The sequence below is a fragment of the Macaca fascicularis genome, chromosome 16 (genome assembly GCF_037993035.2).
Source record: "Macaca fascicularis isolate 582-1 chromosome 16, T2T-MFA8v1.1".
Lineage (NCBI taxonomy): Eukaryota > Metazoa > Chordata > Mammalia > Primates > Cercopithecidae > Macaca > Macaca fascicularis.
In genome coordinates, this window is record NC_088390.1 from 49,785,803 (window position 1) to 50,074,160 (window position 288,358).

Here is a 288,358-nt window from a genome sequence, read left to right on the forward strand (position 1 = left end):
AATAGAATAGAAAAACAAAAAGTGTGTCACATCCAGCGATGCTTTTTTTTTTTTTGGAGACCAAGTCTCACTCTTTTGCCCAGGCTGCAGTGCGGTGGCATGATCTATTTCGGCTCACTGCAACCTCCGCCTTCCAGGTTCAAGCGATTCTCCTGCCTCAGCCTCTCCAGTAGCAGGGATTGCAGGCGTCCGCCACCACGCCTGGCTGATTTTTGTATTTTTAGTAGAGACAGGGTTTTACCATGTTGGCCAGGCTGATCTCAAACTCCTGACCTCAGGTGATCCACTCACCTCAGCCTCCCAAAGTGCTGGGATTATAGGCGTGAGCCACCACGCCCAGCCTAAGCCTGCTTTATGAAACTTTTGTTTCATGACATAGAGCCATGTCTGTAGTGGATCACCCTGTAAAGTGTAAATGTATTTCTTATTGCTTGAAGTCAGGGATACAATTGTCATGTACTCAAACTTGGAAACTCTAAACAATGTCATTTACCCAGGAGTGAGAGAGAAAAGGGGAGGTGAAAATGAAGATGCCGAGCAAGAAGTGCTTGCCAAGGACTCAATCTCTGCCTCATTGTTTCTGGACTAGTGGTCCAGAGCACTCTCCTAGATGAGGAAAAGAGGAAGCACTCAAACACCAGCTCTTTTTATTATAGGATGATTATTTGCCAAAGACCAACTAACCGAGGGAGAGCGTAATGTAACTTCAGAGCAGTGTTCTCTTTCCCCAGGATGTTTTGGGCTGTCGCTCAAGTGGCTGTGTCCTGGCCTCAAGTGTAAGTAGCAGTCAGGCCCCTGCCTCACATTTCCCACTGTGCAGCCATTATCTTTGGGAGCATGAACCTCTGACTTACTACCTTTCTGACCCCATGACTCAGTTTTGTTCATCTTCAGATTGTCTATGCAATGTTAAGTTCTAAGCTGCTTTAACTCTGCATAAAAAGACTGACGCTGACTTCATCAGCCCAGTGTCCCATTGGGTGATTTTTCCCTTTTTTTTTTTTTGAGATGGAGTCTTGCTCTGTTGCCCAGGCTGACGTGCAATGGCTCAGTCTCGCTCACTGCAACCTCTGCCTCCTGGGTTCCAGCGATTCTCCTGCCTCAGCCTCCCGAGTAGCTGGGACTACGGGTGCACACAACCCCGCCTGGCTAAGTTTTGTATTTTTAGTAGAGACAGGGTTTCACCGTGTTGGCCAGGCTGGTCTCAAACTCCTGACCTCAGGTGATCCACCCACCTTGGCCTCTCAAAGTGCTGAGATTATAGGCATGGGCCACCGCGCTCGGCCACCATTTTTCTGTTTTCTTGAAGTGCTTAAGCTCTCCAGCTCCAACCATATCACTGATACAGTTGGTCTCTTCTTTGCTGTCCTCCTGTTGGGCACTGCGGTGATAACTTAATTACCTGTTAACTTTTCTTTTTAGCTACTTCCAAACCTGGATTTGTTGGGTCTTTCTGCTCCTTCAACTGTTCTGAAGGGATGACATCACTAAAACTCTTTTTCACAGACAAATGAACTAGCCCACTCAACACATGGATACTGTTTGGTTCTAATTTTCAACTTCTTTATATTTAAAAGCAGCTGTTGCAAACTTTTTCCGTAAGCCTTCATCCCCTAGTGTCAGCTTGACAACCTTTTGCAGTTCACAAACCAAGACAGGCAGGAACATGTGTCTCTCCTTTGTGCCCTTCCCTTCATTGTAATGAATGCACTGATCTGTTTTTCTCCCCACTTGACTGTTCACAGCTCTTGTTTGCAAGACCTGCTATATCAGTGTAGGTCTAATCAGGAGGGAGAAACCACATAGTAATCCAAACAGGAAAAGTTTAATATAAAGAATTCCTGATTCTCACTGGGATCAGAGTGATGAGGAGCTGGCTAGTAAGAAGTAAAGAGAACTCTAAAAACACAGAATAGCAGATACAAGGAGCAGCTACTACCCTGGGGCTGAGATAGACACACCCAAGGAAGAGCCCCTAGACTCCACCCTCAGGCTGTTAGCAGGCTCCTTTGGGAAGGCATGGCCCTACCTCACTGAAGGACATGAGGAGTCACCATGATACTGCACCAGCAGAAGTTGCTGGAAACTTGTCATCTTCCAAATGTTGACACAATTAAGTGATATTTTAAAATTGCATTTGTTAATATTGCTAAATATGTGATCTTATCAAGAAAGTCTTAAGTATCAGGAAGTTGTCAGCTCACGATGGCAGATACAAGTTTTCCAAAATTCTAATTTTTGCTCGAAAGCTCAGTTTTTCATTGGCAACAAATACTGTTTGTTCTTGAATTAAGTGGCTCACTTTATTGTCAAGAAAATGTGGGCCAGGTGCAGTGGCTCACGCCTGTAATCCCAGCACTTTGGGAGGCCAAGGCAGGCGGATCACCTGAGATGAGGAGTTCAAGACCAGGCTGGCCAACATAGCAAACCCCATCTCTACTAAAAAATGCAAAAATTAGCTGGGCGTGGTGGCACGTGCCTGTGATCCCACCTACTCAGGAGGCTGAGGCAGGGAGAACTGCCTGAACCCAGGAGGTGGAGGTTGCAGTAAGTGGAGATCGTGTCACTGCACTCCAGCCTGGGCAACAGAGCGAGACTCCATCTCAAAAAAGAAAATGTATACCAGTCCCCAAGTCTGAATGACCACAAGTTTTCTGTCAGTGATTATTTCGAGTAAAAATAGTGCTTTCATGGAAAATGTGGCTAGTTCAGCTTACAATTCAAATAATTGCGTAAGTGCTTTTCCTTGAGACAACCATTGTATTATGGAATGCAGAAGTGCTTTATGTATTAAGAAGCTGTGTCTCTAAGGGTCAAGACTTAATAATGTTAATAATTGTTATTCTATCAAGGATATTAAGCACAGCTGGCTTTGCCCCTTACTATGAGTGCGTGGCCCAGTGATGCCACTGGCTAGCAGATTTGTGCTGAAGTGCAGCGGTTCATTCCATATTGGTTTTGCACCATCAGAGCAAACATCAATGCTGTGAAAAGACAACATAATCATAGTAGCTTTGACCTTGCGGATTCCTAAAAGGGTCTTGAGGGCAGGAGTCTGTAGACTGCACTTGGAGAACCACTGACATCGTGGAAAGAAAACAGGTTTTAAGTCAGATTTGGGTCCACATCTGAGCCAGGTAACCTAGGGTGAGTGTCTTCATTTGCCGCATGGGCCTAACCCATGCTCAGACTTAACAGTGAAAAGTTAAAATCGTGCTAGACTAGACCCTGGCACACAGCAGATGAGCAGAAAGTATTGATCTAGTCTTAAGCCTCTAATCAGACTCAAAAGACGGTGATTGATAAAGTTCAACTCATTAATAATTCAGAAAAAAAGGAATGACTGAGTTATTAGCATGGCGTATTCTTATGGTGGATTCATTTCACTTTGCAAAAGTTATATATATTTTGAGACAGAGTCTCGCTCTGTTGCCCAGGCTGGAGTGCAGTGGCACAGTCTCAACTCACTGCAACCTCCACCTCCCAGGCTCAAGCGTTTTTGATGCCTCAGCCTCCTGAGCAGCTGGGACTACAGGTGTGCGCCATTGCACCTGGCTATTTCTTTTGTCTTTTTAGTAGAGACCGGGTTTCACAACGTTGGCCAGGCTGGTCTGGAACTCCTGGCCTCAAGTAATCTGCTCACCTCGGCCTCCCAAAGTGCTTGGATTACAGACGTGAGCTACCGTGCCCAGCCTGCAAAAGTTACATTAATTTAATCAAAAGGGTATTTGCATCCTGCCTCAAATGGTTGTTCACTCTAAAGGTTCACTGCCTAAACATAAGAGTGCAATCAACACCCAGCTTGTGAAACAACAAGGTGTACCTATGAGAATGTGATAGCCGTGAGAATATATCTCCCATGTTCTTTTTTTTTTTTTTAATTAAATGACTTAAGGATCCACTGCTGGGATCTCCCGTGTTCTGATGGACTCAGTGAGGAAATAATGCAGTGGTCTAAACAGTGAGTCTCAGCTGGAATTTAGGCACCCAATCTTGTGGCCATTGGGAGGTCTTATAATGTTAAAACCAGAAGCCACCTTCCAAAGAAAGAAGCCCACCCTCCACTTTACTTCTGAGACAACAGACTCAAGAGGAGATGACATCACAGAGATGGTGAGTGGTTAGAGTGTGGCTGCCACAGTGATGACCCAGCTGCAAATTCTGCTTTGGTCTTAGTCACTTCACCTCAGGCAAGTTCTAACCCCTCTGAGCCTCAATTTCCTCATCACAGTACCCACCAACAGTAGCATGGTGAGGACAGAATGAGATTATGCATGCAAAGCAGTTAACGCAGGACCTTGTACATTGTTAAGTGCGCATGAGATGTTATTCTTTATGTTTCTGTTTTGTGACTTGCCTAAGGTCCTGCTCCAGATTTTCAGCAGAACTTGAATCCCATCCTTCTAAATTTATTTTCATCTGTTACAAACAACGTGTGCCACATTTCATATTATAGCTGCCATATTTAAACTCTAATTACATCTTTGGGTAGGAGGAAATCAGTCACCTAATTCTCATCAGAGATACTTTTATCTTGTAGGGCTTGGGAGATTTCTGCTGACTACATTCATCCATTATCTTCTAACCGTTGTGTCTTCTGATGTTGAAGTGACATAGCTTTCTTCCCATGGCTCTAGCCACTTAAAACAAATGATCCCACTTTCAAAGAGGTTATATTAAGACAACAGTGGCTGGGCACAGTGGCTCATGCCTGTAACCCTAACACTTTGGGAGGTCAAGGTGGACAGATCACTGAGGTCAGGAGTATGAGGCCAGCCTGGCCAATATGGCGAAACTCTGTCTCTATGTACTAAAAATACAAAAATTAGCCAGGCATGGTGGCGGGCGCCTGTAATCCCAGCTACTCGGGAGGCTGAGGCAGGAGAATCGCTTGAACCTGGGAGGCGGAGGTTGCAATGAGCTGAGATGGCACCATCATACTCCAGCCTGGGCAACAGAGTGAGACTCTGTCACAAAAACAAAACAAAAAAACCCAACCCAGTTTTGTGGGGTTATTAAATTGCACAGGAGAGAGCAGCCATTCACAGATGGATTAGTGAGAGATTACAGGAAAATAAGCACAGTGAAACGACAAAAGAATGCAGTTGGGATATAATGGGAAGGGTGTTTGCCTCCTGTCTTCTGCAGATGCTTCCCTCAATCATTTTATTAACCTTGCAGTAACACAAACCCACATGGTAAGTGACCAGATTTAGAGACACCGTTCACAGGGTTTTGGCAGAGTTTCATCATATAAAATGTGGCAATTAGATCGCGCCACTGCACTCCAGCCTGGTGACAGAGCGAAACTTGGTCTAAAAAAAAAAAAAAAAAAAAAAAGGCAATTAAGGTAATGTCTGGGCAGGGTGCAGTGGCTCATGCCTGTAATTTCAACACTGGGAGACTGAGGTGGGAGGATTGCTGGAAGACAGGTATTCCAGACCAGCCTGGGTACATAGTGAGACCGGATCTCTACAGAAAAATAAAAACAAATCAGCTGGGCTTGGTGATGTGTGTGCCTGTAATTTCAGCTACTCAGGAGGCTGCAGTGGGAGAATCACGTGAGCCCAGGAGTTCAAGGCTGCAGTGAGCTATGATTGCACCACTGCACTCCAGCCTAGACAACAGAGCAAAGACTGTCTCAAAAAAAAAAAAAAGAAAGAAAAATTATATTTGTAGGGTACATTGGGGTAAGCAGAGCTGTAGAGCTCAAAGTCTTGGAATGCAGGTAATGTGAGCCATTTGAGCATACCAGTGCTTTGCAACATAGCAGTTAGTTTAGGGGCAAGGAATTAGTAGTTTAGGACCAGAATGCCCTGATCAGCACTGACTATCCATACCATCATGTTGGCCTGGCCACCATCAGCATAGGAGAAGCCATCACTGCCACTGTGGCCCCAGATGGAGATCCACAGCTGGAGACAAGAAAATTATTACAAGGAAGCTTTGGAGAAGAGAAATGACAGTAGCTATGTGCCAACTATTTTTCCAAGCACTTTACATGTATTAATTCATTTACATAACTTACGAGATAGGTACTGTTATTTTCTCCCTTTCATGGAAGAGGAAACTGAGGCACAGAGGCTAAGCTCCTTGCCAATGAATACAGCAAATGAAAGAGCCTGATTCAAACACAGGTTGTCTTCTCCAGAACTTGTACTCAACCACTATGTCCCATAAAGAAACAGGTGCAGAATTAACTGAAAACGTAAATTGTAGCACATTATATACTTTTGGAGTTTATTTCTCATTTGAATTTTAAAAGGAAGCTCCTTGGGTGTGGTGGTATGCCTGTAGTCCTAGCTACTTGGGAGGCTGAGGTGGGAGAATCACTTGAGCCTGGGAGGTTGAGGCTGCAGTGAGTGGTCACCGTGTCACTGCACTTCAGCCTGAGTGACAGAGCGAGACTTGGTTCAAAAAAAAAAAAAAAAGGCTCCTGATATAGGATATGGATGAAAATGTTCTGGAAGGGCATGCATGAAACGTAATGATGGTCACTGACTGCTCTGCAGAGGGATTGATGGGTAAGGAGCTTCTGACTTTTTTTTTTTTTTTTGAGACAGAGTCTCTGTCATCCGGGCTGGAGTGCAGTGGCATGATCTTGGCTCACTGCAACCTCTGCCTCCCAGGTTCAAGCAATTCTCCTGCCTCAGCCTCCTGAGTAGCTAAGATTACAGGCGTGTGCCATCACGCCTGACTAATTTTTGTATTTCTAGTAGAAATGGGGTTTCACCACGTTAGCCAGGCTGGTCATGAACTCCTGACCTCAAGTGATCCACACGCCTCGGCCTCCCAAAGTGCTGGAATTATAGGCAAGAGCCGCTGCACCTGGCCATACAACTTTACAAAAACACAGCTTAGTTTTTATTGACTCCAAATTAGGAAAAATTGTGAAAAAGGAAAAATAATGGAAACATTATTTTGAAGAGTTGTAGCTAAGAAAAATTAGAATTCAGTCCAAACTGTAAAAAATAATAAAAATTGAAAAACATTAGGCAAGATTAGAATCTAGCAACATATGTACTATAGTTTTTGAAACAATTTTTCTCTCTCCAGTTTCCCATTTTTACTAAAGACAAATCATTATGGACTGATTTGCATTACTATACTTGGCCTAATTATTTGTATACAGTGCAGCAAGTATAATATTTTTTTTTTTTTTTTTTTTACATAGGCTTTTAAATTGGCTTTGATGGAACCTTATTCCATAGAAGGAATCTCAGATAAGACTTTTTAAAAGCCGAACCTGGCCATGGATTTGTACCATCAAATACCTATGAGTTGGGTGAATTCCTGTCCTCTTATGGTTCCAAGATAAACCTGGTGCTCCTGGGCCTGTCAGAAAGTGACATTGTTTACTTATAACAGGTCAGAAACCCTGTACAGGAACTGTAGACAAAGGTATGAGGCCATTTTTTCCAAGGGATTCCTACTGGCTCCATAAGTCAAGTTTGATTCCTTAAAGGAAAGCACACCATTCTAGTCAAAGCCTTAGTAAAAAAACTAGTTTCTCCAATTGTGTCCTATTACAAATTAAAACAGATTCTTATTACACTTATGCAAATAACTGTATTGTCATAAATTAAGAATACTCAAAAATAGTTTCCAAATTCTGTAGAAATCAGGTAGAGAGAAACAAATAGACTCCAAATTTTGTTCATAGGCGCATACTCAATTGTTAAAAGCTGTAAATAGCTTAAAAGAAAAGTTTTCTTCACTCTGAAAAACAAAACAAAGGATCAGCAACACTTTAAGCAAAAAGTTAAAAAGACTACTTCAGACTTCTATTAGTTTAGTCTATGAAGTGAATTCCTGTTCTGCTTAATATTCATGAACATTAAGCTCTCCATGAGTCCTGAAAGTTTTTCCTTAAATCTGATGTCACAACCTCCAAAGTTATCAGAAACCTGCATTCAAGAGCACCTGTTAAGAGTTTTATAGCTGATTATAAAACCACCTTCTAAAAAGGACCAAAACAAGATAAAAATTGTCTGTTGATGACAAAAAGTTTTAGGGCAGCCATAATCAAAGGACACAATTGACAAGGAAATTTGTCACTTCTGTGGCACATAATACTTTAACATAACAATTATAATTATTACTTATAACACACATTAAGTCATATCAGTATTATAGGAGTTTCCCATAATTTTGGAACACATATGAATAACATATTTATACAAATACAGCCCAAAGAAAACGAAACACCATTTCATATTTGACAATGCTTCCTGTATAATTTTTATACCAAATAAGCCAAATATGTCATTTTTGGACTTTAGGGAACCTATTAATATCTTAAAGAATTACTAGGTCAGAAAAAGATGTAATTTATAATTTAATTTTGGAAAGTTTGTCAAATATCAAAAGTTTAAAACACTTGATATTACAAAATAGGATCCCAGGTCATTGTAAAATAAGTCATTCATTTAACCAAAGTAATAATTCAAAGATTTTATTAAAAAGGCAAAAACCTTCATTCTTTGAGACAGGAGACTTAATTTTTCAAACAATAAGCCCTAATAAAGATAGCATGAAGACAATTAAATTTTTTTCCAAAATTTTATAAACAATCTATAAAATTTTTATCTTGACCATACTGCATGAAGACAATTAAATTTTTTTCCAAAATTTTATAAACAATCTATAAAATTTTTGTCTTAACCATAAGATATAACTTCCATAAACCTTTATAACCTTTAATAAGGAGTTGGTTAATGCTTCAAGAAAACCTTGTTAATCTGACACAGGGGCCCATATGCTGGTCTTGCATCAGTGTGCCTTTGACATTAATGATTAATTTATAGAGAAACTGAACTTATTTTATCTCTCAAAATCAGCCCTTACAATCTCACATGTCCACCTCTTCTGCAATAGTCCCTGGGCCTTGAGGAGTTGAATAGCTTTAATTTTTGGCCCTGTGTCTCAGGAATGCAGTTTGTTTTGATTAGCATTTTCTATCAGGCCTGAAGATAAGGCTTTAATTGCTGCCAGTATTTAAGATTTAGCAAGACTTGGTGTTCTTTTTGGACCCAGGAGTCAAAGCCCTGTAACTCAATGTCACAAGTACTTTAAAGTGCATACAGGGAGATACACAAATGTAATAACCTTAATTTAAACAAATTTTAATCTCAGTTTTTTCCCTAAGCAAACCAAAACTTAATAATAATATGACAACTTGATGGTATAAACTTTTTTTTGCTTTTATAAATCCTCTTATTGTGATTTACACAGACCATTCATGACATGCTTGAACTTTCTGGTTTGTCCTGAATATCCCTTTTTTAAACAACCCATTATTTTATTTTAGGATTAAATTTACCATACAAGATTCTCATAAGAAATTATTTCTCTTTAAGCTTTTTTTTATTACTAAAAATCCCTCTTTATTTTTATAACTTTCCTTACATCTCTCTTATTTCCTTGTTCCTTTTACCTTGTTTTACACATGACCTTTAAATAAGCTTTAAATCAGATAAAAATTGTTCACCTTTTTTTAAAGGACCCTTTTTTTTTTTTTTTTTTTTTTTTGGAGATGGGAAGTTTAGCTCTTGTTGCCCAGGATGGAGTGCAATGGCACGATCCCTGCTCACTGCAACCTCCGCCTCCTGGTTTCAAGTGATTCTACTGCCTCAGCCTCCTAAGTAGCTGGGATTACTGGCACCTGCCGCCATGCCTGGCTAATTGTTGTATTTTTAGTAGAGATGGGGTTTCACCATCTTTGCCAGGCTGGTCTTGAACTCCTGACCTCACATGATCCACCTGCCTCGGCCTCCCAAAGTGTTGGGATTACAGGTGTGAGCCACTGCACCCAGCCATAATACATTTTTTTAAATAGAAAGAATGTTTTCCTACAATATATTTTAATTGGAAAATACCCAAATAACGATATACCTATTATTTAATATGTTTAGATTCTAAATTATGACAAGTTTGTCTATAAGTATCTATCCCATTACATTTATCTATTTTATTTTAATTATTTACCTAGATTATTTATGAAAACTGCAATAGTCATCATTTAAAGTTGTGAAACTTGCCATTGCAAAATTCTGAGACAGTGAAAAATATATGACCTAACGGACTCCATCTTGCTTCTAACCTCCAAGCTGTCCTTGTTCATTCCTGAACTCTGGGAGGAACTTAGTTTATAGTTTCACTTTGAAACGAAGATGATAACAGTCCTTTCTGAAAACACACCTTACTGCCTGTGGACTAGACTGCTTAAAGCCACAAGATAGAAGTTATGGTAATCTTATTAAATTCAAGATGTAGCTATTTTTATTAAATCAATGTCAGTGTTTTATTTATTAAAGATGACATGAGCAAAGGTCATTATGTTTTGGGCTGACTTTATAGTTTTGTAACCCCTATGTCAAATTTTGACACGTTATAGTATTTGGCAGGGATTAGTATGAAATTGCTTGGTCAATAAATGTAAACAAAAAGATGTATGCTGGCAATTATTAAGACATTTCTAATATTAATTTACCAATAATTTTATTTATTAATTTTTTGAGATGGAGTCTTGCTCTGTTGCCCAGGATGGAGTGCAGTGGTGTGATCTGGGCTCACTGCAAGCTCTGCCTCCTGGGTTCACACCATTCTCCTGCCTCAGCCTCCCGAGTAGCTGGGACTACAGGTGCCCGCCACCATGCCCGGCTAATTTTTTTTATTTTTAGTAGAGATGGGGTTTCACTGTGTTAGCCAGGATGGTCTCAATCTCCTGACCTGGTGATCTGCCTGCCTCGGCCTCCCAAAGTGCTGGGATTACAGGCGTGAGCCACCACGCCTGGCCATTACCAATAATTTTAAAGCTAGCTTATTTATTAAAGATTTTACTTGGCTAGGCATGATGGCTCACGCCTGTAATCCTAGCACTTTGGGAGGCCGAGGCGGGTGGATCACAAGGTCAGGAGATAGAGACCATCCTGGCTAATACGGTGAAACCCCATCTCTACTAAAAATACAAAAAATTAGCCAGGCGTGGCAGCGTGCGCCTGTAGTCCCAGCTAATGGGGAGGCTGAGGCTGGAGGATGGCATGAACCCGGGAGGCGGAGCCTGCAGTGAGCCAAGATCACACCACTGCACTCCAGCCTGGGTGACAGAGCAAGACTCTGTCTCAAAAAAAAAAAAAAATTTTTACTTAAGGTATGTAAACTTGGAAAAGCATTTGACTAGTTTTTTTTCCTGATAAAGTATTTGATTCAAACACTTTTATTTTCTTAAGACAGCCCTAGGCAGTTGTCAGTTAAATAGCCTTAAATTTGTGTATTAAAGGAAACAACTCAGTTGAAAATCAAATAGCAAAATTTCCATCATAAGGTATGGAGAGAAAAAGTCTGGTGTGCTAGAGAAAGATTAAAGATGGATGCCAGATCAAACACAAAATTATAAAAAGGTATCATAGGATTGTACATGGAGACCAATTTTATTTCGATAGGTATTGTCAGGCCTCTGAGCCCAAGCCAAGCCATTGCATCCCCTGTGACTTGCACACATATGCCCAGATGGCCTGAAGTAACTAAAGAATCACAAAAGAAGTGAAAATGCCCTGCCCCGCCTTAACCGATGACATTCCACCACAAAAGAAGTGAAAATGACTGGTCCTTGCCTTAAGCAATGACATTACCTTGTGAAAGTCCTTTTCCTGACTCATCCTGACTCAAAAAGCTCCCGCACTGAGCACCTTGTGACCCCCACTCATGCCCGCCAGAGAACAACCCCCCTTTGACTGTAATTTTCCTTTACCTACCCAAATCCTATAAAACGGCCCCACCCTTTTCTCCCTTCACCGACTCTCTTTTCGGACTCAGCCGGCCTGCACCCAGGTGATTAAAAAGCTTTATTGCTCACACAAAGCCTGTTTGGTGGTCTCTTCACACAGATGCGCATGACAGGTATTACCTGTCTTTTACCTGGATCTCTGGGCAGAGCCCACACTGAATCCTGGGTCTCCAAACAGGGAGAAATATTATGAGGGTAAACCACGTGATGTTTTTACAGGACACTTAAAAAAAATTTTTTTTTAACAAAGACATTTTTTAAATGTCTATACCCCATGCTTCTTTAAAAACCAAGAGTATCCTCTGTTGCAATAACTATTTTAGTCAATAAATTAGGTAACACCATACAAAAGCAAGCAGTTTAAGGGCTTAGACAAATTTGTCTGTTACACTCTTAGGATTCCATAAGGAAAAACAGGTTTCTCCCCTAAAGGGACTCTGGTGCCTTCTCTGTTTGCTTTAAGGAACCCCGGGCTATTACAAGCTATTTTAGGTCCCCCATACAGCAGAGGGTGCAAGAGAAAGGAGAGATAGCAGAAGTAAACAAAGAATTCAGTCAACTGAGAAGAAAAATTTTTGTTCAAAAAAGAGACAAGGTCCTAGTAAGGGAGGAGACCACCCCTCATATCGTCTTATGCCCGAGTTTTGCCTCCAAAGAAAGAAGTAAAAACTAAAAGGCAGAAATGAAATCCACAGGCAGACAGCCCAGTGCCGCACCCTGGGCCTGGTAGTTAAAGATCGACCCCTGTCCTAATTGGTTCTGTTATCTATAGACTACAGACATTGTATAGAAATGCACCGTGAAAATTCCTATCTTGTTTCGTTCCAATCTAATTACCGGTGCACGCAGCCCCCAGTCACGTACCCCCTGCTCGCTCAATCAATCACAACCCTCTTACATGCACCCACTTAGAGTTGTGAGCCCTTAAAAGGGACAGGAATTGCTCACTCGGGAAGCTCGGCTCTTGAGACAGAAGTCTTGCCCATGGCCCCGGCCGAATAAACCCCTTCCTTCTTTAACTCGGTGTCTGAGGAGTTTTGTCTGTGGCTCGTCCTGCTACACTAGGAGAAAAACACATAAAAAATATGAAGGCCTTTTAAACACAAACACACATATGCACGGATACACACATCTTGGATGTTAGCTTTTAATTAAGGTGCCTTTTAACTATTGAGCTCCTTTTAAAAAATCTTTTTAAATCTCATTACCACATTTCAGCGAGGACCATTGCTGCTATTTCGAAGTACAGCCATTGCTCTTTCAGTTCAGCCTGGTTAGCAAAAAGGTGGCCTTGTTATGTAAATAAAGGCCCTTAGTAGTCAAAATTTTTCCTCTTTTTTTTTTTTCCTTCTGCGGGCTGTTTTTCTCCCCTCAGCACACCAGCTGGTTGTTAATCTTAAATTTAGCCAAGACAAACCCCAATTCAGTCACTTACCTAGGGATGGGTCTCAGGCTGAAGAGTGCTCTCTACCATCCTAGAGGCAGGAAAAAATAGACCTCATCTTCCCTGTTGTAAGTGAGCTGAGACTCCATAAAGGAGTTACCTGCTTTCCATCATCATGGAAGCAGGAAAAACTTGCCTTCCTTGTGTTGGAAGCAAGTAAAACTCCAAAATAACAAAAGGAGTTGCACAGCAAAATAAACTTTATATCTCAATCAAATATTGGGAAATCAGATTCTCTGGAGGGGGTGCTTCCAGGCCTCAGCAAATTGTCCTATTGGTTTGAGCCATAAAGATAGCTCAAGCTGGTGCCAAGCACCAATAGGAGATTTGTCAAAGGTCAGGGGCACCTCCATATAGAATCCCTCTGTGGTTAACAAAATGTGAACTTCGAAAATCTGAGACAGGTCTCAGTTAATTTAGAAAGTTTTGGTGACAAAAAAAAAAAAAAAAGTAATTAGAGACAGGGTAGTGCTGGATTAACCAAATGGTGGATATGATCTAAGTTTAAGGCATCAGTAGAAAGGGGAATAAAAGCAATAAAAGCCATGAAAAACACAAAGTTTTGAGGCCAGGCGTGGTGGCTCACGCCTGTAATCCCAGCACTTTGGGAGGCCGAGGCGGGCAGATCACGAGGTCAGGAGATCCAGACCATCCTGGCTAACACGGTGAAACCCCGTGTCTACTAAAAATGCAAAAAAATTAGCCGGGCGTGGCAGCGGGCGCCTGTAGGCCCACCTACTTGGGAGGCTGAGGCAGGAGAATGATGTGAACCCGGGAGGCGGAGCTTGCAGTGAGCCGAGATCGCGCCACTGCACTCCAGCCTGGGCGACTGAACGAGACTCTGTCTCAAAAAACAAACAAACAAACAAAAAAAAAAAACACAAAGTTTTGAAAGACTGATGTTGGCTGGGCGTGGTAGCTCATGCCTGTAAGCCCAGCACTTGGAGAAGCTGAGGTGGGAGGATCCCTTGAGGTCAGAAGTTTGAGACAAGACTAGGCAACATGGCAAAACCCTGTCTCTACAAAAAATACAAAAATTAGCTGGATATGGTGGTGTACGCCTCCAAATACTCAGGAGGCTGAGGTGGGAGGACGGCTTGAGCCCTGGAGGTGGAGGTTGTAGTGAGCCAAGATCACAACACTACACTCCAGCCTGGGTGTCAAAGCAAGATTCTTTCTCCAAAAAAGAAAAAGAAAAGAAAAGAAAAGGAAAGAAAGTTTACTGTTTAAAACAAATATAATAATATGATATTGTGGGGTTACTATATAGGCAGATGTTAAATACAACCACAGTAAATGGACAAGAATAGCAAAAGAGAGGGGAAGTGAAATTTTAATGTAATAAGGTTCTTATATTTTATATGAAATAGTACAATGTGATTTATTGATTTATTTATTAGAAATAAGGTCTTGCTATATTTCCCAGGCTGGTCTTGAATTCCTGGCCCCAAGCAATCCTCCCAACCTCGGCCTCATTGTACAATGTTAACTGTAAATAGACTGTGCTAAATTAGAGATGCATATTATCATCCTTAGCACAACCACCATGAATATAGTAACACAAGGAAATTTGGGAAAGTAAAACAATATGTGGAAATTAAACAACATACTCCTAAGTAGCCAATGGATTAAATAAGAAATCACAAGGGAAATTAGAAAATAGTTAGAGATCACTGAAAATGAAAATATTCCATACCAAAACTCTTGAAATGCAGGCAAAAACATGCTTAGAAGGAAACTTATCACTCTACATACCTATATTAAAAACAAAGAGGAAAGAAAAAAAGAAGGATCTCAACCTCAAATCACCAATTTTGTTGATAAAATCCAATACCTTTTCATGACTAAAACATTCTACAAAATTAGGAAAAAATACTTTCTCAACTTAATAAAGGGCATGCAGAAAAGAACAAACTAAACTCAGAGAAACAAAAGGAAGGAAATCATAAAGATTATAGTGGAAAGAAAGGAAATAGATAATAGAAAAACAATAAAGAAAATAGTGTCGAAACTTGGTTGTTTGAAAAGATTGACAAAATTGACAGAACTTTAGCTAGATAGAACGAGAATAAAAAAGAAGACTCAGATTACTAAAATCAGAAATAAAAGTTGGGGCCGGGTGCCATGGCTCATGCCTGTAATCCCAGCACTTTGGGAGGCCAAGGTGGGCGGATCACGAGGTCAGGAGTTTGAGACGAGCCTGGCAAGATGGTGAAACCCCGTCTCTACTAAAAATACAAAAATTAGCCGGGTGTGGTGGCGCACACCTGTAGTCCCAGCTACTTGGGAGGCTGAGGCAGGAGAATCGTTTGAACCCAGGAAGCGGAGGTTGCGGTGAGCCGAGATCGTGCCACTGCACTCCAGCCTGGGTGACAAGAGTGGAACTCCGTCTAAAAAAAAAAAAGAAAGAAAGAAAAGTCATGATATTACTACTGACCTTTCAGAAAGAAAAAATATTATAAAGGAATACTGTGAATAATTGCATACCAACAAATTAGATAACCTAGATTAAATGGACACATTCCTGGAAACTCAAATTACCAAAACCAACTTAAGAAGAAATAGAAAACTCGAATAGGCCTATAACAGGTAAAGAGATTGAATTAGTAATCAAAACTCTTCCCTGAAAGAAAAGCCCAAGACTGGATAGCTTCACTGGTGAATTATGCAGACATTTAAAGAGAATTAACATCAATCCATCACAAACTCTTCCAAGAAATAAAATGATAGAGAACATTTCCCAATTCATTCCTTGAGGCCAGTATTAGCCAAAGATATGACAAGAAAAAATTACAGAATCATATCCCTTATGAATATAGACACAAAAATTCTCTACAAAATACTAGCAAACCAAATTCAGCAATGTATAAAAAGCATTTTTTCCCCGTAATATACACCATTATACACTATGACCAAGTGGGATTTACCTCAGGAGTGTGAAGTTTTTTCAACATATGAAAATCAGTACAATTACACCATATTAATAAAAGAGTAAAAACTGATAATTATCTAAATAAAGTCAGAAGAAGCATTTGACAAAATCCAACACACTTTAATGATAAATATACTCTGCAATTTAGGAGCAGAAAATGTCTTCAACCTAATAAAGGGCATCAAAAATAACCCATAGCTAACATCATACTCAGTGGTGAAAGACTAAAAAATTTTTCCCTAAGGTGAAGAATAAGACAAGGATGTTTGCTACTGCCATTTATGTTCAGCATTGTACTAGAGATTCTAGCCAGAACAATTGACCAAAAAGGAAATAAAAATAAAAATTACAAGTTACAAATAAATTAAAAAATAAAATATTGGGAAGGAAGAAGTAAAACTATTTCTACTTACAGATGACATAATCTTGTATATAGAAAATCCTAATGAATTAACACATAAAAACTATTATAGGTAATAAACTAGTCCAGCAAAGTTGCAGGATACAAGCTCAATATACAAAAATCAATTCTATTTCTATACAGTATCTGTGAACAATCTGAAAATGAATTAAGAAAACAATTCTGGCCAGGCGTGGTGGCTCACGCCTGTAATCCCAGCACTTTGGAAGGCCGAGGCAGCCGTATCATCTGAGGTCGGGAGTTCGAGACCAACTTGACCAACATGGAGAAACCCCATCTCTACTAAAAAAAAAAAAATACAAAATTAGCTGGATGTGGCGGCACATGCTTGTAATCCTAGCTACTCAGGAAGGCTGAGGCAGGAGAATCACTTGAACCCGGGAGGCAGAGGTTGTGGTGAGCTGAGATCGTGTCATTGCACTCCAGCCTGGGTAACAAGAGTGAAACTCCATCTCAAACAAACAAACAAACAAACAAATGAAAAAAAAAAAGAAAAGAAAAGAAAGCAATTATATTTACAACAGAATCAAAAAGAATATAATACTTAGGAATAAATTTAACAAACTAAGTTCAAGAATTGTACACCAAAAATTTAAAAAACTTGTTGAAAGAAATGAAAGAACTAAATAAATGGAAAGACATCGCATGTACATAATTCTGAAGATTTAATGTTGTTAAAATGGCAATACTCCTCAAATTGATCTGCATATTCAACACAATTCCCATTAAAATCTGAGCTGGAATTTTAGCAGATATTGAAGAGCTGATGTTAAAATTCAAGAGACCCAGAATAGCTAAAACAATCTTGAGAGAGAAGAGCAAAATTGAAAGACTCACATTTCCTGATTTCAAAATTTATCACAAAGATATAGTAATCAAGACTGTGGTGCTGGCATAAGGAGAGACATAGATAGAATAGAATTGACAGTCCAGGCCGGGCGCGGTGGCTCAAGCCTGTAATCCCAGCACTTTGGGAGGCCGAGACGGGTGGATCACGAGGTCAGGAGATTGAGACCATCCTGGCTAACACGGTGAAACCCCGTCTCTACTAAGAAATCCAAAAATTAGCCAGGCGAGGTGGCGGGCGCCTGTAGTCCCAGCTACTCGGGAGGCTGAGGCCGGAGAATGGCGTAAACCCGGGAGGCGGAGCTTGCAGTGAGCCGAGATCCGGCCACTGCACTCCAGCCTGGGCTACAGAGCGAGACTCCGTCTCAAAAAAAAAAAAAAAAAAAAAAGAATTGACAGTCCAGAAATAAGCCCATGCATTTAGGGAGAATTGGTTTCAGCCAGGTTGCCAAGGTATTTCGACTGGGGAAAGTATAGCCTTTTCAACAAATGGTGTTGGTATAACTAGATGTAAAAGAATGAAATTGGACCCCTACCCCATGCCATATATAAAAATTAATTCAAAGCCGGGCGCGGTGGCTCACGCCTGTAATCCCAGCACTTTGGGAGGCTGAGGCGGGCGGATCACAAGGTCAGGAGATCGAGACCACGGTGAAACCCCGTCTCTACTAAAAATACAAAAAAAAAAATTAGCCGGGCGCGGTTGTGGGTGCCTGTAGTCCCAGCTACTCCGGAGGCTGAGGCAGGAGAATGGCGTGAACCCGGGAGGCGGAGCTTGCAGTGAGCCGAGATCGCGCCACTGCACTCCAGCCTGGGTGACAGAGCGAGACTCCGTCTCAAAAAAAAAAAAAAAAAAAAAAAAAAAAAAAAAAAAAAATTAATTCAAAATGGATCAAAGACCTAAATGGAAGAGCTAAACTATAAATCTCATAGAAGAGGCCAGGTGTGGTGGCTCATGCCTGTAATCCCAACACTTTGGGAGGCTGAGGCAGGAGGATTGCTTGAGCCAGGAGTTTGAGACAGCCAGGGCAACATAGTGAGACCCTGTCGCTATAAAAAACTAAAACATTAGATGGATGTGGTGGCAAGTACTTGTGGTCCCAGCTACCTGGGAGGTTCAGCCCAGGAGGTTGAGGCTGTAGTGAGCTGTGATCACACTACTGCACTCCAGCCTGGGCAACAGAGCAAGACCTTGTCTCAAGAAAAAAAAAAAAGAAAAAGAAAAAAAAGAAAAAGAAAAAAAGAAAAGGCACAGGATTCCAATTGACATTTTTTCCAAAGAAGATATACAAATGCCCAACATACACATGAAAGGTTGCTCAACATCATTAGTCATTGGGAAATGCTAATCATAACCACAATAATATAACACTTCACACCCACTAGGAGGACTGTACTAAAAAAGATGGACAATAACACATATTTCTGAGGATGTTGCAAAACTGGAACCCTCATATACTGCTAGTGAGATTATAAAATGGTACACTGGCATTGGAAAACAGTTGGCAGTTCCTGGAAATGTTACACACACAATTACCACATGACACAGCATTTCCACTTAGGTATATATCTCCATGAGAACAGAAAACACATGTTCATACAAAACCAGAAATGTTCATAGCAGTATTATTTATAATAGTCAAAAAGTGCAAACAACCCAAATGTCCATCAACAGATGGGCGGATAAACAAAATACGTGATATATCTATGATTGTAGCTGTAAAAGAGCCAGGTATTAGGTAGCCATAAAAGGGACAAATTACTGATACATGTTACAATATGGATGAACATTGAAACGTGCTCAGTGAAAGAAGCCAGGTATAAAAGAACATAATGTTTGATTCCATTTATGTGAAATGTCCAGAATAGGCAAACCCATATAGACAGAAAGTAGATTAGTCATTGCCAGGGGCTGGGATACAGAGGTGAATGGGGAGTAACTACTAAATTGGTGTAGAATTTCTTTTGGAATAATGAAAATGTTCTGGAATTAGATAGTGGTGATGGTTGTACAACCTTTTGAACATACTAAAGCACAACAAATTGTACACTTAAAAATATGAATTTTATCATATATGAATTATATCTCAATACAAAATATAACATAAAATACAAAATAATGGAAAAGGTCTGTCAGTAATGAGCCAGGTTAAAAAATAAAAATAAAAGAATAATAATAATATGGCAATATTACAATCCTTTGGCAATAAATTCATTAAAGAAAATGAACAAATTCCTTGAAAAATACAACTTACCAAAAACTGACACAAGAAGAAATATTCATTTAAAGTCACTCAGCCAGGAAGGTTAAAAATAAAAATAAACAAAAGAAGAAACAAAAATTCAGAATATTCCTATAACAGTTAAAAAAACTGAGTTAGTAATTTAAAACCTTCTTACGAAGAAAATTCCAGGCCAAGATAGTTTTGTTGTTGTTGTTGTTGTTTTTTTAGGACACATGACTATGACTCAGCCTCAGGAGGTCCTGATGTCATGTGCGCCGGGATAGCTTTAAAAGAAGAGAAAGTCAATGAAATTTCCTAGAAGGCAGAGCAAAAAAACAAAGACCAGTTCAAGAGGTTCAGAATCCATGAATTGTATCAAACATTTAGGAAACAATGCCAATTTTACACAAGCTGTTTCAGAAAATAAAGAAGCAAAGAACAGTTCTCAATTCATTTTGATGAAGACAGCATGACCTTGATAGCAAATCCTGACAAAGATATTACAAGAAAATTTTAGACTACCATCCCTCATACGCACAGATGTAAACACCCTTAACAAAATACCAATAAATCAAATCTAGCAATTTATAAAACAATAATGCATCATGACCAAGGGGGTTTATTTCAGGAATGCATGGTTGGTTTGATGTTTCATTTGTATAATTCACCATATTGGCCAAATCAAGAAAGAAAAAACTATGATCAGTGTTGTTTAGAAAAGTATTGATAAATTAATGAGAGTACCTCAACAACAAAATGATCATAGTTATTTTGGAAAAGATAGAAACTTTGTTAGAACTCTTTACACTTATTTTATGGTTAAGAATATATTTTTGTTTGCTTGTTTTAAAATTTCATCATGTGGGGGCATGGACACCATAGTCTTTTCCATATCTCAGGAATGACGATCCTAGGACTTTGTCTCTAGCCGTTTGTGTGATCATAGGTGATTTAGACTTCTCTGGTCATCTTTCAAGTGAGAAAAAGAACAGATGTCCTTCATAAAGGGTTGAGGACTGGAGCACTGGGTGTTGCAACCACACTCACAATCTTACCTTAAATTCTGTGAATTGCCATTGGTAGAAATAATTGGCAGATTATATTTGCAGACAAATAAAGTTTATTACCCCACCTAATTTTCCCAGCCTACAGATGCAGAGTGAGAATCTAATTAAGATAGCCAGCCATCTGCTGGATTAGGCCATATAGCTCCCTTTTAACTAGCTGGGTTATATTTGACTTGACAACATTGTTCTACGTGGTTACTGATGATAAACACACCCTCCAGCCCTGGGGACAGACCCTGGACCACCAAAGCCCATTTAAGGATTAACATTCATGATGCCCCAATCCTGCCTATATTACATAATTTACTTGTGTTTAAACAAAACAAAACAAAAAACACAAAAGAAGCAAGGCCAGGCACGGTGGGCTCAAGCCTGTAATCCCAGCACTTTGGGAGGCCAAGGTGGGTGGGTCCTGAGGTCAGGAGTTCCAGATCAGCCTGGCCAACATGATGAAACCCCATCTCTACTAAAAATATAAAAATTCGCTGGGCATGGTGATGTGTGCCTGTAATCCCAGCTACTTGGGATGCTGAGGCAGGAGAATCACTTGAACCCAGGAGGTGGAGGTTGCAGTGAGCCGAGATGGCACCACTGCACTCCAGCCTGGGCAAGATAGAGCGAGACTCCATCTCAAAATAAAATAAAATAAAATAAAATCGCTGTGATTTACATGTTTTTCCTTCTCTCTCTCTCTCTCTTTCTGTTTTTTGGTGGAGTCTGACTCTGTTGCTCAGGCTGGAGTGCAGTGCCACAATCTCTGCTCACTAGAACCTCCGCCTCCTGGGTTCAAGTGATTCTCCTGCTTTCCTGCCTCAGCCTCCCAAGTAGCTGGGATTACAGGCGCCCGCTGCCATGCCTGGCTAAGTTTTGTATTTTTAGTAGAGATGGAGTTTTCACCATGTTGACCAGGCTGATCTCGAACTCCTGACCTCAAGTGATGCACCTGCCTCATCCTCCCAAAGTGCTGGAATTACAAATGTAAGCCACTGTGGCTGACTCATGCGTTTCATTTTTATTCCAGAACGTCCCATGAAGAAGGTATTATTGGGATTCTTACTGTCCATATGAGGAATCCATACCCCTAGCAGGACCTGACTTCTCCCCATATTCCTCTTTACTGCTTTATGTTGTTGTCTTCTTCCTGTTTTAGAAGGCAGACCCATGTTTGACTCACATCTTACTCATTTAGCACTCAGTCTGTTGCATGCCTATTGCACAGTAGGTCTTAGTAAATATCTACTGCTTGGAATTTGATAAAGTATGGCCCTCCTATTCATCCTCATTGGTCTAACAAGGCCTTCTAAACCAATCAGCCTGGAAAGTGAATTCCACATTCTGGCATGAATCACCACGCCACCTCACCCATGATAAATAGGTCAGAGGGGATTTCACAGTGTTTCCTGGAAACTGCTCCACTCCTCCCTTGCGAGGCAGCATTTTATGGTAGGAAACTCTTGGCTTCAGAAAGCAGATGGGTTACGTGCCAATGTCCACTCTTAGACAAGTTATTTAGTTTCTCTAAGCCTCGGTTTCCTCATCTGTGACTTTTTTTTTTTTGATGAAATGAGATACTATGCATAGTTTTCATTTCCGATCCCCTCATTCTTCTGTATTCCTCCTCTCTGTGCAAACAAGACGTGGGACAGGCGCATGGTGGCTCACGCCTGTAATTTTGGCACTTCGGGAGGCTGAGGTGAGAGGGTTGTTTGAGGTCAGAAGTTCAAAATGAGCCCAGGCAACATAGAGAGACCTTGTCTCTACAAAAAAAAGTTTTAAAAATTAGCTGTGTGTGGTGGCACGTGCCTGTATTCCCAGCTACTTGGGAGGCTGAAGTGGGAGGATTGCTTGATCCCAGGAGGTGGAGGCTGTAATGAGCTATGATAGTGCCACACCCTAGCCAACAGAGCAAAACCTTGTCTAAAAGAAAGAAAGAAGAAAAGAAGAAAGAAAGAAGGGAAAAAGAATAAAAAGGTAAATGGTAAAAGGTTTTAGGGGAAAAGGAGCCTGCAGAACAAGAATTAGGGGAATCAGGAGTGAGTGACAATGTGGAGGTCAGCGGTTCTGAGCTACAATCCCCGTCCTGTTTTATATAAATTGAGACTCTCATTCCTAAAATGGACTGGCTGTCTTGCAGGGTTTATAAGGATAATAAGAGATAACCATGTGACTTATCTAGCACACAGTGGGTACCCCATAAAGAGTAGCTATTACAAGGTAAACTAAGACATTTATCTTTTCCTCATTTTGCTACCCACTCTGTCCCCAAAGCAAACTCCAACTAATTCCTTCCAAAACACCATCTTTCTCTTTGCCACCAGCCCCCCCGGCATTTTTTTTTTTTTTTTTTTTTGAGACGAGACTCGCTCTGTTGCCCAGGCTGGAGCGCAGTGGCGCCATCTCCACTCACTGCAAGCTGCATCCCCCGGGTTCATTGCATTCTCCTGCTTCAGCCTCCCCGATAGCTGGGACTACCGGCGTTCGCCACCACGCCCGGCTAATTTTTTTGTATTTTTAGTAGGGACAGGGTTTCACAGTTTTCGTCAGCATGGTCTCGATCTCTTGACCTCGTGATCCACCCGCCTCGGCCTCCCAAAGTGCTGGGATTACAGTCATCAGCCACTGGGACCGGCCAATCCCCACCTCTTTTGAACACTTCTACTCTCCAGTCCACCCATACGTCCTGCAGTCAAGCCAGAGGAGGGAAAACAGAGCAAAAGAAAGTATTAAAGGAAGTAACTTTAAATCAGTAACTTTGAGAAAAATATTTAAGTTCCAATATTATGTGTGTGTGTGTGTGTGTGTGAGAGAGAGAGAGAGAGAGAGAGAGAGAGAGAAAGAGAGAGAGAGAGAGAGAAGGAGAGAGAAAGCCTTTGTTAAACTGGGTAACTCCAAATCCCAGGAAAGTAGAAATGGGAATTTTTATAAAAGCATGATATATCAGTAGAATGGAAATAAATCACCAGGTTTAAATCTGAGTGTGTGACTATGGGCTCCAGTCTTCAGGGACTGTATGTTCGCATGTCCCAATCCGGGACGAGGAAAGAGGAAGGATTAAAAAAAGAAGAAGAAAAAAGCATTGTGGTTTAACAGTTCCTACAGGTTTCCTTTTTTTTTTTTTTTTTTTTTTTTGCTTTTTTTAAAGCTTGCCCCATAGTTATGGGAACACCTCTGGTCTCAGATGAGTGCTGGGAAGGAGGGGACTTGCTCCGGGCGCAAGTTTGTGCGGAAGCGCGACTGGACCTGGGCTCTGAATCTGGGGGTCCGGGGTTCTGCACCCAGTCGTCAGCTTCCTCATCCGCAGAGTGGCCCCCAGAAGCCTCCGGGTGGTCGCGAGGATGCTCTAAACCCCGGGGGCTAAGGCCGAGCCCAGCGTCCCGCGCCCAGCCCGCGGGAGCTCTCGAGGCTCGCAGCGCGGCCGACCTTCGCCACTTCGTGGGCAACTGGCACTTCGGTGCCCGCAGGCTCTCGAGGGTACCTCGCGAGGCCCGACCAGTCCTCGCCGCCCGCCCCTCCGCGCCCCACGTGACTTCCTGACGGCTGCAGGGACTGCCCTTCCCGGGCTAGGTTTCGTTTCCTCGGCAGCCTCGGAGCGCGGTTGCAGTAGTCGCGTCTCGACCCCTGGGAGCATCATGGCACAGCTGTGCCCCCTGGCCGAGGAGCTGTCGTGCTCCATCTGCCTGGAGCCCTTCAAGGAGCCGGTCACCACTCCGTGCGGCCACAACTTCTGCGGTTCGTGCCTGAACGAGACGTGGGCCGTCCAGGGCGCCCCATACTTGTGCCCGCAGTGCCGCGCCGTTTACCAGGCGCGACCGCAGCTGCACAAGAACACTGTGCTGTGCAACGTGGTGGAGCAGTTCCTGCAGGCCGAGCTGGCCCGGGAGCCACCCGCCGACGGCTGGACGCCGCCCGCCCGCGCCTCTGCACCCAGCCCGGGTGCCCAGGTGGCTTGCGACCACTGCCTGAAGGAGGCCGCCGTGAAGACATGCTTGGTGTGCATGGCCTCCTTCTGTCAGGAGCACCTGCAGCCGCACTTCGACAGCCCCGCCTTCCAGGACCATCCGCTGCAGTCTCCAGTTCGCGACCTGTTGCGCCGCAAATGTTCCCAGCACAACCGGCTGCGAGAGTTTTTCTGCCCCGAGCACGGCGAGTGCATCTGCCACATCTGCCTGGTAGAGCATAAGGCCTGCTCTCCCGCGTCCCTGAGCCAGGCCAGCGCCAACCTGGAGGTAACGAATGGCCCGGGAGGGCGCAGAGGGCAGCCTGGGCCTGCTGGGTGGTGCAGAGGGGCCACCGGGGGCCTCTCTGCCACCCTCTGGACGCCCTGGGGGAGATGGGCCTGAATTCGAGGCCGGGGCATCTCCAATGTCAGAGTAGAAAGGGGCTGGGAGATTATATAGTCCTCTGCCATCATCCATGAAGACAGGTTAGGTTGCTTGCCATAAGCCTGTCTTTGTCTGATGGTGTTTATTTTTATTTTTTTTGAGACAGGGTGTCGTCCCTCTCACCCAAGCTGGAGTGCAGTGGCAGAATCACAGCTCACTGCAGCCTTGACTTCCCGGACTTAAGGGATCCTCCTACCTCAGCCTCAAGAGTAGCTGGGACCACAGACTCGCTAATTTTTTTACCTTTTTGTAGAGATGAGGTTTCGCCATGTTGCCCAGGCTGGTCTCAAATTCCTGAGCTCAAGCGATCTGCCCACCTCTACCTCCTAAAGCGCTAGGATTAAAGGCGTGAGCCACTGCACCCCACCATCTGATGGTGTTTAGTAGAGGGTTTTGAATGTCAACTATGAACCTTGGAGGTAACCTCTGTTCCTTCACGAAGTCCTGGTGGCACCCAGGAGGTGGATATGATTTAGTTTCATTTTACTCTTGAGGATACTGAGGTTCAGAGAAATGAACTTAGCCTGACCTAATGCAGTAAATGGCCACGCAAGCATTGCGGCCCAGGTTGGTTCGATTTCATAGTTTGCATTTCTCCCCATGGACCAGCCTCGTATCCAGGTCCGTAGAGTCTGGAGCACCAAACAGCCCAGGAAGCTTGAGGTCATGTAAGCAAAAGCCTTTGGTGGGCCGGAGAGTTCGTGTGATCAGGAAGGGTTGTTATTAGAGGCCTAAGAGGGAGGGTGGGCAGCCTCCCAGTAATCACTGGATCAGAACCACAGGGAGAGCCAACACTCTTGCACCATAGTGTCCTCTGTCCTGGCCGTGTGACTTTGAGCACAGGGTTTGGCCCCTGGACCTGGGTCCTCACCAGTATAGTGAGGCTGTGGGACTAGGTGGATTCCTAAGGGCCTTTCAGGTCTGCAATGTTTTTAGGTTGTCTGGGGATCATACCTTTCCCTTGTGGACTCAAAGCAGAGGCTGAAATCAAACCACCTTTTGTTACATCAGCCTAAGATCCAAAGCATGGCCTGATTTCATTTCATTCTCACAGCACCTTCAGGGAGAACAAGACCCGTCTTCGTGTTGTCAAAGGAGACAGTAGCCTGAGCAAGGTCAGAGTTGGGGGTCTGCATCCAGCTTTGTGTAGCATATAAGCTTGGCTTTTTTTTTTTTTTCCTTTTAGAGACAGGGTCTTGCTATGTTGCCTAGGCTGTTCTTGAACTTCCGGCCTCAAGGGATCCTCCCATCTCAGCCTCCTGAGTAGCTGGGACTACAGGTGTGCCACCATGCCTGGCTATAAACTTGGCTTTTTTTTTTTCCTTCTTTTAGAGACAGGATCTTACTTTGTCACCCAGGCTGGAGTACAGTGGGGTGATCATAGCTCACTGTAATCTCCAACTCCTGGGCTCAGGTGATCCTCTTGCCTCAGCCTCCTGAGTAGGTAGTACTACAAATGTGAGCCACCACACCTGGCTAAGTTATAAAAAATTCTTGTGTAAAGACAGGATCTCACTATGTTGCCTTGGCTGGTCTTGAACTCCTGGCCTCAATGCTCCTCCCATCTTAGCCTCCCGAGTAGCTGGGACTACAGGTGTGCTACCACCCGGCCTGGCTGTAAAATCAGATTTTTTTTTTTTGAGACGGAGTCTTGCTCTGTTGCCAGGCTGGAGTGCAGTGGTGCGGTCTCAGCTCACTGCAACCTCCGCCTCCTGGTTCAAGCGATTCTCCTGCCTCAACCTCCTGAGTAGCTGGGACTACAGGCGTGTGCCACCATGCCCAGCTAATTTTTATATTTTTAGTACAGACTGGGTTTCATCATATTGGCCAGGCTGGTCTCAAAGTCCTGACCTTGTGATCCACCCACCTTGGCCTCCCAAAGTGCTGGGATTATAAGTGTGAGCCACCATGCCCAGCCCATATATATATATTTTTTAATCTTTTCTTTTAGAGACAGGTTTTCACTCTGTCACCCAGGCTTGAGTACAGTGGCATGATCATAGGTCACTATAACCTTAAACCCTGGACTCAGGTGATCCTCCTGCCTCAGCCTCCTGAGTAGCTAGGACTACAAGTGCGTGCCACCACAGCCAGCTAATATTTTAAAACATTTTTTGTAGAGACAGGATCTCACTATGTTGTCCAGGCCGGTCTTGAACTCCCAACCCCAAGGGATCCTCCCACCTCAGCCTCCCAAAATGCTGGGATTACAGGCGTGAGCCAGGAGCCTGGCCTAAACTCTGCTGTTTATTCCTAACAACAGGCCTTCCTCTGCCAACGCCTGCCCTGCTGTCCTGACTTGCTGAGTCCTATAACAGGTCTGCTTTTTGAGCCCTGCTACTGCTGCCCATCACTGTTGGCAGAGCCAGTCTCAGCTGGGCAATGCCCTTGGCCTTGGGGGTTGGGTTGTCTTGGCCACTGGTATGGGCGGACTTGAGACTCTGGTGCCTCCCATGTGGAAGACCCAAGTCTCCAGTCTGTGAAGGGATCCTCAGAATTTCAAAAAGTCCTTTACCTTTGATTAGGGGATTATTGCTGCTACCAAAGTTTTCGGGTCACTTTCCTTTGGTCTGGAGTCATGTGGGCACCATTCATGATGAGGGTACTGCTGCATGTGTTTGATTAATGGTGCATCAAATCTTTCAAAACACAGGGCTCAGGGTGTAGTGCTATGAGCAGCTCTTGAAAGTGAAGCAGTTGGCAGCCTTGGGGTGTTATGAGGTCTCTTCCTGCTCGGAGGCCAGCAAGGCCGGATGTATGTAGGCCTGGTCTTTGGCCCACACCTTATCTTGGCCACTGTTAGAGGCCAGGTCGAAGGGCGGTGTCACAGAGGTCAAGTTTGAAACATCATGAGCAGCTTGGGCTTTTTGGATTGAGTTAGTGTGGCCTTGGTCCCTGCCTCCAGCCCCTACATGTGACTGTCATTGGGTTGTTCAAATCCAGATTCAAGATCAGGTTCCGCCCAGAATATCTTGGGTGGAGTTGAAGAGTCTGGAAAATGGAAGACAGGGCTAGAGTATGTTGAGTCTGCTAGTTTCGGGAAGGAAATGGTTTTTTTCTGGAAATCTCCAGCATGCTCAGTTTGGACATGTGTCTATGATTTTAATATCAGGATCTTAGATGTGCCAGTCACTAGTAGTGTAGCTGGGGCAAGTCACTTAATTGTTCCATGCCTCAGTGTCTTTGTCTGTAAAGGCTACATAATTCCTACCTCATAGTGTTGTTCTTAGCTTTAAGTAAGTTAATACAGGTAAAGCACTAGAACCATGCCTGGCATACAGTAAGTGCATAATAAATACTAGCTGCTCTTGTTACAGCAGTGGTGATTTGCCTTCCCATTTCTGTGCCCCATTATTTCATCTGAGCAAGGAGGTAGGAGACTTAGATATTGATTATGAAAATTAATAGAAATCAGATGAGGATACTAGCTTCCTTCATATACAGTTTGCCTTTGTTTCTGGAGGTGGCTAGGATTGAGCAGATTTGCGGCTGGGCTTCAGCCCCTGTGAGCTGCTTCATCTTTTTTTTTTTTTTTTTTTTTTTGAGATAGGGTCTCACTTAGTCACCTAGGCTGGAGTGCAGTGATGCCATCTCGACTCAATGCAGCCTTAACCTTCCGGATTCAAGCGATCCTCCTGCCTCAGCCCCCTAAGTAGCTGGGACTACAGGTGTGCACCACCATGCCTGGCTAATTTTTGTATTTTTAGTACAGACAGGGTTTTGCCATGTTGCCCAAGCTGGTCTCGAACTCCTGAGTGCAAATGATCCACCTGCCTGGGCCTCCTAAAGTGCTAGGATTACAGGCATGAGCCACTGCGCCTGGCTGGCTGATTCATCTTCCCAGCCCTTGGTGGTCCCAGTCTACAGTGAGCCTTGGACTCTGGTTTCTGTCTCCCTGCCCTGTGAGGCTGACAAAGGCTCCCAGCTTTGTTCTGGGATTGGCAGATGCCTCTGGAGTGAACATCCTTGATATCAGGCTTATCTCTCTGGGCCCCCTTCCCCCTTCTCCTGGACCTTGACTTCTTAATCCTCTGCTTGATTGGCTCTCCAGCGTCTTTTAGCAGATCTCCCCCCTGCCCCGTTATTTGGACTGCTTTCCTGGTTGTTTGCAGTGGGAGGACTGGTCTGAGTGGCCCCACCTGCCATTACCGAAGCAGCTGTCCCAGCTCGTTCTATTCCTGTGTAAGCTTGGCCACCTTGCTGTCTTCCTTGCCTGAGTTTCATTGGCTGTAAAATGGGTAATTAGAGAAGAAACTCATAATAATATAAGCTGACATGTAGTATGTTTTTCCTAAGATCCAGGCATTGGGCTGAGTACTTACATTGTTTCAATGAATCCTCCCAATATCCCTGTGAGCTGGGGAGAGTTGTAGCTATTTTGTGTCCAAGAAAACTGAGGTGAAGGACACAGTTGCACAGCTGGGAATTGGGACTGGAACCCTGGTCTGTACTGTCCTCTGAGAAGGATGAAGGGAGGTAGTAAGTATTAGAATACTTCAAAAAGCTCCAAGCAGGCAAGACTTGGGTGACAGAACTTGGGGTGGCAAGACTTGGGTGGAGTGGAAGAGGAAAGAATCTATCCTGTGGGATAGATCCAGGGATGGCTTCTGGTGGGGCTGGGCTGAAGAGGTGCATTCTCACCCTCATTTGTTTTCCCTGCAGGCCACCCTAAGGCACAAACTAACTGTCATGTACAGTCAGATCAACGGGGCGTCGAGAGCACTGGATGATGTGAGGAACAGGCAGCAGGATGTGCGGGTGAGTGGCAGGGCTCTCCAAGGCCAGCCCTGCCCTGTGGCTTCCCTCGCCTTCCAGGCAGGACAGGCGTGGCTCTCACCATGACAAGGCTGGTGTTGGGTGCACTCATGGTGTCAGAATGAAACATCAACCTTGCAAAGCATGCAGACTGCTGTGTGTCCGAGAGAGATCCTTTGCAAACCCGAACCGAAAATTACCTGTAAGCCCAACTGTGGGGGAAATCATTATAAATTAGGGTTAAAAAGTAGTAATTCAAAAAAATGATTATGATATAGAGTGGGAGAAAAAGAGGAAGCAAAAGTATATACCTCCTAGGGTTGCATTTATTTACAAAAAGGAAGTATATTAGTTTTGTAGGGCTACTGTAACAGATTGCCACCAACTTGGTGGCTTACAACAACAGAAATGTATTCTGGCAGAGCTCTGGAGGCCAGAAGTCCAAAATCAAGATGTTGGCATGGCCACACTCCCGAAGTCTCTAGGGGAGAACGCTTCCTTGCTTCTTACAGCTTCTGGTGGCTCAGGCATTCCTTGGCTTTTGACTGCATCACTCCAGTCTCTGCCTCTGTCTTCACATATCTGCCTCTTCTTCCCTTAGTGTCTTCCATCTCCAATAAGGACCCTTGTCACTGGATTTAGGGAGCACCTGGGTAATCTAGGATGATCGAATCTCAAGATCTTTAATTGCATCTGCAAAGACCTCTTTCCTCAGTAAGATTACATTTGCAGGTTCTGGTATATGGACATGTCTTTTGGGGGCCCAGCATTCAACCCATTACAGAGAGCATGGAAAGAAACTGAAAGGGAATATTATAGAAGGATCAGAGTGGAGGTGTTGGAGTGGTAAATTAGGAATGGTTTTGTTCCCCGTTTTTCAGATTTTCAATACGTTTAAATTGCTTTTAAATGGAAAGATCCGATTTTTACCCCTTTTCAGAGCTGCAGCACCCAGTTTTATGGCAGCAGTTATGGTTTAATTAGATGAGATCTAGGTTAGAATACCAGCTCTGTCACATACTAGCTTATGTCGCTTTGGTCATGTGGACAGATCTTCGAGCCTTCGTTTCCCAGTTTGCACAACGGAATCACAACTTTCTGAAGATGATTGTGAGACAAATGAAAGAATGCACGTGAAAGTACCTGTATTTGTTAGAGGGCAGGCTATACTACTGTAACAAAGATACACCAAAATTCAGAGGCTTAAATATGATTGAAGTTTATTTTGCCAACTGACAGTCCAAACCCACACATGAGTAACCCAGACTAAGGGTTCATGTGATCATTCAGGGATTAAGGGTTCTCCCTTCTTATTACCCTACTATTCTACAAGGTATTGTCCCAACCTCTTTGACTGGAGCTGAGTTACCATTACATCTTTGTTCTAGCCTGTGAGAAAAGGGACAAAGAGGAAGTGGAGGACAAGCAATTTTCCTTTACACAAACGATACAGTGTTGCACATATCATTCCTGGGCGTGGGTCATTGGAAGGAGTTTTGTCACGTCACCTAGCCTAGCTGCAGGGGAGGCTGGGAAATGTAGTCTGAGTAGCCACATGCCCAGATGAAACTCCAGGGATGTTCTCTTACCAAAAGGAAAAAAGGGAAAATGAACACTGGGGGACACTTGTAGTCACATTAGAAGTCGCACAGTAAAAGATTGGCAGAGAAGGCTGGGCACGATGGCTCACGCCTGTAATCTCAGCACTTTGGGAGGCCAAGGCGGGTGGATCATCTGAGGTCAGGAGTTCAAGACCAGCCTGGCCAACATGGCGAAACCCCATCTCTACTAAAAATACAAAAAATTAGCTGGGCGTGGTGGTGCATACCTATAGTTCCAGCTACTCGGGAGGCTGAGGCAGGAGAATCACTCGAACCCGGGAGGCAGAGGTTGCAGTGAGCCGAGGTCAGGTCATTGCACTCCAGCCTGGGTGACAAGAGTGAAACTTCATCTCAAAAAAAAAAAAAAAAAAAGCCAGGCACGGTGGCTCACGCCTGTAATCCCAGCACTTTGGGAGGCCGAGGCGGGCAGATCACGAGGTCAGGAGATCAAGATCACAGTGAAACCCCGTCTCTACTACAAATACAAAAAATTAGCCGGGCGCTGTGGTGGGCGCCTGTAGTCCCAGCCACTCGGGAGGCTGAGCCAGGAGAATGGTGTGAACCCGGGAGGTGGAGCTTGCAGTGAGCCGAGATCGCGCCACTGCACTCCAGCCTGGGCGACAGAACTAGCTAGACTCTGTCTCAAAAAAAAAAAAAAAAAATTGAGGAAGAAATACTTGAATTCCTCTCTTCCAGTCTACTGACTGGGTATTTGCAAAGAAGAGAAGTTTATTTGGCTCAAAGTTCTAGAGGCTGAGAGGTCCAAGAGCGTGCTTCCGGCATCTGGTGAGGATCATCCATGGCGGAAGGATGGAAGGCAGGAGAGCGGGACAGGAAAAAGGAGGTCAAACCCTTTGATAAGGACATGAATCCATTCACGAGGGCAAAGCCCTCACGATCTAATCACCTCAATGGCAATTCAGTCTCAGCATGAGCTTTGCAGGAGACATTCAAACCATAGCAGCTATTGAGGCTACCCAAGATGTGAAACAAAATTGCAGCTGCTAAAGCAGTGCTGTCCGGCAGAAATACAGTAGGAGTGCAGATGTAATTTTAAGTTAATTTGAATAGTACATGAGATTTATTTTATTTTATTTATTTATCTTTTTTAGAGATAGGTCTCACTCTGTCACCCAGGCTGGAGTGCAGTGGAGCAATCATAGCTCACTGCAGCTTTGAACTCCTGGGCTCAAGTAATCCACCTGACTCAACCTCTACCCCACTTAACTCCCCACTATCTAGGAGTACAGTCCATCTAATTTTTTTTTTTTTATTTTTGTAGAGAAAGGGTCTCTCTGTGTTGCCCAGGCTGGTCTTGAACTCCTGGCCTCAAGCGATCCTCCTGCCTCGGTCTCCCAAGGTGCTGGAATTATGAGCATGAATCACTACACCTGACTGAGATTAATTTTAATATTACAGTTTATTTAATTTGGTATATCTTAAGTATTATTCTTTCATCATATCATCAATTTAAAAGTTTTAAGGTATTTTACATTCCTTTTTTTGGTATGAAACCCTTGAAAGCCAGTATGTATTTTACACTCATGGCAAGTCTCAGTTTGGACTAGCCACATTTCACGTGTTCAGTAGCCACATGTAGCAAGTGGCTATGTTATTGGAAAGTACAGTTCTAGAGCATGATATTCTCTAGAACTTTTCCAGAGCTGCATCCTGACTTTTTATTTTGTTTTGTTTTTTGTTTCATTTTATTTTGTTTTATTTTATTTTTATTTTATTGAGAGAGTCTCACTCTGTCTCCCAGGCTGGAGTGCAATGGCACGATCTTGGCTCACTGCAACCTCTGCTTCCTGGGTTCAAGCGATTCTCCTCCCTTAGCCTCCCAAGTAGCTGGGACTACAGGTGCATGCCACCACAACCAGCTCATTTTTGTATTTTTAGTAGAGACGGGGTTTCACCATGTTGGCCAGAATGGTCTTGATCTCTTGCTGACTTTTATTTTTAAAAATTGCCCATGAACCACCTTTAGCTTAAGAAATAAAATATCATCATTGGCCGGGCACGGTGGCTCAAGCCTGTAATCCCAGCACTTTGGGAGGCCGAGATGGGCGGATCACGAGGTCAGGAGATCGAGACCATCCTGGCTAACATGGTGAAACCCCGTCTCTACTAAAAATACAAAAAACTAGCCGGGCGAGGTGGCGGGCGCCTGTAGTCCCAGCTACTCTGGAGGCTGAGGCAGGAGAATGGCGTAAACCCAGGAGGCGGAGCTTGCGGTGAGCTGAGATCCGGACGCTGCACTCCAGCCTGGGTGACAGAGCTAGACTCCGTCTCAAAAAAAAAAAAAAAAAAAAAAGAAATAAAATATCATCGACGCAGCCCCTCCCATCTGTTTCTCCCTTATTCTACCCCCTTTTCTCTCTTCCAGAAGTAACCACTCTCCTGAATTTATTTATTCATTCTCACGTGTTTCTTTGTGCATATAACCATTCTGTTTGTTTCTAAGCTTTATTGAAAGAGCATCATATGGTGGATCTTCTTCTGCAAGTTGTTTTTCTCTCATGGAGATTTATCCAGGCATAACTCCAGTTTATTAATTTTCATAACTCTTTAATATTCCATCCTATGAATACCTCCCAGTCTTCGCATCAAATCTTCTGATGGATGTTCAGGTTGATTCCAGGTTTTTGCTACTTCAGACAATGCTGCCTGTGAACATTCTTATGTGTGTCTCAGGGGCAGGTGGCTGCGATTTTTTGTAGCATAGATTCCTAGGACTGGAGTTGCTGAGTCAAAGCGTATGAGCACCTCCAAATTTATTAGATATTGCCAAGTTGCTCTCCAAAGTGGTTTGTTCTCCCACAAAATACAGGTAAGAGTTCCTGGAATCCCACATCTCACCAATGCTTGAGGCTGCAGCCTTAGCATTTTTGCCCCTTTGATGAGTGTCCTCTTGCCTTGGCCCTCTCAGATGACTGCAAACAGAAAGGTGGAGCAGCTACGACAAGAATACACGGAAATGAAGGCTCTCTTGGACGCCTCAGAGACCACCTCGACAAGGAAGATAAAGGAAGAGGAGAAGAGGGTCAACACCAAGTTTGACACCATTTATCAGATTCTCCTCAAGAAGAAGAGTGAGATCCAGACCCTGAAGGAGGAGATTGAACAGGGCCTGACCGAGGGGGATGAGTTCGAGTTTCTGGAGGTGGGTCGCCACGAGACATTGTTGAATGGTTTTTGTTTTTTTGTTTTTTGTTTGCCTGAGATCATGCTGTTGATAATAAGGCCCTCAAGGAGCTGGGGACTGGAAGAGGTCACTGGAAGCATCCCTGAGACACATGCTGTATTAGTTTTCTGAGCTGGGCAACAACTTACCACAAATGTAGGGGCTTCAAAAAATGTTTATTTATTCTCTCAGAGTTTCTCTGGCTCAGGAATCTGGACATGGCTTTATGGGTGGCCTGCATAGGGTCTCACCAGGCTACAGTCTGCCAGGGAAGGCCAGGCTGTTTCCTTTGGAGCTCAGGGTTGTCTTCCAAGCTCATGTGGTTGTTGGCAGAATTTAGTTCCTTATGGTTGTAGGACTGAGGCCCCCGCCCTCCAATTTCCTGCTGGTTGTCTCTCAGATTGATAGCTGACTTCTTCAAGGCCAGCATGAGAATTTCTCCTCTAGAAAGGTGCAATCCCTCTTTTAAGGGCTTTTACCTGATTAAGTCAGGTCCACCCCAGATGATTGCCCTTTTGACGAACTCAAAATCAATTGATTTGAGATGCTAATTACACCTGCAATATTCCACCCCCTTTGCCATATCACATAACCTAATCACAGGAGTGATATCCTATTTCATTCACCGTCCTGCCCATACTCAATGGGAGGGCATTGTATAGGGTATGTACATCAGTTGGGGTCAGGGGCTTGACCTCATCTTAGAATGTTGCCTACCACACACACTCCACCTCTTCCTCCTATCCTTCCTCCAGCAGCCCCTGGAAGTGTGTGTTAGTAGTCCCTTTTGCATTGCTATAAAGGAGTACCTAAGACTGAGTTATTTATTTATTTTATTTATTTATTTTGAGATGGAGTTTTGCTCTTGTCGCTCAGGCTGGAGTGCAGTGGCGTGATCTCGGCTCACCGAAACCTGTGCCCCCAGGTTCAAGTGATTCTCCTGCCTCAGCCTCCCGAGTAGCTGGAACTATAGGTATGCACCACCACGCCCAGCTAATTTTGTATTTTTAATAGAGATGGGGTTTCACCATGTTGGCCAGGCTGGTCTCGAACTCCTGACCTCAGGTGATCCACCCGCCTTGGCTTCCCAAAGTGCTGAGATTACAGGTGTGAGCCACTGCGCCCAACCAGACTGAGTAATTTATAAAGAAAGGAGGTTTATTTGGCTCACAGTTCTACAGGTTGTACAAGCATGGCATCAGCATCTGTCTGGCTTTTAGTGAGGCCTTTGGTGAGGAAGGAAGCGTTTACTCATGGCAGAAGGTGAAGCTGGGAGCAGCCATGTCACAGGGTTAGAGAGGGAGCAAGAGACAGAGGAGGAGGTGCCAGCTTCCATTAAACAACTAGTTTGTGCAAGAACTCACCTGTTACCATGGGGAGGGCACCAAGCCATGCATGGGGGATCCACCCCCGTGACCCGCACACCTCCCACCCTGCCCCATCTCCAACATTGAGAATCACATTCCAACGTGAGATTTGGAGGGGACACACATCCAGACTGTATCAAAGTATCTTTCTAAAGCATGGGCCCCCTGCTATTTCTGGCCTCATGTCCCTTAGCACGGCCTGCAGGGTCCTGGGTGACTGGGCCCTGCCTGTGCCAGCAGCCTCATCTCTTATCACCCACCCCTGGGTCATGCCCTGTGCACTCACTGTTCCCCAGACACAGTGGGTGTGGGCGGGATGCCACGCCGGGCATTCTTGCCTAGTGAGTCATATCCTTCCGGGGCCTTGGATCCCATTGTCCTGCCATATCGGTGTTCCCAAGCATGCCCCACTGCTTCTACAGTAGCATTGGGTGATGTTGTTTCAGATGTGCATTTTTTTCCTGGCTGTTTTGACTGTAAGCCCATCTCTTATTACCCCCATTCATCCTCCTGCAAATCTGACCAGCACATAGCAGAGTGCTTGGCATATAGTGGTGTGCCCCATTGGTTGAGTGACCTGCAGCTCTACCTGAAAGGCCTAGATTCCTTGTTCAGATCGGAGTGGGGAGACAGTGCAGAAGTGAATGGGAACCTTCTCTCTGTGCACTGAGGCCTGATGCGTGCCTAGTCTGGATGGCGTTAAGTTTCATCCCAAGTGCTCATTCCTGTCTGTTGGAGTAGCTGCCCCGAGTGCTCGAAGGATCTGAGTGCACATCTAGGCCTCTTGATACTGTACAACCCTATTTTTCTCAAAGTTTGGGACTTCCAGGAAGACCCTCCTTTCCCATAAGATATTCCCTGGCTGGAATCCACATCCCTTGAGATGTTCCTGTCTCTTACCAGAATGTGTGATTAGAGCTGTTCCCCTAGGATTGGAGTGGTCCTGAGTTTCCTGTGCTTTTCCACCCTCAGCTAGAAAAGTGGAAAGAACATCGTCCTGGGGGATCAGAAGAACTCAGTCCCAGCTGTGTCTGTGCCCCTAGCTGGTGGAGTTCCTGGCAGGCTACCGGCCATGTCTAGACCTCAGTTTCCCCATCTGTAAGATCAGTGACCTCTAGGGACCCTTCCAGCTCCAGATTACTGTGTCTTCAAGTGTTATTTAAACTCCTGGTGACCTCTGGCCTGTAATTTGAGAAGGCTGATTGAACTTAGCACTCATGGGCCTAGGGGAGAGCTTCCTGCCGTTGGTGAAGACTGAGCCCAGGTCCCAGTTTCACCAGAGCTGCCTGCACTAACCCCCTGGCATGTTTCAGAAAGCATCAAAACTGCGAGGAATCTCAACAAAGCCAGTCTACATCCCCGAGGTGGAACTGAACCGCAAGCTGATAAAAGGCATCTACCATAGCACCTTAGACCTCAAAAACGAGCTGAAGCAGTGCATCAGGCAGCTCCAGGAGCCCACCCCCAGCTCAGGTGACCTTAGCAGCCCCCTGTGGAACCCTGTAACCCGATGGGTCCCCTCAATGTTTTGGGATGGGAGACTGGGGCATGATCCCGAGCACTGGGTCCTGAGTTTCAGGGCTCCTGAAACATCCGCCCTCCATCTGGAGGCTGGTGGGGAGTCTGCTTCATCCTGACATTTTAGGATCTTTCCTAAAGCATTTTTGGGGACTTGATGTTCATGCTTGGACTTTCTGAACAGATAGGCTCTTTTGACCTGTGATCTTGAGGCCAACCTGGATGGGTTTTGAATGGGCTAGGGCTTGTTACTGTGTTTGGTGGGGGAATGGCTCGTTTGGGGGAGAAATCTAGAATTCCTCTGACACCCCCTTTTCATCACTCCATATCCAATCCATTGCCAAATTTCACTTCTTTCAATCTCCTGACTCAGTCTGCTGATCCTAGCGCTGCTTGCCTGTTCTCCATTGCCATCACCTGTCGCCCTATGACTGTGGCAGCTTCCTAAACCCTCTGCATCTGCTGTGGCAGCCAGAGAGATATTTTCATGATGCAGAGCTCATGTCCTGGGACCTATTCTGCTTTGTCCTCTCACTAGGCTTCCCATTACTCCCTGATGCAGACCAAACCCTTGACCCTGGTCTAGAAGCCAGCTCAGGCCCTGTTGGTCTCTCTCCAGCCCCAAGGTGCCCCCTGCCCTCCTCTGGTGCATCTCTCTGCATTCAGTTCCTCAAATATGCAAAACTTCCTGCCACAGTGCCTTTGTGTTTGCTCTTCCCCACTCTCCAGAAGGCTTGAACTCCACCGTCTTCACTCATTAACTCCTCTCACCCTTCAAAGATCTCCAAAACATTACATTTATAGCCAGCCTCCCCTGCCACGGCTCCCACTCCTCAGACTGGGCCCGGGGTCCTCATCATCCTCCTGGGGCTCTTGCATGGGCAGTATCGCACTCTTCCTTGGGATCCCCATATATCTCCCTCATTAGGTTGTGATCTCTATGAGGTCAGGGGCTGTGGCTTATTTATTTATTTATTTAGAGACAGGATCTTGCTCTGTCGCCCAGGCTGGAATGCAATGGCATGATTATAGTTTACTGTAACCTCAAACTCCTGGGCTTAAGCGATCCTCCTGCCTCAGCCTCCCGACTAGCTAGGACTATAGATACACAATATCTTGCCTGGCTAATTAAAAAAAATTTTTTTTTTTTTTTTTTGAGACAGAGTCTCACTCTATCACCCAGGCTGGAGTGCAATGGCCCAATCTTGGCTCACTGCAACCTCTGCCACCTAGGTTCAAGCATTTCTCCTGCCTCAGCCTCCTGAGTAGCTGGGATTACAGGCATGTGCCACCACACCCAACTAATTTTTATATTTTTAATAGAGACATGGTTTCACTATTTTGGTCAGGCTGGTCTCGAACTCTCGACCTCAACTAATCTGCCTGCCTCAGCCTCCCAAAGTGCTGGGATTACAGGCGTGAGCCACTGGGCCCAGCCTAAAAAAATTATTTTTTGTAGAGCCAGGGTCACGCTCAGTTGTCCAGACTGATCTTGAGCTCCTGGCTTCAAGTGATCCTCCTGCCTTGGCCTCCCAAAGCACTGGGATTACAGGCTTGAGCCACTGTGCCTGGCCTGTCTGATTTTTCTTCAACGCTATTTCCCTAGTGCCTAGCACAGAGCCTGGCCCATAGTAAATCTCTGTTGTGTAGCCCAGGATTGGGCTTGAATCTCAGCTTGGCCTGCCGAGTGTCCTTGCAGAAGGGCTTCTGAAATCGGCGGCGGTGCAGCCCCACTGTGGAAGTGCTGCGTGGGGGCAAAGCTATAGGTGGCTGGTATGTGGGAGGAGGGGAGAGAAAGAACGGTGGGAAAGGAACAAGTGTTGACCCAGCCTCCGCTGCACGACCTTGATCTCATTCAGGAGTCACATCAACCATGAGCAAGGTGAAGTCATCCCCATTGTGTACTCGAAGAAACCAAAGCCCAGAGAAGTCCAGAGGCCACCGAGCTGGGTGCTGGTGGAAAAAAGACTTGACCCTCGCTACATTTTAAGTCAGAGAAAAGAGGGAACACGCCAAACTGGTTCTTAGATCACCTTGTTTGTAGCTCTTGTAAAGGATGGGATGGGGAAGGTTGGAGGAAGGGGCTGTCTGTGTAAACCCTCTGCCTGCCCAGCGAACCATGGCAAAGCTGGCTTCTAAGGTCAGTGAGAGGAGCCACACACACTGGGCCCTTCTTCTGTGACACAGGTGACCCTGGAGAGCATGACCCAGCGTCCACACAGAAATCCACACGCCCTGCGAAGAAGGTCTCCAGTAAGTAGCCCCACCCCTGTCTCCATGGCAACAGCATGGGCTGTGGCCTCCCCAGGCTCTGGCCAAGTCACTTCCAGCCCATCCCGAGTCACTGTGGAGCCTGGACCTCAGTGGGAAAGAAGTTGGCGGCAGTCCCCACTGCAGGCGGTTGCAGGGCTGTGGCAGAAGCTCCCCTGTCCATCAGCATTGCATTTTTGGGCTGCCTGGAACGGCAAGATGCCTGAAGCTGGCTTGTTTTGAGAAATATTTACTATACCCAAGTCCCTGGACAGAGCCTTGGGTGAGGAGACTGATGGTGGTCCGGGAAGGGCAGAGGCTAAACCTCCTTGGCATCTCAGCAGCGTTCAGTCTCTGGGTTGTAATGGGCTTCTGCTATTACCATGTTTCTCAACCTATTTTTTTTGTTTGTTTGTTTCTCACTATTGCCCTCCTCCTGCTTCATCCCCTGAACCATTTGAGAAAATGTTTTTCCTAATTACAACCCATGAAATTTTAATACCTCCCATCTACTGCATAACTGTTTATGTTCTGTGCTTTTACACATAAAAAGAGTAATCTTCTTTTACTCCCCCTCCCCTAAGGATCCATTTTTGCCCTCCTAGGGGTACTGTCCCCCTCACTGGGCAGGCACCTGCCATTGACATGGGGGTTGGGGAGAAGAGTGATCCTGTTCTGCAAATGTGGACAACAGTGATATCGAGACCACAGGATGATTGTGAGTGATGAGGGGACACTGACTGTGAGAGCTCTTTATGAGCCATATACCACTGACATGCCCATATACCACTGAGATGCCCATATACCGCTGACATGTCCATATACCGCTGACATGTCCATATACCGCTGACATGTCCATATACCGCTGAGATGTCCATATACCGCTGACGTGTCCATATACCGCTGACATGTCCATATACCGCTGAGATGTCCATATACCGCTGACATGTCCATATACCGCTGACATGTCCATATACCGCTGAGATGTCCATATACCGCTGACATGTCCATATACCGCTGACATGTCCATATACCGCTGACATGTCCATATACCGCTGACATGTCCATATACTGCTGACATGTCCATATACCGCTGAAATGTCCATATATCGCTGACATGCCCATATACTGCTGACATGCCCATATAGTGCTGACATGTTCATATACCACTGACATGTCCACATACCACTGAAATGTTAGCTGTCATTGCTTCCCTGAAAAGTCGGTGTGAACCCAGGAGGGCTGGCTGCACACTGCTGGTGTTGCGGGGGATGAGAGAGCCAGGGCTTGCTCTTTTTTGTTGTTGTTGCTTGTGCATACTGTTTAGGTCTCCTGTAGCAGGCAGAGTGTGGTATCGGTCCCTGAATGGAACAGAGTCAGGGCTGGGATGCCTGGTGCAGATGGAGGAGAGAGCCCTTAGCTGGGCCGGAAAACTTCAAAGGGTGCTTTGTGTGAAAAGGGAAGTGAAAGAGCAAGTGGAAAAGTACTGTTGGCCTGTGTTCTTCCTCAGTCACCTTCCTCTGAAAGCTCGTCCCTCGGTATGAATGAGTTGGGGATGTTGGCCAGCAGGCAGGTGTGTTCCCCGGTGAGGTGAGGTCCTCCTGTCACAGCAGAATGACACCCTGGAGAATAAAGTTCGGGAATGAATCAAGGCTCCTGTAGGCTGAAATGGGGAAATAGGGGAGGAGGGATGGACTAGTCCCAGTGCAGAAAGATGTCTAAGGGTAGGTGATGAGGGAGGTGCCTGTGCCCTAGACTGATGTCACAGCCTGGGCCTCCCAGGATGCTGGTCCACAGGGAGTAGGTGGGAAAGTGGCAGAAGGTGAGGAAATGGGGCAGAGAGTGAGCGACGGCGAGTGATGTGACTTTGAAGTAGGAGAAGCGGTAGCGGGGTGTCGTGGTGTGACAGAGTTCTGGTGGGGAGGTAGAGGGTAATAGGAGAGAGCGGGGCTTATCTGTGATGTCAGGTGTCCTGCAGGTGGGCAGAGAGATGATTTCAAAAACACCCTTTTTTGTTCCAGTGTTGTGGAAGGTGGCAAAGAAGGAACCTGGAATCTTCTAGCCCACTTGAGTGGACTTTGGACTCACCTGGAGGGCTTGTACGCCAGATTGCTGGTCTCACCCCCCAACCTTTATGATTCAGTGGCTCTGGCTTGGTGCCCAAGAATTTGCATTTACTATTTTTTAAGAGACAGAGTCTCGCTCTTTTGCCTAGGCTGAAGTGCAATGGTGCGAACAGAACTCATTGCAGCCTCAAATTCCTGGGCTCAAGTGATCCTCCTGCCTTAGCCTCTTGAGTAGTTAGGACTATAGGCATGTGCCACCAAACCAGGCTAATTAAAACAATTTTTTTTTTTTTTTGTAGAGATGGCATATTGATATGTTGTCCAGGTTGATCTTGAACTCCTGGCCTCAAGCAGTCCTCCCGCCTCAGCCTCCCAAATTGCTAGGATTGTGGGAGTAAGCTACAGTGCCTGACTAATAATTTGCCTTTTTTAGGGGTTCTCCGGTGATGCCACTGCAGCTGACTTGGGCACCAGACTTTGAGAATGACTATTTTAGCCAAACTCAGTTCCTGTTAGTAGACACTCTAGATATTTTTAAAAGATTTGGCAATCTTTTTTTCTTTTTCTTTTTCTTTTTTTTTTTTGAGACAGGGTCTCATTTTTTTGCCCAGGCTGGAGTACACTGGCAAGAACACAGCTCACTGCAGCCTCATCCTCCTGGGCTCAAGCAGTTCTCCTGCCTCAGCTCCCAAGTAGCTGGGACTGCAGGTGCGTGCCACTAGGCCCGGCTAGTTTTTTTTTTTTTTTTTGTAGAAATGGGGTTTCCCCATGTTGCCCATGCTAGTTTCTAATGCTTGAGCTCAAGTGATCCCTGCACCTCGGCCTCCCAAGGTGCTGGGATTCCAGGCGTGAGCCACCGTGCACCCAGCCCTTGGCAAGCTTTTTTTTTTTTTTTTTTTTTTTTGCTGATTACCTATTTGGTTTTTATTTGTGTTTTTTCCTTTATGGAAATATGATTTACCTGCAGTAAATCTCTTTTTTCCCTGCAGTAAATCTTAAATGTGCAGTTAGATCTATTTTGACAAATGCATACCATGTGTTACCATTATCCAAATCAAGATAAAGGATTTCCCTTGCTCCAGAAAATTCCTTCATGCTCCTTATTAGTCGGTCCCTGCCCCCACGACCACTCATGCTGGTTTCTATCACTATAGATTCATTTTGCTTGCTGACTCCTTCTATTTTTCAAGTTAAAACATCCTTTTATTTGTCTGGATCAAATTAATGCACATGAATGTTACTATTTTGAAAATGTCATTGTGTTGCACCTTAAAAGATTTTAATTCTGAAAACTTTCTTTTGCAGAAGAGGAAAAGAAATCCAAGAAACCTCGTAAGTTATACATTTCTGCAACTGTTTATTTCTTGAGACTGCCCAAGCACAGAACTAAATGCTGGTAGAGAGAGTCGACCTCGCTCATCAGGGTTCCGTGGTGGGTTCTATATGAGTCCATTCTGTAATGGCAGCAGGTCTGAGGCTGGAGGGGAGGACAGCATAAATGAGATGAATAAGGTGACTTTAGCCTGGTCTGGTGTCCCCTGTGTTGCCCTGCTGTTCAGGCGTGTGTTTGTAGAAGCGGGTCTTAATCAGTGTGGAAGGGAGTAGAGGCCATCCCGTTGCTCTGTATTATGTTTCTCTTTCCTTACCCCCAGCCTCTGTCCCTGCCTCATCCAGCAAGCTTCCCACATTTGGAGCCCCGGAACAGTTAGTGGATTTAAAACAACCTGGCTCGGAGGGTGAGTTATCACAGGCAAGGAGCTTTGGGGTGTCCACTCGGAGTTTGTTCTGCAAATCGCTCTCTGTTTCCTCTCCCAGCTGCAGCCAAAGCCACCAGCTCGCATCCGAACTCAGCATCTCTCAAGGCCAAGGTGCTGGAGACCTTCCTGGCCAAGTCCAGACCCGAGCTCCTGGAGTGTGAGTAGCTTCGGGGCTGGTGCGCGGTTCCACTGGTTCTGTCTCTTCTGTGCCGCTCTGTGCAGCTCTCTGAGGCCGCTGGCTGGCTGTATCAGCCGCTCCCCTTCACTTGTCCTCTACTTTGTTGCTCCCTTATTTTCTCCCAGTCATCAGTGCCTTTCTTTACTTTTCCTAACCAGCTCAGGTTTCACAATCGGTCCTTTGACTCTCCCTCTTGCTGTCTAGTCTGGCCCAATTGAGCTCACCTTTCTCTGTGGGTCAGCGCCTGCATGTCCCCAGCAGAGAAGGCAGGGTGATTGTGGTCACCAGCCTTCACCGGGCGTCCCAATGCCGGCACACCTGCCCTGCATCTCCTGTCTCCTCCCCACTACTCTCCAGAGCCACCATTCCCAAGACTTCCCACTGGCCATAGCTCCAGCCTTCTCCCTGTCCCGCCCACCTTCTGCTTCACGGAAAAGACAGACACTGTAAAAGGGGCTCCCCCTGCTCTGTTACTGTCATCGCATCTGCTTCTACCGTGCCCCCTTTCTCACCTCCTGGCCCCTTTCCCAAGGCTAGTCCCTGGCCCTGGGCTCTGGAGTCTGCTCCCCATGCGCTCTCTGGAATCTTCTGCTCTTTCTTAGGCCTTCCCATTCCCATCTCTTCACCCTCAGCATCTCTACCTAGGCTTGCCTATCTGTAGCATGTTTACATCTCTCCAAATCACAAAAACCCAGCAAAACTGTCTCAGCTGCAGCTCTGTTTTCTGCCTCCCTTTCACCAGAATGCTTGTTAAAAATACAAATTACTAGCTGGGTGCGGTGGCTCATGCCTGTAATCCTAGCACTTTGGGAGCCCGAGACGAGTGGATCACCTGAGGTCAGGAGTTCAAAACCAGTCTGGCCAACATGGCAAAAACCCATCTCTACTAAAAATACAAAAAATTAGCCAGGCGTGGTGGCACATGCCTATAATCCCAGCTACTTGGGAGGCTGAGGCACGAGAATCACTTGAACCTGGGAGGTAGAAGTTGCAGTGAGCTGAGATTGTGCCACTGCACTCCAGTCTGGGCAACAGAGTGAGACTCTGTCTTAAAAAACAAACAAACACAAACAGAAAACCCCAAAAAACAAATTCCTGGGCCCTGTTCCAGTCCTACAAGATGAGACTCAAGCAAGCACAGAAAGCTGTATGATTAGCTCATTTCCTCCATGATCCTTTTGAGGACAGTTGGGGAAAAGCAGCTCTGCAGATTGTCTACATTGGTGGCTCTCAGCTGTAGCCACGTGTTGGAAGCCTGGGGAGCTTTTAAAATCCCTGATGCCAGGCTGTCCCCCAGACTGGTTCATTCAGAATCTCGGTGTTTGGCTGCCCAGGGTTGCAGTGTGGGGCCGAGGTGGGAGCCTGAAGTCTAATCCTCGTGCCACTGCAGTCTGACCTATGTCCTGCCCTTGACCCAGGCAGCTCTGAGGTCATCATTGTCCTCTGTGTCACAAAATCCAAGGGATGCCTTTCAGCTTTTATTTAGCTTCACCTGTCAGTGGCATTCCTCCTCCTTCTGACACTCTCTCCTCTTGCCCCTTGAGCCACTATACCCCCGGGGTTTCCACCCACCTCTCCTTTGCAAACTCGTCCAACCTGGAAGTGGGTGGAGTTCCGTTGTCAAGGCCAGGCCTAGGGCCCTCCCACTTTCCGTCTTCTTGTTTCCTCTGCACCCATGTGCAACTCTCCAGGCAGCACCTGCCAGTGGTACCCACTTCCATGTGGTGGCCAAAACCAATCACTGAAAAATATAGCCCTTCCTTTATCATAAGCAGCTGCAGCAGGCTTGGTGGGGATCTGTGGGTCCCTTGCTTTCTCAGGCTGGCCTTCTTGTAGCCCTCCGCTCTCCCTGCCCCCCATGAGAGGCCCAGACCAGCCCTGGGCACAGCTAACTCTTGCCCAAGCTGCTAGCAGCGGTGCTGAACCACATGTTTCAGGAGCTGCTGTGCACTCTGTGGCAGAGCCGCATAAGCCGGGAAAGTAAAGTTCTATCAACTTAGAGCCTTTTCCACCCCCAGCTTATTCATTTTGCCTGGGGGGAAACTCGGGCTTCAGTGAAAAGTGTCATGTCCCGAGCCACCTAGCAAGTGAGTAGGGACAAAAGAGACTAGGGTGAAAGCCCAAGTCTCTTAGTTCCCAAGTTCCCAAGCTAGGGTTTGTCCCTGTCTGCCTTGCTGCCCCATAAGCTATCTCCCATGGGTCCAGGATCACTTGTGAGGGCGGAGGCAGAGGAGATTGAGTATGGGGATGACACTAAGGGGAGCCTAATCCTCAGATGTCCTGGAACTGCTTGTAAATGGCAGAAAGGGCAGGGAGGGCATGCTCGTGTCACACCAAGAATATAGTCAGGCCATGTCTCTGCTTACAGACCTCGCTTGGCTCCCTGCTGCCCACCAGTTAAAGTCTAGACTCCTGAGCCCTTCCCTTTCTAGCCCCATCATGTTTCCCTTCTCCTGATGCATCTGTGTTCCCAACCACCCAGCTTCCCCAATCCTGGCACATGCCAACCCTCTTGGCACTCTGTGGCTTCACCGTCTCTGTTCCTTCTGTCTGGAACAGCTTTTCTCTCTCTGTTCTTCTCTGTCTAGTTCTCATCATCTGTTACTTGGCTCCAATTCCAGCCTGCCAGTGAAATGTTCCCCAACTGTAGCGTCAGTTGCCTTGTCTCTGTGTCCCTACAGTGTGTGCCTACCCTTTTGGCAAAGTGTGAGTCTCCTGGTGGTGTTACTGATGGACTTGCCTTGCTTGTTGGAGTGTGAACTCCGTGAGGCCAGGCACCTTGTCTCTCTGGTTCACGGTCGTGTATCTTGTGCCAGAATCTGGTGTCAGTCAGGTGCCTGGTAAATGGTTTTGGATGGATGAATGGACAGACATATGGATGACTGATAGATGATAGATGGCTGGCTGGCTGGACAGAATAGATGGATGAATGGATGTATAGATGCGCTGATGAATAATGGTAGGTAGATGGATGGATAGATAAATGGACAGATGGATAGATGGGTGGATAGATTAATGAATGAATGGATAAATGGAAAGGCAGAAGGATGGATAGATAAGTGGATAGATGGATGAATGGAAGAATGGATAGATAGGTAGATAGATGGGTATATGGATAGATGGATGGATGGATACATGGATGGATTGATAGATAATGGATAGATGGATAGATGGATGAATAGACAGACAGATAAGTGGATGGATGGACCAATGGGTAGATGGGTGCATGGATAGATAAAACTAGTGAATAAATAGTACCACTTTGGGAAAGGTCTAAAAGTGAGAGCACTTTGGGCCCCTTGTAATTAATTCCTTGGGATGATGTTTTCTCAGATTACGTTAAAGTCATCCTGGACTACAACACCGCCCACAACAAAGTGGCTCTGTCAGAATCCTATACAGTAGCTTCTGTGGCTGAGATGCCTCAGAACTACCGGCCGCATCCCCAGAGGTTCACATACTGCTCTCAGGTGCTGGGCCTGCACTGCTACAAGAAGGGGATCCACTACTGGGAGGTGGAGCTGCAGAAGAACAACTTCTGTGGGGTAGGCATCTGCTATGGCAGCATGAACCGGCAGGGCCCAGAGAGCAGGCTTGGCCGCAACAGCGCCTCCTGGTGCGTGGAGTGGTTCAACACCAAGATCTCTGCCTGGCACAATAACGTGGAGAAAACCCTGCCCTCCACCAAGGCCACGCGGGTGGGCGTGCTTCTCAACTGTGACCACGGCTTTGTCATCTTCTTCGCTGTTGCCGACAGGGTCCACCTGATGTATAAGTTCAAGGTGGACTTTACCGAGGCTTTGTACCCGGCTTTCTGGGTGTTTTCTGCTGGTGCCACACTCTCCATCTGCTCCCCCAAGTAGGCAGGCTGTAGACACTTGGGCTGACTGCCTGCAGAGGTCCCAAGACCCTAGTGAAAATGTAGCAGGCAGAACTCTCCTTAGACAATTCCCCAAGAGGTACCAAGGATTGGGAGCATGGGAGGGGAGCTGGTGGGAGGGTGGGATATGGGATTTAGCCAGGAAAGGGGTGAGGGTGATTGTGTTGTAGGTGAGGAGGCATTTCCACCCCTCGGTGCCTATCAGGGCAGAGTGACCTGCTCCCCATTGTTCTGGAAATCTCCAGGCTGCTGGGCAGCTGGGCAGAGCTCTGGGGAGTGAGGTCATGAGTGCCCGATTCCTCTTAGAGAAAATCCATAGCTACTGTAGGTTCTGTCTTGGGTCACTTGGATCTGAAGGCTGCCCCTTTGCTCTCTGGGGTAGCCTTCAGATCTTGGTGTTTTGATTACTCGCTATAGATGTTTTTAAAATTCCAAAGTCATTGAGTTTCAATATTATATAACCTCCATTACCCGCATGTTGGGGCTCAATCTCCTGGTTATTATCTGTGCTTGAGGAAACATCCACAGCAGTCTCTCCCCAGAACAGAGTTTCCTAAAGAAGCATGCCCTCTTCCTCCACTGGAACATAGTGCATTCCCTTCCTACCCTGCTCACCCATCGCCCCCCCATTGATGGTTTTCAAACAGGAAACTTTTCAGCTAAGGCTTCAGACCGTGATTGGAATGAGCCTGTGTTGGATTTGTGATTCAAGATCACGGTGACCCTGATCCAGTTTGGGTGGAAATCCTTCCCAAGTATCATGAGAAGCATCTTGGCAGAGATGCTTTGGTGGCAGCCATGAGCTTTGCTGGAGGCCTTGCTTCCCATATCCTTGGCTGAGGGGCAAGGAACTCTGCCAGGCGAGGGGGACGCTGCCCTGGGTCAACAGAAGCCTGGTGGGTTTGCTCGTGTTAGAGTGTCCTGCCTTCTTACTGACAACTCTCCTTAGCGATAGCCTCTCTTCCCTGGATTGTGAGATATGGAGTGACAGTGCAGGTACCACTGAGGCTAGCACAGTCAAGCAGCCAGCTAAGCTGGATCCCTGAAGCCTGCTATCACGCAGACAGGCTGTGCAGCTGCCTCGGGGACCACACTAGGCCACTGGCTGGGGCGTCAGCCTATCACCAAAAGGGTCTTTTAGCAAACCTCATGGGGAACAGGAACATTCCTGTTCATCCCTGGCCACAGGCTGCAGACCCAGCACTGGCCCTCGCGTGAGTCAGAGCCTGGGGCTGGCCCTAGCCCCTTCTACTGCCTTCCTCATTTGAGCCAATTCTATAAGCTCACATTGATCAGGGAGGGAAAGAGCTAAAGAGGGTCACACAAGTGGCTATTTTCCCTGCAGTGTTTCTGTGTGGTGAAAATAACCCAGTCCACTAAGGGGCGGGAGTGAATGGATTGCTGGATTTTCCCCAAGCTCCTTATAGCCTGATGTCATCAGGATGTGAGTGTGAGGAATTTACCCTCTTAAAATGAAATGAGTCCAACTCTGGGCTTTGCTTAGAGGAGAGCTCCTGTCAGGCTTTTTATAATATGAAAAGAGGTCACCATTGGGGAAGTAGAGACCCCAGACCTTTTCATATGGATATCTGAGAATGTAATGTATCTCAGGCCTTGTGCTGGAACTCTAGGGCACTCTAGGCAGGCTCAGAACCCTTGATATTCCTTACAGGTACACACCTGACATGCAGGTACTTACCTGATCGGTGTCATCTCCTAACAAGGATTTTCAGTTCCTCGAGAGCAATAATCTTTGTAGGAAAGACATCCCTGCAATAGATGATGTGTGGTCCTTAGAAGTTTTCTTCCTTTACTACTTGGGAGAAAAGTTCTTTGGTGATTCTTCTCTGCTTTTGAAGATGATCAAAAGCATCTTCATTGATTTTCTGAAACGAAAGCCTTGTCTGAAACCAATTAATACTTGGGAAACAGCTGGGCTTGGAGGAGTAGAATGCCAGAGATAAATCCATGGCTCCTGCTCTGGCTTTCTTCTGCAGAAATAAGGGCAACAGTAAGGCCCCTTCCCTGGCAAATGTGCAGCTTGGGACAGGGAAGCATGAGACCCTCTGTTTAAAACAGAGTCAAGTAGGTAACCAAAGCCAAGCTCTGTGCAAGGTGCTTTGGAGTTGTAAATTGAGGAATGCATCCTTGCTGTCTTGAACCATTCTGTTTGCAATGGTAAGACCTTACGTAACCTAGCCTTGCAGGGCCGCCACACACCCCTGGAGTCCTAGAGTTGGAGGAACCTTTGTATCCATCTGACTTCTTATTTTGCAGAATATGATGAGAAAGTAGAGGATCACTCTGTTCACCACTCTTGCTGTTCCATTAGGGAGGAGATGCCTGCTAGCATGTGTGAGGGAAACACTCTGGTACACCAGAAAGTATCAGAAATTCCCAGAAACACACACATAAAATACTATCCTAGACCCAGGTACTGGGGACTGTCTCAGTCAGTGTGGCATGATAAATAAAAGGTTAGAATCAAGTCTTTGTATTTTTCAAGATGTGGTAGCTGATTATTCCTGTTTTAAGTACTCTGAAATCGATCTGCGCTCAATAATACTAATATGTTATCTTTTACCATATTCTGCCTCTTACTATTGATTTTAATTAGTTAGGAGTATTTGAACTGTTATTTCTTGAGCTTAATATTTTTTTAGAGTTAATTCTTTAAGGAGATAATCACGGCTGTAGACAAGGCCAGGGCTGGCTGATGTGCCTTAGAAGCTTTGAATGCAATAAAGCGGTGTTTGGCATTCTCTCCTGCATTGTAGTGCGGGTAGAAAATGCTATTTGTTCGTCATACTGTTGTCAACAGATGAGCCGCCCACTACAGACGGCTACTATGCAGGGACCTGCCCAGGCCCCACCCAGGGGCTCCCAAATGTCAAGATTTCTGCAGACCTATAGCCAGCACACTTAGTCCTGCCCCAATAGAGCTCCTCTTTGGGAAGCTTTTGATAAGGAATTCTCAGACCGATAGGATGTCTGTCTGGGCTTTGCTGCGGGACAATCTTAACTGCGGGGGCTAGGGGAAAGCGGGGGAGTATTGATCAAAGAGTAAGCCACACACGGATAATCAGTTGCTAGGGATGGAGGTTTGAGGGTTCATTATATTATTCATTTTACTGTTGTATATGTTTGAAAATGTCTATAATAAAAAGCTTTAAAAAAAAAAAGAAACAAAAATAGTTCAGGGCAGCAATGGGTCCTCCCTGTTCAGTGGATTTTATCCTTGTTTCAGTTGGGGTAGGAGTTCCAGGAGGTGCAGATTGGAGGTTGTCTAAAGAATTGGACTGGCCTTTGTCCCTGCTTCCTGGGAGGGAGACTTTCAGTCCTTGACATTTCCAGGGTAATAGGAGTGTCTTTGTTATTTGTGAGGCCATGGGATCACACCTGAGCTTATGCTAAAAGGTGGGATGACTCAGAGCTGGGGCTGGTCACCAGAAAGACTGACCATGTGATTAGAGGGTTGAAACTTTGAGTCAGCCTGCCCTATGCGGTGGGGGACTGGAGGCTGAGTTTAATCATCTGGCCAGTGCTTTAATCGATACATCATGAAACCCCAATAAAAACTCTGGACACTAAAGCTCAGCACAGCTTCCTGGTTGGTTAAGCCGTGGCTGTGCTGGCAGGGCAGTGTGCCCTAATTCCACGAAGAGGGGGCATGGGAGCGCTGTGCTCGAGACCCTTCCAGACCTTTCCCTGTGTCTTATTTGGCTTGTGGAGCTGATTTGTATCCTTTATAATAAAACTAATCATAAGTATAGTCGTGAGTTCTGTGATTTTTAGTGAATCATTGAACCTGAGGAAGGTCATGGTACCCTCCTGGGATTGTAGCCAGTTGGTCACAAGTGCTGGTGGCCTGGGATCCCCACATGGGGCTGGTGTCTGAAGTGAGGGCAGCCTGTTGGGGACTATGTCCCTTCACCCATGGCATGTGATCTAACTCTGCTGGTCGTTGTTAGAATTGTGGTGCAGTACACCAGGTGGTGTCAGAACAGAGGCGGTGGGATCTGCACACCTTGAGTAAGCCCTTCTCGACCAGCTTGTTGGAATAAAACACACTGCTCTTCACGGGAGCCTCCCAAGTTTCTTCTCACCTGTGTGAAGTCTCCTTGGTTTACTGTCCTGGGTTTTTTTCTCTCTCATCCCCAACCTCTCCTGTAGTTTTTTCTTCCTCACTGTCACTGTAACCATAAAAATACTCAGTATGTCAGTGACAGACTTGTCCTTCTATTCAGAGATGACTCTTCAACCGTCCGGGGACACTTTTTTCCAATAAAAAGTTCAGGATGGTAATTTGTGACTCCTTACTAAAGGCAAGCTGGGAGTGCGTGTGTGCGTGCGTGTGTGTGTGTGTGTGTGTGTGTGCATGTGTGTATGGTTTTTAAGTCATTTGTGGTCTGCTGGAGTGACCCATGGGCTAAGTTTGGACTTGTTCATAGGTTTTACATCTGTTTTCTCATCAGTTCCCAGGCGGTCTTGAAATGCCATAGTATCATGAATAACCAATGGATCTCCAACCGTTATTGACCTTGGAGTCGCAGTCTACTTGTATTTTATTGTAGATCAATTCCAATACATAAAATACAGGAAGACTCTAAAAAAGCAAATCAAAGAGTGAAGGGGAAATGATACATTTAAAAAGCCTATTTTAAAGGGGGCAATTTGGAATAAATGCACACACAAAATAGGGTCCTTTTGCTGATGCCTCTGCTGCCTTATCGAGCTGTATGTCCTTTAGTCCAGGCACATCTCCTTTCTGAGTCTTGACTTTGCCTGCATTAAAGGTTCTATGAGGATCAGATGAAATTTTTGAGGTAAAAATAGGTTGACATTTAAAATATGGTACATGTGATTATTCTACCTTCTCTACATACCCATAAACACACCTGCATTTTGAGGGAAGTCCAGTTTGGGGCTGCCTTGGGAACTAGGACGCAGTTATAGCCAAAGGGCCTTTTTTCTCAACCAAGGCATGTTGGCATTGCCACCACTCCCTTCTTGGGGTCACATTCCCCACAGAGTTCCTGCACCCAAAGGCTTTTAATATTAGGTGAGCCCCACCTACTCCCTTCCCTTGTGTATTTGAACTTTGTTCTTCTCCTTTCTGCCTCACTATATCCCCTTTCTCCCTGTCAGCTTCCTGAGCTTGTTCTGTGAACCACAGATAAGCCATTTGCATGCCCAGGCTGTGCTGAGCCCTGTTTGCTGTCCTTGGCACCCCATCCCTGATCTGGGATGGCAAAGCAGGCAGGTGTTCTCAAACGGCTTCTAGGGATCCAGCCACAGATGCCTCTCCCTGTCTCCCACCCCAAGACTCGCTTCTGTTCTATCTGCCCACTGGAGCTTCACTGATTTGTCTGTTTATTTTCTGAGACTCTAGCTCTATCACCCAGGTTTGAGTGTAGTGGCCTGATCTTGGCTCACTGCAACCTCTGCCTCCCAGGCCCAAGTGATTCTCCTGCCTCAGCCTCCTGAGTAGCTGAGATTACAGGCGTGTACCACCATGCCCAGCTATTTTTTCTATTTTTAGTAGCGATGGGGTTTCACCATGTTGGCCAGATTAGTCTTGAACTCCTGGCCTCGAGTGATCTGCCCCTTGGCCTCCCAAAGTGCTGAGATTACAGGTGTGAGCCACCATGCCCAACCTACTTCATTGATTTGTTTATTGCCTAGCCATGAATTCAGCATGTGGAAGAAATGTTAATACTTTGAGGTAAAAAGACAGACTAGGCCACCTAGAGAGCTGGTTGAGTTTCCCATCAAGGGAAGTATAAAGATAAGTTGGACACGTGGTGGGACACCCAGATCCCTTGTCCTTTTCTCTTAATCACTTCATTATTTTTCTAAGAATGATACATGGATAATATGGGTAGGCTTTGTGTCCCCACCCAGATCTCATCTTGAATTGGAATCCCATAATCACTGCTTGTCCAGGGAGAGAGCAGGTGGAGGTAACTAAATCATGGGAGTGGTTCCCCCATGTTGTTCTCGTGATAGTGAGTGAGCTTTCACAAGATTTGATGGTTTTATAAAGGGCTCTTCCTCCCTGGCTCAGTACTTCTCCTTCCTGTTGCTTTGTGAAGAAGATGCCTTGCTTTCCCTTTGACTTCTGGCATAATTGTAAGTTTCCTGAGGCCTCTCCAGCCACGCTGAACAATTAAACCTCTTTCCTTTATAAATTACCCAGTCTGGGGCAGTTCTTTATAGCAGTGTGAAAATGGACTAATACAATGGTTATTATGAAGGAGTAAAGCAGGACAGAAAATTACAAATAAATCATCTCAAATGCTACCATCTGGAAAGAAATCTGTCTCTTAGTGGATAAATAGATAGATGCATGCATAGATGATGTAAACACGATGGAGAGATGGCAGATAGGTAGAATGACAGATGGTCGGTGGTTTTTAATCCTTTTGGAATCACAGACCTCTTTAGGAATCAAACTATAGCTAGACCTCAGAACTCCCTCATCAGAACAGCACATGCATACACATACATAGAACGCAACTTTGCACACAGTTTTAGGGGATTCATGAAAAGCTGCTGCCACAGAATGATTGATCTTTGTGTAGTCCCATGAAAAGATATATTTAATTTCATCATGGAAACAAAGAACAACTTAGCAAACATGAAAACAGTGTTATAGGCCTGTAATATATTCACAACGAGGAGCAGCTGCCACATTGCTTGCCCAAACACACACACCACACCCACCCCCACAATCGAACGAGTGAACCAAACAAAACCAGCTGCTCTGACCTTTTCCATGAATGTATATTTGCTACTTGTTCATTCGTTCTGTCATCTGCTGGCACTTGCTCTCTAGAAACATGAAAGGTCATGAGCTCATGCCAGGACCCGCCATCTCCCTGCATTCAGACAGCTCCTACCCACCAGATGCTGGCCTGTCTGACGATGATGAGCCTCCCAATGCCAGCCTGCCCCCCGACCCACCACTTCTCACTGTGTCCCAGATGCACAGTGCCTGTGACCAGTGGCTGCAGGCTGCCTTCCACATCAGCCTCTGAAGAACTGGTGGGGCGGGGCGCAGGCGGGCATGCACCCATGCAAAAGTCTCAGAGACTCCCCCTTCTGTAAGCCCTTAGACTGCCATGCTGGTGCCTTCCCCCATACTGTGTCACCTCACGGGAGGGCCAGGCACCACTTGTATCTCTCAGACGCAAAACTGCCAACCCCTTTCGCCTGTCTTGGGTTGGCTGGCACTGGGACGGGCACCTAGGGTACAGTCTCTGCCCATGGCACTGGGCCTCCATTTCTTCCACATGTGTGCACCTCCAGCTTGGCCAACCCTCAGCCTGGCTGTGGGGCCCAAAGCATCTTCCCCTCCCCTTGGCGTCTCTGGGATTGGAATGAGTGCCTGGCTCCCATCTCCTTCTCCCCTGGTTGCTATTGGCAGCTGCTGGCTCAGGGGCATCCCACTTCCAGGCTCTGGGTTCCACTCTCGGGGAAGGGCTCCGGGACCCATCCCTACAGCCACCCACAGCCAGGAGGGCCAAGGCCCCAGGCTGGATATTCAAATTTAGAGTCTGGCCTCCAGGGTGCATAGATAAATACTCTCTCAGAGTCAAAAAAAAAAAAAAAGAAATGTAAAAGGTAAAAAAAAAAAGGATAGAAGAACGTTTCCAACTTGAGAGCATTCTATTGGCTATTTTAAATTATGTTCCTGTGAATTGGAGACAGATCACCATTATAATGTTGGGACAAAGCAGTGTGGTATGTGAGGAAAAGCCCAGCTTCACCATTTCTGTGGCCTTGGCAAGTTACTGTATTTCTCTGTTTCCTCACCAGCAGAATGAGTGTAATGGCATCTTAGTGTTATGACACAACTAAACGAGACACAGTAAGCAGTTGACACAGTAAATGCTCCATGCTAGTGGTGGTTGTTATAATAATCATAGTCTAGGCAGCTTAAAGACAGTAATAAATAGGAAGTGCTGCATTAATGCTAACCCCCTTAAAGAGCACTGTTGGTCAGTGTTCTGTGGGCACACAATGTGAGAACTGTCGGGCTTTTTAGCAAGTTAACGTAGGATGGGAAATAGTGCTGTGGCCAGCTTTGAAAAAATAAAATCTGCCCAACTCCCTCGTCTTTTCATTCTCCTTGAACACTTTTTTTTTTTTTTTGAGTCAGAGTCTCGCTCTTGTCGCTCAGGCTGGAGTGCAATGGCACATTCTCGGCTCACTGCAACCTCTGCCTCCCAGGTTCAAGCGATTCTTCTGCCTCAGCCTCCCACGTAGCTGGGACTACAGGCACACACCACCACACCCAGCTAATTTTTGTATTTTTATTAGAGACGGGGTTTCACCATGTTGGCCAGAATGGTCTTGATCTCCTGACCTCGGGATCTGCCTGCCTTGGCCTCCCAAAGTGCCAGGATTACAGGTGTGAGCCACTGAGCCCAGCCTGATTCTCCTTGAACACTTAATATACTGGTTTCAGATTGGCCAGCACCTATGTTAATTTCCAATTGTTCTGCGAATGTACTATTATTGTCCTACTCTTGAGGATAGGGGAATGTTCATATGAAAAAAAAACCACTCAGTTTATAATTTTACATCACCCTTGTCTATATAAAAAATTCACAGGCAAAGATAGTATTTGACCTCTAATACCAATATCCATGTATTCATTCATAATATTGGATTATTAATCACCGTTTGATGTTACTGGTACCACCAGATGCACAACCCTTGAAATGGCATGCAGAGCTGGTGTCACCTGTATAAAGCACAGAAACTAAGTTCTTAAAGTGCTCAACTAAATCAATGCTTCTTTAACAGAAATGACTTCCTTTTTAAAAAAAGCTCAGAAACATCATTCCCACTTTATAAAGTACTCACTGATTATCCCTTTATTTGTAAAAGGCTGAAAGCAATTTGTGCTGTTTCCTTTTTGGATAATTTTAAAAATAGAAATTGAAATTTACTAATGATTTAGGAAGTACCAGCTATCATTAGTTGCCAGCAAAGCTAGGCCCTGGTTCCAACTACTTGGAGGCTGAGGTGGGAGGACTGCTTTGAGACCAGAAGTTTGAGTCCAGCCCAGGGCAGCATTGTGAGACCCAATCTCCATATGCCAGCAATGTAATCTTTTTGTTTGTTTGTTTGTTTGAGACAGAGTCTTACTCTGTCGCCCGGCTGAAGTGCAGTGGCACGATCTCGGTTCACAGCAACCTCTGCTTCCTGGGTTCAAGTGATTCTCCTGCCTCAGCCTCCCGAGTAACTGGGACTACAGGCACCTGCCAGCACACCCAGCTAATTTTTGTATTTTTTTGGTAGAGACATGGTTTCACCATGTTGGCCAGGCTGTCTTTAACTCTTGGCCTCAAGTGATCCACCCACCTCAGCCTCCCAAAGTGCTGAGATTACAGGCATGAGCCATGGTGCCCAGCCCAGCAACGTAATCTTAACAAATTATACAAGGTGTAAACTTAAAAAGCTTCTGCATTTGTGTACTGGATGCAGTTGCTGCATGACTTCGTACTATTCCGTGAGCAGCACTTTGTTCTATGACCAGGAGCACTACCTGTTAGGTGGGGCAGTTTTTGTTTCGCTTTTTCTTGCCTATTCCTCATGGCTCATAATGAGACACTACCCCTTTATGTCCAACTGTTTAATATGCCTCAATCAGATTTCTTTAAAACATATTCTAACAATGGCACACATTGATTTTTCATTTGGCCCCTGTCTGGAGGGCAGCCAGTAACCAGTAACTGGGTTCAGCAGGGCACTGCTGTCCACTTTTAGGAATCAGTAGTCTCTATCAGGGAAAAGGAGAGAATACTAGAAGCCATCACTCCTGGCCTTATGGCAAGGCGGAGACTAAAAGAAGGTTAAAACAAGGCTGGGCGTGGGAGCTCATGCCTGTAATCTCAACACTTTGGAAGGCCGAGGTGGGTGGATCACCTGAGGTCACGAGTTCAAGACCAACCTGGCCAATATTGCAAAACCCCGTCTCTACTAAAAATACAGAAATTAGCTAGGCATGGTGGTGGGCGCCTGTTATCCCAGGTACTTGGGAGGCTGGGGCAGGAGAATCACTTGAACTAGGGGCAGAGGTTGCAGTGAGCTGAGATTGCACCACTTCACTCCAGCCTGGGCTAAAGAATGAAATTCTGTCTCAAAACAAAAAAAAAAAAAAAGAAAAAAAAGATTAAAATATAGATGCTGGAATTCTATTCCATAGTTGTCATAAATATATATATATTTTTTTCTTTTTTTTTTCTTTTTTCTTTTTTGAGATGGAGTCTTGCTCTTTCACCCAGACTGGAGTGCAGTGGCACGATCTCAGCTCACTGCAACCTCCGCCTCCCAGGTTCAAGCAATTCTCCTGCCTCAGCCTCCTGAATAGCTGGGATTACAGGCACACGCCACGACGCCTGGCTAATTTTTGTATTTTTAGTAGAGACGGGGTTTCACTATGTTGGTCAGGCTGGTCTCGAACTCCTAACCTTGTGATCTGCCCACCTTGACCTCCTAAAGTGCTGGGATTACAGGCGTGAGCCACCGTGCCTGGCCTTTTTTCTATCTTTACTCTCTCCCTTTCCATCAGATAGTTCCCTCTCCCATGCTGCAAATTATGACCCTGTATTCCTTAACAAGGCAATGATATTCAATGAAAACCCTGCCAACTTGCAGAATCCGGTGTGGTCGGACAGTGACCTCCTTGGTCAAGGGTCATCTGCTGCTGCTATATTTAGGACGGCTGCTCCTCCAGGTAATTTTTCGTTTCCCCTACAACTCAAGTATGCCTCTGTGGTTCCCTGCCTGGAACTCCAGCCATGATCCCCTCTGTCAGTACTACTGTTGCTAAACTGACATCAGTGAAGGGGTGACTGATTCATTCAGTAAATACTTCTTGAGTGCCTACTGGGTGCCAGGAGTTGTACCTAGGCTGGGGAGACAGCAGTGAGAAAAGAAACCCAAATTCCTGTCTCCATGGCGCCTACATTCTAGGAGAGGAAATAGACAACATATTATTCTAGGGAAAAGGGCCATAAAGAAAACAAAGCCAGTTACATGATAGATACATGTGTGTGCTGGTCTAGCTAAGGCGTTCAGGAAAGACCTGTCTGATGGGATGACATTTGCTCAGTGTCCAGAATGAAGTGGGGAGAGGGTTAGGCCACGCAAAGCTCTGGGAGAGAGAGAAGGCCCTGGGGCAGTAGCGTGCCTGGTATTTGAATAACCTCGTTTGTGGTTTTGGGTTTTAAGCGTGGGGTGATGTAAGGAAGGGCACAGTTCCCTTCATCCTACTCTCTCACTTCCCACTAGAAAGTGAGCTCCATGAGTGCAGGAGTTTCATCTCTTTTGTTCATTGCTGTTTCCTAAATACTCAGAACAATGCCTGGGACACAGGAGACACACAAAAGATGTTGGTCTAATGTGTCAATGCGCATCGTGAACACAAGCCCAGCGTGCATAACACATGTGGGGTCAGCCAGAGGAATTTATAACAGGGGAGAAAAAGTAAAATGTAAAACCTGATGCTAGGCTGGGCATGGTGGCTCTGCCTGGAATCCCAGCACTTTGGGAGGCTGAAGTGGGCGGATGACATGAGGCCAGGAGTTCAAGACCAGCCTGGCCAAATGGTGAAACCCTGTCTCTACTAAAAACGCAAAAATTAGCCAGGCATGGAGTGGGCGCTTGTAATCCTACCTACTCGGGAGTCCGAGACATGAGAATTGCTTGAACCCAGGAGGCAGAGGTTGCAGTGAGCTGAGATTGTACCACTGCACTCCAGCCTAGGTGACAGAGTGAGACTCTGTCTCCAAAACACACACACACACACTAAATATAACCGTTCCCAGAGTCCTAAAGAAAAAATAGGCCAGGCATGGTGGCTCATGCCTGTAATCTGAGCAATTTGGGAGGCTGAGGTGGGCGGATCACTTGAGCTCAACAGTTTGAGACCAGCCTGGGCAACATGGCGAGACCCCGTGTCTACAAAAACTACAAATATCAGCCCGTGTAGTGGTGTGCATCTGTAGTCCCATGCCACCACGGTAGTGGGAGAATTGCTTGAGCCTGGGAGGTCGAGGCTGCAGTGAGCTGAAATCGCACTACTGCACTCCAGCCTGGGCGACAGAGGGAGACCTTGAGTTTCAACAACAACGACAAAAATTTAGTCCGGTACCAGGAGGTTGAGTCTGCAGTGAGCTGCATTCCAGCTCACTCTCATTCTCTCTCTCTCTCTCTCTCTCTCTCTCTCTCTCTATATATATATATATATATATATATATAAAATAACTAAAAAAAGGATTCTCAAGCTCCACTCCCAGAGTTTCCAATTCAACAGGTTTAAGGTGGAGCTTGAAAATTCACATTTCTAGCAAGTTCTCAGGTATTGTTGAGGCTGCTGGTCTGGAAACTGCACTTTGAGAATCACTGGCCTAGAAAGACACCTTAAAAGACATCAACTGGTACCCGGCTCATGCCTGTAATCCCAGCATTTGGGGAGGCTGAGGAGAGTGGATCACTTGAGGTCAGGAGTTCAAGACCACCTTGACCAACATAGTGAAACCTGGTCTTTACTGAAAATACAAAACTTAGCCAGGAGTGTTGGCATGCACCTGTAATCCAGGCTACTTGGGAGGCTGAGGCAGAAGAATCACTTAAACCCAGGAGGTGGAGGTTGCAGTGAGCCGAGATGGCGCCGCTGCACTCCAGCCTGGGTGACAGAGCGAGACTCTGTCTCAAAAAAAAAAAAAAAAAAAAAGACATCAACTGGTACCTAAAGGTGAACCTTTGTGAATCAAATTTGGTTCCCCTTGAGGTCTCCCTGCAAGGGAGGAAGGGAAAGAGTCCTCTCTGTGGCATTGCACATGATGGAACTATCATATTATTCTCATTCCCTTTGCTTGCATTAAACTTCGCTTCCCTTTTCCTTTACTGATTGTCATTTCATCCTCTGTCCAGCCTCCCCTAAAGGTGAGTGCTCCTCAAGGTCCAGGATCTCCGCTATTTTCACCTTAGCATTTTGCCCTTCAAGAATCCACCCACTTTCTTTTTCTTCCTCCTCTTCTTCCTCCTCTTCTTTCTCCTCCTCCTCCTCCTCCTCCTCCTCCTCCTTCTTCTTCTTCATCATGTAATAGCTGACATTTATTTCAACTTCCTATGTTCCTGGTAATGTACAGGACTTTACATAAATGTATCAGTTAGGATGCTGCTTTTGGTAGCAATGAGCAGAAAACCCAACCGAAAAAAATAAGGGCTGGGTGTGGTGGAGTGTTCCTGCAGCCCCAGTTACTTGGGAGGCTGAGGTGGGAGGATCACTTGAGCCGAGGACTTCAAGGCTGAAGTGAGCTATGATCGCTGCACTCCAACCTGGGTGATAGAGTAAAATCCTGTCTCTAAATAAATAAATAAATAAATAAATAAATAAATAAACAAAAATTTCATCTCACATACCCAGTAGTCCCAGCCAGGGCAGCTGCAGGGTTGGTTGACTCAACATTGTCATTAAGGGCTCCTTCCTTCTTTCTACACCACCTTTCTTGGCCTGTTGGCTTTGTCCTCAGCGTTGAGTCCCTCGTGGTCAGAAGATGGCTGCAATGCTGCAGGCATTGCACCCAGTTATGACATTGTCTCTGTCTTTTTAAGAGCCAGGAAGCCTTTCCTGGAGGCACCCTGCAGATCTCCCCCTCACATCTCATTGGCTAGAGTTAACTTGCACGTCCACCTCCTATTGCAAAGAGAATGGGATTCGCATGTTGGTTACCCCTGAGTTGGGGCGGGTCACCTTCTCCGAGTACTTGGCTGTCATTTGGACCGAGCTGGCAGTCTGCTGCAGGGAAAGAGAAGGGAAGCGGGTGCTGGGTGATCAGTCAACAGCTGTGCTCTGGTTATCTATCCACTGCTGTGTAACAGCCAAGACAAAGTTGATGAAAACAACAGCCCCGGTCAATTCCATGTGAATGTCTGAATGTAACTTTACAGTCTATGTATTTAAAACCATGTTTATTTCTTGTTCCTCAAAACCAGCTCTCCTGTGTGGGGGAACAGCTCCACCACCGCCTCATGGTGTGAAGGGGTGGCCTGCCCCTCCACACCTGTGGGCGTTTCTCCTTAGGTGGAACGAGAGACTTGAGAAAAGAAATGAGACACAGAGACAAAGTATACAGAAATAAAAAGTGGGCCCAGGGGACCTGGCGCTCAGCATACAGAGGACCCGCGCCGGCACCGGTCTCTGAGTTCCCTCAGTATTTATTGATCATTATCTTTACCAGCTCGGAAAAGGGAAGTGGCAGGATAATAGGATCATAGTAGGGAGAAGGTCAGCAGTAAGACATATGAATAAAGATCTTGTGACATGAATAAGTTTAAGGAAAAATGCTGTGCCTTGATATACATACATAAACATCTCCATAAACCTTTTTAGTGCATAAACAGCAGCATTGCCGCTAGCAAGTCCCACCTTCAGCCCTAAGGCGGTTTTCTCCCATCTCAGTAAATAGAACATACAATCGGGTTTTACACCGAGATGTTCCATTGCCCAGGGACGGGCAGGAGACAGATGCTTTTCTCTATCTCAACTGCCAAGAGGCCTTCTTTCCTCTTATACCAGTCCTCCTCAGCACAGACCCTTCACGGGTGTCAGGCTGGGGGACGATCAGGTCTTTCCCTTCCTACGAGGTCATATTTCAGACTGTCACATGGGGAGAAACCTTGGACAATACCGAGCTTTCCTAGGCAGAGGTCCCTGCGACCTTTGGCAGTGTACGTGTCCCTGGGTACTTGAGATTAAGAGAATGGTGATGACTTTTAACAAGCATGCTGCCTTCAGGCACTTGTTTAACAAAGCACACCCTGCACAGCCCCAAATCCGTTAAACCTTGAGTGACCACAGCACAGGTCTCTTGCAAGGACAGGGTTGGGGGTAGGGTCACAGATTAACAGCATCTCAAACACAGAGCAAAATGGAGTCTCTTATGTCTCCTTCTTTCTATATAGACACAGTAACAGTCTGATCTCTTTCTTTTCCCCACACTGGTGACCTAGCATGTATCCACTCAGGCAGAGTCTTGGCAGAACGCCTCATGGTCTTCCTGGATGTGGGAGGCTGGGAGGCCTGTGTACAGAGCTGCTGTGAGGCGATCTTCTGTTTGCCTCCTTATCTCTCCTGGGAAGCTGTCATGAGACAGTTTCTCATATCTTGGGGGTTCTGGTGACACGGAGGCTTTCTGTCCTGGCTTCCTCAGAATAGAGCCTCTAGGATAAGCACCTCAGCAACGGGGGGATCCCACAACTCACACTGCAGTCATCTGGTGTCCGGAGCTGCACGCCCCGGCCATAGCGAATAATAATTGAGGATTAAACGCCTGAGCTATATTCATTTCCACCCCACACCTTCTCCCTATCTTTGCCTTTTTTCCCCTGTACTAATACCTCATTAAAGATGGCGCTCTTCCTGCTTCTTCGTCACTCACTTTTCCCGTGCCGTGCCGGGGAAAATTGTTACTTAATAGCGCAAGCGCAACATGACCTCCGACTGGAGAAACCAAAACTAACCTGGCCACGCCCTCGGCAATGAGATCATTTCCGCCTTAGCCCAACCCCTTCCCTTCCAACTGTATATAAGGCAGTGCATTACCGCCATTAAACGAGACTTGATCAGAGCACTGTCTTGTCTCCATTTCTCGTGTCTCTTGTTCCCCAAATTCCCACCCCCTCCTCCAGGGCCTGCTCTGACTATCCCGTGGGCCTGGATAATCTGGGTCTTTGTTATGGTGTCATACATTTCGTGGCATGTGGGACAAACATCACAGAAGCTGGCACATTTATTCTTTGTGCTGTCTACGTAAGTAATAAACTCTCTAAATCTTTTTTTTTTTTTGAGATGGAGTCTCGCTCTGTTGCCCAGGCTCCCAGGCTGGAGTGCAGTGGCGCCATCTCAGCTCACTGCAAGCTCCGCCTCCCGGGTTCCTGCCATTCTCCTGCCTCAGCCTCCCGAGTAGCTGAGACTACAGGCACCCACCACCTCGCCCGGCTAGTTTTTTCTACTTTTTTAGTAGAGACGGGGTTTCACCGTGTTAGCCAGGATGGTCTCAATCTCCTGACCTCGTGATCCGCCCGTCTCGGCCTCCCAAAGTGCTGGGATTACAGGCTTGAGCCACCGCGCCCGGCCACAAACTCTCTAAATCTTAAAGTAGCTTCTTGTAACTTGACTGGTTGACTCAGAACTTGGCTTTGGCCTTGGCACCCTGCACCTCCACACTTCTATCATCAACAGAGTGTACACAATAAATATTTACTGAACACATTCGTTCTTCCAAGGCTGAAAATCTTGAAAGATCCCTTACCCCTTTCCTCTAGGTATCTCACATCTTGGCCTGTCAATTCTTCCTCCATGAATGTTCTCATTTCTGCCTCTACTTCTATCGAATAACTTTCCTGTTTCTAATCCTTCCCCCTCATCTTCCACACTGCTCCCAGAATAATCTTAAAATGCCATTTTTGTATGTGGCATCCTAAAGTTCATAGTTCACAGATTTATGGCATGCTTTAGGTTATTTTTTTTTTTTTTGAGATGGAGTTTTGCTCTTGTCACCCAGGCTGGAGTGCAATGGTGTGATCTCAGCTCACTGCAACATCTGCCTCCTGGGTTCAAGGGATTCTCCTGCCTCAGCCTCCTGAGTAGCTGGGATTGCAGGCGCCTGCCACCATATCCGGCTAATTTTTGTGTTTTCAGTAGAGACGAGTTTTGTCATGTTGGCCAGGCTAGTCTCAAACTCCTGATCTCAGGTGATCAGCCTGCTTCAGCCTCCCAAAGTGCTGGGATTACAGGCGTGAACAACCGCGCCTGGCCATGCATCCAGTCTTTTCTTCTTGCCAGCTTGCCAACATGTTGTTCCCAGAACATGTCAGAATGGCCTCTCCTTAGAGGCACAGCCTAAGTGCCACTTTTTTTCTCCCGGCAACTTTTCTCCACCACTAGCTTTTCTGAACCTGTGTACTACTGACTTCTCTGTGGGTTTGTGGATGAATCAGAATAGAAAATGGCTGGAGATAGAAGATAACCAGACAGAACAAGCTCATTGCCAGTTTATACTAAATACGTCTGAGATACCTCCGCTAGGACTGGTGTCCTTGGTTCAGAGGTTCTTAACTGGAGTCTTGGGAGGCCCTTGAAGTTGGCTGCAAAATTCTGCTGTATGCGCCAAACTGCTAGGGTCAGAGGGAGGGAGGAAGTGTCTGTAACTATAGCCAACTTCTTATAGAGATAGGCTTAATGATACAATAAAGGCTAGGAACCCCTGACTTAGAAAAAAGAAGGCATAACTTAGTGGGGGAAAAAATAAAGGAACAACAAACTCCACTAAATTTTGGAGTCACAAGACTAGATCAGTATCCTAGCTCTGTATAGCACTGGCATGTCACTAGCCTTTCTGAATTGCAATGTGCTAATTTAGAAAAATTATATCTACTCTGCCTACTCAATTGGGTTTCTATGGGGAATACTTTACATAAAATTGTTTTATCAATGATCATATGCCCTGCTAACATGTATGTTACTTGACTCCAGACCATACGGCTCTGTTTATATGTTCCCATTTACACAATGTCTTACTTATTTAGAAATAATAGGTCCTTACTTGTCTTATCTCCCCCTCCCTCCAGTTGTCTGAGGGTTTCATTGGTCCAGAGTCCATTGCTATTACCCGAATCAGGTCAAGATTTAGTATCAGATTGAAGGTCATGGCTCTTTTCACCAGTCTGATGATGGGAGGCCCACCCTGACCACCTTATTTAATCCTGATTACCTCCCAAAGGCCCTACCTCTTATCAACTTGTGAATTTGGGGATTAAGTTTCAAATACATAAAATTTAAGGGAATACATGCAAACCATAGCATTAACCAATTCACTTTATAATGGAGTTCACTTTGCACCCTTCTCTCAATAATACTGGATTATTCATCTTTTTTTTTTTTTTTTTTTTTTTGAGATGGAGTTTTGCTCTTGTTGCCCAGGCTGGAGTGCAATGGCATGATCTCGGCTCACTGAAACCTCCGCCTCCCAAATTCAAGCGATTCTCCTGCCTCAGCCTCCCAAGTAGCTGGGACTACAGGCACCCCTACACCCAGCTAATTTTTTTTGTATTTTTAGTAGACGGGCTTTCACCATGTTGGCCAGGCTCGTCTTGAACTCCTGACCTCAGGTGATCCGCTTGCCTTGGCCTCCCAAAGCGCTGAGATTACAGGCATGAGGCACCGCGCCTGGCTGGATTGTTAATCTTGTATGACAAATATATAAAGGTTTTTCCACCTAAATGTTTGGGCTATGTCCTACCTAAAATGACCAGATGACTGAATGTTCGTCAGATTCTGAACCTCAGGTCACTTGTACATAAAGTGAACCCTCAGAAATGAGCCTCCTGAGTGATCTCCAGACCCAATCATACAAAGGGGTTACAGATTTCATTCTTTTGTAAGAGCTCTTTTTCCTCAGCAGGGAGCCTCTGATTTGAGAAAATTGCTTATTAGTATTTCAGCAACTCTTGAAAAAAGTTTTAGTGATACCTATGAATTTTCTTCAAGCAGTAAAATATGAGATGAGTAATTTCACCTCAGTAGTACTCCAAAGTAGGAGTTGTTGACACTTTAGCTGCTCGGCAGGGAGGAGCTTGTGCTCGAATTGGTGAGAAGTGGTGTTTTTTTGTTAACAAAACATTAAGTGTTTTGTTATATTTGATATTGTCCAAAATGTAAAAGTTCCTAAAGAACACAAGGTTTTCATCTCATTAGCACTGCCTCTCTTGATTTATTCAGTTGGTTAAATCTTGGCTCCTGGGAATCTTTACTCGGGGTTATTTTTCAGTCCTTTGCTATTATAGTTATTGTGTTTACCCGTACACAGTGGGTACCCATACACAATGGCTTACACAACACAGTGCATTGTATTCTCTCAATAATTTTACAAATTTATTATTATTTTTTTAGCAACAGTGTCGTGCTCTTTGACCCAGGCAGGAGTGCAGTGGTGCAATCCTAGCTCACTGTAGCCTGGAACTCCTGGACTAAAGTGATCCTCCCACCTCGGTCTCCTGAGTAGCTTAGATTACAGGTGTGCATCACCACATTCAGCCAATTTTTTTTTTTTTTTTCCAATTTAGAAAGTTTATTTTGCCAAGATTAAGGACGTGCACGGGCACGAGACACAGCCTCAGGAGGTCCTGATGACATGTACTCAAGGTGATTAGGGTTTACTTTGCTTTTATACATAAGAATATGGAACATTTCATGAATTTTCATGTCATCCTTGTTCAGGGGCCATGCTAATCTTCTCTGTATTGTTCCAATTTTAGTATATGTGCAGCTGTAGTGAGCACTGCCCAGCTAATTTGTATTTTTTTGAGATGAGGTCTCAGTCTGTCACCCAGGATGGAGTGCTGTGGCACAATCTCGGCTCACTGCAACCTCTGCCTCTCAGGCTTAAGCGATCCTCCTACATCAGCCTCCTGAGTAGCTGGGACCAGAGGTGTGTGCCACCATGCCTGGCTAATTTTTTGTATTTTTGGTAGAGACGGGTTTCATTATATTGCTTAGGCTGGTCTTGAACTCCTGAGCTCTAGCAATCCACCCACCTTGGCCTCCCACAATTCTGGGATTACAGGTGTGAGCCTCCATGCCCAGCCCTGCCCAGCTAATTAAAACAAAGTTTTTATTTTTATTTTTGTAGACATGGGGTCTTGTTATGTTGTCTAGCTGGTCTTGAACTCCTGCTCACGCAATTCCCCTACTCTGGCCTCCAAAGTTCTGAGGTTACAGGTGTTATCCACAGAGCCTGGTCCTTTCAAGGATTTTTAAATGCTTTCCAGCAGTCACTCATATGTCAAAAGATTGCCATAAGGATCAGACAACTGGAGGAAACCAGCATGGACTATGTCATTCCCGAGGGTGACTCTGAGCCCTAGGGCAGCTATTGATAAACATCTGACTCTTCTTCCTAGACTAGGTCAATAGTGGTAACTGAGAGTAATGCCATGCCATTTGGTCACGCTCTCAGCTTGCTGACAGGGTGACTAAAAGTGGGGAACTGTCAAAGCAAAATTAAAATGGAAACTAGGCGCCGGGCGCGGTGGCTCACGCCTGTAATCCCAGCACTTTGGGAGGCCGAGGCGGGCGGATCACAAGGTCAGGAGATCGAGACCACGGTGAAACCCCGTCTCTACTAAAAATACAAAAAATTAGCCGGGCGCGGTTGTGGGCGCCTGTAGTCCCAGCTACTCGGGAGGCTGAGGCAGGAGAATGGCGTGAACCCAGGAGGCGGAGCTTGCAGTGAGCCGAGATCGCGCCACTGCACTCCAGCCTGGGCTGGGCGACAGAGCGAGACTCCGTCTCAAAAAAAAAAAAAAAAAAAAAAAAAGGAAACTAGGCTTGAGATGCTCCTGAGCAAACAAAACAACTAGGCCTTAAAAATAGCCCTAACCTACTTACACTGTAAACATAAATGAAACTTAACTTGGGTCATTTTTGATAAATGCTTATGTTAGAAACAAAACTTAACCTCAGCCAATCATAAGCAGCCAACTAACATGATCTTGAGACTGGGGACTTTCCAAGTAAGCAAGCCAAAAAAGGCAACCAATCAAATCATTTCTTAATTTTGCTTCTGTATCTACGCTATGAATACTTGCTTCTGATGTTGTGTCACTGAAACACTAAATCCTCATTGGAATTGGGGTTTCCCAAGTGACGAACTGCTTCTTAAGTACATTCTAAAATGTTATTGTGCCTTTTTTTCCCCTTTTACAATAGTCCATGTGTAATACTTTTAGCTTGAGATCTCCAATCCCCTTGCATGAGTAATTTTTTGGTGTGTGAAGTTTCCTCATACAGGGAATCCCTCAGACAACTGCATAAGCCCTAGTCCTAGTGCTCAGAATGACGACAGGTCTGCCAATATTTAACGCTTTTAAAATACTGTTGGTGGTGGTTGTGTTGATGATGAAAGGCAGTGGGGAGGATGGCCTGGGTTCAATCTCTAGCTCCGAGCTATCAATGTATAACCTGGAGCCAATAATGTCTACCTCACAGAAACACAGATTATAAAATAAAAAGTAAAAGCATGTGACACCTAAGTGTACAATAAATGTGTGAAGCTGTTTAAGAAGTCTAAACATGGAATCATTACATGTAAGACAGCCTGCCTTGTTAATGTCAGCAGCTATCACAGCCACATTCACATGCATGTAAATTATCAAAGGGCATTATGCTTGGCACTGTCTAAAAGAAGGCAGGTAAGTGATCAAGTGATTTTTATTATAAAAATTTTATAAAAATGGATTTCCAGGTGAAGATGACAGAATAAAGCAGGACTACAGAATCTTCTTCCTCTAATGTCTAATAAAATTAATAAAAGATTTTACATACCACAAAATGTTTTTCAGATCGCTACGGATAAATCACAATGCTTTATGAAAATCCAGATGGAAGGAAACACACAGTTCTGCCATGCATATTAAGATGCATTCACGGGCCGGGCGCGGTGGCTCACGCCTGTAATCCCAGCACTTTGGGAGGCCGAGGCGGGCAGATCACAAGGTCAGGAGATCGAGACCACGGTGAAACCCCGTCTCTACTAAAAAAAAATACAAAAAATTAGCCGGGTGTGGTGGCGGGCGCCTGTAGTCCCAGCTACTCGGGAGACTGAGGCAGGAAAATGGCGTGAACCCGGGAGGCGGAGCTTGCAGTGAGCCAAGATCGCGCCACTGCACTCCAGCCTGGGTGACAGAGCGAGACTCCGTCTCAAAAAAAAAAAAAAAAAAAAAAAAAGATGCATTCACTCTCCCACCCTAAAAATAATCATATAACCTTACGGTAGACAGCAGTCAATTAGTTGCCATCCAATACTTAAAAATTAGATTTCATATACTCTAAATTGCTATCTTTTCTAGAAAAATAAATTCTGTTCACACTAGGCCTGCTTCCCAGGAATCATGTGCTCCAGTTTACCGAAGTCTCTACAACTGTTACCTTCATTGCTTGCCCAGCTCCTGTAAGCACTTGTAATCCCTAGGTGGGCATTACTTCCCATTCTTATACAGAAAGAAAATTTGAGGCTCAGGAAGAACAAGTAACTGCCCAGTGTTAAATTACAGCAGTGGAGCTGGGTTTCCATTCAGACATTTCAAATAAATGATGTATTTTTCCATATTCTACCAACTGAAAATAAGTTGAATTCACCCATTTAATCCCACTTACTGCTCTGCTCTGCCAGGAGCCAGTTTATATGTGTGAGAATGAATGTTGCTCCTAACACGTGTATTATTCTGTGCTCTTAGGCTACAAAAGCAATGCAATGTGAATTTTTTAGTCTTTCCATCTAAAAGTATGTGATTCAGAACTTGCCACATAGTTTGTTTGTCCTGCTGCAGACCAAGAACCATTTTTTGGGACACTAAGTCAAAGCTGCTTATTGTATCTCATGGTTGTGTCAAAAAACAACACAGTATCATACTTAAGTGCTACACTTTTAATTTTATTAAAAAACAAGCAGGTATCTTCAACATATCAAATGCTTTAATTCACATTTCTGCCTGCAGGCACTGACCACAAAAATACAGACCCAACAAAACAAAAGCAATTAACACAGGGTAATTAAGTGGTTAGGTACATAGGACTGTGGTGGGCAGGGGAAAGTGCAAGAGGCCAGCTGGCTGCGCAAGTGGAGTCATCACACGTGTCCTCAACATTGTGGGTTTAGGGATCCAGTGCAATCAGTTCACTTCTAAGAGGACGGGTTGAGAACTCGAGCTAGGCTGCTCTAAACTTGTACAAACAGGATTACAAATGAGAGTGCCAATTTATCTGTAGGGTTCATTTAAGCAGTTCAAATCTGAACTGCTGACAGAGCCCTGAACCGGATTGAGAACAAACGTTTTTATGAGCCATCTTGGATCATCCAACTCCACAACGTGCCTGCCTTACTCTAGGGTTTTTCTCAGCCAAATCTACTCATCTGATCAGGATGCCCCCTTGCCTGGACAATGTCAGAGGAATAAAGAAAACAACTGAGCTTTCCGGCTCTTCCTTTTCAACATTCCATGTTAGTCACCAAAAAGTAACACATAATGGAAATTCCCTCGATTACAGCTTATTTCCTGTTTAGTGCATTCTGTGTTGATGTCGTCCTTTAATAGTGAGGTAGCTGAGGGCATCCTTAGAGAGACTGAAGTGTTCTTGGTCTGACATCTGATACCAGTAACACAATTTTTTTTTTTTTTTAATTGAGACGGAGTCTTGCTCTGTTGCCCAGGCTGGAGTGCAGTGGCATGATCTCGGTTCACTGCAAGCTCCGCCGCCTGGGTTCCAGCGATTCTCGTGCCTCAGCCTCCTGTTTAGCTGGGACTAAAGGCGTGTGCCACTGTGCCTGGCTAACTTTTTTTTTGTATTTTTAGTACAGATGGGGTTTCACCATATTGGCCAGGCTGGTCTCGAACTCCTGACCTCAGGTGATACACCTGCCTTGGCCTCCCCAAGTGCTGGGATTATAGGGGTAAGCCACTGTGCCCAGCCTCAGCAACACATTTCTATTTATAGTTTCTAGGTGATTTATTTTCTGCAGACATTCTTGCAGATGGTTAAGCTCAATCATTTAAGTTTTATAAACGTCTGTATTAGAGGATGGCATTTTAAAATTCTTTCCCCAGAACGCTGGAATATACCTTTTTGGGCTAGGCTATGCAAGCCTCATGCACTGGTTACACAGGGCCATATGGGTAAATATGTATGTATTGATGTGTATTTACATATCTAAAATTAAATACAGACTATATATTTAAATTAGAAACACGAGGAACGAAGGCTAAGTTCACTGCTTTACTATTCAATAAAATAGCTTTAAAAAACTGTAAAATAGCCAAGTGGCCACATTCTAAGCAGCAACAGAGACCTCCAAAATATTCTGTCCACCAAAAACACATGAAGTTTCTGAATATGTAAAAATTAGTAGAAAATCAATTAGGTGACAAAGTCATTATAGTAGTGGCTTTCAAACCCTTTATAAAAAATAGTAGAATCATTTTAAATGTGGAAGTATTTTATCTATTGAGATCTGAAGCAGCACTCAGTATACACAAGTGTGGCTGCATTGATTGAAGTGAGAAGGCAGGAGCCTCCATGGCTTGCTGTCCCTTGGAGGCGCACTATAACTAACTCCTGAAGCAACTCCTTGTCCCCCGACACTGCATGGGTCACAGTCCAAAAACTGACTCCACGTATGAATCATACCAATTTTTATGTAACAGAGTTCAGACAAATATATCAATCTGGGTACGATACAAACAAGTTTTTCATAGAGTTCTTTTAGAAAAGTGACTTTGAGGGAAGAGGATAGTGAAGTAGAAGAAAAACAATTTTAAGAACATACAATTAATTCAATTTTTCGGCATGGTATCCCACCTAGCAAAAGCCCTAGGTGAATACAAGAAGTTCAGACCAGAAGCTTTCAAATTTCAGTATGCTTAAGAATCGCCTGAGGTGCTTGGTAATAAAAACAGATTTCTATGTTGCGTCTCCAGACATGGAATCATTAAGTTAAGGGTTGGGCTCAGGAATCCATATTTTCAACAGCCTGCCCAGGCATTCTGATGCTGCAGATAGCCTGCAGAGCATACTCTGAGGAACATGAGAAAGGCTTCAAGGGAAAAATTAAAAAAGGGGGACACTGTTTAAAAGCAAAACCCAAACCCCACCTTTTCTGTCTTGTTGCTGAGAATGAATTCAGATTGGGATAAACAACCTTTTCTTTCTTTTTAAAATATCTAGATATTTTAAATAAATCTACTTATATTCCACTGTCCTCAACTGGGTGGAAATATTAAAAAAATTATCAATATAAAACATTGGTTCTTGCTTCAATATTATCATTTTGAAGGAAAACCACACAAAACCATTACCCATTCTAATGACCTTTTTGGCCAAACAAATTATGTATTTGGGTCCACATTAATCTTTTAGTATAACCTTTAAAGTTTTCAAGTTAATGCAAATTTAAAATTCAATAAATATATTAAATACAATTTTACTTTATATTACAAATGCAAATTGTTTTTCTTTTGACATGCTGGTAGTATTCATTTTTACAATGCAAATTGACCTTACAATTTCTGAGTCACAGTAGACTATAACTCTAAGCAAACGTATTTCACAAAGCAAACACTATGTTTTTGAAACACTCTAAAAAAATAAAAATCAATAATTTTGACTATAAAATTTGTATAAACATTAGCTACATTAGGGGTTTACAGCTAATTGTTGCAGAAAACCTAAAACACACTTAAATCATGTAACCTTACTAGTAGAAAACTTGTATTTTAAAACACAAGTCAGTTTGATCTCTATTAAACATGACAAAACACTGAAAATTATCATCATCTGCCTATGGGATCTATAAGAGCTGCCAGGTATTCAGTATTTAAGCCACTACATTTATAGGAGTAAGGAATGTATTGGGATAGTAAAAAGATGAGAGAAATCTGGAAACAGACATGGAGATATGATTTACTTCATGTATTTCTTCCTGAGAATGTTGAAGTTATTTTTTTAAATATCAAGACAATTTAAAATGGAACAGGAAAATCTTATGGCAATTTTTTTGGTAAAGTGTAGAATCCCTGGTAATATAAACAATCACTACCCTAATATGTAACTTGCAAACATGAAGTCTTATAAATTGTACTTATTTAAACAAGACACATGCCTATACATTTATTTGAAATGCTGGGTAAATGTGCCCAAAAAAGTAAGTGAATTTTGCAAAAACAAGATGATACGTTTTGATATGGTATTCTGAAATAGCTTCCCTAAATGAAGTCTAAATGAGTGAATAAGCCAGCCGGAAAACTTCATGACAGATCAGTAGTGACGCAAAAACCTTACTAGATTACAATAACCAAAAAAATCAACTTGTTTAGATAAATGAGGGCATTTTACATAAGCTGTTCTAAATATAATGTAATATTATGGTTGGTATTAAAATTCCAATTTTTAATTGTAGTTTTCACAATTAAAAAACTATATTAGTTATTGTGATTATTTTAATTTTGACATCCTAAATTGATGTACTTTGCTTCTACTATAATTAGCACTATGAATTTTATAACAGGTAAACTATAACCTACAGCAAAGTGAATTTAACAGTGTATTTTTAAAATGTGATATCTTTAACAATTTTGATCATGAATGAAAGGATATAAACCTCATAATACTCAGAACATGATTGGCCCATTAAAAAAACAAAACTCTGCCATCCTCACTGCCATGGTTACCTACCATGAAAGGTGTATAAATAAATTGAAAACAGATCTGCTCATAAAGTTTCTCAAGACTAGAATTTAAGATCACCCGAGGAGATCTGGAAGAGGTTAATTTAGCAAAATAAAATATTTCATAAAATGTACTGACTACTGTATACATTACTAAGTTGCTCTTCGAAAACATGGTCTGGGCCTGAGGTGAGGCAAACTTAGGTTTATGGCAATTCACCGATGACAGATTCATAATAGACCCTCAAAGACTGCTAATGGTATTTTGGGGGAAACATTCTGATCTTTCAGAGATTAATGTCATGAAAGAGCACAATGCCTACAAACGGGCCATTTGTCAGAAAAACACCAGGCTAGATGCCCACTGGGTCAGCCTACCTGTGGGTAATGAAGGGATGGGCTGGTCAACAGCAGAGAACAAGCACCCTCTAATGGGAACCATGAAACTGGCCCTTCAGTAAGTTTGTGGCAATTGAGGGGCAAATAAAACAATGAAACAAAGCTTTCAGTTATCCAAAAGTAGTTCCCTAGTGCTTTTCATGCCCTCCTTCTTTTTTCAATACAATGAGGAATATTTGTGAAGAATAAGAATGTCTAGATATCTGTCAGGAGATTTAAATTAAAATTTTAATTACTTAATAGACTAAATTTCTATCTGATTGTGACTAGCAGAATTTATGTGATCAATTTAACTTATTAAATAAAGCTACAGAACGTAAACACTAAACACAGGTATCATACCACAAGGTAAATAATAAATAATTTAAAAATATATATCTCTCATTTTAAAATAAATATGATATAAACATTTTAGCAAAGATTTCTGTCCACTTACCTCCCTAAGGGGAAATTCTGTTAAAAGACTACTGTATTTCAAAATGCTACTAGACCACTAAAGTTTTAAAACTTATCAGTCAGCCTTGAGCTTTTCCTAAGCAATTAATCTCACCATTAAGTTTCCTTTAAGCACAATTTTTGAAGTGTTGACACTGTCTTTTAATAAAAAGAGAGGGTGATAAACTGTTCAGCTCAGAACCTATAACTTACAATCCAAAGTGCTCTGAATCTTATTTCTTACCAATTCACTTATCTGCTTCTCTTTTGGCTACACTGGTGTCATCAAAAAGATCCTGAATTTCAGCTCAAATGGTTACCTACAGAATTAAACAACATTTACGTGTCTGAATAAGTTCCTAAAATAAAAATTATAATACAAATTTTAAGTATGATCTTTTTTTACTATTCTCCTTTTGGGGGTTCCTAGAAATCAATACATATACTTGGTTTGGGTTGCAGAAAATTTTAAGAGGCATGCTGCAGGAGGATGCCCACGATTAACCATGGTGGTTTGACAGTAATCATTTCCTTTCAAAAAAGCAGGTTAATTTTTAAAATGCTATGGTGTCACCATATTAAAAATGAAGATGGAAATGATCTTTCCACCCACACCTTGTTGGAGATATAATGTGTCCATCCATTGTGCGTCCATCATATGCATGGTTCAAAAATAAGAAATGAGACAGCACATACTTCAGAGCGAGTCCCACTCTCAAAACAGTCATAACAAATTTTCACTCTCATGTAAGTTTTTTTGACTTTTCGTAAGTTAATACTACTCATTTGAAGTATTTTGCTGAAAAAGGAACAAATGTTTGTAAATAACTGAAGGCTGGCTGGTTTGGGGATGCTATTTACAAAAATGTATACCCATAATACTACTAGTGAAATTAAGACTGAATAGCTGATAGAGAATTTCTATTAATACTTTTGGATGAACATACATCTACTTGCGTGAGGATTCTATGCAAAGTTTTCACTCCCTCATCCATCTATTCAGTCTCCTTTATATCTTCTTGATCCGAAGTACTAGAGATGTCATCATCTGTTTGTTCTCCAGAGAAATATAACATCATTGCATGTGTCTTGTGAGTTATGGTGACAGTGCAGGGCCCTTGGGCCCAAGGCTCCCCATCCACCTGCATTGGCATCATGGAGCACTTCAAAATCAGCTGATATTAGGGAACAAATAACGTTTAAAAGTCAGTCCCCCAAAATTTAGACAGGTCTTCCTTAATAACACCATCCACAATCCCTTAACCCTTATGCATTTCATTTTTAGAAAATATTAATCTGAATATGTTTTTATTCATTGATTAAGGAATTCTTTTTTCAAGTGAATGTTTTATCTCATGGAGCTTGAGCCATGTTTCTGTTTCTTCCTCATCCCACTCTAGCCCCTGGTGTACAGTGACCAGCTGCATGAGCCATAAACCACGGTTTAAAGAAAGGTATGGCATGTATACTTTACGTATCAACAGCTTAGAAATGGATTGGGACAAATTAGCCTGTTACAGCCATATTTCACCTACCCTCACTGTATGTGCCTGTCCTATTCGAAAAGGATTCGCCAGTTTTACTTGAATCTGAGCACAGTGGAAAGACCCATATACTCCAACGACTTCCAGTAGACCATCGTCATGCCTAAAATTGGAAACAGAAAATACGGATTATATGATGCAATAAAACAAAATCAGTTATGCTAGAGCAATTACTTTTTAACACAGTTGGACCATCAACTTTAAAAATACTATAACTAATGAGATATACAAAAAAGAAAATTTAAGGAAAAATGTTAAAGTCTATAAACAAGAGATTGCTTTAAATAAAATAGTGACATAAAAAAACAGACCACAAATGTACATACCTGGCTAGAGGGTAAGTCTCGTCTCCCATCCCTTCCCATAGTCTGCAGCCACCGCCCCAGTAACCAATGTTCAGAACTATAATACCTTCCAAGCTGGGCAGTGCTACTCGCTCACCATCCAGTTCTAGCTTTAAAGAAATACAAACAGATAGTGACTACAGGGTACATGATTTCCATACACATCCATTTAGAATTCACATCTATTTTCATAAATGTGCTTATATGTGAGAGACGCACATGTAGAAGATGCTCCCTACCTCTCACTCAGGGCCTCTCATCTGGCCTTTTCTATCTCTTCAGTGGAACTGCTTGCAACATCATCAATAATGTCCTTTTTGTTGAGCCCTGCGATTTTTTCAGGCCTTATCTAAATTGCTGTTTCAGTAGTACCTGACACTTGCTGACCCCCTTCCTCTTTTCCTAAAATCTTCTTTCCCTTTGCTTCCTGGGAACCACAGACTCTACTTTCCTGGATGTTCCTTTTCAGGAAAGTAAACTGGGCCAGATCTATCTATCCACTGCCTCCAAAACATGTCCATGAACTGGCACCAAAAACTCCTATGTAAAAAATTGAACAAGCAACTTTTCTGCAATCTGTTCCCTGTTCCCCAATGTACTTACCAGGAAAGAGTAACAATCTTCCCCTCCTCCTTCTCTTAGCTAACTCTTACTTACTCTTTCCTAGTAAGTAGGTTAACTCACCCCCACCCCAGCTGTTTAAGCCAGAAACCTGCCAGTTATCTTTGATTTCTTTGACTTTTTACCCTCCACATCCCCTTAATCACTAAAAACAGTTGATGCTATTTCTATGTCTTTCTCTCTCTCCACCATTTCTTCCCTAAAAGTTCCTATCTAGCCTATCTGCCTCTAGCGTTACTTTCCTATGCATCCCTCACAGAGCAATTGGATCGACATTTTAAAAATGCAAATATGTCATCCTCTAATTACAGCCCTTCAATGGCTTCACTTCAACCCTGCAATGCCCATAATGAAATCCAAACTCCAATACCAGGCAAATATGACACTCTGTGATTTGACTTCTGTCCATCTCTCTAGCCTCAGCTCTTGTCACTTTCCTTCCTGAAAGCTATGCTCCAGCTTGAACTCACTCAAACATGCCATGTGCGCCTCTGGGTCTTTTGCACATGCTGTTTTTAGCCTACAGCAATCTTACCCTCCTCCTCCTCTTAGCTAACTCTTACTTATTTTCAGATTCCATCTTGTCACTTCTTCCAGAAAGACTGCCACCTTCCCTAGTCTCTGTAGCTCCTAGGTTACGTATTGCAGTTATTTATTCCTGTAAGACCACATGCTTTTCTTACATAACTTCTCATACTGCATTGCAATGTGTGAAATATCTTTTTGGTTTTTTCTTGGAGACAGGGTCTCAATCTGTCACCCAGGCTGGAGTGCAGTGGTACAATCACGGCTTACTGTAGCCTCTGCCTGCTGGGTTCAAGTGATCCTTCTGCCTCAGCCTCCTGATCAGCTAGGACCACAGGTACATGCCACTATGCTCAGCTATTTTTATTTTTTGTAAAAGTGGAGTATCACTATGTTGCCCAGGCTAGTCTCCTTGCCTCAAGCAATCCTCCCACCTTGGCCTCTCAAAGTGCTGGGATTACAGGCATGAGCCACTGTGCCCAGACTGGTTTAAATACCTTTCTTCACCCTAGACTGTAAATGTAGAGCAAGGGATTTATCACTGTACCTCCAGTATCGAGGACAATGACTATTTTGTAGGTATGTAAATACAGTTTATTTTATTTCTGTATAATTAAAAGTATTTGTATTTTTATATAAATAAAATGTCAGACAATAAAGGTCTTTATTTTATGTGCTTGCATGCTTTACTCTACCAATACTATCAAGGCCAAGAAAAATAAAATATGATAAAGTAACATAACACTTTTTTTTTTTTTTTTTTGAGACGGAGTCTCGCTCTGTCACCCAGGCTGGAGTGCAGTGGCGCGATCTCTGCTCACTGCAAGCTCCGCCTCCCGGGTTCACACCGTTCTCCTGCCTCAGCCTCCAGAGTAGCTGGGACTACAGGCGCCCACCACCACGCCCGGCTAATTTTTTTTTGTATTTTTAGTAGAGACGGGGTTTCACCATGTTAGCCAAGACAGTCTCGATCTCCTGACCTTGTGATCCGCCTGCCTCGGCCTCCCAAAGTGCTGGGATTACACGTGTGAGCCACCGCGCCCGGCCGTAACACTCTTTTTAACAGAAAATGTGTTCTTGCTTCTACGCCATGGCTGCCTAGAGACTCTGAGCTAAACGTTATGCCTAACGGCAACATGTTTCCTTGACTAATGTATAATCAGCCTCCTTACTCCCTGCTCATTGTCTCCTTTCCCAAGCTGTTTATGATCTCTTTATTTTATCAGTTCTAGGTTGCTCTGAATTAACGTCTTTGTTGTTGCTATTAACCATTACAGATTCTTTTTGGAATCAAGCAAGGAATATATTTAAGACTGCCATATCATAACGTCAGAGATGCTCTCGCAATAAGCAATCATTAATATTCTATTTTTACTATTTACACATTTTTATTTTGGTATGTAAGAGAGATACCCCACAAAAGTAATCTGAATTAAACTTTCCATTTAAACTTCCTCTGTGTCTTTATGTTGAGTCAGGCACTGTATTAGATAACTGTAAATTATTTATCATGTATGAATGGAGGCCATTCATCCTAATAAACAGATTCTGGATTTACATAAATCTGGGTTCACATCTTGATCACATGTGTATTTAGGCATTAAATGAGAGAATTTGGGCAAATTACTTCATTCAAAATAGTTTTCTGTATAATGTAAATATATAATACATGCCTTATAGAATTGTGGAGAGAATTTAGAGGGACAATGTGTATAAAGCATGTAGCAAAGTGCCTGGCACACAAATAAATACTCTATGTATGCTGGCAAAATATATTAACAGAAAGTTAGTTTAGCATTTCTTTTTAAAACGTCTTCATAATCCAGAGACCACCTAAAACTTTAAAAAATAAAAAGAGTTAATAGCTTACCTCAACTTTTTTATTCAAATCTTTACATTCTTGCACTAAACAATCTTTGGTTCCATAAAATAAGTAAACCGCCTATGAAAAATGGACAGAAAACATAATATTAAAACAGTCTAACCCTGTAAACATTAAGAAAAAATACACTGTATCAAAGCTCCCTTCAAGAATGTTGAAGCGCATTTTCCTTATGGTAGACTAGATGCTGATGAAAAGAAGGGCAACCAAAAGGGATACTTTTGATGTGCACCCTCTGGCCCTATCCAACACCTCCATTCTAGTAATTTCAAAGGGTAAAATTGGAATCCACTAGGAGCAGCAATGGAAATCTATAATTAAAACACAATGTAAAAATGCCTTTAATATATCATAGATACTTTTGGCATCATTTGTTATTTCACATTTTATTCTCTTAAGCTATTAATAGTTTAAAAGTTCTAGGTGAACTGTGGTTACTCATCCTTCTTTTATGGAAGATGACAATACAGGCCATTTCATTTAAGTGTAATTAGTCTCTTTCTCAGGGGAAATGTGGGATAGAAGTGGTTTTTTCTTTTTTTTTTGAGATGGAGTCTTGCTCTGTCACCAGGCTGGAGTGCAGTTGTGCGATCTTGGTCCACTGCAACCTCTGGCTCCCGAGTTCAAGCGATTCTCCTGCCTCAGTCTCCCAAGGAGCTGGGACTACAGGCGTGCACCACCACATCTGGCTAATTTTTGTATTTTTAGTAGAGACGGGGTTTCACCATGTTGCCCAGGATGGTCTTGATCTCCTGACCTCGTGATCTGCCCACCTTGGCCTCTCAAAGTGCTGGGATTACAGGCATGAGCCACCACACCTAACCTACAAGTGATTTGTTTCTAAATGGTGTTTTCTCCCAATTTATCAAAAAAGTTGTATTTTATAAAGAAAAATATTCAAGTTAGAAAATTCCACTTTTTCCTAGTACCTCAGATTACTTAAGAAGAGTAATGCATATTAATCTAACAAACATTTTCTAATCACTTTCGAATACAGAAAGATTGATGTAAGGACTGAGATGAGTTAATTATCAATTGTATGAATAGTAATACATATTACCTTAGTAACTACATTAATAAAAGGGAACTATTTCAAAACTTGAAATATTTGTAAAACAGAACCAGGAACACAATTGCTTTGCATTTATTTTTGATATCCTGTTGGTCAATCACCAAATGTTATTTAAAAAATTCCTAAGCAAAACTACATCAAAGGAATCAACTGTACTAGAAACCAGATATGACCTTAGTTCAAAGCTGTGGCAAACAAGCTTCTCTTTTCTTTATCTCATCTGCCTTCTGGAGGTTTTTCAAACCAATGAAATCTACTGTTCCATTAATGACCTCACCAAAAATTTAGTCTGCCTAAAATTTCCTTCCAATTTTAGCTGCCATTTAAGATAAACTATCATATATTCCATTTAGTTGCCATCTAAGCAAAATATGCTATAAAACACTCCAAATTTGAATTTAAAAAAATTGTTAGAATTATGTTATACTTTGATAAAGTTGTTTTGTTTTGTTCTTTGAGATGGAGCTTCATTCTGTTGCCCAGGCTGGAGTGCAGTGGTATGATCTAAGTTCACTGCAACCTTTGCCTCCTGGTTTCAAGAGATTCTCCTACCTCAGCCTCCTGAGTGGCTGGGATTACAGACACCTGCCACCACGCCCGGCTAAATTTGTATTTTTAGTAGAGACAGGGTTTCACCACGTTGGCCAGGCAGGTCTTGAACTCCTGACCTCAAGTGATCCACCTGCCTCCGCCTCCCAAAGTGCTAAGATTACAGGCATGAGCCACTGTGCCCGGCCTGCTAAAGTACATTTAAAGATCTAATTTAAAAAAAAGATCTAATTTGACGATCCTACACAAAACAGAGCAGGTAAAAAGTTAATTAAATCTGAATCTAAAAGTGCTAAATATAATTGAACTATTGATTTTTACTGTACCTTCAGTGATAAGCAGGAAATGTTATTTTATCCAACACACCTTATTAAGAATTCTGCTAGAAAACAGAGATGGTGCCTTCTCACGATGAGCATGAAAATTGAGAGCCATGAGAGCATCAGGTCCAACAGAAAAATAGTTGTTCATTGTGAATTCCTGTGAGAAAGGGTAAGAATAAGCAACAGACTATGATTCCACCTAAGCCTGAGTCATAATTAAATGTCAATCTTAGTCTTTGTGTTCTTTTGTAAAGGGAGATGCTTTCTGCATTTACTTTTCACATGGCCATTTTATACTGTCCGGTGACGTTACCAGAAATAAAGCTTCCATTTAAGGCTGATAACTACAGATGTGAATCTCATATTCCATTTCTGTTTTATATGCTACACCTCAGACCTTACCATCTAGAATGGCTCTACTTGATGCTTCCAGGCTTTTCATGCCTGTGTTTCCATTACATTTGCTCTTTACATTTATCACAGCCTCCAAGCTCTCAGCTTCTATTAGTCCCAACCCAGGCTACTGGTCTCACCTTAATTTATCTTACTTCCCAATGCGGCCTGGATTCCAAGGTCAACCATTTCAACGACTGTACTCAACACCATCCTTCATTCCAACACTCTCTTGACCTCTTCTCAATTTAGCTTTGTTTTTTTTTGAGACAGAGTCTCAGACTGTCGCCGGGCTGGAATGCAGTGGCGTGACCTCAGCTCTCTGCAATCTCTGCCTTCCGGGTTCAAGCGATTCTCCTGCCTCAGCCTCCCGAGTAGCTGGAATTACAGGTGCCCGCCACCATGCCTGGCTACTTTTTTTGTATTTTTAGTAGAGATGGGGTTTCACCATGTTGGCCAGGCTGGTCTCGAGCTCCTGACCTCATGATTCGCCCACCTCAGCCTCCCATAGTGCTGGGATTACAGGCGTGAGCCACCGCGCCTGGCCAGCCTTACTTGTTAATCTTCTCTAAATCAAACTGTTTTCTCTGCTCTATTTCCAGGTTGCTGGACATTGCTGGTAAGAATCTCATAATTATGATCCTGTTACAAAGTTATTTCTAAGGATGGCTGGACACAATCGCTAATAGGACATAGTAACCCTTTGGATGACCCCTTTCTTGTATTCCCTAGTGGTTTATTTCAAAATTTACAACTCTCTTCAAGTCCCTGGTAACTTGCTCCCTTGCCTTTGTTATGTTCAGATGATCTTGATTCTTGCCTCACTGAAAAAAATGAGATCCTCAGGTATGAAAGGTATGAATTTTCCTGCTCTCTTTCTGCCATCTAAACATTCTGACTTTACTCAAGTGTACCTTTTTCCTCCAAATCAAAGATGCTCTTCCTCCTTTTGATGGTTAAGTCTAAATCTGGTCATTTGTTCTTTTTATCCTTTTCCCATTCATCTCTTATGGAACTAAATGTCTGTCCCTTCACTGCCAAAATATAATTTTCAATCCTAGTTTTTCTTTTAAACAAAACCCATAAACATCTTATTTTAAATAAAATATGTCAATGTACATTAATGTGTCTTATTTTTTAACTGAATTTTTTTTTCTAGTTTTCTAGGCGTCCTTTATTCAGAAACTAAGAGTGGGGTAATATAAGCTTCATGAGGGCAAGGCCTTCATCACTGAAACTCCAGCACCTAGGACAGTGCCTGGCACCAGACGGGCACAAAATACTTGCCTGAATGTATAGATAAATGAAGTTCCTTCTTGTATTTGATTGTTTGGATGTTCTTCTATAGAGGTAAGCAGACACTACTTGATTGTAGTGTATTTATTTTTGACAGCAAATGGCTGAAGAACATGTCTTTTTATTTGAATCATCTAACTGGTGTAAAACTTTGTCCATCTTTCTTTGGAGGAATGATCTCTGATAAATATTTCTAAATACTCAGCTCCACTTTATTACTGAATAGTAATACATCCTGGTATGAATGAGAAATACATCTTTTTTTTTTTTTTTGCATATCCATCACCTCAAATATTTATCATTTATTTGTGGTGAGAACATTTAAAATCCTCTCTTTTAGGCTCACACTTATAATCCCAGCACTCGGGAGGCTGGGGTGGGTGGACTGCTTGAGCTCAGGAGTTTGAGACCAGTCTGGGCAACACAGACAAATCTTGTCTCTATTGAAAATAATAAAAATAAAATTGGCCGGATGTGGTGGCATGTGCCTGTAGTCCCAGTTACTAATGAGGCTAAGATGGGAAGATCACTTGAGCGCAAGAAGTCTAGGCTGCAGTGAGCTGTGATCACGCCACTGCACTCCAACTTGGTCAATGGAGTGAGACCGTCTCAAAAAACCCCCAAAAAACAAAAAACCTCTCTTTTAGCAATTTGAAAATATACATTATCTATAGTCACCAAGCTGTGCAACAGCAGAACTTATTCTTCCTATCTAACTTTTTACCTGTTAACCAATGTCTCCCCTTTCTCCATCTACTCTCCTACCCTCTACAGCCTCTGGTAACCATCACTCTACTCTCAACTTTGAGTTTTGATTTTTTAGATTCCACATATAAGTGACATCATACAATATTTGTCTTTCTGGGCCTGGTTTATTTATTTAACATAATGTCTCCTAGGTTCAGCTATATTGCCGAGAATGATAGATTTTCCTTTTCTTTTTTTTTAAAGTCTGAATAGTTTTCCATTGTGTATATATGGCATATTTAAAAAAACCATTCATTCACTGATGGGCACTTAGGTTATTTCTGCATCTTGGTTATTGTACATAACGCTGCAATGAACATGGCAGCATGGACATCTGTTTGATATACTGATTTCAATTCCTTTGGGTATGTATCTATAAATGGAATTGCTGGAACAAATGGTAATTCTAGTTTCAGTTTTTTGAGAAACCTCCATATTGTTTCCCAAAATGGTTGTATTAATTTGCAATACCAATAGCGTATAAGGATTCTGTCTTCTCCACATCCTTGCCAACACTTGTTATTACTGACCAATGAGATAGGATAGGAAAGCCCAAAATAAATACACATATCAATGGCCAATTGATTTCTGACAAAGGTGCCGAGAACATACAATAGGGAAAGGAGAGTCTCATCAATAAATGGTACTGGGAAAGCTGGATATCCACATGCAGAACAATGAAAATCAACCCTTATCTTACCCATTATAAAGAATCAACTCAAAATGGATTAAAGACTTAAATGTACAACCTGAAACTATAAAAGTACTAAAAGAAAATGTAAGAAAAAAGCTTCATGACATTGGCCTGGGCAGTTATTTGGTTTGATATGACCTCAAAAGCACAGGCAATAAAAGTAAACATAGACAAAAGGGATTGCATCACACTAAAAAGATTCTACAGCAAAGGAAAACAAGAGTGAAGAGGCAACCCACAGCTTGGGAGAAAATATCTGTAAATCATACACTCAATTAGGAACTAATCTCCAAAATGTAGAAGGAACTCAAGCTACTCAGTAACAACCAATAATCTTATTAAAAAATGGGCAAAAGGACTTGAAGAGACATTTCTCAAAAGACATAAAAATGGCCAACAGATACAGGTTCAGCATCCCTAATACGAACATCTGAAATCTGAAATGTCCCCAAATCTGAAACTTTTTGAACACTGACATGACACTCAGAGGAAATGCTCATGGGAGCATTTTGGATTTCAGCTTTTCAGATTAGAAATGCTCAACGGGTATATATTCTGCACATATTCCAAAATCCAAAAAAATCAGAAATCTGAAATACTTCTGGTCACAACCTTTTTTTGGATAAGGGATATTCAACCTGCATATGGAAAAATGCTGAACATTTCTAATCATGAGAGAATTGCAAATGGAAACCACAATGAGCTATCACCTCGTACCTATTAGATTGGCTTCTATCAAAAAGAGAAACACATCTCTAATGTTGGTATTTCAGGCACTATGATAACTGACAAATACTTCTGAGCACAGGAACCATTTTAAAGGATCTCCAATACTTTCTCTTTTTTTTATGTTTAATTTTTTTAAAATAAATCAAAGCAATCCACTTTAATAAGCTATATAGTTCTACAAGGCTTCAAAGGAAACATTGCAATTTTCTGTCTACTCCTCATTTGTAATTCCTGTTCCCACAGCTCTTTCCATAGTTTTTTCTTCTGGTATTTATCTCTATATTTCTAAGTAACATAATCAGATTATTTCTTGATTTTTTTTTTTTTTGAGATGGAGTCTTGCTCTGTTGCCCAGGCTGGAGTAGAGTGGCGCGATCTTGGCTCGCTGCACCCTCTGCCTCCCGGGTTCAAGCAATTCTCCTGCCTCAGCCTCCCAAGTAGCTGGGATTACAGGCACCCACGACCACACCTGGCTAATTTTTGTATTTTTAGTAAAGACGGGGTTTCCCCATGTTGGCCAGACTGGTCTCAAACTCCTGACCTCATGATCTGCCTGCCTCAGTCTCCCAGAGTGCTGGGATTACAGGCATGAGCCACCGCACCTGATTTTTAAATTTTAAATATTACTTATTCTTTTTCTCTTTTTTTAGAGATGGGGGTCTCATCTGCACTCTGTCACCCAGGCTGCAGTGGCGCGATGATAGCTCACTGCAGCCTTGAACTCTTGGACTCAAGCAATCTTCTGGCTTCAGCCTCCTGAGTTGCTGGCACTACAGGCGTGTGCCCCCATGTCCAGTTCCTTTGCTTTTTGTTGTATTTTCTGAGTGGTGTCTTCAATTGTACTTTCCAATCTGATACTGAATTTTAGTTTGTCAGAGCCTTTTTTGAGGTGTGTGTTTCTGAATGTTCCTTTTATAGAACCCTGTTCTATAAATATTTTCATTTTTTTCTGAGAACATTAGTCCCACTCCCTGACTTCCTTCAGCTTCCTGGACTGTGTTTCCTATAATTCTTTCTTCTTATTTGGGGCTCTCTCATGATAGAGGCTTTCCTTAAATGCCTGCTTGTGCCTCCAATCCTTGGCTGTATATGTTCATGTTTTAAGAGTAAGGCAAAAAAGGCAAACTGTGAACTTTGCATCCAAAAGCAGGTCTTGCTACAGTATAAGCTTCATTATAGGACTACAGTGCAAAAATCTGGTCCTTTTGCTAGGGGACACCCAAATATTGATACCTGTTAATTTTTTCCTTGGGCAAGTTAGCTTCCCAGAGAGAAGTTAGCTTCTCTGCCACTATTCTTGAAGTTGAGTGGATGAAAAGGGCCAGTGATCTCACTTTGCACTAAATCTGTTTTCAGTATGGCATTAGCTGGCTAGAGACTCTCTAAACTTTCCAGAGTAAACCTCCAATCTACTACCTGAGTTGAGGAGGGTAGTAAATGACCACGTGAAGCTGGGGAAAGGGGACAAACAGCTTCTTTGGCTCACTCCTTCTATTTTCAGACCCACTCTATACTACTGCTCTCTGAGTGATGTAGTGACCTGAATTCCTAAGCCTTTGCTTGGTTCTGCTCAATAAACTGGTTTCTTTCTTGGTTTTCTGCAGTGTAGGCACTTTTGAGCTTTTTTCAATTATGTGAACCTTCCTAGTTTTGGCTTCTGAAGACTGCTGTGATCTCTTTCTCCTTAAGGTTTTGTGCCTTCTCAAAGATCTATACAAGATCTGTATCCCCATTTTAGAGGGATTTTAGTGGCAAGGAGAGAGAGAAGCAAAGAAACATGCATGAGTTCCCCAAATGCTCTTCTTTAAAGTCTGCTTTAATTTGGCTGTTTATCACCCACCTACTGTAATCCTCTTTCTCTGTTTTCTCCTTATTTACTTACTACACTCTTTAGTTTCCCTTAGTGGCCTCTCTTAATCTGTGTCACCTAAATGTACCTATTTTCAAGATGTAGTTTGTGGCTGGACACAGTGGCTCATGCCTGATCCCAATACTTCAGAAGGCTGAGGAGGGAGGACTGCTTGAGCCTAGGAGTTCGAGATCAGCCTGGACAATATAGGGAGACCCTCTCTCTACAAAACAGATACAAAAATAAAAACTATCTGGGCATGGTGGCACATGCTGGTGGTCCCAGCTACTTGGGAGGCTGAGGTGGGAGGATCGCTTGGTCCCAGAGGTCGAGGCTGCAGTGAGCTGTCATCACAATACCGCACTCCAGCTTGAGTGACAGACCGAGACCTTGTCTCCAAAATAAAAGAAAGAAAAAAAAAAGATGTAGTTCTTGACCCTCTTTTCCCTTCTCACTCCCCATATTCTCAGCATTTAAACAATTATCAGAAATAAAGTTTCAGTTCAAAGGCTGATAACTACGGGCATGAATCCCACAACTTGGGCTACTCCCCCGCTCCCACCACAGTTTATTTTACTTTCTAACCCAGTCTAGATTCCTCAATCTGCATCTCTAGCTCTGTCTTTATTCCTGAGCAATAAGCCTAAACTTCCAACTTCTTGTTCAACACTTCAAAGACTTTTAGATTGATATGCTCAATTCTATCTCATTTTCTTCCTACCCAAACCTGAAACTTGGTATTTTTGGTATTTTTCTTATAGTCATTTCCATATATCCAGTTATAAAAACTAGAAATCTAGTAGTAATATGTATTTTCTCTCTTCCCTTTATACTAATCAGTTGTTAAGTACTGATTAATTCTACCTCTAAAATGTCTTTGCATTGTCCTCATCCTGATTCTGCCTAGTACAGGCTTCTAAGCTATTTTCACATTATCTCCAGAGTATCTTTTAAAAATACAGATCTGCTCTCTCTGTATTATTTGCTACTTGCTAACCATGCTTTGCACTCTCTGCCTGGAAAGTCCTTCGCTTTTTTAAGGACCAATTCCCATATCACTTCCTCTGAATCTTCTCAGCCACATCAGCTAGGCAGAACAGGTGCACTCCCGTAACACATTTACAGTCCAGCTTGTGAGGTAAGCATGTAAGTTTCTGTTCTGCTCCATAGCCAGCTCCCTTGAGATAAGCACCAGGTCTCTGTATCCCACCACAGAGTGCCGTATCTTGTGCAATGAAGCTGAAACTACTTGCAACTGAGGCACTAACAACATACCTTGGGTTTTCTTAAGTTGTAGTATCCTTTATTTGTTACTTGAACTTTCCATCTAAAAAACAGAAGTTAAAAAAAACACTTTTTAGAATAAACCCTGTACTCTGGATGTTTGGATAAATGAAGGTTTTCTATTAAAATACCATCTAAAAAAGTAACCACATGTATATAAGCATGCAAATTTAGGGATAAGTACTCAGTGTAACTTATTACTTTGGCTCTTACATAATAAAACAAAACACCAGTATCTATGTATAAGTACAACGAGTATCGTCTTTCACATTTAAATTACATGGCACATTTCACCTACACAAGTCTTCATTTGTAAACCAAACAATGATGGCTAAATCTCAAGAAATCTACTTTTTGGGGAAATGTAACTTACCGATCTAGTTTAATTCCATCTGCTTCCATTACATTTCGCAAAACCTGTGCAACTGGAATTTCTCCAGCATAACCTGTACCCCAACCCAATGTATTGGATAGATCGTTGCCTGTTCCCAGAGGCAAGACTGCAACTTGTGGAATGTACTTTTCTTGTCCCTAGAATATGGAAGATACGTTTTAGATTTTTCTCTGCAGACTATTTGCTGGGTAATAATACTTTACAAAATTTATTAAGACCAAAACAGTAAGAATACAAATATAACAACTGTATGTTGTTTTGCTAAAGCTTGTGCTAATTGCTTAATCAAAACATCTCATTTTTAACTATTTGGAGCTGGCAATGTCTAATATTTATCTGCATAATAAAAAATATAAAGTAAAAATATTCCATATTAGGTTGGGCATGGTGGCTCACCCCTGTAATCTCAGCACTTAGGGAGGCCAAGGTGGGAGGATTGCTTGAGCCCAGGAGTTTGACAGCAGCCCAGGCAACATGGTGAAACCCTGTCTCTACAAAAAACACAAAAAGTAGCCAGGCATGGTAGCGCACACTTATAGTCCCAGCAACTTTGTAGGCTGAGGTGGGAGGATGGCTTGAACCTGAGAGACGGAGGTTGCAGTTAGCTGTGTTTGCGCCACTGCACTCCAGCCTGGGTGACAGTGCGAGACTGTATCTCAAAAAAACAAACAAACAAAAAACCCATATATATATATGCATAGTATATTTATCTTAGAAGTCCTTCTGTAGTAGTTCTTAAAGACTAATACCTTAATTTTCATGTCATCAACTGCATCCAGGACCCACCCTACAGTCCCATCCCCTCCACAAACAAGTACTCGAGCTGAATAATATGGAAGAAGAGTACAGAGTTGTAGGGCTTTGATAGGAGGAGTTTTAGTTACATCAAAAACCTAGAAACAAAAGAAAAAGAAAAATTATTTTTATCCAACATTTTCCTTCATCTGTAAGGATGATTTCTCTCTAGATGAGTAGAGATATAGTTAAATAACATTACTGGCTACTATGTACTGAACAATATGCCAGACACTGTGCCAGACTCTTTATATTCATTGTAGCTCACCCCTACACTGACTCTACAAAGCAAGAGTTAGCCTCATTCTATTGGGCTGGAAATTGAGGTGCAGGAAGGTTAAATTCCTTGCCTGTGACTCTCCAGGTAATTAAGTGCTGAAATACAAGGGTAGGCGTGGTAACTCACGCCCATAATCCCAGCCCTTTGGAAGGGCAAGGCAGCTGGATCACTTGACGTCAGGAGTTCGAGACCAGCCTGGCCAACATGGCGAAATCCTGTCTCTATTAAAATACAAAAATTAGCCAGTGTGGTGCTGTGTGCTTGTGATCCTAGCTACTTGGGAGGCTGAGGTAGGAAAATCACTTGAACCTGGGAGGCAGAGGTTGTAGTGAGCCAAGATCATGCCCCTGCACTCCAGCTTGGGCGACAGAGCAAGACTCTGTCTCAAAAAAAAAAAAAAAAAAAAAATCAAAGTTATAGTTTATCTATTACACCACATTGCCTCCTTCCTGTTCACATAAACCACAATGTGCTAAGTTCACCTTTAACTAGTATTTCATATCTTATACTGGCTTAAAAAAAAAATCACCAGTGTAAGTTAGTACAAATTTCTAGAAAGCAATTTTGCAATACATAGAAAATGACATAAAAATGCAAGTAACTTTGATAATCCATAACTCTGTCAATGACCCTAGAAAAATATTTCGAAAGACAAAAATGCCTAAAAATATGTATAAAAATATTCACTGTGGCATTATTTATAACACAATCATAGAGACACTGTTACCCTTCAACAGTAGGAGAGTGGATATTCAATTATTTTAGTCATTAAATTATTTTAGTCATTAAATATGTAATTATGAGGACAACGTTGAAACAAGGAAAAATATTTATACCATTAAAGTTAAAAAATTCAGAATGCAAATTTGTATCTAGCTTATTGTTACAGTACTGTTAACATGTAAAGTAAATGCATAGATAATTAATGGAAAAAACAAGAACAAAGAAAACTGATGTATTCGTATGGAGAAATTGCAAATGATTTTCTCTGTATTTTTAAAAATTTTCTTAAGCTGTATGATATTGAAAGTGTAAAAAATACAAATTGGAAGGACAAAATCATTGCATTTCTAATTGTTACACAATAGGTTATTTAATTTTCCTTTTTTAAATTTTTTTTGTTTTTTGGTTAATTTTTCAAAGTAAAAGTCGCTAGTTGTACATTCAATTTTAATGATCCCTTTATTTTTAAAACTGAGGTATAATTTACATATAAGATTCACCCATTTGAAGTGAACAAGCCAATAATTTTTATTAAGTTCACTGAATTGCACAACCAACACCATCATGCAGTTTAGAACATTTTTGTTGCTTTAATAAGATCCCTCAATGTCCAATTGCAGTCACTCTCCATTTCCAGCCCTAGCCTCAGGCAACCAATAATCTATTCTCTACCTCTACAGACTTGCCTTTTCTAGACAAGTCAGATAAATGGAGTCATACAATATAAGGTCCCTTGTATCTGCCTTCTCTATGTTTTTGAGGTTCATTTATTGTAATATGTACGTATCAGTAGTTTGTTCCTTTTTGTCATTTCATGGTATTCCATTGTATGGCCTCACTACATTCTGTTTATCAGCTCATCAGCTCATGAACAGCTAGGCTGTTCATGGTTTTTGGCTATCATGAATAATGCTGCTGTGAACATTTTCATGCAAATCTTTGTGAGAAATATGTTTTCACTTAACTTGGGTAGATTCCTAGTAGAGGAATTGCTAGAAGATATAATAAATTTATGTTTAACTTTTTAAGAAACAGCCAAGATGTCTTCTAAAGAGGTTGCACCATTTTATATTCCCACCACAAGAGTTCCTGTTTCTCCACATATTTAAATGGCTGATCTTTTCATAATTATTATTCTTTTCTATGATCAGGTGGTTAGTGACTTAAAGCATTAATAACCATTCCATTTTAGGGAAAATTAAAACATTAATAAAGAAAGGAAGTTTTTTTCTTTAGTTACCTGGACTGGATTCAACAAGATCCTAAATTCTCCCAACAGTCCTTCTCCCATATTAGTTCCACTACGAGAGTTGGCCAGGATTATTAATGGCGTCCATTGCTTTCCAAGCTTAGAGGCTAGCTAAAAGAAATTGCCATGAGTGAAAAGGGTTTAGAATCTCAAAGATGAAAAACACATTTTCCATGCCTTGAGAACAATGGTGCTATAATCTGCTGAAATAAAAACAACTATACCAGTTCTCTCAATTCAATATAAAAATCAAAGAATTCTAAGAATGGAAGGGAACCTCAGAAACTAACTAATTTAAGCTCCCTTTCAATGTTTAATTCTCTTCTACATTATTCTAGATAAGTCATCCAGCATATGCTCAGACACTCACATAAGGAACTCACTTTGCAGCCCATTACTCTGCTACATCAAATTATTAGAAAGTTTGGACTTTAACTGAGCTGAAAATCTGTCCTTCTATAACTTTCAACCATTCACAGAATAGACACTGATTTTTTTCTCTGATCTTTTACCTTGATTTTCCTTTACTGGATGTATTCTAGCGTATTTTGCAAGGTTTTATTTCTTTTTTTAAAATGGGGCACTCAGATTAAAAAATCTGGACTTCCAATAGCTCAAAGTCAAATGAAATTAATACTTTTCACAATGTAACCATTTCTTCTTCCCCTCTCCTTGTAGATGTAACCATTAATGAAGTTATTCTGTGGTTTGACTTAAGAGATTCTCCTCTCTTGTGATCTCAGGTTGAACTCAGATAAATAAGAGATTGTACATTTAAAAAAAGTGTCAAAACAATATTGTTTGAAAAATTTAAAATGTCCCTTTCCTTGCAGAAATATTGATAAAGGTGACATGTAAGACATAAGATCTTAATTTGAAAAAGGTACGATTTTAAAATAAAATAGTTTAATTATTTTGGTATATCCAATTAGAAAATAAATCTATAAATTTTTTTTTTTTTTTTTTTTTTTTTTTGAGACGGAGTCTCGCTCTGTCGCCCAGGCTGGAGTGCAGTGGCGCGATCTCGGCTCACTGCAAGCTCCGCCTCCCGGGTTCACGCCATTCTCCTGCCTCAGCCTCCCGAGTAGCTGGGACTACAGGCGCCCACAACCGCGCCCGGCTAATTTTTTTTTTTGTATTTTTAGTAGAGACGGGGTTTCACCGTGGTCTCGATCTCCTGACCTTGTGATCCGCCCGCCTCGGCCTCCCAAAGTGCTGGGATTACAGGCGTGAGCCACCGCGCCCGGCCTATAAATTTTTATAATGTTTCCTTAAGAGCTACATAAAGACTGATTCAGTAAGCTACATCAATTTCATACACATATCTACATACTATAAACTGTTGTCAACAGGTTTAATGTTCACCATTACTTGTGGGAGCATTTAATGTGCAATGTAAACTTATCTCTAGGGACCCTGTATAAAGTTCAAAATAGAAAAATATTTTTAGAACAAGGTGTGAGGAAAATCTATTTTCTTTTCACTGACAATAATCATGAATCCCAAAACTGACTGTTCATCAGAATCTTCTGAGGACCTTAAAAAAAAAAAAAGATGAATTCCTGGACTTACCCTATACCTACTAAATCAAATATGGTAATGAAAGTACTACTCAGAAATCTGTATTTTTAAAAAGCTCCCTAAGTCATTCAGATGCAGGCAGTGATTTAGAAACCATCAATATAACATTTCCAACTTCCTTTTAGACATGAAAGAACTCAAGAGCCAAAATTTTTGACCCATCTCTAGGAACTAGGTAGGGTTTTATGGCTTACCATAATGGCCATTTTATTTCCCTCCTTAGTCTTGATCTGTTATTTAAATTTATTTTATTCCTGGTACCAATTCTTACATACTGTCTTAACCATCTCAAACAATGACTTAAGCAGCTTTTAAAAAATCAATCATATAAGAGAAATAAACTCTAATTACCACTTCATAATCTGTTTTTTTGTCTTTACGCATCTGATTAATGGAGGTTAAATAACTTGGTGGAATGATTAGGTTTTTGAATTCTCCAAAATCACACTTTTCATTCTTTAAACTATTTTTCATGCACTCATCATGTACTGTCTTCTGGCACCAAATGCACCTGAGGGAAGGAAGAAACAAGCGTTAACTAATTTTAAACCATAATCTCAATGATAACCCACAAAACCATCATTTTTGTTAAAAAATAACAGTAATTTTATCACTCTTACTTACCATAACATTTGGCAAATAAAAGAGATCTATCTGCACAGTGAAATGGAGCAATAAGGTTTGAACATATTTGGCAGTTTAACCTAATAGCATTTTTTTTTTTTTTGAGAAAGGGTCTCACTCTGTTGCCCAGCCTGGAGTGCAGTGGTATGATCTCAGCTCACTGCAACCTCCGTCTCCCAGGCTCAAGTGATTCTTCTGACAGTCTCCCAAGTAGCTGGGATTACAGATGTGTGCCACTACCGCCCGGGTAATTTTTGTCTTCTTAGTAGAGATGGGGTTTCACTATGTTGACCAGGCTGGTCTCGAATTCCAGACCTCAAATGATTCACCCACCTCGACCTCCCAAAGTGCTGGGATTGCTGGCGTGAGCCACTGTGCCTGGCCTAACAGCATTTCTTAAGATGCGGCTTGGGGGCCCCAAGATCCATTCAGGGCATCTGTGAGGTTAAAGTTTTAGTAATAACACTAAAGAGTTATTTCACCTTCATCCTTTCAAAACTGTACAGTGGAGTTTTCCAGAAGCTTTATGACATGTGCTATGACAACAGAAGCAAATATCATAATCTAGCTGAATTGTAAGTGAAAGAAACGTACAAAAATTTAAAACAATGTAACTCTCTTCACTAAATTTTCATAAAAATAATTTGTTACTATTATTTTAAAAATATTTTAAAAATTTATCAGTTTTAATTTATGACATGATAAATATCAATGGATGTGATCCACATAAACAAAAGCTGATCTAAAATGATAGTTTTATATATATTTGTGCTTTGGCTGAAATGCAGGTTCATGAGGCCTGAAGCCCTTGCTGTTTAAATGCCCCACTGACATGGACCCTTGAAGAGTTCCTCAGGGACCAACTTGAAAATCTCTTAACCTGTAAATATAAGTACAACAGTGCGTTTCTTTTTGTCAGTCAATACGAAAATAATTCATATGCTTGCTTTTGAAATAGACATAAGAACATGTGCATTCAGATTTGCAACTATGTTTGGACCCAATTGGTAAAACAAGCAGAGAACAGAGCTGGTAAAGGTCCTGGGTTTCTATTATTAATTTGCTAAGTATTTAATCCACTCACAGGTAAGGCAGATCTGACTGAAGAGATAAAGAAGGCCACCAGAAAATAATGGTTATAATTAAATGAATACAAAAAAAAAAAAAAAGAGGATAAACATTCTTTCACCCAGAGGTCCACTGTTGACCTTCTATTTTAAGCTGTTTTTTCCTTTTGGATATTCAGATTTGTCAAGTACTTAGCGCTGTTTTCTGGAGTCCTATTTACTGCTAAAAGAAAGAGTTCTCTGTATAATCTGTTACAGAGAAAATGAAAATAATTTGCATTATCACATTTGTTAATTTTAAACTCAACTTGAGAAACTATAGTAGACTGGTTATGTGGCTGAAGCATAATATCTCTATTTATTGGTCTACCATAACTTAAAAATAGTATATCACCATCAAAAGCAATCAGAAAGGATAACCACTGAATTATTTCATAATGGTTTCCTCTGGGAAGAAAAGTAGGATTGAGGCATGGGAAAAATATTAACTTTTTCGCCTACATTTTTGTTTGTATGTATTGCTTGAGATCCTAAAAACCAGAATATATACATGAAATACTTATATAAATTTAAAAAATTATTTAAAATAATATTAGCTTATAAAAACTTAGAAATACAAAAAGGCATAAAATAAAAATCATCCAGAGAGAGTCACTCTTAACTTTTTGACTTATGTATTCTCAGTTTTATAGTGTATACGTTTGTTTTTCAGGTTAGAAGTATGATGTATATATATCTGGATAATGCATTTCTACACTGTATCATAAAACTTTTTTGTATAGCATTCTTTTTTTTAAAATATGGTTTGTAAAAAATGTATATTATTACATCATGTGAATATAATATAATTTATTTGACCCCGTCTCAAAAAACAAGAAAAATAAACAAAAATTAGCTTGGCGTGGTAACGTGTGCCTGTAGTCCCAGCTACTAGGGAGGCTGAGGTAGGAGGATCACTTGAACCTGGGAAAGGGAGGTTGCAGTGAGCTGAGACTGTGCTACTGCACTCCAGCCTGGGCATCAGAGTGAGATTCCATCTCAAAAAACAAAACAAAACAAAACAAAACAAAACAAAAAAAACCTGACCCCCTTTCTGTTTTTTAAAAAAAGGTATTTAGTTTATTTTTGAAAATATAAATAACATGGGTAAATGAATGAGATTATTTCCTTGCAATCTTGGAAGTTACTGAATCAAAGGGCATGCATTTTCCTAAGGTTCTGGATGTTCGTCCAATATGCTTGTTACGACTGCATGAAAGTGCCCATCACATGTAACACTTACTAATACTGCTCATTAGTACTTAATTTTTCTTTGATAATTTGATAGAAAAAGGTATCCTATTGTTTTAATCTGGAAGTCTTTGATTACTAGGTAAAACTGAGTTTTTCAGTCCCCTTTTGTGAATTCATTCATGTTCTATATTCATTTTTCACTAGGTTTTAATAATTGCATGTACTTTTATTTATCTAGAATATCAACCTCTTTTCTGGCATATTTATTGCAAACATGCTTCAGTTTTCTTTAAAATTTTCTTTTTAATCTACTTAAGTTTTAAAAATATATATATATACACATATATATTTCCGTTTGTAGTTGGCTTAAATGGTGTTTCACTTAAAAACAATTTTTTTTTTTTTTGAGATGGAGTCTCGCTCTGTCGCCCAGGCCTGGAGTGCAGTGGTGCAATCTCGGCTCACTGCAACTTCCACCTACCGGGTTCAAGTGATTCTCCTGCCTCAGCCTCCCGAGCAGCTGGGACTACAGGTGCGTGCCACCATGCCCGGCTAATTTTTGTATTTTTAGTAGAGATGGGGTTTTACCATATCGGTCAGGCTGGTCTCAAAAACTCCTGACCTCATCAGTCTGCCTCGGCCTCCCAGAGTGCTGGGATTACAGGTGTGAGCCACTGAGTCCCGTGAAAATTTTTTTTTCAAGAGACACTGTCTCACTATGTTGCTCACACTGGCCTGAACTCCTGGGCTCAAGTGATCCTGCCTCAGTCTCCTGAGTAGCTAGGCTACAGGCACCTGGTTAAATGCTGTTATGCTTTAAAGTCCTTTACCATTTCCTAGATATTCACCGATAGTTATTTTTTACCCCCACACTTCAGTTTTCATAGTTACACCTTTAATTCAGTGCTTCTTAACCTTCTGGGGTTATAGATTCCATTCAGAATCTCATGAAAGTGTCAGGCTTTTCCAGAACTTTATGAACCACCATGTTAATAACCCCTGTATTGGCTGGACACAGTGGCTCATGCCTGTAATCCCAGCATTTGGGAGGCCGAGGCGGGTGGATCACTTAAGGTCAGAAGTTTTAGAGCAGCCTGAGTAACGTGGTGAAACCCTGTCTCTACTGAAAATATTAAAAAAATTAGCGAGGCATGGTGGTGCACACCTGTAATCCCAGCTACTTGGGAGGCTGAGGTAGGTGAATCACTTGAGCCAGGGAGGTAGAGGTAGCCGTGAGCCGAGATCGTGTCACTGCACTCCAACCTGAGCAATAGAGTGAGACTGTCTCAAAAAAACAAAAACAAAAACAAAAAACAAACCACTGCATTAATCTACCCGTAATTAATCTGGTATATTATGAAGGGTTAACCTTCTCCCCTCCCCCAAAGAGCACTTGTCCTAACACGATTCATAAAACCATCTTTTCTATCCCCAATAATTTGTGACAGAACATTTATCATTTACTAAATTCTCATAAATTTCAGAATAATAATAATTATTATTTTTTGAGACGGAGTTTCATTCTTGTTGCCCAGGCTGGAGGGCAATGCTGTGATCTCGGCTCACGGCAACCTCCGCCTCCTGGGTTCAAGAGATTCTCCTGCCTCAGCCTCCCGAGTAGCTGGGATTACAGGCATGTGCCACCACACTTGGCTAATTTTGTATTTTTAGTAGAGATGGGGTTTCTCCATATTGGTCAGGCTGGTCTTGAACTCCGCCCGCCTTGGCTTCCCAAAGTGCTGGGATTACGGGCATGAGCCACTTCACCCAGCCCAGAAAAGATTATTTTAACCAATATAATAGCTATCATAAGCCTTTGCTCCATAAAGGTATAGCTAAAATGCTTAATAGGGCCAGGCATGGTGGCTTATGCCTGTAATCCCAGCACTTTGGGAGGCCAAGATGGGAGGATTGCTTGAGCCCAGGAATTTGAGACCAGCCTGGGCAACAGGGTGATATTCCCATCTTTACAAAAAAGAAAAAAAATTGTCAGGCATGGTGTTGCATGTCTGTAGTCCCAGGTACTTGGAAGGCTGAGGTGGGAGGATTGCTTGAACCTGGGAGGCTGAGGCTGCAGTGAGCCATAATCATGCCACTGTCTTCCAGCCTGGGCAATATACAACAAGACCCTGTCTCAAAAAACAAAATAAAATAAAACACTTACTACTCAGTATTACATTCTTCTTTAGAAATACCATATTCAAACCTGAAGCCTATTATCTTTACATATGTTGTAATTAGTATTTAACAACCTAGATTTCAAACTCACTGGGAAGATAAGACATTACTAACATGTGTTGATAATTCAGCTTTAGCATCATGTCACTGGGTAACAGCTTATGATCTTTTTTCTTTTTCTTTTGAAAAATTTCAAAGTTTCAGAGAAGTCAAAAGGATAGCAAAATGAATACCCTAAGCCCATCCTTCATGCTGATTCTTAATGAACATTTTCTTCCACAATATTCTTTTTCCATATAAGCTCATATTTTGCTGAATCATTTGAAAGTAAACTGCAGACAGTATGAGATCTCACCCTTCAATATTTCAGCAAATATATTCTAGAAGAATAGTTTACTTTTTAAAATATTTTACTTAAAAATATTTTTTACAGGTATGCCTACCACCTACATTCTACCATTAACATCTTTCTGTAATTGCTTTGTCACATTTCTATCCATCCGTTAATCCATCTTATTTTTAGTACATTTCCAAGTAACCTGAAGACATCAGAATACTTCCCAAATACATCAGCAAATAGGCTTATCACTACTTACAATTCATGATTTGTTTTTTCCTTTTGATGTAAAATTTACAATGAAATGTAGGTATATACCTCCTGAGTTTTGATAAATGAACATATGTAACTAAAACCCTTATCAAGATACAGAACATTACTCTAGAAAGTTACTTCATATGAAAATACAGAATGGCTCATGAATTTATATGCCGTTCTTGTGCAAGAGTATGACTGCTTTATTGGGGGGAAAAAAGGTTTCACAAGGCTTATTTTCTCTAAAAAAATTACCTGTTCACAATACCTCTCTTCTTTAGTGTGCTGAAGGAGGCAGCTGAATTATACATAAAGTTGAGATGGTCATTTATGAGATTCACTAGAACAGGGTTCTGCAAACTGCAAATATGTCTGCCATCTGATTTTGTGAATGAAGTTTTACTGGAACACAGGTAAGCTCATTCATTCATGTATTGTCCATGGCTGGTTTTGCACTGCAACTATGGCAGAGTTAAGTAATTATGACAGACAAAATGGTTTGGAAAGCTGAAAATTATTTTGGCTCTTTACAGTAAGTTTGCCCACCTCTGCTCTAGAAGATGATTTGGTATCTTTCACTGTTTCAGATAAATAATGAAATGAATAAACATATGCCAATAGAATATAGAAACAAAATTTATGATCAAAGCTGAGACTAATTACATTGAGGCCAATGTAATTGCCTTCTGAGAGTCGGCAGCTTTGTTTTACTAATCACAGTAATTGTGTGTGGGGCGTGGGGTGGATGTAATGAATAAAAAGTCCTATAAATTAAAAAGCAATTTATTTTTCTCTTAATGAGATAGAACACTACAAGAAACAAAGGTTCATTTAATAAATATATTGAATATGTAGAAATATAACCTAATTCCCTATTTTAGTCAGAGGAGAGACAAGAAAAAGAAAAAGAAGAATAGCGAAATAAGATACCAGGTGCAGAAATACATTGTAGTGGTTGGAGGTAGAAACAGGAACACACAAAAAGAAAAAATCTACAAAGTAGACTCTAGCACAGTGTCTAGTACAAAAATAGATGCTCAGTAAGTATAATGACTGAATGAGTATAAATTAAAGGGCCTTTCTCACTTATTCTGCAGGCTTTAAACTCAGTCATCATCTCTCATTAGTGTCCTTTGAAATGCTAACTTGTCTGCAGAGTTCACTCACTTCCCTAAGAATGAGATGCGGACAGGGAAGGAGCCCTCCTCAGGGCTTAAAATTCAGCAAAGGACTGTCTGGTCTGTGTTTAAAGGTTCTAAGTAGCTATTTATTTTGTTTCTCGTTCCAAAGTATCTCATTCCTACAGAAGGTCACAGGAGACTGTAATGCTTTATAAAATTACTGGCCAACATAAATCAGTTCAGAACATTGTAGAATATGTACAACTTTAGGACACTGTGGTCTCTTCTCCTGGGAATAATAAATATCTCCTAAATTACACAGAGACAATTTCTATTATGGGGTAAGGGGTACTCTGTAAAAATGCACTAATGAGGAAAAGAAAATTTATTATCACAAAGACTCAGTGTGCTCAAAGGGAGGACACAAAATTAAGACACAGAGGTGCATGTTTTTAAAGATATGTAAATATAGCAGTGGTTCTCCATCTTTAGGACCTGTAGGGCCTGTTAAAACCAAGCCTGCTGATGTCCAGCCCAAGTTTCTGATTTAGTAGCTCTGGGGTTGAGCTAGGATTACCAGGAAAAAAAAAAAAAAAAAAAAAGACAATGCCTAGTTAAATTTGAATTTCAGAGAAACAACAAATACTTTTTATGCTCCAAATACTGAAATGTTTTATTTTTATTTGCTAAACCTAGCAACCCTAGAATTTGCATTTCTAACAGATTTTGAAGAGATGCTGATGCTGCTGGTCTAGGGACCTTACTTTGAGAACCACTGAGATATAGGATATTATGTTATCACCAAAAAGGAAAAATTGGGGGAGGAGGGAAGGTGAGTAGATCAGGCAAGAGTTCCTGAAGGACAAGGACAGGGGATGGGTCTTTAAGGGTGCCTAGAAGCTAGCCAGAAGAATATTAAGAGGGGAAAGCTTTGAGCAAAGGGGCAGAAATGTCAGAAAATGCCTGACATTTAAGGAAATTACAAGAAGCTTGGTGTTGCTGGTGCATAAAGTTTAATGAAGGTGGTGTTAGATAAAACTGGAAAGACAGAGGCCAGAGAGTACTAGGTCCTTATGTACCCTGTGAATAAGCACTTAGGGGTTTACACTGTAAAACAATCAGCTTACATGATGGGGAGCAATTTAAAGGGTTTTAGGCAGAGCAGGGACTTGATCAGATTTGCATTTTTAGAAAGATCATTTGGGTGGAGGATCAGAAGCACTATGATTATGTGTTCAAGAGTATTTGAAATACCGTTATTTATGGAAACCATTTTTAATATAATTCTGCACAGACACAGACTGCTGGAGGCTATACCAGAGAAGGGAAGGAAATAGAACAATACTCAATTCATTATGAAATTTATTTAAGGTCCCTGCTAACTTGGCTCTCACTGATGCCAGAAGTACAGCATTTAATTTTTAAAAACACCAAATAAAAATGCATGGTTACAAAACTTTGTAGTTGGCTAGAATATATTATTTTGAAAATTTATTCTTAAGCCTCTTTGATAATCTGTAAAATTATTTAAAATAAGACTTAAAAACAGGTACTGACATTATAAAAGCGTTCATGCTAATCAAATAATTTCCGCAAAAAAAATTAAAAAAATTAAAAAGTAGCTTCCTATTTACTGCCTATTTCATTTCTTAAGCATGTTTATGGGCCTTTCTACTTGTCAGAAATAAAACTCATTACAATGATGATGCCAGACTTAAGGCTCAAAGGAGGCTAGGTGCTAGTCCGGAGCTGGAAATCCTGGAGGCCAGTCCTATTTTACCAGAGTGGACCTAACGGGCTTTAATTTTCTCAACTGTGAACTGAGTTAGAAGAGATCATTTGCAAAGCAGCATTCTCATTTACTAATTTCCAACATCAGCAAAGGACATCTTCACCTATTTTCAGACAATATTTAAGGACAAAAATGTGTTGTCTAGTGTGTATATAAAATACATTAAAATATTCTTGGCTTAATCAAGGTCACTTATCTAAGATTCAACATGTCCTGAAAGACCAAGCGTCAAAAGGAATATTCCTTTCAGTGTTCTTTTTGAGTATATTTCGCTATGATACCAACAACTATATTAGCAAAAGATATAAAAGTGCTGCCTTGGAATGACACGTTTTCACTGCATGTTCACAGTACAAAACCTGTGACCCACCAGTTTTGCGGCTGAAGGGAAAAGTTAATTTGTCCATATTTCATTTTTCCTTATTTAAAATAAGGAAATAATCGATAGGAACAAACACTAAAATCTACAGTGGCCATGAAGCAAGCACCACTTAGAAACCTCTGTATTAACGTTAGGAGCCAAGTTTTATTACCCAAAAGGGCAGGCTGGCTGAGGAGTGGAGGCTGGACGCATCATCTCAGCAAATGACTACTGCAAAGCTGCCACGCTTGCACAAACTCAGGGATGTTTATTAGCTTGCTTCCTCAAAACGAGTTTAGGTCATCAGCAGAGATTAAAGCAGGCCTCTACACCACTCTATGAAATCCTGACTCCTAGGGCGCATTCTGGGACAGTGAGTGTCCACGAAGACCATACCTGTAATCGCAAAGCTTGGGTTGACAGCCACACTGCTGCTTGCAAACCATACAGTAACTGCACAGGGGCACGTTGCCCCTGATCCAGTGGTGGGGCATGGCGTCCAGGACCTTGGTGTCATTCTTGAGCATAATCTCCTTGCACTGGAAGCGCCTGTCGGCCTTCTTGAGGCAGCCCTCGTCCACCCGGAGCCCGCAGCAGTCGCAGAAAGCGCCCTGCAGAATGTGCTGCGCGCACACGCAGCAGTAGGTGGGCTGGCTGAACAGGTCCGTGTCGCGCCACCCGTGCTTGCTCTTGCGGAAGATGTCTCTGCGGTGCAGCAGCCGGCGCGACCGCTGGAGGCTACACCAGAAGGTGATGAACACCGGCAGCAAGACCGAGCACAGCGTCCACAAGATCAGGTGCCCGTCCGCAAACAGGCCCTCGGAGGGCGAGCCCGGCGCCGGCCGCCTCTCCGCTTCCATCTTCTCCAAGGACGACACCTAACAAGGAAAGAAACAGGCGGTGCACCCCGGGCTCGCCATCCCTTCCCTGCTCCCCTCCTGCCTTTCTGGGGCCAACCCAGGCGCCCTCAGTCCAGGTGTCTCCACTCTCCCAAGGGCGGCACTGCGCCTCGTACCCCGGTCGCCTGGGACCTGCCGCGCCGAGAAGGCGACGTCCAGCCGTCACGCTCTAGTCCCCACTCCCCAACCCGCCCCACGTCGGGAGCGCGTCCAGGAGCCGAAGGCTGCTGCTGCTGCTGCTGCCGCCGCCTCACCTCCCCGCCGGTCTGACCCACGGAAGGGCGCAACACACAGGGGCAAGCTGCCCTCCACCGAAAGGCCGGGCGTTCAGGCCACGCGACGCCAGTCGGCGCCCGTAACCGTCGACCCAGGCCTCGCACTCCCCTCCGGGGCGCAGTCTCCTCCCGGGCCCCACCCGCCCCCACGCGCGGCCCGGCGCCCTCGCCCGTCTCGGGAGGCTTCCGGAGACCTGCGCCGCGCCGGTTCTCGAGCCCTACCTCGCGCGAGCGGAGGCGCGGCTCCTGGCCAGGCCTTGGCCGCCCTCGCGCAGGAGGAGTGCGAAGCTGGGCCGCGGGCGGCGATGAAGCCGGGGCGGGGGAGAAACGCTTGAGGTTCCAGCCGCACGCACGCCGACCCGGCGCGCGGGGCCGCGAGCTGGAGGCGGGGCCTGCGGCTGCGAGCCCCTGGTTGGGCGGAGCCAAGGCTGACGGGCGGGGCGGAGGTGTGAGGTGGGAGGGGAGACGGACCTGCCTGAGGGGGCGGGGCCGTGGAGGAGGCTGGAGATGGATGGAAGGGGCAGGGCACTGCGGCTGGGGGCAGGGCCTAGGGGAAGGGGGCGGAGTAACTGGGGCGTTTGAGATGATGGAGGGTTGAACGCCAAAAATTCGTAATCATAGAAAATTCCGGAGCGCCGCGGCGGGGGAGGGCCGCGCTCGGCGCCGGCACGAGTGCCGCTGGCCTGAGCCGAACCTCTAGCCTATACTGCCGCCGCCGCGGAAGCGTACGCCGACTGGGAAGCGAAGTGGCGTGAGGCGAAATGAGGCGGAATGAGGCGGAATGAGGCGGAATGAGGCGGAATGAGGCCTGCGCGGCGCCGCCGCCCGCTCTCGCCGCGGCCGGCTGAGGTAGGTGCGGCGGCCGCAGTCGCGAAGACCCGAGCGCTCCTCCGCTGAGGACCGGCGGGCGGGCGTGGAGGCCTAGGGCGAGCGGGGTAGCCGCCCGCTAGTCGCCGCTGACCCGGAGCCCGGCCGCGGTTTCCGCTCCCTCCGGTGGCGGGCGGGCCTCCCATCCACCACCCCGCCGCCCGCGCCCGCCAGCGTCCGAGGCCGGGGAGAAAGGGGAGCAGCGGGAGCCGGAGACCACCGGAGATGGGAGCACGCCTCGTGCTGCTGTAGTCTAGCCGCGGGTTCCGGAGGAATGCCCGCTACCGGCTGGAGTGCTACCGGCCCCACACGGACCTGAGCCGCGACCACGCGGGCTGCAGCCTGCAACACATCTGGGACCCGGAGAACGCGGACGCGAAAGCGCCGCCGCTCAGCACTCCCGAAGAAACACGGAGTCCGGAGAGGCACAGGCGCCGCCCCAGCGCGCACAGCTCCACTCAGCAGCTTCCTTCCTACCACACACGTAGGAATGGGAGCCGAGGACTTGATGCTTGAGGACTTCCTCTAGCATAAAAGATGGAAAGAAAACACACACAGAAGCAAGGGACCAAAGGAACAGAAAAGAAGCAGAGATAATAGGAAAACTGCGAATAAATACCTGATAATATCTTCCAAAGGATTAGAGAAGACATAACATTCATTAAGAATGCACATATAGATGTATATATATATACGTGTATGTGTGTATGTATATGTGTGTATATATATGCATATGTGTGCGTATATGTGTATTAACTGTAGAAGATAAAGGTAGACACTAGTAAAAGTGGTAAGAGCAGATTTACAATGTACTATTGTAATAGGGAAGAAGGTACCTCGTGAACAGGACTGAACTTTGTGCAGAAGTGACGGTGTTTCAGAGGAGGAGAGAAGGGAGTATTAAGGGGATGAGCAGGAACTCAGTAGTCGGAAAGTGAAACTTGTGAAGGGTGGGTCAATGTAGATACGGTTAGGCGACAGTGCCTATTAGATGACTGTTATGGGAGTCAGGGTCCTATCCTCCCACGGGAACTGGGAGATAGGCCCTTTGCTTCCTGGTGATTGCATGTTGGAGGAATGGCTTTCAGGTTCTTGAGAAGGACACTCCTGATGTGTAGGAGACATTACATCCCAGAGAGAGGAAGGATTCACAATTGTTTAGTTTTTTGTTGTCGTTGTTGTTAACTCTTTAAGAAAGGGACATCAGGGGCTGCTTGTAAGGTGTTGCCAATAACGAACAGTGAGTTCTTTTGGCAGCTTTCCAAGGCAGACACTTTAGGGGGTCTGGGGTCATCCTATGGATGCAGCTTTGAGTAGTTAAAAATTGTGTGTTTAGGCCGCGTGCGGTGGCTCACGCTTGTAATCCCAACACTTTGGGAGGCCAAAGCAGGTGGATCACGAGGTCAGGAATTCAAGATCAGCCTGGCTAAGATGGTGAAACCCCGTCTCTACCAAAAATAGAAAAAATTAGCTGGGCGTGGTGGTGGGCGCCTGTAATTCCATCTACTCGGGAGGCTGAGGCAGAGAATTGCTTAACCCGGGAGGCGGAGGTTGCAGTGAGGCGAGATCACACCACTGTACCAGCCTGGGCGACAGAGCGAAAGTCCATCTCAAAAAAAAAAAAAGAAAAAGAAACAAACTATGTGTTTAAGCCTTTTAATATGGGCGAAGGATGAACCATACCCTTTTTTGCTGAAGTCTGTAGATTTCATAGGCCGAGGTGGAGGCCTAGTTGAAAAGGGGGCTCAGGGAAGCCTGGCTAGAGCTTGGTCAAGGAGGGGATCTTCATCAGTCTGTATGTATATACACGGCATGTGGACATGCATAGACACGTGTATAGTGGAGGCTGTCTTACGAGGATTCTGCACAACTCAAGTCCCCTAATAGGAACAGACTTGGGGAGGTCACTCTTGAGGCTTTTTGTGGTATTGTGGCTACTGGGAGACCTGAGGAGGGTTCTGGCCACTAGCAGACTCATTTCATTCACCCCTTGGAATCTGCTCAGGCCTTGGACTTCCGTATAATAGTAACTTCACCCCCCAATGATCCTCCATGTTCCTTGCTGATGCTGTGATTGCTCCTCCAAGTTCTCCACCTATGTCCATCTGAGCACTTGGTATTTCTACTCTAGTGTAAGAAGGTCCTGGTCCCAAGTCTCCTCCCAAACATTTATTCCAATTGATCATCCAGATGCCCCTCCTTTGCCATCTCTCTTTGTTCCAGCAAAGAACACCACCCCTCAGGGAGATACAGTGGACTCCTTGTCCTCATCCTGACTCCCCTTTTCTCTGGTACTCACAGGCCTCAGTGAGTCTCTCGGTCTCTGGCTGCAGCACAGGTCCTGGACTTGAGCGCATCTCTCCATCCCCACCTCCACTACTCCCCTGGTCCAACTGTCGCCATTCTCACCCTCGAATCACTGTCACAGCCTCCCAGCTTGTATCCCTGCTTTACCATGATCCCTGCAGGCTGCCTCTGAACTCTTACATTGAAATGAAACTCTTATTGTGGGGAGAACCCCTCCATCCTCAGACCCCTGGTACCCTTTACTCACTTCCCACTCTGGCCATCGTTCACTGAGTTCAGGCCACTCTGGCCTCTGCATGGTCCTCACGCCCACCAGACTCGTGCCCCCTTCAGGGCTATTGTCAGTTCCACCCCCTTTTCCTACAGAGTTCTCCATGTCTTCATTCTTCAGGTGCTGCCTCCTGACAGAGGCCTTGCTGACCACCCCTGCCAAGATTGCCCCACTCTCCCACGTGTCACTCCCCTCCCTGCCCTCTTGATTTTTCTCCATAAAACTGGCACTTCCTTACATGCTGTGTTGTGTGTTTAATTATATTGTTTAATTATATTTGCCTTCCTTAAACGAGAGCAACATGAAGACAGGGACTTTCTAATGTTCGTTGCTATCTCCAACCAAAGCACTTGTTTTTTTGTTTGTTTGTTTTTGAGATGGAGTCTCGCTTTGTCTACCAGGCTGGAGTGCAGTGGCACGATCTAGGCTCACTGAAACCTCTGCTGCCCGGGTTGAAGCGATTCTCTTGCCTCAGCCTCTCAAGTAGCTGGGATTACAGGTGCCTGCCACCATACCCAGCTAATTTTTGTATTTTTAGTAGAGACAGGGTTTCACCATGTTTGCCATGCTGCTCTTGAACTGCTGACCTCAGGTGATCCACCTACTTCAGCTTCCCAAAGTGCTGGGATTAGAGGTGTGAGCCACTGCACCTGGCCAAACCAAAGCACGTCTGCTGCTGCTGTCCCTGTCATTGATCTATGTGACTTCCCCTCCACCACAGTTATTCAAAATGTCTCTTGCTGCTTCCCTTCCACCAGGATAACACCCATCTGTGCTCACTGCCTAATGAGGGGACATCACTGGTGTCTAAGTATACTAACTGTGGGAACCTCGGTTTAATTTTGTGAGAGAGAAGTCCCTTACAGCCTCCTCAGTTTTCCAGTGAGAAATGTTTTTGGTGATTTTGAGAGGAGATGGGGAAAAGTGATGTGGGGTTCCCCAATGTTGTCCCAGGGGATTTCTTAGAAATTTCTCCCTACATCACTCTTGTAGTGAAATAAAACCATTTCCATGCAATTTATCAATTTTGTTTTTTGAAAAATACCCGCTATTTGAATCTAAATATTATAGAAATTTCTCTTTAAACATTCCCTTTTACTTTATCCCAAAATAAATTTCCCTTTGCTTAAAATCTTTCTTTTTTTATTTTTCGAGACAGAGTCTCACTCTGTTGCCCAGGCTGGAGTGCAGTGGTGCTATCTCGGCTCAATGCAAGCTCCGCCTCCCAGGTTCATGCCATTCTCCTGCCTCAGCCTCCTGAGTAGCTGGAACTACAGGCGCCCACCACCCACGCCCGGCTAATTTTTTTTTTGTATTTTTAGTAGAGACGGGGTTTTGCTGTGTTAGCCAGGATGGTCCTGATCTCCTGACGTTATGATCTGCCCGCCTTGGCTTCCCAAGGTGCTGGGATTGCAGGTGTGAGCCACCATGCCCGGCCAAATATTTCAACAAATACATACGCCAAAAAATGATGCTTATAAGTTAAAACTGTTGGGACTATAACTCTAGAAAAAATATTGCAGTTGAGTACTGAAAGTCTTTATTGATAAATGAAATCTACTTTCAAAGTATAATACAATAATTTTGTAGAGGATAAAATAGAAATTGTTCTCGTAGGAGATTAATACATAAATAATATTTACAGAGCATTGTCTTGAGAAATGCAGTTTGATGATGTTTCAGTTTGAGCAAAAGATGAGGCTCTCATTATGGCATTTCTTTTGCTGCTAATGAGAGAGAATCCAGACTTTGCTGATGTGCTCCAGGATCTCCTGTATTGTTTAGATTTGGAGGAATTGACCATGAAGGAGCTGGCTGCGGCATTAGGAGGGGAAGGTGGAAACTTCAATGCAGGAAGGGACGCCCCTGGATCCACTGGCCTCAGGGACCCTCGGATGGAGTTAATGTGGGAGAACCTAGCCTGGCAGCTCTGGAGGCCTGAGTGGAAGGGAGAGAACAGTGCTGCCCTAAGACCCAGGCCCTCCTGGGGGAGGGAGCAGCAGGGCTTGGCTCTTGGCTGCCTGGCTGGTGTGGAAAAGCTCCTAGTGACAGGGTGACTCCCATGGCCTCTTCCAGGGACTCCAGCATTGGTAACATCTCTGCCAGCCCTTCTTGTTGCTTGGAGAGTCTGGATCGCTCTTCTTTTTTCTCCTCTTCTTCTTTAAACCTCTCTTCTTTCAGTTCTTGAACCAGGGATGTGATTTTTAAAATTTTTTATGTATTTTATTTTATTTTATTTTTTGAGATGGAGTCTTGCTCTTGTCGCCCAGGCTGGAGTGTAATGGTGCGATCTCAGCTCACTGCAACCACCACCTCCCAGGTTCAAGCAATTCTCCTGCTTCAGCCTGCTGAGTAGCTGGGATTACAGGCACCTGCCACCGTGCCTGGCTAATTTTTGTATTTTTAGTAGAGATGGGTTTCACCATGCTGGCCAGTCTGGTCTCGAACTCCTGACTCAGGTGATCTGTCCACCTCGGCCTCCCAAACTGTTGAGATCACAGGCATGAGCAGCTCTGCCCTGCTAGGATGTGCATTTCTGTATCAGCATGGCGTTGGTGCTGTTCACCTTGTAAGCATCTACAAAACTGGGGATGTTTAAATACTTTTTTGTACCCGACATCCTCTAAATATCCCTCAATCTCTGCAGTGTTTTTTGTTTTCTTTCTTTTTTTTTTTTGCATCACCGTGCTTGCCCGTGAGTTGGCGTTTCTCCTCAATGTGTGAATCCAGTGTTTCTGCAAGCTGCTTTTCATACTGCTTTTCATATGTTACATGGAGTCGATTCCTAACAGGTTGACTAAGGAAATGAAAGCCACGAAAGTTAGGATAGTAGTTCCCTCTGATGGGGGAGAAGGTGTACCAAACAACTGGGCACACCAGAGCTCCCAATCTTCAATATGTTAACATGGGTGGTGTTTGTTTTATTGTTATTTTAAAAACTGTGTGTATATGTTTTACAAACTCTTCTGTATGTGTGACAGATTTCAAAATATAAACATTAAAAAGTTTGAATAAAGAATTACCTAGGGATCTTGTTAAGAAGGCAGATTCCTAGCTCCATTTCATATTCTGATTCCAGAGACCTGGTCAGTACCACAGAATCCACATTTTTTTTTTTTTTTTTTTTTTTGAGACGGAGTTTTGCTCTTGTGGCCCAGGCTGGAGTGCAGTGGTGTGATCTCGGCTCACCACAACCTCCACCTCCCGGGTTCAAGTGATTCTCCTACCTCAGCCTCTCGAGTAGATGGGATTACATGCATGCGCTACCATGTCCAGCTAATTTTGTATTTTTAGCAGAGATGGGGTTTCTCCATAGTGGTCAGGCTGGTCTAGAACTCCTGACCTCAGGTGATCCGCCCACCTTGGCCTCCCAAAGTGCAGGGATTACATGCATTAGCCGTCGTGCCTGGCTTTTCTTATTTATTTTTTGAGACAGAGTCTTGCTCCGTTCCCAGGCTGGAGTGCAGGTACACCCAGCTAATTTTTGTATTTTTAGTAGAGGTGGGGTTTCGCCATATTGGCCGGGGTGATCTAGAACTCCTGACCTTGCGATCTTCCCGCCTTGGCCTCCCAAAGTGCTGGGATTACAGGCATGAGCCACCGCGCCTGGCCCAGCATCTACATTTTTAAATGATGCTAATGCAGGTGGTTTGAAAACCAGTCTGAGGTGTGTCATATACTCCATGCCCACGTTACACGGAGTCCATTCCTAGCACATTGACTAAGTCTAAATAAAACTAAGACCCATCACAGCCTGTGAGGTGTGGATACAGCAGTGTCTTCCCATGGAGGCTGTAGAAAGTGACTTGAGGACTCGGGTCATGGGGTGGCAGCCCCACCATCTATCTCCTCATCCAGCTTCCCAGGGTTCAGTCCAGAGTACAGCTCCACAGAGGATTGCAGCCCCTCCATGACACTGCAGTCCTGCACAGCCAATGATGGGACTGAGATCACTGTGTTTTAACTTGGTCAACCAAGTCAGCTTCAACTGAAATTAAACCATTAAAGAGAGACTTTGTCTTATTCTGCTACTTCTCTGAGAACCTTGCCCTGTAAATCGTGTTAAAATGCAGATTCTGATTTCCTTTCTCAGGGAAGAGGCCTGATAACCTGCATTTCTAAGAAGCTCCAAGATGTTGCTGCTAGTTCCAGGACCACACTTTTGAATTTGGAGGCTGAGGTATTTAAGAGTCTGTATTGTGAAAATGGAGGGGCAGTGTAATGAAGTGGGAGGAGTGTTAGATGGGATTGTGAGGCCTGGGAACAGAATGGGGACCTCAGACTTCTGTGTCCCCTTATGCTTGTCACTTCACTTCCTTGGACTCAGGTTAGATGAGATCTCTAAAATACAACTTCTTCTTTGGTAGCCTGCACAGTTTGTGAAAGTGTCGTTGTCTTCTATGAATCCTAGCTGATGCAGAACCCTTAAATTAGTTTAGATTTGAAGATATAACAAAATAATATACTTTAAAAAAGTGACAGACTGGGCACGGTGGCTCACACCTGTAATCCCAGTACGTTGGGAGACTGAGGCAGGTGGATCCCTTGAGGCCAGGAGTTCGAGACCAGCCTGGCCAACAGGGTGAAACCCCATCTCCACTAAAAATAAAAAATTAGGTGGGCATGGTGGTGCGTGCCTGTAATCCTAGCTACTCAGGAACCTGAGGCAGGAGAATCGCATAAGTCCAGGAGGTGGAGGTTGCAGTCATTAAGATAAAGCCGAGATTGTTCTGCTGCACTCCAGTCTGGGTGACAGAGTGAGACTCCGTCATACACACACACACACACACACACACACACACACTCTCTGACAGGTTTTCCCCCATCCCCATTATAGAGTATTTGAAAAAGTAAAAAGGAAAGTAAAAAGGAAGAAAAGAATCACCATCTCTCACTCCAAAGTCACCCTATGTTTGAACATTTTGGTCTATTCCATTATTTTCTGTGGAAACTGATTTACTTTTTTGTATGCGTACTTTTGATGATGTAGTAGATATAGTTTCTGTGTGGCTCTTATTTAGCATTACAAAGTAACTTTTATATGTTATTAAAAAGTCTTATTTAATGGCTACATTATACTCCATTCTATGAATATAGCTTACAGTGTGTATAGCCTTACTTTTGTTGTAGCTATTTCTAATATTTTGCTATTATAAATAATTCCTCTGTTTAGGGTTATTTCCTTAGATTCTCACATTTAGTTAAAGAATTTGAAAAGTTCAAGGCTTATGGGAAAGCTTTTAAGAATAATAGTCTCTCTTTGCTAAGTAAGCTTTTATCTGGAAAATTTACCTGTGTAGGGACAGATTAATGGAAATTACCACACCTGAGGAGATACACTCTTAATTCACTAAAAGCAATAATAATAATATTTGTGGCCAACCTGTGTTGATAAGTTAGTAGGTTCGAGGCACTGTGCTAAGTTTATCATCCTTATTTTACAGATGAAGAAAACCTGCTTGATATCATACAGTCAGGAGTCAACTGAGTTGCGGCTTTGAACATAGGTTTATCTGATGCCAAAGTTTGTGATGCTCTTCAACTATTTAGGGTACCTCAGAGTGTGGATTTTGAATCACCTGTATCAGCATCATTTAAAAATATGGATTCTGTGGTGCTGACTAGGTCTCTGAAGTCAGAATATGAAGTGGAGCTAGGAATCTACCTTCTTAACAAGTTCCCTAGGTAATTCTTTATTCAAACGTTTTTTGTTTATATTTTGAAATGTGCCACACATGCAGAAGAGTTTATAAAACACATATACACAGTTTCAAAAGTAATAGTAAAATCCACTACCCAGGTTAACATATTGAAGATTCGAGAGCTCTTGTGTGCTCACTTGTTTGATACACCTTCTCCCCCATCAGAGGGAACTACTCTTGTAACTTTTGTGGCCTTCATTTCTTTGCTTTTCTTTATAGATCCCTAAGGGTATCCCTGAATGATACAGTTTTGTTTGAAAGACTGAAAAGCCCAAACCTGGCACTTTTGGGAAATAGCAGTAAATCATTGATATGTGAAGGTTCCCAGCAGGAGGTAAGCTGAGCGGTGTCTTTGGGACAGAGTATGGATTCAGCTTCCTTGAAAAGATTCCACCTGGGGAAGTCAGTGGGCAAGGTCTTGGAAAGATTGTTAATCACAGTGAGGGCATCTGAGCAGGGCTGTGGTTTGAACAGCTGGCAAAAATATGGCTGAAAAGGAAGGAGGCTGGTTTTTATCTTTGCAGCTCAGCTCACTAGGACTTCCCTCGAGTTCTCAGAAGAAGATTAACAAAGAATGCCTCTCAGGGAGACATGAGTATCTTCAGCTAATCCATGCAATGGGGCATGGGAATGGGGACATGGGAGAACAGGGAGCCCATCAGCTCCTGATTCTTGTCTTAATCCATTTTCTGTTGCTATAGCAGAATACCTGAGATTTGGAAATTTAGAAAGAAAAGTGGTTCATCTGGCTTATAGCTGGAGGCTGGGAAGTCTAAGGGCGTGGTAGCAGCCTCTGGTGAGGGCTTTTGCTCTGTGTCATAACATGAACAAAAAGCCGAAGGGCAAGCCAGTGTGTGCAAAAGAGACCACAAGAGTGAGCCAAGCTCAATTTTATAACAACCTGCTTTCAGGAGAACTAACTCACTCCTGTAAGAACTAATTCACTCTCAAGAGAACAAACTCACTCCGCAAATAACAGCCTTATCCATTCAGAAGGTTAGTGCTCCCATGACCTAGTCACCTCTTAAAGGCCCCAGCTCCCAATACCATCAGTGGCAATAAAATTTCGACATGAGTTTTGGCAGGGACACTCAGATCATAGCAGTCATTAAGATAAAGTACAAATAAGCTTCCGTATCAGGCTCAACAGGCAGCCTGTCGTTAGACTGCCTTCTTTCACTGAGTAATATGCATTTAAGTTTCCTCCATGTCTTTTCATGGCCTGATAGCTCATTTTTTTTTTTTTTTTTTTTTTAGTGCTGAATAATATTCCATTGTCTGGATGTGCCACAGTTTATTTATCCATTCACCTCCAGAAGAACATCTTGGTTGCTTCCAAGTTTTGCCAACTATGAATAAAACTGTTACAAACATCTGTGTGTAGGTTTTTGTGTGGACATGAGTTTTCAACTCATTTGGGTAAATGTCCTGTCTTTTAAAAATATGTTTTTCTCTCTTGTGTTTTTAAAACTTTCCTCCTTTTTGCTCTATTTTTCTAAAATATTTCCTTAGCTTTTTTCTTGACTCTACTGAGTTTTAAATTTCTGCTATTATGGTTTTTCATTTCTAAGAAGTATTTTGGTTAATTTGTTTTCTGAACATTCCTTTTTTACAGCATCTTGTTCATGTTCCACACAAGCAAAACTTTGGTCTCTTAGAGAATATTATGTTATTTATTCATTTTCTCCAATTGCATGGTGTCTGATTGCCCCAAGTTGGTCTTTCTTTTATCTTTTTTTGTCTTTACCTTTCATGTCAGAGGCTTTCTAGATGTCTCTTGAACCTCAGGTGATTCTAATGCACCTAATGGTCTGAGAAGCACTGCTAGAGTCTCCTAACCTCTCTGAAGCTTAATCATCCTAACGGAGATCCCACCAAGAAAAATGACACAATTCAGTATTTTTCCCCAGAACTAGAGCTTTTCTCTTCCAATTAGAGGCCTAGCACTTTCCCTGAATGAAATGTCTTATGACAGTAGCCTTAGAAGTGGTTTTATAAATTATTTTGTGCATGGTTCACTCGCCTGGTATGTTTTTTCGTACCCATCTTACGTTCTTCTGCCTGTGCCAATGCTCCTTTGTCCCTGTTTAGGTTGGAGAGAGGCCTGACACTGGCCATCGGGAACATGATGCTGACCTTGGCTGTCCTCACCTGCTGGGCAGACATAGTTGAGGCCAACATCCTGGACCCAGAGTAGAAATTATAGTCCACTTGTGGAGGCATGCAGCAGGCCGGAAAGGCCCTGTCCAAGACCAAAACATCTTACCATTGTATTGCTGCTGCAAACAGGAAGGGGTGTATGCCTGTACAAGTGCTGAGGATATGTGAAGGGAAGCCAGGGCCTGCGGTGTTGGCACAGGGGGCAAGTCAACTCACATTAGAAATGAACCATATTTTCTTTTCTAATAAATATATATTTTTATTTCAACAATATATAAAGTTGTGTATCTTAATATGTGTAATTAATCTATCTTTAGTCATTCAAAACATTTTTACAAAATAGGGTGCATATGCAAAAAGATTTGGCATAGAGAAGGATGAGAAAGAAATACAATGATCTCCAAGTAGTAGACTTTTACTATGTGTCATGAACTTTACACATATCTCTTTTAAATATTAACTTTATGAGGTGAATTTTATTATAATTCTTTTTTTAATATAAGTGAGAAAATAGTGATTTGGAAAGTTAAGAAATTTCTCCAATGTCAGCCAACTCCAAGGTAACACAGGTAATAAGTTTGAGAATCAGCATTCAAGGCCAGGTCTGTTGATGACTCTGCTGCCCACAGTCATAACCATTATACCACACTGCCTACACAATAGACTCTCAGTCACTTTTGAATGAATGTTCTGGCAGGACCCTATTATTAGATGCAATAGCACCCAGATTTGGACACACCAACCTTCCCACTAGAATCCCCTGTATCAGTTAGCTATTGTCAGAGTAATGCTATGTAACAAACCACTCCTATTCTCAGTGGCTTAAAATAACCGTCATTTATTCTCGGGGATCTGCGGGTGATGTGGCCCTGCTTCAGGCTGTGGTAGCTGGAAGTCAGCTGAACTAGGCTGGGCTGGGTTGAATGGGTATCTTTTAAGCTACAGATCTTCATAAACTTGCCTCCTTTCTTAGTTACTTTGCATGTAAGCTAATTCTGAGACTCAGCTTGAAGGGGCGGTAGCCAACCAGGAAGGTCTTTTTGTAGCAATGGCAGACATGCCAGAGGGCACACTTAACTGCACAAACCATTTCACACCCTTGTTAGTGTCATGTCTGCCACCATCCCACTGCCCAAAACGTCATTTGGTTGAGTCCAAAGTCAAGGCACGGGCTGCAAAGTCATGTGTCAGACAGCATAAATTTGGGGTGCTGGTGAAGAATGGATGCTAATAATTCAACCTTCCACAGCTGCCCAAACCTAACATATGCCTGCACAGTGTGCCTATAAATAAATGTTTACAGGGAAGCAAAGTGACGAGGTCTAACATATTTTCTGTGTCTATTTCATGAAGATCATCATTGCTGCTGCATAGAGAATGAATTGAAGGAACAGGGAGGGAAGCTGAGATGCCAGTTGGGAGCCTAGTGCTAGGTGAGAGATAACAGTGGCCTAGATGTGGGTGGTGACAATAGAGATGGCAGGATCTAGACCTATAAACACCACACACAGCTTATGGAGTTACTATCATTACTTTAAAGTTACTATCACTACTTTAAAAATACTGTAGTCTAGTTTACCAACTAGACTATAAATTCCATATTTTTACAATGTACATATAATTCTTTACAATGTATATGTGAGGTAGACAGTAAAAAAGATGAAAGCAACTATGGAAAGGACTGTTAGAATTTATTTAATTGACCCTGGGCCTAAAGGATGTGGACACATTGTAACTCTCTTGATGGGGACAGATTTGGCATTTTTCTATACTTAAAAAAATGTTCCTTTGGGAGGCCAAGGTGGTAGGATTACTTGAGCCCAGGAGTTCAAGACCAGCCTGGGCAACATAGGAAGACCCTGTTTCTACAAAAATCAATCAATCAATCAATCAATCAATCAAAATAATTAGCTGGGCATGGTAGTGCACACCTGTAGTTCCAGCTATTTGAGAAACTGAGGCAGGAAGATCTTTGGAACCCAGAAGGGTGAGGCTGCAGTGAGCTATGCTTGTGCCAGTGCCCTCTAGCCTGGGCGACAGAGTGAGATCCTCTCTCAAAAAACAAAAACAAAACAAAGTTCTCTTGTCTCTAAAGTTTCTTTAGTTCAGTGTGATGACATGTAGAACTCTAGAATGTTGGGTTTGCCATTTGTCAATGACCCTTAAATATCCATGTAATGGGACAGTTCCTTGCAAAAAAAAAAAAAAGGAAACTCACCCAAACAAAAAGTTGTGTTTGCATGTTGTGAATATGGGTGGTAGCATTCTTCCTTTACAGGCTTTTAAATGTTGTCAAGTAGGTAACACAGCAGGTCCTCAAATAACATTGTTTCCTTCAACGTTGTTTCATTACAATGTTGATGAGAAAAAAAATTAATTCCAGCCCCGGGCCTGACTGTGTGGAGTTTGATAAGTGGGTAAATATTAATAACTATCTTACTCGTTTTTATTAATCTTTCTTAAATACATGTATAGCCTTCAATGTTTGATATTAGAAATGTTTTTGGTCCTTATTTAGAAGTTTGGTGATGTTTTGTGACCAGAAGTATGCCGTAGGAACTCACCTCTTGTGCATATCAATTAGCTTATGGTAAAATTGGTTTATTCTGGACCATTTGGCTTAAAGTCGCAGTTTCCAAGAATTTATCAGCAATGATGTTGTGAGGATTTACGGTACCGCTTTCCTAGGCCACAACATCTGATGAATGCCTTCAAGTAGTACATTAATTAAAATAAAAATAGGGAAATAGTTTTAGGTGCAGCAGCACCCTCTCTCTCCACCTCCAGTGATTCTCTGGAGCCGCTGGCAACTTGTTGAATAATTAACCTCGGTGGCCTTGAGCTCTTTCCCCGATCTTAGTTGTCCCTTGTTCCACTCTCTGCTCTGCCACCTTGTGGATTTATTGGGAATTGCGTCTTCTCCTGGGAGCCTTGCCGACTCACCTAGTAATCCCGCTGGGCTTTTCCTGAGCGGGGGATGGGGTTTAGAAGAGAAATCTCATCGCTGTAGTGACACTCAACAATAAGACACTTTGCTCTTTCAATCTTTCTATATTCTTCCCCCTCTCGCTTCTTTTGGGACAATATCCAGAGGCCAAGCTGAAGGGCATTTGATGGCCTTGCCAGTATCACACCTGAACGGCCCTCCCCACCTGAGACCTTGCGGCAGCCTCCCAGGGTGTGATACAGGCCCCGACTCTCCAGTCTCACCACCCCAGTCCACCAGAGGTTTCCTTATGCTTTAAAAATTATAAAAATAATACAAGCTTGCTTAGAGCTTAGCAATGAAGGAGACAGATTTTTAAAAAGTAAACAAATAAATGCAATATGTATACATTATGGTGAATGCTGTGAGATGGAGAGTAGTGGTGGTTGTGGGGGCAGAGAACTTTTTATTAAGAAGGCTGGTAAGGGCAGGCTTTCCTGAGTAGGAGAAATTTCAAATTGAAACCTGAAGGATGAGATGGATCCAGTTATTAAAAGAGAGAGAAAAAACACATGCAAAGCTCCTGAGGTGGGAGTGGGCTTGTTAAGCTGAAAGTGAGTGAGTTTGGCCAGATGGCAGTGAGCAGGAGGGGAGTGGTTGGAGTAAGGTTGGAAAGGGCATTAGGCACAAATAACACAGGGTCCTGTCGTGCTTGGTAGGGATTTTAATTTTATTCTGACTTTCATGGGAAGATGAGGAAAGATTCTTATGCAGGGAAGCGACGAGGTCTGACTGATACTTTCTATTTCATCCTTGCTGCTGCCTGGGGAATGGATTGAAGTGAACCGGGAGGGAAACTAGAATCCCATTTGGGAGCCTGATGCCAGAAGCTGGGTGAGGGAAACAGTGGCCTAGACTTCGGTGGTGGCAATAGAGACGGAAGGATCTAGACGCATGTTGTCTAATATGGTAGCACTAGCCACATGTGGCTACCGAGCACTTGAAATGTGTAAGTGTAAAATCTACACCAGATCTTGGAGGTTTAGTACAAAAAAAAAGGATATGAAATCTCTCATTGATAACTTGTTTATATTGATTATGTGTTAAAATAATAATATTTTGGATATTTCATCATGTTAAAATATAATATGAAAATATTTAACCTTTTTACTTAAAAAAAGTGGCTACTGAAAAAATTTAAATTGCACATGTTGTTTGCATCTGTGGCTCTCTATGTTTTTATTGGACAGTGCTGATATAGATAAAAGTTGCAAAATTTAAAAAAGTACTTTTTTTTTTGAGACAAGGTCTTGTTCTGTTGTCCAGACTTGAGTATAGTGGCATAATCATAGCTCACTGCAAGCTTGAACTTCTGGGCTCGAGTGATCCTCTGGCCTTGGAATCCCAAAGTGTTAAGATTATAGGTGTGAGCCACTATGCCTGGCCAAAAAAATACTTTTATTGTAAATTTACATTGGATACCTTAGAAATTTATAGCTAAGTATAGATTTTTTTTTCTGGTCCACAGAAGATATTTATTTGATATAATAAAAATAGTGTTCTATCCAACCACAAAGAGTAAAAGGAGTGAAAAATTTGAATATACACATACAAAACTCAAGCTGTTTAACGTGACAATTTTTTTTTTTTAAAATAATGCTCCTAGCTGTGTGTGTTGGATCATGTCTGTAATTCAAGCATTTTTGGAGGCCAAGGTAGGAGAATCGCTTGAGCTCAAGAGTTTGAGACCAGCCTGGGCAACATGGCAAAACTCATCTCTATGAACATATACAAAAATTAGCTGGGCATGGTGGCACATGCCTATAGTCCCAGCTACTAGTGAGGCTGAGGTAGGAAGATCTCTTGAGCCTGGAAGGTTGAAGTTCGTGCACTCCAGCCTAGGTGACAGAGGGAGACCCTGTCTCAAAAAAAAAAAGCTTCTAAAATTCCTTAGTTATTGAAAATTATGTGAAAACAGAAGGATGTTAATAGCAGCAGAGTGCATGAAATCAAATATCAAATTTTGAGCAAATGGATCAGGTGCAGTTCTTTCTTGCCTGTAATTCCAGCACTTTGGGAGACTGACGCAGGAGGATCACTTGAGCCTGTGAGTTTGAGACCGGCCTGGCTAACATAGTGAGCCTCCATCTCTGCAAAAAAGAAAAAACATCAGCTGGGCATAGAGATGCACACTTGTAGTCCCAGCTCCTCAGGAGGCTGAGATGTGAGATCGTGAGCTCAGGAGGTTGAGGCTGTAGTGGGCTGTGAATGGACCATCGCACTTCTGCCTGGGCAATAGAATGAGACCCTCTCTCAAAAAAAAAAAAAATTTTTTTTTTTTTTTTTTTTTTTTTTTTTTTTAGCAAATGAACATCTGAGACAACTTTGCTAACATTGCATTTTTTTTTTTTTTTGTTTACAATCTGCTTAAAATATCTTTATGCCAACTGTGTGGGTAGCACATTCAGGTTTAATATCAGTTACACATTAGCATAAATTTGGAGAAATACACATAGGGTATTGTTTTCTTTTGAGCTGGCAAAGTGACCACAGAAACATCAGATCATCTCTCTGAATACCGAATTTTATCCAAATAAATGTCACATGCCTTCCAGACATATTTTAATCACGTATTTAATTTCTTAGGCTGAGAGCAGTGTCTCATGCCTATAATTCCAGCACTTTGGGAGGCTGAGGCAGGAGGATCACTTGAGCCTAGGAGTTTGAAAACATCCTGGTCAACATAGTGAGACCCTGTCTCTACAAAATAAAAAAATAAAAAGTTGAGTGTCGTAGTGTGTGCCTGTAGTCCCACCTACTCGGGAGGCTGAGGTGGGAGGATCGCTTGAGTCTGGGAGTTAGAGGCTGCAGTGAACCTCTGCACTCCAGCCTGGAGTGAGACCCAAAGTGAGACCCCTATCCCAAAACCAAACCAAACCAAACCAAAGCAAATCAAAACAGGAAACTTTCTTCATGTGATATTTATAGATGATTTGAATTTGAAATGACTTCAGCTTCTTAAACTTTTGTTGTCTTTTTAAAAATACCCTTGAATCTGGCTAGTTCCAGTCTTATGACAGCATGTTGCGTGAAGCCCTGTAAAACATGAGGAGTTGTCCCTGAGGTTATAGGGCTTCTTAGGAAGAACACATGTTCTAGGTTTGAAGACAGAAGACTTAGGCTCTACCTTGGCATCCATAATGTGTGAACTTGAACTTGATTTAACATCTCTGAATCTCACTTTTCTTATTTGTAAAATGGAAATGGATGATGAACAGTACTAGCTGCCACGAAGGTCATAGCTTTCCCCTCATCCTTTATCACACCCCACAAGGTAGGTGCTCTTATCTCCTTTTGACAGGGTAGGAAACTGAAGTTCAGAAAGGGTAAGTCACTTACCTAAGGTTACATTGCTAGAAAAAATTGAAGCTAGGATTTGAACTCTGTTTTTCTGTCTCCAAAGTCAGCTGAAAATTGTTTTCCCCCACTCATCATGCCCCTTGCTAATTTCCTGCCTACCTCTGAGATTATTGGGAAGATCAAATTAGACTGGTGAATGGGCTTTGGAAAAATGTCATAAAAGATACAAATGTGTAATAGATCATGAATTCTCAATGAAATAGGAGTATAAACGGAAACTCCAGAGAAACACTCACAAACGTCTGTCTGGTGCTTATCTGTCTGTTTAAATGAAGTGAATATCACATGTTGCTTTTTCAATTTCAAACTCTGAAAGTCATATTACAGAGTAACAATTTCCTTCCTCAGGATAAAAATTTACAGGAATTCAGAGGAAAATATTTCAGTGGTCATTACTAAAACGCTCAGAGTCAGATACATTCAGCATCATACCGTAAGTCCCGTTAGTCAAAGCATAAACAAGTGCAGAACCTGGCGGGGCTTCCTTCAAGTTGGTTGAGTCCATCTGGGAGGATTCACTCAGCAAGAGGCAGAGGAACCAAGGCAGGATGAAGACATTGCCTGTGCTCGTGCTGTCTCTTACCTTACTGACTGTCTTCTCAGGTGAGCACTGACTCCAAAAACAGTCTATTTCTATGCTGACATGATAAATAATAGTCTATTTAACAGGTAATTTAAAAAATTTTAAATAATATATAGGGTATATAGATATTTCAATGCTTTTTCTTTTCTTTTTTTTTTCCATAAGAGCCGGCTTCCAGAATTTTTATCATTAAAGTTGCATTATATATTTTTAAAAAAATCTTGAAATGTATTTGAGCACTAATTCTCAAAAATGCTGATAAATCTTCAGCTTCTGATAGCTTATTTTAGAGTTTATATGAGATCACCAAAATTTGATATATTTTTATTATGATAATGTCTTTTAAAATTTGCAAGTAATTATCAAAGCACTTTTGTACTATCTCCTTTGAGGGGTTGTGATGATCAAGTTTAACATAGTCTTCTTATCACTGGGCATCTTCCAGTAATGACTTTAAACTTGATTTAGTGTATTGAGGATTAAAAAAACTTCCATGAAAGCAAGCCTAAGAGACACAGACCAGTGAACTGAAGATCCATTAAAATAATCCTCACTTTTAAAGAGATGGACCATTGCAATCAGTAAATATGTTTAGGTTGTGCAACTTTTGCTCTGAGTTAACTATGTTCGAAACAATTCAAAATTGCTTCCTGAGCCCTCTGGAATGCTGTGTCCTTTGGGACAGGTCCCCGGGAAAGAACTTTCGTGTTTTAACCAAAATTGAACTTGCAAATCTTTTGCCTTGGACTGCTGAGATGGCTCATGAACTCCTGAACCTGAGCGTCCTTAAGGCACCTTCCCGACTTTTCCAGAGACCTCCCCGATTTTGATGGAGAAGCAGGCCAAAGAGCTCCTAAGATCTCGGCGACAGGATAGACCAAGCAAACCTGGATTCCCTGACGAGCCAATGCGGGTAAGTACTTGGCTCTGGCGGTTTTAAAGAAAATGTGATCATTTGAATGCGATTCATTATGAAACTAGGTGTTGGTCCCAGCATGGGCTGCTAATTGGGGGTTCGGTTAGAGTTTCAGGTATAAGATACATGCAATCTCAATCTTTTACCTATGCATTTTCTCCTCTGGAGGTGCCAGCCTGACTCACCTGTTGTGAACAGGGTAACTTAAAATAGAAATAATGGGGCCAACGGTGGGAGTTCCAGAATCTGGAGAGAGCTGCTGAATGTCACCCCTGTCCTGCTTGCTGGAGAGCTGTTCCCTTTAGCCAATGCTAAGCCCATCTCCTGCCTCTTCCCTTAGGCCCTGGGGCAGGCTGGACCAGCATCCTTGGTCAATGATGGTCTGTCCAGGCAGGGAGAATCTCTGCCCCAGCTGCCCGAGGAGTTCTGCTCTGATCTCATCTCTCTGATTTTGGTCTCTGGCCTTACTTCTGCCCTGTGGGGTCATGATATCCACCTGCCTAGTCTTTCTGAACCAGGCTTTCTGTGAGTAGATGTTACTAGACCCTGCTAGCTGGCCCCGGACCCAATTCAGGCCTGGCTTGTTTCCTCCTGTTGCTAAAATGATAGTGACTTTGGTGGCTAAAATGCCACGCAATGAAGGGAAGTAGCAGTGACCCAGCAAAGTTAGAATGTCTGGGAAGCCATGTCTGTCAGGCTGGTCTCCCATCCTGGCCCCTTCATCTGGGCACGATGCTTATCCTGTCTTCCCTGAATCTCCATATTGAGGCTCAGAAAGAGCTGCAGTAGCATTTGCCTTCATTCGCTGCAAAATCTCATGCATAATTTGATTATTTTGTTTAAAGGTTCTTATTAAGATATAGTATTGCACAGTGATGAAGAGTGCTGACTCTGGGGTCAGATAGGGTTTGAATCTCCCTGTTTTCTAACTGGGTAAGTTTGGGGAAGTTTCTTCACATTTTTGTAGCTCAGTACTCTCATCTATAAAATGGGGATAATAAATACAATTGCTGATATTACTATAATATTATTATAAATAATAATGTAAAATAATTATTTTATGATGGTAAAACAAAGTACTTCTTAGGAAAGCACTTAGAAAGTGCTCAGCAAATGGTAAGTACTCCTCTGAGTATTAAGTACCAGGTACCTGCTAGGTTCTGGGGCTGTAGGTTTCTGCTCAAAGTCTGTGGTGGAGACAGAAGTAAGCAAATGGCTGCTATGCAGTATGATTTAACAACAGATGACTTCAGGCTGTTAGGGATAGATGTGGCTTTTAATTTTTTTTTTTTTGGAGAATAAGAGGTAGCTCAGAATATTTAAGTGCAAGGTTGGAGGGGACTGGGAGGTGGGCAGGGCAAGATCGAGACAGGTTTGAGTACCTTGAGTTTTATCTTGTGTCTAGTAGAGAACAACTGAAGGATTTTTCAAGTGGGGGGAGTACAGGTCTGGGTGTTAGAGAGTTTGAGACAATGAGAGAAGAGGCCCATGATTAAAGTCTGGGGTCACCAACACTCAGAGGTGGGCAGGGGAAGAGGAACCCTGAAAGGGCTGAGAAGGAATGCAGAGAGATAGAGAAGCCAAGAGAGTGGGGGTGGCAGACCAAGGTGGGGGAGGCATAGGAGGAGGGGGTGGGGTGAAGGGGGGGCAGCATGTGCACAACTGTGATGGGGAGGAGGATGCCTGGAGGGAGGGATCCTGTCGGGGAGCTCTGGCTGGCCCCCTGTGCTTTGGCAAGATGCCTGGAGCAGCCATTCTGCAGCTCTTCCTCAGGGACCTGGCAGGGGCTGGGGGAGCTGGTTGAAGGGTCCTCAAAGCAGTGGCTCCTGCTCAAGGTGCTCGAGAGGCAGCTCTAATGACTCCCACATCTGCCCCCTGACATTTTCTGTGCCAACATCTGCACCTGGCTCTTTTGAACTCTGTCTGTGGAATAACAGTCTTTGTCCTAACTGAGGCATTGTAGGTGTGGGTGAACAGGTGGGTTTGAAATGTTGCAGCCCAGCTCCCTGCCCCCCACCCTTCCTGCACCCTGTCCATATGCCAGCCTACATGACAGGCTAGACTCTGGCCCTAAAACCCTATTTTGCGTGGTCCTTCCCCTGCTCAAAAACTTCTGAAAGCTCCTTCTCTGTTTGCCTTTTCCCACTTGTGGTCGTCACTTCCCTTAATCCTTGACAGCCCTCTGCTTGCTTCCAACTTTGCAATTTTACTGAATATCTGGCTTTTTCTGGTTTGTTTTGCTCATCTTTTATGGGCTTGACCACCACCTGCTCCTCTTAACTGCCTTGAACCTATCTGATTAGTTTCCATGTAACTCCTTCTTGCCTCAGAACTTGTTGCTGAGCCACCATCCCGTCCTCCATGTCCCTCCCAGACACTTGATCCAATATTTAGAATCCTCAGGCACTCAGTCCAGTGTGGAAAAGTGGTCATAGGTTTTACAGTTGAAATGTGAAACAAACATGCAGTCAATTATTGGGTGGCTAGTCTATACTAGTAGTTCTCATCCATGGGTAATTATGCCTCCTCATCCCCAGGGACATTTGACAATATCTGAAGACATTTTTGGTTGTTACACCTGTGTGGAGCATTGCTTTTGGCACCCAGTGGGTCCAGGCCAAGGATGCTGCTAAACACTGTACACAGGGCACAGGGCAGCCTCCACAACCCGGAATTATCTGGCCCAAAATGTCAATAGTGCCAAAGGAGAGGAACCAAGTCTACACACTGCCAAGTAAACTTTTTCTTGTTTACTCTCTGTCACGCTGTGTGTGTCTCTCTCTGTCTTTCTCTATAATTGCACTCACTTGAACACACACAGAACTGGCTGAATCAACAAATAGTTTCTGGTATCATATTTTTTCTAGAAATGTGTTTCTTAACTTTGGTTACATTCTGGAACCACCTGGGGAATTTAAATCCTGATGCCTGGGTCCCACTCCCAGAGGGGTGGCCTGGGGTGAGACCTAGGTATGGGGGATGGGGCCAAAGCCCCAGTGATGCCAACCTGCAGTTGAGACTGAGAACCACTGGGCTAGGCCATCTGGGAGAAATCGGCCACGTGTGTACCAGTTCCTGTGGTCTAGTTGGGAACATAAAAGCATTTAGAAAGCTGTTAAATGTTGAAGTGAGCGGTATGGAGAGTATCTTAGTTGTTTAGACAAAAAGAGAGATGAGAGGGTCAAGTGGTGGGCGCTGATCAAGATGTGCACTTAATTAGATTTTATATTGACTGTGCCCTACTAAGCACCGGGGACTGAGGATGCAAGATAAACCAGACATTCTTCCTTATGCAAGGTGCCCACTGTGTGGAGGTGGAGCCAGAGTGCTCCAGCCTGATTTGGGCTCACTAACAAGGTTATGTGGTACAATGAACTGTGGCTCTGCAAGCAGAGAGTCTCGAGCTCTAACTGGAAGGAAAGGGGAGGCTGGGAAGGCTTCCCAGAGGAGGTGACCCCCAGCTGTGGCTTGAAGGATGACTAGGAGTTCTCAGGCAGTGCAGGGGGTAGGGATGAGGCGGGAAGAACATTCCACCCAGTGCACTTCCAGGCCATGTTCTGCCGCTAACTAGTTGTGGACTTTGGGTAAGTCACTCCCTCTTTTGGAAGCCTAGTTTTTTCATCTGTAAAATGCAGAGTTTGGCTGGAATCTGGCCTAGATTCCAGAATGTCTAATTTCAGGTCTCATATTGTAGGGCTCTGGATAGAACCTTGGGGCTGACACAGGTTTCTTGGTGCCAGTCTGCAATGTGGCAGAAGAGCCAGAGGCAGCAGGATACCAACCCGAGTGAGGAGTCAGGCAGTTTATTTTGAGGCCCCTGGAGGGGTGTCCCTAGAAACCACAGGCCTCTCACCTCATGCTGGCCCTGCTGCCGGGAGTATTCCACATCCTCGACTTACTTATTTGACCCACTCATGCCTCTTGGGTCTCCTTGTTGACTTCTTCTTTTATGGATTTACTGAAAGCAAAATTAATAATGCCAGTCACTGGCACGTAAAAAGAGGTAATTTACTGCATTTAACTGTGACTGTAAAAATGATCCTGGCCCTGCACTCCCAGTTGGAGCATAAGAGGCAGTGGCCTCAGGTTTGTCCTTGGGTGGTGAGGAGCCGAAGAGGCTGGACCTCTGGCCAGGGGAGGTCAGAGGCTGGCACTAGAGCTGCTGTACGGGCCCACATCTTTGTAGCCTGGGAAGGAGGGAGTTCAGAGGCTCAGGCCTTTGCCTCCTAGGAGCCAGCCCTTCTGGCTCTTTGCCTTTTGCCAAGACCTCCTCACCCTCCCTGTTTCTGAGTGTAGGCCAAGAACAGCTGCGCACAGATGTCCCTTGCTCGGGAAGAGGGTGGGATGGATGCACCATGCTGTGAATTTGGCTGCCAGTATTGTGTCTGTGTATGTGCGTGTGAATGTGTGTGAGAGGTGTGTGTGAGGGATGTGTGAGGGGTGTGTATATGTGTGAGGGGTGTGTGTGAGGGGTTTGTGCGTGTGAGGGGTTTGTGTGTGTGAGGGGTGTGTGTGTGAGGGTGTGCGTATTCAAATATGAGAATTGTATGAGGGGTATATGTGTCAGGAGTATGTGAAGGTGTGGGAGGGTGCATGAGGGGTGTGGGAGAGGGATGCATGTGTGTGAGGATGTATGTGAGGGGTGCGGCGGTGTGTGTGAGGGTGTGTGTGAGGGTGTGTGTGAGGGGTGTGTGCAAGGAGTGTGTGTGAGGTAGGAGTGTGTGGGGGTGTGTGTGAGGGGTCTGTGCAAGGAGTGTGAGGTTGTGTGTGAGAAGTGTGAGGGGTGTGTGAAGGATGTGTGTGTAAGGGTGTATGAGGGATGTCTGAGGGGTGTGTGTGAGGGGTCTGTGCAAGGAGTGTGTGTGAGGGTATGAGTGAGGAGTATGTGTGAGGGATGTGTGAAGGTGTGTGTGAGGGTGTGTGTAAGGGGTGTGTGTGAGGGGTCTGAGAGGTGTGTGAGGGTGCAGGTGTGTGTGAGAGTATATGTGTAAGGGGTGTGTGAGTGTGTGAAGGTGTATGTGTAAGGAGTGTGTGAGTGTGTGAGGGATCTGTGTGTGAGGTGTGTGTGTGTAGAAGGGTGTGTGTGAGGGTGTATGTGTGAGGGTGTGTATGTGGGGTGTGTGTGAGGGGTCTGTGTGTGAGGGGTGTATGTGAGTGCATGTAGAGGGGTATGTGAGGGTGTATGTGTGAGGAGTGTGTGAATGTGTGTAAGGGGTGTGTGAGGGGTGTGTGTGAGGGGTCTGTGGGTGAGAGTGTGTATAAGGGGTGTGTGTGTGAGGTTGTGTGTGAGGAGTGTGTGTGAGGGATCTGTGGATGAGGGTGTGTATGAGGAGTGTGTGTGAGATTGTGTGTGAGGGGTGTGTGTGAGGCTGTGTATGTGTGAGGGTGTGTGTGAGGGGTGTGTGTGAGGGTGTATGTGTGAGGCGTGTGTGAGGGTTTGTGTTTGTGTATTTTGAAAAGGCCTTGCTGAGTATTTTTTCAGAAGGTCTGAGTTCCAGCCCCCTCTTCTCTCACCTTGACTTGAGGACCTCGGTTGTGTGGAGTGATGGCAGATGGCATCACCAGGTGTTGTTGTGAGGCTGGGTTGGAAGGTCCTTGGATGCCACAGCAGAGTTGGGTTTCTGTACACGGTGGGGGAACTGTGCAGGGATTTCAAGCAGGGGAATGATGTGATTAGATCTTGTTTCCAGGGGCCCTTTAGAAGTTCAGGATGCAGCCTCTTAAATGCTTGCCTTTAGATGCTGTCATACCTGGGAAATAGGAAGTGACGTTTTGGATGCACTATTGCACCTTCTTGCCATGGTACCCAGCAGACAAACAAGTGGACTTTGGCAAATGAGTAGAGTTTGTGATCATTGGAGAATGCATGTGCCCTTGAGAACAGACCCACACACCCTCACACACAACCCTCCACACTCTAAATTACCAGGAGATGACTGGTCAGGTTATTTTATTTTGCTTCTCCGTGTTAAGGGACTGTGCAAAAGAAAACACTTTCAGAGAGGGAAGAGGCCACTGATGAGGGTAAACAAATGGTGCTTTAGGGGAGGTGTTAAGAATTCAAAATGAAAACAAGTATGAAGATTTGCAGAAGTCTCTCCCCATGAAGATCTACTGAGCCATGTTTATAAACTTAACACTTGGCTTAAATATTGTCAGAGGTTGGCTTCTGTGGATTTATAGGCATTTTGGAAACAGGTTGAGACAAGCTGTGCCCGTGCACACAAAGGGCTAGACTGTTTGACATAGATCCTGCTGATTCACTGCAACAAGCTGTTCTTTTCCGACTTGGTGGTGGGAAGGACAAAGTGCTTTTGAGAAGATTGCTGGGTAACCCTGTAGTGTAGGGAGGGCCAGTATTCAATTCAGAGGAGCACAGACACCTGTGGGAACCCTAGATGGACGAAGACAAGGCCCAGAGGGGATGGAGAGGGAGATCAGAGGGAGACAGATGGCTCTGGGTAAGAGAGAAGGAGGGATTTTGAGTGTATGGAGGCAGCAAATAGGGGTAGCGTATGAAGTAGAAGGTGGGAAGGTAGAACCCAAGGAGGGCAAACCACTGAAATTCCCAGCAGCAGGAATAACTGATACATTTATTTTATGGTAACTCTCAACACTGAGTTTAAAGTTGATTTCTGCTCTGTGATGTTATTACCCACTGCTACCCCCAAACCTTAGGACAAGTCCGCTACATACAGAAACTTTGTGTTAGTAGTTCCTTGAGGGAATGGTGGATGGCAGGGGGTTATTGTATGGGTGGTGGGGGCTGACGAGAGCAAGGGACTGCCTAGAATGTGGAAGTTGCAGGGGTAGAGAAATTGGTTAGGAGAATAATTCAGAATAAACTTGACCCCACATTTTCAGAGATTTTGGAGAGTAGGGTTCTAGACTTCACAGGAATGGGATGAACACTCTCCGAAGGCTGGAACTAATTTGCTTGGGGACATCGCTTTTGGAGGCACGTAGGTTTCAGCTGAATTGACTTGCTACTATTTATTTATTTATTTTTGAGACAGGATCTCACTGTGTTGCCCAGGCTGGAGTGCAGTGGTGCAATCATGGCTCACTGCAGTCTCGGCCTCCTGGGCTCAAGCGATTCTCTTGACTTTCTACTTTAGACAAAGTGGCCCGATCATGTTAGAGAGCTCATGGTATAATGAAGGCTCAAGATCCTGACAGAGAAAAAACATCTGCTTGGGGAGAAATTAATGAAGATCAGGCTGTGCAAAAAGAAGGGCTAGGTTTGGGTTTAGAGGGAAGAAGGTGGAAAAATATTCTGAGCTTTCCTTGAAGGTTTCCTTAGTGATGAATGTGCTTATGTTGATTTTCAGGATTGTAGTCTAAACTCTTGCTGTTCAAAATATGATCCCCAGCTGGGCTGCACGGGCCTTATCTGGGATCCCGTCAGACATGCAGACCCAGGCTCCTCTCCACACTTCCTGAAGGCAAATCTGTGCCTTGCTAACCCCCAGGTGATCCCTGTTCACCCTGGAGAACTGCAAAGGTGGTCCATCTCTGCTCCTGGCATCCTGGGACTGGGAACAAGTGCATGTTAGTTTTTGACACAATTGATCTCTCTTTCTTCCTTTTGGGCATTCTGCTCACTTGGTTTCTACTTTCCCAGCATGCCTCGCCCAAGCTTCTCATTCCACTTGGTGGCTCCTGCTGCTAGGTTTCCTTTACTGGATTCTTGGCCTCTGACAGTTGTTTAAATGTCAGGGGGTCCCAGGGCTTTGCCCTCCATGTGGCTTTAAAGCTCACCTCCCTGCTGATGGTGCACACTTCTATCTCTAGCCTGACTTCTTCCCGGTCATTTACATGACTGTCCATTCCATACCACTGTTTGTACTGGAATATTTAACAAGCATTTCAGATCTAACAGCCCCAAACAAAATTCCCTGTTTTACCCTCATAATGACTGCTGCCTTAGCGTTCCACATGGGGCTAATGGGACCACCTCCAAATCCAGAACCTGACTACTTCTCACCCTCCACCGCCACCTCCACCACAATTATTTGTAGAGTGGACTAAGCAATAATCTTGTCATGGTCTCCCTACTTCCTGTCTTGCTCTCAATGGAGCAGTCAGAGTTATTTCTTAAAGTGTAAACAAGATCATGACCCTCTCCTGCACAAAACCTGCCAATGACTTCCTGTCTTACTCTGAATAAAATTCACAGTCCTGGTCAGGTGGGGTGGCATGCACCTGTAGTTCCAGCTACTCAGGAGAGGCTGAGGTGGGAGATCGATTGAGCCCAGGAGTTCAAGGCTGAAGTGAGCTATGATTGCTGCACTCCAACCTGGGTAACAGAGTAAAATTCTGCCTTCCTGGGACTCACACCCAAAACAATACTATATGATGCAATATTTATATAGGTACATCGATATGCATGTAAATTTCTAAAAGAAGGTCTAGAGAGGTAATCAGTTGACTTTTAACTGTATCATCTCATTTAGGAGACTAGGATTAAAGGTAGTGATTTGATGTTTGAATTGTATACTAGAGTAATTACTTGTATAATTAAAAATATTTAAAACTTTCACATATACTGTTGAAAAATTGGAAGCCAAGAAAGAGTCAAAAGAATGAAAGAAAATCAATTGTAGGCCGGGTGTGGTGGCTCACGCCTGTAAACCTAGCACTTTGGGAGGCCGAGGCAGCCAGATCACGAGGTCAGGAGATTGAGACCATCCCAGCTAACACAGTGAAACCCCGTCTCTACTAAAAATACAAAAAACTAGCTGGGCGTGGTGGTGGGTACCTGTAGTCCCAGCTACTTGGGATGCCTCAGCAGGCAGGAGAATGGTGTGAACCCGGGAGGTGGAGCTTGCAGTGAACCGAGATTGCGCCACTGCACTCCAGCCTGGGCGACAGAGCAAGACTCCCTCTCAAAAAAAAAAAAAAAAAAAAAAGGAAAATCAACTGTAGTCCTGCCCCTTCTCCCCAAAGACAGGCATGTAAAAACTGTGTTTCCTTTTAGTCTTCGTATATATTTTTTAAAAAGTATCTACAATTTTCTGTCCTGTTTTTTCCCTTAATATTAACATACACATGTCCTCGTACTATTATAAGCTATTTGTAACCATAATGTTACTGAATTATCCTCTTTTGTTAGATAGTTGGATCATTTCCAATATTTTTCTGTTATAAACAACACTCAGGACGTTTTTGTGCATAAAGTACTTCTAATATTTTAAAGTATTTTCTATGGGTATATTCCCAGAAAATGAATTACTAGGTCCAAGAATCAGAGTATTTAAAAAACTTTTAGTATATATTACTGAATTATTTTCCAAAAGACTTTAAACAATTCATGTTATGTTTAGTATTCAATGTAACTGTCTTCTGAGACAGTATTCTAGTAGAGGTTTTAAGGTAAAGATATGATGGGAACATGATTATTGTATCTTGAATTGGAGACCAGTGGGCTGTTGCTGGGGCAGGAGGAGTGGGTGCAGGCAGGGAGGAGTAGGGATAAAAAATAACCTGTAGGGTTTTGTATAGGCAACTTAGTGCCATTCATTGGCATTGGAAATCCATGACTAGAAACAATGTATGTGGGATGATGGTGTGTTGCAAGTTCTCCTCCCATGGCATCTGCTTTTGTAGTTGTATCTTCTGCTCTTGTTTACCTGGTTAACTCTTATTCATCCCCAGAAACTCACCTTAAATGATGTCGTTTTTGAGAGCCTTCTTGGTGCCTCCCCCTAGTAAATCAGAACATCCCACTAGCATAGCACTTGCAGCACAAGGTTGCTATTTTTGACTCTTTAGTGTCTCTCTACTAGACTGTTCTAAATTACTTGAGGAGATGGACTAGTTGTTTCACTTCTGGGTCCCCACCACCAAGCACAGTACAGTATTGGCATTTACTAAATGATTGTTACTTCTTTCCATTCCCTTCTTTGCTTCTCTCCAGGGTAGAAATTTTGTGGGATATAGCTCTGCTGTAAAACCCAAAGGTTATTCCAAAAAAAATTTTCTATTGCCTCACTTAGACTCATTAAATTTCTCTTAATCTACTCAAATTTTAGGGAAGAGGTTGTTTGCCAATTGCTCGATTGACCTGTGGAAATTCTTTAAAAAGATGACATTCAAGCTTAAATTATTTCTTTTGTGATTATATTTGTAAGTGCTTGTGAAACCTGGGAATACACTTTCCTAGGAAGTATTCCATTTTGGCCTGTGATCCTTTAAGGAATGTTCTTGTTTGGCAAGCATAAATCATATTAGCTTTATTATAAGTAGACTTTGTAAAATATACTTTCATGTTTAGCTCTTTGACAAATGTGTGTAGTAACTCCATTACCCTTTTGTTCCCCATTACCTCAAAGGCCAGTTTGGAGTGACTGAGGTGTAAATTGCCCACAGCACTGTTCTGCCTTCCTTCAGGGCTGAGCCTTCAGTGTTCCAGTGCAGTTAAGTTCTGAGCCACCATTCTATCTATGGGATTACCTTGCTTGTACTAATGAGCAAAATAATTTTTCCAAATGCTGATGGATCTTTAATTCTGCAAAAATGTCACGGGAAGGATTTTGCCTTCTTGGAAAAAGGCCCTGCCTCGATAGAATAACTGTCCACTTTATGATTCTCAGCATAGGTCAAGTTCTGGCGAGTATTAAAGAATGTTTTATTTACAAACGTATAAAAGAATGTTTTATTTTTATTTTCTTTTTTTTTTTTTTTTTTTTTTGAGACGGAGTCTCGCTCTGTCGCCCAGGCTGGAGTGCAGTGGCCGGATCTCCGCTCACTGCAAGCTCCGCCTCCCGGGTTTACGCCATTCTCCCGCCTCAGCCTCCCGAGTAGCTGGGACTACAGGCGCCCGCCACCTCGCCCGGCTAGTTTTTTGTACTTCTTTTTAGTAGAGACGGGGTTTCACCGTGTTAGCCAGGATGGTCTCGATCTCCTGACCTCGTGATCCGCCCGTCTCGGCCTCCCAAAGTGCTGGGATTACAGGCGTGAGCCACCGCGCCCGGCCTTATTTTTATTTTCATACTGTGAGTGTGTGGTGGGGAAGGATACAATGACTGCTAATAGAATTGGGTACCACTGCCTGGATTCCTGCTAAGGCGCCAGTCATTTTACCTACCACTGCCTTGGCACATCAGTGAAAATGCCAATACAGCAAGAAGACAAGTTCGTTATCACACCAGTCCAGAGCCATAATAAAGGACTACTTTTAATTTCTGTTCTAGTTACTGAGAAATATTTAAATCATTACAGTTGGCATGTGACATGGAACACAGATATTGGTTTTGTTTTGCTTTAATTTATACCCCCCCCCCCCCACTTGGAGAAAGGAATCTGAAGAAATTAAAACTTATTTTCCATATACCTCTTCTTCCTTGCTCCAGGAACATTTGAGATTATCACTAATGTCGGGTCATTTCTAACTCAGCCAGTGCAATTGTTGAATTTGTGGTTTTCAGGAGATTTGCAATTTGCCTTTTGATTTGACTAATGATTGCTTTTTAGGCGTTTGTGGCATATTCATTTTCCTAACATTTTAAGTAAATTGTGAAATGTCATGGAAACCAGTGCTGATTTCTTTCTTGTTCTCAATGTGTGTCTGTTTTGGTTGTTTTTCTTCAGTGATTATTTCAGTTGGTGTTTAGGAGTGTGAAATATATATTACTTTTTGATGCTTTTAATGTACATTTGACCTAGGCTGTTATAATGAGCAGATTGACACAGATGTCAAGACATTTCCAAGGAGGATTTAGCAAGATTATGGGGAAAGAACAGTTATTTTATTTATTCATTTGCTCCTTTATACATCTTTCCAGTGAGCTTTGTTGTGGTCCTACTGTGTGCTAAGCACTAAGTCATAGACCAGATATACTTTGGTCACTGCCATAAAAAAACTGGTTGGATATTTGACTGAGAGGGACAGAGATTAAATGAGTAAAGATGCAAATGAGTATATAATTATAAAAGGTGCTGTGTATCAGTAGTGACATTCGTTAATATCACCAGTGATCTCATTATAAATGTCTTTAAGTATTGGGAAGTTGCCAGCCTCCTGTAGCAGATGCAAGTTTTCAAAAATCCTGTTTCCTCTGGGAAGCTCAATTTAATAAATACTGTAAATTGTTTTCCTTGAGGTGACAGGCTTACTTCATTCATTGTCAAGATGTCTGCCCAATGTGCACATAAAACATGCATAGCCAGTTCAGCACCAGCAATTGCACATGTGCTTTTCCTTGTGAAAATCATTGCACTTTGTCATACAGCAGAAGTACTGCCTGCATATGCCCATTTGGGTTGCTGTATACTGTTTCACCAGGGCATTCTTCAGGGCAACTGGCATTTTAAGAATGTTTTATTTTTATTTTCATACTGTGAGTGTGTGGTGGGGAAGGATACGATGACTGCTAATAGAATTGGGTACCACTGCCTGGATTCCTGCTAATGTGCCAGTCATTTTACCTACCACTGCCTTGGCACATCAGTGAAAATGCCAATACAGCAAGAAGACAAATAATGTCTGAGTGTTATTCTAAAAATTATTTGGCCTTATGGGCCTTATGGGCCCATATGGGCCCTTATGGGCTCCCTGAGGGGAGCACAGATCACGCTTTGAAGAATGATGCTGTAGTCTTTTCTTCAACAAGCCTTTACGGAAAGTTTCCTGTGTACCAGTTCCTGGGAAAGATGCTCTCCTTCACAACCTTGGTGTGTACTCAGATCTTTGTTATCTAATAGTAACCAAAGTTAACAGCTAGCATTTAATGCGTTCCTACTACATTCCAGGAATGGTGTGCCAAGCCGCTGGAGTATTGGGGTCCCAGCAGGAGATGGGGTACCTGAAGAGTGTTTAATAAAGAGACTTTTTACAAAGGCGTGGGCAGGATTAAGGTTAACCAACAAGAAATGATAAAGGATCAGGGTTAACAGTCTCTAGACCATGAAGGAGTAAGGGAGGCAGATGGTTCCCGGAGCTGGAGAGGACAGCCTCCTAGGAGCTGTGGCCTTCAGGAGAGGGATGCAGCCAATTGCTGGGGTGAACTGTGGAAATTCTTTAAAAAGATGACATTCAAGCTTAAATGATTTCTTTTGTGATTGTATTTATGCTTGGTGTGGCTGTGACTCCTTGGGGAGGAACTAGGGGATTGAATACTCTGACCTCTCCCTCCTCCTACCCTCTAATCTGTTCTGGTACCTCCCACTGATGAAACCCAACCAGAAGCCACAGGCCAAGGGAGTCTATGCCGACAATTAATCTGGGTCCCACAGCCAGGTGAAAAGGGGGAGAGAATGGACCTAGAGGGACAAATGCAGGCTACTTATTTGACACAAAACTTTATTTGCACCATTTCATTTAATATCTAACCCAAGGAAGCAAGTTAACTACCTTAAGGAAGCAAGTGCTAGTGCAGTCCCCGTCTTGCAGATGAACAAATTGAGGCTGGAGAGGTAAAGCAATAATGACAGAGTCCAGGTTTGAAGGAGACTGAGACTCTTAGCCTCTATTCCTCCCTGTCTGGCCAACAGGCCAGCAAGAAGCAGGCAGCAGGGGTTCCTTCAGTGTGCTGCTTCCACAGAATAGTTGAACAAGTAAAGTTATGTGCTGGGAACTTGTTGTTCCTTATTTATAAGACTGCACACGGCCTTCCTGTTCCTCCCAATTACTATTCTTCTGGCCAAAGACTCCCTGGATAGGGAAGGAGCTCAGCCCCAAATCTGCAAACATGTTCAGAAAGCAGCCAGGGAATCATTGTTGGATCCTACAAGGAGCCCTCTCACCATCTGCCTTCTACCCCAGCTGACCCAGACTCCCTGCCAGAACACTGAGTGTATTTTGATGAGTTAAATGAAAACAACAACCATAACCAAAACAAATCCAAACTGCATGGGTCCTGGGGGAAAGAAAAAAAATCAGAAAAGTTGGACACTTCATAATTCCTTCCTTTGCACATCTTTTTTTTTTTTCTTTTTAAATGACTACATTTGATATAGAATGCAGAGTTCCTAGAGGGTGTTCTAAAAACTTAAAAACTTAGAGTTCTAAAGTGGACCCTTCGTTAAAGCCTTCTTAATGCCATAGGAAGGTTTCCATGATTTAGAATTTTTATGATATTGATACATGCCAAAAACAATTTAATCACATCACAAGTACGACTGAGTATGTCTACTCTTTCTTAAGGTGAAATGCCACTTCTCTGATTATTCTTCTGCAGTTTGTATGGACCCGTTCTATGCATACTTTGCAATGGTTCACATCCTATAATTACAGCACCAACATTTCCTTCAGGACAATATCAAAAACACACTCCAAGTTAAAAATCATTTCCTTCTCTATCCATTCTCTTTTGGAAGGAACAAAAAATAACATCAAGTTTTTTGTTTTTGTTTTGAGTTTTGCTTGAGTCTTCCTCTGTTGCCTGCTCTGGAGTGCAGTGGCATCATCATAGTTCACTGAAGCCTCAAACTCCTGGGCTTAAGTAATCCTCTCGCCTTAGCCTCCTGAGTAGCAAGGACTACAGGTGTGCACCACCATACCCAGCTGGAACATCAAATTTTGATACCAATATATGAGCCAACCCACCTACTACCTCCACTAAACAATATGAGGCAGGCCAATAAAGTCCCCACTCTCAGGGAGAGCTCACTGCCACACAGAATGACCAGGGAGGGCTACGCTGGGAAAAGTCTATGGAGCTTTGGGGACCCAGAGAAGTGGGGTCACGGGGAATCTGAGAAGGTTTCCTAGAGGAAGTAACATCTAAGCTGAGGTCTGAAAAGTCAGGTAAGGATGAGATGGGAAAATAAGAAGGTACAGGGGTGTTCTAGGCAGAGCAAACAACAGGTGCTTTGGAAGCCTTAGAAAGAACAGCAAGCATGGCCCGTTCAGGGAAATATGGAGAACAAAGCTCAAGTGTATTGATGGTGAGTGAAGAGGCTCAGGAGATGGGTATAGCTGGGTCATGAAAAGCCCTTAGCCACATTAAGGAATCAGAACTTTCTCCTGAGCCCAGTGGGAGGCATGCAGGCATTTTAAGTGAAGAAGCAATGTGGGTGAATTAAAAAAATGTATCACCCTGTGACTGGGCGCAGTGGCTCACGCCTGTAGTCCCAGCACTTTGGGAGGCCGAGGCAGGTGGATCACGAGGTCAGGAGATCAAGATCATCCTGGCTAACACGGTGAAACCCCATCTCTACTAAAAATTCAAAAAATTAGCCAGGTGTGGTGGCGGGTGCCTGTAGTCCCAGCTACTCAGGAAGCTGAGGCAAGAGAACCGCGTGGCCGGGCGCGGTGGCTCAAGCCTGTAATCCCAGCACTTTGGGAGGCCGAGACGGGCGGATCACGAGGTCGGGAGATCGAGACCATCCTGGCTAACACGGTGAAACCCAGTCTCTACTAAAAAGTACAAAAAACTAGCCGGGCGAGGTGGCGGGCGCCTGTAGTCCCAGCTACTCGGGAGGCTGAGGCAGGAGAATGGCGTGAACCCGGGAGGCGGAGCTTGCAGTGAGCTGAGATCCGGCCACTGCACTCCAGCCTGGGTGACAGAGTGAGACTCCGTCTCAAAAAAAAAAACAAACAAAAAACAAACAAACAAAAAAAAAGAGAACGGCGTGAACCCAGGAGGTGGAGCTTGCAGTAAGCCGAGATGGTGCCACTGCACTCCAGCCTGGGTGACAGAGTGAGACTCCATCTAAAAAAAAAAAAAGAAAAAAAAATCACTTTGCAACAGGATATGGAAAAATCAAGAGGGATTTTTCAGCCTTTTTTTATAACTTTCTTTTTTTTTTTACGTGACTTTAAGAAAGTAATATGTATCACTGTTGTGATAAAAATAAAAACCAATAAAGCTATTTTTGTTTTTTATATTTTAAAAACCCATTCTGACAAAAGACTTGAATGGACATCTACTGAAGAAGATATACAGATGGCAAGTAAGCATGTGAAACATCATACATCATTAGGGAAATGCAACTTAAAACAGCAGTGAGATGCCACTATACACCTATTAGAATGGCCAAAATCTGGAACACGGACAACACCAAATGCTAGTGAGGATGTGAAGCAACAGAACTCTCACTCATTGCTGGTGGAAATGCAAAGCGATGCAGCTACTTTGGAAGACAGTTTGACAGTTTCTTACAAAACCAGACCTACTCTTAACATACTATTCAATAATCACACTCCCTGGTGTTTACCCAAAGGAGCTGAAAACTTAGATCCACACAAAACCTGCACTCACATGTTTATAGCAGTTTTATTCATAGTTGCTCCAACTTGGAAGCAACCAAGATGTCCTGATGAGTGAATAAATGAACCATGGTACATCCAGATAATGGAATATTATTCAACCCTAAAACAAAATGAGCTATCAAGCCATAGAAAGACATGGAATTAAACTTCAATGCATATTACTAAAGAAAAGAAACCAATCTGAAAATTCGATTACATGTTCTATGATTCTAACTACATGACATTCTGGGAAAGGCAAAACTATAGAGACAGTATAAAGATCAGTGGTTGCCAGGGGTTGGGCAGATGAACAGGCAGAGCAAAGCAGATTTTTAGGGCAGTGAAACTGTTCCGTGTGATATTGCTGATATTGCAATGGTAGTGCTAGGGTTTGTATGTGGTTTGTTTGGCCCCACCAAGTCTCATGTTGAAATTTGATCCCCAGTGTTGGAGGTGGGGCCTTGTGGGAGGTGTTTGAGTCATGGAGGTGGATCCCTCATGAATGGTGGTAATGAGGGAGTTTTCACTCTTAGTTCCCATGAGAAGATTGTTGCAAAGAGCCTGGCACCTCCTCTTTTTCTTGCCTCCTGTCTCACCATGTGATCTGCATATATCAGCTCCCCTTCACCTTCTGCCATGAGTGGAAGCTTCCTGAGGTCCTTATCAGAAGCAGATGTAGGTGCCATGCTTTTATTTTTATTTTTATTTATTTATTTATTTTTGAGACAAAAGCTCGCACTGTCGCCCAGGCTGGAGTGCCATGGTGCGATCTCAGCTCACTGCAACCTCCACCTCCTGGGTTCAAGAGGTCCTCCCACCTCAGCCTCCTGAGTAGCTGGGACCACAGGCATGCATCACCACACCTGGCTAATTTTTTTTTGTATTTTTGGTAGAGACAGGGTTTCACCCTGTTGCCCAGGCTTGTCTCGAACTCCAGAGCTCGAGCGATCTGCCCACCTTGGCCTCCCAAATTGCTGGGATTATAGACGTGAGCCATGGTGCCCAACTGCCATGCTTTTGTGTAATACCAAGAGTGAGCCCTAATGTCAACTATGGACTGGTGATGGTGATGTGTCAATGCAGGTGCATCAACTGTAACAAATATCCCATGCTGGTGGAGGATGTTGGTAGTGGGGGAGGCTGTGCCTGTGTGAAGACAGGGGATATATGGGAACACTATATTTCTGCTCAATTTTGCTGCGAACCTAAAACTGCTCTAAAAAATAAAGCCTATTAAGAAAACAAAACAAAACAATAAAAAATTCCACGAGAGGAAGAAGGTAAGACAAGGGGTAGTAAGAGCCTGCAGAGGTTGTGGCAGGGGTCTAGCCCCAGGGCTGGGGCCTGGGCTGGGGCCTAAGCTGGGCAGAGGCAGCTGGGGTGGGTAGAAGGGATCCAGGAGCATTCACAGGAGTTAGGCTGCTTGGATGCTGGGAGAGCAAGGAAGAGGAGTGCGCTGAAGCTTCTTGCTTAACTAGTGATGTGGTTGCCATAAGCAGAGATATGATGAACCACCTTCAGTATGATAGGCAGTTCTTGTAGGCCAGAGATTGCACCAGAAGATGGAGAGGGAAGGAGGAGACCTTATAACTAAGATAAGAGGAATCACATTTTATTCTTTTATTTAAGAGAGGTCCTGTTGATTTATCATTTTTCTGTTTTATGCATCACTTGTAGCACATAATGCCGTGAGTAACCCATATACAGAAAATTCACAGCCTGAACTGGCTTTGGGGAAGACCAAGGCACGTTGGGAGGAGAAGGCTAGCCCCAAAGGCTGGAAGTGACATTCCTGTTGATAAAGGGCAGAGCATGAGCAAACTGAGAGAGAGAGGAGATGCAAAGACAAAAATTTCATGCAAAGGATGGGTGTATTCAGAGACTGATGAGCTGCAGGTTGCAGAGAGGCCCTATCATGGCCTTCTGTTATTTGTGCTGTCTCCTCCCTTCTCTGGTGGTAGCACACCTGCCACTCCTCATCATCCTAGCATTGACGTGGGTTTTCTCTGCCCTGACCCCAGTCCATCCTCCACCCTGCTGTGCCCCACTATGTGCTCAAGGAGACTGACCCCTGTAGACTGAATCCCTTGGTTCCCTGGCCGGCTGGCTTCTGATTGGGCCCTGCAGGAGACTGAGGGGAAGAGGAGGGAGAGGACGGGCTGTTTGTTCCCTGTTACCTCCTTGCCTTGCAAAGGCTGTGCTGTGCCCCCAAGACCACAGCAGCCCCACCCCCCTGGCCCCAGGCCTATTGGCTCCTCTAAGGGTTCTCCACCCTTGGCCCTGCAAACTTAGGCATGGTCATGGCTTCCCCGTATTGCTAGTCCCTGGGTGCTAGAATATTCTTTGATAGTTCCCTTAACCCTACTCACATGGCTGTGAATGATCTCTTCATTAAAGTCTCTTCAGGCAACCTTTTCAGGGAGAAATTGTGTTCTTGAGAAGCATAGAGATTAACAAAGGCTGTCAATGACAATTGTAGACCAAGGTGGGAAGGCAGGGTCACTCCCTGCTGTTGTGAGGAGTGGGGGAAGGTGGGGAATCCTACCCAAAGCTGCACTCATCTGCTGGCTTGCAAGTACATTATTCAGAGCCACAGACAAAACCCATGGGTAGAGGCAGGCGCTGACTCCTTGCAGGCAGACAGCACTGGTGACGTCTTTGAGGAGGAAGGTGGCCCTGGTGGGCCACCTTTGACCATTTTGGGTCACTCTGTCAGAGTGGAGCAGGGATGGAGGAGGGAGGAGGCATGGGGTGGGAGGAATGCAACACAGATGTGTGAGACAGACAGAGGGGTCAGGAGTCTGCGGCAGCCTTGGTGGACAATGGTGAAGCCCTGACCTAGGGAAGTGGCAGAGATGAGGGAGGGCATCTGAGAACTATTCAGGAGATAGCCTCAACGTTCTAATGCTCAGTCCTATGTTGAGTTTGAGGGTGAGGGAGGCAATGACAGTTCATGTTCTGGAGTGGGTTCCTGAGTAGATGGAGATGCTGGCCACAGTAAGGGGCAGGACTAGTCAGGGCAAGGAGCTGCTTTCGGTTGTGGACAGATTAATGTGTAGGACTGGCCACCTTTCATAAGAATGGAATCGTACACCGTGTGGTCCTTTGTGACTGGCTTCTGTCACTTAGCATAATGTTCTCAAGGTTCATCCATATTGTAGCAGGGATCACTGCTTCATTCATTTTAATTGCCAAATAATATTCCATTATATGGAAGTAGCACATTTTATTTATCCATTCATTTGTTGGTGGACATTTGGGTTGCTTCTGGTTTTTGGCTGTGACAAATGATGCTGGTGTGAACATCTGTGTACAAGTTTTTGTGTGGACATTCATTTTTTGTTTCTCTTGGGTATATACCTACAAGTACAGTTGCTAGCCAGGAGTACAAATGGTAACTCTATGTTTAATATTGTAAGGAGCTGCCAGACTATTTTTACAAAATGCTTCTCTATTTCTAGTAACATTTTTTATACTTTAAAGTCTTTTTGTTTGATATTAGCATAGCAACCCTAGCTTTCTTCTGCTTATCCCTTGTCTTTTAAAAAAGATGATTTTATCAGAAATGCATATAGCCATAAGTAATATATTACATGATTTAGTTATACATATTTGAACTTTATAAAAATAGTGTCATGCTATAAATGTAGTTACTTGGACTTTTCACTCAATATGCTATTTCTAAGACCCACCTATGTTGTTGTATATAGCTACAGTATAATTAATTTATGTTCTCTGCTGTGTAATATTCCATGGCATAACCCTACCATAATTTATTGATTCATTCTCCTGTAAGAGTCTATTTGGCATGTTTCCAGTGTTTTGCTATGACAAATTTATTGCTGCTATAAACATTTTTATATACCTCTCCTGATATAAGAGTTTCTCTTGTTCTCAGAGCAACTAGCAATATAACTATTAGCTAGGAACTTGTTAGAAATGCAACTTCTCAAGTCCCACCCAAGACCCACTGAGTCAGAAACTATAGGATAGGCCCAGCAATCTGTGTTGTAATAAGCTCTCTGGGTGACTGTGGTATCTGATAAAGTTTGAGGTCCACTGAAGTAGGAGTGAAATTTCTCGATTACAGGCAATCAGTTGTTTTCTGAAGTGGTTGTTCCATTATTTCATGGAGATCCACCTGCTCAGTACTTAGTATTGTCAGACTTCTTTATTTTGCTCACCGGGTGGGTCATACTGACTGATCTTCCCTACTGAGAGGCATGGATGTGGCTGTCGATTTCTCCTTCCTGCCTGTCCTCCCATCCTGCCCTGTCTAGGGGGCCAGAGCCACGCCATGCATGCTGACCCCTCGGCTGTCACTGTGGATGAAGCCTTCTTCAGTATGGTTTGTTTTGACAGGAACACATGCACCACCTGCTCGCCCTGGAGCATCGCGCCGAGGAGCAGTTCCTGGAGCACTGGCTGAACCCTCACTGCAAACCCCATTGTGACAGGAACAGGGTTCATCCTGTGTAAGGGGATTAGGACCAGCCTCGGTACGTCTCCTTCTCTCTCCCAGGCCTCTGTCTGAGGGAGTGGCGGGGGATATAGCATGGCATGGGCTGGGAGATTTTCTGGACCATGCCTCAGGGGGACCAGCTGGTTAGCAGTTTAGGGGTTGGAGTGGGGGTGGCAAGAGTGAGGCAGGAGACATAGTGGGGAGCCAGGTTGAGAGGAGCGCTGGGGGACACACAGGGGAACCTAACTTTTATTGAGTCACAAAGTGATCCCAAATGAGGAGGGATGTGACCCTATTTGCCATGCAGAAAACCTCTCTCTGGACCCCAAATCTGGAGAAGTGTATTTTGTTGAGACTCGGGTCTCTTCGGGAGGGCTCAGCATTCGTGGAGTCAACCTGTGACATCTGCCACGATCATCGCTACTGTCATCAGGATCAACAACTTCTTTCCCAGATCTCGCTCATGTTCCCCACTGCCTTCCTGCAACCTTCAAGGCTGCCAATCTGCCCAGCCCACCCTCTGTCTTTCCCTTTTCCCGGGGTTTCTGTTTTCAGCCTACCAGCAGGGGACTGCCCAGCTTTCCCCCCACACCCAGCATGCCCCCGGCTCTGTACCTCTGTGCCTGGATGAGGCCGTTTGCTTCTCCCTGTCTGTCCTCATCATCTTCCCCCCTTTCCAAATCCTGTTAGATAAGGTAGAAAGATTCCTTCAGAGGGTAAGCCCAGTGAATTTCATTTCTTCTCTGTAAGTTTTATGGACCAAGCAGGACAAGATATAGTCAGGTAGTTTATCTTTGTGGTGAGAGAAATCTTATACCTTTGTTGTTTATTTTGTGCTACTGTGAATTGACACAGGTACACTCCTATTAATCACTCTTTATAATATAACATAAATTGCCTCATATGATCCTTTTAACACCCTGGTGTCATTGCAGGGTATGCACTTTAACCCCATTTTAAAGAGGAGCTAACTGAGCATGATTAAGCTACTAACTCATGCTAGGCAGTGGTTGGTATGCTAGGCTTCTGACCACCATAAATCTGCATGCTTTATGTGGACCGTGTTGCACAGTCCTGTGTGTGTGTGGGCATAGAATCACTCTGAGGAAGCTTTCACAGATAGTGAGAGGATCACCTGTTGGCAGTGGAATAGAAGTTCTGCTTTTGAGGGATAGGAGTGGGCTACATCCCTCTTCTAATTCTTCCAGCTGCTGGAGCTCTATTCTAGGTGAGGGTTCTGGTGTGCCTGGGCTTGGCTCCCAAATCCCAGGGTGCTGGCCTCCCCTGCACCAAGGGCCTTTGTCTTTTAGCACTGGAAGCCCTCACTTGGCTTCTTCCAGAAAACAGAACTGTGGAGTAATTGGATGCTTAAGCTCTGGAACTGGCCAGAGCTGAGTTTGACTTTCTGATTTCCAGCTCTGTGCCCTTGGGCAAGTCACCTAACCTCACTGACTCTTTGCTTCTGCCTCTGTAAGTTGGGGTAATAATGATGTCTAGGGAGCCTGGTGCATAGTAAGTGACTCTAAAAATTAAAACACTTATTAGTGTTGTGCAGTTGAAGTTAAAGGGGGGGTTTCTGGGTTCAGCCCCACAGTAGTACCCTCCAAGGGGTGACTGAGGCCTCTGATTCTTGGTAGGACAGGCACTGCTGGTGAGCCTGGGTGCCTAGCTCCTGCAAACACAGGGTTCCGCAGAGGCCTCACTCCAGGCAGCTCCCACTTACGTAAATACAAGGAAGCGGTGGCTGGAGAAATGTGTCAACTTGGAATTGGGAGTCAGACAGACTTCAGATAATGAGTCCTCCAGTCACTGACTGAATAACCTTAGAAAAAAAATGCCTGATTGAATAGTTTCCTCATTTGTAATGTAAGGATAGTAATGGTTCCTTCCTTATGGTTCTAGGATTTAAAAAGTCAATGCCTGGAAAATAGTTAGTGTTGCCCTGGCACACATAGGAAGTGCTCAGAAAACGACAGCTGGATGGTGTTTCTTCTTCCTTGGTCTACTCTTCCTCTTCCTTAGTCTCCTCCTTTTCCCCTCTCCTCCTCCTCCTTCTTGTTCTTTATCACCATCATCACAATCACCACCTCCACCATCATCACCATCACTACCACCGTCACCATCACCATCACCACCATCACCACCACCACCACCACCATCATCATCACTATCACCATCACACCACCACCACCACCATCACCACCATCATGACCATCACCACCATCATCACCATCACCCCCACCACCATCACCACCATTATCACCACCACCACCACCATCACCACCATCACCACCACCACCATCACTACCACCATCACCACCATCATCATCACTATCATCACCATCACCACCACCACCACCATCACCACCATCATCACCATCACCACCACCACCATCACCACCATCATCATCATCACCATCACACCACCATCATCACCATCACCCCCACCACCATCACTACCATCATCACCATCACCACCACCACAATCACCACCATCACCATCATCACCATCACCACCACCACCATCACCACCATCACCACCATCATCACCATGACCATCACCAACACCATGACCACCACCACCACTATCGTCTCCATCATCACCACCACCACCACCACCATCCCCATCATCACCACCACCACCATCATGACCACCACCACCACTCTCACCACCATCATCACCGTCACCACCACCACCATCACCACCATCACCACCACCACAATCACCACCATCACGATCATCACCATCACCAACACCACCACCATCACCACCATCATCACCATCACCACCACCATTGTCCCCATCATCATTACCACCACCATGACCACCACCACCACTCTCACCACCATCATCACCGTCACCACCACCACCATCACCATCACCCCCATCACCACCGTCACCACCATCACCCCCATCATCACCATCATCACCACCACCACCACCATCATCGTCACCACCGCCACCATTATCACCATCAACCCCATCATCACCACCACCACCATCATCGACACCACTGCCACCATCATCACCATCAACCCCATCATTACCATTACCACTATCACCACCACCATCATCATAATCATCACCATCACCACCACCACCACTATCATCATCATCACTACCACCACCATCATAACCATCATCACTATTACCACCAGCATGATCACCATCATCACCATCACTGCCACCACCATCATCACCACCACCACCACCACCACCACAATCATTGTCATTATCCTAATGTTATTTTCTTGTTCTTTTTCAGCAAGCATTTTAATAGACAACAACCTGGATAATGTTGAAACAAGACAAGGCTGCTTTTTACATTTGTTTTTAAATTGCGGAAATGGATGTCTTCAGACCTTGTGAACTGTGGGCATATCAAAGATTGCCTTGGAAATGGCAAATATATATATTGCTTCATTTTACTAACCTGCATAAGTCACTGAAACCAATAGCTTAAAGCATAGACACCTGCCAAAGGTCTTTCCATCAGTTTGCAAGAGTGGAAACAACTAGAATCTTACCTGGGGCTGATGGAGCTGGAACTCCCAGACCCAGAGTTGGGGCAGGCTGCCTGCCCTAAGGAATTTGGGGAATCCTTGTTCAGAGTAGTGAAGCATACCACTTGGGGTTGCTGAGTTGTTTTGTCATCTATTTTTTTTGCTCTTCTTTTCTGCCCTAATAAACATTGGTATTAAATTTACTTTTAGTGGTCTCTTCCTTTCTCTCTCTCTCTCTCTCTTTTTTTAGATGGAGTCTCACTCTGTCACCCAGGCTGGAGTGCAGTGGCATGATCTTGGCTCACTGCAACCTCTGCCTCCCAGGTTCAAGTGATTCTCCTGCCTCAGCCTCCCGAGTAACTGGGACTACAGGCACGCGCCACTATGCTCAGCTAATTTTTTTTGTATTTTTAGTAGAGACGGGGTTTCACCATGGTGACCAGACTGGTCTCGAACTCCTGACCTCAGGCGATCCACAAAGTGCTGGGATTACAGGTGTGAGCCACTGTGCCCGGCCTCTTTCTTTCTTTATAAATATTGAAACAGAGATTTCCCTCCCTTGTTTATCTTTGTAAATCCAGCATCAGAAAGCTTACTGTTCTTTGAATGAATGAAAATACAAACACCCAGCAATTTTACACAAGGGATATATATTTTTACATATATATATAAAATTATTTGCCTAAGGCCAACTCTGGAAATAGGGCCATTGCTTAATACCAGTTGTACACCCTGGTCTTTAGCAAAGGCAACATTTCTTGTGAAAAGTGGGTTGCAGTTCCTGTATCCCAGAGGCCCTCACCTGCCCCACAACCTCGGGATCAAAGATTGGACAATTAGAGGCCAAAAAAAGCAGAAATTTGGAGGGCAAGGGAAGGTGGGCCAAATGGTTCTAGGGAAAGAAGAATCTGGCATCCTCAAAAAAAGGTAAGGAGGGATGCCCACACACCCTGAGCTACAGAGGAGGGCTTGTCCCAAAGGAGGTTGGGTGGTGTATTAGTTCATTATTGCATTGCTATAAAGAAATACCTAAGACTGGGTAATTTATACAGAACAGAGGTTTAATTGGCTCACAGTTCTGCAGGCTGTACAGGAAGCATGATGATGGCACCTGCTTGGCTTCTGGGGAGGCCTCAGGAAACTTACAAACATGGTGAAAGGTGAAGTGGGAGCAGTCACATGGCCAGAGCAAGAGCAAGAGAGGGAGTGGGAAGACGCCACACACTTTTAAACAACCAGATCTTGTGAGAACCCACTCACTATTGTGAGAACAGTACCAAGGGGATGGTACTACACCATTCACGAGAAACTGCCCCCATGATCCAATCAGCTCCCGCCAAGCCCCACTTCCAACATTGGGGATTGAATTTCAACATGCAATTTGGGTAGGGACATAGAGCCAAACTATATTAGGTGTGCTCGTCTAGGGATGAAGGTACTGAATCTCTCAATAATAATAATACCAACATTTTGGGTCAAACTCTGTACAGATGGTCCCTGACTTCTGGTGGTGTGACAGTGATATGCCCTCAGCCAAAAGCATACTTCAAGGACCCATACAACCATTCTGGTTTTCACTTTTAGTACAGCATTCAATACATTACATGAGCTCTTCAACACTTACTATAAAATAGACTTTGTGTTAGATGATCTTGCCCAACTGTAGGCTAATGTAAGGGTTCTGAGCACATTTACAGGCTAAGCCGTGATGTTTGGTAGGTTAGGTGTATTAAATGCATCTTTGACTTCCAGTGGGTTTATTATGATGTAACCGCATTGTAAGTCTAGGAGCATCTGTACTATCCCCAACTTATAGATGAGAAAACTGGGGTTTATAGAGTTTAGGCAGTGTATTAGTTTTCTATTTTGACTGTAATTACTTAGTGGGTTAAAACAACACATTAATTATCTTACGTTCTGCATGTTAGAAGTCCAAAAGGAGTCTCACTGGGTTAAATCAATGTGTCAGCGGGGCTGCATTCTCTTCCTCTCTTCCTCTTGGGGTGAATCTATTTCCTTGTCTTTTCCAGCTACCCGCCTTTCTTAGCTCCTGGCTCCTTCTTCCGTCTCAAAGCCAGCAATGGTGAGTTGAGCCTCACATCATATCACTTTGCCTTTCTCTTCTGCCTCCGTCTTCCACTTTTAAGGACTGTCATGATTACGTTGGGCCCTTTAGATAACTCAGAATAATTTCTCTGTCTTAAGGTCAGTTGATTAACAACTTTAAGTCCATCCACAATGCTAATTCCCCCTTACCATATAAGGTAACATTTTCACAAGTTCCAGGGATTAGGACATGGACATCTTTGGGGAAGCCATCATTCTGCCTACCTCAGGCAGGCAGTTTGTTCAGGTTCATACAGCTGGTGGGTACAGGACCTGGGATTTGAACCTGGGAAGCCCCTCACTACTATGCCTCCCTCCCCCCCACAAACACTTTGCACCTCTGCCCTAAACTTGATATTCTTATGCCTTGAATGAAGTAGTTTTCTAGACCGTGTTCCTTGAGGGCTGAGGATGTGTCTTATTAAGACTCAACTGCACTCCTTACCTAGCTGGGATGTCATTTGAGCACAGGCACCTTCCATGGGCTCTGATATTTAGTGCCAGGACTTGTCCAGGGTACATGGAACAGTGGTGGACAGAACGCTCCCTTAGTCCACCTCCCCACCTGCCTCTCAGAGTGGTTTACAAGAAGTAGGAGCTGAATCTGTGCATGTGGGACAGAGTGCACAGGAATGAGACTAACAGGTCCCAAAAGAGAGAAGGAGGGAAGCAGAATTAAAAATAAATCAGACCTACAGGGAGCCAGGGTCCTGCATCCAGGAAGAGAAGGAAGGGCGTCCTTGAGGTTCTAAAGACCCTGGGTATGGCCCACATATCAGGGGCAAAAACTTCCTTTAAGAACAAAGAGGATTCTTCATCAGTCACATACAGCCTCGTTCTCAGCCTCCTCCTCTTGACACACAAAATATATCTGTTTACCCTGAACACACTCTCCTGAGGCCCACAGATGAAGGGGCTGAAGTGCAGCAATTCACAGTGAGCTTGCTGCAACTTCACACCCCCTTTGCCCACCATCAAAGTTTCTCAGAAGGCAGGTGAGTGACAGAAATCTTGAAAGTGGTGGACAGCAGTAATTGATAATCCAGGCTTGGAGCCAGACTGCCTGCATTCAAATCCTCGCTCCACTGACTAGCTGTGTGCCCTTGGGTAAGCTGATTAACTTCTTTGGGCCTGTTTCCTTACTGTAGAATGGGAATGATTATAGTACTTAGTTCAAAATGCCATTGTGATTATTAGTTTATTGGGTAAGCACTCCATAAAACTAGCTATTAATATTTTTAAAATTCTTGGGCATTATTCTGTTAAGACAAATTGTCTCTGTCTCTCTCTATATTTTTAAAAAACCTTCTATTTAGAGAAGAGGTGGAGAGTGTTTGGGGGACCTAGAGTCAAAAGGCCTCCCTACTTGAGAAAGGGTTGCCTTCTTTACAGTATTGCATCTTCCTATCTATGAACATGGTCTATCTCTCCATTTACTTAGGCCATTTTTATGTCCATCATTAAAATTTTATAATTTTCTTTGTAAAGATCATACTTTTTTTTTTTTTAAACAGCACTAATCCTGGATACATTATGGATCTTTACAAATTATAACTGGAATTTCCTTAAATTTACATTTTCTAGTTGGTTATTCTGGTATGTGTAGGAATAATATTGATTTTTATATATTGTTCATATCCAAAAGCATCACTCCTGGGAAGGTTCTATGGTGGAGCAGAAACAACTTCACCAAGGGTATCTCCAGTGGGGCAGCTCTAGGCCTCCGAACTACTGGCAGAAGCATTCAGTCTTTTTTTTTTTTTTTGAGACAGAGTCTTGCTCTCACCCAGGATGGAGTGCAGTGGCGCCATCTTGGCTCACTGCAAGCTCCGCCTCCCCGGTTCACACCATTCTCCTGCCTTGGCCTCCCCAGTAGCTGGGACAACAGGCGCCCACCACCACGCCTGGCTAATTTTTTGTATGTTTAGTAGAGATGGGATTTCACCATGTTAGCCAGGACGTTCTCGATCTCCTGACTTCGTGATCCACCCACCTCAGCCTCTCAAAGTGCTGGGATTACAGTCATGAGCCACTGTGCCCGGCCGAAGCATTCAGTCTTATTGACTAATACATGTGCTTCCTGAAACAGGCAGAGACCATTGGCTCTTATGGTCTGGGTTTGGGGTCAGAGAAAATGAGCATAAGGATTTTCAGAGGGAATTGCATTTCATGTTTCATCTAAACAACACTGAGACTCTTGCAAAAAAGTGTGCTTACTCTTCCTAGAGGTTCAAAGAGAAATAAGACCCCAGTTCAAATGAACTTACTGTCTACTCAGGGAGACAGATATATAAGCAGGTAGCTGCTGTATAGATCAGGGGTTGGTAAACTTTTTCTGTAAAAGGCCTGATAGCAAGTATTTTTGTCTTGTGGGCCATGTCATCTCTATCACAACTACTTTGCTATTGTATTTGTAAAGCAGCCAAAAGCGATAAGTAAACAAACGTGCATGGCTACTGTATAGAGGGATAAGTAGGGGACAAGAATGGGGTAAATGGTAGACTGGAAAGAAACCTAGTTTTCGAGTGAGACAGATTCTAATTGCAATTTAACCTTCTGCTAAGTGGTGTGACTAGGTGAATCACTTAATTTCTCCAAGTCTGCTGCTCCCCCGTCTTTATATGGGATAGTCATATTGGTCTCTATGTTGCTGGGAGTATTAAATGAGATAACTGCTAACGTTCTGTTGAGCACTTGAAAGGTTCCAGGCACCATGCTAATTCCTTCACTGTATTCATTTAATCTTCGCAATAATCCTGTGAGGTAGGTACAATTATTATCCTCATTTTACAGATGTGGGCCCTTGAGGTTTCGTGATGGACCCAAAGTCATTAAGTCGCAAAATTAGGAAGTTACTTGACCCAGAAGCCACAGTGTTAGCTCTGTGCTGTGCTTCTTCCTCAGGGCCCATAGAAAGTGTCCATCTCAGAGGCTGGCACACGTGAGCTGGCCAAAAAACATCACAGTAGTTCCCCCATCTGTGGTTTCTCTTTCTGAGGTTTCAGTTACCCAAGGTCAACCACAGTCTGAAAACATTTAATGGAAAATTCCAGAAATAAACAATTCATCAGTTGTAAATTAGGCACCGTCCCGGGTAGCGTGATGAAATCTCACGCCATCCTACTGCTTCCTGCCTGGGACATGAATCACTCCTCTGTGTGTACTACCTGCCCTGTTAGTCAGTTAGTAGCTGGCTCGATTATCAAATTGACTGTCAGGTGGCATTATGGCAGTGCTTGTGTTCAAGGAACCCTTCTTTTACTTAATAATGCCCCCGTATTGCAAGACTAATGATGCTGGCAATTCAAATATGCCGAAGAGAAACCACAAGTGCTACTTTTAAGTGAAAAGGCGAAGGTTCTCAACTTAGTTAAGAAAGAAAAAAAATGTATGCTGAGATTGCTAAGATCTGTGGTAAGAACAAATTTTTTATCTGAGAAATCGTGAAGAAGGAAAAATAAATTTGTGCTAGCTTTGCTGTTGCACCTTGAACTGCAAAAATTATGGCTACAGTGAAAAATGCTTAGTTAAGATGGAAAAGTTCTAAAACGTGGGTGGAAGATGTGAACAGAAATGTGGTCGGCGATTGGGTTCAGTACTATGCTTGGTTTCAGACATCCACTGGGGGTCTTGGCACCTCCCGTGGATAAGGGAGGTAGCTGTTGTTTGCTGGAGCAGTAGCTGAGTGGCACAGACGATTTCTGTGTACTGTATCTCCATGCCTAGCTCATTGCTCTGCGCATAGGTAGCACTCACTAATATTTATTAGTTGAGTGGTGAATTCTTTCCATGTCCTGCCCCGCCCCACCCCAGCACTGAATTGCAAACCTGGTACTATGATAACTTTTTCTCTGAGGCAGGGGGTTAGGGATGGCTCAAAACAAGGCATTACTGGAAGCTTACTTAGCAGGAGGGGTAAGAAGCAGTTTTCCAGGTAGAAAAGGGGAGGCAGGGCATTTCTGTCCAAAGGAAAAGCTCTTTGCAAAGGTGTACTTTTCTATGCCACCTGGACTTTGTTCCAAACCCTTACTCCTCCTTCTTCTGGCAGCTTGCTGTCATGGACAGTGCTCTGATGCCAGACGCTGGCTGGTCTTGATTGCTTTTGGCTTCTGGATCTGGTTCCTTGGTTTGTTTGTTCTTTGCTTATTTATTCCCTATGTGTTAGGCACTGCACTAGGTACTGGACACTCCTCCTGAAACTCCCACTTAAACAGAGGCCAGTATGGAAGAACACATTGCGTGCTGAATGTTAGGAAGGAGCAGTCAAGATGACCAGGTGTGTGGGCATTGACAGGTACCTTGTCAGGAAAGGCTCTAGGAAGACAGGGTACCTTCAGTGATTTGTCAAGGAATTAACTTGACAAAGGAGATGGAGATGGGGATACAAGGTAGGGAAGTATGGGGGTAGAATGAGAGGCACAGGATGGAAGTGGAGAGAGTTGTTGCAGGCAGAGGCAGCAGCAAGTGCAAAGGGCCTGAGGTGGGGAAGGAGCAGGTTTGTCCTAGGAGCTTCCAGAAGGTCACTGTGGCCTTCCCTAAAGAGTGAGGGGAGAGTGTCTGCAATGAGCCTGGAAGGCAGGCAGGGGCCAGGTTTATGGGCCTCACAGACCTTTGCAAGGAATTTGGATGTTATCCCAATGACACAGGGAAACAGATGGGCGTGGAGGCAGGAAGCCACAGTGAGTTCTCTGACTTCAAATCAGAACATGAGTTTACTCCCATGATCCAGCAAGTGTCATACAGTCAAGTTACCCTCCCCCAAAACCTGTAAGCTCACCTGAGAGCAAACAAGTTCCTGCTTCAGGACTTCTTCAATTGATTACAATTGACAACTTATTTTTTGTGAGATTCAGTTTTCAGGTGGTTGAAACCTCTCTCTCTCTATTACAGAGTAGGCGGTCCTCTAAAAGCAAGAGAAGGAACACCCCTACCTCAAATACAATGCTTGCTTGTATAGGATAACAGAGCTAAAAATAATGGCCTTATGTGCTTTACTACAAAGGCTCATGACAAGCTTGTGACAGGCTGTTAGTGTTGTTATTCTCTTGTGTAACTATTTATTTTTGCAAAAATTTATGAACATACTATTATCTCTAAAGCGAAACCTATTCTTAAACTAAGAATGCGTTTTGTTCTTAAGATATTGGGACATCAGGAGATTTCCTTAAGTTCTGAGTCCTGTTTAGTTAGTAAGCATCATTAATCTGTTCCCTCAGCCTTAAACATCTTGTGACCAGGAGTGCTTAGCCTCCTGGGATTGTAACCCAGCAGGTCTTCCTTTCTTCAGTTCTTATTCAAGATGGAGTCACTGTGGTTCAGATGTCTGTGACACTTCTGAATCAGAAACTCTGGGGCTGAGGCCCAGCGATCTGCGTTTTCGTAAGCCCTCCTGGTGATTCTGATGCATGCTGGAGTTAGCATAGAGCTTCCTGAAGTGGAAAGCTCTATGTGTGGAAAGAAGCTGGGGCTGACAAGAAACAACAGATGCTGGCGAGGTTGCGGTGAATTAGGAACGCTTTTACACTGTTGGTGGGAATGTAAATTAGTTCAACCATGGTGGAGGACAGTGTGGCAATTCCTCAAAGATCTAGAACCAGAAATACCATTTCACCCAGTAATCCCATTACTGGGTACGTACCCCCCAAAATATAAATCATTCTATCATAAAGATACATGGACACGTATGTTCATTGCAGCACTATTTGAAATAGCAAAGACATGGAATCAACCAAAATGCCCATCAATGATAGACTTGATAAGGAAAATGTGCTACATATACACCATGGAATACTATGCAGCCATAAGAAGGAACAAGATCATGTCCTTTGCAGGAACGTGGATGGAGCTGGAAGCCGTTATCCTTAGCAAACTAACGTAGGAACAGAAAACCAAACGCCACATATTTTCACTTACAAGTGGGAGCTGAGCAATGAGAACACATGGACACAGGGAGGGGAGCAACACACAATGGGGCCTGTCAGGGGGCGGGATGGGGGAGGAAGAGCATTAAGAAAAGCAGCTAATGCATGCTGGGCTTAATACCTAGGTGATGGGTTGATAGGTGCAGCAAACCACCATGGCACACGTTTACCTATGTAACAAACCTGTACATCCTGCACGTGTATCCCTGAACTTAAAAACAAAAATTAAAAACAAAAGAAACCTGAAACTGAGACCTGGGTTCTCATCTCCTTTACTCATTTCTCTAAAAAATAAAAAAATATATTCTGAGGCCTATTGTGTACCTTGTACTGCTCTAGGCTCTAGGAGTGCAGTGATGAACGAGACAGACAAGGCTGATTTAAAAAAAAGGTTGTAAAATTCATATAACATAAAATTAACCATTTTAACCATTTTAAAGTATACAATTCAGTGGTGTTTAGTACATTTGCAATGTTGCACAACCGTCACCACCATTTATCCCAGAACTTTTTTTTTTTTTTGAGACAGAGTCTGGCTCTGTCTCCCAGGCTGGAGTGCAGTGGCGCGATCTCAGCTCACTGCAACCTTCGCCCCCCGGGTTTAAGCAATTCTCCTGCCTCAGCCTCCCGAGTAGAGTAGCTGGGACTGTGGGTGCATGCCACCGTGCCCAGCTAATTTTTGTATTTTTAGTAGAGGCGGTGTTTCACCATGTTGGCCAGGCTGGTCCTGAACTCCTGAGCTCAGGTGATCCACCTGCCTCAGCCTCCCAAAGTGCTGGGATTACAGGCGTGAGTCACTGCACCTGGCCTATCCCAGAACATTTTGCTACCCCCCAAATGAAACCCCATACTCATTAAGCAGTCACTCCCCATTTCTCCCTCCTTCCAGCCCCTGGCAACCACCAATCTACTTTCTATCCTTATGGATTTGCCTGTTTGGGGTATTTCACATAAGTTGAATCACACAATATGTGGCCTTTTGTATCTGACTTCTTTTACTTAGCAAATGTTCTCAAGGGCAGCAGTGTTGTAGCACATATCAGTACTTCATTCCTTTTTAGGACTGAATAATATTCCATTGTATGGTTATACCCATTTTATTTATCCACTCATCAGTTGATAGACATTTGAGTTGCTTCCACTTTTTAGCTATTGTGAGCCATGCTGCTATGAACATTCATGTACAGGTTTTTGTTTGAGAACATGTTTGCAATTCCTTAAGGTACATACCTTGGAGTAGAATTGCTGGATCAAATGGTAATTCCCTGTTTAACTTTTGAGGAACCAGCAAACTGTTTTCCACAGTGGCTGCCCCATTTTACATTCCCATCAGCAAGGTGCAAGGGTTCCAATTTCTCTATGTCCTTGTCAACAACTTATTTCCCCCTGCCACCCCCTTTTTTAAAATTAAAAATTAAGCCATATGGGTGTGAAGTGGTAGCTTACTGTGGTTTTGATTTGCATTCCCCTAACAACTAATAATGTCAGCATCTTTTCATGTGCTTATTGGCCATTTGCATATTTTCTTTGGAGAAATGTCTATTTAAGTCTTTTATCCATTTACAAATTCTGCTGATGTTTTTGTAGTGACTAGAGCACAACTTACTCAGGGTGAAATCTTGGACAGGTTTCTGAACCTTTCCTGCCTCAGTTCCCCCTTCTGTAAAATGAGGGTTAAGGACAGCACTCACAGTAAAGGGTGGTTGTGAAAATTTCATGGCTCACTGTGAGTAAAGCTTTTGGAACTTTGCTTGGGACATTATTGGTTTGCACTCTGTAATTGATACCCCTTATTAGACATGAGATGAGTCTAACAATAGTAACTGAATAAGAAATTACCAGAGATTAATACCTGCTGGGAAGTAAATAAAACCATGATGCAACAGAGTGACTGGAAGGCTATTTTAGGTTGGGTGGACAAGGAAGGCTTTTCGGAGGAGGTGACATTTGAGCTGACACCGGAATGACAGGAAGGAGCCGACTGTGTGAAGACCAATGTACAGGAAGGGCATTTCAGGCTGAGGGAATGGCTCAGGGAAAGGTCTTAGGCAGGAACAAGCCTGGCCAATTCAAGGGGCTGCTTGAGAGAAGGCCAGAGCTGCTTGGGTGGGGATGGGGAGGCTGGGCTTTCTGTGTGTGGGGTCCTGGCTGATAGCAACAGTGTGAGAAGGCATAAGCTTTGGAGTCAGGAAGCCAGGGTGTGCAGGTCCTTGCTTATTAGTTAGGAAAACCTGAGACACATTACCTAGCCCATTTGGAAGAGGCCTCCATCTTCTCATGTTAAAATAGAGGCTGGTTATATCTACTTCATGGGGCTACTATGAAATGCAAATAAGAAAAACTAAAGTGGGGACACACATTTTAGATGGTATTAATCACATCACTGTGTCGTAGGGGCTGCTCAGTTGCAGTTAGCTCATCCCCTTGTCCCGGCCAAAAGGAGAACATGCAGTGTGAGTGTGTCTGAAAATGCGTTTTCATGGGGTGCTAAGGGACCTGTGTTTCTCTACCGCAGTGTTGTGGTTCTTGCAACCCACTTAGCCTCCCTCCTGCCTTCACACCTTCCTTGGACTTTCCCTCAAGGTCCAGTCCAGTTCAGCTTTTATTAAGCACCCACTGTGTGCCAGGCGTGAATGAGGCTCCGAAGGTGATGACACGGTCTATGTCTTCGAGGAGTTTATGAGACACCTCTTCCACAAGGTGCCTTCCTTTTGTGGCAGCCAGAATTATTGCTGCCTCTCTTGCATTGCTGTAGCACTTCATCCCTAGGGAACAAAGGAGGTACACTCAGAACAGCTTGGGTTTTTGAGCCTATGATGTGCAGACTAGAATCCTGGTCTCCTTTTAACTAGTATCCATGGGGTACACACACACACACACACACACACACACACACACACACACACACACACAAAAACAGCCCAGTGCAGTGGCTGAGAGCACTCTGAAGCCAGGCTGCCTAGATTAAATGCTGGACTCATGCTCACTAGTTATTTAACCTCTCTGTGCCTTGGTTTTCTCATCTGGGAAATGGAGGTAATAGTAGTACTTACAGGGTTGTGATGAGGATTCCACACAGGTAATTTTAATATAGGTAAAGCATTAGAAGAAAGCCTGGCAGACAAGAGTTATGTAAACATTTGTTTATTAAAATCAACACAAATGAATAAAAACATCAGCTTTGTGATCTGGACAAGCCATGTGACGGCTGGGGCCTCAGTTTCCAAATATGGGACTATCATGAGGCTCCAAGGGAAAACCGTGTGCAGTGTCTGGTACTGGGAATCTCCGCAAACGCCACCCCCTTCCTTCCTCTGAGCCGTGTGTCACACTACTGGGACCCTGTCTGTCTTTCCTTAAGAGCAGAGGCACATGCCTGAGCAACAGCAGAGGCACGCTGCTTAAGGTTCTCAGGCATCTGTGTTCTCTGAAATTGGACAAGGACAGCAATTGCTTCTCTGGTTTGGAAGAGCAAATGGACATGCTGTGTATGCGCGCGCATGCTTGCGTTGGGGTGGGCGGTGAAGACACAGCACCGACCACACCCCCGCCAGTCCACACAGAGCTGCTCTGTGCAAGGAGCGACTTGACTGCGACTCTGGCCGCCCAGAGCAAGGGCAGGCGCGGGGCCCGGCCGGCCACTAGGGGTCAGTGTGTCTCCGCCGCAGGCGCCCGCGCGCCGCTTACCTGATTGGGGCAGGCGCCCGCTGACAGTTCTTGACAGTTTGCAACATTTCCTGCCTAACATTAAAAAAAAAAAAAAAAAAATTAATTAATTAATGTATCTTTCTCCGTAGTAAAGAAGGGAGCCCAGACAACCGAAATAACAAGCCAGCTCTCTTTGCAGGAAAATGCAGAAGGCGGTTAAACCGTCCCGTCCTTCGCATTCCTGGGCTGGAGGAATAAGGATCCAATTGTGGTTTCTGCCCTGGTTATCTTGGTGCCGCCGTGGGGGCCACCGGGGAAAATCTGCTGAATTCTTCCTTTTCTATTTTCTGCCTCGGCGAGGAGGAGGGCGTTAATGCCGGTTGGCAGTTACATGAAACTGAGATGGATGGTAATGGGGTGTGTTAGCAAACAAGGGCAGGAAATAAAGTGTCATATTTTCTGGAGGGTGAACCGCTCCCCGGAGACAGAGCTGCACCAGGCGTCTGCAGAGGAGACACTTTGAAGGAAAAAAAAAAAAAAAACAAAAAAAACCCCTGTATAATCTCTCACTCTCTTCACTTTCCTGTGCCTCCTTGGTGAGACATAAATTCAGTTTTATCCTCAGTCTAGCTAACAGGCAAATAACAGGGCACAAAAAAAGAAAAGAAAAACCCACTTAGATTTCCACTTCAATGTTCAGTACTTATTCTCTCATCTCAAGCTGAGTCTGGAGGTAAAGAGAACTTCAGAACTTGGAGGCAGACTTCACAACATCAGAGCTACCTGCCTGGAACCTCGAACTGAGTGTCCCTGGAATCAACTGTGTGTGGTCATCAAGGCCCATCCCCAATCCTACCCACTCGGCAGATAGGATGCCCTGAAGCTGCCTGCTTGCCGTTGCTTTGTACACATGGGAACACCCTCACCCCATTCCTGCATTCCCGTCACCCTCCTCCAAGGCACCCTCTCTGATTCTTTTTGCAAGGACTCAAGACTCCTACCCTCCTGGTAGTCTGCCTCCCCCACTGTCCCTTTCTCTGGAGGATGAGCTCTTTGAAAGCCTGGCTACTGTCTCATTCTTCTTTGTAGCCCTAGCACCTGGCACAGTTCCCGGTGCATTGTTAGGAGGTGCTTAATATATGTTTGTGAGTGAATATATGATATCCCGAACTCCTCTGCTAGAAATAAGGGCCAGTGCATACTGAACATATCATATCCCCTGTCCTAAATGCGTTGCATGCTTTCTCTCATTGAATCCTTACACCAGCCCTGTGAGATAGGAACTAGAGATGATGTTATCATCATTATCATCATCTTCCCATTTTACAGATTGGAAAGTTTACCCTCAGCGGGAGCAACCGACTTGCCCACAGGTACAGAACCTGGCAACTGCAGAGCAGGAAGGCAGACCCATCAGTCGATGCTTCAGACCTCTCTCTCCTTGCAGCATCTAAATCCCTTGCAGGCATTTCACACTTACTAATTTATGTTACTGTAAATACATGTGCTCTTGTTTGATCTCCTTGCAAAAATGTAAACTCCTTAAGGCCAGCACTGTGGCTATGGTTTCTCTGTGGCCCTCAAGAGAGAAAAGATCAAATTAGGGCAGGGGTCTGAGCCCTCTGGAAGTGGGCCTTTGGGTTTGTCTCTGCTTTGGACTGAATGGATCTCCATGGGGTGCAACTGCTTCTGTGGAGTTTGAGTTCCTGGGTGAAAATTCCAACTCTACTGCTTGCTAAACGGGACTGTCACTGAAGCCTCTCTGGGCCTTGGTTTCCTCATTTGCAAAATGGGGGTAATAGTAGCCCCTACCTCTCAGAGGTGTCATGAGGATGAAATGAATTAATGTATTTGTTTTGAATGGTGCTTGGCACAAATCTCCACTAAGTGTTAGTGGTCCTTATTTTGAGACACTGGACATAGAATTTGCATTCTTTGCTGCCACTTGTGACCTGGATGTTTGTCCTTATTCAGTTCATCAAATGACTGTGGGCCTCATAACTCCCTCTTTCTCTTTTAAAAAGTCATCCTTCCATGGAAAACAAACAGTACACCAAACCAACAACCTTGCACGTTTGAGAAGACAAAGGAAGACAAACATTTGGCATCTCACCTTAGACATTCACTTCATGTTGCTTATTAACAACATGTAAATCAACAAAGATATCCATATTAGGCTTGATACTTGATACATTTGGTATATGGCTGCTATGAGTGGATACACGCTCACAATTAATGAAGCCAGCCGGCTTCTCCGGATGGATATAAATACTCTAGGAAGAGAAACCCAAGACCAAAAGCTTGGGACACCCCACGCTGTCGGCACCAGCTCATGCTCTTCCTGTGGATGATGCAGCATGACCTGACACTTATTCCTTCCTGAAAGCTGGGTGAACCCACTATGGCCACATTTTTGTCAGTGTTCCCAGTGGTGTCATGAGATACCACGTTCTCCAAGACCAAAATGCATGCTATTGAGTTTTCTTCAGAAACTGGATGGAGAGGAAGACTCAGATCTCTTTGTGTGGGTGGGGACTCAGGCTGCTTGGGAGTGATCCTCACAGTTACCACTCAGTCTCCAAATATTTATGAAGCACTTGCTATATTCATGGACACAGTACTAGGTGTGGGGATATTGGTGGGTCTGTCTCCATGGAGGGTGCAGCCTAACGGGGAACAATAATTACTGTTCTGCTGAGTGTTGGGAAGGAGAAGGAGAAGGCCAGTGTGCTCAGAGTGCTATGGAGTTTATACAGGGGTGAGGGGACCCTGTTTTGGCCCAGAGATCAGGAAAGGCCTCCAGAGGATTGCTGTCTGGAATGAACGGCAGGTAGCTAGGCAAAGAGAGGAGGTAGCGTGTTCCAAGCTTGTGCTAGACCCTGAAGTTGAAAACGTGGAAAGTTTAAGAAAACAGAGAAAAGCCCTGCAGGGCTGGAGCAGAGAGAACAACAGGAAGGGAGAGTGAGTTGAGGTGAGCTTGCAGAAATGGGGCAGGGGTGGGGTAGGCCATCCATAGCCTTGATTCATAGCCACAGTAAGGCTCTGAGGATTCATTACAAGGGTAATAGGATATAGCGGAAGTATTTTAAGCAAGGAGAATAAGGTAATGAGATTTACATCTAAAAAACGTCTCTTGTAGCTATCTGCAACATGGAGTGGAGAGGATTACAGAGAAGCCAAGGTGGCATGGGAGATTAACTAGGAACCTCTGTAGTAGGCAGTGGGGAGAGATGAGTGTGACCTGGAGTAGGGTGGGAGGGGTCAGGGTGGAGAAGGTGGATGGTTTCTGCAAAGATTTAGGTGACAGAATTGATAGGATGTGGGAACAAGGGAGAAAGAGGAATCACAGAAGACTTCTAGGTTTTGAGTCTGAACAGAAGAGTGGATGGTGGAAGGGAGTGGGTTTGGGGCAGAGCAAATCACGTGTTCAGTTTTGCACACATTGAGATTGAGGTTCTAGTGAGATGTCCGGGGCAGGTGTCGGGTAGGGTCTGGCATGCAGCTGATAGGCTGGGCTGGTGTTGTAGATTGTGAGTCATTGGCTCATAGATGGTATTTAATGCCACGGAATGGGTGAGGTGGCCCAACTGAGTGTGCAGGGCAGTGCTGAAATGGAGAAGATGAATGGTGTTCCTCAAATTGGAGGGGCTGTATAAGGGAAGATCACACATGGTGGGGTTAGGCTCTCCTACAGGATGATTTGGCGTTTGTCTGGGAAACCAATCTTAGGTGGCAAACCATTTTTTATACTTTTATGTTTTTGGAAGAAATAGTAGTGACCTTGAAATTTCAGCCACATGATGAATCTTCAGTCATTCTTAGTTTGCTTTGAGGAGTCAGCAGACTCTCCTCAAAGTTGAGGTCGAAAAGCCACAGGTCCTTTGCTGCTGCTTTGTTTTGCTGAAATTCTTCCCATGTGATCTTGTTGGAACAAGGACCTTTCTTGGGTGCTCTTCTCTGTTCTTTGGCCCATTATAGTACTTCTAAGGTAGCCTTTGGGGCAAGGTGAAAATTCCTGAAAAAAGCAAGTTTGTAAGGGCATCTTCTCTTAATTGCTGGCCTATCTAACTTGGTGTGTGTGTGTATCTATATATATATAATGTATTATACATATTTGTATATATATTATATATACTAATATAATAAATGATACAACATATAATATATAATTTAAGTTAATATAACATGGAGTATTATATATAATAGATATAATAATATATAATATAATATTATATATATATATAAAAATGGAGACAGAGTCTCACTCTATTGCTCAGGCTGAAGTGCAGTGGTGGGATAATAGCTCACTGCAGGCTTGAACTCCTGGGCTCAAATGACACTCCTGCCTCAGCCTCCCAGGTAGCTGGGACTACAGGTGCATGCCACCATGCCTGGCTAATTTTTAAATTTCTTTGTAGAGATAGGGGGCTCAATATGTTGCCTAGGTTAGTCTTGAAACCCTGGGCTCAAGAGGTCCTCCTGCTTCAGACTCCGGAGTGGCTGAGATTACAGGTGTGAGCCGCCTTGCCCTGTCTGGATTAGGTATTAACTAGCAGGAAGGGCTGCTTTGGAAGGAGGAGTGCCCCTAAATTTAAATGACGACCCAGCCTTCATCCTCTCACCTTTACACTCTCTCTGATTCCAACTTCCCAAATGTGTGTGAGGTGCTCTGCTGATGGCAGGGAGATAATGTTAAGTGGCAAACAGACATGGCATTAAATTACATTAAATCACAGAGTGATGAACTTACTTTATTTGTAATCCTGCTATGAAAAGGAGAAAATTCCAGCATACTTTTAATGCTTACTTATTTCTCCTTTTTAACAAAGAGTGAGCAGGCCCCTGGGGCTAGACGGAACCTCAGTCAGCACTGCTACCTAGTGACAGTTGTTTTATTTTCATTGATTTTTTATTTTTCCTTCTCTTTATGGCAAGTGACGCTAGTTTGCTTTTACAATTGTAGCGCTGTCAAGATTGCACAGATGGTAAGTGGCAGAATGAGGAGTGGAACCACATCTCCTGACTGTTAGTTTCAGTTAATTTTCTTCCCCCGGGGGAGGTAGGCCTCTTTGCTCAACTCTGTCCTGCCCTTCACAGCCTCTGTTTGCTTTTGGGTGCATCTATAATAATGTTAAGACAATTAACAATTAGAAGATATTAATTAAATTGAGACATTGTCTTAAGAGCTTTATGTATATTAATCATTGATCTCCATAGTCATCCTCTGAGGTAGGTACTATTATTAACCCCTTTTTAGTCATAAGGAAACTGATATATCACGAGGTTAAGTCACTTGCATTCATCCAGCTGGTGAGTGTCAGAGGCAAGTTTTAGAGTCCAGGCCGTCTAATTTAAGAGTCCGTGTGCTTAATCACCAAGCTTCCCCACCCTCTGTGCTTGTGGTGTGTTCCTATGAACGCTGCTGTTATGTGGCAGCTCCTGGAAGGCCATGTCCACATTCATTTTGTGGGTGGTAGTGGAAAGGGTTCCGGTTTAGGTATCACAAGACTGGGGTTGAATTCTGGCTCCAGCATTCACTTAATGTGCCTGGGTCTTACTTTACTTATGAGTAAAATAGGAAAATAATAATAATAAGTAATATTACATCTATTTTTCTTTTCTTTGCTGTGTTTTCATAAGGATGACATGAGTAAGTGTATGTGAAGGGACTTTGTGAACAGCCAAGTAAAAACAGATATCAGTTAGTTTTTGTGAAACAGACAGTAGCATAACGAGATGCTTGTTAAAGGCATGATAGTGATGTGTAAAGCCCACTGTGAAGAGGCGATGAATTGGCTAATTATAAAGGCTCTGATTAAAAGTCTGAATGGCAGAGACATAAATAGAAAGTGCTTAATAACACTGTGGAATGGACAAATGAATGATGACAGTTGGAAATAAGAACCATGACCTGGTAAAAAAAAAAGACAAAAGTGAAAAAGCAAAAAACAGAAACAAAAAGTCCTTGAAGTCTTGGTATTACATTGTTACTAGGTCCATTCACTTTACAGGTAAGGAAACCCAGGCACAGAGCGCCCAAGAGACTTGCACAGATCATACCTCTGCTCCCAGCTCTGTCCTCACCAGCTGCTGACACTGTGCATGGCTGTGAGCTCTTTGATCCTCATTTTCCTCCTCTGGCATCCAGGCTGGTGAGGAATAGATGATATATTTCACCTAACACATCAAGTGCTCAGCATAGTGCCTGGGAATAGTTGATATTAGCTATTATTATTACTGATGGAAGGGCCTGGGTTAAGGTGAACCAATAGTTACTGCCTGGAAGACATTGATTTGTATTTCCCCATCTCTGTGGAGATGCTGAAAAGAGTTGCCACCAGAGGCTGTGAAATCTTCCCCTGGGTTCAAAACCTCTCTGATCCTTCCTGGAGGCAGAGGGATGCCTTCAAGATGCCTTGCAGCCTCTCTTTGACTCCAGCCCATCCTCTGGGTTTGAACCTGTCTTTTAGCCAATCCTTTCACATCTTCCAGCTTTAGTAAAGAGGCTACCCAATAAAAAAATTAGCTGCTGCTCCCTTCAGCAACGAAATGCTTGGTGCTAACAAAGTGTCTTTCAGATGACCAGAGGCACAGATTGCCCACAGGCTGAGTTTCTGGGAGCAATAGCAGGCTCTCTTGCTTCTCACCTTCTCCCGTCACCCCCAGCATGTTATCTATGGGGACTGGAAAACATTATCAAAACAGGCCCCATCTGTTTCTGAAGTTGTGGAAGAGTACTCGTGCGATAAATTTACAGGGTCACTGGAAGACCCTCTAATTTTCTGGGAAATGACAAGGCGTCTGTGGCCACGTTGTGTAAAATTTCCTCTTTTATACCCAAGTTACATGCCATGGACTATTTACTCGGAGTCTGAGGATATGTTTACCATTCAGGCAACATCACAAGCTGTCAAAGAAATCTACTCAGAGTAGGATGTGTTGGGTGTCTCGCCTTTCTAAAAATGACACTCGCCCTCCACTTTTTTTTTTTTTAATAAATCTTTTTAGGTGCTATGTTCACAGTGCAAATAGCTCAGAAAGGACACTGGAGTCAAAGTTTAAGTCAGGGCAGAAGTGTTGCATGGAAACAGGACTCAATCTGGTGGCTTTGCCAGGACAGGAAGCAGGCTGTATGTTGGATTTCCTCTACGATGTTCAACCAATGTATGCCGATGATGGGGGTGATGATATATTGATCTGCTAAGTAAGCACCTCCTGTGTTTGAAGGCTCCATGTGTCATTCAGAGCAAACAATGGACAGTTACATAGTATTGAGAAGTTGCCTCCAAAGTCAATAGCTGAAGGAATGCTTTGGGGAGAGATTAGAGACCATGTTTTTCCAAATTTAGAACCCGCTCACATTTTGTGGGTTCTGACATTAATATTGAGCTTGAACATCAGGTTCTGGCAAAATAAAATTTCCTAACTCAAAACAAGACACTGTCTAAGGGAGCCTGCGAGGGTGTCTTGGAAGTCCAGGGTCTCTTATAAAACAGCCTGTTTGAGGATTCGAAGGTGAATGAACCAGGACCAGACTGATTCCATTTCCCTTGTAGTGCATGTGGCTTTTACAATTAGCAGCAACAGGGTGGGGTGGGGGTGTGAAGAGGAGGAAAGGACTCTGGAAAAAGTGCATGTGAAGTTTTGCTGACCAAAGACGTTTGAAAATGAATATGAATTCTCTGACCAGGTCTCGACAGTCAGTGAATCTTGTGGACCTAGTTTTTGGTCTGATACATACCCAAGAAAAGTTGTTAGAAAACAGAGTGGGCATTAGGCCACCTCCCCAGGGAAACAAGGACAGCCACTCTGTGCTCTGACTGTCTGTCTTTATCACAAGACCTTAAGCTCCAGGACTGGTCTGATCCCATACCTACTCCTTGGGAGGGGAAAGGACTGCTGCCTTGTAATAATTTTGGCCTTGAGCTGGAGGCTATCACAGCCTTGAGGTTAGGGTTGAGTGACCCCATATCCCAGCCCCTACTGTCTTTCTAAAATTCTCAAATCGAGTCCCTTCTAGGCATAGGAGCCCTCAGTAGCAGTTCTACTGCTGTGGCTTAGAGTCCAGAATCCCAAGCATGGCCTGCTCCACCTTTTATGGGCTAGCCCCTGCCTGCCTCCCTCTCCAGTGTTGTCTCCTGTTGCTCCCCATACTGTATTCTCTAGTCCTATTGAACCAGTTGTGTCCCCATTGCAAAGCACAGTGAGCTTTCTGGTGTCTTTGTCCTTGTTATTTGTCGTGCTTGAAATATCCTCTTCATCACCCACTCTTTATCTAAGAATCTTTCCCAGAAGCCCCTCCCGAAGCCCAAGACTAGTTTAGGTTTGGCTTTTCTCTGCCACCTCTGTGTGTGCATCCTGACCTTACCTCTGTTGTAGAGCTCACTGTTCCCTGTACTGTAACAGTCTATTTACAGGTGTCATGAGTTGGAGCACATTATATTCACCAGATTTGAGGGACAGCTGACTGTCTTGGGGCAGGGGCAGTACATCATATTAGGGAGTGAGGACTAGATTACACTTCCAGGAGTCTGTGCAGCGGGGAGGGTTTCTTGTCAATAGCTTGGGCTTTGGGGAACTGGACAATTATTGGTGGGAAAGCAGCAAGACAGTGGAAGGCTGTGGCATGTGGAACATAATCCTTTACAGTAGCTTCTCAGATCTACAGTCAAATCACTAAACCCACGATATCACTGCTGGATTTGTATTTCTTGTGGAAAAATGGTAAAGGGGCTTAGAACTGTGTCCTAACTGGCTCAAGACCATCCTGGGATGACACCTATAGACACAGGAATGGAGACAGGATCAAGAGGAAGAAAGTGGAATTTCCATAAGTTGTGAGAAGGGAGTCCTGATTCATATAGGTTATGAAATTGGGGATTCAAGCTATGGGTTATACTTGTTTGTCCTTCCATTGGACTGTGAGCTCTGTTGTGGGGAGGAAATGTAGCTTATTCATTGCTGGATCCCCAGTGCTTCACATAGTGCCTGGCGTATAGCATATGAGACTAAGTGAATAATTGTTGAATGAATGGAAAGATGGATGGGTGGATGAGCGGAAATATGGATGGGAGGATAATTGGATGGATGGGTGGATGTATACATGTATGGGTGGATAGATGGATTGAAGGGTAGATGGATAGGTGAATGAATAGATGAATGGGTGTGTACGTGGGTGGATGAATAGATAGATGGATGGATGGATAGATGGATGATGGATAGATGAATGAATGGAAGGAAGGATGGATGAACAGATGGATGAAAGGACGGATGGATGGGTGATGAATAGATGGATGATGGATGGACGGATGGAAGGATGGATGGATGGATAGATGGATGGAAGGGAGATGGGTCGATAGATGAAAGGGTACATGGAAAAATGAATAGGTGGATAGGTGGATGGGTGGAGGGAAAGGTGGGTGGATGGCAGGATGGATAGCTATTCCAAAGATGCAGAAAAATCAGTCATGATTTCCCTGTGCTTCAGCTGCCTTTCCTCATCCTGCTGCATTCCTCAGCTGGCTTACTTGTAGTCCCCCTTCACAACACAGCATCTGAAGCAGAGGGAGGGCTGGGAGTAAAGGCTTGGAGGCCAGAAGGAGCAAGACCCAGCTGGGAAATGGCAAGAAGTGTGTGTTGTAAAGCACATTTTGAAGGAGTGGGCAGAGGTGGGCAGTGCAGCTGGAAAATTTTAATCAGGGGTCAGAGCATGAAAGGACTCTGTGCATCAGTCTAAGCCTTTAGGCTTTGTCCTAAGAGCAGCGTGAATTGCTGAAAGGTTTCACACAGGGCAGCATCCTGAACATTTCCCTTCAATTTCTTGTCTATATCACCGTTTAAACAGATGCTTCCAACTGCCCTTCCAGGAACACTGCAACTCAGGCAGAAACCAGGGCAGTCCTGTTTCAGCAGGAAGTCAGAAGTCCTGGGTTTATTTTGAGGCTTCACTCTTTAGGTGAGCTGAGTGACATTGACAGAGTCACTCTACCTTGTTTCTCATCCATAAAGTGAATGAAACAGAACTTACTCAGAGCTGGCTTTATGTATGCACAACTTGTGCAGTGACACCAGATCCCATGCCCACAACAATCCTGCACTTAGTTTAATGCTCTGCTGTCATTGTCTTGAAATTCTTATTAATTGGACAAAGAGCTCCACATTTCATCTTGAACTTGGCTCCTCAAACTATGTAGCCAGTGCTGAATTCACTTCAACTCCTAACATTAACAGGGATATTGTGGGGGTAAAATAAGATCCAGTATGTGAAAGGTCTTTAAAGATGATAATATATGAAACAAAAATTAGGCCTTATTGATATTTCTCTTATTGATATTTCCCAAGGTGACATAATCATTCTAAGTTTGCTGATTCTCTTGCATGTCAGGTGATTGGTCCCAGACATAATTAAACTTAGTCGTTGTCCTCATGAAACTCTGGTAGAATTGAAATAAAGGGTAGAATTGAAACTTGAACCTATGTCTTTAATACTCAAGTCCAGTGCTCTTTCCTCTATAGGTAACAGTTGCTAATATGTCTGTCTACTCCACTCTTCTGTAAGAGACTTTGTGGCTGGGGAAAATTCTTTATCCTCATGTGTCTTGAACAGTCTTTTGTACATACAAAGCACCCAGTAAATGTTTGTTGAATGAATTAATACATTTGAGGGACTGGCAAAATTATATTCCAAGCATCCTGCTTAAATTTCCTTTAATGCTTCTTACTATTCTCAGAATAAAACTCAAATTCCCTGTCTTGGCACAAAGATCTTAGTGGCCCAGCCTCTGCCCAGTTATTCACACCCGCCATCCCAGGGTCTTAAGACATGCTGTTCCTTCTGCCTGGAACACTGTACTTTGCTTCTCATCCATTGCCTGGCTACCCCCAGCTCATCATGTAACATCCCAAGCTTTACTTTCTCAGGGAGACCTATGCTGTCTGTGCTGATCTCCCTGACCAAGTCACTGAAATCCTGATGGTCTCTCGAAGTACTGCAAATACCGCTCTCCTAGTACTTCTTGCAATGGCAATTTTTCACTTATTTTTATGTGGCTATGTGGATAGTTGCCTGCCTCTACATTTGTAGGGCAGCATTTGTGTTTGTTCTCTGAGGTATTTCTGGTGATCAGTGCAAGTGCCTTTCACAGAATGAATACTCAAGAAATATTTGGTGAGTGCATGAAGAAGAGTAGAGTGTTTGCAGTGTTTGTGCATGGATGTTTTCTCCAGCATGATGAGGGAAGTTCCTTTAGGCCTGGGATTATATAATAATCATGTAACGATGACCCTGCAATGGGGGCTTTTCACATGCACCTGATATTGTGCTAAGTCTTCTCGATGCACCATCTCACACCAATCCCACAGCACATCTATGGGGTGGGACTGTGATCTCACTTTACGAATGGCGAGATTGAAGCTCACAGAGATTAAATGATGTCTCCAAGGTCATATATCTAGTAAGGGGCAGTGTGAACTTGAGGTTAGCTCTGGCTAACACTGAAGTCTGGGTTCTTCGTTCTTCTCTTTTACCACCTCCTGCTGCTGTTGCTTTTTCTTCCAAACCCGTCTCCTCCATGAAGGGCCACGCTGGTCTCCGGGGGTCAGTAAATGTGCAGGAATCTGCTGGAGGGTCTGTGCTGCACACACGTGAGCTTTGACACACGTGACAGACATGAACAGTGGAATGACACTACACAGGAGTGTCCGCAGGCACAGGGACCTGTCCTGGCGCTGCTCCCAATTGCTGGGTCACCCTGAGCGAGTCATACTTTCTCTGTGAGCTTCAGATTTTCCAAGTGTAAATCTGGGAATTGAATCCAGTGACCTCTAAATTTCTAGCTGGCACTAATTCTGGGCTAAGTTCCAGCTGGATCTATATTATTCTTTCCAACTCTGCTCCTTCCCTATGCCCCAGCCACCCGCCCTTCTTCTGTTCCTTGAACATGCCAAGCTCCTTTCTGCCCCATGGCCTTGGCACCTGGCAGGTTCTCTGTCTGGAGCTTCTTCCCCCGACTTCAGGAGCCAGGCTGGCTCCTGGACATGCAGGAGGTGTCAGCATACATGTCACAGAGAGGCCTTTCCCACCCACCTGAGTTAATATTGGATCTCACTCCAGTTACTCTTTATTACCTGAGCCTGGTTTGTTCTTTTCATAGCACTCAACACCGTTTAAAATTATTTGATACATATATAAAGTTAGTCATACTTCTATTGATAAATATAAGAATTCTTCTATCTATGTGTCTCTATTATATATCATTGTTCATTGTTTATGGGTGTTTTGTCACTAGGGTGTGAGCCCCATAGGAGCAGGGCAGTGGGCTGGGCTGTCTTATTCCTTGCTGTATTTTTAGCTCTTGGGAAGACTGCAGTGAGTATTTACTGAAGGCATTGAACAATTGAATGAATGAATGAGTAGTTCTGTGCTCTCCAAAGCACCAAGGATAGGGACATAGCAGGGAGGGAAGGTCAGGTAAGATCAGGGCCACTGGTGCCGTCATCAGAAGCCCAGTTCCAACCCCTTATCTCACTTCCTGAAGCAATGCAAGGGCCCAATACATATTCATTAAATACGTGAACTCATCTAACTAAGTAGGCTGTGGCATCTGCTCTGTGTGGCAATTGTGCTTATAAGCCCATTTAGAATTATCCTGGAGGAGGATCACAAATCCCAACAGCCCAGATAAAAGGGCTCCATCCTACCCTACCCTCCCACCCTTTCTCTCTTCTTCAAACCAGGGAATGTCAGTGTCCAGCTGCTGGAGGCACAGCCTGCTTGAGTCCAACTGGGTCACCCAGGGAGTTTGTGTTCAAATTTTGGAAGCATTTCCAAAACTCTCAGACATTCTTCTGATCCAAAATCCATAGCTCCCCAGGACTCTGAGGGTTTGGATCTGATTATTTTTAAAAAATGTTCCACAACACGAAGAAAATGCACCCTCTACCCCACCCTTGCCTGCCAACCCCCCAAGCTCTCACCTTTTACCTCCCACCTCCCATCATCCTGACTGACCATTTGATACTTTAGAGCTGCCCAGGGGCTGGAGAGAAATGGATTTTATTTTACGTCCCACAGCTGTTGCAATGCTGGGGAAACCCCACGTATTTAAAATATTAAAATGGTTTCCAGACTGACAATATTTCTTATTTAGTGTTTGAGGATTTGGAGCTTACCCAGTTGACCCATCTCTGGAAAGTAAAAGAAGAAAGTAAAAAATGAAGGCTTAATCCTATTCCTGCTGCCCCCAAGGACATTAGAGCAATTTAGGCAGAGTTTAATATTTGCTGCCCCTGCTGGTTTTCTGGACCCAATGATCTACCCAGAAAGGGGGAAACCTCAGTTCTTAGGCTGGAAAGTGCCTCCCGGGGTGAGATGGAGTGGCCTGAGAATTCATCAAACCTCTCTACCAGTCTCTGGGCTGGCCCTCAATCCACTGCCTCCCCTTCCCACCACACACACACACACACAATCTAAAAACTTTGAAGGCAATTTCACAGTCTCTCTAGGAGTCTGCTTTCATGGTCCAATAAGCCCTTACAGTCAGGAAGTCATTTCTTGGTCTGACCTAAGGCTCTTATGCTGCATTAAACCATGTTGATCTTAAAGAGTCTGGGTTTCCTGGATGGCACCTATCTTAGGCTTTCCCGGGGCCCATGAAGGCAAATGAGCTGCCTTTAAAGGCACATTTTAGAGGAAATCTGTCTTCCACTGTCTGATGGCTGGAGCGTTCCTGCTGCTGGAGCCTTTGATGATTTCCTTGCCCGCCAAGGATGCCTGCCCCACAGCAGGGAGGCCGCCCCGAGTTCCGCAGTGGCCTGGGGTTGGTCTCTTTGGCGAGGTTTAGATGAGGCTTGCTATGCTCTATTCCAATTCGTAACCTTCCCTGGGGGCCAGTGCTGAGAGTGCTCTTCATTTTGTTCTTTAATTGTTTTACTGACCCACTGGCTCCATCTCATTCTTCATGACACTCTTTAGGATACCCCAGCTAGAGAGGGATATCTAATGGAGACACTGCTACCAGGCTACACTCAACCACATTGTCTAGATTGAAGGCACTTTCCCTTATTCTAACCACTCTGACCACGACTGGTTATCCTTTTTCAGTTCTGAATGAAACTTCTAGAACTGAAAGCCCTCACACTGCAATGGACAGAAAACAGATATTTGTGAATGGAGAGATTAATGAATGAACGGGGTAGTGCCTTACCGTGTACTTGACTAGACACGCTGGCATTTTGGGTTTTCAGTTGCTTCCCTGTTTAGCAGTGGGTTTTCTGCTTCCCACTAGCTGAGATCACAAAGCACATTTAGTAAGTAGAGAAAATGCCAGTAATCCAGGACAGGGGAGACCCAGCTGGGAATCTGGGAAAGAGTTTGACCAAATTCTGGCTTCAGCACTCAGCCGTGGGCCAGGCAGAACACAGGCTGAGGAGACAAAACTGCCCCTTGTATTGGTGACATTAACTCCAAAGTGCTTTTAAAACTTAACCTCTTGGATCCAGTCAACTCTCCTGTCTTTCTTCCTCTGATCCCCCACCTCCACTTCAAGCCCAACAGAGCCAAATTAAGGAGGATAGTGTCATATTCAAAGTAGCTCTGAACTGAGTTCACTTCTCTGAAATTCCAAACAAAGATATGCCATAAATATGATGTCCGCATCTCCCTGTCCTACTCTGACAAAGCAGCCCCCAGAACTTTGAAGCCTGGCTTCTAGAACAAAATGTAATAATATAAACTACTGAACTGGAGGGGCTGGCACTGTTTTACAAAGGCCCCAAATAGGCAGTGAGTTTGGGAATGGACTGTCCCAGGAACCAAATCTCATTCCATATGGTGAAGGAAAATTTTAACACAAGAAGCTTCTCTTTTTTAACTTTTTTTCTTTTCTTTCTTCTTTTTTGTTTTTTCGAGACTGGATCTCACTCTGTTGCCCAGGCTGGAGTGCAGTGATTCTGGCTGACTGCAGCTTCAACCTCCTGGGCTCAAGCTATCCTCCTGCCTCAGCCTCCCGAGTAGCTGGGATTAAAGGCATGCACCACCACACCCAGCTAATTTTAAATTTTTTTGTAGAGACAGGATCTCCCTATGTTGTCCAGGCTGGTCTCAAACTCCTGGGCTCAAGTGGTCCTGCCACCTCTTCCTCCCAAAGTGTTGGGATCACAGATGTGAGCCACGCCCAGCCTCTTTCAAACACTTTCTATTACCAGTCTAGTAACTCTCCTTTTCTGGCATCCTGCCCCTCCAGGCTGGAAGAGACATTACAGCCTCTTGCTCATGAGCCAGAGTGGTTGACTATTCCCTAAACCTGATGTCTAGGATCTTAGCTCCCTAACACACTCAAAAAACAAATCTCTGCATCAGGCCTCAGCCATCAGACCAAGTCATATCCCCAAGTCATTAGAGTACAAACGATAACACCTGCAAATTAACAAGTCATGAAACTGAAATAATACATCTTCCTTGCTCTCTAGTTAACTAAGCTAATTAATTTTATGATTCTCCTCAGCTTTTTGCAGCTTGAAAAATAAAATAAGAAACATTTGGGTAAATCTTGAGTTTTTCTCTCTTGGAAGATGCTTTAAATGCCTTCTCTTTTTTCCCTCATCCCAAGTTCCAATCTCCCCCACAAAACAGAATGCTGCCTTTAGGATATAAAGCCTTAGCTTGAGGTTCTCATGAACTCTGAAAGGCCCTTTTTTGTGTGTGTGTGTGTGTGTGTGTGAGACGGAGTCTCACTTTGTCACCCAAGCTGGAGTACAGTGGCGCGATCTCAGCTCACTGCATTCTCCTGCCTCAGCCTCCTGAGTAGCTGGGACTACAGGCACTCATCACCATGCCTGGCTAATTTTTTGTGTTTTTAGTAGAGATGGGGTTTCACTGTGTTAGCCAGGATGGTGTCAATCTCCTGACCTCGTGATCTGCCTGCCTTGGCCTCCCAAAGTGCTGTGATTACAGGCATGAGCCACCGCGCCTGGCAAGACCCTTCTTTTTAATCCCAAGGTAATCATTGAGTTCTTGGGCCTGTGGGACATTGTCTTCACTGTAGGAAGTTTTCTGCATCTGAATTTTATCTTGCTTACTGTGCTTGATGGTCCCTAGGAAAAAAGGTGCCTCAATTAACAAACTAGGATGCATATTTTAATTGTGTGTCTCATTACGTTTTCCTTTGGCCACAAGGAAAATCACTAAAACTTTTTGCTCAATTGCACTAGCTTTCCTTAAAGTTTTTGATGCTGATATCCACTAAGATGCAGCTCCTCTGAAGGCACAAGTGTCCAGTGTACCCTTTCAGCTGGACAAAAGAACTCATAGAAAAATTAAGGGTGTGAGTCTAGAGAGAAAGAAGCATGTCTCCAAGAAATTGTGGATTTTGTGCTTTTGGTGCCTGGAGTTGAATGGAATCAAACGCACAGAAAACCCACAAAATTTTTGAGAGAGTTTACTGTCAAAACTACCACCAGGCTTGTCTAAAAGAAAATGAAACTGTTGGAGATGAAAACACATTTCTGGGGCCCCACCTTCTTATAGACAGGAAGCAGACTGAGAGTATAGTCATTGTCATATTCTCCGATGTGCTCTCTCGAAGTGATCAAGGCTGATGGTAAGAGAAAATCTCTCAGAGGGCAGAGCCAAGAACCCACAGAAGAAAGGACTGAGTGTGGAACAGGGGCCCAACCAAGGAAAATTCTCAACTCCTGGATTAGGAGGACCTGGCCAAAAATTCCCAGGAGAACATCAGAATTGCTGCAGCCCAGCCAGTGCTGAGTGACTCTCGTTCCTTTTCTTTCCAAGTAGCAGTGTTTTTGTGATTCTACACCTGTTCCACCGTACCTGGGTACCTATGGAAAACAACTTGTCTTTTTGATTTTTTAGGTCCTTATCAAATCAAGAGGAGCCTCAGTGAGATCTGGCATGGAACATGGATTTCCAGCTCAATACCAGTGTTGGATAAGATTTTTGGAGCGTCCTAGGGATGCAGTGAGTGTATTTTGCATGTGGGAAAGAAGTGAATATTTGTGACCAAAAGGGCAAAGAGTGGCCATTGTCTGTAAATATTCACTCCCTCCTCTTCTACCTATCTCTAGGGGGCACACACACTTCCCTGTCCTTGACTTTGGGCCTTGCCATTTTACTTGTTTTTGCAAATGAGATGTTAATGGAGGTGACATGAGCAGGAGTTGAAATGTGCTTGCGCTGTAGAGCTTGCTGTCTTGCACTTCTCCCATTGCCACGAGAAAAATATGATATGAGTCCAGTAGGATGAGAGGTATTTGGAACAAAGCTGCCCCAGGTGCCCTGTAGACCTGTGGCCTGAAGCGAAGCCACCCCATGTGACCTTCAGGCAAATGGGTGAGAAATACCTCCTGTAATATGGCACTGTGCTGTTTGTGGTTGTTTGTTACGCGGTGGTGGCTGACTGAGACAGCCCGCAATAGCAACCATGAGTCCCATGGCTTCTTTAAAGATAGGAAGTAAAAAAGTAAATGGCAAACAATTTGGGAGTGGGCTGATACCAACAGAAAGGAGAAATGATTATAAACTTTGGGATGAGCTGACAAAGTTCTCATGACTGCCTGGAAAACTCAGCATACCTAGTGGGTCCTGGAAAAGGTGGAAGGCTATAAATACAGAAGCAAGTGTACCTCAAAGTCTCCCATGCCAGCCAAAGAAGAGGAATAAAGAGTCGGTTGAGGTTGTGGGTGAGGTGAATGGGTTTATAGACTGAGGTTGCCCAGGAATTCGCAGTGTACATATACAGTGTACATACTTAATGTTTGATATATTTATTATACAGTAATTTTCTGATAATTAAACTTCTTAATATAACTTTGTGGTAAGAGTGCTTTTCCCACATTCCAGAGATTACCAGGAGTCTGACTTTTAAAAAATCTTGTTGTATTGTATGTATTTTTAGAAAAAGGTAGAGTAAAAATAAATAGATTAACTAGGACTGCTGGAAAAGGGGGTTGGGTGGGAAAGAAAAATGCCATTCAGAAATAGACCATGAAACTAATTACCTGGATAAACCAATGTAACAAAATTTATTGTTTCAGACAGGGTCATAAACTCAATTACCTTAGGGGACTGGCAGGTGACACAAACAAATGAGGTAGGCATGGTGGGGAGTGTGGTGATGCGGGAGTGTGTGCCCTGTCCCAGAAGGAAAGCTATGACTGGGCTCCCTCCAATTGTTGCCATGTGGGAGTGGCATCTAGCGTTGCCAGCTCTTCTGAGGAAACAGGGCTGCCATGTTTGCTTCTGCAGGTTGTACACTGCACAGGAGTGCTCAGCCGAGAGGGTAGCTGGAGCCTAAAATTCAGTACAAGCTCCATGTACCAAGCCCTGGGCCAGGACACAGGACTCGAAGAGCAGAGGTAGGCTAGGTTTCAGCCCCTATGCACCCTCTTTAGTCTACCTTTGTGTAATACACAGTCACACAGGGGGGCCTGGGATGGAGGATCTTGCTTCCCATTGTGGAAGGTGAATAAGAAATACCTCTTTATCTTTGCTCCTGACAGCTCAGGCACAGGTGCCCTTTCTAGGCTCAGCCAATAGATGCTCCTTTCTAAGGCCTGGAACCTTGTGTGAGTGACAGAAGCACAGAGGTGGAGAGATTACATGGGGTAGCATCCACTGCGTTTAGGTATGTCTGAATGGTGACACATACAGCACTTCTGAGAACACTGAGCTACTATTGAACAAAACTCTGGCATGCTGATTGACCCAGTGGGTCTCCAGCTAGCCATCTCTGGATTAAGACATCCCAAGTCCAGGAAGGTGTATGAGTGTACACACTTGTTCCCAGTAACCTTTGCATACACATAAGTTTCTCTCTCCTTCCTTCCTTCCTTCCTTCCTTCCTTCCTTCCTTCCTTCCTTCCTCCCTCCCTCCCTCCCTCCCTCCCTCCCTTCCTTCCTTCCTTCCTCTTCTCCCTCCTCCTTTTCTTTTTTCTTTCTCTTTTCTCTTTCTTTTCTTTTCTTTCTCTTTCTTTCTGTCTCCCCTTCCTCCCTCCCTCCCTCCCTCCCTCCCTCCCTCCCTTCCTTCCTTCCTTCCTTCCTTCCTTCCTTCCTTCCTTCCTTCCTTCCCTTGTTCTTTCCTTCCTTCTTCTTTTGGGAGACAGGGTCTCTCTCTGTCACCCAGGCTGGAGTGCAGTGGCACTACTGACGCTTATTGCAACCTTAACCTCCCAGACCCAAATGACCCCCCCACCTCAGCCTCCCAAGTAGCTGGGATCACAGGTGTGCCCCACCATGCCTGATTAATTTTTTATATTTTTTGTAAAGATGGAGTCTCCCTATTTGCCCAGGCGGGTCTCATGCTCCTAAGCTCAAGTGATCCTCCTGCTTTGGCCCCCCAAAATGCTGGGATTACAGGCATGAGCCACCACACTTGGCCCTGAGATGTCCTTTCTTGGCATCATAGTGCAGGGCAGTGACAAGCTTCCTGTCTCAGAAGGTTTGGATTTGGTTCCAGTTCTACTAGAGCTTGGTCCCAGAGCTTCCTAGCTCTACGACTTTGATCATGTTTGCATCATGCTGACTCTTAATTTCCTTGTCTGTAAAATGGAAATTTGAATGCTGGTACTCCTTGCCTCTCAGGGATATTGGAAGACTCAAATCCAGTAAGATAATGCATGAGAAAACATGTTGCAAGCCTAACACGCTATGTAAATGTAAGGTATTATTATACTGCTCAGAGACATGAGAATTCATGTTGCTGATGTTTGAACCAGAGATGGTGGGAATCTAACATGGAGCAGGCCTATCTAATTATTTTCAAAATGCTGAAAAAGGCCTTTCCAATTCATTGCCTTCCCAGTTACCCCTCCTGTCTGCTGCTGTAAACTTTCACTTTCCCATAACAATAAACATTTCTATTGTGCCTTACCATTATTTTATTTGACCCTCACAACATTCCTATGTGGTAAGGGTTATTCCCATTTGCTGATGAGGAAACTGAGGCTCAGGGAATTCTGGGAGATACAATTCAAGTTGAGATTTAGGTGGGAATACAGCCAAACCATATCATTCTGCCCCTGCATCCTCCAAATATCATGTCCTTACTTTTTTTTTTTTTGAGATGGGGCCTCACTCTATCGCCCTGGCTGGAGTGCAGTGGTGTGATCTCGGCTCACTGCAAGCTCCGCCTCCCGGGTTCACGCTACTCTCCTGTCTCAGCCTCCCGAGTAGCTGGGACTACAGGTGCCCGTCACTATGCCTGGCTAATTTTTTGTATTTTTAGTAGAGACGGGGTTTCACCATGTTAGCCAGGATGGTCTCGATCTCCTGACCTCGTGATCTGCCCGCCTTGGCCTCCCAAAGCGCTGGGATTACAGGCGTAAGCCACTGCGCCCGGCCCATGTCCTTACATTTTAAAACCAATCAGGCCTTCACAACAGTCCCCCAAAGTCTTAATGCATTTCAGCGTTAACCCAAAAGTCCATAGTCCAAAGTCTCATCTGAGACAAGGCAAGTCCCTTCTGCCTATGAGCCTGTAATACCAAAAGCAAGCTAGTTACTTCCTAGATACAATGGGGGTATAGGAATTGAGTAAATACAGCTGTCCCAAATGGGAGAAATTGGCCAAAACAAAGGGGTTATGGGGCCCATGCAAGTCTGAAATTCAGTGGGGCAGTCAAATTTTAAAGCTTCAAAATGATCTCCTTTGACTCCAGGTCTCACATCCAGGGAGATGCAAGAGGTAGGTTCCCATGGTCTTGGGCAGCTCTGCTCCTGTGGCTTTGCAGGGTACAGCCTCCGTCCTGGCTGCTTTCACAGGCTGGTGTTGAGTGTCTGCAGCTTTTCTAGGCAAATGGTGCAAGCTGTCAGTGGATTTACGTTCTGGGGTCTGGAGGATGATGGCCTTCTTCTCACAGCTCCACTAGGCAGTGCCCCAGTAGAAAGTTTCTGTGGGGGCTCTGACCCCACATTTCCCTTCCACACTGCCCTAGCAAGGTTCTCCTTGAGGTCCCCACCCCTGCAGCAAACTTTTGCCTGGGTATCCAGGCATTTCCATACATTTTCTGAATTCTAGGTTAAGATTCCCAAACCTCAGTTCTTGACATCTGTGCACCTGCAGCTCATCACCACATGGAAGCTGTCAAGGCTTGGGGCTTCCACCCTCTGAAGCCACAGCCTGAGCTGATGGTTGGCCCCTTTCAGCCATGGCTGGATGGCTAGGACACAGGGCACCAAGTCCCTAAGCTGCACACAGCACGGGAACCTTGGGCCTGGCCCACAAAACCACGTTCTCCTCCTGTGCCTCTGGGCCTGTGATGGGAGGGGCTGCTGTGAAGGTCTATGACCTGGCCTGGAGACATTTTCTCCATGGTCTTGGGGATTAACATTAGGCTCCTTGCTATTTATACAAATTTCTGGAGCTGGTTTGAATTTCTTCCCAGAAAATGGGTTTTTCTTTTCTATAACATAGGCTGCAAATTTTCAAAACTTTTAAACTCTGCTTCGCTTATAAAATGGAATGCCTTTAATAGTACCCAAGTCACCTCTTGAATGCTTTGCTGTTTAGAAATTTCTTCCGCCAGATACGCTAAATCATCTTTCTCAAGTTCAAATTTTCACAAATCTCCAGGGTAGGGGCAAAATGCCACCAGTCTCTTTGCTAAAACATAACAAGAGTCACCTTTACTCCAGTTCCCAACAAGTTCCTCATCTCCATCTGAGACCACCTCAGCCTGAACCTTATTGTCCATATCATTATCAGGCTTTTGGTCAAAGCCAATCAACAAGTCTCTAGGAAGTTCCAAACTTTCCCACATTTTCCTGTCTTCTTCTGAGCCCTCCAAACTGTTCCAACCTCTGCCTGTTACCCAGTTCCAAAGTTGCTGCCACGTTTTCGGGTATCTTTTCAGCAGTGCCCCACTCTACTGGTACCAATTGACTGTATTAATCAGTTTTCACGCTGCTGATAAAGACATACCCGAGACTGGGAGGAAAAAGAGGCTTGATTGGACTTATAGTTCCACATGGCTGGGGAGGCCTTAGGCACTTCTTACATGGCAGCAGCAAAAGAAAATGAGGAAGAAGCAAAAGTGGAAACCCCTGATAAACCCATCAGATCTCATGAGACTTATTCACTATCACAAGAATAACACGGGAAAAAGACTGGCCCCTATGATTCAATTACCCCCTCCCCCGGGTCCCTCCCACAATACGTGGGAGTTCTGGGAGATATAATTCAAGTTGAGATTTGGATGGGGACACAGTCAAACCATATCAACTTGTATTTACAAGTATAATAGTGATATAATTATTTGGGGAGAATAAAGGAGGTGAGAGTGATATAAAACAGCGAAATTTGCTTCCTGATGTTTTAAAATTAACAAATCAAGAAACAGTAAATAAAAATACTCAGAGATTTGAAATCAGCTACCAGAAGAAACAGATAAAAGAGATAAAAAGTAGTTATCTTTGGAGTATGGAACTAAGGGGGGCAAGTGATGAAGCACTTCTATACTATCTTATTTTTAACTGTGTGCATTCTTAACCTTACTTAAAAGGCAAAAGGCATGGGTTTTAGTTAAGCAATTCATGTGTTATTCTAGTGGATTTGAAATCCCTCTTTGACACTTGCTAACCATGTAGGTGCCTGGCCCAGATGTGGGGAGTAGGAAATGCTAATTTCCTTTCTCACCTTCTGAGGGTTCGTTGCTGTAATCACCAGAAATGTACACTTCCTGGGCTATTTCATTCAGCCCCCAACCTTGTCCACTGAACAAGACAACTGAGTCACTACACCAAATTCTGGGATCCACTTTGTCACACCAGGCCTCCTTACACGTATGACTCCAGCTCCGGACACATAATAGCACTCAGTGAATATTTGGTGAAACTGAATAAAAATGCCTGCAGAGACCAAATGCCTAGAGAGACCCAATGCACTCTGTCTGTGAACTCTTTTGATGCTGCACAGAAACAGCACCATGCTTATTCCTTCGGCATGTGTCGGTGCAGTTTCTACTATGTCCTTGGTAAGCAAGTGAGTCATGGCCTCAGCCTTCATGGAGACAGACGTTCAGTAAGTCGGTATGTAATTACACACTGCAATAGGTGCTATGAAAGAAAAGAACTGGACTCTTAAGAAAAAATAACTTCATTGGAAGGTCAAGGGGGCCTTTTCAGAGGAAGTGACATAATGAGCTCAGGACATATGAATGTCAGAATTCAAGATTAAAAAAAGGAGTGTGGCCGGGAGCGGTGGCTCACGCCTGTAATCCTAGCACTTTGGGATGCCGAGGCGGGCAGATCATGAGGTCAAGAGATGGAGACCATCCTGGCCAACATGGTGAAATCCTGTCTCTACTAAAAATACAAAAAAAAAAAACAAAAAGCAAAAAAACCTTAGCTGAGTGTAGTGATGCGTGCCTGTAGTCCCAGCTACTTGGGAGGCTGAGGCAGGAGAATCACTTGAATCTGGGAGGGTGGAGGTTGCTGTGAGCTGAGATTGCACCACTGCATTCCAGCCTGGTTACAGAGCGAGACTCCGTCTCAAAAAAAAAAAAAAAAAAAAAGAGTGTTCTAGACAGAAAGCTGCATGTGCAAAGGTCCCGAAGTGGAAAAGCTAAATGTGCAAGAGTGGTGCTTCTCACACTTCACTGTGCACCTGGGGGCCTTATTAAAAGGCAGACTCTGTCTCAGTACTTCTGGAGTGGGGCAGAACTGAATTTCCAACCTACTCCCAGGTGATGCCGGTAGCATCATGTTTGAGGAACTGAGAGATTTATGGAGAGCATAGTGAGCAAGGAGACGGGACTGGAGGAGGCAGAGACCAAATCATGCAGGAGCTCGGGGGCCACCTCCTAAATGTCAGCAGGAGAGTCACACAGTCTGATGTGGCAATTGACAAAACGTCTCTTAAATTTTTAAAATGCTCTGTAATGTTGCTGACAATGGTGGTGGTTGAATTAGACCTACTCTTGGGAGTTTACAATCTTGGGCTTGTTCCTTGTTGCTGGAGAACCCTAAAGAGCCAAGGGGTTGCTAGAAGTATTTATACTAGAGGCTGGCAAATCACACAGCCAGGAAGTCCACGCTGTCTCTCTCCTCTCCCCTTTCGTGCCCCGCTGGACCTGCTGTTGTGTTCACAAAGGAGGTGAAACCTCAGCCCATGACTTGCCTCCTATGTATCTTCCTAATCTTGGGCACGCTCTTAATCTGCCTTTGCCTCAGTTTCCATATCTGTAAAATAGGGATACATAAACCTCTCTGGCAGGGATGTTGGGATGATTGGAGATAATGTAGGAAAAGCATGGCCATTCAGTAAATATTAAGATGGATTATTCCTGATTTCTATTCCCAAGTGTTGAATTTAGGAAAAGCTCACAACATCTTCTGCACAAAGTTTAATGAGTTGAGACTGCCAGGACCTTTTTTTTTATTTTTCTTTACGTTGAAATGTCATCCCCCAGCAAAGTTCAGGTGAAAAAGATTCCCTGGTCTTAAGAAAACCAGTAGTATCTTGGGTTAGACTGGCAAAATACAGGCCAAAAGAAAAAAAATTGTAAATTTTTTTCTTTCTTTCAGAAAGAAAAGCAAAAATATTTGCTTTTTCAAAGCAAATTTTTCATAGAAAACAAAAACAGAAACAAAAACAGCTGAGCTCCACTGCTTGGGTCTCTGCTGACCTCTCCCTCTGCTGTCTGTCTGTCTGTCCATTGGCTTCTCTCTCATTTCTACTCAACAACAGGATGCCTTCCTTCTCCCTCCCCCTCCTCTCTGCTGCAAACAACCCCGGAGCCACTCTGTCTGCCCTGTGCTCTGTTTAAAGGAACAGACACCCATTTCTCACAGAAGAACTGTTAGGTAAACAATAATATATTTTTTTAAACCCAGAAAGTGGCTCAACACACTCAGCATGGACTGACTGTCTCTAGCATTCCCGGCTAGCTTCAGGACAAAGGTCTCCAGAGGAAGGATGCTTCTTTTCTTTTCTTTAAAAAGAGTAAAAGAGGACAACAGGAAACCCAGGCGAGAAGGGCCCTCAGACTTGAGGCCGACAGACAGGAGCCTGGCCTCGGCCTAAAGAGCCCTGGGAAGCTGCTCTTGGCAGCCCTGGCCTGAGTGGCAGGAGAGGATGGCTTTCGCTCCCTGAGGCCCTGTCCCTAAATGCACCTCCCAGCAGTGTGAAGTCTCCCCTAAACCCTGACTTCACTGCACCCTCCTAATGACACCGGGAGTTATACCTTAATACTCCTATTTCACAGATGGGGAAACTGAGGACCAGAAGGATGAAGAAACTTGCCCAAGGTCCCATAGAATAAAGTTCACATCAGGACTCACACCCAAGTCTAGCTGACTCCAAAGTTCATTTTGGAACCACCCACAACATGGACTTCCTGGATCCCGGACTTTTGGATGACTTGACTTCACCCCACAGCCTTTCAAGAGAGAAAAGGATCTACTTTCTAGATCTGGGACCTGGGAAAGTGGGCAGCTTTGGGTTCCTGGTGGGCCAGGAATAGGGCTGGGGTTCCCAGAGTCCTGACTCAAAACCCAAGGCTGGCCATTTCAATAAAAGAAAAAACCAGACCGGGCGCGGTGGCTCCCACCTGTAATCCCAGCACTTTGGGAGGCCAAGGCGGATGGATCACTTGAGGTCAGGAGTTCGAGACCAGTCTGGGCAACATAGAGAAAACCCGTCTCTACTAAAAAAAAAAAAACTAGCAAGGCTTGGTGGAAAGTGCCTGTAATCCCAGCTACTTGGGAGGCTGAGGCAGGAGAATCGCTTGAACCCGGGAGGCAGAGGTTGTAGTGAGCCGAGATTGTGCCACTGCACTCCAGCCTGGGCGACAGAGCCAGAGTACATCTCAAAAACAAAAAACGAAAAACCTAAAAAAATCAATAAAAGAAAACTCCAAAGAACAGGCTGAGGTCAGCCCCTCCGTTTCTTTGCTTGGATTTGCCTCTCTGAAGAAGCAGAAATCTTCCCTCCTGCTACCCTATGTTTTTCTGAGCTGCGTCCACAGCTGCCATCCACAGAGGCCAATGGCTGCACACACACGTTCCCATCTGTCCATAACAACAAAGAAATAATTCCCAGAAAAATAAAAACACAGAATATGTTCTCAAACAAAGAAGGAAGAAAATGTTTTTGGTTTCTTTGAAACACCGCACCTATCTGCTGATGGGGATAAGTCAACTGCGAGAGACAGTGTGGGGTGCAGAGCAGAAAGCCACCGGCTTTGGGCCAAGGCAAAACTGGGTTCAAGAGCAGCTTGCTAGTGTGGGTCCGGGGAAATCCCTTTTGTATTCTGGTGCTCGTTTCTTCATCTGTCACACCTGCACCAAGAGGTTACGGAAGGTCTTCTCTGTGCCAGGCCTTCTCCAACTATCCTTACAGCAGCTTGCAGGGTGGCAGCAGGTTTATTTTGGCAGGGAGGAAACTGAGGCTATAGAATTTTACTAGATGGCCCAAGATTGGCCTGGCTCCAAAGCAAATGCCCTTAACTACTAAGCTGAGTCAGGTATGAGCATAGAATGTGCAGGGCACAGCACAGGGGCCCAGTCAATGCCGAATGGTTTCCTTGATTCCTTGACAAATCAAATGGAATCAATTCTGAGCAAAGGGTTCTAAGTAAGGCTTTGGTGAGGATAAAGGAGGACTTGGTGTCTCAGTTGCCTTTGTCCCTAGCACCCTAATAAACTCTGTAAAGTGAGACTAGAGATGAGATTTGATCATTAGAATGGAGCTGAATGTTGTCATCTTTATTTTTCCTCCCTAAGAAGACAAGGTATTACCAGTGGAGGGTCTTGACTATGAATCATCCAGGTTCTTGGTGCATTGAACAAAGAATTGGACAAAATGCACAAACAAAGCAACAAAAGAGTGAAGCAACAAAAGCACAGATTTACTGATGTGAAAATACACTCCACAGAGTGGGAGCGGGCTCAAGCGAGCAGCTCAGCAGCACGAGTTGCAAAATCTTTAAGTACCTTTTAGAGATTTCCTATTGGTTTCACCCTGTTGGAGGCTGAAGTAGAGTTACACCCTATGCAAATGAAGACTTGGCCCATGACCAATCACCCCTATGCAAATGAAGAATTGGCCCATGACCAATCAGAGGCTGAAGTGAAGGCTCCCTGTTTCCAGACCCTATTCTCCTGCCTCAAAGGGATATCCCAGTTAATTCCCTAGAATGGAGGAAGAGGGGACGGAAGAACAGAGCTGTAGGGAAGGGGCAGTTTTCATGCCAGACAAAGAATGTAATTGATAATGATGACAACAGGAACCAGAATGCACTGAGTGCTTACTATGGGCAGGCACTGTGCCAAGTGTTTCACTTAACAGACGTGCTTTGAGAGGGTGTGATGGCTGTTCCCCTTCCAGATCCATGCTTTGCCCTTCCTTTTATGCAAGGGAGGCTGGACCCTTACAGAGCACATTAACTGGGCTAGCTTGCCCTGTGGTTTCCTTCTGGGCTTGTCCAAGGGGAGATAATATCAGGAAATCAGAGGGCGAGAAGAGAGTTTGGGGTGTTTCCCTTCTGCCCGCTCTGTGCCACAGCTCTGTGTCTCTCACAGTGATAGCTCTTAGTGGTGGGGCCCTCCCTGTCACCAGCTCTTGCCTGGTCTCTCAGCCCTGGGGGAGGTAACAGCTTTACATTATCTAGTCCTTGGGTGTCTCAACATCCCACATTGGGTCCCTTAGCCCTGCTTCCACTTCCATAAACAGTTCCTTCATGAAGTTCTCTTCAAACCCACCCTACCCTGCATCTTCTGTTTCCTACAACCCACCAAGTGCTTCTTTCTCTGTTTTGCAGAGGAGGAGGCTGAGGCTCAGGGTAACAGATCTTGCCAGGGCTGCAGTGCTTGTAGAAGACATAGTGGTCTTTCCAATTTCGCTATCTCATACAAGCTGGCAGGCAGGATGGGCTTCCCCTGCGGGTGCAGGGGACTATACACTGGGCATATGGGATATACATGGCTTCCGAAACAAACTCCTGGGTCCCTGACATCAGGGCTGCAGGGAGGCCAGAGGCAGGTGAGAGTAGGTATGTGGGGTGCACGGTGGGGGTGTTGGGGAGCATGCGGTGTGGGGGCTCAGACCGGCTGGCCATGTCTTCTCACCGTGACTTGTTCTAAGAACAGATCACATCACTCTGCCTGGCTGATGGATTCTGCATGAATGTGCCCAGCATCTATTTATTTCCTTCCTGTACAAAGCAGCGGGACGTCTGGGAGCAGGGAAAGTAAACAAACACCAAATTCTGCTGCCCAAAGCTATTACTGGTATTGCTCATGCTATTAAATATTTTAAATGCTTTTTCACACTTCCAAATTGTGAGTTTCCCTCTTGCTCCTCTGTCCGCACCCCCTTCCTCATCCTTGTGGCCAAGCTGGGAGACAGCTGGGCATTATCCCCTCAACCCACTTTCCAGTTTGGGGCACTGAGGTGCTGACAGAGGTAGAGCTGGCCTGGAGGGCAGGAGGTGACACGGGTAGGGGGTGTGTTGCTTCTCTGGGGGATTAGCTCCAATAGGAGCCAGTGACATCTACTCCAAGAACCACCAGCAGAGACGAGCAGTGAGTCTGGCAAGGAAAACCTAAAGCTTTGCAGGAACAAAAAGGCCAGAAAGAGGGAAGAGTGGGAGAAGCAGCATTTTTTGGAACAAATGTAATAATGCTGTATGCAGTCACCTTGCTGTCTCTGCTTGGCTACCTTATATCATTATACTCATTGTCCAGATGAGAAAACAGAGGCTTGGAAAACGTGTAGTACGTGCTCAATAAATACATGTTGATGGACCAGATTAAGTAACTTTACCCAGATCATCAGTAACAAAGCTGAAGCTGAAACCCCAAAGCCCTGTGCCTGCCCCAGCACTGCTGTCTGTGCCAGAAAGAAAGAAAGAAAGAAAAAAAGAGAAAGGATGAAAGACTGAGAAAAGTAAGAGAAAGCCGAGAGCTGTGAGACAGCGCTAGGGGAGGTGCTGTAGCATTGCAGTTGAGCTCATGGGCTCAGGGGACAGGCTGCTTGGGTTCACATTCCCACTCCAAGGTCAGCTGTTTGATCTTGGGCAAGTTGCTTAACTTTTCTGTGCTTCTTCATGTGTGAGTGGGGATGAGAAAGGTGCCTGTGCTGGTCCTGGGCCTATTTGCTTTGATATCCGTTCTATGCCTTTTCCTTGCTCTGCATCGAAGTGGTGGTGGTGGTGGGGGTGGGGGAGGCTGTGTTTGCAGGCTCCTGTGACATCTGGTCTCCAGCAGAGTTTTGCCAGTAGGAGGCATTGGCAGGAGGTTGGGGGGTAGAGTAAGAGAAAAACCAGAGGGTTTCTTCTCTCTCTCTCTCTGCCTTGGGCCTACTTTCTAGAAGCAGTTGCTTTTCCTTCAGGACTCTGGCTTCTGCTGGACAGGGATGCTGTGATTCCAGCTTCCGGGTGACCCCAGAGCCAAATGCCCAGCTGTGCCTAGGGGCAGGGATGGTGCCTTCTTCCTATGGCTCATCTCTGGGCCCTCTCACTATCCTTATTTGGCTTCTTTGCTCTTCTGTCACCAAGAAAGCCAATTCCGCGCACTAAGTTCCCTCTATTTTAAGGACTCAGAGCGGTTTCTATTTCCTAATTGGTGCCTCATGGGGGTTTATGTGAGAAATAAGTTAATCAAGTCCTGGGCACTCAACACATGGTGGCCTCTATTCTTGTCATTACTTAGACTCCAGTTTGTCCAGCCCAGCTGGCAGGTTCCTGAATCTTCTGCTCCTCTGTGACCTTTTCCCTGGGAGGCGGAATAGTCCACATCCACCACAGTTTTGAGAGTGATGGCAGCTGCCATTTGTTCCTCCCTGCCCAAGCACCCGTGCCAGCAAATCACTGCAATGGTGGCCCCTCAGAAGAACCCTGCAAGTCAGCGAGTGTTATCCACATTTTACAGATAGGGAAGCAGGCTCAGAGCCCTTGTGTGGCTTTCTTGAGATCAGAGAGTGGGAAGGAGATTAAACCCAGGTCTGTGAGATACTAGAGCTGATGTCCTCACCGCCAGTCCCCATGGCTGCCAGGCCATGGTGGAGCCACTGTGGTCACATTGCCATAGTCAGTAGGTAAGGGTCTTGTCCCTAGACCTTCTCTGAGGTTCTCTTTGGATGCTGCTGCCACTGGCAGTGGTGTGTGTGTGTGTGTGTGTGTGTGTGTGTGTGTGTGTGTTTGCACCTTCCCTGAGTCCTGCTGGAATGGATGTAACCTTTGCCACCCATCCAAGAAGACGGTGGAGGCAAAGGCTGATCTGCATCAGAGTTAAGAGTGAACAGTGTGTTCACTGGGGAGCAAATGTAAAGGCTGCGTAGACTCAGGAGCCATGATTTTGTATGTGCGTGGACTTGATAGGCCAGGGCCTGTGGTGAGGAGCAGTGGGCGCTGTGTGGAGGAGCAGGAAGAATTAAGTGATGCTCAGGAAAAAGCAGAGATGGGAGACCATTCAAGTGGAGAGCGTGGGAGAGAGCAAGAGCGAAGAGAGGTGTCTGTGCCTTCTGCAATTGAATCCTGACAGATTCTCTTGAATGCTTAAAATGAGTTTCTCTTTTACTTGACAGGAACGAGAATTGGGTGGGGAAGTGTAAATGACAAACTTAAACCCCCATCAACAGGGACGAGTTCAGTAAATCATGGTAAGTCTATAAAACAGGATGCTAGTAGCCATCAATAATGATATAGTTCCACATTTGTTGACATGGAAAGACACCCACAGCCTGTTGTGTAGTGAGAAAGGCAGGTTACAGGATGACCCACTGACTGGGGACCCATCTGTGTAGAGCTCGGCACATGCACGTATCTGTGAACAGACAGAGCCTGAGAGCAAGTCGTGCAGCATCATGCAAAACCTCGTTCTCTCTGCAGAAGAAATTCCGACTTTGGTTTTTTAATGTTCCCGCATTGTTTGACTCTTTTGTAAATAAATGATGAGCATAAGCCCTTATATTAACTGGAAGAAAAAGCCCTAAAATATTTTCACATTTAAAATCCGTAAGTGGCAAATAAGGCAGAAATCGCAGACTGGTTCTGACTTTCAGGTCTATCAGCCAGGAAGGTAAGGGGGGAAATAGGTTGCTACTAAGGTCAAGGACGAAGGTCTAGGACTTTCTTTTTTTCCAGAAAGAAGAGACATGACTGAGCATAAGTGCTGAGACAAAGGTGCCTATGGTTGGGGGAAAGGACACAGATAGAGTAGAGGGAGTGGTGCTTCTTGGTGGCATAAGGACTTAGGGAGAAAGGGGTGGGGTGGAATCCTGGGCACAGGAGGTAGGATTAGCCCTTGACAGGTGGAGAAGCACCGTTTTCATGCAGCAGGAGGGAAGGCAGGAAGGACGGTGCACATGTGCACAGTTGTAGGTGGAGTGGCAGGAAGATGAGGGCGTCCTTTCCTGATTGCCTCTATTTTCTCTTCAAAGTAGGAGGCGAGCTCATCCCATGAGAGTGAGATGGTCAGCTTCCCAGGCTGGGGGCCTGAAGTTCCTGGGAGGAGATTTGGAAGGCACCGTGTGGGGCTGGGGGTGGGGTAGAAGAAGGGCTGGTGGGGACAGTTGGGAGGATAGTCAGTCTCTGTTGGGCACCAGCTGCTTGTTGGAGGCCATTCATTTGTGTTGGCATGTGTCCACACAGTTGACTGGTCTCTCTCTAGTGAAATTCTGGTGTCCAGAGCTGGGAATGGAGAAGGTTCATTGTTGGATTGACTACAAAGCTGCAAGGCTTGATGGGTTACATGTGACCAGGGGACAAGGTGGCGAGGGGTTGACAGCGACAGCAGGAGAGTGGTTTAAACGAGTAATAAGGACCTATAGGCCAGCAAGGAAGGGAAGGAAATTAGCATGCAGGAAAAAGGGGGTCTTAATTAAGGCAAAGGATGGGCTTTGTAGGAGTTAGTGAAAAGGAAATATGAGAGGATGATGGCTACTGTGGCTAGGAGGGAAGTGTTGATGGGGAGACTTCAGAGGTGGGCATTGGAGGGTTGTGACTGTGATCATGGGAGAGGGGCGTTGAAATGGAGGGGATTCAAGGTCATTGACTGAGGCCAGGGTGATGCATGGGTTGACTTAGGATGGAGACCAAAAATGGGAGCAGGACCCTCACTTGATAAATGTTGGGTAGGTACTGGGGGGTCAATAGAGCAAAGCAATGAGGGGAAAAGGAGAGGGCTCAAGATGGCAAGGGAGATAGTTTTGTTCAAGACAAGAAGATAAAGAACACTTAGGGTCTGGAAAGTGAATTTACAGGATAAAGAGTAGGTCTTGGGTCCAGACTGTCAGAGAGGCCCTGGACACCATTTTTTTTTTTTTTTTTTTGAGACGGAGTCTTGCTCTGTCACCCAGGCTGGAGTGCAGTGGCCGGATCTCGGCTCACTGCAAGCTCCGCCTCCCGGGTTTACGCCATTCTCCTGCCTCAGCTTCCTGAGTAGCTGGGACTACAGGCGCCCGCCACCTCGCCCGGCTAGTTTTTTTGTATTTTTTAGTAGAGACGGGGTTTCATCGTGTTAGCCGGGATCGTCTCTCGATCTCCTGACCTCGTGATCCGCCCGTCTCGGCCTCCCAAAGTGCTGGGATTACAGGCTTGAGCCACCGCGCCCGGCTGGACACCATTAAGTACATTTCACAGTGGAGGAAATTGAGGCTGGGAGAAGTGAAGTGAACTGCTCATGGCTAATAAGCAGCAGAACCCTCGCTGCCCTAATGCTAGCCTAGTGCACCTTCACTGTGTTGAGATGGCAGAGCCATGAGTCTTAAGTGTGAAAAGTCATCTTAGAAATCACTGATGGGCCAATCCTTTCATTTTAAAGCTGAACAAACAGAAATCTAGGAAAATTAAGTCAAATTTAGTATAACTGGGACCAAACCGAGGTGTCTTGACTCCCGGTTGCTGAGCATTGGTGATGGAAAAGGGAAGAAAGTATGTTAGAAAGGGAACATAGACATAGAAGGCTAGTGTGTGTGTGCACGTGTGTGTGTGTATGCACATGCATGCACATTCTCACTCACATGTCTGTGTTTGTAAGAAAGCCGAACCAGGACAGTGTATTCATTTTTGCAAAGAAGAACATGCTGCTGCCTTTGTAGAGGTAATAGTAAATGCTTTTATTTGCCAGGAGTGGAGATGGAAGAAATGAATCACCTATTCCACATGTCCTGATTCCAGTGGATGCACACTGAAGAGGCAGCCAACCCGTGCCAAGAGAATACTTCATGCCTTGCAGCACACTGGAGCTACCGGGGCTTGGGCCATACCCTGCTCTAACTAGTAGGCTTGCAGGGCCAGACTCCCCATTGCTTGTATTAGCACCAAGATTCATACACTGGGCACATTTGTTTAGTCAGGGCTTGTATTAGTGTGCTAGGGCTGCCATAGCAAAAGGACCACAGACTGGGTGGCTTAAACAACAGAAATTAATTTGTCATAGTTCTGGGAGCTGGAAGTACAAAGTCAAAGTGTGGGCAGGGGCAGCTTCTGCTGGGACCTCTTTCTTTGGCTAGTAGATGGCCATCTTCTTCTCCCCATGTCTTCACATGGTCTTCCCTCTGTTCCTATCTGTGTTTAAATTTCCTTTTTTTGTTGTTGTTGTCTTCCAGGCTGGAGTGCAGTGGTGCCTCAACCTCCCCACTCCCCAGCTCAAGCAATCCTTGCACCTCAGCCTCTCAAGCAGCTGGGATCCCACCGAGGTAATGGTTTTTTTTTTTCCTTTTTCTTTTTTTGTAAAGAGACAAGGTCTCATTATGTTGCCCAGGCTGTTCTCAAACTTCTGGGCTCAAGTGATCCTCCTGCGTCAGCCTCCCAAAGTACTGGGATTACACATATGAACCATTGTGCCCATCCTAAATTTCCTCTCTTATAAGAACACTGATTATATTAGATAAAAGCCCATGCTAATGAGCTCATTTTGACTTAACCTCTTTAAACACCCTATCCCCAAATATAGTTCCATTTTGAAGTACTAGAGGTTAGGTCTTCAATATATAAATATTTGAGAGACAGAATTTTGCCCATAATAGGACTACTTTCGTTGCAGGAACAGACACCTACTCACGTTAGCCAAGCAAAAAGAGGATTTATTATTATTCTTATTATTTTTTGAGACAGAGTTTCGCTCTTGTTGCCCAGGCTGGAGTGCAATGGTGCGATCTTGGCTCACTACACAACCTCTTCCTCCTGGGTTCAAGTGATTCTCCTGCCTCAGCCTCCTGAGTAGCTGGAATTACAGGCATGTGCCACTATGCCCGGCTGATTTTGTATTTTTAGTAGAGATGGGATTTCTCCATGTTGGTCAAGCTGGTCTCGAACTCCTGACCTCAGGTCATCTGCCTGCCTTGGCCTTTCAAAGTGCTGGGATTATAGGGGTGAGCCATTGCGCCTGGCCAAGAGGGTTTCTTTTTAAGGATGAGGCTATCTCATGAGAATTGTGAAGTAGAAAGCAACTCTTCCTATCTCTTTTTTCTCTCTGGATGGATGATGGTTTCAAATCATGGTCACAAATTATTTGACCCTCCTCTCATAGAGAAGTGGGACCTATAGCGCTGCCTCTGGAATCTGGATGGGCCTATGACTGCTTCAACAAGTAGAGTATCTCAGAAGTGATGCCATGTGACTTCTAAGGCTGGGCCTTACAAGGCCATGCAACTTCTACTTTGTTCACTGAAACACTGGCTCTTGGAGCCCTGACCCATCTCATAAGAAGTCCAGCTACCCTGGAGTAGAGGCCAGGTTGGAAAGACCACAGGGAGGCACTCTGGTTTACAGCCTCAGCTGAGCCAGGCCTTTCAGCTGTCCCTGCCATGGTGCCAGACGTGAATGAAGTCATCATGGAGACGCTGCACCAGCCCTTCTGCCAGCTGACTATGATGCAGTGACTTCTGCTATTCCGTGTAGAATAGAAGACTCACCCTGCTGAGCCTTGTCTGAATTCCTAACCCACACATTCATGAAACAGAAGGAAATGGTTTTGTTTGAGATGGGGTCTTGCTCTGTCACAAAGGCTGGAGTGCAGTGGCACAATCTCGGCTCACTGCAACCTCTGCCTCCCAGGTTCAAGCGATTCTCCTGCCTCAGCCTCCAAAGTAGCTGGGATTACAGGCGCGCACCACCACGCCTGGCTAACTTTTGTATTTTTAGTAGAGACAGGGTTTGGCCATGTTGGCCGGGCTGGTCTTGAACTCCTGATCTCAGGTGATCTGCCCGCCTCGGCCTCCCAAAGTGCTGGGGTTACAGGTGTGAGCCACCTGTAACCCCAGCAGAAAAAGTTGTTGTTTTGAGCCACTAAGTTTCAGAGTAGTTTGATATGCAGAAATAAAGAAGCAGAGCACTGGAAGTCTGTTTCTTTCTGCTCTTTCCTGGCTTTTTTTGTTTGTTTGTTTACTCATATTTCCTGCTCCCCTCTAAATTTAACTTGCACATGGCTATAACTGGTGGTCCCAGTTATCCAACCAACTTTCTGCTGTAGCCCCCGCAGCTCTGTGGGTACTCTCCGTATTAGTCAAAACAGTTGAGACTCTGATCAGCCAAGGCTAGGGGCACGGTCATGTGTTACAGAAAGAGGGCTATGTCTTCTGGAGGTCAGGGCCCAGCAGACCCTGATTCTTACCTGCATCTAGTCTATATCAGTGTCCCACCTGTATATGGTCTGTGTCAGTGTCCCATTCATATATGGTCCGTGTTGTATACAGTCCGTGTTGGCATCCCATGTGTATACAGTCCACATCAGTGTCCCATCCATATAAGGTCCGCGTTAGTGTCCCGTCTGTATGCGGTCCGCATCAGTGTCCCATCGTATACGGTCTGCATCAGGGTCTCATCCGTATACAGTCTGTGTCAGTGTCCTCTCTGTACATGGTCTGCGTCAGTGTCCCATCTGTATAAGGTCCGCATCAGTGTCCCATCCATATATGGTCCATGTCAGTGTCTCATCTGAGTCTGGCCTATGAGACAGTCACTGTCTCCCTCAACCTCTTCAGAACCGCACCGCCTCTGTATTGATGAAAACTATTCTGACTCAGAATCACATAGTCAGCTTTCAGATGGAAGAGGGCCCTGTGACCATCCAGTTTATTTTCCTTTTTGAATAGAAATTCTTTTGATGATGGCAGAAAGATGAAATCCCCCTAACTTCCTTATGATGCCCCCAAGACCAGCTTTCATTAGAGGCATGCATGCCAGGCATCCCTCTCACCATGAACCAGTTGTGCTTGTCCAAAAATTCTACAAGCAGAGTGGAGATTTGCTTTCCTCTCTTTTACTCTTTGGTCTCCACTCTGTCCTCAAAAGTCACCCAGAATAAGTTGTTCCCCCTTTTATAGGACAATATTTGGATTACTTAAACCCTTCATTTTAAGGCTGTACCTTTTCATAGGAAACCTGGGGCTCAAGTGTAACTACCAGAATGGGCAACTGAGAGGGGGGAAGGTGAGGGAAGCTGATTTGATTTCATGAGCAGCAGGGAGAGAGTGGATAGGGAAGCTGCCCTGAAGTTCACGTTCTCAACTGCAAGCTTTTTTTTGATCACGTGTCTTTACTGATTTTTTACAAGAAAGCATGCCTGGTTTGTACTTCCTTTCTGTATCAGTCCCCTAGGACTGCAATAACAAATTGCCACATATTGGGTGGCTTAAAACAACTGGAATGTATTCTCTCACAGTTCTGGAGACCTGAAGTCCGAAATCAAGAGGCTGGTGGGGTTGATTCTTCTGGAGGCTCTGAGGGAGCATCTGTTCCATGCCTCTCTCCTGGCTTCTTGTGGTCAAAGGCAGCTTGTAGACATATCGCTCAATCCCCACTTCTGTCTTTTTTTTTTTTTTTAAATAAAGAATATTTATTTTAGAATACAGCTTGGCACATAGTAAACATGCACATGGTTTAAATGACTTTATGTTGAGAAGTTACGGCTTTGGCATAAATATGTATGGTATAGAAGGACAAAAAGAGAATGACAGAAAATAACCAAATAGAGTGAATGCTGGGGAAATCGAATAATTTCTCTAATGACACGGATAAGGGCTCCTCCAGATGAGCTAACCATGGTTCACGCTGGCTTCACTGGGTTCCACAGAGACAACCTACAGGCCAGAGGTTCTCTAGGACCGAGCCCTAGATGGGACACCTGCCCACAGGTAGGGAGTGAAATCCACTCCTCAATGGCCCTCCCACATATACCACAGAAGACACTTAAAATATTGTCTCCAGCTCATCACACAACACCATCACACAAGCCAACCATTTCTTATTTAGAATATGGTTATATAGCTGGATGTGGTGGCTCATGCCTGTAATCCCAGCACTTTGGGAGTCCAAGGAGGGTGGATCATGAGGTCAGGAGTTTGAGACCAGCCTGGCCAACATGGTAAAACCCCATCTCTACTAAAAATACAAAAATTAGCCGAGTGTGGTGGCACATGCTTGTAATACCAGCCACCCAGTGAGTGGAGGCAGAAGAATCACTTGAACCCGGGAGGCGGAGGTTGCAGTGAGCCAAGATCGCGCCACTGCACTCCAGCCTGGGCAATAAAGCAAGACCCTGTCTCAAAAAAAAAAAAAAAAAAAAAGGTGATAATTACATAACTTTCAAGAGCAGCCCACATTTTTCTTAGAAGAACACAAGAGCATGGAGCACAAAGAGTAAACTAGGAAGAGCCACCACTCTGCTGACGCTGGTTGGAGCTGATCACCCCAGGCATCCCTGCTTCTCAGACTCCTCCAGCGTACACACAGGAGAAAACCAATCCCTTCTGCCAGCGTCTGACGCGTCTGTCAGAGCACACATCCTTCCCAACACGGGCTAGAGAGGACTGCAGGGTCTGTCCTCAAGGCTGCTCCCATCCCTGGGGGCTGCTGACTCCAGGCAGCCAAATGTCTCCTGGGAGGCGTACGTCATGTACACGAAGCCATCCTCATCCTTGTAGTCTCTGTAGATCTCTGCCATGGTTACGCTCGTGCTGACCAGGCTCTTGTTGTTCACCAGCAAGTAAAAGGGTTCCGTGGCCCTCAGGACCATGCGGCTCCTGATGATGCTGAGGAACTGGGTCATGGTCAGCTCCTGCGGGACCAGGAACTTGGTTTTGTCCAGCAGGGGCAGGAACGTCTCCCTGGGGTAGCGCTCCACTACCACCGGGATCTTGTTGAGGAACTTTGCCCGGATTCCAGCAACTTCCTCTTGTCTGATTGCTGTGAATGTTTCAAGCACAAGGGAAGAAGCAAAGATCAAGAGAAGGCCAGATCCTCTCTTCTCTTTCGAGTAACCCAGAAAACTACCCCAAGAAATTTACCCAAGCTCTTCCTCTGCTTGAAAGGTCTGATGCCTGGGATTCTCTGTGGAGGCGGCATTTCACTCAACAGCTGTGTCTGTTTTAAAAAAGAAAAAAAGTGTCCCGCAACCAGGAACCTACCTCATTCCTCCAGCTGCTTCCAAACTGCCTGCAGGAGCTTGAAGCCCCACTTCTGTCTTTACATAATGTTTGATATGGTTTGGCTGTGTCCCCACCCAAATCTCATTTTGATTTGTAATAATCCCCACATGTCGAGGATGGGGCCAGGTGGAGATAATTGAATCATGGAGGCACTTTCCTCATACTGTTCTCGTGATAGTGAGTAAGTCTCATGAGATCTGATGGTTTTATAAAGGGGAGTTCCGTCGCACATGCTCTTTTTTGCCCACCCCCATGTAAGACATCTCTTTGCTCTTCCTTCATCCTCAGCCATGATTGTGAGGCCTCCCCAGCCATGCGGAACTGAATCCATTAAACCTCTTTCCTTTATAAATTACCAGTCTCGGGTATGTCTTTATTAGCAGTGTGAGAGTGGACTAACACGGTGTTCTTACTTGTGTCTTCTGTGTGTGTCCACATATCTTTCTTTTAAGGACGTCAGTCATTGGTTTATGACCCACCACAATGTCCTTATCTTTTCATTACATGTGCAAAAATCCTAGTTTTAAATAAGGTAACATTCTGAGGCTCTGGGTGAACATGAGTTTTGTGGGGTGGGGCACTATTGAACCTGGTATGCTTTTTTTCCTTCCTCCTTTCCTTCCCTCCCTTTCCCTCCCTCCCTCCATCTGTTCCTCTCTCCCTCCTCCTCCTTTTCTAGTGCCCAGTGTTCTTGGAGGGATCATTATGTCTGCCCTGTGCCTCGTGTAGCACTATGTATAATTAGGGTGCAGTTCAAAAAAACCTTCGGAAGGTAGACCAAGTTGCTGCTTATAGATGACTGCTAATCACTCAGTGCTAATATCTGGATCAGATGTTTTAGCAGATGATGATTAAGAAGAAGGAGGAGAAAGAAGAGAATAAGGAAAAGAGGGTGGAAAGAAGAGGAAAAACACAGTTTGTCAACTGAAATAATTTTTGCATCTTGTCTGCATGACTAGAAAGAGGTGAAGTTGAGATGAAAGTTTTTCCTCTTAATGAATAAAGATGAATCAAGCAATGATCCTGCTTTCCTCTCTTTGAGGTTTTTCTCAAAAATACATTTGGCATCAAAGACACTGTCAATTCCTGCTAACATGGTTAAGGCATTCCTGCTTGAAAGCAGGGAGCTGGATGACATGACCTTTGAGAAGGTATTTGAAGATTTGCAAATGGAAGACAGAGAAAAACCAGTGCATCCTGGTGGTTAAGATAACTGACTTTTGCATCAGACAAATACTGGCCAGATTTGGGCTGGCCAGTAACATAGCCATCAGCCACATGTGGCTAGTCTGAAATGAGGTGTGCTCAAAGTGAAAAATACCCATGAGATTTCAAATACCTAGTATTAAAACAAAGAAGGTAAAACATCACATTAATGATGTCTGCATTGATTACATGTTGAAATGAGAATATTTTGGATATATTGGGTTATATTATATATACTATTAAAAATCAATTTCACTTGCTTTTTTGTAACCTTAAAAATGTGGCTACTGGAAAATATTAAATGCCGTATATAGCTTGCATTACCAATCCCTTGGACTGTGCTGTTCAGAGTTCAAGTCAACATGGTGTAAAGCTGATCTGCAGGGTTTGGCGTTGGCAAGTTGTGTTCTCTTGGGCAAGACACTTTGTCTTTCTGGGCTTCATTTTCCTCCCCTGTGAAATGGGTGTGATGTGATATGATACCTGATCTGCCTCCCACGGGGAGTCACTATGAACATCAGAGGAGAGATTGTATACAGAGAGGCTTCATAACTATAACATAATGTGCAGCACATTAAAAAAAATCAACATCAGCTGCAGCAGCAACAGCAATATCTGGATCACCACCACAACCATCACCATCATCAACATCAGCATCCTTGCCTCCTCTTGCAGCCAAGGGAATTAGGCCACCAGGGCAGGAGCATAATACCAGACTCAGGGTAGAGCACAGCCTGCAAGAATTTCTGCTTTCAGCTCTTCCCAAACCCTGTGGTCGGGTTATAAGTGACTTACACTCTGCCAGCGGCCAACAGTGCTTTTGTCTGCTTGGAGAGGGTTGGGTGGGGGGCAGGTCTCTGAGAAGAACGTGCATTCTACCTAGTACTCTTCAGTCAATACAGCATTTATGCATGCTTTTGGATTAGAATAAGACATCCAGCTTCCTTCCCCCACCAAAGGAATTCTGTTGCATCAGACCACCAAAGCATTTCCCCTCTCTTTTTTTGGCCACCAAATATTTTTATGATTTTCCACATAAACAGCTAGGGAAAATGCTAGCAGCCACTCAGGCGGCAGTGGCGGGCACACTGTATCTCCCATGGGAGTAAGGGATTAAACAACAACAACAACAACAAAACAACAAAACAACAAAACCAAAGTCTAGGAGTTGCGGGTGGCAAAGGAGTGGGAATGAGTCTGAGATACAAGGATTTCTATGAATCTTCTTGGGAATTCTGGGATCCTAAGCTAGAATTCACTGTGCGGCTTTGGGCAGTGAGTGCTCACTTTTGAGAGATTCAAACATTTGCAGATGAAATTAGCCATCGGTGAGGTTAGGAGGTGGGTGTGGAGCAGTCCTACCCATCTGAGGGCTAACCCTGGGTCCACCAGACCTGGCTCTTTCTGGCCTCCTCTCTTCCCAGTTGGACTTTCTGCCTCCTCCTCGTCCCTTTACTATGTGTGACTCACAATAAAGTTGGGGACCAGCCTCCTGAGCAATACTGTGTGATAGCCAAGAGCGTGTGGTATCTATTGATTATTTGGTCTTCCCTTTTTCTCTTTCTTATTTCCATCCCTGGCTAGCTTTCCCAGAGACATTGCGGGGCCTCTTGTTGCCAGCCAGCTGCTCTGTGCTGAGAGATTTAAAATCCTGCAATTGATTCTGACTGTGTCCAGAACAATAGGCGTCTGAATCTGATTTATTAATCTTCTGGGGAGTGAGAGAGGCAGCCTTCGGGTCCAGGCTGTTTACTGTGATGACAATGGGCAGGGCTTGGACTTGTATTTCAGCTGGGTTTATTATGACCCAAGGCTTGGGAGTGGGGGATGGAGGGTATGCAGTGGGGATCTGCCAGCACAGAATTAGGGGAGACATGCTGCAGGAGTGCTAGGAGGGATAGGAGGCTGATTTAGGGAAGATCCCCAAATGGGTGACTGCAAGTGATGTAACTAGATGGTGCACATGGTTCCTGGTTCCTGGTGATGCTCAGCATAGTTTATTTCACTATCTCTCTTTTGTGGTTGAATCTCTAAGGCCTCTGAAAGACATAAAGTGGACATACATGGTTAAGGCATTCCTGCTTAAAAGCAGGGAGCTGGATGAGATGACCTTTGAGAAGGTATTTGAAGATTTGCAAATGGAAGACAGAGAAAAACCAGTGCATCCTGGTGGTTAAGAGAACTGGCTTTTGCATCAGGCTACCTGGGTCCAATTCCTAGCTCTGCTACCTGTTGGCTGTGAAACATGGGGCAAGTTACTTAATCCTCCTGAGCCCCCAATTCTCCATATCTAAAATGGAGATAGCAAAAGAACCTATTCCACAGGGTAGCTAGGGCCCCAGGGGGAAGACACAGGAGCATATAGATGGAGGTCATAAGGACGTTGATAGTACTTCAACTCAAAAAAGAATATTCTGTTAAATTGTAGAAAAAATGAATAGGAAGAAGGGAGGGAGGAAGGAAAAAGGTAAGGAAGGAGGTCAAGAAGGAGGGAGGGAGGGGCTGACATACATGTTTATGGGTAAGGGTAAGCCTGCAAAGGACAATGACATGCCAAATGAAAGTAGGAGATGACCGCAACTCCAGCCTTGGTTAACTTCAGCCTATGTTGGGGCATTGAGAGAACAAAGCCCAGGAAAGCCTCCCTAGGCTGCTGTCCATTGACAACAAGAGAAGTCTTATGGCTACCTCTCCCATCTCCTCTCCCCAAGGTGGTTGGATCCCACCTCAGGGAAGGTTGTGAAATAGTGAGGAAATGATGGACTGACATTCCTGAAGCATGTCCAGGGCAACTGTTCAGGCTGTGTCTTCAATATGAGCTTCCAGATCAGATCCCTTAGGAAGCTGAGCCTGGCACTGTCTAAGAGTAAGCACCTTGCCCAACCAGGAGCAGCCTGTGCCCCCAGAATGGCATCTTCCTCCCATTACGGCCTCTTGGATGGCCTTTGCCCCCACTCTTGATTGGAAAATGACTGAGTGTCCTCTATAAATAGTTCTTTCTCTGGCTTGGAGTCATCCTTCTTTTCCTCTTCCTCCTCCCTCATCCTGCCAAGCTACCTGGTTGATGCTGAGTCTATGCCAATCATCCCCTTCTCTCTACTTGACCATCACTGGCCTAGTGATGGCCTCCTTGTCTTTCTCTTGCACCCAGAGGCCCTCCCAGCATGGCATGTGCAACTCAGGGAGCCCCAACCACTCTGCCAACCTTGACTTCTTCAGTCCTGATCTCCCCACCAAATGACCCTGTTATAGCCTTAGGTTCCTTGTTTGTAAAACGGGGCCTCCATGTGTATTCAGCGTGATAATGGACATGAAGTGCCTAGCACAGAAATTGCAAGCTATGATTATATTGTTGTTCTTATTGTCAGATGGCAGGTGATGAGGCCAAGCCCTCCGTGCAGCCTTGAGGATAAGACTCCAGCCTGGAAAGAGGCACCCCAAACTGAGAGTAAGACAGGGCAGCAGATGAGAGGGACTGAAAAGGAGTGGAGGGGGGCAAAGTGAATGAAGTTCATGCTAAAGATACTTGGCGGTAGTGAGGCCACAGGCCTGTGGCTGGGCGCCAGGCAAACCACGAGCCTCATTTCCATATGCAGGTCAGCCTGCGGCATGTTTATAGCTGCTTCTCACACAGCTTTACCAGGAAGGTCCGGCCCCCAAGGGCGGTGGGAGGTAGCAGGCGCTGGCTGTGGGAGGTGGGCTGCATGCCTTTGGCTGGCAGGGCACAGTTCCCATCAGAGTCAATTAGCAGGCACACAGCCCCCGATGTGAGGTCAGGAAGCAGGCCCCAGGCACCTCAGGGATGTGTGAAGTGATGGAGGTGAGATCTATATGTGGGGCTGTCCACACATGGCTGTGTGGTTATAAATACACACAGACCGCTCGTGGAGCACTGTGGGTGCCCACACAGCTCTGCACGGAGCTATGTATGAGATGTAAACATACACAGACACGGGCCTGTGGTGCAGGGGGATTGGAAGGCTGGGGCTTGGCCATAGCAGCACCTCCTCGGGTGATCTTAGGCAAGGGTTTCGTGCCTCCTGCTGCTGCGCCAGCTGCCAGGGGCCTGGGGCTCGGAGCTCCCACACTTCCTTCTGGGGTTGTTCAATGAGAAGGCGTGTGGAGGAAGTACCGAGCCAAGTCTAGTTCTCAAAGTGCTTCTTTATAAATAGCTTTCTAGGCCTTGGAGGTATCCTTCTCTTCTGCTTCTCCCTCATTCCTCCAAAGCTACCTGGTTGAGTCTAATTCTATCCCTGTCATCCCCCTTCTCTCCACTTTTGCCATCATTACTTCAGTCCTGGACTTAATTTTCTTTTGCTTGCAGTCAGTGGTAAAGGCTTAACCGCTGATTCTCTGGGGGACTAAAAAGAGCCCTACATTGTAGCCTTTGTCAATTCCTGTAGTGTAAATATCCCCATCATGGCCAAGGTCAAGCTACCCATGTGAAGTAGCAGAATACAGAGTTGGGAAGAGAAACAGTAGCATGTCATGGCATCTCCATTATGTGGATGCACTAGAGGTAAATAATCTCACAGGCAAACATAATAGTAAAATATCAGAAATAATGAGGAAGTGATGAGTTTTTGAGTATTTATTATCTTTATTTTGTGTGTGTGATTTCTGGTTTTGAGACAGAGTGGTACTCTGTTGTCCAGGCTAGAGTGCAGTGGCGTGATCACAGCTCACTGCAACCTCCATCTCCTGGGCTTAAGCCATCCTTCCACCTCAGCCTCCCAAGCAGCTTGGACTACAGGTGCGCCAACACTCCTGGATAATTTTTGTAATTTTAGTAGAGACGAGGTTTTGCTATGTTGCCCAGGCTGGTATTGAACTCCTGGGCTCAGGCAATCTGCCTACCTCGGCCTCCCAAAATTTGGGATTATGGCTTGAGCCACTGGGCCTGGCCAATTTTCTTTTAAATGTAATTTATTTAATTGTAATTTTATGTAGTATAATTTTAAAATAATGATGTGTTCAACAGTGGGCATATAAAAACTGTTGACTATTGACTTTTCCAGTTTCAACCCGGACCCCAGGTCTCACTCTCACAACAGACCTCGATTTCCCAAATAGACTGTATCTTTATGTGTTTCTGAGACTTTGCTAAGGACCTTACACTGCAGAGACCCCCCTTTACTCTTGTTACTAACCCGTAACTCCATCTTCACCGGGGGTATGCCAATTCATCCTTTAAGGCAGGGGTCTGCAAATCACCACCCGTGGGTCACATCTGTCCCACTACCTGGTTTCCTGTGGCCCATGAGCCAAGAAAGTTTTTGCATTTTCATTTTTAAGCATCGGGTTGGTGAAAAACGTATTTTTTAATGGCCGAAAAATACCAGAAGAAGAGTGATGTTTCCTGACTCATGAAAGTTATACAGAATTTAAATTTCTGTGTCCACAAATAACGTCATTTTGGTGCACAGTCGCACCCATTCATTTATCTATTGTCTGTGGCTGACCTTGTGTTACAGTGGCAGAGTTGAGTAGTTGCAGCAGAGACCGTATGGCCTGCAAAGCTTCAGATATTTACCATATGGTCCTTTACGGAAAACACTCAAGATTCAGTTCAGAGGTTGCTTCTACCTTGAGGCCTTACCTGGCTTCTCTGGCAGTTAGCCATTTCCTCCTCTGCACCTGTGTCACCTTCTTCCATTACAGCGATCACCACCAGTAGTTGTTTGTTCACACATCTATCAGCCCAAAGCATGGTTGTTGGAGAGTCTTAGCCAACTTGATATTGCTTGAGTCTAGTATCGTGCTTAGGAACATAATAGGTGCTCAACCAATATCAGCTGCATGAATGAAAAAAACAAGTGGTGTCTTTTTTTTTTTTCATCCTTTTCACCAGCAATAGAATGAGATGCCATCTTTCATATTCCATTCTGTAATTTTACAGAGTTGGAAGACATGTTAAACATGAAACAGCTCAGATGAATGTTGTCAAACATCATGAGATGGCTGCTTTGGCATTCTTGCTGGATCCCCATCTGCCTCCACTGAAGCTCTGGGAAGTGTAAAAGAAAAAGAGAATAAATGTGTGGTACCAACTTCACTTATTATTAACCCCCTATTTGAGCCCAGGGTTTGCCCCACATGGGTGAAGCTCTATCCTGATTCCATGTCTTTGTTCCTGTGGGCTCTCCTCATTGAATTTTCTCCCTGCTTTTTCTCTGTTTTGCTATACTTCCTTCAGAATCTAGCTCAAAAGCCTTTTCTTCCAGGAAGCCCTCCTGGCTTTTCTCTACCCAACTTTGAGTGCTTTCTTTGGGTCAAATATCTATGAAACTTAAAAGAGATATAAGACCAAAACTATGCATTTCTTTCCTGTAGGACCTTGTAGAGAGGTGACAGGGCCCTGTCCCATAGGACCTTGTAGACAGGTGATAGGGCCCATCCCATAGGACTTTGTAGACAGGAGACAGGGCCCATCTCATAGGACCTTGCAGAGAGGTGACAGGGCCCATCCCATAAGATCTTGTAGAGAAGTGATAGGAACCCATCCCACAGGACCTTGGAGACAGGCTACAGGGCCCCTTCGTGTAGGACCTTGTAGAGAGATGGCTGGGTCCAGTCTCATAGGACCTTGTAAAGAGGTGACTGGGCCCCTTCCTGTAGGACCTTATAAAGAGGTGATAGGAACCCATCCCGTAGGACCTTGGAGACAGGTAACAAGGACCTGTCCTATAGGACCTTGTAGAGAGGTGATAGGGACCTGTCCGGTAGGATCTCGTAGAGATGTAACTGGGTCCTGTTCTATAGGACCTTGTAGGGAGGTGATAGGGACCTGTCTGGTAGGACCTCGTAGAGATGTGACTGGGTCCTGTTCTATAGGACCTTGTAGAGAAGTGACTGGGCCCATCCCATAGGACCTTGTAGAGAGGTGACTGGGCTCTGTCTCATAGGATCTTGTAGAGAAGTGACTGGACCCATCCTGTAGGATCTTGGAGAGAGTTGCCTTGGTTTTGGTTTATGGATCCAGGAAACTTGCATCCCATGGTGAGGACTTTGGATTTTATTCTGAGAGAGACTTTGCACTGAAGATTAATATGCTCTGAGATGTTTAGCAGCACCAGTCTTCAAAGAAGAGATCTTGTGGAGGAGGAGACCAGAATAAAAGAAGAACAATTAGGGGACAGTTGTGAAAATCCCAGCAAGAGATGTGGTGGCTTGGACAGAGTGCCCAGCAGTCTTGGAAGTGGCTGGAAAGGTCCAGCTTCTGAAGCTATTTTGTAGGGAGACCCAGCTGGTGTTTCTGATTGTGTAACAATCATGGCAAGACAAGGCAAAATGGTATTAAAGGACTACCAGCATGTGGTAGATGCTGAGTGAAGAGGCAATTAGAGCTGACCAAAGGATTAGGGAAGGCTTCTCAAAGGAGGTCACTTCTCAGCAGAGTCCTGGAGGCTGAGTGAAGTGTCAAAAGATGGGGAAGTGGGGAGAGTATCTGGTATTGGAAGAATAGTGTGAGCCAAGTCATGGAAATAAAAATGTATTAGATGTCCATGGGGAGTAGAGAGTGGCCCATCACAGTTGGTGGTAGGTGAATGGAGGAATGCAGTAGGAGGTGTGCTTGGATCACAAAGGATCTTGTGGGCAAGTAGAGAGATGTAGACTCTCTCCCCATGGGCAGTCAGGAGGCACTGATGGTCTTGGATGATGAATGACCCTATCTCTGATGTTGGCATAGGAGGTTGTATTAGTCCGTTCTCATGCTGCTAATAAAGATACACCTGAGACTGGGTAATTTATAAAGGAAAGAGGTTTAATTGACTCACAGTTCCACATGGCTGGGGAGGCCTCACAATCACGGTGGAGGGCGAAGGAAGAGTAAAGTCACGTCTTACATGGCAGCAGGCAAAGAGAACGTGTGCAGGAGAACTCCCCTTTATAAAACCATCAGATCTTGTGAGGCTTATTCACTATCAGGAGAACAGCATGGGAAAGACCTGCCCCCATGATTCAATTACCTCCCACTGAGTCCCCCCACAACACATGGGAATTATGGGAGCTAAAATTCAAGATGAGATTTTGGTGGGGACACAGCCAAACCATATCAGAGGTCATCTTCAAGGCCATGAAGGCTGCAGACAGAGATACAAGGTAGGAGGCCACTGTAATGGCCCATGAGTGAGAGGATGAGGGACAGGCCATGTGGTTGGAGAGGAAGAACTGGAGTCTGATGAATTTTCCAAAGCAGAATTTGAAGCATAACTGATTGGTTCTTGTAAACCAGAAAGGTGGGGTAGACTAGAGGTGGAATCACAGCTCCTGGACTCTGTGTCTAGGTAAATGGTGATGTATTGGCTAATGGAGGTCAGGCAGGTTTCAGGGTGAGGGATGGGAAGTCTAGTTTAGCATCTGATGAGTATAAACATGTGGTGCATATAAACATGTTAAATAAATGAAAGAATGAATCAAGGTCAGACTCTGAGTTTTGCAGTGAAAGAGTAAAATATCCCATGGGAGTCCTGACTGGCCTGACCCAATCTCTCAATGACTTGGATTAAACTGGACAATTTATAGCCAGGCATGCTGTCACACACCAGCCACTTGGGAGGATGAAATGGGAGGATCGCTTGAGCCCAGGAGTTTGAGGCTGCAGCGAGCTATGCACTCCAGCCTAGGCAACAGAATGGGATTCTGTTTCTTAAGTAGATCAACAAACAAACTGGACAATTTACAGCAACGGCTGCAAGGATGCTCATCTCTGCCCAGCAGTTTGGGTGCAGGGAAGAATCCAGAGGTTGTGTGGGAGGGTATTTGGTTTTTGGTGATTTTTAAAAATAAATCTTTAATCAAAGTATAAGTGCAGGAAACTGCACAAATCCTAAATATACAACCTGAGGATTTTTTAGAAAGTTATCACACCTTTGTAACTAGCACCCAGATCAAGAACAGAACATTACTAGCTCCCTGGAACCTAGCTCTTTAATATACATGGTGGCTTCCTCTGCATGGCCCAGGTGCTCTGCTAATCATTTCGCCCTTAGCCAGCCTGGACTGGGGAAAGTCTAAACTTCTGTCCCTGGAATCTGGGGAGGGTCAAGTTCATAAATAAGAGTAGGCAGCTCTCCTCTGAACTGTGCCTACCCTCCTCTATCCCCTGCCCTCTTCCACAACACCTGGGACTGCAGTCCATCAATGAGACTGCTAGTGACTGGGGATTCTGGCCCCAGCCATGGAATTGACTGACAAGCTGTGAATGTCAGGCCATTTCTCTGCATTCCTGGACCCTGACGTGAGTGGGGTAAGACACAGCCCTGGGACGGTCTCTTTTAACTTCTATGATGTTTAAAGCAGAGTCATTATAAACTTCGTTTTGATAAAAATAATAATTGCAGCTACTTTTTGAGCATTCACACAAAGCCAGGAGCCTTGGGCACCTGTCTCCTTTAACCCTGTCATCCCTCTCTGAGGTTGCTGCTTGCATGTTTTCAGTGGGGGCATACATTTTCTCACACTAAAATGATATATGCAGTGAAATTATAGTTCAAGGACAATTCTCTATAATGGATTTTCTCTTCCTCATGCGGCTCTTTTATTCCTGGAAGATGGGGTTGGACAGAAAACCATAAATTTAGTTCAGTCAGGTAACCTAAGCCCAAGCCAGTAACTAACAGTCTCTTTGGGAACTAACCTTCTGCCTGGAAGATTTAGGCACCTGCTCTATCCTTTAGGGTGACCCCCGCTACCACCACTTCTTTGTTCCTCTCTAACATGGCCCTGGGTGAAGAGCCTGCAGGGAAGGTGGAGGGCCTGGCAAACCACAGGATCACTTGGCGGTGATGTCTTTGCAAGGGGAGTGGATGTGCTTATCACAGAGATGGGCTCCAGGTTAAACTGAATGGAAGTGATTCCAGAGCAGTGCACCTACCTTCACGTCCCTATAAAATGCATATTTTTTCTGGAACCAATAGCACAGAGGTGACATCCAGGAGAAGGCAGCACTGAAGCAGAGGTAATGGGATTCCTGGGAGAAGGTTGGAGCAGGGCCTTTGGGCACGAGAGGCCAGTGACCAAAGGTAAAGTGAGTATCAAGTGACATGACATCAGACTCTGGATATGCTTCCAACACATAGTATAGGGGATAACTCATGACTGACAAGTTGCCTTTCCCCTAAGCAAGGGCTGTTTGTCATCAGTGTCTGTCTGCACAGATCTGAACTTCAGCCAGGTGGGAGCTGATGCCCTCCCATTAAATTTATCATTGCTAATTAGCATCCTACCACTCAGAACTCTTACAAAACATAGGCTGTTCTTTCCAGAAACTGAGGCTGGGATGTTAAAAGAGACAAAGACCCATTAATGCCACCACAGTCTAAACCTGGCCTCACTATTATCCCCAGTTGTGGGGAAAAAAGCCACGTCCACCTTTCTATCTTCCCCACCAGGTATAAAACCGGGAGGGTGACATGCATGATGCCCTGAGAACTTGGACCTGAGGTTTTCTTGGTACTGCTACATCTGTAAAAGGAAGGGGACAGACTCTCTAAGGTATCAGGTAGATTTTCTGCCACTGGTCATGGTGAGAGCAGTCTATGATGGTATATTGGTGGGTGCATGACTGTGTCAGACTGGCAGCCCTGATTTTGGGGAATCCAGCTATGCCTTTTGCAGCTGGAGGGCTGCATTGGCTTCTAGGAAGCCATCGCATGCCATGGCTCCATGCTCTGCTGGAGCCACTGCCAATGGAGGGCGACAGAGCCTTAGGCTGGGTTTGCTCCTGGCTCCTGTGTAGGCAGAACACAGAGCACTTAGGACTGTGCATGAAACAACCTCAGTGCGTGGCTGGAGTCTGGCCATGGAATGCCAAGACACACAGGAACCACTGTTCCAGCCCAGGTCTCCAGGGACCAGGGCTTCAGGGAATGCATACCTGGACATTACCTCCTCCCCAACAGCCGAACCACACTGTGCACAGGCTGGGGTTGTGGAGGATAGTACTGGGAACTGGGATGGAACTGGCCCATGGATGTGGAGTGTGGCTCTAAAACTGTTCGGAGGCAGAGCGAGAGTCAAGAACCCCAGACAGTGGAACAACGCATCATTGCAAAGGGGCTGAGCAGACAGACAACAATGAGATTATCTGGCAGGATGAGTCACAGGTTTGAAAGAATGGGGAGGAGTCAAAGACGGGAGCATTCTTTGAGGTGTTGAAATGAGACATGTAGAGGTGTATGATGGAATATTTTATAAGGAGTTAACAAGTTTAGACTATCCATCTATCTGTCCATCCATCTGTCCATCCGTCCATTTGTCCATTCATCTATCTGTCCATCCATCCGTCCATCCATCTGTCCATCCATCCATCCATCCATCCATCCATCCTCCCACCAATCCAGCCATCCATGAATCATTCATTCAACAGCAGTTGCTATGTGCATGGAAATGTGTTGAGAACAGTGGAAGATATGAAATAAAATAAGCTCAGTTGCTCTGATGGTTTCCGTCTCCCAAATAGAGCCTCTCTGAAGCTCAAGGAATAGCCCATAATGGCACCACATCTTGCACGAACATCTTACAACATACTGCCTCTTGTACCCATCTTAATAACAATTGCTGTATTTTTGAATACCTACCATAATGCTGCACTAGGTGTTGTGCATACGTTATCTCATTTAACATTCATAGAAGGCCTATGAAGGAAACAAGATCCGGAACGTTTAAGAAGTTTGGTGAATTAACTTGCCCTGTTATTGAGAGATGGAGTTGGAATATGAGTGAGATCCGACTCTGAAGTAAATGCTCAATCCACCCTGTCCCACTGCCTCCCTACTCACAGGCTCCTGGCGGTGGCTTTTAAACTCGTAGGGGCATGGAGTGGTGTCCACAAAGCAGGTCTTCTTGTTTCCAACACTGAGATCCTAGAGTGAGAGCTGTGAGGTGGAGCAGACCCACCCTTTCATCGACAGAAGGAGCTGTGCTTTTATCTGGTTCCTTAACTGGCTTTTTGGGTAAGTGACTTATTATTTAATGTTTGCTTATCTGTAGTACAGTAGTCTTCCCTTATTCACAGGTTCGTTTTCCGTGGTTTCAGTTATCCTTGATCAACTGTGATCCAAAAATATTAAATGGAAAATTGCAGAAATAAACAGTTTGTAAGTTTTAAATTGTCTGCCATTCTGAGTAGTGTGATGAAATTTTGTGCTGTCCTGCTCAGTTCTACAAGGGCCCTGAATCATCTCCTTGTCCAGCTTATTTGTGCTGTAGACACTCCCTGTCCGTTATTCATTTAGAAGCTGTCTTGGTTATCAGACTGATAGGTCACAGGAAGGGTGAGTCCAGTACAATAAGATATTTTGAGAGAGAGATAGAAAGAGAGAGAGAAAGAGAGAGAGACAGAGATAGACACAAAGAGAGAGAGGACACATTCACATTATTTTTGTTGTAGTATATTGGTATAATTGTCCTGTTAATTACTGTTGTTAATCTCTTACTGTGCCAAATTTATAAATTAAACATCACCACAATTATGTATGTATAGGAAAAAACAGTATATAAAGGGTTCGGTACTATCCAAGGTTTCAGGTATCCACTGGGGGCATTGTAACATGTTCCCGGTGGATGGCTCTAAGTACCTGTTACGGGGTTGCTGTGAGGATTAAGTGGATTGACACATGTGAAACATGTAGATCTGTGCCGCCTGTGCCTAATGTGTAGTAAGTGCTCAGTAAATGTGGGCCACTAGCACAGCCCAAGGTGTTTCCCCAGAGGTTCTTATGGCTAACACATGTGCATACCTAGTGGTGCAGCCCCTTCTGATTAGAAACGAGGAAACCCAGGGAAGCAGATCCCTTCCAGGGGTGTTCAGTGAACCCTGTGATCATATACCTTGGCAGTCTGTATGTTGGGAGAAGTATTGTGGGACAAGAAAGTCAGATTTGCTGGATAGATGAAGGCACAGGGTGGCTGGATCCATGAGTGGAACCGGGTTACTGCCAGGAGCTGTCCCCTTCCTTCTAGCTCTCCTTGGAGGGCACCTGGAACCACAGTCAGCTTCCCTCACCAGGGAGCAAGTGTCTCCTTTATGGTTTATCTGCGGTCCCATTCCTCTCCCTCCTTGCTGGGTCTAGTCTTGCAGAGCAAGGGCAATGTCTCAGCATCTCCGATCCATGGGCATTGGCACCAAGCTGGTATCTGGTAAATCTGTCTTTGGGGACAAGAGGGAATTGCTCCAGCACTAAAGAAGTGACTGGGTGGTTACATGTGATGCCAATGTGAGGTTAAACCAATGGTAGCTAACTGGGGTGCATCCAATGTTTGGGATTCTCCTTCAACAGACAGAATGACAAAAGTGAGTTGGCACACCTAATGAAGGATCCACACACCTAATGGAGGATCCACATACCTAATGAAGGATCCACACACCTAATAAAGGGTCCACACACCTAATGAAGAATCCACACACCTAACAAAGGGTGCACATACCTAAGAGAGGATCTGCACACCTAACGAAAGATCCACACACCTAACGAAAGATCCACACACCTAACAAAGGGTCCACACACCTAACAAAGGGTCCACACACCTAACGGAGGATCCATACACCTAACAGAGGATCCACACACCTAACCAAGGATCCACACACCTAACCAAGGATCCACACACCTAATAAAGGGTCCACACACCTAACGGAGGATCCACACACCTAACGAAGGACCCACACACCTAACAGAGGATCAACACACCTAACAGAGGATCCACACACCTAACGGAGGGTCCACACACCTATCGAAGGGTCCACACACCTAACGGAGGATGCACACACCTAACAAAGGATGCACACACCTAACAAAGGATGCACACACCTAACGAAGGATGCACACACCTAACAGAGGATCCACACACCTAACGAAGGGTCCACACACCTAACGGAGGATCAGGATCAACACACCTAATGGAGGATCCACACACCTAAAAAAGGATCCACACACCTAACGGAGGATCAACACACCTAATGGAGGATCCACACACCTAAAAAAGGATCCACACACCTAACGGAGGATGCACACACCTAACGAAGGATGCACACACCTAATGGAGGATCCACACACCTAACGGAGGATGCACACACCTATCGGAGGGCCCGCACACCTAACGGAGGATCCATACACCTAACGGAGGGTCCGCACACCTAACGGAGGATGCACACACCTAATGGAGGATACACACACCTAATGGAGGACCCACACACCTAACGGAGGATCCACACACCTAACGAAGGGTCAGGTGGGGCAAGAAGGACCTCAAGACTATTTGATTGGAATTGCTTGTGTCTGTCGCTCTTTCATTGAATTCCAAGGTTCTTGGAATCATGGAGCATTGGCAATGTGTCTTTGTGTCTAGGCACCTTAACACAGGGCCAGGCACAAGATGGGCAAGTCCATGAATGGCTGTGGCCTGGAAAACTGCATGTGAGTCTGCAGTCCCCAAGCCAGTAGAGACCCCTTTGTTGTTCCTCAAGTGTTGTTTCTAATCCAACCAGACAGGCCTCTTCTTTCCAAGCCATCCCTGGCTACTTCATTATCCTTCCTGTCCCCTCTCCCTGAGTACCCCCTCAATCCCTAATAGACACATAGGGAGACAGGGCTCTGCAGAAAAAGTTGCCTGCCCAGATTTGATCAAGACACAAGTGAGAGGCAATGATTTGTGAAGAAATCCCGGTGCTGTCTAATGGAATTTTCCCAAAATAAATTCATGTAAACAACTTCCCACAAAGAGGCAGTCAGCGGAGCTGGGTGTGTAAACAGCGTGAACAGTCGCAAGTACTATGGGCTCCAGGGGTGCTGTGTCGTCTGGAGTGGGGGCTGTGGGGAGACTCCCTTTAGCAAAACACCTTTGGCTCCAGTCCTTCTGACATCATAATGTCAGCCAATTCATTAACTTTAAAAAAAAAAGTCCTTATTTTACTATCATTCCCAAAACAGAGCAATACCACTTTATAGCTAAAATGTCTGCAGGATGGACTCTGTTTAAAATTTTTATTTCATTTCAAACCCAATAAGCCAGGAGACCATCTTCATGTCTAGAGAAGGTGGGACGGGGCAGGAATGGGGTGGGTGGAGAGGAAGGGTGGCTGGAGAAAAGGCGCTGGAGAAATAGAAAACAACGCCGCTTTGGGGCCTAGTGATGGACGTGAATAAAGTCATACAGTTCCTAGAATTCAGACGCAAATCGGCTCTTCTTAAGACACTCAGAAGGACACTGAATTCTTGTGGCCCAGATGCTTCTGGCCACGTCCCAGTGGAGGACTGTTGAGAGCTGGACTGTGTTCAGCTGTGCAGACCAAACTTCCGAAGGGAAGTGTGTGCAGGGAATCTTCGTCGGACACACCTTTTCCCAGACGTTTCTCCCAACCGAGTCTGACTTGCCCAAACCCTAGCTGTTTTCAGGATCTGGGTTTGATGAGTTTTCCTTCCTCCCACTACCAGGGCCTGGAGAGAGAAGACCTGTATTCAAGTTTGGACTGGGCCACTGTGACGCTCCTATGAGACTTTTAGCAAATCATAACTTCTCTGAGCTTCAATATTCCCACCCATACAGTGGGAACCTGGAACGCAAGTCCGGCCCTGCGTACTTCATACAGTTATGAAGTTTAAGTCAGGAAATAGCTGCACAACTGAGGGACTCTATTTATTTTGGTGAATTGGATTCCGAATTTTGCTGCTGTCCTGTTTTGGGTCAGTTGGGTTTTGATGAGAACCTGACTGTCTCTGCAATAGCCAGAGCCAAGGAAAGGGAAGGAGTTGAGAGGAGGGTGCCTGGAGGCAGAGGGAGAAGCCAAGATCTCACTGGGAGAGAGGAGAAGGTGGAAGGGAAGGGGAGGCCCTTGCAATCTCTTAGGCTGATGTGTCCCCTGCAGCCTTCAGAAGGATATCAGGATTGCTCTCTGCCGACCTACTAACCAAGCTAGAAGCCTGCTGGTAATGATGATGAAGACACTGACTGTGGCTGACTGGCTCTGGGTCTTATTTTTTTATCCCCTGGAATAGGATTGTATATCTCTACCTTTTTCCATGTGACTTGACAGTGCCCTCCAACTGTGAGTGGAGTACACGTTCCCACCTCATTGATGTCAGCGTGGCTAGCTGACTTGTTTTGGCCAATGGGATGCTGAGAGTGTTCAGAGGCCTTAAATGTTCTAGTGCAACTTGGCCTCTTGTACAGAACTCCTAGGATCTTCCACGAGAATAATACGACCTGCTACCTGCTGGTCCAAGAAGAAGGTGCAGACACATGGATAGGTATGAACCCAACCCAGAATCTGGAGCCAGGCACAGCTGCCCTGCAGCCTGACACAGAGCTGCCGCAGCCACCTCAGACATCCGAGTGTGACACAGATCAAATGCCTGTAGTGGTAGGTCCTTGAGTTTTGGAAAGACCTGTCATGCAGCATGATTGCAGTCTGATACTCTGATAATGGCAACGAGGATGACACAGGCTGTTCTTGCTTTGTACAGCTCCACGGCAACTGAGAATTGCAAAGTGAGAACATGGATGGTATCCATGAGTTTCAGTTAACGTGGTACCATGCAAAACAAGGAGGCCAATGAGACTTCATAATAATGTTTCTCTTTTAAAAAGCATCAGATGCCCTACATGGGTAGAATACATGGCCGATGCCTGTAACAACATAAACAGAAAATAAGATGCCATATAGCTTACTGAGTAAGAGCTTGGCCTCTGAAGTCAGGCAGTCATAGATTTGAATTCTGACTTTGCCACAACCAAGCGTTGTGATTTAGGACAAGTCACCTGGTCTCTCTGAGTCTTAGGTGCTTCATCTTTGAAATGAGGATAATAAGGGCAGGGGCAGTGCCTCACGCCTATAATCCCAGCACTTTGGGAGGCCAAGGCGGGTGGATCACTTGAGGTCAGGAGTTGGAGACCAGCCTGGCCAACATGGTGAAACCCCTTCTCTACCAAAAATACAAAAATTTGGCCATTGTGGTGGGTGCCTGTAATCCCAGCTACTCAGGAGGCTGAGACAGAAAAGTCGCTTGAACTTGGGAGGTGGAGGTTGCAGTGAGCTGAGATCATGCTGCTGTACTCCAGCCAGGGTGACTGAGTGAGACTTTGTCTCAAAAGGAAAAAAACAAAACAAAAAAAGAAATGAGTATAATACTAATTTTTGTGAGGATATGTGGTATTAACATTTTTAATATAGTTCCTGCCACCCAGTGGGTGCTTAATAAATGTACTAATTATTTTAAGCTATGATTATGGCTGTGAAATAATGATTGTTTATTTCCATAAAGCAATGTCTCCATTAAGGATCAAACATAGTGAAGAAGGTAAGTTGCCATTGGTGGATGTAGATACATTTGCCGAGAGCCTCCTTTGGAGGGAAGATCAGCTTGTTCCTACGTGGGGCATGGGCTCCAGGCAGCCTGGACTGAGTGAAGTGGACTCAGCCCTGCCTCCCGGGTGAGGTGGTGACACTCTTCACGTTCTCGGGTTCTGTTCTCCATCAGAAGTCCTCTTTCTCTTTGTCATCAGGAGCATCTGATACATCTCTAGGAAACAAGGCTGCTTTTGCTTGAGGAAGGGCATAGGGGTTGAGGAATAGAGAAGGAGCCATTTCTTCAGGATTAGGATCTGTGAATTGGGATTAGAGGCCTTATCCAAGGAGTAGACATTTCCCCTTTTCCCTGGGCTGGCAGAAGGGTTTGTCCTTCCTGCTATAAATGTCCCCTGATCTGAACCCTTGAGATTCCTTCCCCATCAACTTTGGCCAACTTTGGCCAAAGATCATGATGATGATGACAATAATGATAAATTATATTTTAGAATAATTTACAGTTTACTATGAAGTACATTATTTGATTTTGATTCTTACAACTCTATGAGGAAGGAAGGACCACATTTTTAGCTCCATTATTGGAGAAGCGGCAAGAAAAAAATCTTAGTCCACAAACTCCAATGAGCAAATAATCAACTTTAATTTCTATTTTAAGCTCCCATTGTTTTGGGGGGATAAAACTAGGATTATTGGTCAGTTCTATTTCCCTGTGGCTGCCTGCGCTGCCCTGCAGTGCTTCCCTTGGGGTTTCGTCTCCAATTGTATTATCGAAGGCAGTATTAGATGTGAATGCCAAGAACATATGATAGTTTAAACACTGTAGAAGCTTCTTCATCAGTCACATGAAAGCCAAAATGGGTGTTCCTCATTGGCAGGTGGCTCTCTAGACACCTTCCATCTGCAGCTCCCTCATCCTCAACACGTGGCTTTCAAAGTTGCTGGGTATAATGGCATCAGGTCCCGAATTAAGCAAGAGTGTGGAAGAATCGAACTTGGAACACTTTCCAGGTCCAGGCCTGGAAGTGCACACATCGGTGCCAACCATGTTCTGTTGGCTGGAACTCAGTCCTATGGCTGTGTCTACCTGCAAAGGTATCTGGGAAGTGTAGTCTACGTGCATGCTCAGGACCATAGAGAAAATGAACTTGGTAAACAGCTGGTCTGTCTTTGCCTGGCATTGATTGATTGATTGATTGATTGATTGAGATAGGGTCTCACTCTGTTGCCCAGGCTAGAGTGCAGTGGCATGATCATAGTTCACTGCAGCCTCTGAATTCTTGGACTCAAGTGATCCTCCAGCCTCAGACTCTCGAGTAGCTGTTATTCTGAATGTAAAATAAGGGTTGCTACAGGTGCATGGCTAATTTTTTCTTTTTTGCAGAGATGAGGTCTTGCTATGTTGCCCAGGCTGGTCTCCAACTCCTGGCTTCAAGTGATCCTCTTGCCTTCACCTCCCAAAGTGCGTGAGCCACCATGCCCGGCTCCACCATTTTTTCTTTATATGAAGGGATTCTTTAATCAATCTTGGCTCAAAAACCTAATTCTGATGTATCATGTGTAATTGCTATGTCCTGAGATTCCAGGGTCTATCTACTTTTGAAAATCAAAAATGTTTTCTTTGCTTCTGATGTAGCTTTCTTTCTCTGAAGAAATAGATGCTGCAAAGTCCTGTGTCTAATGGGATAATGGACCTGATAGACCGGAAATACTAGAGGAAAACCCGCCAACGAGTGTTTCATAATCTTAGAGATAAAGTGAGCTGGTGACAACTACAGAGCTAGTGAGTGATGGAGCTGGGGCTTGGTCCAGAATCCAGGGCTGCATAATACTGGGAGCCTGTACCTCTGCTGGGAATTCCCAATCCATGACATCTGGCAAGCTAGGAATCCAGGGGAACCCCAGCTTATTTGTATTCTGGTGTGTGGTGTCTGGATCAAGGATGTCTGGGAAGTGTAGTCTACCTGCATGCCCAGGACCAAGGGAAAATGGGCTTGGCAAACAGCGAGCCCGTCTCTGCCCCACTGTTACTTTTTAGTGTAGTGGGATGAAAGAGGTGAGTTCAGAGACTGGAGAACTTCCAGAGGCCTTAGTGGAGACCTGCATCCCAGTGGATTTATGCTGGTCGGTTCTTCTCTTACCTGCCCTTGCACCCTGGTCTCATCTTGGCTCTCCCTACTCCTTTCTAAGCAACCCCTCTCTACCAGCCCCTCCTATTCCCCGGGGGTTCCATGCTCTGCTGCTGCCAAGATCCAAATCAACATCAAAACACTTTGGGGTCAGTTTGTGCTTATAACTAAGACTTCATCCAACGACCACTTAGTGAGCTCGTCCTATGTAACAAGTACCTTTTTTTTGTGAGCTTTTCAGGGTAATATGCTGAAGAAGACAGTCTTTAAGTCGGACAAAGTCCAGTTTGAATTCTGGTTGAGCTGCTCAACAACAGGACAATTGGCCAAGCAACTTAACATTCCTGGGCTGCGTCCCTCTCATTTCTCAAGTGGGGGAAATAAAGCCAATTTCCTAGGACTTATGTTGAGGATTAAATGTAGAAGGGCTGGCCTGACGCGGTGGCTCACGCCTGTAATCCTAGCACTTTGGGAGGCCAAGGCGGGCGGATCACGAGGTCGGGAGACCGAGACCATCCTGGCTAATATGGTGAAACTCCGTCTCTACTAAAAAATATAAAAAATTAGCTGGGCATGGTGGCGGGGGCCTGTAGCCCCAGCTACCTGGGAGGCTGAGGCAGGAGAATGGCGTGAACCCGGGAAGTGGAGCTTGCAGTGAGCCAAGATTGCGCCACTGCACTCTAGACTGGGCGACAGAGCAAGACTCCATCTCAAAAAAAAAAAAAAAAAATGTGGAAGGAAGGGCCTTGCACAGAACTGGGTTCTCACTTCTCTACAGTTCAATTTGACAGACCTACCTCCATCGGCCACCAGCTTTTTCTCTATCTCCTTATGGGCCCATCCGCCCACACATGCTCTGGACCCAGCCACATTTGACCTCTCAGGCCCTCTCTCTACTATTATCCCCTCTTTCGCTGTATTGTCCTTTTGCTTCCTCTAATAGGTCATCCCAGCCAGTGCTCTAACAACTGCTGAATTTTTTGAACATTTTAAAGGGATGAAAAACATCCTTTGACTCCTTCCATCCCTGTCTAGCTACTCCCTTCTTTTACTCCCTACCCCATACCAGACTCAAGCTGCTACACATAACTGCCCAAACATCTGCCCCTGCACCCACCCAGTCTAATCTAGCATCCATTCTGCCACTCCATGAGGCTGCTCTTGCCAAGGTCATCAACAACTGCCATGATGCCAAATACAGTGGCTCCTTCTCTCTCTGTCTTTTTAAAAGTAGAGAAAGGGATCTCACTATGTTGTCCAGGCTGATTCTCAAACTCCTGGGCTGAAGCCTCCCAAAGTGCCAGGATTACAGGCGCGAGCCACCACACCCATCCAATAGCTTCTTATTTGTCTTCATCTTACTTAACCTGGAAGTAGCTATAGACCCTGTGGCCCGTTGCCTCCTTTTTGAACATGAGTTTCTCCTGGTTTTCCTCTTATCTCTTGGGCTTCTCCTTCTCTATCTCTTTTGCCAGTTCTCGTTTCTCTACTTGCTTTCTAAATGTTGAAGTCTTTAATCCTGATCCCACTGCTATTCTCTCTCTGTAATTTCTCCCCAAGTAATTTTGTTCATTCCCATGACTTGACATGAAATCTATGTGGTCTCACTCTTAGACGTATTGCTCCTAAATGTACATTTCTTTGGAATTCCACATTTGCAGATAGAGCATCTGTCTGGCATCTCTAAAGTTGACTCTTCGTCTTGCTTGACATCTGTGCCTCCTTCAGTCTTTCCCCAGGTTAAATGTGATCTTCATCCTCCCTCTCCCTCGCCTCTTGTATCTATTCTGTCACCATATTCATTGATTATATCTGCAGGTGTACCTCCAGTGTCCCTGCACTAGCCCTGGCCGCTTCCCTATTTATAATCACTTCCCTTTTGATGCCCCCAGTTGTATTCTTATGGTAATCAGCAGAGTGAGCTTCTGAAAATGTAAATTAAGTCACGTGTGAAAGTATACCCTGTCCGGAAACACTTCACTGGCTTCCCACTGACACAGAGTAAAGTGCTCATTCCCTCATGCCTTAGGGCCCAGTGCAGCCGACTTCTACCTGCTTCTCCAGCCCTAGCTCAGGGTCCCTTCTCTCTTGCTCACTGCAAGGCAGCCACACTGGCCCTCTCCTTCTGGTTCCTGATGACTCAGTGTTCTTGGCTGCCTCAGGACCTTGGCATCCATTCCTACAGCTCCTCATCTCATTCCTACACATCCTTTCGGTCTCAGCTTAAATTTCACTACCTCTAATCTATGAACAATTCCATTGCCTCTGTTTATTCCTTTTATTTTCTCCATTAATACTATCCATTTTCTTCATAATGCCCATCACAGTGGATTATAGAAACATTTATTTCTTACTTTCATGGCTTGTCTCTCAACCAGGTCTTTTTGGTTCACAGCTGCAACTTCAGTCCTGGCACATGGTAGATGCTCAAGAAATAGTTATCATTGTTTAATAGCTAATGGTTAATGAGCTCTTGCTCTGTGCCAGGCAGCCTTCTAAGTACTTTACGTCATTTAATCTTCACAAAAGCCCTAGTCTACACTTTACAGAAAAAGAAATGGAGGCACTGAGAGTCAAAGTGACTTATCTGAGCCCACCCAGCTAGGAAGTGATAGAACTTGGATGTGAACTCCAGGCTCTAAGCCCTTAGTGACCTTGCTCTGCTGCCACTGAAGAGTGAATGAACACAGTAGGCTCTCAGGAAATAAAGCTGCCTGGGTGGTAGTTTCCACTCACTTCTCTTGGAACTGATCAGCAGGGGCACCCAGAACCTGTGGGCACCTCTTCTACCATAGCACCCTTATAACATGTCCCTCCATCCCAGCCTCCTCCAGCTGGTAGTGCAGAGGGACACTGGAGCCTCAGGTAGTTTGGGGGTTGAGGGAGGACAGTGGTGTAGAGACTTGGGGAAGCTGTCCCAGGCCATTGGTGAGAAAGTCACCTTGGAGAGAGGAGTCACAACCAAGGGAGTTGGGGATGAAGGTATCTTTTGTGCCAGGGCAACGTAAGTAGGGAGTGGGCTTGCCTGGGCATGTTCTGGGTGATGTGATTCAGGGCTTGTGCATCTGCAACCCCAGGGAAAAGGGACCAGAGTGGAGGATAAGCAAGCTTAAAAAATGACATTGAATTTTAAAAATTGCATTTCCTGAATCCCAAAGCAGAGGAAGCAGCTCAGAAGGCACAGTGGATGAGTGTGGAAAAGGCACTTGGTGGATACTGCTCTGTCCCCACTCTAAGCCTTTCTTTGCTCAGGCTCTTCCCTTTGCCTCAAGCTCCCCTAACCAACAACCCTGCAGTCCCAGACCACATATCACGTTCTCTCTGCATCTTTCCCTTACCCAGATTCATCACCACCTCTTTGGGCAAGAGATTTGTTTTACTCATCCTTGAATCTCCAGGTCCTCCCATTGTGCTTGGCACTTGGTGGGTTCTTTCCTATGTTTGTTGAACCGTTCAATCCATCAGACTCCCTCAGGATGAATTGGCTACTTCCTCCTCTGTGCTATCTTTCTAAACAGTACACATTTCTGTCAGAGTACCTGGCCTGTCGCAATTAAGTCTCCCTCCCACCCTCCCTCCCTCCCTCCCTCCCTCCCTCCCTTCCTTCCTTCCTTCCTTCCTTCCTTCCTTCCTTCCTTCCTTCCTTCCTTATTTTCTTTCTCTTTCTTTCTTTCTCTTTCTTTCTTTCTTTCTTTCTTTCTTTCTTTCTTTCTTTCTTTCTTTCTTTCTTTCTTTCTTTCTTTCTTTTTTTCTTTCTTTTTTCCTTCCTTCCTTCCTTCCTTCCTTCCTTCCTTCCTTCCTTCTCTCTCTTTCTTTCTCTCGTTCTTTCTTCTTTCGAGTTTCACTCTTGTTGCCCAGGCTGGAGTGCAATGGCGTGATCTCTGCTCACCACAACCTCTGTCTCCTGGGTTCAAGCGATTCTCCTACCTCAGCCTCCTGAGTAGCTAGGATTACAGGCATGCACCACCATGTCCAGCTAATTTTTTTTTGTATTTTTAGTAGAGACGGGGTTTCTCCATGGTGATCAGGCTGGTCTCAACTCCCAGCCTCAGGTGATCTGCCTGCCTTGGCCTCCCAAACTACTGGAATTACAGGCGTGAGCCACTGCGCCTGGCCAGCAATTAAGTATTTCTTTATTCTTCTGCTGTCTCGGTTAGAATGCAAGCTCCTTGGGGACAGGAGCCATGTCAAAATCATCCTTGTATCTCAAATGTTCAGTGCTTTTGTTAAATGAATGAATGAATGAATGAATGAATGATCTATTTCTTTGCCAGTGTCCAAGAACCCTAGCTTCTCATGGGTGCTCCCCGAGCAGGTCTGACCTCGGAGCGGTGGCCCCAGAGGCAGGGGTGGCTTCAGAGGTAGGGAGCTGGGCCCAGGAGAGGGCTCGCTGCTGAGTGGTTCTTCTTGAAAACTTGCCCTAGACACACAAGACATAATGTTGTCTAAAGATTAGGTAAAGCTTTTAGGGATGAGACACATGCAGTTGCTTCCTAAACATAAAAAATTGCCATGAGTGTTTGCTAGATGCCTGTCACTAGACCTAGATTTATTTCATTTTTGATCCTTACAAATAAGGTATCACTGTTTTCATTATACAAATAAAGAAATGGAAGCTCAGAGAAGTGAAATGTCTTGCCTAAGGTGGACTGAACCCAGTGTTCAGTTTCTTGGACACTACCAGGTTTTCTTCTCTTAGGGAAGAAAATAGGTCAGGTTATGCTTCCTTCCTGACTGTGGGGCCTCTTTCAACCAGGTTCCTCTTTATGGGACAGTCTTTTTTTGTGTGTGTGATGCCAGCCTCCCTAGGACCAGACTAAGTCTGAAGCCCTGGGCGAGTTGCCAGATCTTATACCGACCACCAGGTGGTGCTGTTGGCCCAACGTATAGTCTTACAGCATTGGCCTGGGAAACGGTAGACTCGCTCTGGAAAAAAGCTAGCCCTGTTGAAATAAGAGCTACCAGTCCTTGAGTCCTGCCATCTGTCTAAACTGTGTTTCCACAAGTCACCTCATTTGGGCTCTAAACAGCCCAAGAAAGTTGTCATCTCCATTCGACGGAGGGCTCAGAGAATTTATTATAAATAATTCTCTAAGTTCTCAGTTACAGCTTGAAGAGCCAGGACTTGAAGCCAGGTCTGCTTGATTCCAAATCTTCAGATTCTTGGGGTTCAGAGGAAGTGGGGCCTGGCCTGTGATTTTCACGGCTCCCTCCCGGCCTCTACCTTACCTGGACTGGGTGGGGATAGATTGTCTGGAAAGTGCCTGTGCAATGACAGGCCCCTGGGCTGAGTTTTAAAGAATTTGCGTTCGCCAGGGTTCTGTGAGGGATGTGGGCCTCTCTATGCCACTGTAGGGCACTGTACCATTTCTTTTCTTGAGAGATGATGTTATTCATTGGCCTTTTCCCACCTCAGCGATTCTCTAGGTGGAAACAGTATGTTCACCTTATAGTTGTGGGATAATTCATGTGGCCCCTCTGGTAAATATCTCTTGCATCTTCTTGTTTCTGGACTTATAAGTCATCTTTCCTTTCTATTTTCCTCATTTTTCAAGCACGTTTTGGCCTAGATTGACCATTGTCATGGCATAAATGGAAATTTAAAAAATCAATATTTTTTGACCCTGTGTAAGACAATGGGAGATATAAGAGAGGCATTACCATTTAGTAGAATGAGAGTATTAATACTGCATTAACAAAGTGAGTGCCCAGCCATTGACATCCTGGGAGACAATATGAGGCTGTTTTTGTGTTGCTATGAAGAAGTATCTGTGACTGGGCAATTTATGAAGAAAAGAGTTTTAATTGGCTCCCAGTTCTACAGGCTTTACAGGAGGCATGGGAATGCCTTAGGAAGCTTACAGTCATGGCAGAAGACGAAGAGGGAGTAGGTATTTCACATGGTGAAAGCAGGAGCCAGAGAGTGAGAGTGCGGGGGAGGAGGTGCCGCACGCTTTTAAATGACCAGACTCTCCTGTGAACTCGGAGAGGAGCTCACTTAGCACCAAAAGGATGGCCTAAACCATGCATGAGGGATCCACCCCTATGATCCAAACACCTCCCACCAGGCTCCACTTCCAACATTGGGGATTACATTTTAACATAATGTTTGGGTGGGGACAAATATCCAAATTATAGCAGAGACTGATGGGAATCTGGCCCAGGCATGGTCCCACTGGCCATGATGAAAGCTTTGGTGTATGGTCTAGGATGTGCTACGGAAGGTGAGTGGGTTGTTTCTGATTCTCAAAACAGCCTGTGGGAAAGGTGTTATTGTCCTCATTTTATAGATGAGGAGGGAACACCCAGTATCCGTGTTCAGAGTATGGGCTCTGGAGTTGGGTACCTAGATTTAAACCTATCTCTTCCACTGATTGACAGGCTGAGGTCCGCATGGCCCATCTCTGCCCTTGTAGGTCCCCCACGGTGCCTCCTACTTCTGCATCCATCAGCCTCGGAGCCCCGAGAGAGTTACTTAGAAGGGGAGGTCCAGGCAAGAGAGGGTTCAGTATGGCGAAGATCAGACTTCAGCTGAGTGTTTTCAGGTGCCCTCAGGGCGTCCTTTGGGATCTGAGACTTTTGGCTGCCTGTTTTACATCCAACACGTTTCCTGATTCTTAGCCTTGCTGTGTCTCTTTGCCCAAACTGGTAATTCCCATCTTCTTTTCCCAACTACGTGGAATCCCTACGACTCCTTGCTGTTTATATTCTTCCCTGCAACCTCTAAAAAGGGGCTGGGTACGGTGGCTCATGCCTGTAATCCAGGCACTTTGGGAGGCTGAGGCGAGAGGATCACTTGAGGGCCGAGAGTTCGAGACCAACCTGGGCAACATGGTGGGATGCTGTCTCTACCAAAAATAAAAATAATAACCTGGTGTAGTGATGCGTGCCTGTGGTCCCAGCTATTTGGGAGGCTGAGGCAGGAGGATTGCTCGAGCCCAGGAGTTTGAGGCTGCAGTGAGATTGTGCCCCTGCACTCCAGCCTGGGTGACAGAGCAAGACCTTGTACCCCCAAAAATGGAAAAAATAGTCACATTGTCCTGCCCATCCTGTGGCCTCTTTGCAGGTCTGACCCTTCTGCTGGGACTTCATGAAGATGCTCTTCCTCCTCCTCCATCAACTCCCCATATTCTCTTTGTTTAAACAATCAAATAGAAAATATCTGAAAAGAATCAAATGTTTGCTTGGTTTTTCAGAAGAAAGTGGACCCCAGGTTTTTTCCAAGTGGACTCCTGGATGCTCCAGGCCTTTTGACCAAAACGAACACTGCCTCCTAGTCGGGAATCTTTCTCAGATTCACTCCCTTTAGAGTTGGCTCCTCATCCTCAAAACTCCTGGCATCCCATCCTCTCCCCAGATGCCAGGACCAGGTACAGAGGAATCTGAGCAAGGGAGAGGCCTGTGTTGGGCTCAATTCCTGGAGCCCAACAGGACTTGATGATTCCCTCTGTTGTGAAGCCTGAGCCAGGCATTTTCTAGTTATTATTTCTAATCCTCTAAACAACCCTGCAAGGTAGAGATTTTTGTATCCATTTTACATATGAATTAATAGAGTACAGAGAAGTATGGTTCCAGGAATCATACTAGGGTTTCTGTCGGGGGATATGGACATCTCTATGCCACTATAGAGCACTGTACCATTTTTTTTTTTCTTGAGAGATGATGTTATTCATTGGCCTTTTCCCACCTCAGCGACTCTCTTGGTGGAAACAGCATCTTCACCTTATAGGATAATTCATGTGGCTCTTCTGGAAAATATCACTTGCATTTTCTTGTTTCTGGACTTATAAGTCATCTTTCCTTTTAATTTTCCTCCTTTTTCAAGGACATACATGTTGGCCTAGATTGTCAGTTGTAGTTACATAAATGGAAATAAAAAAAATCAATACTCTTTTTGTCCCGTGTATGACAATTTACTCAGATACTCACTGGCAGAGTGAGATTCAGAGCCCAGACTTTGAAGCACTTGTGCTTTCTATAACCCCACAAGGCAGGAACCTGGGGCGGGAGCACTGTTTATTTGTGGACAATGTATTTGTTTCCTAGGGCTGCTGTGACAAATAACCACAAATCGAGTGGCTTACAATAGAAATTTGTTCTCTCACAGTTCAGGAGGCCAGAAGTCTGAAGTCAAGGTGTCGGCAAGGCCAGACTCCCTCCAATGGCTCCAGCAGGGCGTGTTAGTCTCTGCTAACTGCTCTAAAGAACTACCTGAAACTCGGTAATTTATGAAGAAACGAGGTTTCATTGACTCACAGTTCCACAGGCTTAACAGGAAGATGACTGGGAGGCCTCAGGAAACTTACAATCATGACGGAAGGTGAAGGGAACCCAGCATCTTCTTCACATGGCGGTAGGAGAGAGAGTGAAGGGGGAAGTGCCACACCCTTTTAAACCATTAGATCTTGTGAGAATGCACCCTCACGAGAACAGCAAGGGGGAAATCTGTGATCCAGTCACCTCCCACCAGGCTCCTCCTCCAATTTGACATGAGATTTGGGTGGGGACGCAAATCCAAACCATCTCGGGGGGGGATCCTTCCTTGCTTCTTCCAGCCTCTGGTTGCAGGTCTTGCTTGGCTTCAGGCTGCATCACTCCAGTCCCTGCCTCCATCTTTACAGGGTCTTGTCTTCTCCCAGCATGCCTTCTCTGTGTGTCTCTTATACGTATGTTGTCATTGGATTTAGGGCCTACCTGGATAATCTCAGGATGATTTCACCTGGGGATTCTTAATTATATCAAATATGGCAACATTCAGATGTTCTGGAACGTGGACATATCTTTGGGGGCCACCGTTCCACCCACTACAGACAGCTGACCTCCTATAGGACGACAGGAGCTCTCTTTTCTCCGTACTTAAGATTGGGGCCAAAGAGAGTGGAAGCTCAAGGGACACACGTTTTTCTCACTGTAAAGAACTGTAGACCTGGTGCGGTGACCTGCACCTATAATCCCAGCAACTTGGGAGGCTGAGGAAGGAGGATCATTCAGGGTCAGGAGTTTGAGACCAGCCTAGGCAACACAAAAAGACCCCATCTCTGAAAAAAAAAATTAGCCAAGCATGGTGGTGCACACCTGTAGTCCCGGCTACTGGGGAGGCTGAGGCGGGAGCATTGCTTGGGCCCAGGAATTTAAGGCTGCAGTGAGCCATGATGGTGCCGTGGGATGGGCAACAGAGCAAGATCCTGTCTGTAAACAAACAAACCAAAACAACACACAAAAAATGTTCCAAGTCAGAGTTAACCAACACAGAGCTGGCCTGCCCTGTGGAAGAGGTGAGCAGAGGGAGGCTGGAGCAGGGCCGAGCTATCCCTTGGGTACCACACATAGGCACAGTGCTCAGAGGATGTAAGAGTAGTTTTAGGGTCCCATGAATATATTTTAATTTCTTTTAAAATCAGAAAAAAAAATTAGCTTTTAAGTCAAATAAAATGTTTATGATATGTTGACTTTTGTCTCTATACCAATGCAGTTGTAAAATATGTGCATTCATGTTTGTTTCATGGAGGAAGGAGCCCACAGGAGTCATGCTGTGGTTCTGGCTAGACTGCACCTTAGTGGGAAAGGGAAGGGGAAATCAGACCCTCAGCACTGGAAGGGGGCCTGTCACCATTCCTGAGCAGCTCATTCACATTCTGACACCTGCGTGGTTGCTTTAGTGTCTCGTTGCACTGGAATGAGTGCCCTCCACCTCAGAGGACAGACACCTGTTCTGGAGTGCCTGGAGCTGAACTGGAAGATGATGCCTCCTGGCTGGCTTGTCAGTGAAGACATGTGAACAGTGCCCATCCTCTGTAGGCACTGGTTAAGCATGAAACCACAATAAGAATGCATAAATCTCTTGGCAGAAAGCATAAGAGAATCAACATTTCCTGAGAACCTACTTTCTTCTGGGCACTTTACAGAGGTATTTAATTAATTAATTAATTAATTTAATTTACTTATTTATTTACTTTTGAGGAGTCTTGCTCTGTCACCCAGGCTGGAGTGCAGTGGCGCGATCTGAACTCACTGCAACCTCCGCCTTCTGGGTTCAAGTGATTCTCCTGCTTCAGCCTCCTGAGTACCTGGGACTACAGGCACCCACCACCATGCCCAGCTAATTTTTGTATTTTTAGTAGAGACGGGGTTTCACCATGTTGGCCAGGATGGTCTTGATCTCCTGTCCTAGTGATGCACCCACCTTGGCCTCCCAAACAGGCGCAAGCCACCGCACCCGGCCAGAGCTATTTTATTTATGAGCTCCATTTTACAGATGAGGAAAGTGAAGCCCAGAGAGGTTAAGAAACATGCCCAAGCTTCCTGGTTCATAAGGAATAGACACAGGCCTATTGGAAGCCACTTGTAACTGATTGTTGAACTGGGTATCTTTCTACTCCATGGCATTGCCTCTAAATTCCTAGACAGCATGTTACAGAAGAGAAAAAAAGCATTAGATGAGAGCAGGGGGTGGGGAGGGTGAGGCTAGAATTAGGATGAACTTTCCTGCCCTGGATTTTTGGAGTCAGGGGCCCAAATGTGTTTGGGTTGAAAGGAAACTGACTGGGACTCAGTGTGCCCAAAGCTGGGCTGAAAGGAGAGAGAGCTTGTCCCCAGGAGGCGGGACGTGGGTTTCTGCTGTGGCTTCTGCAGCTGGCCACTCTGTGGCCTGGGAGAAGTCACTTCTGCCCTCTGGGCTGCGGCATTCTTACTGGTGAAACGAGAGGAGGCAGACGTGATCTCCAACATTCTGGGACATGATGCGTCGGTTCTGTAGCCCTTCTGCAGCTAGTTCCACCAGTTAGCCTGAAGGTCCTACAAGAGCAGAGAATATTTATGTCCCCAACTTTAGTATTTCAATATCCCCATCTTTATGATTTTTGCCTCACTGGGTACCGCTTGTATTACTATATGTTCCTTTAAATTTACTTACTTTTAAGAAATGTTGCTTCTGTCCTAAACAATAATATTCATGAAATCATGGGCTAATTCATTCATCCATTTGTTCAACAAATCTTGATTGTCTATGGGGTTCAGGCACTGTCCCATGTGCTGGGGATGCAACAAAGAAAAAAGGAACAGGCAAAGTCTCTCCCTTATGAAGATTACATTTGCTTGGAGGAGATAGAGAATAAATATATACAGAAGAGAGTTTCAGATAACATCCGCTGCTCTGAAGAAAACTCAGCAGGGTAATGTATTAGATAGAAGTTTTGATTCATAGTAAGAAACTGATTTTACATTGCAGCCCAATATACACATAAGCACACACAAAAGAGAAATGAAAATGTTAAGAAACACTACTTACCTTTATTACACATGATGTGTTCTGATATTTTCTCTTCTTTTCTGTTTTATTTTAGAAGGTGCTGGTTATGGGCCACATTAGATGGGTTGTACAATCTAGGAATGGATTGCAGCCTGCAGTTTGAAAAACACTGGAACAGCTGGGGAGTGGTGGTGGGATGCATGCCACAATTTTAGATAGAGCAGCCAGAAAAGAGTCTTTGAGGACCTGAAGCTTGAGCAGAAGTCACAGAGGTGAAAGGAGGGAGCTGTGTGACGATTTAGGGGAAGAGCTTTCCTGGCAGAGGAAACAGCGTGTGCAAAGACCTTGAGTGGAATCCAATTGGGTTGATGTGCTTGTTCTGTATACAGATACAGGTGTCTTTTACCTGGCCTGTGTGCTCTAATAGAGTTAAAATATCCTAAGGCTTTTCTAACAAACCGCCACCAACTCAGTGGCTTCAAACAACACGGATTTATTCTCTTACAGTTCTGGAGGTCAGAAGTCCAAAATAAGTTAGCAGGGCTGTGTTCCTTTTGGAGGCTCTGGGGAAAATCTGTCCCTTTATCCTTTCCAGCTTCTAGAGGCTCATGACCCTGCATACTCCTACCTCTGCTTCCAACATCACATATAATCACAAGGGTCCTGATAAGAGGGAGGTGGACTAATCCTCCCACCTCCCTCTTATCAGGACCCTTGTGATTATATTGGGCCCACCTGGAGAGTCCAGGATAACTGATTACAAATGTTAATCATATCTATAAAGTTACCTTTTGCTAGGTAAGGTAACAGATGGACAGGTTCTGGGTATTAGGATGTGGATTGCTTTGGGGGGCATATTCAGCCTCCCACACCACACTAAATCACCTTATGCAGTCCATTGGCAAACCTACCACTGTTGGGGGAATTCTCCTGCACAGAACTTTGTCCAGTGTGCCACCTGCAGTGGGAGCTTGCAAATGCTTAAATAAATGAGAAGAGCCTCCTTCCACACTTCCTCCTGCCGTTCTACCCTCTCTTCCTCTGCACTTCTGGAAATATCCTATCTGTTCACAGGAGCCACCCTGGCCAGAGACAAAGGGACCAGTGCTTGTTGAGTTGCACAAGGTTGAAAACCTCCCACTCTGTTCTCCTCCCATTCACACGAGACTTCTTGCCCATCAGAGCTGGAGGAACTCTGGAGATAACTAGTTCAACCCCCTCAGTTTGCAGGGGAGGAAACGCAGCCCAATCCCATCCTTTCTGTGGGTTCAGGTGGTGTTTTCATTATAACTCACTTTTATGGGATTATTTTATGTCCAAAATGGATAGTCTCCCCTTTCTCATTTTATCCTGAACCCATTGGCAAAGGGCAGGCATCAGTCTTCCGATTTTAAAGACAGGGAAACTTAGGCCCTCAACATTCAAGCAGTAAAATTGGGCTTAGAAAACAGGTGTCCTGACTTCTTCTCACCTCCAAGCTCCTTCCATGACACCCTCCACTTCTTATCTTTAAGGGTCCGACGTATCAGACCCCCCAGAGCACTTCTAGAAGGGCTTGCCATGGGAAAGAATGACCCATTGTGTTTGTGTAGTGCCAAGGAGCAAAAGTGACAAGTTTTAAGGAAACAAATTGAATTCAACATATGGAGGAGCAGTCTAAGAATCAGTAATGTCCAAACTAATAGCACTGGCTGCCCAGGGAGAAACAGGGAACCGATTCCTTGCCACTGGACATTTCTTAGCAGAGGTTGGACTTGGAAATTGTTAACCTTATTTCTATTGTCTTCGAGTTAAAGGTTTAGCCACAGCCTTTTGAGACCTTAAGATGCAGACCCTCACACTGAACACTCCATTGCCTTCTCCAAAGGGAGCTGGTTGTAGGGCTTTGGAGCAGGGGATGGGGGAAGGGGGAAAGGGGGAAAGAAAATGGAGCCTTGAGTCTTACAATGGGAGGGGGGTTGCTGATGTAAAAGGAAACCTTGAGCAAGGAGCACTTCCCCATAGGAGATAACAATCGAATTATATACATTTTAAATGGCATTCTGGGGTCTTAGTGATTTTCATAAGAAAGCTCAGCTTGGAGTCCTTGGCATCTGTTTCTCCTTTTAGGACAGAAACCAAGAGACTATTTACATATTCTTAGGGCCCTATCACCAATTAAATCTTTTCAGAACCTCAGCCCTCCCTGTCCCCCTACCCCCATCAACTCTCTCCACATTCAGGATTAAATTTCTTGGCAGACGGTAGTTGCTGCTCTCTTTGGTGATTTATTTGTTCAGTTGGATTATTTTTCATCTCGAGCCTGGGCATTTCAGGCCTCAGCATCCACCTTCTGATCATCAGGAAGTGACCCTGCTTGGGGACCCTCCCCAAACTCGGCCAGGCCAGAACGCATTCCTTCAGGCGCCAAGAGGCGGCCTGTCTCCGTGCCATCCCTCTGCACCCCCGCTGGGCCCTCCCCCTTCCTGATTGTGACAGAGCTTCCTCCAGGAGATGAGGGAGCACAGCTGGGTGACGTCACCAGGAATGCACAGGGGCCTGTGCAGGGGCCCGGAAGGAGCAGAAGTAAGATGTCACTGGGAGCAACTGGACGGTTCATGTCATCATTTGCTGTAGAGACAATCTGGTCCTACAGTGACTGAGGAATCTGTTGAAATGTCTGAGAAAGTTGTATCTGATGGAATGCTTCTCCTAGCCATCCCCTCCTCTCTGCCCCACACCATCCCCACCTCTGTCTCTGGTGCTTCTATTCTCAGTGTAGAAGAGAGCCTGGGAACACAGCCCCCAAAGAGCAGGGTAACTCCACTGGCCCTGCTTCTAGCCAGCTCTGTGGCCTTGGGCACATCACACAACCTCTCCGAGTCTCTGTGAGACATCTGAAAAATGAGTCAAACAATGGGCCCTGCCCCAGCGGGTTTTGAGAATAAACAAATTGATGGCAATGGAGCCCTTAGCACCACTCCTGGCACATAGTAAGGAGGTAATAGCTCCTATTTACTAGTAAGTTGCAATCTTGTGTTAGTAGGTTGTATTAGAACTGAGATGTAGAGGCCTACAATGAGACATTCAGATTAATTAAACAGATCATTGAGTCTTGGCTTTGCATCTTGACCATGCTAAGTAGTGGAGAATTAAGGGTAGGGGTGGGTGACTTTGGATGTTAACTTCACAAAGCCTGTGGATAAATCAGATTATTTATTTATAATATAAAAATAATACACATCCTCATGTGGTTGTTGAGTTATAGAGAAGATAATGCATGAACACACACAGAGAGGATAATCCATACATACATGAGAGTAATTGTAATTTCTACTAATGTAATGATCTATTAGTAATACTGAATAATAATACTTAGACTATTGTAATACTTATAATAGTAAAAGACAACTCCTGAATTCAAGGAGTTTGGTGTTTGGTGGGTAAGATTTCTTTTCTGGTTTTTCTTTTTTTTCTATTTCTCTACAATAGAGGAAGAAAAGAGAAGGTAGCACTACACGGTGGTCTATAGCACAGTGGATTCTGGACCCAGGGGGCCAGGATTCAAGCCTTCCTTCATCACTCATTAGCCATGTGATCTTGAGCAAGTAATTTCATGTCTCCTTACCTCTGTTTACTCATCTGTAAAGTGTGGATGATAATAATACTTACCTTGAAGGGTTGTGGTGAGGATGAACTGAATTAGAATATGTAAAATTACCATTTATGTGGCAACTACTTCATGGTGAATGCTACTGAAGGATGGATTTTGACTATCACCAGGAAACAATGAATACTATGTGGGGCAAGAGAGACATTAATGTTGAATGTTGAAAGTTAAGGAAAACTTTCCTAGGTATGGGTGGGAGCAAGGTTCGGCATTTCAGGCACATGGAATAGTTGGAGCCCCAAAGTCAAAAGAGGTGGTTTGTTTAGAAAATGTAGATCCAGCCTGGGCGCAGTGACTCACGCCTGCAATTATGGTACTTTAGGAGCCAAGGAGGGTGGATCACCTGAGGTCAGGAGTTCGAGACCAGCCTGGCCAACATGGGGAGACCTCGTTTCTACTAAAAATAAAAAAAATTAGCCGGGAGTGGTGGCGGATACCTGTAATCCCAGCTATTCGGGAGGCTGAGGCAGGAGAATCACTTGAACCCTGGGGGCAGAGGTTGCAGTGAGCTGAGATAGCACCACTGAACTCCAGCCTGGGCAACACATTGAAACTCCATCTCAAAAAGAAAAAAAAAGAAAAAAAAAAGAAAATGAAGATCCAGCCAAGCTAGGTGGTTCACGCCTGTAATTACAGTACTTTGGGAGGCTGCGGTGGGCAGATGGCTTGAGCTCAGGAGTTTGAGACCAGCTGGGCAACATGGCAAAACCTCATTTCTTCTAAAAATACAAAAAAAAAAAAAAATATGGGTGTGGTGGTGCATGCCTGTGGTCCCAGCTACTTGGGAGACTGAGGTGGGAGAATCGCTTGAACCTGGGAGGTGGAGGTTGCAGTGAGCTGATATCGCACCATTGCACTCCAGCCTGGGTAACAGAGCCAGAGCCAGTCTCAATTAAAAAAAAAATCCGGGCCAATGACTAGCGTGTAAGGGGAAGTGAAGGCAGATGCAGCAGGAGTGGAGGACTAGGTCAATGGAGAAGGAAATTGGACTCCAAGGGAAGGAGTTGGGGTCCTTGCCCTTGGAGGTGGCAACAGATCCATGCTTTGGAGAGAACAGTCTGGCTGCAGTGTGGAGGGTGGATTGACTGCAGCAGAGGCTCCCACCATGGCTGCTCACTGGTGTCTCCTGCGGGTGGGGGGCGGGGGTTGAAAAAACACCAGTGTCAAGATTCTGGACCTGGGAAGCATCCCTAGTTTAGCCCAAGTTAGGGACCCCTAGATGAAAGGGAGAGCAAGTTATGAGCTATTTTAGCAAGTGGGATTGAAAGGGCTAGTGGCTGCGAACCCACCTGCCTTCCCCATGGATGCCATTGACCTCCTCTCTGGGGCTTGGGATCCCACACTGTAGGAGTGTAGGAGGCAAGAGATTTGCTGTCAAGACCCAGAAGTTCTGGGCATAGGCATTGTGACAAGCAACTGGGAATGTAAGCTAAGCCAGGAAGGAGTCCCAAATTCTCCCCAGTTGATGAGGTTGTAACTCCATCCTCCTCCTCTGTAGATAGGGCAAATTTACCAGACTCTCTCCCCAGGGCAGGCTCTGATGTCACGGGTTAGTTGTTCTGGTGGGATGGGCTGGGCCTGGGTGGGTAGGAGAGCAGGGGCAGGCTTGTCAGCCTTTGAAATTGGAGCTGATGGTTTTTAATAATGTCAAATTTTAAAATTCATTTCTCATGTTGGTGCTTTGGTGAACATTTCTTAGGCGGGGCAAGTGGTCTGCTTTGGGGACCTCAAGGCCGAACGGCTCAGCCCCAGAACACTGGCCTAATCCCCTTTCTCTTTCAAGGCCCACAGACACCCGCCAGTCTTACGATGTTGTGGTTTAAAGGCTCCTTTCCTTAATAACTCCCAAGTCACTCTTGTTATAGCTAAGCCATGGGCTTGGCTCTGTGAGGGACCAGGCTGTGGGCCTGCCGGTTGATGCTTTCCCGCTGTCTCTGGGGCTGTTTTTCTTTCACCTTTCAGTTTGCCTCAAAGTCTTTGCTTTTAATTATTCATAGGGATGGTTCTGGTAGGGCAAGTGTGGGCGTGAGTGTATTTGATGACTAGAGAAAGGGAACCTCAGATGGAGAAATCTACTGAGGGCAAATAAAGCATGGCATAAACATAGGACTGGGAATCAGGAGAGGCAGGGTCTTGTTTCTGGGTTGGCCCCTTTCTCACATGGGTCTATTACCTCTTATCGTTGGCCTCAGGTTCCTCCATCTGTAAACGATAAGGTCAGCGGGACTCCAAGTTTCCTATCTATTCTACCATCTCATGGCTCCTTGAGGATGAGTTTTTAGCCAATGATTGATTCCAAGAGCCAAAGGGATGAGCTCTTTATAGGGTGCTTCTAGAGGTACCTTATGGGGAGGAGAATGGCTTTTCAGGAAAACCGCCAAGGGGCACCTCATGAAGAATGAGGGAGAAAAGAGTAAGCATTTGTTAATATTAGTGTCTACCAGGTACTGCTTGAGATCTCTACATACATTAGCATTTGTACCAGCCCTGCAAGGAAGGGTTAGAAGCACTTTGGCACAGATGTAGAAACTGAGGCTTGAAGAGTACTCAAATGGGATATGAGCCGATTCTACCCAACTCTGAATTGTATTAATGGCAATCGCTATAATAGCAACTTGTAGGTGTTGAGTGTTTGCTACGTTTTAGGCTGTATTCTGATAATCGTAGTTACTCCACATCACAACCCTGTGAGGTTGATACTATCAGGATCACTATTCACAGATAAGAAATCTGAGAGTCAGAAAGAATTCTTGCTTGAAGCAAAGCAGATGGTCAGTGGTGGGGCTGGGATTTGGGTCCCAAGTCTAGACCCTGAGGGCAAAGCATGAGTATAGGTGGAGACTGCAGGAACGTCACTTGGAAGTGCCAAGGTATTCCCACATGTCAACCATGGGGCCTCCCTGTTAGGGGAAAGCCATATCTCTCATAGCCCTGCTCAGGGGTTAGCCAAATAGGTGGCTGATTCTTCCATGTTCTGTCCCCATCCCAACTCTTCGGCCCCATGGGATTCCCAAGAGTGGGACTCAGTGGCATCCCTTACAGAATCCACCACTAGGATCTAGGTTTAGAGAAGGATGAGTGCATGCCATCATATTGCTTCCTTAGAGAATTTGACCTAGGAAATGATAGGAGAATGAGGCCGGTGGCAGAGGTGGCTGAAACTGAAGGTTTATGACATACAGAGAGGGTGTCATAGCCCCCTGGGCCCTCTGGAACCCAAGCAGCAGGCAGTAGAAACTATAAGGAAGCAGAAGCATACAGATTAAAGAGAGGGCAGGCCAGTTGGGAGCAGGAGAACAGCACATACAGGAAAAGCTGGTCCCTGGGACCATGTCCCCATGAGAGAGAACCTGGTCAGTGGCTATCAAAAGAAAGACCAAGCCATCAGTTCCTGGAAGTTCCCTGGTGTGGCAAAGGTTCCCTGCTTCCTGTAGTTCTCATTCTTGCATCCCAAACAAGATCCCTCTTTCCTCACTGGTGTCCTTGCCACACCTACCCCCATGCCCCGCATTCGTTAATATTCAAGACATTCTGCAGTCAAAGAGCTTGACAACAACTTCAACCCAGCTGCAGAGTCTGGGAAAAACAGTCCTCGTTTTAGTATAACACTTGTTTTGTTTGGTTTTTTTATGACCTGCTCTGCTCCACAATATTAAGGTGGATTGCAACTCCCTCCCACAAACCTCACAAACACATACTACCATAAGACCTATTATATGGTAGGCACATGTGATCTATCTATCTATCTATCTATCTATCTATCTATCTATCTATCTGTCTGTTTATCATCTAAATTTCACTTCCACATCTGCCCTCTGAGGCAAGTGGTAATTAACTCTGTTTTACACATAAGGTTCACAGAGTTTAAATGACTTGCCCAAAGTCCCATGTCTTGTCAGTGGGGACACTTGCAGGAGAACCTACATTCGCGTTTTGAGATCCTGAAAGGAAAGATGCAAAATCTGCTGTCAACATTTTTAGTGACCAATGCAAACATGAGGACAGGACCATTTTACACGTTCTCATCACCTGTCAGATAAAAGCAGCCACTTGCTGTCTGCCTTGACACCGAGGTCTGAGAGGAGGCTCCTCCATAGACCTTCTAGGGAGACACTGAGTGATGATGGGAATACTAGTGACATCCTGAGCCCTAGCAGTGATGCGGGGGGTGATATCCCTGGGAGAAGGAGAGAGAGGAATGGTGAGAAGTCTCTTGGGTTTTAGCTTGGCAGAGGAGGCAGTAGGATGAGCTTCCTATGAGTACCTAGAAAGCAGAGTTCATGGTCTGCAGTTTGAGGCTGTTGTGACTCAACATCAGTGGTAGCCTGCCTCCCTCTCTTCTTCCCCCTCCCTCCTTCCTCCCTTCCTCGCCCTCTCCTTCCTTCCTGAGGGTGAATTAAAGAAGAAAATAATTGACTTTAAGAGCCATCTTTTGTTTTCTGCTTAAGCCAAAATAACTCTATAAGTCCCATGAGGGGATCAAAAGTGATTTCTCAAGAGTTAAGTCACCTATGTAAGAGAAGGATGCTAATGAGTGAAGTAACACTAAATTTAGCAACAAAAAGTATCACTATGAGAATTTTTTGAGAGGCAGCACACATTGATGTCCTCTTAGTATTCAGCCCCAAATTAAATCATGGGCCCAATGATACCAGGTGGGCCATGTGTGGCCTGTGGGGTGGGTTGCTCATCATGGCTTTACATATTTTGGGTAGAATTCACCCAGTGACTTAGCGCTGAGTCCCTGGGAGCACCCACTCAAATCAGCTGCTTAAAAGTGAGAAATACACTTTGGGAGGCCGAGGCGGGCAGATCACAAGGTCATGAGATCGAGACCATCCTGGCTAGCATGGTGAAACTCCGTCTCTACTAAAAATACAAAAAATTAGCAGGGCGCGGTGGTGGGCGCCTGTGGTCCCAGCTACTCGGGAGCCTGAGGCAGGAGAATGGCTTGGGCCTGGGAGGCGGAGTTTGCAGTGAGCCGAGATTGCACCACTGCCCTCCAGTCTGGGTGACAGAGCGAGACTCTGTCTCAAAAAAAAAAAAAAAAAAAAAAAAAGTTGAGAAATAAGCCTATCTACAGACGGTTAGTTACCTCATTCTCTCTTCTAACCAGGTGAGCAGATTCTGACTTTTAAGAGCACCCACCCTTCCCTGCCCCAGGCATTCACCATATTGCCATGAACATGTTTGCGCCAAGTGGGACAGCTGCCAGGTTTCCAGGCTGCAGCTTGGGGTGCTTTCCCTGTTCCTTCAATTTGCCGCTCTGCATGTGAACCCTGGCTCTGCCTCTGATTTCTTTATCTGTTCTGGTCCTTCCCCTCCCTCTGGCTCCCCGATTGGTGCCTGGCCCAGTGCACTGCCTTGATCTTGTTCTCCTGGTGGGTACAGGCCCAGCCTCAGGGTTCCCAGTACAAGGATTCGAAACGTGGGCTTCAGAGTCATAGGAGTGGGAGTCTAATGTCAACCTACCATCTGTTAGCTCTGTGACCTTAGGCAGCCCGTGCCACCTCTCTGAGCCTCAATTTACTTGTCTAGAAGGTGGAAACGATGAGATCTACCTCACAGAACTATTGAGAGGGTTGAATGTGAGAGCAGTCGACACAAGCCTGGTAAATAAGAAGCACTCAGTAGGTACTGGTTATTATTGTTACCAGTGTGAGTTTTTTTTTTGTTTTGTTTTGTTTTTGACAGAACCTGGCTCTGTTGCCCAGCCTGGGGTGCCGTGGTGCAATCTCAGCTCACTGCATCCACTGCCTCCCAGGTTCAAGCAATTCTCATGCCTCAGCCTCCCCAGTAGCTGCGATTACAGGTGTGCACCTATTTACCACACCTGGCTAATTTTTGTATTTTTGGTGGAGATGGGGTTTCACCATGTTGGCCACACTGGTCTCAAACTCCTGACCTCAGGTGATGCACCCACTTTGGCCTCCCAAAGTGCTGGGATTACAGGCATGAGCCACCACACCTGGCCACCAGTGTGAGATTTTGAGTCCATCTGCATATGGGGTACCGGGAGCAATACAGAAAAACAATGCTTTTAAGCACTGCATTCTCAAGATTTTTTTTCCAAAGGTACAGCCTCATAATAATAATTCCAAGGTGTTATAATACTCTCAATTTGGTGATGAGGAAACTGAGGCATAAAGGGAGAAATGAGGACACTTAATGTCACAGCCGGCAAATGGTGAAGCCTGGACTTGAACCCAGGCCTCCTGAGTCCCCGTTCCGGAAAGCAACACAAGCAGCTGCTTTGATCTTCCAAAGCTGCTGTCCAACAATGTGCCAAAAGGAAGACAGAGCAGAGCTGCTCCTCTGGCCCGGCCCCTCCGCCCTGACTGCCGGCTGGCGGGCCTCGCAGGAGGAATTCGAGCGGCTGGCTTGTGCTCATGCCTGAGGAATGTCTTGAGAAGTCGTGCCTAAGCCCTCTGTATCTGACTCATCATCTCCCCGTCTCCAGGAGTGTCAGAGAAGAGCCCCCTTAATCCCTCCTGTCCTCGGTCCCAGGCTTTCATTTGTCAAACTAAAAATATTCCCTCCGGGAACCTCCTTTTGCCAGAGGCTGAATGAGGTATAAGGAGAATGGCGTTTCAGTGTCACTTCCTGACAGCGCCTTGTTATTGTTCCTGGGCCAGGGGAGCAGAGCCGGGTGGCAGGAGCACGGCGCCTCTGTCATTCTTGGGCCGGGGCCAGCCTGTTCACCTTTCTCCTGCAAGCAGCCTTCCCTTTTTCCTCTCTCAAAGCTCCAGACAATAGCCCATCAGTCTGACATGTAGCCTTGTCCCGGTCCCTTGGGGCTGCGTGTGATTCATGCCAGGTGAGGACTATAGAATGCCAACTTCATTTCCTTTGCAGCCTAAGGGCTGGCACAGTTTGTACTTGTCTGCAAGGCTGGTTTACTGATAAAGAGACATAGAGCTCGAAGGTAAAGGGGGGAAAAAAAAGGTAAAACAGACAGATGGAACTGGAACTCCCCAAGTAGGACAATGGCAATATGGGGAAGCCATCAAGATTTGTCTCCTGTTTCTCGCCTTCCTTTCCCTTCTTCATTCTGTCACTTCTGGCAGCCTGTTGGCCCCACGGCTGATCCCAAGAGTCCATGACCTTGACTTGGCCTAAAATGTTGGCTCACAGCCATAGAGCCACATCCCTGACCCCACCAGGAAACCCACTTGCTCAGTAGAAATAGAGCATAGTGAAATCAAAGGAGCACAGAATTTGGATGCGGGCTCCCCTCACCAACTGGCTGTGTGAGTTTGAATAAGGTATCTCATTCTCTGAGCCTGTTTCCTCATCTATATGGGTGGATAATAGTACCCATTATACCTGGCTATTGTGAAGAATAAATAAGGTGGTGCATATAAAATGAATCATACAATGCCTGTCAAATAGTAAGGGCTCGAATCATCATCACCATGCTTGTTCCTACAAGACCTAGCAATGGTGCCACTGCACCACTGGCAGCAGAAGACCTAGTTCTAGTTTCATCTCTGCCATTAACTAGCTGTATGACTCCAGGCAAATCCCCTAATGTCTCTGAATCACATGGATTCATTTGTAAACTGAAGAAGAATTTGGGCTTGATTTCCTCTAAGATGCTTCTAGATCTAAAATCTGTAGTCATCGAGATACCTGAGAGTAGACATTCATGGAAAATTTCATTCTTTTAAAGAACGTAAGAATAACCTTAGTCTAGGCAACATAGCAAAACCCTGTCTCTACAAAGAATACAAAAATTAGACAAGCATGGTGGCATGTGCCTGTACTTCCCACTACTCGGGAGGCTGAGGTGGGATGATCACTTGAGCCCAGGAGGCAGAGGCAGTAAGTTGAGATCGCACTACTGTACTCTGGCCTGGGTGACAGAGTGAGACCCTGTCTCAAAAAAAAAAAAGAAAAAAAAAAGTAAATTGGCCAGGTGTAGTGGGTCTTGCCTGTAATCCCAGCACTTTGGGAGGCTGAGGTAGGAGGATTGCTTGAGTTCAGGAGTTCAAGACCAGCCTGGACAACATAGGGAGACCCTGTTTCTACAAAAAATAAAAAAAGTTAGCTGGGCATGGTGGTGCACTCCTGTAGTCTCAGCTGCTTGTAAGGCTGAGGCAGGAAGGTTGCTTGAGCTGGGGAGGTCAAGGCTACAGTGAGCCACAGTCGTGCCACTGCACTGTAGCCTGGGTGACAGAGTGAGGCCCTGTCTCAAAAAAAAAAAAAAAAAAAAGTAACTGCTTGCTGTGGACTAAGTTGTGTCCCCTCCAAATTCATAAGTTAAAGCCCTAACCCCCAATGTGACTATATCTGAAGATAAGATCTTTAAGACATAATTGAAGTTAAATAAGGTGGCACCCTAATCTAATAGGACTGTGGCTTATAAAAAGAGGAAGAAATCTCCCCCTATCTTGCCATGTGGAGACCCAGAGAGAAGGCAGCTGTCTGCAGGCCGGGAGGAGAGTCCTCACCAGGATCCGAACCCTGCCAGACTTTCGTCTTGGCTTTTCAGCCTTCAGACTGTCAGGAAATAAATTTCTGTTGTATAGGCCACCCAATCTATGGTATTTTGTTACGGCAGCCCAACCTCACTAATACACTGCTGAAGGAAGGCCATCTGGCAAGGGAGCATTGAGGCAGAGAACGTAGTATCCAGCAAATCCTGGATAACCCTCATTGAACTGAAGAGGAATGATGGAATTTCTGCAGGCAGAGGGAGAAGCCACACACACCCAGCTGACTTTGCAGTCAGAAATCAACTGAAACAGTGCTATTAAAAGAAGAAACTCGGGGCCGGGCGTGGTGGCTCATGCCTGTAATCCCAGCACTTTAGGGGGCCAAGGTGGGCAGATCACGAGGTCAGGAGATCGAGACCATCCTGGCTAACACAGTGAAACCCCGTCTCTACTAAAAATACAATAAAATTAGCCGGGCATGATGGCGGGTGCCTGTAGTCCCAGCTACTTGGGAGGCTGAGGCAGGAGAATGGCATGAACCCGGGAGGCAGAACTTGCAGTGAGCACCACTGCACTACAGCCTGGGTGACAGAGCGAGACTCCTGTTAAAAAAAAAAAAAAAAAAAAAAAGAAACTCGGTCAGGCACAGTGGCTCACACCTGTAATCTTAGCACTTTGGGAGGCTGAGGCGGGCAGATCACCTGAGGTTGGGAGTTTGAGACCAGCCTGACCAACATGGTGAAACCCCGTCTCTACTAAAAATACAAAATTAGCCAGGAGTGGTGGTGCACGTCTGTAATCCCAGCTACTCGGGAGGCTGAGGTAGGAGAATCACTTGAACCCAAGAAGTGGAGGTTGTGGTGAGCCGAGATTGCCTCACTGCACTCCAGCCTGGGCAATAAGAGTGAAACTCCATTTCAAAAAAATAAAAAAAGAAGAAGAAACTCTATTTTCAAACTTGAATAGTGATTAACTCAGGCTCTGGAGTGAGACGAGTTGAGTTTGAACCTGAGCCCTGTTGCATGCTGACAGAGTGACTATAGAAAAATTAATTGACCTCTTCGGGTCTCATTTCCTCAGCTATCAAATGAGCCATTGCTGCTACCTCCTAACTCTGTAGAGTAAATGTGATAATCTACACAAGGTGCATAGTCCAGTGCTCCACACATAGTAGTACTTGATAAGTGTCAGCTGCTACTGGTAATAATGTCATATTGTAAATAATAATTATTAATTAACAACAATAATTTCATTCATATAACTTGCTTCACGTGCTTAAGCCAATAAATAAGCCCATGCTTTCCGTGTTATTCAAGCTGAAACTGATCATAACCCTGTCTCTCCCCCGTATCAGAAGATTGTCTTTCTCTCCTTCCTGGTGTCTACCCTCCCACACTGCGCTAAAGAGGAATGACGGAGTTTCAACTTATAGTTGCCACGCTCCAAATGCTTATTCATGTTAGAGCCAGTCTCACTGGGCATTCTATCAGATGCAGGTGTGCCACTAGGAAGCTGGTGAGGCCCTGGCTGTCCTGGGTCCACCCTTGCCGCGTTAGTTGCTGGAGCAACGTATCCCACCTGAAATTCTCAGCTCCGGCTGTAGTCGAAGTCACGGCACTTTTTTCTACTCCTTCTTGGGGGGCCCTTCATATCCTTTCTGCTCAAGTGACCTCACTGTACAACCTCAATCCTTTAGGTTTTAGAATAATCTTAAATCCAAAAGCATTGATCTAATAGCCTTTTCAACAAATGGTGCTGGAAAACTGGATACCCACATGCAAGAAACTGAAACTAGAGAGAGGCCTCGCACTCTTCACAAAAATTAACTCAAAATGGATCCTAGACCTCAATGTAAAATACAAAATTATAAAACTCCTGGAAGGTAACACAGAATAAAATCTAGATAACCTTGAGTATGGTGATGACTTTTTAGATACAACACTAAAAGCATGATCTGTGAAATAAATAACAGATAAGCTGGCTTTCATTAAAATTAAAAACTTCTGCTCTGTGAAAGACAGTGTCTAAAGAAAGAGAAGACAAGTCACAAACTGGGAGAAAATATTTGCAAGAGACACATTTGATAAAGGAATGTTATTCAAAATATACAAAGAACTCTTAAAACTCAGCAATTAAAAAGCAAACAACCTGATTAAAGAGTGGTCCAAAAACTTTAACGGACACCTCATGAAAGAAGATATACAGATGACAAATAAGCACATACAAAAAGGCTCCACATTATACATCATCAGGGAAATGCAAATTAAAACGACAATGAAATGTCACTATATACCTATTAGAATGGCGGAAATCCAATACACGGATAACACCAAATGCTGGTGAGGATGTGAAGTGACAGGAACTTTCATTCACTGCTGGTGGGAATGCAAAATAGTGTAGCCACTTTGGAAGACAGTTTGGCAGTTTCTTACAAAACTAAACATACTCTTACCATGCGATCCAGCAACCGCACTCCTTGGTTTTTAACTAAAGGAATTGAAAACTTATGTCCACACAAAAACTTGCACACAAATGTTTGTAGCAGCTTTATTAAAAATTGCCAAAACTTGGAAGCAACCAAGATGTCCTTCAGGAGGTGAATGGATAAATAAACCGGGGTACATCCAGACAGTGGAATATTATTCATCGCTAAAAAGAAATGAGCTATCAAGCCACGGAAAGACATGGAGTAACCTTAAATGCATATTACTAAGGGAGAGAAACCAAGCTGAAAAGGCCACATGTTGTAGGATTCCAACTACATGACATTCTGGGAAAGGCACAGCTCTGGAGATAGTGAAAAGATCATTGGTTGCCAGGGGTTAGGGGAGGGGGAAGGATGACTAGGCAGAGCACAGAGGATTTTTAGGCCAGCGAAACTATTCAGTATGATACGGTAATGGCAGATACATATCATTATATGCTTATCAGAGCCCACAGAATGTACACCAACATTGAACTTTCACGTAGACTGTGGACTCTGGGTGATAATGTGTCAACGTAGGTTCACTGGTTGTAACAAATGCTTCACTGTGGTGAGGGATGTTGATAGTGGGAGAGTCTAAACATGTATGAGGGTAGGAGGTATAGAGGAAGTCTCTGTACCTTTCTCTCAATTTTGTTGTGAACCTAAAATTTCTCTAAAAAAGTAAAGTCTTTAAAAAGCATTGATTTCCATTTGGATCTGCTGGTCCCGTATACAAATTTACCCATTCCTTCGCCAGAGCTTTTGAGCTCCACAAACAAAAGGTACTGGATAGGATGGCCTTTGACAAACTTTCAAAACTCCTTCCCCAGTGACAATGAAGTGCCTATTTGCCTTATATGTCTTTATGCCCCCAGGACTACGTAAGTGGCCCTTTTCACAGCAAGGAGATCTGCTCCAGTAATAATTCTACACTTTGTCAGATCAAAGATATTGTAGGTTGTAAAAGCAAATCACCCAGAAAAAAATGATTCCAGTTACCTATGACACATACTATTCTCTGAAAAACATCATGGTTTGAGGAATGGTAAAAATATGAGCTGAACTGTTCACAATAGCAAATACATGGAATCAATCTAAATGCCCATCAGCAGTGGACTGGATAAAGAAAATATGGTACATATATACCATGGAATACTATGCAGCTATGAAAAAGGGTGAGATCATGTCCTTTGCGGTAACATGGAAGGAGCTGCAGGCCATTATTCTAAGTGAATTATTGCAGGAACAGAAAAGCAAACACTACATATTCTCACATATAAGTGGGAGCTAAACATTGAGTATACATGGACACATGAAGGGAACAATGGACACTGGGGCCGACTTGAGGGTGGAGGTTGGGAGGAGGGTGACTACTGAAAAACGATCAGATACTATCCTTATTACCTGGGTGAGGAAATAATTTGTACACCAAATCCCTATGACATGCAATTTGCCTATGTACCAAACTTGTACATGAATCCCCAAACCTAAAATAAAAGTTGGAAAAAAAAAATCCCTGAAAGTTCTGTGGACTTATAAAAAGGGGATCCAATGAGCTGTAAGTCAACCATGAGGAGGTTTTGAAAGTGCTTGTCACAATGCTGAATGTAAAGTGTGTGCATACGTTGTACTTATATACTTATGTGGATGCTTTGTAGACACCAGATTTTCTCTGCTCATTCATCAACAGGCAGTTAAATGTTCTTGATTTCCACTTGACAAATTAATGTATTTTAGAAATTTAAATGCTGGAATAAAATTCAAAATCAATGTCTAAAAAAATAGGCTGGGTATGGTGACTTATGCCTATAATGCCAGCACTTTGGGAGGCTGAGGCTAGCAGATTACTTGAGGCCAGGAGTTCAAGACCAGCCTGGGCAACATAGAGAGACCTTGTCTCTACAAAAAATACAAAAAACCCCCCAAAAATTAGCTTGGCATGGTAGCACATGCCTATGGTCGAAGCTACTCAGGAGGCTGAGGTGAGATGATTGCTTGAGCCTGGGAAGTTGAGGCTGCAGTGAGCTATAATTGTGCCATTGCACTGCAATCTGGGTGACAGAGGGAGACCCTCCTCCAAAAAAAACCCCCAAAAACCAAAATCCAAAAACCAAAACACCCCAAGACAAACCTATGTGCATCTCAGAATCAATGAAAATATTAGGTAATATTTCTTGGGGATCTATCATGTGCTGGGCACTTGTTCTAAGACTTAATTCTAATTAAGAATTAATCTATCTACTCCTCATATTAGCTCTATGAAGTAGAAGCTATTACAGATGAGAAAAGTGAGGCACCTAGGTTTTATAACTTGATCTCATATTGTTAGGGAGTAGCTAGATTCAAACCCAGGCAGTTGTGGAATGCCATTATTAGGCATGAAGCAATAGCAATTTTTAAACAGCAACTTTCTTCTCTCTCTCTCACACGCACACACACACACACACTCAATTTAAAGTCCCAACTTACTGATTCCTCCTATTGCAATTATAATACCAACTTGTATTGAAGAACAAGAAATTGGGGTTGGAATGATTTAGTGAGTCCTCTTCAGAAAGGAATTATGGTGCTAAAGTCCCTCCAGTGGGAAGGGGTGGTATACATACCCTTAGCACCATACGTACCTTTAGCACCTAATAGAGAGCAGATTACCCAGGAGACCACTTTGTTTAAAAAAGAAGTGTGGTTGGCCGGGTGTAGTGGCTCATGTCTGTAATCCCAGCACTTTGGGAAGCCGAGGCGGGCGGATCACCTGAGGTTGGGTGTTCGAGGCCAGCCTGACCAATATGAGAAACCCTGTCTCTGTTAAAAATACAAAATTAGCCGGGCATGGTGGCACATGCCTGTAATCCCAGCTACTCGGGAGGCTGAGGCAGGAGAATCACTTGAACCTGGGAGGCGGAGGTTGCGGTGAGCTGAGATGGCGTCATTGCACTCCAGCCTGGGCAACAAGAGTGAAACTCTGTCTCAAAACAAACAAACAAACAAACAAACAAACAAACAAAGTGTGGTTGAGCTCTTGGTTTCCTGGCTCTTTCCAATGGCTCTCCTTGGAGTGGGGGCCTATTTATGTCGTGCAACATGGCTTTCTCACGATGATACTAGTAACATCCTCTCTTAGATGCTTTAGGAATGTTCTCAGCTGTAAGTAATGGAAAAACCCAATTAAAAACAGCTTCAACAAATAGAGCATTTTCTATCTATCTATCTATCTATCTATCTATCTATCTATCTATCTATCTCAGAACTAAGAGAAACAGCCTGTGTGTTTGACACACTGAGCCAGAGCTGGACTGCCTGCCTTCAGACACTCATCAGATGAGACAAAAATATATATATTATTTATAAATATAAATAGGTATTATATAAATAGATATTTATTTAATAAATATAATGTAAATATATATGGATATTTGGTCTCACCTGATGAGTGAAGGCAGGCAGTCCAGCTCTGGTACAATGACTTGGTGCTGTCAAACATGCAGGCTCTTTTTTTTTTTTTTTGAGACGGAGTCTTGCTCTGTCGCCCAGGCTGGAGTGCAGTGGCCGGATCTCAGCTCACTGCAAGCTCCGCCTCCCGGGTTCACGCCATTCTCCTGCCTCAGCCTCCCAGGTAGCTGGGACTACAGGCGCCCACCACCTCGCCCGGCTATTTTTTTGTATTTTTTTAGTAGAGACGGGGCTTCACCGTGTTAGCTAGGATGGTCTCGATCTCCTGACCTCGTGATCCACCCGTCTCGGCCTCCCAAAGTGCTGGGATTACAGGCTTGAGCCACCGCGCCCGGCCACATGCAGGCTCTTTCTCTTAGTCCTGCCATCTTAGCTTGTTGACATTTTGCCTCTTGGTTTTCAAATGGATTTGACACCTCTGACCCTTAGGTCCATGTTCTAGTAAGAAGAAAGGGGAAGGGCAAAAGAGCTCAGCTCTCCCAGGAGAATTCTTATAGCTCTTTAACTAAAACTGGGTCACATGTGTAGACCCTCAGGCCAATTACTAACCAAAGGTAATGAGGTGACCACAATTGTTTTGGGCCTGTTATGATGCATCCCCTAAGACTGGGAAGGTGTCTCCTCTCCCCAGGATCAAGGGATCCTTGACTGTTACCTGAGCAAGAGCAAAAGCAGGAAGTATGGTTGGGTGACAGGTGGGGAGCCACCAGTGTCTGCTACATGTCTCCTTATGCTTTGCTCTCCTTCCCTAGCCCATCGCCTACTTTTCTCTACTGAGGCTCAGATAAAAAGGGGGGACCTGCATCCCCTACCATTGTGTGGCCCTGTGGAATGTCAGTACTGTGAAGGGAGGGGCCGCCTCTGCTCCCCACACCATCCCTGAGCTTCTGACTTGCCTGGTGCGTTGTAGGCACTCAGTGAATACTGGAGTGCACAGAAGAATGAATATTGCCCTAGAGCTCACGTGTGTTGGCCACCCCCTCAGGAGCCAACAAGGCAAGATCAGGCCTCCCGTGGCCACTGGCCTGTGCAGGCAGTATGTGTGTGTGAGTGTGTGTGCGTGTGCATGTGTGCACGCTTGCAGCTCCTCCCTGCCTCAGACTGAATTACTTATAAACAGGCCTGTGCCAACCCTGGCAGGGTCTGCATTTCAACACAACACCTCCCGCAATTTCTCGAATTCTTTTGATTTGGCAAAATCCAAAAATAAAACAAAACCCCACCATCTTCCGCTCAGCATGACTCTGGAGCCCAGTGCCCTGCTTGAGCAATGGGTTCCGGATGTTTGGGATGTCTCCCCAGAGCTGGCCAATTCGCCTTTCCTCCTCCACATGTTCCTGCCCTGGATCCCAGCCTCCCTCCTCGCCTGTCTCCGGAGCTCCATGTGCAGGACCAGGACTCGGGGCTCTGCGGGCTCCCTGGGCCCCTATTGCTTGTGGGCACTCTTCCATTCCACATCCTGGGTGTCTCCATCTGGGACATCTGTTGATGTAAGTCTCTTGACAAAGGAATTGAGAACATTTTTCCCTTTGCCTTCAAGAATCCCATTGGCCCGGAAATGGAGGCTGCTGCAATCTCTCCAGCCTCTGGACTCAGGAAGCAGAGTGTGTGGTTGGGTAATTTCATGCACGTTAATTCCTAGACACCAGGGTGTGCAAACCACCTTTTATTATTATCTCACCCATGTCCAGGATTTTATACAAATGGATTTGTGAGCTCCTAATCTACCAAATTAGTGACTTAGATTAGAGTCTTCCCACCGTGATGGAATAGCAGGTGTTGTGATTCTTAATATAACTGAGGAAACTGAGGCTCTGAGAGGTTAAGGGAGAGATTCAAGGTCACACAGTAAGACAGGAGCAGAACCAAAGCTTGAACTGATTTTTTGTCTGATGAGCTTTCTGGTACACCACCTTACCTTTCAAGTTAGTTTCCTCGTGAATCCCCAGCACAACTAGGCACAGAATCCAGCCTCTCTCCAGGAAGATTCTTCTCATCTTCCAGCCCCGAAAATGTTGGTCAGGCAGGGCATGTTCTCCAGCCTGTGCCATAGTGGTGGATGTCATGTGGGCAGGCCCCTATGACAAAGAGCATCTGGAACTTGGAGCCTGGCACAGTCAATGCCCTGGAAATCCCTTCTGAACCTCCCCCTGTCACAACACCTGCCCAGCCCATGCCTCCTCTGTGTCTATGTTAATTAAAGCAATCATTTTCTCAATGTCTATTCCCCTGCCCCGACCCCAAATCCACGGGCAAACAGCAAGTTCAGCACTCTACTGCTAGAAAGGAAAGAGCACAAGGCTGGGAGTTGAGAAGCAGGGGTCAAGGCTGACCTGACATGGCCACTCACTAGATGTGGGACTTTCTCACAACCTTTACTCCTTTAGGACCTCAACTTTCTCCTCTGTGTAATGGGTGGGTAGGGGTGTGTTGGACTGAATGGCCTCTAGGCTCCTTTGTTTCTTTCTCTCTCTCTTTCCCTTCCTTCCTTCCTTCCTTCCTTCCTTCCTTCCTTCCTTCCTTCCTTCCTTCCTTCCTTCCCTCCTTCCTTCCTTCCTTCCTTTCTTCCTTTCTTCCTTTCTTTCTTTCTTTCTTTCTTTCTTTCTTTCTTTCTTTCTTTCTTTCTTTCTTTCTTTCTTTCTTTCTTTCTTTCTTTCTTTCTGTTTCTTCTTTCTCTCTCTCTCTCTTTCTTTCTTTCTTTCTTTCTGTTTCTTCTTTCTCTCTCTCTCTCTTTCTTTCTTTCTTTCTTTCTTTCTTTCTTTCTTTCTTTCTTTCTTTCTTTCTTTCTTTCTTTCTTTCTTTCTTTTTTTCTTTTGACAGGGTTTCACTCTGTTGCACAGACTGGAGTGCAGTGGCGTAATCTTGGCTTACTGCAACTTCTGCTTCCTGGGTTCCAGCGATTCTCCTGCCTCAGCCTCCTAAGTAGTTGGACTGCAAGTGCGTGCCACCACGCCTGGCTAGTATTTTGCATTTTTAGTAGAGACGAGGTTTCACTATGTGGGCCAGGCTGGTCTCAAACTCCTGACCTCAGCTGATCCGCTCATCTCGGCCTCCCAAAGTGCTGGACTTACAGGTGTAAACCACAGTGCCCGGCCTCTTTTCTATCATTGTGCTATAGTGTGTCTTTGTGGTGCTATTTAACATAGAAATGGCACAGACATACGTGGAACCAGGAACAGAATATTGTCTATGCTGTTTGTTTCCATGTAGTTTGAGAACCTGGAAATATGGAAGGAGTTTATTAGGTGCAACGTGTGTGCATGAACCACAGCATTGTTAGCGAGAATGGACACTAAGGAAGTGAACAGTTACGAACTGCTTTGTATGTGCTGGGCACGCCACACTCCTTGATCTTATCTGATCCTCATTATAACCTCACGTGGTGGAACCTGAATCTGGCTCTGTTGTTCTTTCTAAAACTTCACGCTGCCATATATTAATGATATCTTCTGTTTACTGAGCATTTACTGTGTGTCAGAGCCTATTCCAAGTAATTTTTTTTTTTTTTTTTTGAGATGGAGTCTTGCTCTGTTGCTCAGGCTGTAGTGCAGTGGCACGATATCGGCTTACTGCAAACTCTGCCTCCCGGGTTCAAGTGATTCTTGTGCCTCAGCCTCCCAAGTAGCTGGGATTACAGGTGCATGCCACCACAACTGGCTAATTTTTGTATTTTTTTTTTTTTTTTTTTTTAGTAGAGATGGAGTTTCACCACGTTGGCCAGGCTAGTCTCGAACTGGCCTCCAGTGATCTGCCCACCTCAGCCTCTCAAAGTGCTAGGATTACAGGCATAAGCCACCGTACCTGGCCCTACTCCAAGTAATTTAAATACAGTATTTTATTGAATCCTCACAATAATCCTGAAAAGGTGAGGATTATCCCTTTTATGGATGTGAAAATGGAGGCACAGAGAAAGGAAGTCACTTGCCTAGGATCTCAGGGCTAAGGACTGTCAGAGCGTGATTCTCACCCAGTTCTGCTTGATTACAACACCCGTGTTCTTAACTACTGGACTAGGTTACCTCCACTCTGCTGTAGGGACAGCTGACAGCCCTCAGCAGGGTGTCTACTATGTACTTGCTACTATGTCTACTATGTACTTGCTACTATGTCTACTATGTACTTGCTACTATGTCTACTATGTACTTGCTACTTGCTACTATGTCTACTATGTACTTGCTACTTTCTACCATGTCTACTATGTACTTGCTACTATGTCTACTATGTACTTGCTACTGTGTCTACTATGTACTTGTCTACCTTGTACTACTATGTCTACTATTTACTTGTCTACTATGTACCAGTATGTCCTTGGAGGGAGGTGTACAGTCTGTGGACATCTAAAAACAAGCACCATCGGCCGGGCGTGGTGGCTCACCCCTGTAATCCCAGCACTATGGGAGGCCGAGGCGGGTAGATTACTAGGTCAGGAGATCGAGACCATCCTGGCTAACACGGTGAAACCCTATCTCTACTAAAAAATAAAAAAAATTATAGCCAGGCGTGGTGGCAGGCACCTGTAGTGCCAGATACTCGGGAGGCTGAGGCAGGAGAATGGCATGAACCCGGGAGGTGGAACTTGTAGTGAGCCAAGATCGCATCACTGCACTCCACCCTGGGTGACAAAGCGAGACTCCGTCTCAAAAAAAAAAAAAGAAAAATAAAAAGTACCATCTACCCTCTGTCCACTAATGATTTATATTCCTCCCACATGCAAAATACACTCATCCACCTCCCAAAGACCCCCAAATCATTTCATCACAGTATCAGAGTGAATTGCAACATTTTTCATCTAATTTACAAGCTGATGAGGTGCCTCAGGTGTAATTCCTTAAATTCAGTTCTTTAAGGAAGAGCTGTGAACACACACACTCAAAAATGTAATGATGGAATAGGCATAGGATAATCACTATAGACATTTATGTTCAAAAATGTGGGAAATGTGAGGCATAAAAGTCATTAGTCCATAGAATGTCTGAAATACAATTAGAAAAATGTTGGAAGTTCTCTGATTATGACTTGGTTTACTCCTGACTAGAAATAATTTTTCATGACTGTTTGCCTTGCCATCTGGGGTCTTGGTTTGCCCTCTGAGTCACTTTTCCTTTTCCATGAGAAGTAGTCTTGTCTACAACTGTATAGTTTTCTCAGCTTATTTCATGCCAGGTTTTATTTGTGGGGGGTGGTGGGGTTGGGGGAGGAAGGTTCAAAGGTTGTTTTCCATTTTGTACTGTTACTGTCTAAGCCAGTGGTGTTTCTGCAAATACAATTTTTTAAAAAAGTTTGTGAGTCTCTTCTGAACCATACTGGAGTCATTCCACTAAACAAAAGTCATACCTAGAAATCTCTTTGAGATAAACTCATGGTCTTCTGCTAAAATGGCGGAGGGACATTAAGCTTCTTAGGATCTCTATTATTTGAGAGTATCTGTGAGGCATACACCAGTTTTTTAGAGGTGTTTTGTCTGATTGAATAGCACTCTGAAATATTAGTGTACTATTAGAGCTTTCCGAGATCTTAACAAAGGGCTTTAACTGCCACCCTCTTGGCTTCATCTTCTGACTATTTTTTTCTGCAGTATCCTGAAAGTGATCATGGATGGAAGCCATTTCTATTTATTTATTTTTTCCCTCAATATATTACCACGTTAGGAAGCCTTTTTTTATTTTTATTTTTATTTTTATTTTTATTTTGAGATGGAGTCTTGCTCTTGTTGCCCAGGCTGGAGTGCAATAGCATGATCTTGGCTCACTGCAACCTCCGCCTCCAGGGTTCAAGCCATTCTTCTGCCTCAGTATCCCAGGTAGCTGGGATTACAGGCGCCTGCCACCACGCCTGGCTAAGTTTTGTATTTTTAGTGGAGACAGGGTTTCGCCATATTGGGCAGGCTGGTCTCAAACTCCTAACCTCAAGTGATCCACCCACCTCAGCCTCCCAAAGTGCTGGGATTATAGGCACGAGCCACCGTGCCCGCCCAGGAAGCCATTTCTTAATTTTAGCTTTGATTGCCATCTTGGGAAGTTGAAAACTTTTAAGACTATCAAGTCCTGGCACCTCCATGTGTAGCAGTCCTTCTTTTAGCTTATCTGTCTCCCCTCACATTTTACTCTAAGCAGCAAGAAACCAGGTGGCTCCTTGAACACACAGCTTAGTAATCTCTTTAGCTGGATCCAGCTCATGACGTACAGGTGACAGTGTTGCTAAACTTTTTGCCACGATACAACAAGGATCCTCCTTTCTTCTACTTTCCAGAAAGTTTTTCCTTGATTTTTTTTATGCTGTTATCTGAAGCCTCCTCAAAGATCATCATGCATCCACCAGCAGTTTTGTTGAAACTCTTCAGGACTTTGCTAAAACTGTCCTCAATATCCTTCTATCTTCTGCTTATTGCTTGGTTCTAAAGCCACGCCTACATTTCTAGATATTACTTTTGACAGCACCTCACTTCTGGTACCAAAATCTGTATCTATTGATGCATAACAAATTGCCCCCCCCACCCCCAAACCAACATTTTAATCTCATCAGTTAAGGGCCAAGGAATCCAAAAGTAGCTTAACAGGAGGGTTCTGGCTCAGGGTCTCTCATGAGATTGCAGTCAAGATGTTGGCCAGGCCTGGAGGAACCACTTCCACAATGGCTCATTCACATGGCTATTGGCTAGAGGCCTCAGTTCCTCAAGGGCTACTGGCAGGAGGCCTCAGTTTCTCACCACATGGACTTCTTTACGGAGTTTCAAATGTGTCCTTTTAACATGGCAGCTGACTTTCCCCAGAGTGAGTGGTTCAGAGAGAGCAAATACGAAGCTTCAGTGCCTTTTGGTTTTGGAAATGACAAATCTTAACTTCTGCTACATCCCATTGGTCACAAAGACTAACCCTGATACAATGTGAGAGGGGACTACTCAAGGGTATGATTATCAGGAGATACAGGATCACTGGGATCCGTCTTGAGGCTGCCTACCATTGATGTCCATTGACTCATCTCTCTGGGTATACAAAATACTGCTATGAGCTGGATTACAAGGGGAAGGAGAGGGAGATTGATTTTTTTTTTTATGCTTTGTGACAAGAGCCCTGCTTTCATGCAGAATTTCAGCAACATCATTTTTTAAAATTTTTTATTCAAAGCCTATCATTTCCTAGAATCTAGGCATGAGCCTATGAAGGAGGCTGGCCAGGAGACAAATCCAAGAGGCAGATGCTATTCTACAGTCAAAGCCACACTTCCTCTGAGCATAAGGATTTGTTTAGGCCCTGCTCCTCTGTCCAACTTCCTGTTCTTGTCAGGTGAGTTATTTCTTCAGATGTGAATAAGTAAATTCCAGGTAGGACCCTAGAGCACCCCGGATATGTGTTTGAGTCCTAGCTACAGACACAGCTTAGGCACTAGCTGGGACTTTGCTAAAAAGGTCAAGAATCAGGATAGTGTAAGAATGTGGCCTGGGGAGAAAAAGAAGCAGAATCTGCCCTAAACATGCACTGCGTAGGCCCACAGTCCCTTGGCTGAAAGGGGCTTTGGGGTACATTTCTTGGGTAGAGAAGCCATGATGCCCCCAACTGGTCAACTAGAATCCACTCTGGCAGCAAACAAAAGGTGTGATAAGATAATCTGGACTTCTCAATATTTATAGTGATTCCTGCATTTGTATCAATCTTTGGGTCCTCATTCCTTTTGTGGCCTTCTGCTTCATACTTAAGATTTCTGATCTTTTCTTTTCCTTTTTCCTCTTCCTCTTCCTCTTTCTCGTCCACCTCCTCCTTCACCTCTTCCTCCTCCTCCTCTCCTTCTCCTTCTCCTTCTCCTCCTTCTTCTTCTTCTCCTCCTCCTTCTCCTTCTCCTTCTCCTTCTCCTCCTCCTCCTCCTCCTCCTCCTCCTCCTCCTCCTCCTCCTCCTTCTTCTTCTTCTTCTTCTTCTTCTTCTTCTTCTTCTTCTTCTTCTTCTTCTTCTTCTTCTTCTTCTTCTTCTTCTTCCTCTTCCTCTTCCTCTTCCTCTCCTCCTCCTCCTCTTCCTCTTCCTCCTCTTCTTTTTTGAGACAGTGTCTTACTCTGTTGCCCACACTGGGGTGCAGTGGTATGATCATGGCTCATTGCAGCCTTGACCTCCTGGGCTCAAGCAATGCTCTATCTCAGCCTCAGGTCCAAGTAGCTTGGGCCACAGGTGTGTGCCACAACACCTGGTTAATTTAAAAAAATTTGTTGTAGAGACAGGGTCTCATTATGTTGCTCAGGCTGGTCTTGAACTCCTGGGCTCAAGCCATCCTTCTGCCTTGGACTCCCAAAGTGGATTACAGGTGTGAGTCACTGCACCCAGCCAAGATTCCTGATTTATTTCCTAGTCCAATGACTCCCTTCTGGAATGACCCTGGGTACCCTCTGTGAGTGAATACAATCATTACTGACCTTGTGGCCCACTTCTGGTGCAATTTTTTGGATCTTGACGTAACTTTTCTCTGTACCATGGAGAAATTTGATTACACCCTCAGTTTGTCCTCAGATTGCCTCTCTATTCAGGCCTGTTACATGAGGGCATAGTATTAAAGAGGGTAGTTCTAGAAGTTCTGAAGAAATCTCAACTTAAGACTTGCCCACCATCATGCTAATGGGCATAAGCTAGTGGAAGGAGCCCACTCGCTCCAGGGAGGGACAGATGTATTACAGGAATGAGCACTGTCCTCCTGAGAGGCGACGTGGAATTTTGTGTGAGTAGAGCTGCTGCGACTTCATTGGAAAGTATTCTGTCTTTAATGTGTGCACCCGACGTGATGAAGAACCTGCCAAGAGTCATCTTGAAGACCTACCAGTCGCTACCTGCTTTTGCTGAGTTCCCTGAAGTCACTGGTGCAGTGAGCAGAGGCCTACATGACCACGACTAGTTGGATGTTTTAATACTGTAGATAAAAAACAGAACAACTTGAAGGCATATTCATCTCTATTTCGCTCTTCTTTTCTCTCCTGAAATTGGGGCTTTCAACTAGAGGGAATCAGAGCTCTTTAAAAACAAAAAAATAAATAAAATAGTATTTTGTATCTGGGACCATGCTTATGGTAACAGGAGTGCCTGTTATAAAAACAACAATATATGTGAGAGGAAACTTGCCTACCTGATCAAAACTCTTTAAACTGAGGAAGAAAAAAAGCTAAGATAAATGGTATGAATGATATGAATGAATGAAAACATTCTTACGTCTTGCACCAAAAGTCCTCTTAAGAAAGGAACTGTTTTGATCAGGAAAATCCCTTGAAAAGCAGTGTGAGATCGAAGGTAAGACGCAGTAGAAATAATCTAGCATGCTTCAAGGGGGAAAGAAAAGAATCAGCTAAAACCTCTGTATGTTAATAAAAAACAGGAATTTGCAGCAAGTGGGAGAGAGTGGGGATGAGAGCAGAAGGTAGACAGAGGACAAAGTACAACATTATGGCAGGGTAGATGAAGGACTTTTGAAATGAGGACGCCTCATGTTCATTTGGAGTTGTTTTTCTGCTGTGCTTAGAAATGCCTTGCAAGAGTATTTTTGCATAGAAAGTAAGGATAAGAACTTGGCTTTAAACGTGGGTCAATGTGATGAAGTAAGAGAAAATGTAAACAAGATAGAGAGATGATCCATAAGCCGAAGGCATGAGACATAGCAAAACCTCTGAACCAGGTTCTCCAGCAAAAGTAACAGGGAAACAGAGGTGTTCAGGAGTCTGCACAAGGCAAACTTGACATGTGACATGAAGATCAAGTATGATTTCAGAGAATTGGACATGTGCTGGTATCATGCTCATCTGGCAGTGGAAGGAGAGGATGGTTTAAAAGGCAACCAGTCTGGGCAACAAAGTGAGACCCTGTTTCTACAAAAAATAAAATAAATGACTTGGCATGGTGGTGCACCTTTGGTCCTAGCTACATAAGAAGCTGAGGCAGGAGGATCACTTGAGCCCAGGAAGTTGAGGCTGTAGTGAGCCATGTTTGTGCCACTGCACTCCAACCTGGGCGGCAGAGCAAGACTCTATCTCAAAAAATATATATATGTAAAATAAAATAAAATAAAAGAAAAGAGAGTTCTAATAAAGGCAGGGAGGAGAGCACTAGTATATATGAGGAGTGTGAAAATTAACTTAAGGGTGAACAGAGTAGAGAATTTGGGTGATAAGAGAAAAAATAATAATCTGTGCTAATGTTTATTGAGGTTTCTTTTATAGGTAGGCACCGTCAAAGCATATGGCATGCAATACATCATTTCATTTTCACTACAATCTTAAAAGACACAGATTTCTCATATTATAGGTGAGGAAACTAAGGATTATAAAGGTCAGGCCATTTGTCCAAAGTCACCTTGAAAGAAAATGGAGTGGGAATCCAGACCCAGGGAATCCAGAGTCTAAGCTTTTATGCATATGTGCCCACCTGGAATAACAGAAGATATAGATGATTTTTTTTTTTTTTACAAAGTTCTGATTCTCTAGCACAGACGCAAGGTGAAGAAATGATAGAGACTGTCAACTTTCCAGTCATCTGCTGACAGTGGGGGTCTTATTATCCTAAAAGCTGAATCTTTGGCAAAGTGTTTTCACCTTGCAAGGAAGATGACATCCTCTCTGAGACAAAGAAGAAGGAAAGGGAACTGTCCACATGCATTTTGTACATCCAGGGATGAACTGGCTGTTCCCATGGAAGTCATGGGAACCCTGGGAGGGAAAAACTATTCCAGTCCTATTGGAGGTTGTGACATTGAAGAAGGAGGACCATGGCCCCAGGTTAACACGTGCCTGGACATTGGGAAGGTAGACATATTAGCCAGGGTGCTTTCAATAGCCTGCAAAGGAGGGGAGTAAGTTGGCCCTAGTCATGGAAAGCCCATGGGTGATTGGCTTCAGGCGCTGCTGTGATCAGGATCTCCAACAATAAGGCATTGAGGGCTACGGTTGTTTTTTTTTTTTTTTTTTTTTCAGACAGGAGGTTGCTCTGGAGCCCAGGCTGGAATGCAGAATTGTGATCATAGCTCACTGTAGCCTGGACACCTGGGCACAAGCACTCCACCTGCCCAGCCTCCGGAGTAGCTGGGACTACAGGTGCGCACCACCATATCTGGCTAATATTTTTTCTTTTTCTTTTTTAGAGATGAGGTCTTGCTATGTTTCCCAGGCTTGTCTCAAACTCCTGACCTCAAGTGATCCTCCTACTTCAGTCTCTCAAAGTGCTGGGATTACAGGTGTGAGCCATCACACCTGGCCCCAAGGACTACTTTGATCTCTGTTGCCTCATCCCTTGGTTCCATGTATCGACATCTGCTGACAGGTGGGAAAGGCAACTGCAAATACTTTCAGATTTATATCTTCTCACTTTAGCTACCCTTTATCTCCTTCAATTTCTATTTTTCAACTCAAACCAGATCCCTAATTGACATGGCTAGGTCTCATGCCACCCTCTGTACTAGTCACTATTGCAAGGTCAATGGCATACTATGACTGAGCCAGCCTGAGTCACTCTCTCACCCAGAGATGGAGTTTGGGTTAGGGAGGGTGTGGGAGGTGCAGTTCCACAAAGGAAATATGATCCCTGGAACAAGATAATGTATCCATCATAACATGTTCTAAATGTTCACAGAGAAGACTGGCTCTATAGCCAATGACCTCGTAAAGGAAGATAGGATGTGTTTAGAAAAGACATTATAAAACTATGGTCAGAGCTGATCCCAATGAGGAGAGACATAGATGGGATGGAGCAGGTGACTAAAGCCACACTTGAGCCATGCAGGTTGCTCTATGGTGAGTTCTGACTTTAAAAGGACATAGGAACTGTGGGGTCCTGAGGATGATGAGTAGGGGGGGCCTTTGGAAATAGTTGCAACAAGGCTGATTCAGCACAAAATCAGATTTAAAGAGGAAGACATTTTGAGGACAATTAAAATCTTTGGGGGCTTTGTTTAGTAAGCGAAAAACAGAGTAAGCATAGACCTATTGCTTGGGCAAAAGGAGATATTGTTAGATAAAAAGACAGAGAAAGTAAAAGAAAAGTTGAAAATGTAATTTTTCCATCAAGGACGTCAAACCAGAAAGGGAAGAACAAACAATGTACAAAATTGAGATTCAAAGTCAGTAGAGAGACAGGGATGGCTCACTCAATGGTTATTTCCTCCCTCTTTTCTTGGCCTTTTTTTTTTTTTTTGGATATAAAGTTTCACTCTTGTTGCCCAGGCTGGAGTGCAAAGCTATAATCTTGGCTCACTGCAAACTCCACCTCCCGGGTTCAAGCGATTCTCCTGCCTCAGCCTCCTCAGTAGCTGGGATTACAGGCACACTCTATCACGCCCAGCTAGTTTTTGTATTTTTAGTAGAGACGGGGTTTCACCATGTTGGCCAGGCAGGTCTCAAGCTCCTGATCTCAGATGATCCACCCGCCTCGGCCTCCCAAAGTGCTGGGATTACAGGCATGAGCCGCCGCGTCTGGTCGGGCCTGATTTTTTAATGTGTCAACATTCCTCCACTATATCTGAGATGCAGTGGTCCAAGAAGATCACTGTAGTTCCATTCTCCACATCATGGATTGGCTTAAGGATGGGCATGAGACTTACTTCTGACCAATGAGATAGGGGAATGGTCTGCCTGCCAGGGTTTCTGAAAATGTGTCCTTGCTTCTAAGTAGAAGATACATGAAACCAGAGTCATTTTATTGCTGGACATTGTTGTATTTGCATGGCATAGGTGGAACTGTAAAAACTGTTTTGAGATCGTGAGGGAAATCAATTGACAACTGACCACCTGAGGATGGTGGAACAAAAGAGTAGATAAGTATCCTTGGAGATGCAATCCACCTACTGAAGTAATCAATCTTGAAGCCCCTCTTCCTAGCCCCTCTCATTTTATGAGATAACCAATTTTCCTTATACTTCAAGCCAGTTGAGCCTAGGGTTTCTCCTCTTTGCAGCCCAAGGTGTCCTGGTTGGCTCAGAGCTAAAGAAAGCTGAGGAGCTCAGATAGGAAGAGGGCAAGAAGCTGATTTAATTGCGTCTCAGGAACTGGCCTGATGACTCACATCTCGAGGTGTGGAAAGAACTTTCCGGTGGGGCTAGGGAGCCACTGTCAGTAACTTTTAAGTAATTGTGGAGAATAGAAGGTGGTGCCAGAATCAGGAACTGGCCAGAGATTATCCTGATTTTCATAAAAATAAAAGAAATTGTTTCTGGAAACTCCAGACAAGTAGATTTGAGGTAGGTAACAACAGAGAAGCAAGATGCATTAGAAAGCAGATGGTGAGTGAGCATTTAGGAAGGAATGCAGTGGTCAGTTGAAAGCAACATGACTTCACTGAGCACAAGTTATTCCAAAGTAACCTCATTTCCTTTTTTGATAAAGTTACTATGCTTGTGAATCAGGTGTACGCCATAAACATTGCAGGTCTTGATTTCAGCTTAGGGTTAACAGTTTCTCTCATGGTTTCCTTGTGGCTAAGATGGTGAAATGTGGGTTGGATGAGAGCAGTGGTTTTGTGTATTTGCAGCTGTCTCAACAGCTGAATCCAGAGTGTTGAGTATTGAATGGATGTCACAGACCATGTGCTGAGCCCCATCAGGGTGGTAGAGAGAGAAGTCACACATTGGCCTGGGCCAAGGGCTTGGCTGGGAGCGAAAGTCTAACACTCTGGGTGAGACAGTCTAGAAATGGGCAGGACTAGTGCCAGCAAAGCCCGGATCTGTCACCCAGGGACCAAGGGTTAAGCAGAGTGGATCAAGTGGACACAGGATGGGGGTAGAAGTGAGAAGGATCATGGAGAAGACCTAGAGAGGAGGAAGCAGACAAAGAGATGGATTTCAGGAGGGAGGAAGAGGAAGGCGGGATCAGAGGGAAGTCAAAGGAAGTCATAGGAGTGGGTGTGCATAGAGTCCTGCTCCTTGCTTCTTGAAGGTGGCCGGGTCCAACTCATGACAATGGATATCAACCTTCAAGGAGGTTTCTTACAAAGTGCCAGCAGCTCTAACCTTGATCCTGTCTGATATATCATTAGATGAAAACTCAGGAGGCAAACTGATCAAAGGTGTAAATGTCACACATCTGAGAGGGAGAGTTAATACCAGAGGTGACAGAATGAGGGCCCAGAGTGGTCCTGACAGGTTGGAATGTTGGGTCAAAAACAATAAGATACAACTGAACAAGCCTGAATGGAAAGTCTGGCATTTACATGCAAAAAACAAGCGGCAAAAGAAACCAGAGGAGGGCTCCTTGCCTTGGCAGGAAATCACGTGAAAAATATCGGAGGCTTTTCAATGACCACCAGCTCAGAATAAGCCAAGAGTGTGATATGATTGCTAACAATCCGGCGCACAAGAGACAGAAGTATTCAGAGAAATGCAGTACTCATGGGAAGGAGTGGTCTCATTATATTTTTAGTCAGATGACATCTGGAGTATCATATTCAATTTTGGGCATCAGATTTTGAGAATGGCATTGATGAATCAGAGTGTGCTCAGAGATAGGCTGCTTAAGATGAAGAAAGTTCAAGAAATTATGTGGTGCGAGGAGAGGCTGAAGGATCAGAGCACATTCTGCCTGGAAATGCAAACAGGATTTGTGAGCGAGATGCATGTCATTGAGGAAGAAGCTGAGGTAGAATTACAGCCAAAGGGTGCAAGATACAGGGAATACACATTCCTACATATAAAGACAACCTTTCTGATCATTATAATCAACAGAAATAGTGTCAGTTGTATATCGCTTACAAGTGTCAAAAGCATGGGCCCATTTGTAAGGTGAGCTATTATTTCCATGCTATAGATTGAGGTAATTGGAACAATCAAGAAATTGCATCCTACAGTATCTTCTGCACCTAGACCATTACCTGGTAAATATTTGTTGTATGAGTGAGATATCACGGAGGTTGAATGCCTTTCCCAAGATTGCACAAATGGATTCTCAGGGTTTCTGCCTTTCCGGCTCCACTGTATGCCTTGGAGGAACTCTGAGATGCCCCAGGCCGTCTTGGGGGGTTGAGGTGTCTTGTCTTCAGAGACCACGTGGACATCGGCCAGCATGTATTAGAGAGCTTCCTGGCATAGGGTGATGGGGGTAGGGGGAACCAGAGTACCTAAAAAACCCTTCCAACTCAGAGGCTTCCCCCAGAATATTCCTAATCTAAGGAACTCTTAGTTGCTGTTTATGAACGCAGGGAGAGTGTGGAATCTGTCTTCACACAGACCCAGCCAGCGGCTGTGGTCGATGCTATCTTCTCCTGGAATCTCTTCAGTGCTCTCCCTCTAGATCCCTATCTGGGTGTGGGTGTGTGTCTCTAGTGCTTCTAAATCCAGACATCCAGGGTAAAATTTATCATACAAGTTATCAAGAAAAAGACAGAATTTCAGCTTAGTGGGCTGCCTGGTGCATGCTTTTGATTTCTGTCTTTGTTGCCAACCTCTCTAAAAAGTGTAAGTCTTCACATCTGCTTTGATAAAGGGGAAAACTCCTTTTCTCCAGAACATGGATTCTGCAGAGTTGAGGCCCATGATCATCTTAAGTGAATTCAAATATATATTCTTTTTACACTGACCTCCAGGATGGACCAAGGAAAGTGTTTTTCCCTCTTATAGCAAAAGTATAAATTATGATACCCCTTTAATTGTGATGGGGATGAGGTGATCAGACCGCGGGTCATCAAATCGACAATGTCAGCCTGTGTTTGCATCAAGTTCTCCCTTGTCCTCCAGGAGAAATGCAAAAGAAGTCTCCAGGAATGGAGGGTCCCAGTGGACCACCTTCCAATCAGCAGAGGCTTGGCTGCCAGTCCTGCAGCCGCGTGTGCTACTAAGTGGTGTCCAAAGTCTCCACTAGGTGGAGAAAAAGAGCGGTTATGAAACGTACAAAGCCCCAAATCAAAAACACAGTCCAAAGAGTAAAATCCAATTCTAAATGGAACTCGAAAACTTGAGAAGTAATTTAAAGGAACCACATTAAATACTAGAATGTTTAATGGGGCCCATGTGTCCCGAGCAGAGAAAGAGAGTGCGAGAAATGGAACAGAGGAAATCAGGGAGACAATATGTCTGTGCGACTTGTTCTAATTAGGGGCACAGCGCTGCTGAGGATCATTCATTATAATTTGGTTAAATCTTCAGTACGGCCAAGGCACCTCTGCTGAGTGGTGTAAAACAAAGGGCTCCGTCGTAAACGGGGTGAGCGTCTCTCCGTTGGAGGTTAACGCCAGTCACTCGGGAGGGCCCAGGGCTGTACATCACTCTCCTGCCAGTTCTTCTTTATGACTCCAGCGCTGGGCTCCAGCTAGCAGATGTCTGCAAATTTCGGGGAGGAGAGGGGAGGGGAGTCGGGGGACGGAGGGGGCCCCCGGCGCTCATTGTCTCCAACTTGTCTGTCGCTTAATTCAGTATCTCTGTCTGCCGCTGGAGCGGGATGGGAAGAGTTCAAAGGAGGAAATCAAAACAATCCATAGATCAGAGCTTGGGAGTGATCGGTGTGGCACCCAGAAATCACCGGCACTCCTCCGGCTCCGCTTTGAAATGTGGACGCCAGCGATGATTTAGTGCGCCGCGCCGGCGCTCGCACCAGCAGCACGTGGAGCGCTTCCTGGGGGGTTATTTTTTAGAAAGGAGAAGGTAGCCAGAGACTTGGGCGGGGGGTATGGTGGTGTGGGTCAGGTTCAGGTTTGTCCCAGGCTAGAGGCGGTGTTTTTAGCTCAGAGCTAAAAGTGAGGTGTGGATGGTAAGAAAGATCTGAGGCGGAGCTGAATCCCCCCGCCGCTGCCCTCAGTGCGCACACAGCGCAGCTCAGTGCTGTTTTGAACACAGCAGCTCAGTCCCTTTGGCGTGGATGCCTCACTCAGGCCTCCTACCAAGCTCTCCAGCTTGGGAGGGTGCCATTGTCTGCTTTATGCTGTTGCCTTCTATCCCACCCCCAGCCAACCAGCTGCTTTGCTGTGGCACAGACAGGGCCTCTGCCAGCCTACGGGGTATCTTTAAGTACAAGGTGGCCCCTCTGGAAATAAGGGCAGAGCTTGGCCAGGCTCCTAGTGCCTTTCTTGGGCTGATATAGTCTTGAGCCCCGCACATGGCTTGTCAATTAAAACGCAGGTTGGATTTCTACCTCTGCTTAACCTTCCCACCAGGTATCTTTGTGTAAAACACAGACAGCCCATCCTTAGGCATCTGTCCTGGGGATGGGCAGACTACTAAGCTAGGGCATTATTCCAGGCACACTTGCGGGGTTGAGCCCCAGACTGATTGTACAAACAAATATTCCTGGGTGTCAGGTCTTATGCTGGTTATTGATGGGGCCTGTTTCATTGGATGAGGAGGAGCTGCATTTCCTGGCTTCACCTCCACACCCAGGTGGTCCACCTGCAACTGGATGCTATTCATCAGGTTGAGGAGGAGGAAGAGAATAGATGAGTCAGAGTGAGCTGTTCCATGACTAGTAAAAAGCAGAGGTGCAATAACTTCTAAAGGTAGAATAAATGCTTCAATCCACGTTTCCACCTCCCCAGTTGGGGGCTAGATACCCCTGCTCTGTGTTGTGTATTTGTCCATTCACTTGTTTGACTTCCTCCTCTTAGACTTAACTGCGTAGTCCCTGTTCACTTTAGGTTCCGATACCCTGCGAGGTGCCAGATTCAGTAAGTCCTTGCCTCATTACATGCGAAGAAAGTACTTTCTACCGTCTTGGCTCTTATTTAGCTGAATACTTGTAATTTAATTCATTGATCATTTATTGAGCACCTGTGATGCTGGCACTGTGCTATGTGCTAGCGCCATAAAGATGATTAAAATGGGTGCCTGACCCTAAAGAATTTATGCTTAAGGGTAAAGTGAGGAGAGAGCTATCTGGGGAAAACTGACAAGTACCCTGCTAAGTTGCAATGTGTAAGCCTAAGAATGCTTATGCACTAGCTACAGTGGGGTCCTAAGCAAGGGAGTGATTCAGTTTGAGACGGCCCTAGTGGTAGCCCCGAAGGGGCTCTGGAATGGTCTTATCCAGGGTTCAAGCATGGAGAGGTGGCCTGCTTGGAAAATTGTGTTGGATAACACGCATGTAGCAACCAGACCTATACTGAACCCCAAATGCTAGGATAGGACAAACTTGGCCGCTTTCTCTGAAGACTCTCAGAAGAGAGGTTCTTCTCTGTTAACCACATCCAGAAAGCCACCCTGTGGCAGCACCAGGACGTAAACCACTGGGTGCCAGACTAGCTGGAAAGCCTGATTCATAGCTACCTTTGGGCAAGAACAGGATAAGTGTTTTTCTGCTACCTCAGTTGAGATTGTCAACATAAAGACCTGAACTGCCCTGACTTCCACCTCTAAGGTCTGTAACTGGTCCAGTCTTGGGCTTGTGATGAATGAGTCAACATGAGAAGAAAGGAATGAATAAGCAGTGCATGCATCTGTAAAAATTGTATGCATAACTACAGAGGGGATGAGGAGCAGAGGACTGGGGGTGAAGAGCTCCGTGCTCAGGTTCTGCCTCTGTCTCCCTGACTTTGATCATGTCATCTCGTGCCTTTCAACCTCAGTTTCTCTTCTGCAAAGGGAAGGGGTTTAAAGAGATAAGCATGGATTAAGCAGGGAAGTTGGCACAGATGAGGCGGGCACTATCTGTGTTTTGCTTGAAAACCTTCTGGCTGTGGTTAGTGAGGGCAGCATATTGTGGGGGTTCTCGTAACCCAAACCATCTCCCCAGCATATACACATCTCATCAGAGCCTTTACTGATTGACGTGCTGGCTGCAAGTCATGAGCAACCCTCACTTCGTCTGACTTAATTTCTCTCTCCTTTGGGGACAGGGATTCAACCACATAGACTTCTAATATTTATTCAGTATCTATGGTATACTAGCCACAATGCTGAGTGTGAAGGGAACAAAGTTGAGAAAGATGTGGTCTCTCCCCTGTACAAACCCACAGACCAGAGAATGAGACAGATAACAGATAAGCAAGAACTTTCACACACTTGCATTTTATTTGCTGCATCTAACTATACATTTCTCAAGGATAGACAGGGATTAGGAGTGTTGAGAGCACCAACACCAAGGTCGGGTTATCTGGATTCATACCCCAGCATCATCTTTTGTTGCTGAATGAGCTTGGGCAATACACTTTTATCTCTGGAAGTCCTGGTTACTTTAGTCATAAGTTGAGGCTGATAATAATGTTTTCCTCAGAGGACTCGTGTGAGCATTAAATGAGATAATGCATGAAAGATACTTAGTTTGCAGTAAACACTCAATAAATGTTAGCAAGTATTATTTTTTGGTTTCCTTGATGCCTTTTTTGCACACCTTTAAAGATTCTCTGCAATTAAATGTTAAAGGGATGATTTCCTGATGGTTTCAGAAGTAAAGATTAGTTCATAAGGGCACCAAGAGTCCTGTAATTCTTGTAGCATATATAAATTATACTGCACAATCTAGCTCCATAATTACATAGTAATTCATTCTACAAACACTCTGCACCTACCGAATGCCAGGTCCTGTGCTAAATGATGAAGATAACTAAGAAGGGAAAACCTCAAAACATGTGGTTCCTTTCCCCTAAGGAGCTCAAAGTTCCGACGGTGAGGCAGATGAGCAAGAAGATGTAATGTCCTGTAGTAGCTACTGTGATGGAGATCCATGTCATAATGATGGGGACACCAAGAAGGAGTGACCAACCTGCTGGGGTGGCCAGAGGGGGCTTCCTAGTGCAGGAGCTGCTGAGCTGCATCCTGAAGACTGAAGAAGAGTTGGGTTGTTTTATGCCATGACTCATCAACAGACTTGGACGCTGATGTCTCATGTTGGTCTCCTAGCTATACCTGCCACGAGGAAGTGCATGGTAGTGCAAAGATCCAGGAGAGCTGGATTCAACCTTGAGCTCTTAGAGTGACTTGCTCCATAACTTTGAGCAAATTATTTCTCCTCTTTGGACTGGAGGTAGCTTGTTGATTTAGTTGGCAGGAGTCTCTCAGATTGAATTCTTTTATTTTATAGCCAAGAAATATTGGATATTAAATATTGTTAAGTACCTACTGTATGTGAGATATGATTAAGTACCAAGGAATCAAAAGGGCTGGTTACCATTAGGGGTGGCTAGAACTTAATCCCATGGCAGGGAGAGAGAGAGAGAGAGAGAGAGAGAGAGAGAGAGAAGGAAGAAGAGGAAGAAGAAGAAGAGGAAGAAGAAGAGGAAGAGGAGGAGGAGGAGGAGAACAAGAATGAGAACAAGAACAAGAACAAGAACAAGAACAAGAACAAGAACAGGAACAACAAGAAGAGGAGAAAGTTAGAATTGCCTGTCTCTGGGCAGAGGAAGATTACAGTTTTTGCTCTTGATGCAGTCTGTTGTATCCCATGATATTACTGCAAGTACGGAGAAAGATCTCCCACTTTTCCTTTGTCACCTGGGACATGTGGTTCCTGAATGTACTTGTGATCTGCAATGACTCGTGAGAAAAATGAAGGGTGCATATATCAGTTTACCCACCGAGTCAAAGGTCTGTAAGACTGTCTCGTTTTCCTTCTTTCAGAGCTTAGAAGAAAAGATCAAATCTTCTGGCAATTTCTCTGGGTTGCTCCAGGATGGATGGGTTACTGTGGGTGTGGTGGTGAAAACCCCAGGCAATTACACATAAAGAAATGCCCCCAACAAGTATCCCCAAAATTCCCTGTCAGTAGATTTTGTGGGTAAGAAGTACAGGTCCTTGGGCCATTTTCTGGGACTGAATCCCTATGTTAACACTTAGTCACTGTGTGACCTTCAGCAAGTTACTTAACTTCTCTAAACCTCGGTTTGTTCTTATCTATAAGAATCAGGGGCTTACTGTTGAGTATTAAAGGAGATAATCCATATCATATACCTGGCATCTAGGATATACACATGTTAGCAACTAGCATCCTGGCAAGGTTGAGGCTCAGCAGGAGCTCTTCACAAAAGGATTGTCATTACATCCAGCCTTCAAATGGGTACACTTAGGCCTTAGAATTGTCAAGGAATGTGACATAACATCTGAAAGTAAAATGGTCTCTCCTAATTCTGTCTTTTGCAAACATCTGGCCTTCAAGGTGTGAAAAGGGCCTTAGAGATTAATAGAACACAGTGAAAGTGATCCTGTGGGGCCAGGTCAGAAAAGGCAATATGGTTTTCCCTGGCTCTCTCTTTGCATGCTGCATCTTCCTTACCATCCAATAGTGAGGAGGCCCAGGCCTCATTGCAGGGTTTCTCAAACCCCCAAAACCAGAAGACAAGATTTTGGTACATGGATCACCCCTGGATGGGGGTGAGGGAGAGGGGTAGAGCAAAGACCTTACCACAAACACAGGAAGTATCTTTGAAGTCTTATTTATTTCCATAAAAATTAATGTGAGTTTTAAAATCTGACTTTATAATAATCTAAAAATAATTTTTAAATGACATATTGTCAAAACAGACCCTCCAAGGTGTGTCCTGTTTATTCTGTGGCTTTAATTACTCCCAAGCATATTGGCATGTACCCTTGGGCCACATGGACTCCAGTGTGAGAAGCAGGGTGCCCTGTGCACAGCCTTTACCCTGTTTCACTTGCTTTCTTCACCACCCTCCTTCTTCTTCCCAGATTGCTCTTTCTTTTCCCACTGTCGGTTCCTTCGCTTTGATTGGTAGCACCTAGGACTTTTTTGAGCTTTACTTAACTGTGCTGATGATGTTCAGAGGAGATAAGTCACAGCTATGAATATGTCCCCCATAAAGCATGCTTTGGAAACTTAATCCCAAATACAACAATGCTGAGGGTTGGAGCCTAAGGAGAGGTGCTTTGGCCATGAGGACTCTCCTGTCATGAATGGATTAATGCCATTATTGCAGGAATGGGTTCCATTATTATGGGAGTGGGCTCCTTATAAAAGGATGGGTTTAGTCCACTTGCTCTCTCTCACCCCGTCTTTGCTCTTCCACTCTTCTGCCTTGCCTCAGAGGACTAAAACATTCAAGGCGCCATCTTGGAAGTATAGACCATGACCCATGACCCTTACCAGACACCAAACCCGCTGGTATCTTGGTCTTGGACTTCCCAGCCCCTAGAACTGTGAGAAATACATTTCTGTTCCTTATAAATTACCCAGTCTTAGATATTTTGTTAGAGAAGCACAAACGTACTAAGACAGCCAGTGATTCTGATTAGGAGTGATATACCTCCTCCAGTCTCATTCATCCAAACATTCTCTGTGTGCCACGCTTGATGCTGTTCTCAGGGGATACAGTGACAAACAGGACAGACATAGCCACAGTTCTGCCCTTGCCAAACTTACAACGGTGGGGGTGGGGGAAGAAGGCAAATAACCACATATCAAGTAATTACAGTAGTGTGTGCTGAGAGTTACGAGAGGAAAGTGCAGGGCATAAAGAGAACATAAAGTCAATAACTAATGTCACCGAAGGTCAAGAAAGGCTTTCCTGGAAGGTGCCTTCCAAGCTGAGAGCTGAATATCGAGGAGAAAGGGGAAGAATGCTCTGGTTAGAGGGAATTGTATGAATAAGGTAAGAGAGAACACAGACCATTTAAGGAGCCAAAAGAAGCTCAGCCTGTCTTAATGTGAAAGAAGAGTGGCAAGAGATGAAGTTGGAGATACCCGCAGGACAAGACCTCAGAGCCCTTCATAAGTCAGGTTAAGGAGTTTGGGCTTTACCTTGAGGCAGTGAGAAGTCAACTAAGGGAGCGTGTGAGTGTATGCGCTTGTGTGCATGTGCGAGGGAGTGTGTGAGTGTATGCGCTTGTGTGTGTGTGATGGAGTGTGTGCGCGTATGTGCTTGTGTGCATGCGAGTGTGTGAGTGTATGCACTTGTGTGCTTGTATGAGAGAGTGTGTGAGTGTGCACTTGTGTGCATGTGTGAGGGAGTGTGTGAGTGTATGCACTTGTGTGTGCGTGTGAGGGAGTGTGTGAGTGTATGCGCTTGTGTGTGTGTGAGGGAGTGTGTGAGTGTATGGCTTGTGTGTGTGAGGGAGTGTGTGTGAGTGTATGCGCTTGTGTGTGTGTGTGAGGGAGTGTGTGAGTGTATGGCTTGTGTGTGTGAGGGAGTGTGTGTGAGTGTATGCACTTGTGTGTGTGTGTGTGAGGGAGTGTGTGAGTGTATGGCTTGTGTGTGTGTGAGGGAGTGTGTGAGTGTATGCGTTTGTGTGCACGTGACGGAGTGTGTGCACATATGCACTTGTGTGCATGTGCGAGTGAGTGTGTGAGTGTATGCACTTGTGTGCCTGTGAGGGAGCATGTGAGTGTATGCACAAGTGCATGTGTGTGTGACAGGAAGAGAGAGAACAGGGAGTGGACTTTTCCAGTGGCTGCCCCTTGAGCACAGTGGTATAAGCTGGAACCTCATGACTAGCAGGAACATAATAAAAAATCAAGAGCCTGAGGCTGATATTTCATTATTGTTGCAGGATGTAATTAAGGACAACACAGACCTAATGAGTCAGAGAACAAATTCAGATGAATCAGAAGGGATGTGTGAAAAACAACATGGTTTGGGGAAAGAGGGTTAATGTTCTTCAGATGATCCCTGTAGTGAACTAGATGACTTGTTGAGTATTTGACCATTAAGTGACCTTTGTTAGCTGGGCGGATTGCCTAGGTCCCCCTACCAGTCTCTGGAACCACAGCAGGGTGAAGAAGTATGGGCTGAGGACACCAAGTTCATAATCAACTAACAGGCCAGAAGATTACCCTTCTAAGTCTGGAAGGTTTACCCATCACCAAAGGTTAAACAGAGGAAAGTGATAGGCGGCAGAGTGCAGGGATGAGTGGATGGGTAGGGAGCAAGAGGTTCACCTTTGCATGTGCCAGGTGGCTGCCTGGGATGTGAGGCTGAAGGGTGTGAGGAGCTCGCCAGTCACCCACTCTGCCTCCCTCCTCCCTCCCAATTTGGTTCATTCCTCTCTCTGAAGTTCCTAAGGGTTGACCTTCTGGATCTATTAGTGGTATAAGAGGGGCAGCCTTTCTCTTTCTTTCTTTCCTTCCTTCCTTCCTCCCTCCCTCCCTCCCTCCCTCCCTCCCTCCCTCCCTCCCTCCCTCCCTCCCTCCCTCCCTCCCTTCCTTCCTTCCTTCCTTCCTTCCTTCCTTCCTTCCTTCCTTCCTTCCTTCCTTCCTTCCTTCCTCTCTTTTTCTTTCTTCCCTTCTTCCTACCTTCCCTCCCTCTCTCCTTCCCTATTTCTTTCCTTCCCTATTTCTTTCCTTTCCTTTCCTTTCCTTTCCTTTCCTTTCCTTTCCTTTCCTTTCCTTTCCTTTCCTTTCCTTTCCTTTCCTTTCTTTCTTCTTTTTGAGTAGTTGGGATTATACCTGCATGCCACCATGCCCAGCTTTTTTTTTTTTTTTTTTGTCGATACAGGGTCTTGCTATGTTACCCAGTCTGATCTCAAACTCTTGGCCTCAAGTGATCCTCCCACCTCAGGCTCCCGAAGTGCAGGGATTACAGGCCGGAGTCACCATGCTTGGACTAAGCTACCTGTGCCTAGCCACTTTTGTACAGCCTAAGAAGAGCTCTCTAGCTAAGCTAGTACTGTGTTAGAAATTGGTTTATCTATTAATCTGTTCTACCAATTCTTCTCTTGCAAAAGGCAGGACTATGATAGATTGGGATGGAGACTGGTACATTTTGAATGAGGAAGCTAGAGAAGATCTACAGCATGAGGCTGTGCAATGAAAGTCTTCTAGAGAGAGGCTTGAATAATGCTGAAAGGCAGTGAGGAAAGGTTCATTTGTTCAGAAAATGCATCAAGTATTATGGGAAATGGTCTTCTCCAAAAATGGCCACAGCAATATTTTCAGGCCCACATATTCTTCCAGAACCTTGCCACTTCCCATCCAAAGGCTGAGCCTATTTTCCCTACCCTTGAACCTTTGTGACTGCTTAATTAATAGCATACTGTGGAAGTGACGCTGCAAGGCCAGGTCATAAAAGGCAGGATGACTTTCCCTGACTTGTTCTCGGTGGTCTCCATCTTGGAATCCAGTCTCCATGTTGTGAGGAAGCCCAGGCCAGATGGAGAGACCACATGTGGGTGTTGTGGCCAATGGGTCCACTAAGATCTTAGCTGACGTCCAGCATCAACTGCCTGACCTGTGAGTATATTTTCCTACACTTCCAGTCCCCAGCCTTGGAACTGCCTCAGGGGGTGCTGAGTAGAACAGAGATGATCTGCCTCACCAAGTCCTTCCCAATTACAGTTTCTGAGTAAAATAAATGTTATTATTGTTTTAAGATACTAAGTTTTGGGGGTGTTTTATTATGTAACCACAGTAACTGAAAAAGCATCTGCTACAAAATGCCTGAGAATGACGGGTAGCATTTGTAAGAGCACTTTAGAGACTTCAGAGTTTACAGAAGATGTTCACACAGTGATCTCAGCCAGAGCTCTGAAGAAGCCTGTGAGGCAGGCATTGTTATGTCAGGTTCACAGAAGGGAAGCTGAGGCTTGGAGGGATGGAGTGAACAGCTCAGAGGCATATAGCCAGGAACTAGCAAAGGAGGGAAGTTGAGTCCAGGTTTTCTTTTTATAAGGGCATCTTCTTCTAGTTCATCTGATCAAAGCCCAGTACTACGGTCTGTGACCTCACAAAAGCCCTGCATGAAATCATCTTGCAGATAGTGGAGGTTATGCCTACATTACAAGGTACAAAGTAGTAAGAACCCACCAGAGATGCATTCATTTAAAAAAGTAGTTACTGAGCCCCTACCATGTGCTGGGCACAAACCCCTGTCCTCCTGGATTTTCATTCTAGTGAGCGATGGATAGATTGCAGTTACAGGCAGAATTATGTCTCTCACCAAATTCACAGGAGGAAGTCCTACTCACAGGAACTTAGAATGTGACTGTATTTGGAGACAGGGCCTTTAAAATGGTAATTAAGGTAAAATGAGATCATATACGTGGGCCTTAATGCAATCTGAATGGGGTCCTTGTAAGAAGAAGAAATTAGGGGCCGGGCACGGTGGCTCACTCCTGCAATCTCAGCACTTTGGGAGGGCGAGGTGGGTGGATCACCTGAAGTCAGGAGTTCGAGACCAGCATGGCCAACATGGTGAAACCCCATCTCTACTGAAAACACAAAAATTAGCCGGGAGTGTTGGTGAGCACCTATAATCCTGGCTACTTGGGAGGCTGAGGTAGGGAGAATTGCTTGAACTCGGGAGGTGGAGGTTGCAGTGAGCCAAGATTATGCCACTCTACTCCAGCCTGTGATACAGAAGAGGAAATTAGGACACAGGTACAGAGTGAAGATACAGGGAGAAGACGGCAGTCTTCAAGTTAAGGAGAGACACCTCAGAAGAAACCAACCCTGCTGTCACCTTAATCTCTGACTTCCAGCCTCCAGAATTGTGAGAAAATAAATTTCTGTTGTTTAAGGCAAGGGTCCCCAGCCTTTTTGAAACAGGGGATGGGTTTCTTGGAAGACAATTTTTCCACAGACCAGAGGTGGGGTTGGGGGAATGGTTTCGGGATGATTCAAGAGCATTACATTTATGGTGCACTTTACTTCTGTTATTATTACATTGTAATATATAATGAAATAGTTATACAACTCACCATAATGTAGAATCAGTGGGAGCCCTGAGCTTGTTTTCCTGCAACTAGATGCTCCCCTCTGGGGGTGATGGGGGATAGTGACACCTGAAGTGTATTGCTTATAATATCATTTTGTTTGCTATTACTGCAGAAACCCCTGCTTTACAAAGATGGAATGTTGGAAATGGAAGCAGACTTTTCAGCACTTTTGTGGCAATCTCAGGATACTCTGCCTTGACTTTAATCCAGAATGTATGGAAATTTGAAGTTGTCTTAAACATACTTTTAAGGGCACCAGCTGCAGCTGTACAGTTGAAGTACCTCAACTCACTTGCCACTATAAAGCCTGCCACCACACGCTGCAGCTTAATTGTCACGTGCCACCCATGGATAGAGTTTTGATATGAGTCTGCAATCAAGTGATTTATTATGATATCTGTGCAGCCAAACCTCTCTGCTAATGTTAATCTGTATTTGCAGCCACTCCCCAGCACTAGCATTACTGCTTCAGCTCCACCTCAGATCATCAGGCATTAGATTCTTATAAGGAGTGTGCAACCTAGATCCCTTGCATGCACAGTTCACAATAGGGTTTGTGTTTCCTATGAGAAGCTAGTGCCACCACTGATCTGATAGGAGGTGGAGCTCAGGCGGTAATGTGAGCAATGGGGAGCGGCTGTAAATACAGATGAAGCTTGCCTACCACTCACCTCCAGCTGTGTGGCCTGGTTCCCACAGACTGCTACTGGTTCATGACCCAGGGGTTGGGGACCCCTGGTTTAAGCCATCCACTCTGCAGAATTCTGTTATGGCAAACTAACACTGTTGCTGAGGGAGCTTGTTGTGGGTCACGATTACTTCTTCCAGGACAATGGTAGACGTAGCATTTGAAGTAGTTTTAAAAGGATGGATCTGAGAGTCACTGTGACTTGGGAACCTTGGCCTTACCTCCTTGGAAAACACATCAATACATGAATAAATAAGTGGATAAGTTTAAAGATACTAGGTTAGGGTAAGGGCAGGGCTGGGGGAGTTAGCTGGGAAGGGGATGATTTACAGGATTAGGGACACAGAGAATTGCAATATTATGTAGCCTGATTGTATAATTTTGTTAAAGGAGAGGTAGGAGCATTAGGAATTATGCCAGACTAGGCCAGGCATGGTGGCTTATGCCTGTAATCCCAGCACTTTGGGAGGCTGAGGGAGGTGGATCATTTGAGGTCAGGAGTTTGAGACCAGCCTAGGCAACAAGGTGAAACCCTCTCTCTACTGAAAACACAAAAAATTAGCTGGACATGGTGGTGCTTACCAGTGGTCCCAGCTACTTGGGAGGCTGGGGATGGAGGATCTCTTGAGCCCTCGAAGCAGAAGTTGCAGTGAGCTGATATTGTGCCACCACACTCCAGCCTGGGTGATGGAGTGAGATCCCATCTCAAAATAATAATAATAAAGAAAGATAAAAGCAAATAAATTATGCCAGACTGTCTAAATTTCTTCCTAGAAACTAACTACAAATGATCTTGGCTCAGCCTGTCACTGTTTAGGGGACAGGCACTTGAAAATTTCCTTCTTCTATCTGTACAAATATAAGCAAGTAGGCACTCATTATGCTGGACAAGGGGATAATAAGACCTGGGGTTCCTCTGTATGCAGATCTGATTGCTGGGAGAAAAGGCATCAATTTCCTGAGGGTCCATGGCCTTTGGAAAAGGAAAAGAACAGACATGCCTTCCTCTGTTCCCCTTAGTTCAAAGTGAAGCTGTCCCAATCAAGTTCCAGTGACCAGATAGATAGGGGGCAAACTCCTTAAAATAAAATTATTTTAAGAAAGCAGAGCGTTTTTCCTGGGGCCCAGGGTCATCACATGGCTTCAAGATTCCCAGAGAGGGCTGGTCTAGCAAGGCTTATTGCTGGCACTGCTAGAAACATGTATAGTCCAAGTTTCCCAACACAATGGTTGGCTCTAGACAATACTGGGGAGGGAATGTGAACTACAAAGAATTATCTTGGTGCATCACAGTAATGTGAGCAGGGGTCTGAACCAACAAGGACACTCGCTAACTGTGGATTCATCCCCAATAACCACACCACTGGGCTGTGGGAACTAAAAGTAATATTGAACTCATCGAATCCTAGGAGTCTTTCGCTTGCAAGTTTAGATGGAGACTAGGCAGTCTGGATTGAGTAAGTTCTCAGTATTTTAGGGCAAATTGGAGTGGAGGGTGGTTTTCAAGAATAAGATACTGAACCTCTGTTGTCGAAGCATTGGGTGCTTGAGTCCTTGATTGGAAAAAAAACTCAGTAAAGTAAAATAAATTGAAATTAAGACAAGATCTATCCTTGTGTACACCTTGATTATGTGGAGCAAGACATACTTACTCACAGTTCAAAGCTGGGAGAAACTGCTGGGTCTCTTGTCCCTTGAAAATTATTGACCCTCCCCACTTTTGTAGCAGAGGACACTAAAGTTTAACTCTATGTGTTTCTCATTGGGGTGGGAGTTCCTGGAGGGCACAGTGAAGTCTGGCTCCCATGGGCAGCCCCCATAGCCTGGGTACCTCATAGAGATGGGACTGTGCTGTCCTCATGGAACTGATCATTCTCCGCACTCCCCATGTTGCCTTGTCTTGAAGTGGCTCCCCTCCTGCCACCGAAGCCTGAGCCCCGGTATCGCCTTACAGTGTGATTCTCAGAATCTCCTAGCCAGGAATAGCCTTTCCTGGATTTCTCTCTCTCCACTGTCCAGATGGCTGCAGCACTGGGAGCAGGAAGCCAGGTGGCCCAAACACATGTGTGTGTGTGTGTGCGTGCGCGTGTGGGTGTATTTCAGTGTTGGCTTAATTCTTTCTTTGCCACAGCCTGATTCTTTTATTGGCATGTCTCTCTGTGCCCCCAGCCCAGGCTGGATGTCTGTGTGTTGGAGATGGGAGCTGAGGCGAGGAAGTAGGCCCCGTGTTTGCAGCCTTGGTAGGCTTAGGACGTTGGGTTCCAGAATCACCTCCACATTTCTCAGAGCTCAGGGTTTATTCAAACTAAACTGTGTCTTGCCAGGATGTATACAAAGAAAGAAGTAGCCCTGGAAATAAATAAAACATAACATAAATAAACACATACATAAATACATAGATAAATAAATGAATGGATCTGAAGATACTAGATTGGGGTAAGGGCAGGGCTGGGGGTGTTAGCTGGGAAGAGGAGTGGTTTATAGGGTTAAGGATATAAAGAATTGCAATATTATATAGCCCAGTTGTATAATTTTGTTAAAGAAAGAATGCCCAGGGGGTGGAATGGGTTCGGGATGATCTAGCTTTGTAAATGATAGTTCTTGTCTTGGGCTGGCATTTATTATCTCCTCATCTTTCATTGTTTTCACAGTCTCTCTTGAGTGGAGATTTGTGATTTTTTAACACTATAGCATCAAAAGAGTAATAAGTTTCCCCTGTTTTTGATAGTCCTACTTCATTTCTTACAGTTATTGTTTCTCTCCCTCTGGAATATTACAGTATGATGTTGGGGAGCTCACTGGCCCCTCAGCTCCCTACCTCATCTCTTTACTCAATGGATGTCTATTTGGCAAGAGAGGACGACCTGTCTTAGCCCTGTGCTAGCTGCCCTACATTTTACCTGAAGCATCTTATCTCATTCTCCAAGCATCTTGCATGATAGGGTTCTTACATAGGACATGGGAGGAGATGAAATGACAAGCCTGAGATCATGCAGGGAGTTTGGTGGAGGAGCCTAGATTAAAGCTGAGGTGGTTCTGACATTAGAGCTCATGCTCTGAGCCCATCAACTCCACAGCCTGCCTGGGCACCAGTTGAAGGGTGGGCATGGAGGTGCTGCAGCTGAGTCCCTCCTGGGTGGGTGGTGGTGTTGGAGGGATGCAGAAGCCGCAGTGCCCCTGGGCTTTGTCTCTAATTGGAAGAACCTGAACACAACTCTCTGCTAAGCAACAGCAGTGTCTGCTCTGGTCTGAATGTTTGTGGCCCCACCAAATTCGTATGTTGAAATCCTAAACCCCAAGATGATGGTTTAGTAGGTGGGGTCTTTGGGAGATGATTAGGCCATAAGGGCTCCACCCTCATGGGATTAGTGACCTTATAATGGGATTAGTGCATTTATAAAATAGGTCCTAAGAAGACCCCTCGCCCCTTCCACTATGAAGGGTGCAGTGAGAATATGGCCTTCCATAATGAATGAGCCCTCACCAGGTACTGAATCTGCCAGCACTTTGATCTTGGACTTCCCAGCCTCCAGAACTGTGAGAGATAAATTTTTGTTGCTTATAAGCAACCCTAGTGTATGGCATTTTGTTATAGCAGCCTGAATGGACTAAGATGGTGCCTTTGGTTTCTCCCATAGCCTTCCCACTGGGTCCGTCCTGAGCCCCACCCACCCCCACCTCCCAGTGTTCATCTTCTTGGGACAAGTAGAGGCAGGTGGGTGAAAAGCCAAGAAAAAGATTTGCAGCGTGAGAAACCTCACAATCGCATCTCCCTCCTCTTTGGGAGTTGGTGTATTTTTATTGGAGTTATACTGGATGATAAATAATCACGCCCTGTGTGTGGTTTCTCAAATGTGGAATAGGTACCCTGAAGGGAGTGAGTGCCGTCCCTCTAGGGTCTACTCAGAGTCATTCTTGTCCCCATCTGTTTTTGGCCAAGGTTCCAAAAGGAAGAAAGTTCACATCCAAAGCCAACCTGCAGAGGAGCAGCTTCTTGGGTTGGCAATCCTGGCCTCCTTCTCCGGGCAGGGCTTCTCGGAAGTTCTGATGTGACTGATTTTTGTTGAAATGGGTGAGTTGGGGTGGACGGGCGAAATGGGGGGAAGGGAACTTGTATGAGTTGTCTCCTGTCCTCTCTCCACCATGTGACATTATGAGCAGTGCTTGATAACCATTTACTCTGCACATCTCTGGGAGAGTTAGAGGGTGGGGCCTGGCTTTCAGCTGGCTGACTGGGGCAGCTGAGGTCCAGGAGGAGAATGACTTGGCCAAGGTCACTCAGCCAACTGTGGCCCCAGGCCCCTTGGCACCTGGCCCAGTGTCCTGCCCTTCTGGCAGTGCTGCCTGTGGATCCCACCTGAGGAGGCAGCAGGCTGTGCGGAGGACAGGATTTACCACCCTGCCCCCATTCTCCTGGGGGAGAATGCCTGCCTGGCATCTCCCCCAGCCTGGTCCATCAGCTCCGTGGAGCAGTGGGGAGCTGAGCACCCTGGGGACAAGCCAGTGAAATGAGGGGGTCCCTGCTGGGATAGTGGGTGTGGGGGCGGTGTCCTGGGCTCTTGGAGTCTGTGTGAAAAAAACAGCCAAAAAGCATTTACTAAGTAACTGGGTAAGAGACACGTAATTAATCTAGGTTACCCTGAATTTAGTGCCCCAGTTGGGTCAGCACTGAAGCAAAATCTGAAATTAGGTCAAGGACTTACCTGATTTCACACCTGGGGAGACACCTACCCTCAGTGCATTTAGCGCTCTGATGACACATTTTGGAGAATCCTGGGACAGGTGGGGTCTCAGTGTTGGCTCCTTGGGCAAGTGACCCACCTTCCCCAAGTCTTACTTTCCTCATCTGTAAAATGAAGTTCACACACATTTCTTCCGCGGGGGAGGCGGCGTTAACATCATGTCTGGCATACGGTGAGGCCTCCAGGTTGTTGTTGATTATTGGGACTCTCTAAGGATGAAATGAAATAGAGGATAGGCTAAGTCATGATGTAGTGTGTGGAACTCAGTAACCACCGACCTCAGCATCTCCCCCTTTCCAACATCCCTCTCCGTCCCTGCATCTTCTGTATCCTCAGCCTCACACACCCTGCATGCCATACCTTATCCTGCCAGACAGGTGTAATGCAGCAGCCCCTGGGATTGACCCTGCCTGGGGAAATGCACTTCAATAGGACCCTCTGAAGCCTAAGAGGCCTTCTCAGCCCTAAAGACACTAATCACATAGATGAGGAGTGGGGCTTCCTGCACCCTCAGATCCTACCTCTGATCCACAGTGACTTCTACAGATAGGCTAGTAGGTGTCAACTGTGGGAGGATTTTGCTCCCTCCCACCACCTGGGGACATTTGGAGACATTTTTGGTTATCACAAATGAAGGAGTGCTACTTGCATCAAGTGAGTAGAGGCCAGGGATGCAGCTAAACATCACACAATACACAGGATGGCCCCCCTGCAATAAAGAATGATTTGGACCAAAATGTCCATGATGCAGAGGGTGAGACACCCTGAGATAGATCGTAAGAGGGAACTATCCACAGACACAGGAGCACCACCAGAAGCCAGTACATAGGGACACATGGTAGGAGGAAACAAGACTGAGCACAAAGAAGATTTGTGTCTATTAGGAAAAGGGCGGGGGGTGGCTGGAAGGAGTGCTGATGGAAGAAAGATGCTGGAGTTGAGTATTGAGTGTTCTAGGTGCTCCAGGCACAGAAAACTTGGGAGAGAAAAGTGGGGAGGCTCCCCACGTCCAGCATGGGCCACTATAACCAGGTCCTGGATACCATTCCGGTTAATGGCAATGGTTGGTCCCGAACACCCTAGGCTGCTGGTCAGGACCCGGAAGCTGTGCTCCGTGGACTCTGCCATCATGTGACGGCTCAGGCTGGGGTGAGGGGCTTCCCTGAATGGCATTGCTTTGGCATCAGGGCCTTGTGGACACAGTCAGAATTAATTGACCATTGTTTGGTGTAGGTGTGCCTCTTTGTGTGTGTGTGTGTGTGTGTGTGTGTGTTGTTTGTTGTTTTTCTAAATCCACCAGAGGGCATGTCGACGCCAAGATCTTCTGGCAGGTTGGACAAATGACATTTGTGTGAACCGAGGCTCCTGGCCTTGGGTGGTGAGGGGAGTGAAGAAAGGGCAGGTGACAGAAAATGGGGTTATTGATTTTGGCCCCTCCCCACCACAGCCTTCCCCTACCCACCTTGTGATGACAACAAGGTGATTTGTGAATTCATAGAGAAAGCCAGCCGTGATTCTCCCCTCAATGACCATTAAGGAAGTGAAGCTGGGAACAGGACAGGGATGGCAGGGGCAGGTTCTTGGAATGGAATCTAACCATGGTGTGACTCTGGGAAGGGAATTCCTCCTGTCAGTCCCCTCTTTCACCTCCCCAGGGGCCATGTCGCCATGGTGGCCCAACCTGGCATGGCCAGGTGGCCTTCACCCCCTTGGACCAAGCAGAGAGGAGGGCGTAGCTGCTGAACCTCCAAAGGTCTCCAAAGGTTCTAAGTGCAGGAGCCAAGAGCGCTTCTGAAAACCCTCATTCTGCACAGCCTGGCCCACCCTCAGCCTGCTCTTGTGCATGTGGCTTCCCAGAGAGCCTGGCAGAAAGGCCCAGAGAGTGGGGTGACTGAGCTGGGGGTGGATTGGGGTGAAGGTAAATGGAACTGTGTTGTTTTACTGTCCACCTTGATGTCAGGAGGGATAAGGGGGTGTCATCTGGGTGGAGTGAGTGGTGTGGGGTTGGGGAGGTGGGAGGGAGTGAGGAGAGGCTGGGCCAGCAGGCATCTGCTTTAGGAGAGGAAATCACGGGCATCCTGGGGTTTGGGCAAGAGAAACAAGCACGTCTCTTAAGGTAGTAGGTTTGGGCTGAATCAGGAACCAAATTTGCTATTTTTAATTTGGATGCACAGTTGGGAGGGAGCATTTGCCCTTGAGGTCTGTATTCAGAAGTAGCAGGCTCTCTTCTCTTGTTTATACTGACACAGCCCACAGATAAGTAAACGTTAGACTATATACTTATATATACAAGATCTGGTTCCAGAGCCCCGCTCAGCCACTGACTTGCTCTGTGACTGAGGGCAAGTCATTTAACTTCTCTGAACTTCAGTTTTCTCATCTATATATGTGAAGGGTTGCTATGCAGATTAACTGAGATAATGCATGAAAGTACCAATCCCATAGTGTAGTTTTAAAAATGGCCCAGTAAACATTCATTCCCTCCTATTAACAATCTGGAGTCTATAAAGGGGTCACTTGGTCACCAGGAAATAGGTAAGAGGCCAAACCAGACTCAAGGATCAGAGAAGAACCAGCAGCCAGTAGGGTGGCATTGGTGCCTAACAATAGCACAAGCACTAGTACAGGTGGTGGGGGATGCTTATTGAAAACTCCTTGACAACTTGCAAATAATGAAACTGAGTCTCAGGGAGGCTCAGCAATTTCCCGAAGGTCACACAGGCAAGCAGGGATTTTAGGAAGTGTGTGTGTGTGCTTGTGTGTGTGTGTCTGTCTATGAGTCTCCCAGATCTGCTTAAAATGACAGATGACTGTTGTTCTGGACTGTTGCAGAATCCTACTGAAGCCTGAGGTCAGTGAAAAAATCATTAATACCGATCCTGTCTATTTGAAATTTTGCATTAAAATCGTGGATTTTTTGCATTAATTTTGATTTTCAAAAACACTGCATTTGATCCTACATATCTATCTTGATAATTGAGTTTTTGGCATCCCCAAGGTGAGCTCTTCCCTCATCTTCCCCTGGTGCCAACGTACCACTGTTGTTACACCTACAATTCTGGGTGGTCTGGCCTGGGGATTGTGACTCTCAAAAAGGCAGTGCACAAGAGCTAGAGGTCACTGCTCACTAAAGGAACAAAAAGTCCCCCTCTGTCAATATTGAAAGAGGTCTTCCTGGGAGGGGCCAGGGCCTGTGGCTAATGAGCACCATGGTGAAATCTACTGGCAGGCAATAAAGGGCCATCCTTCTCTGCAATCAGGCAAGTGCCGAGGCAATCTTATAATAAGCCAATATTGCATGTCTGTTAATATAAAATGCTTCAACCTATAAGTCATCAACATTTATTATCAGAAAAAAGATCAGAACCTATATATTGTTGATGCAAGTATAAGTTGATATGGTTTCTTTTGTTAGCAATTTGGCAGTTTCTATTGAAACTAAAAATGTGCAAATCCTTTGAAGCAGATAGTTCCTTTCAGGTATCCATCCTAGAGAAATGCTGGCTTGTGTACACAAAGAGGCATTCCAAGCATGTTCATTACAGTTTCAAAACACTATATATGTCTACCAATGGGGAAGTCATTATATAAATTATGGTACCTCCATACTGTGGAGACCTGTGCAGCAATAAAAAGGCATTAAGTTGACCAAACATGTTGAAATACATCAAAAGTCAGAAAAGAAACAAGTCATAAAGTCAAAGAAAAACAGGGCAGAACGGTACCTACTGTTTGGCCCGTTTGTGCCTCAGGACCAAAAGTATACTGAAGACTCAAAGCAAAACTATGTACCTTTATATGGATATAAATGCAAAGAACAGCCTGGAACAATAAAAAAGGTGGCCCAGTGTGGTTACTCTAGGAAAGTGGTAGGAACTTTCCTTCAACTCTTTGGTTTGATCTAAAATATGCATAAATACATTATAAGAAGAAAATAATATTCACATGCTATATCTGTTTTTCTTTTCTTTTTTTTTTTTTGAGACGGAGTCTCGCTCTGTCACCCAGGCTGGAGTGCAGTGGCGCGATCTCGGCTCACTGCAAGCTCCGCCTCCCGGGTTCACGCCATTCTCCTGCCTCAGCCTCCCGAGTAGCTGGGACTACAGGCGCCCACAACCGCGCCCGGCTAATTTTTTGTATTTTTAGTAGAGACGGGGTTTCACCGTGGTCTCGATCTCCTGACCTTGTGATCCGCCCGCCTCGGCCTCCCAAAGTGCTGGGATTACAGGCGTGAGCCACCGCGCCCGGCTTATATCTGTTTTTCAAAGGAAGAAATAATTTTAAAGGAAGAAAGTTAATTGTCTCGGAACTCCTTTCTGGATATGTTAGAGCATATGGGTGGAAGAGGTACACTCCTGTTGCATAAAAATTCAGGCAGTCTATGGTCTGACTCTCCCAGACTGTCCACCGGGAGACTGAGATAGGCCATCTTTTCTCTTTCCCCTGTCTCCAGGAGTAATAAGTCTGTTCTTTCAGGAGGAAGAGGATTAGTCTCTTCCAAGATTTGCTAACTGCAAATGACTGATGAGCCAAGCCACCTTTAAGCATCATTGCTTTCACCCAGGTTGTTGCTGCTCTAAAGGTTTTGATCTCTCCACTACGTTATGTTGACAATCATTACGATGGATATATCAGAATTTTAGTAAGAATGTCAGGATAAGATCAGCTCAGTTGTGGTAACAAAGAAAGGCCCAAAACTCAGTGGTTAACCATATCAAGATTTATATCTATCATTCAACAGCCACATGTGAGTCAAGTGAATCTCTAGAGCACCTCTCTTCCCAGGTGGTGACTCAGGGTCTTGGTTGTTCCTGTCTTGCAGCTATACCAGCTCATCATATAATGTCATCACTGCAGCATGGAAAGAGAAAGCTGGAGGACTACACAGGGGCTGACAACACTAGGTTTGGAAGTTGCATACATCACTTCCTCCCGTGTCTCATTGGCCAGAATGGTCACATGGTTCTAATCTAACTGCAAGGGAACCTGGGAAAGGTAGGAGAGCCCATGGCTATTTAGTGAGAATTTAATGTCTCTGTCACAATAAGAGTAAATGAAAAATATAAATTAGACACTTAATAAATAAATACCATTTCTGTTAATGTAGCCAACATGGGAGGCCATTCAGTAGTTCATAGGTTCCTTGAGGGCAGTGACTCTCTGGTTACTTTTTACCTGCATCTCAGTCCTGTTGATTAAAACAATGACATCTTTGCAGAGAGTTTTCACTTAATGTTAGCCAAACTGAACTACTACCCTTACTCAAAACCTTTTTTTACAACTTCTTTTTGGAAAGTTTCTTCTCAGCCTGTTTACAATTGCACAAGGAGATCAACTGCATTTTTTGTTGTTCTTTACTTTTTAATGTCCTGTACCTCCAAGTTAGATCTTTGAAAAGACTTTAAAGAAAGACAAACTAACAATATTGGTCAAGATGAAGTGAGCAAAGGCACAGATAAATAATATGAGTGAAGAATGAGGTATCATTGCACATATAGCAGAGATGAAAAAGATAAGAAAACACTCTCACTCACTTTGTCTCAATGTATTTCTTTGAAGTCCTACCTGTTTTGTTTATTTGTTTGTTTTAACCCAAAGGGCCATCACCTAGCTTGAGTGATGATCTCTTTCTCTACCAGATTTTATTTGTGGTTACTTCTTAAAACAGCAACAACAGCAACAGCAATGTTGTTAAAATACGATATAGAGTTTAAAATGGATATATTGAAGACTCTGAAGGTAGTCCCCAAAGAAATATGAGGACTCGATTGTTTGATTATTTGATTATTTGTCATTGGAACATGGCCTCATTAGAGTCCAGGTTTGAAAGATGACACTGTTCTTGGAGACTTAAGGACCTAGGTTTGTTTAAATAATTACTAGTCCCCATTAATCTTCAACTATGTCTTGAACAACCTTGGATTTAACCCACCTTACTCCCTCTGCTAAGAATGTGGAGTTTTAGAAGCTAGAAAGAGAGTTCAAGAGGGACTTAGGATCCAAGAAGAGACAGCTCTTAGAAAATAGTTTAGAAGTATCATTGTTCCAGAGATGAAAAGGCTTACAGTAAAATCTGAGCCTGGCTGAATACATGTGCCATTTTCCTTTCTGTCTTTCTCATGGAGAGAGACCACCAGCTCTTCCTTCTTCCCCTAACAGTTTCATGGCTGTGAAAACTCCATAGCTGTTGTCCCTGTCTCAATACTGTCCTCAGGTGCTCCTACCAGATTAATCTTCCAAAAACTCCTCTTTGATTATGCTCCTCTTGGAGGAAAACCATCTTGGCCTGCAAAAGTGGCCCCACCCTACCTGGCCAACTTTATGTTCATCTGCTTCCTGACACAACCGTCTCTTCCTTAGGCATGTTCATTCCCTCCACTTTCCATAAACATGCTGTCCTTGTTCTGCTGCTTCTTTGCATTTGTTCACGTTACTCAGCAGGCCTGGAATGCAGTGCCAGGTACACATCATAGGAATGCTTGACTTTGCATAATGAATGGGTTCCCAGTTTGTCATTTAAAGTGTATGCTCATGTGTGTAAAGCTAATCCCACTTCCATAAGGCTGGTGTTTAGCTTCAGAAGTTTGTCTTGATTTGTGATTCGTCCTTGATTGGCTGTGAGCCCAATTCTTAGTTTTATATTTTTCTGCCTCTTAGTTGCTGCCAATTTATAAGCCAACACTTAAATCCTTCAAGGAAGTTCCTTTAATAAAAGCATCATTTTTGATAGAAAGTGAGGAAGTCACCCCTGCATTTAAAAAATTTGTTGTTAAAAGCTTGGATTATTGCCAACTGGATTTTCTTCAAATGGGGCCTACTTGTATATGTCAGACAACTTCTTTCCAATTTAAGATTCCCAGGGTGATATGCACTAAAGCCATCTTTAGGGTTTTATGTCGCCACATCCTCAAAGACTCCTTCTCACTTGACTTCAGTTGTGCAGGCCTGGGCTTCAGCCAATTCATATATATCTGGTATACACCAGAGGGCTGGCCAGGTGAGTCTACTAGGGTTTTTTTTTTTTTTCATTTTGTTTTGTCTTGATGGGAAAGGCTTATGTGACTTAACATTTTGGGGCTGATAATGAACTTTTGGACTAAGACTTCTTAGATAGCGATAAAAAGAAAAAGGATTACCTTGTCCTCCTCAGACTTCGTACTGAATGTGGAGAATGGGAACAGTTTGGTGGGAGAAGATGTCATAGCTTGATGTGTAAATGACTTAGGAACCAGTTTCGGGAGTGCTAGTGATACTCTGGCCTGGTTCCCATGAAGTTCCAGAGTCCTCTGGTGGTGGGAGCTGTGAAAAGAATGAAGAACACTCTTCATGGTATCAGTGGCCCAAAGACCACTTGTGACCCAGCATAAAATGGGTGGGTTGTGAGTACAGCAGAAGTGATGGCATGTGACTTAAGGCTTGGCTCTTTTGGAATGCTCTCGCCTGGAATCCAGCCACCATGACGTGAGGAAGCCCAAGCAACCACATGGAAAGGCCATGTGTAGGTGTTCCTGCTGACGTCCACTGCTGAGGTCCCAGTCTACAGCCTGCATCACCTACCAGATATGCTTTAAGATGATTCCACATACCAGCCTTCAAGTCAGCTCCAACACGAATCTTTTCAGCTGAGGCCCTAGAGACATGCAAAAGAGTCATTTACTCCATGTGTCCTTTAAAAACTTCTGACTTAGAGAAAATCCCTGGGCATAACAAAACCATTGGTATTTTAAAAAAGCTATATATATCACTGAGCTTGGGGAGATGTGTTATGCAGCAACAGTAAGTGGGACAGAGAGCTACTTCTCTGAGATGGACAGAAGAGATTTGGAAGGTAATGAATGAGTTATCAAGGAAGTGAGGCTGGCAGTTACAATGATATCTGAATTCTCTGAGCTCCTCAAATTATCCAGGTCCTACCCTTAAGACCCAGAAACCTAGAGATCAAATGGGAATAGAAGAAAATGAGGGCAATTTGTGAGATCCCCATGACTTTAACCTCTTGATCTAGAGAGGAGATTTGGATTGGGGCTGCAATTTCAATGATCTTTCTCTTGAGAGGGAGCCAAGGAAGAATTGCTTCCTTCCTGCCTTCATGACTCTAGTGTATTTCAGGCTGGAGACCTTAGAAACACTGGTGACATCTATCACATTTAGTGTTTCTAAGGCTAGAACAGCCTTAGAACAGCCAGGGGAGCAAAACCTTGCAAAATAATGTAAAACTTTGGTTGACACTTGTGAGTCTCTCTGGAAAATTCAAAGTAGCTAATACAGTGAGAGAAAAGAAATAACGTCAACTCCTTCCTGTGTTTTGCTTGCTGGTTTGGCATATCACTATTTATGCCTCTTTTAGGGAACTTTCCTATACAGGAAGGACTAAAGATTTTGCAGGATTATGTTGGGTACGAGGTGCAGTAAAAACTAATACCCTTTGTTTACCAACCTCCTCTCAACTCTTCTCTTCAGCCATTCCCAAATGTGTTATGTAGGTGGAAGCTGGGTGAGTGTCAGGAAACTAAACTCCGCAAATAAGATGACACCCTCTTGGAAGGTTTGGAAAAGCTATCGGTCTTCAAGAGCCAGCTCAGCTACTACTTCTTCAAGCTAACCTTTCTTGAGACCTCCCCTTTACCTGCTTTCACCTGTGCTGCCCGTTGACTTAGCTGTCTCATCTAGTGGACTGTAAGCTCCTTAGGATGCTGTCTTTAATCTTTGTATCTGAATGCACACTCAGTTCTGAGAACATTCTACTTAAGAATTTTTTGCTGGGGAAAAAAAAAAACCCATTGTAAGCATTTGATGTATATCTTTCAGAGGTTTTTCCTCCCATATTTCTTTCTTTGTTTTGCATAGTGAACCTACTATTTTGCTGTTTTCTCTTTGCTTACTGTGGTTTCAGATGTATTTTTCCTGTTGTAACATAATTTTAAAGCTTAGGAATAACAGCAGTAACAATTCCATTTATTACGTATCTGTTTGTGTTCCCGGTATGGTGCTAGGGACTCTGTACACAGTTTCTTACCTAATCTTTTCCATTTTCGAGGTGGATGTCATTAGCCCTATTTTACCGATGAGAAACTGAGGCTCAGAAGGCTTAAGTAGCTTGTCAGCAGTAACCAGCTGATAGAAACCAAATTGGTCCCTCTAATTTCCATATTCATATCCCTGCTCTTTTACCAGGCCACTTCCCATCACTTTAAGTGGCTTCGTAATACTTACTCTTTTGTGTAGAGGTGCCATAATTTGCTTAACCATTTCCCTATTTTTGGTCACTTAGGATATTTACTAATTTTAGATATTATAAACAATGAGGCAATGAACATCATTGTGCTAA

The 288,358-nt window shown here is 44.7% G+C and overlaps 4 protein-coding genes and 1 non-coding gene across 36 annotated transcripts; 2 read left to right on the forward strand and 3 right to left on the reverse strand.

Moving 5' to 3' along the window:
* Positions 1 to 24,292: 24,292 nt before the first annotated feature.
* TRIM25 (tripartite motif containing 25) lies at positions 24,293 to 51,431 on the forward strand. Of its 4 annotated transcripts, XM_074019248.1 has the most exons (10): positions 24,767 to 24,949; positions 26,160 to 26,220; positions 29,768 to 29,863; positions 34,391 to 34,624; positions 37,326 to 37,485; positions 39,718 to 39,783; positions 43,152 to 43,178; positions 43,499 to 43,582; positions 43,662 to 43,760; positions 47,115 to 51,431. In XM_074019248.1, the coding sequence occupies exons 3-10, from the start codon at positions 29,795 to 29,797 to the stop codon at positions 47,642 to 47,644; spliced, it is 1,269 nt and encodes a 422-aa protein (XP_073875349.1). In that variant the 5' UTR covers positions 24,767 to 24,949; positions 26,160 to 26,220; positions 29,768 to 29,794; the 3' UTR covers positions 47,645 to 51,431. The 4 variants fall into 4 exon arrangements, 3 of the variants coding, with proteins under 3 accessions (XP_005583855.1, XP_073875350.1, XP_073875349.1); XM_005583798.5 differs by lacking the exon at positions 26,160 to 26,220 and having other exon boundaries at positions 24,293 to 24,949; XR_012425611.1 differs by lacking the exons at positions 26,160 to 26,220; positions 37,326 to 37,485 and having other exon boundaries at positions 24,293 to 24,949.
* Positions 51,432 to 66,916: 15,485 nt separating this feature from the next.
* Positions 66,917 to 67,023, reverse strand: LOC123569678 (U6 spliceosomal RNA). The gene has a single exon (XR_006693479.1). It is a non-coding gene; the product is annotated as a U6 spliceosomal RNA (small nuclear RNA).
* Positions 67,024 to 72,742: 5,719 nt separating this feature from the next.
* On the reverse strand, positions 72,743 to 104,186 carry DGKE (diacylglycerol kinase epsilon). 3 transcript variants are annotated; one of them, XM_005583797.5, is made up of 13 exons: positions 104,035 to 104,186; positions 103,035 to 103,516; positions 94,022 to 94,181; positions 92,081 to 92,200; positions 89,792 to 89,935; positions 89,022 to 89,179; positions 88,640 to 88,691; positions 81,700 to 81,813; positions 79,701 to 79,772; positions 76,667 to 76,794; positions 76,332 to 76,443; positions 75,744 to 75,971; positions 72,743 to 75,116 (listed from the first exon to the last, which is right to left on the reverse strand). In XM_005583797.5, exons 2-12 carry the CDS (start codon positions 103,496 to 103,498, stop codon positions 75,792 to 75,794), a joined length of 1,704 nt encoding a protein of 567 aa, XP_005583854.1. In that variant the 5' UTR covers positions 103,499 to 103,516; positions 104,035 to 104,186; the 3' UTR covers positions 72,743 to 75,116; positions 75,744 to 75,791. The 3 variants fall into 3 exon arrangements, with proteins under 3 accessions (XP_005583854.1, XP_015293814.1, XP_073875351.1); XM_015438328.4 differs by lacking the exon at positions 72,743 to 75,116 and having other exon boundaries at positions 75,211 to 75,971; XM_074019250.1 differs by lacking the exons at positions 72,743 to 75,116; positions 75,744 to 75,971; positions 76,332 to 76,443; positions 76,667 to 76,794 and having other exon boundaries at positions 79,731 to 79,772; positions 81,660 to 81,813.
* A 193-nt stretch (positions 104,187 to 104,379) lies between these two features.
* Positions 104,380 to 194,096, forward strand: C16H17orf67 (chromosome 16 C17orf67 homolog). Of its 27 annotated transcripts, none has more exons than XR_012425614.1 (12): positions 104,380 to 105,376; positions 111,351 to 111,437; positions 112,702 to 112,942; positions 113,179 to 113,293; positions 114,217 to 114,378; positions 121,814 to 122,068; positions 122,861 to 122,961; positions 175,671 to 175,775; positions 189,340 to 189,414; positions 191,883 to 192,034; positions 192,364 to 192,453; positions 193,287 to 194,096. XR_012425614.1 is itself a non-coding variant. In XM_065531307.2 (10 exons), exons 6-10 carry the CDS (start codon positions 122,014 to 122,016, stop codon positions 193,332 to 193,334), a joined length of 399 nt encoding a protein of 132 aa, XP_065387379.1. In that variant the 5' UTR covers positions 104,380 to 104,661; positions 111,351 to 111,437; positions 112,702 to 112,942; positions 113,179 to 113,293; positions 114,217 to 114,378; positions 121,814 to 122,013; the 3' UTR covers positions 193,335 to 193,774. The 27 variants fall into 27 exon arrangements, 14 of the variants coding, with proteins under 14 accessions (XP_065387379.1, XP_045230998.2, XP_045230997.2 ...); XR_012425613.1 differs by having other exon boundaries at positions 104,380 to 104,661; XR_012425616.1 differs by lacking the exon at positions 114,217 to 114,378.
* Positions 194,097 to 196,369: 2,273 nt separating this feature from the next.
* LOC102146106 (microtubule-associated protein 1 light chain 3 gamma) lies at positions 196,370 to 197,193 on the reverse strand. Its single transcript, XM_005583788.4, has 2 exons — positions 197,044 to 197,193; positions 196,370 to 196,942 (listed from the first exon to the last, which is right to left on the reverse strand). Exons 1-2 carry the CDS (start codon positions 197,099 to 197,101, stop codon positions 196,557 to 196,559), a joined length of 444 nt encoding a protein of 147 aa, XP_005583845.3. The 5' UTR covers positions 197,102 to 197,193; the 3' UTR covers positions 196,370 to 196,556.
* Positions 197,194 to 288,358: the final 91,165 nt, after the last annotated feature.

Excerpts from the sequence above, each read along its gene's own strand:
- LOC102146106 (XM_005583788.4), bottom strand. The coding sequence starts at position 197,101 with ATGCCGCCTCCACAGAGAATCCCAGGCATCAGACCTTTCAAGCAGAGG. Across the intron at positions 196,943-197,043 it reads CAAGCAGAGGAAGAGCTTGG|CAATCAGACAAGAGGAAGTT; the intron begins GTAAATTTCTTG and ends AAACATTCACAG.
- DGKE (XM_005583797.5), bottom strand. The coding sequence starts at position 103,498 with ATGGAAGCGGAGAGGCGGCCGGCGCCGGGCTCGCCCTCCGAGGGCCTG. Across the intron at positions 92,201-94,021 it reads AAAAAACAGATTATGAAGTG|CTAGCCTCTAAGCTTGGAAA; the intron begins GTAATTAGAGTT and ends AATTTCTTTTAG. Across the intron at positions 81,814-88,639 it reads ACAACTTAAGAAAACCCAAG|GAATTCACAATGAACAACTA; the intron begins GTATGTTGTTAG and ends CCTTTCTCACAG.
- TRIM25 (XM_005583798.5), top strand. The coding sequence starts at position 24,353 with ATGGCACAGCTGTGCCCCCTGGCCGAGGAGCTGTCGTGCTCCATCTGC. Across the intron at positions 34,625-37,325 it reads ATGAGTTCGAGTTTCTGGAG|AAAGCATCAAAACTGCGAGG; the intron begins GTGGGTCGCCAC and ends GGCATGTTTCAG. Across the intron at positions 43,583-43,661 it reads AAAACAACCTGGCTCGGAGG|CTGCAGCCAAAGCCACCAGC; the intron begins GTGAGTTATCAC and ends TTCCTCTCCCAG.
- C16H17orf67 (XM_045375062.3), top strand. The coding sequence starts at position 122,014 with ATGAAGACATTGCCTGTGCTCGTGCTGTCTCTTACCTTACTGACTGTC. Across the intron at positions 122,962-175,670 it reads TCCCTGACGAGCCAATGCGG|GTCCTTATCAAATCAAGAGG; the intron begins GTAAGTACTTGG and ends TTGATTTTTTAG. Across the intron at positions 177,173-177,316 it reads ACAGGACTCGAAGAGCAGAG|CTCAGGCACAGGTGCCCTTT; the intron begins GTAGGCTAGGTT and ends TGCTCCTGACAG.